The 288358-nt window shown below is 40.7% G+C and overlaps 13 protein-coding genes, 1 long non-coding RNA gene and 1 pseudogene across 49 annotated transcripts; 3 read left to right on the top strand and 12 right to left on the bottom strand.

The window, feature by feature from the left end:
* Nucleotides 1–19112: 19112 nt before the first annotated feature.
* On the bottom strand, nucleotides 19113–24494 carry c7h1orf127 (chromosome 7 C1orf127 homolog). Its single transcript, XM_034591145.1, has 10 exons — nucleotides 24422–24494; nucleotides 24244–24345; nucleotides 24027–24151; nucleotides 23782–23925; nucleotides 23626–23664; nucleotides 23366–23503; nucleotides 23192–23276; nucleotides 21889–22085; nucleotides 21630–21747; nucleotides 19113–20377 (listed from the first exon to the last, which is right to left on the bottom strand). The coding sequence occupies exons 1-10, from the start codon at nucleotides 24471–24473 to the stop codon at nucleotides 19968–19970; spliced, it is 1410 nt and encodes a 469-aa protein (XP_034447036.1). The 5' UTR covers nucleotides 24474–24494; the 3' UTR covers nucleotides 19113–19967.
* A 1800-nt stretch (nucleotides 24495–26294) lies between these two features.
* On the top strand, nucleotides 26295–31845 carry tardbpl (TAR DNA binding protein, like). Of its 9 annotated transcripts, none has more exons than XR_004614470.1 (7): nucleotides 26295–27037; nucleotides 27836–27999; nucleotides 28368–28508; nucleotides 28838–29035; nucleotides 29264–29384; nucleotides 30156–30302; nucleotides 31059–31845. XR_004614470.1 is itself a non-coding variant. In XM_034591015.1 (6 exons), exons 1-6 carry the CDS (start codon nucleotides 26797–26799, stop codon nucleotides 30248–30250), a joined length of 960 nt encoding a protein of 319 aa, XP_034446906.1. In that variant the 5' UTR covers nucleotides 26295–26796; the 3' UTR covers nucleotides 30251–30989. The 9 variants fall into 9 exon arrangements, 3 of the variants coding, with proteins under 3 accessions (XP_034446906.1, XP_034446903.1, XP_034446905.1); XR_004614472.1 differs by having other exon boundaries at nucleotides 29264–29348; XR_004614471.1 differs by having other exon boundaries at nucleotides 26296–27037; nucleotides 28865–29035.
* A 4449-nt stretch (nucleotides 31846–36294) lies between these two features.
* pgd (phosphogluconate dehydrogenase) lies at nucleotides 36295–43356 on the bottom strand. Its single transcript, XM_034591011.1, has 13 exons — nucleotides 43231–43356; nucleotides 42794–42869; nucleotides 42132–42311; nucleotides 41981–42046; nucleotides 41774–41892; nucleotides 41580–41649; nucleotides 41333–41467; nucleotides 41030–41219; nucleotides 39692–39822; nucleotides 39173–39306; nucleotides 38536–38635; nucleotides 37134–37256; nucleotides 36295–36813 (listed from the first exon to the last, which is right to left on the bottom strand). The coding sequence occupies exons 1-13, from the start codon at nucleotides 43236–43238 to the stop codon at nucleotides 36694–36696; spliced, it is 1452 nt and encodes a 483-aa protein (XP_034446902.1). The 5' UTR covers nucleotides 43239–43356; the 3' UTR covers nucleotides 36295–36693.
* A 2972-nt stretch (nucleotides 43357–46328) lies between these two features.
* On the bottom strand, nucleotides 46329–99665 carry kif1b (kinesin family member 1B). 15 transcript variants are annotated; one of them, XM_034590999.1, is made up of 50 exons: nucleotides 99373–99660; nucleotides 98107–98260; nucleotides 84100–84176; nucleotides 83807–83986; nucleotides 83309–83377; nucleotides 82804–82982; nucleotides 82060–82171; nucleotides 81476–81553; nucleotides 81310–81375; nucleotides 81113–81130; nucleotides 80683–80758; nucleotides 80090–80168; nucleotides 79833–79975; nucleotides 79176–79217; nucleotides 77276–77409; nucleotides 75656–75735; nucleotides 75047–75122; nucleotides 73933–74012; nucleotides 73352–73458; nucleotides 72931–73014; nucleotides 72482–72662; nucleotides 72296–72368; nucleotides 65226–65331; nucleotides 65107–65124; nucleotides 64118–64266; nucleotides 62460–62638; nucleotides 61747–61884; nucleotides 60490–60741; nucleotides 58578–58696; nucleotides 57698–57783; nucleotides 57273–57402; nucleotides 56777–56930; nucleotides 55849–55939; nucleotides 55599–55717; nucleotides 55428–55483; nucleotides 53979–54087; nucleotides 53738–53804; nucleotides 53430–53514; nucleotides 52790–52895; nucleotides 51181–51295; nucleotides 50967–51100; nucleotides 50803–50864; nucleotides 50560–50705; nucleotides 50097–50357; nucleotides 49930–50001; nucleotides 49689–49810; nucleotides 49434–49586; nucleotides 49008–49200; nucleotides 48706–48824; nucleotides 46329–48609 (listed from the first exon to the last, which is right to left on the bottom strand). In XM_034590999.1, exons 2-50 carry the CDS (start codon nucleotides 98210–98212, stop codon nucleotides 48567–48569), a joined length of 5424 nt encoding a protein of 1807 aa, XP_034446890.1. In that variant the 5' UTR covers nucleotides 98213–98260; nucleotides 99373–99660; the 3' UTR covers nucleotides 46329–48566. The 15 variants fall into 15 exon arrangements, with proteins under 15 accessions (XP_034446890.1, XP_034446886.1, XP_034446888.1 ...); XM_034590995.1 differs by having other exon boundaries at nucleotides 77276–77487; XM_034590997.1 differs by lacking the exon at nucleotides 81113–81130 and having other exon boundaries at nucleotides 77276–77487.
* A 956-nt stretch (nucleotides 99666–100621) lies between these two features.
* Nucleotides 100622–118291, bottom strand: ube4b (ubiquitination factor E4B, UFD2 homolog (S. cerevisiae)). Of its 3 annotated transcripts, XM_034590464.1 has the most exons (29): nucleotides 117960–117983; nucleotides 116595–116814; nucleotides 115105–115240; nucleotides 114598–114685; nucleotides 114131–114275; nucleotides 113766–113991; nucleotides 113060–113548; nucleotides 112011–112115; nucleotides 110720–110861; nucleotides 110233–110333; nucleotides 109927–110041; nucleotides 109479–109562; nucleotides 108828–108884; nucleotides 107907–108023; nucleotides 107669–107767; nucleotides 107455–107568; nucleotides 106849–107047; nucleotides 106161–106299; nucleotides 105978–106077; nucleotides 105646–105773; nucleotides 105381–105479; nucleotides 104991–105226; nucleotides 104749–104875; nucleotides 104496–104640; nucleotides 104058–104192; nucleotides 103688–103879; nucleotides 103292–103466; nucleotides 101905–102051; nucleotides 100622–101787 (listed from the first exon to the last, which is right to left on the bottom strand). In XM_034590464.1, exons 1-29 carry the CDS (start codon nucleotides 117981–117983, stop codon nucleotides 101723–101725), a joined length of 4149 nt encoding a protein of 1382 aa, XP_034446355.1. In that variant the 3' UTR covers nucleotides 100622–101722. The 3 variants fall into 3 exon arrangements, with proteins under 3 accessions (XP_034446355.1, XP_034446357.1, XP_034446356.1); XM_034590465.1 differs by lacking the exon at nucleotides 112011–112115 and having other exon boundaries at nucleotides 101537–101787; nucleotides 117960–118279; XM_034590466.1 differs by lacking the exons at nucleotides 112011–112115; nucleotides 113060–113548 and having other exon boundaries at nucleotides 101471–101787; nucleotides 117960–118291.
* A 722-nt stretch (nucleotides 118292–119013) lies between these two features.
* On the bottom strand, nucleotides 119014–125103 carry LOC117764965 (nicotinamide/nicotinic acid mononucleotide adenylyltransferase 1-like). The gene is made up of 10 exons (XM_034591148.1): nucleotides 125055–125103; nucleotides 124584–124706; nucleotides 123938–124121; nucleotides 122968–123089; nucleotides 122289–122688; nucleotides 120219–120276; nucleotides 119975–120098; nucleotides 119496–119674; nucleotides 119269–119370; nucleotides 119014–119138 (listed from the first exon to the last, which is right to left on the bottom strand). The coding sequence occupies exons 2-10, from the start codon at nucleotides 124696–124698 to the stop codon at nucleotides 119079–119081; spliced, it is 1344 nt and encodes a 447-aa protein (XP_034447039.1). The 5' UTR covers nucleotides 124699–124706; nucleotides 125055–125103; the 3' UTR covers nucleotides 119014–119078.
* A 567-nt stretch (nucleotides 125104–125670) lies between these two features.
* LOC117764208 (nicotinamide/nicotinic acid mononucleotide adenylyltransferase 1-like) lies at nucleotides 125671–129071 on the bottom strand. Its single transcript, XM_034589806.1, has 4 exons — nucleotides 128788–129071; nucleotides 128396–128579; nucleotides 126763–126848; nucleotides 125671–126518 (listed from the first exon to the last, which is right to left on the bottom strand). The coding sequence occupies exons 1-4, from the start codon at nucleotides 128900–128902 to the stop codon at nucleotides 126082–126084; spliced, it is 822 nt and encodes a 273-aa protein (XP_034445697.1). The 5' UTR covers nucleotides 128903–129071; the 3' UTR covers nucleotides 125671–126081.
* Nucleotides 125754–139568, top strand: LOC117764211. Its single transcript, XR_004614344.1, has 4 exons — nucleotides 125754–125764; nucleotides 127242–127254; nucleotides 130684–130688; nucleotides 139177–139568. It is a non-coding gene; the product is annotated as an uncharacterized LOC117764211 (long non-coding RNA).
* Nucleotides 139569–140366: 798 nt separating this feature from the next.
* LOC117764967 lies at nucleotides 140367–146309 on the bottom strand (annotated as a pseudogene).
* Nucleotide 146310: 1 nt separating this feature from the next.
* lzic (leucine zipper and CTNNBIP1 domain containing) lies at nucleotides 146311–148977 on the top strand. 4 transcript variants are annotated; one of them, XM_034589807.1, is made up of 7 exons: nucleotides 146311–146520; nucleotides 146775–146899; nucleotides 147002–147137; nucleotides 147635–147733; nucleotides 147845–147940; nucleotides 148203–148284; nucleotides 148379–148977. In XM_034589807.1, the coding sequence occupies exons 2-7, from the start codon at nucleotides 146799–146801 to the stop codon at nucleotides 148432–148434; spliced, it is 570 nt and encodes a 189-aa protein (XP_034445698.1). In that variant the 5' UTR covers nucleotides 146311–146520; nucleotides 146775–146798; the 3' UTR covers nucleotides 148435–148977. The 4 variants fall into 4 exon arrangements, with proteins under 4 accessions (XP_034445698.1, XP_034445699.1, XP_034445701.1 ...); XM_034589808.1 differs by having other exon boundaries at nucleotides 146311–146527; nucleotides 146782–146899; nucleotides 148379–148706; XM_034589810.1 differs by having other exon boundaries at nucleotides 146319–146427; nucleotides 148379–148706.
* Nucleotides 148978–150648: 1671 nt separating this feature from the next.
* Nucleotides 150649–184853, bottom strand: clstn1 (calsyntenin 1). 6 transcript variants are annotated; one of them, XM_034589800.1, is made up of 20 exons: nucleotides 184547–184845; nucleotides 171150–171272; nucleotides 168840–168869; nucleotides 167108–167303; nucleotides 165728–165936; nucleotides 164916–165065; nucleotides 164444–164629; nucleotides 164082–164330; nucleotides 162058–162179; nucleotides 161773–161935; nucleotides 161339–161389; nucleotides 160169–160326; nucleotides 159684–159832; nucleotides 158387–158631; nucleotides 156937–157107; nucleotides 156510–156655; nucleotides 156236–156371; nucleotides 155124–155308; nucleotides 153969–154170; nucleotides 150649–153922 (listed from the first exon to the last, which is right to left on the bottom strand). In XM_034589800.1, exons 1-19 carry the CDS (start codon nucleotides 184626–184628, stop codon nucleotides 153976–153978), a joined length of 2946 nt encoding a protein of 981 aa, XP_034445691.1. In that variant the 5' UTR covers nucleotides 184629–184845; the 3' UTR covers nucleotides 150649–153922; nucleotides 153969–153975. The 6 variants fall into 6 exon arrangements, with proteins under 6 accessions (XP_034445691.1, XP_034445692.1, XP_034445693.1 ...); XM_034589801.1 differs by having other exon boundaries at nucleotides 150649–153930; XM_034589802.1 differs by lacking the exon at nucleotides 168840–168869.
* A 24223-nt stretch (nucleotides 184854–209076) lies between these two features.
* ctnnbip1 (catenin, beta interacting protein 1) lies at nucleotides 209077–231234 on the bottom strand. The gene is made up of 4 exons (XM_034590649.1): nucleotides 231085–231234; nucleotides 222409–222523; nucleotides 221251–221341; nucleotides 209077–211418 (listed from the first exon to the last, which is right to left on the bottom strand). Exons 2-4 carry the CDS (start codon nucleotides 222502–222504, stop codon nucleotides 211360–211362), a joined length of 246 nt encoding a protein of 81 aa, XP_034446540.1. The 5' UTR covers nucleotides 222505–222523; nucleotides 231085–231234; the 3' UTR covers nucleotides 209077–211359.
* Nucleotides 231235–233721: 2487 nt separating this feature from the next.
* On the bottom strand, nucleotides 233722–254101 carry pik3cd (phosphatidylinositol-4,5-bisphosphate 3-kinase, catalytic subunit delta). 4 transcript variants are annotated; one of them, XM_034590670.1, is made up of 24 exons: nucleotides 253671–254101; nucleotides 252556–252784; nucleotides 251578–251806; nucleotides 249912–250144; nucleotides 249464–249640; nucleotides 247706–247861; nucleotides 247096–247182; nucleotides 245867–246088; nucleotides 242939–243035; nucleotides 242157–242287; nucleotides 242015–242065; nucleotides 241746–241913; nucleotides 241400–241521; nucleotides 241164–241307; nucleotides 240987–241086; nucleotides 240733–240899; nucleotides 240273–240382; nucleotides 239885–239963; nucleotides 239630–239797; nucleotides 237886–238009; nucleotides 237488–237633; nucleotides 236303–236435; nucleotides 234735–236210; nucleotides 233722–234660 (listed from the first exon to the last, which is right to left on the bottom strand). In XM_034590670.1, exons 2-23 carry the CDS (start codon nucleotides 252694–252696, stop codon nucleotides 236073–236075), a joined length of 3123 nt encoding a protein of 1040 aa, XP_034446561.1. In that variant the 5' UTR covers nucleotides 252697–252784; nucleotides 253671–254101; the 3' UTR covers nucleotides 233722–234660; nucleotides 234735–236072. The 4 variants fall into 4 exon arrangements, with proteins under 4 accessions (XP_034446561.1, XP_034446557.1, XP_034446559.1 ...); XM_034590666.1 differs by having other exon boundaries at nucleotides 247096–247185; nucleotides 253671–254098; XM_034590668.1 differs by having other exon boundaries at nucleotides 247096–247185; nucleotides 252556–252803; nucleotides 253671–254098.
* Nucleotides 254102–258374: 4273 nt separating this feature from the next.
* Nucleotides 258375–273132, bottom strand: tmem201 (transmembrane protein 201). Its single transcript, XM_034590619.1, has 11 exons — nucleotides 272868–273132; nucleotides 271726–271846; nucleotides 271418–271612; nucleotides 271147–271326; nucleotides 270102–270457; nucleotides 269816–270013; nucleotides 263980–264200; nucleotides 262720–262782; nucleotides 262324–262614; nucleotides 262002–262130; nucleotides 258375–261237 (listed from the first exon to the last, which is right to left on the bottom strand). The coding sequence occupies exons 1-11, from the start codon at nucleotides 272975–272977 to the stop codon at nucleotides 261140–261142; spliced, it is 1962 nt and encodes a 653-aa protein (XP_034446510.1). The 5' UTR covers nucleotides 272978–273132; the 3' UTR covers nucleotides 258375–261139.
* A 1719-nt stretch (nucleotides 273133–274851) lies between these two features.
* foxl2l (forkhead box L2-like) lies at nucleotides 274852–276366 on the bottom strand. Its single transcript, XM_034591175.1, has one exon. It carries the CDS (start codon nucleotides 276144–276146, stop codon nucleotides 275379–275381), a length of 768 nt encoding a protein of 255 aa, XP_034447066.1. The 5' UTR covers nucleotides 276147–276366; the 3' UTR covers nucleotides 274852–275378.
* Between the last annotated feature and the right edge of the window lie 11992 nt (nucleotides 276367–288358).

Consider the following 288358-nt stretch of genomic DNA (forward strand, 5'->3'; position numbering starts at 1 on the left):
GAGCTGATACAAGAATTCATCAAAAAGCGCATTAGCTTTAAAGTCACTGCTCATAATAGATTTCCACTCTTTCCTTCAGCTCCAGTTGAACCATGGAGTCAGACAGCGCTCATATTTCATTTTCAAGTACCGATGCCAATGTAGATTTACAAATGTGCCTATATAAACCAGAAACCACAAAAAAGCACAAGTCACTGATCTCACAATTACTTAGTCCCTTTGGCGATCCACCCAGTCTTTGAACTCTATCTTGTGAACTGAGAGCGCCGTCCTCCACTGGAACGAGACGTGGCAACACCACATGAAATTGCTCAATCCACTGAGTTTTCACAATTACAGCTCGGTCGGCTGCATTTGTTGGAACCCCAAAAAAAAAAAATATCCTAAAGCTTATCAAAGTCTGATGGCCTAATTTGTCTTGTTGGGGGTCTCAGTCAATCCCCTGCATCCAAGTAACACACCGGGCTCTTTTCGCTCAGCGCTGCCTGCTAACACAGACAGCCCGAGCCCTCAATTGCTTGTTTAACTTGACACATAATTACTGTGGAAATATTTGTGTATTTTGTACGAGTGCCACAGTCTGCATTGCAAACGACTGCCAAGTCCTCACAGCTCCCACTGCAGCTATCGCAGCCAGAATCCCTGATTAAAACAAGATGCTTTCATTTGGGCCAGCTTTGGAAGGAATCACTCCCAGAGATTGGCCTCTCCCTGCCAAGCCCCTACTGCAGCAGGGTCTGCCATGTGTGGTGAAGCCGACATGCTCATTGTACTAAAAAAGAGGCCTTTTTTTGGTTTGAGCCCAAATGTGCTACCGAAGCAGGCCTCCTCCATCAAAGTGAAAGACCACAGTGTAACTCAGACGAGGCCACGCGGGTCAACATGAAACATGGCTCTTAATACTCAGGGAGTTGTTATTAAAGCCCCATGGAGTCTGAGGTTGTCGCTGTAATTTTTCACACAGAACCCTTTAATTCTATACTTATTGAATAACTTTTTATGTGAAGAAAAAACAAACCTGAATTTGCTGATCCTTGTTAGTTTACATTTAGTTTTATCATTTGATTTCCTATGCAGCCGCCTCATATCTGTCAAATAAAGGAAAGTTTTAGCCGCTCAGTTCAAACACCTATGGGTGCCCAAGGTTACATTAAGAACTGCACGTGTAAACTAGAATAGCACTCAGTAGAGCACATACCTCCACCAAGGCCCACTAGTCTCCTTTAATTCAATCAAGCCGCACCAAATCGTACACACTTATAGAAAACAGCTTCCATCAAGATCCATGAATGATTTTTCTCACTAGGTTATAGAAAGTGATAAAATAATCTGGAATCCGCCCTCTGATCCAGATCTGCAAAAAAAATAGAATGGGTTCTTTCCTGACCCACATGTCTCCACCAGGTTTCGTGCTAATCCAGTTCTTTTCGCAGTATCTTGCTTACAAACAAATAAAACCAATTAACAAAGAGACAGCAATGATTTTTGCATTTATTTACCACCTAGAAAATTCATTATTTCATCATTAAAGTCGGCTTTATCCTTCTTATTGACCATCTGCAGGTGTGTCTGCTAAAAATATTCATGATTTGCACACTGTAGTCATTTCCTTTGGGTCACATAAGATGTACTGAAGTGTGACATCCACAAAAAAGCGAGAAAGTTGTTGGATGTGACTGCAGCAGGTTACAGATTCACATGGGTGAAGATGTCCTCTGACAGGTGGTCAAGTCACCCTCACGCAGCAGTGACTGGACGTCTGAGGAGTCTGGCTCTGGTCGACCCGTCAGCTTTGACTCACCCGCAGCGCAGTCGTCAACACACTCACTGGAGTTCTGTCCTGGCACCTGTCAGGCAACTTCAGATCCTGATTTGTTTATTTGAAATTGTTAATTTGGAGTTCCAAGTGAAATTTCCGGACCAAACAAAAGTGCTTTCCCGAATGAAGATTATTATTCTAAAGATTATTAGGGCAGCAAAAGAAGTCAAACGCAGCACTTCAATCAATGTTGGGGCCACTCTCATGTAAACTGGGACCTCATTGGTAATATCTAAGGCAAATGATCTTCATTAGATTTTTAAAACCATGCCACTGATTTGTCAAGCTGTGAATGATAATGAAGTTGTCTGGTTAATGAAGGGCTGAAGATACAGGCTTTCACAATCATGATCATCTTCTATATAACCCTCATGAATATTTCAGGATCTTAATTCTGTATATAATTGCGCACCAAGGCTTGGCGTCACTATAGACTTCACAAATAAAGAATGTAATGGAGGAGACAGGCCTAGCTATATTTCATTAATCATTGAAATTAATTAACTGGTGATAATATAGGATGTTACACTTGCAGGATCCACAGGGAACTGTGAGGAAAGGAAATGTGTGGAAGGTGCACGGATTTCTGTGAAATTCTAAATGTGCAATTAAACTCACTTACACTTTCAGAGTTTGTTCTTGTTGCTCGGTGTTTGTATCCTGAGGCAAACGGTGGCTTTAAATTGTTTTTAGCTCCAACGGGAGAGAAAAAGCGGAGTTCTGAACAAGCTTGACATGCGTGTTTAGCATATAGAAAAATGCTTTGGAATAATGTGACACATTTCTTGTCTTTTAACGAGAAATGAATCGTCTGTGTGTTGTTACGACACCGAGAGCAGAAGTGCAAGTGTGACTGGAGTTGGAAGACAGGAAGTAAATGAACGCGGCCGTGTTGTGATCCTACCTGTTCCCAGAACAGCTCTGGGAGTAAAGCAGAGTGGATTTGAGTGTCATGGTGGAAATCCTCAGTCAAATAAAACAAAGTGGGGCTGCATCGATGCTCTGTCTTGTTTTATATGATGGCTTGAAATAAATGAACTTTAAATGGAACCTTGGCAGGGACGCGGGCTATTGATCGATCGGAGCAGGAGCTGAAGTTTAAGGGCACAGCTTTCCTGGGGCTGTAACTGGAGTAATGAAATTGATTAGGCCAGGGGAGGGTGACAAGCCGGTAGAGTCAAGCCCTTGATGTAAGGAAACAAGAGTGCCATCTAATTGGGGTGTAATATGGGTCTTTAGAGGACATTAAGCTCACAAGTGGCGGAAGGGAAGCCACTCACACTGGATGGAGACAAAATGATGTGGCGTCGGTGTTATTATTTTCTAATTATTCACTCAGCTGATTGGATTATGGCAGTCGAACCTGAGAGTCCAGCCAAGGGTCAGTTTATAAACCCAAACTGTACCAGTGGCATTCAAAGCAATTTCCACGCTCTGTCTGCGCCGTGATATTTCTCTGACATCCATGAACGTGCCGCTCAAAGGACGAGACACATTTCTTTGAGTGGCGATGAACATTAAAAAACACTTTCACTGGAAAATGTGCTTTTTTTTTTCCAAACCATCACGTCCTGCGGAGCAATTGTTTGTCGCTAAAAGGCTGTTTTCACGATCGCTGATGTTTGAGACACGAATGCATGATTTTGTATCATCACAGTTACCAAACATAATTGGAACAAATGATAAAACCCATGTGATGTGTTTTGTTGACACTAGAGACAGCAAACAAAAGTTATTTTCAAATGTATGGATTGTTTTTTCAGTGAGGTGAACATCGATAGGAATGGATGGGTAATTTGCAGGTCATCTATACATATACAGTTCACAATAGCTTTCATTTGGTTTATTTAGCTTTCAGGGGGGGTCATATCAAGGTTATATATATATATATGACAAATTTTCAGTATCATTTAATATATATTTCAGTGTTAATCAGGAATTATTACACATTCAAAAACAAAGATGCAAAAAAATATGTATCCTTTAATCTATAAGTTAAATTCTTTTCTAGCCCGTAAATCAACTAATCGCTTGCTCACTTCACCGCCACTGTTTTGAACTCCACTGACTGGGATCACCGCGAGTGCAGTGTCCTCCTGCCAGCAGAGGCCCTGTCCGGCACAGGGACATTTATCTCCTGGCCTGAACTGTCTCACTCAACAGGATGGCCAGAAGTTACGGTGCATTACAAGCACTTAGCGCAGTGATATCAAGGTTCACCTCCGATTTCCAATCTCAGGCCAGAATAGTGGGCTGGGAGGCCGTCATTAAAAAGCCATTACATGCCCATATTTCATATACCAGTCTCTCCTATGTTTCAAGGTGTTAAAAGCTCAATGTATATTTCCTCTATATTTAAGCGGCAGGACAACGGAGCAGCACATAGCATCCCACTAGCAGCCATTGACCTTGGCCCAGCCAGCCTTCATTAGCTTTTAGACACTTATCAGTCATAACTGGGTTTGTCCTCTCCGCAACGTTTCCTCCTTCACTTCACTTAGGCTGGAAAATAATGGCTGAAATCCATTTATCTGCCATTTCCAACAAGTGCGTGACATTAACAAATTGTCTACTTTTCAGTAAGTATGGCCAAGGTACCCTCTGAAGGATTCCTCCACTCTGCCGGCCAAGGTCAGACCTTTTTAGAAACTGCCTCTTTTTTTTTTCGACCTGAGCTATTTTCTTTCCTTCCCATCTTTAAATATTCATTCTGCTTTTGCGTGCCGGGCTGAGATTTTATGAGCACTATCAGCCATATTTCTCCAAACACACATCTTTATTTGTTTTTGATTATTTATGCTCCACTCTAACTTTATAACTCACATCCCTAGGAAAACATTGATCCAAGAGGCAAATGAATCTAATTAGGACCTCTTTCTTCTGTGCTGAATATTGACTTGTTTTGAAAGGTGCCTCTCCATTTCAAGCCAATGTCTCTGGAATCCTCCATCCCAGTCTCTTTAAGGAAAACTCCTAAACGCTGATGAGATATTTTAGTGCATAAATGCAATCCTGTTCTGATCTATAGTGGCGCCTTCATAATGTATCACGTTAATTGCAGGATGTCATCAGAGCACTAATTTCAAGTTCTCAGGATATCCAAGGCACTAGTTGTTCTGGTTGTTGAAGGCGTTTTATTGTCTTTTTTTAAATCTCATGTCTTAATCTTACATTTCTCCGTGCAGGCATGTGAAATATCTGCAATGCATGCTTGTGCATCCAGGGCTCTGGGCTCGGCCTGTCAATCTTGTCAACAAGGACAGCGCAGCCGGCGGTGATGTACCATTAGTCAGGAATCAGCTGAGAAGAATCTTTGTTCTTGACACAGAAAACTTGTGTTCTCTCTCGATCAGTGAGGAAATGGGGCCTGGCGAAGTGTGCGTCATCTCGCATTTGTCTTGAGTCGCTGTCCCAAGACACCCGGGCTTGTTCACAGCATTAGGCTGCCGGGTTTGGTTGCAAAGCCTCTGCCTTTCACCCATTTCACACAAAACCCGATTCTAAAATATTCTGTCGCATTCCATGTAGTTGATTTCTATTTAAAAACGGTCATGATTATTTTATTTAGCAACATTAATGGAAGTACATTTGGGGTGGAGGAGCAGGGGGGTGGCGGGTGAGGCATTTGCAATTCATATTCGCCTGCATGATTACATTAAGAGTATGTTCTGTCATATTTGATTAATGTATTGTGTTTTCCTTAAAACAGGATTAAAATATGAAAACCGACAGAAATGAGGCTATTACAAAGAATGATCAATTTTTAATAATCTACTCAGGGAGGGAAAAAATGAAGTGCTGCTCAGAAATGCACAGATCAGGATTCTGCAACATTTTGTAATCAGTGTTCGGCTGCAAAAACAAGCTTTGTTGTAAGGCGCAGACACAATTAACATGAGAGGCTGCCAGGCCGAGCTTTTATGTTATGAAGCATGAATTAGAGATATTACTAAGTGCGGCTGCCAGGTGTACATGTCGTACCACACTGCATGGCACATTTATGTTCAGCTGCCCAGACTCAGCTTATTTATTAGCATGTTTTCTTATGTGTAAAAAACTATTTTTAAAAAGTCTCCTTTTTCCCAACCCTGCTCGTACTCTTAGTCTATTTACAGTAGAGATCTTTTAAATCTCCCTATAATTTACACAAGCAATCATAAAGTTTAATGCACAGTCTTTAATTTCAACGGGTGAACGCAAATGAAGACATAAATAATGGAGAAATACAGGCTTAAATACTGCTAGTGCTAAGACTGTTGTGAAAAGAGCTGTAACTGCCAGTTTCTTATGAGCTCGTGCTACATCATCCGTCGCACCTCTCTTTGTTGCATAGTCTGAAATGTATTTTTAGGAAATTTCCCACAGGAAGACGCTTGTCTGGTTGGATTTTTTTAACCTTGTAGAAACATTGCGAGAAAAGCAGCATGGGTTCTTTAGTCAATGTCAATAGTCATTTTTGAAACACAGTGCGTGTGTGCTGGTGTGTGTGTGTGCGTGTAGTGGGGGGAAAAAAATAATAAAAATTGTGGGCCTCCAATTCCACTGTCAGCCATTTAGCCTGACCATGGGTGACTGTGAATTAAAAAGAGGGGCCTTTATGTGCGACCCTGCAGCACAAAAGGCTACACCCATAACTTATAGAGACAGGGAGGCCATTAGCCGCCTCTGCCGGGCCACCTTTACATAATATGGTGTGTGTGTGTGGACTAATCACTGAGCCGAGGAGTCAAACTGCTTTGCGTCTACACTGTACGTACGCAGGGAAAACAAGGTGGGACCCAGAAATTCAAGAACATAGAGATGTTCTGTCCAACATTTTTCATCATATGAGATCAATTGACCCCATTGTGTGTGTTTGTGTGTGAATGGAAGCCTGTGTCTCTAATACAAATCACGTCCATATGGCCTCCTGAAAGACAGGGACAAATCAAAATGTCTCTCAAAAGCCGATTATTAATGCTGAAGTGGTGTTTTTTTCTGAGGGTGAGTAAAGACAACAGAGTGTGTTCAGGGAACCAGAACCACATGGGCCGGGGGCGATGACGCTCACAGAGGAAGTTCCAACAACAAACTATTAGCAGCTGTTTATATGGCAGAGTGTGAAGCCCATATGCGCCCCACTCGAATCGCTTTATAAATGACTTTTATTCAATCCATATAGATCTTTCTTTGTCTTTTAAGTCTGTGTGCGGCTGCAAAGACTTTTTCATTCTTTTATTTATTTCCTCTTATCTTTAATGACTCTTTTTATATTTTTTCCCGTTAAACCAATAAAAGAGCAGTAACCACGGTGAGAAAATTGAATTGTTGTGATAATGCCGTCCTGATTCTAATCTTTCAAATAAAGTGAAACACAAGTGCTTATCTAAAACAGTTAGACTCACTATAAAGTTGCTACTTGTCCAGAAATCAGGTAAATGATACTGTGTGTATCCTGCTTAAAAAGGATTTGCAAACCATTTGGCCCGACTGCTCTTCATATTACCTTAATGTCTCCCAAAAGGCCAACGCCTGGGATGAATTATTGATAGCCATCATATGGATCGCACACTGTGGCTCCACATGCCTATTAGAGGGTTTTGTTCATTCATTTACGCCAGCTTGGACTGCTGCCTCGAACGACGCATCACTCTTCTTCTCTTACTTTTATCCATTAGCTGTTAACAATAACTGACTTTATGCAGGTTGCTGAGTTTCCAGCAAACAGTGAAAACAAAGTAACGTCGTGTGGGGATCATTTGCACGCCCTGTGGTGCGCTCAGATTCTACTTCACCGGCCGTCTACTTGACCTTTGACGTCTCTGGTTAGCCGACAGTCCATTTAGGCTTCCATGCATTTCTGCATGGAAATTGGAAAAGAGGAGACAACACTTTCTGGCGAAACGATAGTCGGAATGATAATTGCTAAGTTTAAAAAACAGAGATCTAATTGTGCGGTTTCCCCAGGGGACTAATATTGGACTATCTTATAAAAGGCCCATAGTATCCCAGCAATGATTTATTGTTGAATTCCAGTCATTTTCAATACATTATAGTTTCCAAATTGTGTTTAAATTGAGTGTAGAGGAGAAAAGGCCATTAGGAGATGCAGAAATGAAGATTATATTTAAATATTCATGCACTCGGTACCTTATTATTGAATCTGTACACTAACAAAATCAATATTAAGTGCAGTTTGACATAAATTTATTTATGAATTTCGACTTTCTAAGTACTTGCATTTTTTCACTCAAAAAAGGATGAGTATAATGCTGTAATGATATCAAAACAGAGTGTCAGGGTGCATTAGTCTGGGAGTTTATGAACCCGCACATAAAAACTCAGGAGCGTCCCTGTAGAAGTGCTTACTAGGCAGAAATGTCGCTTTTTACAAACATCAGTCATTTTACAGGCCAGTATCACGGGCCGCTCCTCGGCTGTGGGTGATAGTTAGAGAAAGATGCAGTCATCTTGTTTGTCCTAAATGAGATCTTTGCAGTAAGCCGACTTGTATTAAGGCCTGCGAGTGGGACTGTGTAACATTTAATTAAAATGGATGTCTCTCGTTGTGCCCAACCTGTCCCCCTAACTCCGTCTTGTTTCCAGGCCACGTCTTTGTTTAGACAACAGCCCAATGTGACACTTATGACACGAGGACGCCGTGGTTCAGAGGATTTTCTCATCGCATGAGTCTTAATAGAGCGGCATGAAATAACCTGTGATTGGCTGTCTGTCGCTGAAAGCCTCAAGGAGAATTATAAATATACTGCCAGTAATAAAACATCTATGTTGTTTTGTTTTTTATATTGTCTTTTGTTAGTGAGAACGCAGGAATGACAAAGTTTCTCATTGGCGTCAGATTTGCCTCGAGCACACGTGGAGGAATACTTTTAAAAATGCGATGAATTTGCGCACGTTTTTAAAACAATTCCTCATCCCATTGTTTTTTTTTATAGAAATGTGAGTGAAGTTAAAAGGCTCTTTATTGGAGGAGCCACATCTCTGGACACAAGATGATGCCATAAAAGCAGGAAGGCATGAAAAAGCAAAACATCAATCTGAACTAAGAGGGGGAAGCAATAAATCAGAGAATCATAGCCTTCAGCCCCGCCTTTAAAATCATTTAAACAGATTCAAAAAGCCTGATTCTACTCCAGTCTGTCTGTAAGCACCCTTATAAAGCCTTTATGTGCCGTACACACGGAGGATAAAACCACAAAACCCTATTGAGAGGCGGAAAAATGATGCCCCTGTTCCTGGGAAGTGGACGCTTTAAACACGAGTATCGGTATCAGGATCACAGAGCGGAGATGAGTAAATAAGGATCAAGGAAGTCGTCCGTCCGAAGTATTCCTCTGATATGTTTTACAAACCTTTTCCAGGTCTCTGTCTCAGCATTGAGGTCCACTCGCATCCAGAGTTAGAGGATCTGTATGAGCTTATCAGATGCCAAGTGCATCTTCATCATTATAATTTCCTTATATCAGCTGTTCTGCTTCAACTCACTGCCAGGGGTGTGCAAGGCTTGCTTTTAAGAATATATATTTATATATATACATTAATTTATATTTTCTTTTGTTGCTCTAGCCTTTACTGAGAAATACAAATAACATTTCAATAGTTTTGAATATAAGAGAAAATTCCTAATCTAAAAACCAATTTGTGGAATAATTCACATTCATTACAGACACAAATGACGAAGCATCAGAAACATGTGACCTGCAGCAAAAGTGCAGCTCATAAAAAGTCCATGCCCTTTTTTTCTTTTTTTTGAAACTTATCTCTGAGCTGACACATAGTGCTGGCAAACATGTGTCGAGGAAACGGAAACTCTAATACACTCTCTGTCTCACTGCCTTCTGTAACTCCAGAGGAGACATAAGAGAAACCTTTGGTGTTATCTGATGTAGAATTTGACAGATGTCCAACAAAATCAAAAAAAAAATGGAAAGAGAAGTGAGGTTTGTAAAGAAATACGTTTGAAACATTGAGGCTATTCCTCTTCTCGTATGACAACTTCAAATTCATGTTTCCTTCAAAGAACATCAGTGAATCACTCATTCTAAGTCATTTTGTTCAAGTACAACTGTGTTCTTTGAGGTACTGTATTGTCATTTTCTTCTTGAGTGACTTTGTAATGTGACATCATGCAAACACTGAAAACATGTCCAACTTACCAGGTAGTTTGAGTATATTAATGAGTCCTAAAACCAAAACAAACAAATTACTTTTTTTTTTTTTTTTTTTTCAGAATTTCTCATTTATACTTGTAATAGACTATTTTCACACTTTGTTATTGTTACTTTTACTTAAAAAATGGGTCTAAATACTTATTCCACCCCCACTGGGAAATGATTCCAATAGATTTTATTGCATTTAGAGGTTTATATGCGTTTATCTTGTTCAAATTAAGTCAACACAATGTCCCTTTCACACTGATGTGGGTCCTTAAGTCAAGAGAATATCGTGAATTGGGTTCAAGAATTGGTCATGAGTTGAAGAAAAGACATCAAAATAATGAACTTCCTGTAACAGTATGTGAAAATATGTAGAGGATGCAGGTTGGCAGATGTTTTGTAGCTCAGGTGTGTGTGGCTGGGATACACACCGAGATTGCATCTTTTGTTTTTGTGGCATTTACACACAGGAAGAAGGTGATTTATTGAGGGACTGGAAACACATGTGAATTCACTTAATAGTGCTCGTTCAAACACTGTTAGGATCCATTAAAAAGCGCTGAAGGTTGTGTCACTATCAGCAGCGGAAAACATTTAGAGAAAAATATCTCGGAGAAGAAAAAACAGTGTTAAATAAAGTGTGGAACTGAGCTCAGTATGTTAAATGGGTTTGACAAGAAAATGGCTTTTATCTAGTTTTGCACAGATCCTAGAAAAATAAAATCTGATAATAAGGCAATAACTGTGTAGCTAAAAAGTGCTAATTGTTAATGAGGGAAGAATATTTTCAGAGCAGCTGTAGCAGCTTATTATCAGCCAGGGGAAACATTCAGTTCGCAGCCAAATTCTCATTCACGTTTTCTGCCTCTTATTCAGGCGAATAAGTGATATTGTATAATTGATATTCTATAATTGAGAGATTTTGAATTAAAGGTGTGTATGTGTGTGTGTGGGTGTGGGTGCAACGGTGAAATGTTTGTCATTGGTCCCTATGTGTCCTCTGTCTGTTTCAACCCCTCAGTCCTCTTTCATCCCTGTTCACCCAAGAAATGGAATCATAAAAACCATTCATGCTAAATGAAAAAGGGCATCATAAAGCTGCATTACACTGGAGTACACTCCTCTGCACCTTCCATCCTTATCAATATCACCCTTCGTCTCTGCATGCATCTCTCTCCCCCCCTCCTCTTGAAACAAAGCATAAAAGCCTTAGAAAGAGGCACAATCTGTCATTCCTGTATTATAAGATAAAGTCTTTAAAAGCTGAAGGTCTACGTGTTTTTTTTCTCTCCCCCTTCGAGCTCCCAGTCTTTAACACTCCTCTTCTGGATTAGACGCAAAAGGAACTATATATTATTTGCAGAAGAGCTTAGTGAGCAGAGTTGAAGCCTATACATATAAGTCAATTTATATTAGATTTTCCATACATGCATTTTCTTGTTACCGTCAATATGCAAAAAAGGTACTTACTAACAAATAATGCATAATGTACTGGAGGCAGGGCATCAATAACCGCATTTGAGCCTTAAAAGAAAATGCAAAAAGGCGGAGCATAAAGAAGGGGGCCATATAAAATAAACAACACATTAAACACGAAAACGTCAAAAATATAAAGATGGCTCTTTGCTCGGGAGACAGCGAGTCATTTATCTTGGAGGAGGAAGAGGAAATAAAAAGCTTCCATCTCCGAGCTCCTGTGTATTTCATTTACTAACAAAGTCAGGTTATCTGTTTACAGGCGAGGCTCTTCCTCCCGCCAAACCCCCCCCCCCCCCTGCGTCAGAGAGACCGGAAGAAAAGGGCGACGGAGACGAAATGAGGGAAGCAGTTACATCTCTCCTCATCTAAACGTACGCCCTTTTTTCATTTAGATACATAAAAACACAATTTTTTTCAGTGAATGTTATCGTCCTTTCAGGGCTGATCACATAACGAGACACGGTTTGGTGGTGAAAAACAAAAGAGGCTTTCTTCGGTTTAAAATCAATGCAGGAAAAAAAACAGTAGTTACTTAAGGCAGCAGTTTGGGAAAGCGCTCTCGAGTACAGAACCTGTCAATGTACACCTCCTTCGGGCACATCGGTACACCACATAACACATGTTCCTCTCTGCTGGCTGGCTCCGAGTGGAGAGGATGCTGTGTAGTTTTGTGGTGAGGTGTACTGTTGCTTCTGTTGCATTTTCTCCCACTGGTTTGACATTCAAGATCGCTCAATTATGTATGAACGGCAAGCAATATCCTTTACCATCAGGCCCCAATGTAACATATTTCATTTTCAAGGGCTGCAGCGCACAATCAGACCCTCTGTGTAATTACGACTTATTAAAAATGATTCCAAATTATCAGTGGATCTGTGGGTTGGTGTCTGGGTCCAAACCGAGAGCTGTTGCACTATATTGCTCGTCGAATAAAGAATCCCACGGGCGGATGCTCTGTCGGAAAAGATCCCTGTCCTTAGATCACTGAACACTACAAATTAATTAAAGGAAAATCACAACCATCATTGAATTTGTAAACATATATGTAATGTGACAGGAAGCACCTTTGGAAGCAGTTTTTTTTTCCCCCTGCTCTCCAGAAATGAGCGGCTTTTGGGAATAGGCATTATTGGAAAGGCACCCACGATGACTTGTTGCAGTTCACTTTGAGCACTTTCGTGACTAGTTTTCACTCCCTATGCACAGTCTCATAATGAGAAAACACAGTTCAGCAGAGAAAAGACATCTCAAACAGCATGTTTACCCTTCACACAACATGGAGGAATTAAAAATGGATGAGCACCCCATCCATTATTTCAACCTCCAAATGGCAAAATCTGTATAAAGCTCTGAGTATCCGTCTGGGTGAAAATAAATAAATCAAATATGCACTTCAGCATTTCCTGCTCTTTTTCTGCACAGGATAGTGTCGTGTTTGTGGAGGGGCACATCCTGCTCTTGAAACATGATGAGCTTTCTAAACGTATATAAATAAATCAGGAGTTTTCAATTAGCCTTCGCATCTTTTCTGTTAATTCAAATGATTTTGTCACTTTTCCGGGGCAGTGCATATAATATTTAGACTGCTCTCATACTCCGCGCAGCCCCGCTCTCCCCGATGAATTTTCTCTATCTGAAGTATTCTAATTTGTGAACACAGTGGTGTCAGATGTGATTTTGCTGTAAAGCCACTAATTATATGCAGCATCGATGCAATGCGGGGAAAAAACGTTAAAAATTTAGCATCACAAGACAACTGGAAAAATGCGTGCTGAAACAAGGAAAAGAAGCACTAACATTCACAGTTTTTCCATGAATAATACATGTTTTTTTTCTTTTCCTCTTTTCCTGCTTCACAAGAACTCGTCCAGACTTGCTTCGGTGTCGCTCGCATCTTTTACCTTAAAGGGAGAAAAAAAAGATGTTTATGACTTTTCACACGCAGCACTGCGGTTTGCTTCCACTCATTAAGGGGATTGTTGACGGTATGAGGCATTGTTCTATAGGCTGATTTCATTAGCAGCCTGTGTGTACAGAAGTGGAAAGACAATAGGAGAAAGGGAGAAGAGTCAGGAGTCAAGACGATAATGTGCACGATTCAAACTCATCTGCACATGTGGAAATCTGCTCGGTGTTTTTTCTCCGTCTGCACGAAAACAAGCGCTTTAAAAAAGTGCTGGAAAAAATGCATGACCTTTTCACACCTGCGATGTGAGGAAAGACAAATGTGATTCAAAAATAATCAGAGCATTTTCTGCAAATTCTCTTTGCAGCAGAACAGAGTTATAGACATGATGAGCTGGCTTTGTAATCACCGCACCTTCTTTATTTGCAACAAGAAAAGTGGGAGAGCCTGAGTTTTATTGCGTCTCTCTCCACCCGCTCACCGACCGGCAGCCGTGTGCACTATATAAAGGTGCAAAGGAGGTAGATAAACTGTTGGTGCATCAAGTCGACAGCGGCGAACATGACCTGCCCTCTGAACTCTGTTAACCAAGACAGACAAAGAGGTTCGTCGCTGCACCGCCAAACAACTTTGCCTCAATTTGAAGGTATTTTTCATGGCTCCCTTTACACAGTAATTATATTCCAAATCATTATGTGTTGTAAAGTCTATTGACCCCTAGTAAACTTATATTTACCAAGCTGGAACAGTTAATGAAATAGTCTTTTAATTAGCACTCCTCTAAAGGGTGGAACATCTGAGAGGGGCTCTCTGTTTTGTTCTGGCTTTGTGGTTGACTGAAGGGTGCAGATCTGCTGTTCGGAGAAAAAAACACTAGTATCTTAATTAAGACGTGCTGCTTAACTGTTTACGGTCAATGTCAGCGCCATGGTTTGCACCTCTGTTGCATGGGGCGGCACCTGCCCTACAGGAATATTCACCGCGCCCATGAATCAATAAAACAATATCATAATTTCTTCTTTTGTTGTTCTGTTTTTTGTTTTAAGGCCGGGTCGTTTTTCAAGCTTGACTGATTGAAAGTGGTCTCCCTACTCAAGGTAACAACTGGAGAGGGGGTGAGAGGGTTCTTTGCTGCTTGTATAATGCAGTCTTTGGCAGGCTCTCTCTTTGTATTAGATACATTAGGACGGAAATGTGCAGTAACTTAAAAATGCTCATGTGAAAAAACATGGAATGTATTAAATTAATGGTCTCTTTTGCCTCAGGGCAGTAATGAAAAGGGACCCCCAATGAGTTCATTTTTCACGGCTTTGGTTATGCATTCAACACTCTAATTGAATTTCAATGTAAGTTTTAGAAAGTCTTTATTACAGTGACTCTTGATGTAAATTACATGTGATCTATCGTGGGACTTTGGCCCATTAAGTAATTTAATTGTGACATGCACTTTCCACACACCTCATGCTTCCATGCCTATTCCCCCTCATCCAGATTGTCACTTTCTTCTGTTATTGGTGCTGTTTAAATGTGGATTGAGGGAAGTATTCTGCGTGTACTTCCACGAGAACAGATCCTTAAAAGGAGCTATTGCTCGTCTCCCCCGTGCTAAGTGAGGGGACAGCGCCTGACAGCTAGAGTACACAGGAGTATTCGCGGGTCACAAGGATTTTGCAAGATGTTTGCAGATGAATGCACAGTGCACATTTTATTTGGGAAAAGATGATTATTAGATTTAGCCTGTGAAGAGGAAAAATACAGCGTTCAAAGAGGGTAAAAATTATTACATTTTGCAAATCCTGCACAAGAAAAGCCAGTTTTCTAATTTAACTTTAGTGGACAAAAAAAAAAACAAAGCAGATTTACAAAAAAATAATAACACAGACAATATCTTTAGTGATATTTATGAGTGTGATTTCTGTTTCAAACACTGAACTGTATCCTCAGACCCGACGCCTGAAATGCAACCAGCAGGGCGTCACTTTTCTCTGTCTCCATCTAGTGTCACATTCAGACGTACAGAACATAAATAGAAAACCTTCACCCCTCCCTTTTCTTTTAACATTGAAGAACAAAAGTCTAAAAACAATGAGAGCATGCGCCCACGCTAAGAAGACGGAAACGTTAATCACAAACTGTATGTTTCTCATCAATAGCCCGGCTGTGTGTGGCCACACGTGTGAAAGAGCACGAGCCGTCTGAAACACAGAGGCCGAATTGACCTGATCATTAGAGGGGGGAAGAGGCTTGACCTGATATTTCCTCTGTTGTTTGGTCAGGAAAGGGACGTTATTGTAAAAGGGCTGTAAAGATAAATAACCCAGCCGTTTCCATGGCAAAGGCAGAAACAGTGGCCGCCGAAGACAAAAGAGCAGAAGACAATAAATCCAACGCTGTCAATTTTGTTTAGTTTTCAGAATGTTTTTCAGGGAAATATGGTTTCAAAATAAGCTGCCACGTCCACTTTTCCATGGGGAAAGGGAAATCGGATCAGTTTTTTTCTGCTTTTTCTGAACAGCCCAGAGTTTCATCTTGTATATTATTTTCCAGGCCACGCCATCCTGATTGGTAATAGGAATATCTGACACCATATTTTGCCTTTGGATCAGGAAACCTCTTGTACAGCTGTATACATGTTTTTATAGCCTTTGAAAGAAAGGGTATTGTTTTAAAATTCCTAAGAATGCTTTGTCCAGCCTTCAAATTTAAGTGGAAAACCATCCCGGGCACTATTTTTTCCCCAGGCTAAACAATCACGAGTGGACATGCACCTTTGAGTTCAGCTGAAGTTCAACTCATTAGAACGGATCCGAGGTCAAACATCAACTTTTCTGATCATACAAAATTAACACAATAAAGGAACTCAGGGCGTTCTTCAAATTAAAAGCTTCAGGTTTAACTCTTTCATTCAGAAAAAAAAATGTCTGTCATTGCCAGCTTCACCTCCATGGCCGCCGCCCGCTCTGTCCCCCCCTTCTCATCGCCGGGGGGAAGCGAGCCTCATCAGAAGCGAGGCGTGATGAGCAGCGGCCTTATCACTCCAATACAAGAGCAAACACAGGAGTCTTTATGGCACGTCGTCTCAGGAAGCAGCACACGGCGAGATTACTGCCCTTTAAGAAGCCCTAAGACATGACCAATCCCAAGTAGTGTTTTATCTTGACAGTTTGCCGCGCTTTGTTTGCCTTTTCTGTGAAGCCCGGGTATAAAAAGAGCAGCCGCTGTAAGCTGTGTCTGATTAGGATCTAATTGTTAACAGTCACCGTGCCGTTTTTATTATCAGCCATACATGCAGTAGGTAGAGGCCTTCTCGGTGTTAAGGAGGACTCTTCCCTCGCTGCTCCCGCTTGTTACTCAAGTACTAGTTAGCACTGAGGTGGCAGGAGAGGAGCCCCCAGCTCGTCGACATCAACAACAACAACAAAAACAACATCAACAAACAGGAATTGATGGCGAGTGTTTATTATCTGGTTTAATTGCTCCTCATCTGGAGGATCTGACAGTTGCGGTTAATGAGAGAGGGAGAGGAGGCACGTGCAGTTGGCAGCGAGCTTCATAGCATGCGACGTGCAAGTGTGTGTGTGTGTGTGCGTGTGTGTGTGTGTGTGTGTGTGTGTGTGTGTGTGTGTGTGTGTGTGTATGTGCATGCAGTGTAAAAAGGGATAGACCACATTGCACCTCGAACCAACGTGAAGGGAAACATCAAATTGTTTGTTAAGTTATCAGAACAGGCCCCTAAATCAGGAGCATCAAGTCCACCCTGAGGCCTCTTTGTACTGTGGCCTCTGTGTCGCTACTGCATTGACCCTGTAACAAATACACCTGCAACCCTGCACACACACACAATCCCACGCCTCACTGTGTCCCAGCCCCTGTGCAGGCCGTGTACAGTAATCAGATGCAGAGCAAAGACAGGATATCACCGAAATCAAGCCCCTTCCTCAATTTTTCATCTGGCCTGCAGCAGCAGCCCTGGCACTTGTCCAACCAGGGACCTCCCTGACATTGTGCCTTGTCACGCACACACATCTAGCCACGGTGTGACAAAGAGAGCATCAAGACCAGTGTGAGGAATCTGGAAGCTCAGAGGAGGCCTGGAAGACCAGTAGTGAGTCCTCTGCTCAGAGGGGAGAAGAAACACAGTGAGAAGACGGGTGGACTTGTACTTGTTCTCCTGATATCGCCACTCCACTGAATGCCAGACACACATTAACACACATATAAACACATATCACCACAACCACCATCACAGGCTCACTGTCCCATTCATAAATTTCTCCTGTGGAGAAACATGGGCATTTCTTAAACAGGGCATACCCGCCCCTTTTACTACTCCGACTCAGCAGGCCCACATGGGAACAATTAGGGGCATACGCAACTTTGGCAAAGGTTCCTAGCAACCAGCTGCATCTGTTTTTATTTACCTTTTGCTCTGGTGCTGGATAATGTCATGAGCACATCTGCTACTGTGCAACGTAACCGTGGTTACATGCGTGGTTGACCCATGATTCTGTAATTACCCGCCAAGCGAGATGAAGAGGCCCAGCAAACCACTCAAAGCCACACAAAGCCTTCCTCCCCCTCTTCCTCCTCGCGTCTCTCCAGTGGCATGAAACCGTGTCTGCCCGAGAGCTGCCGGGAGCCAGAGAGCGGAGGATGCTGAAGTGGCGTTTAATGACCCAAAGTTGTCCACAATAGTAATTTGGACTTCGTTTGGGTGTCATTAAATTGCCAGTCAGTTAATGACACTCTCTTTCTATTACGCGGGATCAAATGTGGTTATTTTCAACTGGGCTGGGATGTGATACACTTATCAAATTTCCTGATCGGACTGTTTGTTTGTGGTTACATGGCGCAGGCTGTGAAGTCTGGCAACACACATGCACTTACCTCGAAATATGTCATTTTTGCAGCTTAATGGAAGGTGCCTGAACTCGAGAACTTATTGCAAACGTCTCCACAGAGTGTTCATTGTCTCAAAAAGTGATGACACCCACACGCATAATTGGTCGTGGAAGGAGAATGGGATTAGTCACAGGTGGCGAATTCAGCTGCTGCGAAGATTTCTCCGGGAAGAAAGATGTCTGTGATGTTTCATATCTCCTGGATTCAACTCGCAGAAGTTCTCACTTTTCTCCAAAGGACTGGAGTTTGTTTGAAATTCGGAAAGTTCACTTTATTGGGCATCTTCGCACAGCCACCTCAAAGGGGCCAATCAAGATGGGACTTGTTTATAATAATGATGAGTGATTATGAGCAATAACAATGAAGACCATATATGGATCACTTCACAGAAGCAGTGTGTGTGTGTCTGTATGTGTGTGAGTGTGTGTGTGTGGGGGGTGCCACCATGCTTAGCATCTCCCAGATGTGCAAACCATATGCTCTGACTGAAATTAAAACAAAAAGAAACAGTGGAACATGAAAGGGATTTGTAACTTTGTAAAGACAGTTAACAGTCGCTACAGATAGGGTAATGGCCGAGAAAGGCCACATGAAAGGAGCAGGGAGGCTGGCGTGCTTTTTGCACCACTTATTCCATTTCCTGCTCATAAGTTCACCGAGCAGATGGGGACCAAAGGCACAAGGAAGTTTAGATTTTCTGCCCCACAGCCCATTGTATATGATGCATGTAACTGCGTAACACTGCACTGTTATCATTTACAGGCGCTTCGGTGCATACCAAGAGGTCACAATAACAAAGGTGAAAACAAAAGGGGGGGGGGGGGAACAGAAGTGAAACATCTTCAGAATCACCTCCACACATTTAATTTTCACACATTATGCATTTAGGGTCTTAATATTTAAAGTGATTAAAATGCTACACTGGCAAAAAAAAATATTAAAGCAACGTCCCACTTCAACTACATTTTTACATGTATCAGAAGTATTTTATAATTGAAATACAGCTGAATAGCTAACGCAGAAAAAAAATATTGAATGTAAGTTCTGCAAAAACATTTAAACCTGGTAAATTTGGAAAAGAGCAGCTGCAGGCGTGCTGCTATCAGAGGGACCGAAAACACATTCAACAGTGCCCTCTCCTGGTGACACACTATACTGCAGCACAGATACAAGAAGCAGGACCACTGCAGCTGAGACGATCAGAGACATGATTTGTTTTTCTCTAGAGAAAAAAATGTGAAGCATCAAGTTCATCCTAAGAAATGTAAAACGTCTGAAAGTGTAAGATTCATCTTTGGCTAGAAGACACTGTCTCCGTTTGTTCTTCTTGAGTCTCTATAGCACGAGGCGTCTGTGGAAAGGTGGCATCATCAGCTGTAACAACTGCTGGCTCTTCTCTACGTCAACCTGCTGTGCTGCTCGGATAGAGACATGTTTATTTAACGCCTGCCTCGTCCGCGTCTGGATAATGTCGGCCCTCGGGCAACGGTTGGCAGAGGTCTGGCTTTATTTCTGCTTGTATAATCAACCTGCACAGCGCTGACTGACCACAGAGTCCCCGTCAAGACAGCAAACAGACACCAGGGACAATCCAAACAAAAGGAGTCAATCAAAAGGCCTTAAAGCGAGAGGGTATATAAATCCAGTCATTTGCTTATAGCCTGGGTAATGCAGTGTCAGTTGAAACATTTATTTTGAAAGTGTTTCACCAAATCCACTTCAGTTTCTTCTGCTGTCGCTGGTCTTGGTTTCCTCTGGTTGAGTTGAAGTGTCCATGTGTGTGGACAGACAGGTCTGTGACATTTGCATGAACGGGAGTGACGACGTCCTCATAAGACCCTGAAGATGAATTCCCACTTTGACTCTTTGTCACCTCTTCAATGTGGGAATTAAACCCGCCGCCCTCTGTCTGTGTGTGAAGTGAACGGATTGTGGAAGTTTCCATCGTGGTCTCTTGGAGTGGAGCTGTCTTGTTTGGGCCTGTGTCTGTGGGGACGGCCGCTCGGTGCAGCAACGCTCGCTCGGTGCTTAGACTCGTGTCAATAAAGTTGAGTGTGGGCAGGACTGTGCTGTTTGGAGCAGGAGAGGATGTGATGTGTGATGCAGCAGGTCCAGCTGTGAAGGTATGAGGTCATTTTAGTAAAGGTGAAATTAATCAACATCCAAATAATTGTAATAATAATAACCATCATCATTTTAATCATCATCATCATCATCATCTCTGCAGTAACTCCATAAAATACTGCATTCCTGTTTTAATAATAATCAACCTGAACTCTGGCTAATCAAAGCAGGCATTTTGCTCAAAACTGTTTTTCTTATTGTTACTTCTCTTGAATATTTGAGCTGCTCTGTCCACAGTGATATATAGTGATTGCAAAGTTTGACACCAGGCTGTTCTCATGATCACCTGCTGATCACTTGCTGAATTTAGTTCGTAAGCATGACTGTGATTTTGTGACATCACAACTAGTTTAGACACAAATACTAGACGAGTTTACAACTTTCAACTTAAAGAACTGTGACTGTGTTTGCAAGTAACCTCAACAATGGTATCGCAGGTAATGAAAGTTCAGGTTCAAATAGAGATTTGGTTTAGTATCACTGCGACTGATTTCCAAACTACCACTAAATGATAACTCCAAATTTAAGTTCACCAAATCTACACCAATTCGCCCACACTCATAAATAACAGCCCCCTAAACACGCCTGAGTTTTTTCCATCAAGATCAATGAGATACTTCTATTGATAGCGAAGAATTTTAGCACTTTTTGTCATGGATTTTGTTGGCTTGTCTTCTGTCAGTGTGTTATAATTTTGAATTGTGTTTGGATGGATGCCTCCTCTTTTTTGCTGCAAAACTAATCTACCTACGGGTACAAATAAAATAACCTAACCTAACCTAACTCTCTGAGAAAACAAGGAAAATCGCCACAATCACACAAAGATTCCTTGATCCACACCTAAATTTACTGCAGAAATAAAACCAGAGGACAGCTACTGTGATATTAGTTGATCAGGAGACTTTTATGTGTAATAATAGAAAACACACTGGACATAAATCTAAAAAGGATCAAACCCTCATGTCTTTAGACTCAACACGTCTCTTTTTTGTCTCATCTTGTTGTTTATTGTAATCATTTTTATTTTGTCACCATATATATCACTTTTATATTTACCTCTATCTTACTTCAAGCTGTGTGAAGGGTGCTAAAGTTGAAAGATTAAGTGACTGACTGAGAGACAAACAAAATTAAGTGCCTGGTGTGACAACAGTAAAAAGCCTCGCGATGGCTAGTGGTCAAAATATCATCCAATAATTAATCACCACTTTAGTTTTACTGTGCTCATCAGCAGAACACTCACCTGTGCATGGCAGTGTGTTCTCCATGGTCCAGTGCATTTTGTGATTTGTCTCTTTGAAGGTGAGCACAACATCCACCCTGTAGAAAGACTGCAGGAGTTGTTTGCTGTCTGTGCAGGTCTGTAAAACAAACCGGGTTGAGATGTTAGAACATGAAATGAATCCTTACGGGAACAGACGTGTCAGACATTGACCCAACTATCAGACACACAAACGGATTAACTCAGACATCAGAGTTCCAACTGTTGTTTCAGCACCAACCTTGGTTTGCAGTATTTGGGTTGTCGGGATGATCAGTGACACAAATTCACTCGTCTCGTGCACAGTGAAATTCTCCGTCTGGTTCACTGACACGTCACTGACAGTCAGTTCCTCGGTGTGGGTGCTGCCCCGCTTGGTCAGGCCCAGGCGTCGTTTGAAAATGTGCAGCACAGTCTCTTCTGCTGTGGAGGTGGTCACTAGAATCAACATCAGGGATAAACTGTGTTACTGGGATCAGTGGTGGAAAGTAACTGAGTACATTTACTCAATTACCGTACTTGAGTACAATTTTGAGAATTTTCATTTTACGGTATGCTACTTTAGACTTCTATTTCATAACATTTTAGAAATACATATTGTAGCTTTTACTGTACTGTGCCTATTTTATAGATGTGGTTAAGAGCTACTTTCTAGATTAAGAGTTTACATTAGTAATCAACTGATGACTAACTAATGAAATACTATTTTAATTAAACAAGTGGCTTCTACTTCTACTTGGGCCACCTCTACACTCAAATATTTAATTATCTTTCATTGAGGTAATATGTAACATTTAAATGTCCAAAAGAGAACACAACATTTTGTTGGATTGCTCTTTATCTCCTGACCTGTTTGAAGGGAAATAACGGATCTAATAATGGAATAATGAATGATTGACTGAACCTATTTGTTCTGTAAAATGAGTAATGTTAGTCAAAGTCAAAAGTCAATTGTCAATTCTGCCATATGTACAGGACATAGACATTGGAATGCTGTTTCTCTCTGATCCCAGTGTAACATATAAGTAGACAGAACATATAAGTATGCAGGATATTAAGTATTCAAAACATAGTACATAGTACAACATAGTATGAAGTCATGAGGCACACAGTGGATAGGTTGAAAGTAGTGCAAACTGGAATGGTGCAAAAATGGATTGAGAGTGCCAACATACTTTATGGTTTACTTGGATACCTTGAGAATAATTAACTTTTAATTGTGAGAGTTTAAATGTGGTAAAGTAAAAGTACAAATAAACAAAAATGTACTCCAGAAAAAGTACAGCATTAACTAGAATGCCTTGTAAAAATGTGGAGGAGTAAAGGTTAAAAGTAACTGAAAATAAAGTAAAGGTACATGAAAAATGTAAGTACAGTACCAAAGTAAATGTATCTCATTACATCCCATCACAGCTTAGTTGTGTTTTTATCCAAGCAAAAGATCAAAGTACTTCAACACTAACTATGTTTAACAACATGTTAAAGCCACAATGATGATGCAAAGAAAAACAACTTCCAGGTCTGATTGTCAGCTTGTTACCCACCTGTTGGACACATTGCCTCCATACTGTAGGCATACTGACCACTGACCAGCTTCAAGGCCAAGAACTCCCCTTCATTTTCCATCACCTGTGTTCATCAAAAAGACAGATATCATTGTTCATGTGCAGGGTTGCCAAAGTCCACTGGGAGGCAGTATAGTGTGGGAGCTTCCTCACCATCACAGGACTCAGGATCTCCCTCCTCCTGCCTTGGACTATAATATCTGATCCATTCGTGACGATGTTCATCTGGATCAGGCTGGCGTCCTCCATCGCCACAATGAGGTGATCGCTCAACGACAGAGCCCACTGCAACTGTGACGCAAAAACCAAACGGGCAGACACGATGACAAGAGACATTTATTCTTGTCTCACTCTCATCCACCATTATAACCCATATCTACAAACATTTATACGACTGCAATTAATCACCATACCTCATTATTCCAGTTGTCATGGGGAATTGGTCTAATAACCTGAAGAAACACATCAATCTTATCAGAAGAAGAAAGTGGAAATACTTGACTGAAATGTGGCAAAATACCAGATTAAAGGCATCGTCCCATGTGTGATGAATCCCAGTGAACATTTACCTGAATATTCTCTGGGTCACACTGGATTGTCTCTCTGTTGGGCAGTACAGAAACCACAGGGCACGTCATGATGAAACCGTGACGTCTGCCTCCGAACCGATTTATCCTCTTCACCAAATTCAGTGTAAGCACATGGAAGCCACGCTGGACAGTCACAGTACAATCAGACGTTTGTCACCACTAAGGTCAAAGGTCACACGTTGCTGTCTGTATATATAGAGTCTGGATTAGATAAAGTGTCATACCTGCTGCTGGACAAAACACCCTGTGTAGCTGACTCTGAATATAAAGTTCTTGTCAGGGTCTTTGTGCAGTGAGTATCCGCAGGCCGACAGCTGGAGGTTAAGCTGATCCAGAGATGCAAGGTTGACTTACAGAAAGAAAAGAGTGATTCTGAGGCAAATCATCTTATGGGACATTTTTATCAATATTCTGCCACGTGCTGCATCAGAAACAATTTACCTTGAATCCGTAAGGCCCCAGAGAGCCAGACCGCCAACCCTTCGATTCTCGCTCCGTGAATCCACATCTCCATGTATTCAGAAAAACATGCAACATCCCCCTCTGGGAAAAAAAGGCCCATTTTCTCAGATAACATGTGAAAGCAGCACCGTGAACATTTGGAGTTTTAAAGGTTTACCTGTTAATTTGGCTGTTGGGGATCCAACCCATTCTCTTTTCTGAATGCACATCACACCCGTCAAGATAAAACACTGCAAAAGACTAAAGTAAAGAGTAGAATTGAGCTTATAGTTTAGAAAATGATGAATAAAGTCAAATAAGATAAGATAAATCTCTCACTCACATGGTTCTAAGAGAGATGCAGAGTCGTATCCGATCCATGACAACTCTGCAGAAGAAAACGTGAGAGGACTGTCTGACCCTGGACTATTTGTAGGTAAGGTGCAGGGGGGGTGCTGTCACTGAGGAGGAAGGAAGAAAACGCAGGTGTGTTTACTCTGGCATGTTAAAGGGAACAAAGAAGTCACAAATAATGACGACTGTATTCAGCATGTGTGAAAAACAGGTGTTAAAGGTTCAATGTGTAACATTTAGGTGAAAGGGATCTATTGGCAGAAGGGGAGGAGCCAAATCAACTTCACAGTGAGTCAGTACATAGAATAATAGTATTGATAGTCTGTGTCCTTTTATTATAAAATAAGTCGATGAAATCATCGTACTACTTTGTAAAGTTGAGTTGGCTCTGAGACAAAAAAATGATTACTGATTATAATGTTCACACTGTTATCGAGTAAATAACAATTAAAACCTAGAAATAATTTGTGCCAGATCTCCATTGATATGTTTACACTTAGAAAGATATTCAAACACCAGTGTTTTATTAATGGCTGCCCCATTACATCAAATACAGTACATGTGTTTTTTAAAAAGGCAAAAAAAAAAACTGGTTGGAAATATATATATATATGTAAAAAAGTACCACAAGGTTCTCTTTGGCACAGGGGTGATACACTTTGATAACAAAAAAAGAGAGAATAAATCAAGGCACTCTTGCTTTGGAAAAATGAAAACATGGCCTTCATCAGGTTTGTCACCCCATGAAATGTGCTGCAATTCTTTTCTTTTTTATTATCTTCCCCATGCATTAGCCACACTAATATATATATATCTTACATTTATTCTACAGCATTGTTTTATCAATACAAATATTTGGTATTTTGTATTTCTTATTTCATTTATTGAGACACTCAAACCTTTATCCTGACATGTTTGGTCATTGGAAACAATGAGAGCTGCATCAAAATTGAAATAATTTATAATATAATAAATGACTGGTGGCATTAATAGTTGACTGTTGCTTTCTGATCTCACGGTAGACTCAATTTTATATAATAGAATATGAAAAATGATTTCAGATTAAGACAAATTGTATAGTTTATAGCTTAGTCATTGAGGGGAATATGTTTGCAAATAAAGAAAAGATAAGAAAAGAAAAGACCCACTATGGGGAAATGTACCGGGTTACACCTGCAATAAGGGAATACACATACCATAATATAAACAGTAAAACAGTATTGAACATAGAGATATTGAAATTGCACGGATACAACATGTTTATTACAAAGTTAAATCAGTTAGGAACCTGAGAGATAGAGATTTATTGTGGACAAACATAGATACATAAATTAAACCCATAAAATAAAGAAGAAAACATCTCATGTTGCAGGATTCATGATTTAAAATGTTGTTTGAAACGATTTGTAAGTGCGCACCTTTTGTTTGGGTTTTCAAGATGAATCTTCTCTGTTACAACTCAAAGGGTAAAACCGCAACTTCAAACGTTGCCTGTTGTAAATTATGCAACACGACAAGATAAATAACATTCACCAAAGAGCGTTCAGGCAAAGTTGATCAAATATCTAAACAACAACATGTGATATTGAGTCAAACTTTGACCTAAAGGTTTTTCATTTTTATTTCGAACCCCCTACAGAAGTCCACAGTGTGCCCTCCCAACTGGATGATGTCATCTCTACAAGGTGAGCAGCATGTCGAGCGGCCATTTTGTTAGCTAGCTTTGAGGTTACAGAGGTTAGCCGTTGCTCTGACGGTTCGGCGCTCACATTTCGAATAAAGCGAACGTGTGGATGTTTTTGTTTTGGTCCAGTATCCGGCCACACGCTCGTAAACAGGAGGCGGACTTGTGTATTCGTTGAGACGGCGCTAAACCCGATGCTCATTCATTTTTGAAGCTAACTTGAGTTTGCTAGCTTGTTAGCTCGGCCGGGCTAACTTGTTTGTGCGTAACGGGTGTGAGTGAAAGAAAACATCCATCTCTGATGACCGCGGACTGTTAAGTGTTGCTGCGGGTGTGTGTCGCACACAGTTTGTCTGTCTGTGTGTGTGTGTGTGTGTGTGTGTTGTGGCTGCTCCGGTATCTCAGCTCACACAGTTAGCAGGTTCACTTGATCGAGCATCGACGTTTTCAAAACGCGTGCATCATCACGGTGTTAGCCGCGCTCCATCAGCGGATTCCTGCCGGACGCAGAGATCATGTCGGAGCTGTACATCCGTGTGGCGGAGGAGGAGAACGAGGAGCCGATGGAGATCCCCTCGGAGGACGACGGGACCGTATTGCTGTCGTCGGTGGCGGCTCAGTTTCCAGGGGCGTGCGGGCTGCGCTACAGGAACCCGGAGTCCCAGTGCATGAGGGGGGTCCGGCTCGTGGAGGGGGTCCTGCATGCACCTGAGAACGACTGGGGGAGTCTGGTCTACGTCGTCAATTATCCCAAAGGTGAGACGGATGCTGGTGTACATGATTGTACTTTCATTTCCAGTGGGGCTACAGTGTATAATGATCCACCACAACCATTCCAGTTTATTTGGTACAGCCAGACCAGTCCAATATAACGACCGTCCCTACATCCTTATACTATGAAGGTTACAATGGCTAGATGTATTGTTTTAATTTATCGTTTTGGAGGCTGACACATGGTTTGTATCTCCTCCACTACATCTGTTCTAGCTTGTTTTAGTTTGTCTTTGAGTCCAGTGAAACAAAATGTAACTGCTATAGTGTTTTGATTACTGTTTTAGACAATTCACTTCCACCTCTTTGTAGAAGCCTCATTCTATTTTCCAACTTGAGAGCACCCTACTGAACAAAGCCAGTTCATCAATAAATAATTTCCTGAGTTTGGTGTGCGATGACCAGATGCTCGTGCACAGAGCCCTGACCTCAACTCCACACAACACCTTTGGGATGAGCTGGAGAAACGGCTGCAGGCCTCATCACCAAACTTCATTGCATTTCTAGATGAATTGGAAGATATTCCTGCATCCAGCTTCCACATGTCCAGTGGAAAGCCCTCTAAGGAGAGTGGAGCTTGTTATGGAGGCTCTATTGACCCTTTGAATAAATTACTCCATCATATGGGCTCCACATTCTTCTGGTCGTTTAGTGTATGTTGCTGTCCCTCACTAAACCACCAAATGGCCAGGAGCTCATATACTTTAGGTTTGACCTTAGACCTCTTTTCAGGGACATCTGTATTTTACACTAATGTAATTTGTGTCCGTCTATTCTCCATAGATAACAAAAGGAAGATGGATGAAATAGATGCTGCCTCAGCTGTGAAAGTCAAGAGGGGCTTTCAGAAGACATCAGATCTCATTGTCCTCGGACTACCGTGGAAAACATCAGAACAAGACTTGAAAGACTATTTCACTACTTTCGGGGAGGTCATCATGGTGCAGGTAGAGAAGTCTCACTTGGCTGAAGTGTATTAAAGGTTCAATGAGTAGGAATAAGTGACATCTAGTGGTGAAGTTGCTTGTTGCAGCTGAATACCCCTCACCTCAAGTGTTAGGTTTGTCCAGTCTGGGCTACTAAAACAAACATGATAGCCTCTGTAGAGAGGACTCGCTCCAATTCTAGGGTAAAGAAAACAGTTTAAGTGTTTACACACTTGTAAGAACATCACTAGGATTATTTTATATTCAATTTCTGCCAAAAGGTCCCTTTCACCTTAATGTTACACACTGGACCTTTTAAGAAAATGTCTTTACATTTGTGGTTTGGTGTGAATTGGTAACAAACTGACATTCCTCTGTGTTCTCTGCAGGTCAAGAGAGATGCAAAAACTGGCAACTCAAAAGGATTTGGATTTGTCCGATTCACTGAATACGAGACACAAACCAAAGTCATTGCTCAGAGACATATGATTGATGGAAGGTGGTGTGATTGCAAACTTCCTAACTCAAGGGTAAGTTGACCAGAGTTTCCGTAGCACAGAATAATCGTTCATAGCTATATCTCATGGAACAATTTCTTTAGGTCAAGGGTTAGTTAAGACTGGTCATGTGGAATTATGCAGTAACATTTTTGTTGAGCCTTACATGATAAAGTTAATTATTTTTGTTGAATGAATATGTTAACTTTTACGGAGATTCAAATGCATCAAATTTAATAATAGTTCAGTTTTTGCATCTTCCTCCTAATTTGACATAAACATTTAGTCATGCTTAATGATCGTGACAGATATTTGAAAAATATGATTGAATTCATCGGCAGCATGATTTAAAACGCATGTAGAATTTTCCTTTTGACTGTCCCTCTCAGGCAAGTCCTGATGAGCCGATGCGAAGCCGTAAAATCTTTGTTGGCCGCTGCACAGAGGACATGTCAACTGATGACCTGAGGCAGTACTTCATGCAGTACGGTGAAGTCACTGATGTCTTCATCCCCAAACCTTTCCGGGCTTTTGCATTCGTCACATTTGCTGACGACCAGGTGAGATCCATCATAGATGGCAGATTTAGATATTAGTAGGTGTCATAATCACAAGATGATGTTGTTATTATATTATAGACATAAGCTGCGAGGAAGTAGTGAATATGAAGGTAACATTAGGATAAAGTGTTAACAGCATCAGATAAAGTTTGAGGTATATAATAAAATGCATGTGATATCAGTGCCATAATGACAGCAGTAGTAATCTACTCTTCATTTATTTCCCAGGTCGCCCAAGCCCTGTGTGGCGAGGACTTGATCATCAAGGGCATCAGCGTGCACATCTCTAATGCTGAGCCCAAACACAACAACAGTAGGCAAATGATGGATCGTGGGCGGTTTGGGGCTGGTGGGTTCAGTCAGGGCTATGGCAGTAATCGTGGTGGGCTAGGCAGCGGTAGCAGTGGGGTTAACTTTGGGGCTCTCGGTCTTAACCCTGCAATGGTGGCCGCTGCTCAGGCAGCTCTACAGAGCAGTTGGGGAATGATGGGCATGCTGGCTAACCAGCAGGGTCTGACCACAACGGCAGGCACAGCCACTACAACCCGAGACCAGACCTATAGCTCTGCCAGCACCAGTTACAGCAGCCCCAGCTCGGCTAGCCTCGGCTGGGCTGCAGGAACTAACACCGCCTCCAACAGCGGCTTCAGCTCTGGCTTTGGCACGTCTATGGAGTCTAAGTCTTCTAGTTGGGGAATGTAGATAGCTTCTAGTTGGGTTTTTTGTTGCTATTAGACTAATCTGGTAAGTATACCTAGGGGGGGGGGGGGGGGGGCGGCTTCTATCTTTTTTTCTAGTTATTTAAAATTACACTGCCTTTTTACTTGGGTAAAGAGAAGATTTGCATGTGACTTATGTTGTCGTGAACTGAATGGGAGAACATTTTAGTTTGTTAGATGAAACTGCCACACCACCTTTGTTGTTTTCGAGAAAATGTTCCGCAGAGATGATGTGCATGCAAGATAAATATTTAAACATGCACGAGTATTTTAAGTGCTCCTCAGCCCCTTGTAAAATGGGCTTGATATGATTCTATGTGTGTAAGCAGTTGATTGCATATTTTTGTTTGTATTTTGTTTGACGTCTTTTGGAAACGCCTTCATGAAAATCTCTTCTGCAGTTCACCAACTCTTTCCCAATTTCCCGGGAGGAAGCGCCTCATTGGCAGCAATGTTCGACAGATCTCAGTATCAGTTCCCCTCCTCCAATGTGTAAATGCTTTGTCATCAAAGAACACAGCTTCACCCTGCATATACTGTATTAGACGGTGGGTGTTCTTTTTCTCCTCTCCCCTTTTTTATGGATATAGAAACATTGTCTGCACTTGTCTCTTTTCAAGATCAATGAGTGGGATTGGTGTTGGACCGAGTGAGAGAGAGCGAAAGGGAGAGCAAAATGAAAGAAAGCAAGTGTGAGAAGGACTGTTTGTGAATTTTATTTTTTTTTCTTCTAAACAAATGCCTGCGAGACATGAGAAGATCCTGTGCGAGTGTGAGAGGAAGAAGCAAGTACGAGTGTGTTCCTAAACTTCATCACAAGGACATTATTGCATCTTGAGATTCCTACGGTCTGCTGTTATGTCATCGTTTTCTATCAACCATGTTTCTCTAAATCAGATTGAAATGTCAAGTGCAATGATTTTTTTGTATCCTTTCTCGGCTTTCTCTTCCTGTCTGATTTGCAGTGAATGCTGTGTCTGGTTGTGTGTTTTATTTTCTCCTTGTTAACCACCCTCTCTGTGTGAAAATGTGACTTTGTGCCCGTGTGGGTCTGTGTGGGGGGGTGAACTCTGAAAGTGTGTCGGTGTTTGAAAGTGAACTCGGAGGCTGATGTGGTGAATGTTTGACAAGTTCCCACTGAAAGTTTGTGTTTGAAGTGGTTACGAATGCATTTTTCTATGTTTTGTGAATCAAAGGGAAGTCTGAAATAAAACTGAATTTGATTAGGTATTATACCCTCTTCACAGTGACTTATTTTTGACTGACATGAATTAAACTGCCGACACTTTAATTCACATGTATAGGGACCTCGGACACGGACAGCGCAGGTTTTCGTTGGAGTCAGTTGTGGAGAAGCTGAAGACATTGGTGGGTGGGCCCGGTGCAAACCATCAATGGAATAGCTGCTCGACTGTCCAACTCCTGAGAAGGATCAGCTTCACCTCACTATCAAGAAACCTCGGACCATCCCTAAATGAAATTCAGTGGACCGTACTCAATTGGGCTGAGGTATTTGTGTATACCTCCAAAAAAAGAAGACGAGGGGTAGGATGAGAAAAGCTATTCATTCCGTCCTACTCCTGCTAAAGCATGTAATGCCTTATCTGAATTATTTACTTGGATTCTGATGTCTACTGATGTGTTCGCTCGTTTTTTTTATTTTTTAACATGTCTAAAATAAATTGGATCAAACAGGCAAATGTCTCACCTGCAGTTTGACAGCGATCATACTTGTTCTTTTTCCAATCTTGTGGAACCCAAAGTCTGCCTTAAATCTAACACCATGCATTTCTGTCAGTAAATACTTGATTCTTTGTCCTCCATTAGAAGTGGGTGATGGCTCGCTGAAGTGTTAACCTGTAGGTTTGTTTTCAATGTGGTTAAAAAAAAAAAAAAAAAGTTTAGATAATTCTGAAATAAGTGTTCTTGTTCTTTTTGTTTACCTTGATTGTAAAGTGGTTGAAATGTACGAGCTGACTGATTTCCAAAGGGACTTAAACAACTGACTGAACATGCCAGCAAAAAACTCACTTTGTATATTGAAAGATTTTAGTATTGCAGTGTAAAATAAAAGTTGAGTTTTTAATCTTCTGTCGTCTCTGAATGTAGATTAATATAAGATCTTATTGTCCATGTTTTCAGTCTGGTGATTTCATTTTGATTTGGTCCTGCACTGTGTAGGCTGCTGCGGGCTGGTTACTTGGTGTAGATGTAATGTTCGGCCTGTGGATGGTGCTGTTGTGCCATGTTGGAGTTTGAAAAAAACTTCACGAAAAGAAAAAGGCTCCAAACTCCCCTTTAATGTAGATGTAAACTTGGTTAGAAAAAGGTTATGGGAGTGTTTTGTTTTGTCTGTCCTCACTGAGATTTGTTTTCACACCAATTTAGGAAAACTAATAATCTAAACGAAGAATTAACAGCTTCTGAATCCAACTCACAGCCAGTCCAACTTAAAAACTAACATTGGGTTAAAACAAAAAGATAAAGAATTATTAACAGTTATTTTTATTTTGTGCTGAGGTTCTCATCAGTTTTATTTAAATCAAAGCATGATAATAGAAAACTTCTGCAGCCTATCTTCTGTCATCTGATCTCTGTATCTATCTGTAGCAGTGGATGGTCAGAGGTTACAATCACTGTAACACAGTCACAGACTTCAAACATTTTCACACCTGCTTTAATTGTTTACTGCTTTATTCTCCCACTGTTCACAGGTTAAGAGTCTTTCAGAAGATGTTCTTACAAGATGCTCTGTCAGCGTTTTACCAAGGTACTGACCCATGAACCCAAACTGCACTTCTGTGGTCTCTGGAAACATTTGCTGCCACATCCCTGGCTGCAGTTTCCACTCAAATACAAACTGGTTTAATTAGGGCCCGAGCACCGAACGGTGGGAGGCCCTATTGTATTTCGAAGGATTTGTATTTCCCTTTTGGGGCTTTTTCAGGGCCTAGACATGCTCAAATTGTTACCAAAGTTTGCAGGGAATTCAAAACCCCAAAAAGTAATTGTATTCTGGAGTAATTTGAAATGGGCGTGGAAAAATGGCTCAACAGCGCCATCTAAGGAAAAGCCCCTCAGTTAGCTTTCACCGATCTTCACAAAAATCGTAGCCCAGGTGTATCATGACCAGACAAACAAAAAAGTCAAAGGTGCAATTGGAAAAAAGAAACAGGAACCCCGCCATTTTGGCTTTAGTGGCCATATTGGCCATTTTCCACATTTTTACTTTGATGTACTTGTCGTAGGGCATCAGTTCCTTGTAGTTTCGTTACGTGATGTGACGTGACGTGACGTGACGTTCCGTGACGTTCCGTTACTTTTAGTTACTTTTAGTTACTTTTAGTTACTTGTAGTTACTTGTAGTTACTTGTAGTTACTTAACGAGACGTGACGTAACGAAAAATAAAGTAACGTGACGTGACGTAACGAGACGTAACGTAACGAGACGTGACGTAACGAAAAATAAAGTAACGTGACGCGACGCGACGTGACGAGACGTGACGTAACGAAACATAAAGTAACGTGACGCGACGTGACGTGACGAAAAATAAAGTAACGTGACGTAACGAGACGTAACGTAACGAGACGTGACGTAACGAGACGTGACGTAACGAAAAATAAAGTAACGTGACGTAACGTAACGAGACGTGACGTGACGCGACGCGACGAGACGTGACGTGACGCGACGAGACGTGACGTAACGAAAAATAAAGTAATGTGACGTAACGTAACGAGACGTGACGTGACGTAACGTGACGTGACGTAACGAGACGTAAACTAACGTAACGTGGCGTAACATAAAGTAACATAACGAAACATAAAGTAACGTGACGTGACATGACGTAACATGAAGTAACATAACGAAACATAAAGTGACGTGTCGTGACGTGACGTAACGAAACATAAAGTAACGTAACGTGGCGTAACGAAACCTAAAGTAACGTAACGTAACATAACGAAACATAAAGTAACATAACGAAACATAAAGTGACGTGACGTGACGTGACGGTACGTGACGTGACGTTACTTTTCGTGACGTGACGTTACGTTACGTTACGGACAGATTTTCTTTTTTTTCTTTTTTTTCCGTCCGTCTGTCCGTATTTTTTTTTGGGGACGGACAGACGGAGAGATTTTATTTTAATTTTAATTTTCTTTTTAAATTAAAATTAAAATACAAAAGTAACTAAAAGTACAAAAGTAACTAAAAGTACAAAAGTAACTAAAAAGTAACGAAAAGTACAAAAGTAACTAAAAAGTAACTAAAAGTACAACAGTAACTAAAAGAACAAAAGTAACTAAAAAGTAACTAAAAGTACAAAAGTAACTAAAAAGTAACGAAAAGTACAAAAGTAACTAAAAAGTAACTAAAAGTACAAAAGTAACTAAAAAGTAACGAAAAGTACAAAAGTAACTAAAAAGTAACTAAAAGTAACTAAAAGTACAAAAGTAACTAAAAGTACAAAAGTAACTAAAAAGTAACTAAAAGTACAAAAGTAACTAAAAGTACAAAAGTAACTAAAAAGTAACGAAAAGTACAAAAGTAACTATAAAGTAACTAAAAGTACAAAAGTAACTAAAAAGTAACTAAAAGTACAAAAGTAACTAAAAAGTAACGAAAAGTACAAAAGTAACTAAAAAGTAACTAAAAGTACAAAAGTAACTAAAAGTACAAAAGTAACTAAAAGTACAAAAGTAACGAAAAGTACAAAAGTAACTAAAAAGTAACTAAAAGTACAAAAGTAACTAAAAAGTAACGAAAAGTACAAAAGTAACTAAAAGTACAAAAGTAACTAAAAAGTAACTAAAAGTACAAAAGTAACTAAAAAGTAACGAAAAGTACAAAAGTAACTAAAAGTACAAAAGTACGGACAGACGGACGAAAAAAATAAAAAAAATAAAATCTGTACTTTTGTACTTTTAGTTACTTTTGTACTTTTAGTTACTTTTAAGTTACTTTTGTACTTTTCGTTACTTTTAAGTTACTTTTGTACTTTTCGTTACTTTTTAGTTACTTTTGTACTTTTTAGTTACTTTTGTACTTTTCGTTACTTTTTAGTTACTTTTGTACTTTTAGTTACTTTTGTACTTTTCGTTACTTTTTAGTTACTTTTGTACTTTTAGTTACTTTTGTACTTTTGGTTACTTTTTAGTTACTTTTGTACTTTTCGTTACTTTTTAGTTACTTTTGTACTTTTAGTTACTTTTGTATTTTAATTTTTTTAATTTAAAAAAAATCTGTCTGTCCGTCCAAAAAAAAAAAAAAACGGACGTACAGACGGACGAAAAAAAAATAAAATCCGTCCGTCTGTCCGTCCCAAAAAAAATTTCAAATACGGACAGACGGACGAAAAAAATAAAAAAATCCGGACAGACAGACGGACGACTTTCGTACTTTGTTACTTTTGTACTTTTAGTTACTTTTGTACTTTTAGTTACTTTTTAGTTACTTTTGTACTTTTAGTTACTTTTGTACTTTTAGTTACTTTTGTACTTTTAGTTACTTTTTAGTTACTTTTGTACTTTTAGTTACTTTTGTACTTTTAGTTACTTTTGTACTTTTAGTTACTTTTGTACTTTTAGTTACTTTTTAGTTACTTTTGTACTTTTCGTTACTCTTTAGTTACTTTTGTACTTTTAGTTACTTTTGTACTTTTCGTTACTTTTTAGTTACTTTTGTACTTTTAGTTACTTTTGTACTTTTCGTTACTTTTGTACTTTTCGTTACTTTTTAGTTACTTTTGTACTTTTAGTTACTTTTGTACTTTTCGTTACTTTTTAGTTACTTTTGTACTTTTAGTTACTTTTGTACTTTTCGTTACTTTTGTATTTTAATTTTTTTAATCATGTGCTAGAGTTACGGCGCCACCCTCTGGACATCTAATATAAAGGCATCATGTAATGAGTAAACTTATTTGATACAGCACATTTCTCTGCTAACTACAAAACATTACAGAGGTGTTGATTTGAAGTGTGGTATGTTAATACTTTGTATGTTGTATTATAATGAGGTCTATCTGCTATTTAACAAGCTCATGTTTGAATTTGGACATTTCCTTTCAACATAATGCAATGGATTGTGACCTCCAAATGATCATACGGTGGAATTCAAACTTAATCAACAATAGTTTCATCAATAACTGAACATTGACACATTCAGTGCAGGACTGTATCAGGCAACATTAGCTCTAGCTGTGTTCCTTATAAACTGAATGCTAAGTGTACTTACATTTATAAAAATCTGGCACATGACCCCTCCTGAGTCACAATTTCTGTTTATTTTGTTGTAGGTAGAAATATGTTAAAGCTTAAATGAGTGAAAATAGGTTTTTGAGATGATGTAGCCAGAGTGGCAGTATGGACTTATGGGTACAGTATGGGTTTTGTATTATATTTTCATATAAATATTCACTGTACTCAACATCAGTCTGACAGTGACAGGTCCTTTGAACTGAGTACCCTGTTTATACATCAGGCAGCTTATGTCACTTGTTGCCACATCCCAATCCTGTTTACAGAAACCAGAGAGTAAGGAGCTAATAATAAAGGGATTGAAATCTTTATTTAGCCTAATACAGTACAGTGCAACGGTTCACCTTAATCCAGTGTTAGCACGGTGAACCCTGGGCCCAACATGACAATATGCTGAACATCAGCCTCAGAGTAAGGTCCCCCCCCCCCCCTTGTGACTGAGTTGCTACACACACAGTGACAGAGTTTACAACACACACAACCTATGATTTCATCTCTTCATAAATAAAACTGCAACATGTTGTTGAGGGAGTAAAAAGTTGGATGAAGGTGATAGTTGGGTGATGAGTTCTTGAATATTCAGGCTTGGTTTTTATAAAATCGGAATGTGTAACATGTCGTCTTCTCCCACAGGTGACTTCAGTCTTCTTCTCTGTGTGTTTTTGAGTGATGTGAGTGGGGTCCTTAAGCATTGTAGGAGGAAGAGGAGACGTTTCCACCGTGACCCGTCCAGTTAGTGTGGATGAAACAGCCGGGTTTTGACAGCAGCTCATACGTGTGAGCTCCAAAGTAATCCCTCTGGGCCTAAAGGAAAAAAAAACAGTGTAAACAATCTCTGATAAACATCAAAATGACTGAGAAATAAGGAAACAAACACATTACACTGTCAGGGTCTTAAAGCCCAACAAACACACACACACACACACACACACACACACACACACACACACACACACACACACACACACACACACACACACACACACACACACACACACACACACACACACACACACACACACACACACACACACACACACACACTACACGTGGTCTTTCTAATCTGATGGAGCTCCACACTTGGCCATATGGTCAGTGGACCTCAGCTCCCTCTGTCGTCTCACCTGGAGGAGGTTTGCTGGCAGCATCTCGTGTCTGTAACCATCATAGAAGGACAGAGCGGTGGTGAAGCAGGGCATGGGGATACCGTGCTGGACGCCAGTGCTGACCGTTCTGCGCCACGACTCCTAAACAAAATGATTACACCAGTTAACACTTTCATGATCTATGAAAAATGATTAAAGATATTTTTATACAGGGCTCCCTTGGCGTGTTCAAAATCATTTAAAATCAGTTTTCATAGAACAATGTCATTACTTATAGAATGTCCTTTTTATTTTCCATAGTTAATTTTAGCCACGGATTCCTATATGATTATGCTCTGTGTTTTTAATCTGTATGCTGTGTTAGTGTTTTTTTGTTTCGTGTGTGTTATTTGTCCCTGCTTGTATTCATATTTGAAACTTTTTTACTTTCTTGCTGCACATCTTGAGTAGAACTCTCTGGGGTTATTGAAAAGAAATATTGTATCTCAGCGGGACCTTCCTGGGAAAATAAAGTAAAAATTAAGGCGGGGCGATTCTTGACTTCAAATCAATATCACGATTATTTCAAACCCGACCCTTCACCTGCTCAAAATTACGAGGAATGTTGATGTAGAGTAACGTAGAAGTCGCATTGAATTTCAATACAGGTCACATGGCTAATTAGAATGCGAATCTGATTTGAAAGATCATATTCCATGTGATAGGTGCTGTTCACACTGTCATTGAACAATAAATAAATGTCGGTTTGGATACATTTTGGGTTAATTGCCCAGCCCTTGTAAAAATAAAATAAAGCTGATTTAATTTGGTGCATCTGGTCATGAGCGGGAGAATTTAACAAGGTAAGTAACAGACACCCAACATGAGCCTGTTGTACATTGGTTTCAGTATAAAGTCTAGAGTAGAGTCTGAGTTTCAGGTCTGTATGACAGTACGACTGATAACAGGAGGATCTGAGTGGACTAACTATCGGCTCTGATAACATGAAGCATCACTGCGGGAGAACATTTAGTATTTCAATAAGATGGACAAAGTAAATCGCAACATGGAAACAACAAGGACTAAATATTGCTCTTTGTCCTCAGTTGCTTCTTAACTAGTGGAGCAAAATGCAGGTTGTAGTGTTTGAAGTCATCTCTAGATTTCAAATCAAGTCGACTCATACTGTCCCCAGGTCCTTTTTTGTCTCTATATAATAAAGTTGAGATTAAAAATAGAACTAAGTTGACTGTGTCCTTTCCTCAACAATACAATCTAAACTCTCTGACACTGCATTGCACACAGCTGGAAGTTAAGTCACTGGGTGTTATTCTTGCTTCACTCCTTTCTTTACTCAAAGGAGGAAATCGTTTTTTCTGTGCATCTTTGTCAATGTGGCGATTGCAGGTTGCCTTTTTGGCCACTTCCTCCTTCCTCATACCTGACACTCCTTCACAGCGTCTTTGAAGAAGTTGTCCAGCAGCAGATTCTGCAGCTCGGCATCCCTGTCAAACGCCTCTTTGATTTTACCCAGGAAGACACTGGTGGGAAGAGGAGGGAGAGAGAGAAGTGTTAATGAAGAGAGTCCACAGAGAGATCAACTCTTTAATTCTTATGCTGTGTTAAAATGTACATCTGTTCTAAATGGATACCCTTTGAAAACCTGTTTCTCACGTATTGTACTTGATTCAGGTTTACACAATGTCTTTTCAATCTTACACAAAGCAAACCAGTGTCACAACCACAATTTCCTCATTGTTCTCATTTCTTTCATCTACATTCCTCACACTAGCATTACAACATATCTCAGTGACAAAGAGTTAATTACCTCCTTTATGGCACCTAATGATGAAGACTTAATCCTCATCACCTACGCTTGTCCAACAATTAATCCAAAGTGAATTTTATCAAGAAAAAAATCTCCATTTCAGTCTTCTTGCTTTCTCAACTAGTTCTCTCTCACGCTGCCTAACCACAGTTTTCACCACCATCTGAAAGATCCCTGTTGTAATTGTTGTTTGCACAAGGCAGCAGTTGGGCCGACCACTGATATGAGGACACAATGAGATAAATTGCACCTTCGGATGATGCAGCCTCCTCTCCACATCAGAGCGATCCCACCGTAGTTCAGGGTCCAGCCAAACTCTTTGGCTGCCTGCCGCAGCAGCATGAAGCCCTGTGCATAGGATATGATCTTGGAAGCGTAAAGAGCCTGGAGGGAGAAAAATAAATCAGTTTGTTCTGATACACTGACATTTGTTTAGGATTATGACATCATATATGAATATACTAATGTATATTCATATACTTGAGCAAATAAATCTCGCAAATCTGCATTGGATGCCTTGTAAACTGCTCACTGACTGTGACAGTGGACAACTGTTTTCCAAGTTTGCCGTGGTACCTCAGTAATATTACCATACTCTTACATTGTATGTCTGTCACCATAACTATACTAGTGTAATATTTGAGCGGCTGTGGCTCAGGAGGTGGGTGTGAGTGGTCGATTAGACTAGAAAAGCACTTTCAGTCCATTATGCTCTCTTTCACTAGAGAATGTTTTCACTATTCCACGTTTATTATACTGTGTGAAGTACCTTTCTGATGTCTTCCAGGAAGGCCTTCTTGTCGCCGCTGAATTTGACCCCCTGCGGGCCTGAGAGTCTGTTGCTGGCCTCCACTCTCTCATCCTTTAGAGAGGACAGGCATCTGGCAAAGACAGCCTCCCCTGAGACACAAGAAGAGGAAGAGGAGGAGGAGGAGGAGGAGGAGGAGGAGGGAGGCAGAGAGGGACAACAAGGTTAGCTGTCTGCATAACAAAAACAGGGAGCGCTCTCAATACAGAAATATGAGTCTGTAAACACTAATTTCAATTTTCTGAAACATCTCATAACATATTATTAAATAGAAACATACTAAACTATTCCATTCCCCAGTCACACTGCAGAATCACAATGTTTAAAAACACAATGGTAAAAGATCTGCAGTGATAATTCTGTTGTAAAAGCAAGGCTTGCCAGGTGCCACATTAAAAATGAAAAAGCAGTGCCACTGTCAGTGAGGGGAAAAGTGTTGAGTAAGCATGACTTGCTAAAACTGAGCAGCTACGTGATGCAACCCACTGGAAATCAGAGACAGAGAGAGAGAGAGAGAGAGAGGGATCAAGAGAAAATGTGTCCAGTGAACCATCCTGGTGAGGAATGTTATCCCCTGTGAAAGGCACAGATCCCCGCGTGCAGACGGTACCGGGCGCTCACACTGCACCACACTGACTCCGATTACACACAATGAAGCCTTTTGTCCTGCCTGTCACTATTATCACAAGAGGATCTCCTGCACTGACAGGGATTGAGCAAACTATTTGAAAACATCAAATCTGAAGAAGAGTTAATGTTAGTTTTAATGAAAAGTGAGCTCCTGCAACATTTGTACATTTGCAGACTTTTACAGAAAGTCTGTCATCAATATCTTCTAACTCCTCATTTGCACTCTAACAGGTGTCTGTTTAGAGGGACTCTGCAGAGCTGAGCCGATGGTTGAGGATTATTAATCTTGCACCCTGACCTCCACGGCTGCTTGTGACACAGAATGTCAAACAGTCAGAGCAAAGAGCAAAGCCAAATCCCCCTTATGTCACCTGAGATGAGCAGACCACTAAAAAAGCTTTTAATCTTCTTAGAGGCGTCGCATATCGATCCTGTTCGCTGGAAGAAGCTCACTAATCACAGTATGTGTGTGGTAACTAACAGACAAAACAGAATATTAGCCCATCATCTACCCCACTGGCCTTTAGTAATATAACGCTGTGTTGAAACCTTAACCCAACAGTGACGTAATACCTTTTTGCCAGGTCATCATGACTAACCCGGTTTACTGAAAGCAGCAGAAGGAAACCAGATACTTCCTTGTCAACAATCTCCTTTTTGTCCTCTTACCGATCAGAGTGACAGGTGTGCCGTATTCCAGGGCGGAAATGGCCGTCCACTTCCCTGTTCCTTTCTGCCCGGCACTGTCGCGGATCTTGGGCAGCAGAGGTGTGCCATCAGTGTCCCTGTATTTGAGGATGTTGGCCGTGATCTCGATCAGGAAGGAGTCCAACTCTGTCTTGTTCCAGCTGTTGAAAGCCTAAGACCGTGTGAAAAAATTATGGAATCAATTCCACCGTTTTTTATTTAACAATTGATTTTACACAGCTGATACATTGTGAAGGTTACATCGTACAGTGATAACAAACTCACCTCTGCCATCTCATCATGGTTCATACCCAGAACATCCTTCATCAGATGATAGGCCTCACAAATCAGCTGCATGTCACCGTACTCGATGCCATTATGGACCATTTTCACAAAATGACCTGCACCGTCATCTCCAACCTGCAGAAGCAAGCCAGTCAGAACTGTTTTTGTGAGTTGACCACATGGAAATAGCTGCTCCACATTCTTACAACTCTAGTTAGTAACAAGCATTATGCACTTTTCCACTCACCCAGTCACAACAAGGCTCCCCTGTTCCAACCTTGGCAGCGATGCTCTGGAAGATGTCTTTTATGTGTGGCCTTAAAACAAAAGCAGAGGTTAGTGTTAAAATTGATTAACCTACACACAGAAATGGCTGAATAATGGATGTTTTGTCATGTTTAATATGTTTTAAACTTTAAGACAGAGTTTGTGATGACTGACCAGGCCTCTTTATGTCCTCCTGGCATGAGGGAGGGTCCATAACGTGCCCCTTCCTCTCCACCACTGACTCCACTACCGACAAACAGCAAGTCCTTCTCTTTCAGACTCTTACACCGCCGCTGTATGACAGAGAAAATCAAATAATATGAGCATATCTTCTGTTAGTTATCAACATTTTCTGAAATGCAGTGATCGACATCTGCTTACTGTAGTGTCCGTGTATTCAGAGTTGCCACCGTCGATGATGATATCGCCTGCCTCGAGAAGAGGAACCTGAAGATGATCAAATGTAGCTTAAAGTAAATCATTTGAACTCAGCATGACGAAATAAAAACAACTTTTAACACAAACTACTGACCAGTTTGTCGATAAAGTCATCCACAGCCTGTCCTGCCTTGACCAGCAGGATGATCCTCCTGGGCGTCTTCAGCTTGGACACCATGTCCTCCAGAGACTCGGCTCCGATCACCTTGGAGCCTTTGGCCTCGTTCTTCAGGAAGTCGTGCACCTTGGACACGGTTCGGTTGTAGGCGCAGACCTGTACGACAGGTTTGGTGATGAATACCGAGTGAAATAAAAGCAGAGAGTGGAATAAGCCTGACTGGCAGAGGTTGTGGGAATAAACCATAATGGAAAAAGTACTAAAATCCTTTAATTGTTATTACTAATGCGCCACCATACATGTCCTAACAAGTTATATAACATTGTACTGATCAATCTGAGAGGTTGTGAGCTGATCAATGAAAAGACGAGAAAAGAAAATAAAGAACCAATTCACTTAAATTCTTGGACTTTGCAATAGAACTGAGAATATTTGGATAATTTGACCTTAACCAGCAAAGTATCTAGTTACTTCATATAACTGTCCAATAGATGCAGTGGATTCAAAAGTACAGTACTTCCCTCTGACATGCACAGCAGCAGAAGTGGCATGGAATGGAAATACTTCAGCAAAGTACATCTGTACGGGAGTAACTTGAGTGTAGTAACTGTAATAAACACACGAAGTCATCATCTTACCACAAAGCCGTGATCGTTCATGTTCATGATGATGTTCTGGCCCATGACAGCCAGACCGATCAGTGCGATGTCAGCTCTGTGAACACAAGAGACATGGAAACCAGATTCACTGCCAGGCTGTGATGAGCATCAGGTCTCAGACTATCGACTGACCGACAACTCTCCCCAGGTTAGGAAACCATTGAAACTCATAGTAATGTTTATATCTAATGTATTTTTACAGCAAGGAAAAGAAATCTGTTCCTCGTTAAAACGTCACGTTACAATTCACGTCACATTCATTTCTACTGAGCACTGAAGCTGCTCGGCTAGCTAACAAGCTAACAACTACTCGGTAAAATAAAATAAAGACGATAAACTCCGCGGTTATCGAAGCTAGAAGATGAGCTCCAGCCCCTGCAGCTCCCCCCCAGCGGAGAGAAACACACAGTCCTTACTCAGCCATGTTGCTCTGCGGGTAAAGTCTCCGTGAAGTTCGTCAAAGTGTCCGAATGACAGTGGAGCTCACGCGCTGATCCACCTCAGCTGCTCACTTCCTCCTTCTCTGACGGGGGCGAGGACACAGGCCGACACGCCCACCGGGGAGGATCCACCAATCACAGGACGTTCGGTCAACTGAAGCGATGCTTGGCGCGAGCTGTGATTGGCCCAGAAACCTGAGCAGAGGTCTCTGTCCTCCCATTGGTCGCTTCGGCTGTCACTCGTAATACGTCAGCGCACACCCACATTTGAACAGTTGCTATTTCAGAACTTTAATAATCGATACGTTTGATAAAGGTGTTATCAGGAAAGTGTATTTACTCTAGTGCTGTACTGTAGCATGATTCTGAGCTACCTGTACTTTCTGTACTTCATTTCTGCTGCTCTGTGCAACTACTACAGCACAATGAGCAATATTATAAATATATATAAAATATTTGACAATAACAATATATCCACCAATTACTTTTCAGATCAATATTTTACTTTAAAAATATATGTATAACCAGGGCTACCAACTACAGCTGTTGATCTGCTGATTATTTTTGTGTTTAATTGTTAAGTTTATTAAACAACAAAGAATATTTAGCATTAGCAGAAGCACATCTGATGTCTCTTATGTCTCTAATGACATGTGACAGAGAAGAAGCAGCCAACGCTCTCATCTTAGAGGCTGGGATCAGAATATTTGTTTCACTGAAAACCTACTAAAAGGATTAATATACATTATCTAAATAGTCAAAAACTAAATGTTCTGTCAATTGATAACTCAATTACTCAGATAATTGTATTTCTGAATATTAAACTTTCTTTAATTAAAAAAAAAAATTTTTTTAGACTAATAGACACAATAAAGAATTTAAGATCCACCATTGAAATGTTCAGTTGTATATCTTAACCAGAATTTTGTTTAAAAAATGTCCATGCATGGGGTTAGTAAAGTAGATGTTTATTAATTAAGACGATTAAGACTTTCTTTTTAAACTGTTTAAATACACAACTATAGAATTACACCCAGGGTACTATAATATAGAAAAAACGTCCATTCTAATGGTTGAAGATGGATTGAAAGACATGCAGGCAAAGTGGACATCAGCCCTAAGGCTCAGGTTATTTCGGTTTTGTGCTGAAAGGTAATACTCAACAGATCTGCTTTTATTTCCATTACCTCACACAGATCTGAGGTCAATCAGGACAGACAAACCAGCAGCTAACTTTAGCCCCTTATTAATAATCTTACAAGTATAACATGAAGATATTCACAAATAGTTTTTAGTGCTTATTTATGCATTGTGAAGTTTTTTTAATTGACTAGATGCATTAAAAAGCCCAATACCAAATAATCTTTTCTATTAGTGATATTCAATTCATACTGAGAGTCCTAGTCTTATTTCTATACAGTATGAGGCTTCACACTATTCATAAACTCTATGTAAACATTTTATTAAGTCAGATATTACACTATGGCCAATAGACTGAACTCTGGGTTTCACCTCTGAATCTAATTTCTGCCAGGAAAGAAGAATTTACGTAAAGTTAGGTATGATGCAAATAAAAATTAAACTTGTAAAATTAAATTTTGAGATACTAAGATCCCAAACTTTTACTTACTAAGTTCAAAAAGATTTTCTGTCAAAATTAAAAGAAAGCAAGGTCTGATTCCTAATTATGAGATAAATGTCGGTGACTTTCTAAATGAAACTGGAGCTGTAATATTAGTAAGAAAGTTTATCATCATCAAGCTAAACATTTTTTAAACTAAAAGTTTTGATATCAACATTACAATTTACTGTCTCATAATTTTGACTTGATATGTTATAGTTAAGTTTGATTGTAGTTTTATTTTCTCATTGCAAACATTTGTGACAGAACTGAGCTTCAGTATCAGGTCGATGTTGATGAACACGTGAAAGCTTGGGAGCTCAAAGAGGAGAGAGGACCAACAGGCAGCGTTCTGCTAATGCACAGTTTGCACTTTTATTGTTGCCTCATTCACAAAACAGTTCAATGGTGTTAGGTTACCATACACAGAATTAGGATATCTGCATGACACATCTATGCTATACAGCGAATGGATTATAATTATTACAAATACAGTCAACATATTTACATTTTAATTCAAGCTCCATACAACACAGATATTTACAAAATAAGTATGAAAATGAAACCGGTCTGACAAATAATGTACAGTGTTGACGTCACTGTTTGTTGGTGTTTGTTTTTTCTCGTCTTCTTGTAGTGAACAAAGCCAAAGGGAACGCAGTTATTTAACTGATATTAATTGTCAGAGGGGAAGATGGAAAAAAAAATATATATCATGGCTAGTTTTGTTTGAAAGGCATCAACGGAAAATAAAAAGTGTTGAGGTGGAGAAAGACACCAGCACACACAATAGTATACTGTCATTTTAGATGTCACTACAGCTACCTTTGTATTATATTCCCTGATATTAGAAAAACATAAAAATGAGATAAAAACCAACTTTTATCTTTGTTAGGATTCAGGCGGCTGGCTAGCGTGAGCAGTGAGTAAATATTCTTCAAATCAAAACTCAGACTTTCACTCAAACCACTTTCTAATCAAGAGGAAGCACTAATGTAACTCGGCCCCGCTGACGGGGACGCAGCGAGTTACATCTTAGTTCTCTTTTTTTTTTCTTTTCTTTAAAAGATGGAGAAAAAAGTACATTCAACTCTCCCCCACTTCAGGCTGGAAGAGGCTGCCACAACATCATCCTCTGGTTCATTCTGAGTTAACTAAACCGTGCAGACTCTGTTTGATCAGTTTTTATTCATATGTGCAAAGAGCTGCAAACTAATATGTACATTGCAAACAATAAATACACAATCCCAAAATAATATACCTCTGTGAATGAAAGTGAAAATGTTTGCTCCGACATGTTTTCACCTCGATATGCATCACAAACATTGAGGGTCTGGAGGTTAACGTGAGGTGCGTTGCATTCTGATCAGAGAACAGAACGTTTCTGAGTCCGATTTCTTTATGTGGGTTCTTAAACAGACAGAAAATACTTTCTCAGAAACAGTCCAACAGGATTTAGTTTTTCTGACCAGCAGGTTGTCTGACCTGACGGCAGCTTTCCATTTCTGAGGTGAATGTTTTCAGTCTTTTTACATCAGCTGCATCACTGATAATTCCCCTAAAACTTGTAACAGGCAACAGGTTCCTCTGTTTCAATACATTTGGCCATGTTCCTTTCATACGATACAGACGGCAAACTGCCGGTTGGCTGGCCGGAGTTTATCAACGCCCATGTACCCATCACTCTTCAAGCGTTTGTTGAGACAGAGGCACCAAAAATTTCATAACGTATCATCTGTGCGACGATGTACAGAGCAAATATTTTCATAAAGAATATCAGAAATAAAACCTTTGAGTCAATGTCGTCCCTTTAACATCTCTTCTTTCATTTCTGTCTAGTAAACCCTTTGGAAAGCAGCTATCCAGTGTAGCCTTGATATGTGCTCTTCTCAGTGTTCCTGATACTCTGGTCTCAACACGCGGGATCTGCCCTCTTCTTGCTATAGATACGTGTTAATGTGCAAAATAAGGTTCAACAAACATGATCCTTGGTTAAAAATTAAGAAATAAATGCCCTCTGTAACATTTCATATAAAACACCGCTATGGAATGGTTAAAAGCATAATAGAAAAAAAATGTTAATAATAAACAAAAATAATGGAATGTCAACCCAGTGAAGGTTAGATGTGTTAAGAGGTTTCAATTTAAGAACACAAATAGAAAATAAACATGTGATGAGCTGCGGTGGCTCTGAACAGTAAGTACTTGACCCTACAGAGGATTCAGCCGACACTGGGGTGACAGTGAGGGGAGTCATGGGGTCGACTGGATCGTTATCTGTCCTGCAGGCTGTACGCTCGCAGCTTCGTCCACTAACCACTGTGGTCAAGGCTAAAGCACCGCAACTTCACTCTCCTTCTCACTTCTTCCCACCGCTTCATCGCGTTTTGGTTTTGTCTTCGGCGTCACATGTTTGTGAAGGTGAAATAAAATGTTGAGACTCTCTTGAGGTCTGAGGCTAAACAGTGTAAGAAAAACTGCCTGGAGCTCGGGGAGCTGAGAGGAATGCCCTAAATGAGAGTTAACTACTGTGCTGATCCCAGAACAGACTGTATGTACAAATGATATTCTCTCTTCAGAGCACTGCTCATCTTCTTCCTCCTCTTACTCCTCAGGGAAAACCCTGTGTTCATTTTAGATGAAATCGCAAAGAAAAGGGACAGGGACTAATATCTACTCCTGTTTGAACAATCCGTCGTCGTGTTTCCACTGTGGAGATACAAATTCAATTTGAATGCGTGTATTTCTGATGTCGACACAAATGCATGATTGTAAATAATTAGTCACGGACGGGGGGTGTATGTACACAGACTGAGGAGTGGGATCTAAACATCACATGGATGACGGTGGAAATCCGGTGCAGCCCTCATGTTTCACAGAGTCCTTGACAGGTTTTCTTCCACATTTAGATTCTGACGGCTGTTTAGGAGGCAGTACAGGGGGAAGCTGGAGACTAGTTTAGGAAGAGACCTGGTGCAGATCTCATAAAGAGGAGGAAAAGAAATCCTATGAATTCATTAGCAGCAATGGTTCTTAAAAGTCGCCCTGCCTTCAGTAGCAGAGCGTGAACTGATACTTCATTAGGAGATACTTCTATATTTTCCCTTCATGGTTTTAATTGTAATCATCTGATATCACTTTTTTGGAGCAAACCTGTCCATCCCCTGAGGACTGCTGCAGTTATCATGTGGGCATATTAATGAAAAAAAGGAACAAAACTCTTCTAGGGAGACAAATAACACTGATAGAGACGATTTTTTTTTTTTTTACAGATGATTGGCAAACTGAAAAGTTGTGGCCAGAAAGAGCATTTTCTGAAGAATCGTGCACACACAAGTAGACTATTACAACATGCTACTAGTTAGGGAGTTGGGGGAATGACAACAAAGCGGAACAAAAATCAGACCCGAACATCGTCATCGAAACCAAAAAACACGGAAAAGCTGAGGAGGAGGTAAAGGGAGGAGAGAAATTGAGAGGAGTTGGCAGAGGGTTGTTGGAGGGCGAGAGGAGGCAAATTCCTCTGCAACTGAAACGTTTAGTCGCATGAAAGGAGACTTAAGCCACAAGTCTACTTACAAGAGAAAACCGTCAAGAATCACAATGATTAATAAGTGTTAACACTTGGTATGTTCAAAGGCTGTTCAGAAAGAACGGTAGCCGTGGTTTCCTGTGTGCCAGTCGACTCACTTCAGTTCTTGATCAGGCCGCTGCGCCTCCTCGACAGTTTAGATCTGTGGAAACGACAGGATTTCATGATCAGAACATAACTTCTGAAGGACGTAGAGCTGCTTCTTGTTAAGTGCAGTATGAGGAGAGCGTGTATTTACCTTATCGTCCCTGCTAGCAGAGGATTAAAAGCGTAGAGCCAGTCGTTCATGTCTTTCTCGTTGTTGGCCTGCAGCAGGATTCCTCTGTGTTTTGTGCACACGGCAAACGTGTTTGGAGTCTGAAAAGGAAAAGAAATATATTTGCAATTTTGCACTTCTTAAGGGTCAAATAAAGTGCATGAAGGAGTTTTAATCTTGCTGTTCAGCTCTTGGTTTTTCACATTTCTGGTAAAGACTTGCACGTTGCTGTGCCGATAAACCAGTAAAATGTTTTGCTCCTATTAGATTTCTTGAAACTGTACCTTGAGCATGGCCTGCTGGTCCTCACTGTATTCCACCTGTGCTGTTGAGAGGTTGAGGACGCCCCGCTCCACCGGGTCTTTGTCGCTGTTGTAGATGAAGACGTAGGGTCGGCGCACAACCACAAAGTGCTTCACCCATGAGTTGGAGCGAGGCTCCATGAAGCTCAGGAATCCCTTCTTGGACACAACAGACCTGGGAACAAAGGAGATCAGTAAAAATAAGATTTGTTTTTTGAGCAGAAGAATTAGATCAATCTGATTTGCTTCCAATAGAAATCATCCATGTTCACCAGTAATTTCTTCCTGGATTAGATGACACAATTTTCTGTCTATGTTTGGGCTGCGAGATTCATCTCATAATGACACTTAAAATGGTGTCACTGCAGACACATGCTTCAGGTGAAGACCAAAGGTGGCAGCACTCACCCTGGCCTCATTTCTTCAATATCAGGCTCCAAGTTGAGGAACTCGTTCTTTCCAGCCCGTGCTAAGTACGAGGACTCCAGTGTGGGAACCATCGGGAAGTTTTCATAGTCTGAGCAGGAGGGACTGGAGGCACGGGAGCTGTTCTCTGGTGTCCTTATGAACAAAATACACCAAGTTAACACCTCGCTAACAACCTGCCAATAGCACCTTTGGATGTTTGTAAAAAAATATACATCAATCAAATCAAAGTTTTACTTCTGGTCTAAGGAGCCACAGCGGGAGTCAGACAGAGAGGGGCAGGTGGAGGAGGGGGTGAGGGTGGCGCTGCTGAAGCTGGTCACTGACGGATCACGTCCCATTGGTGAGATGTCCGACAGCTGGAGAAGAAATGCACACTATTTTTGGAAAGGTTGATGCTCAAATAAAACTGAGCTACACAAATACAGGTAAAATACTTTTTTAAATATATTTAAAATTTCTTTCTGTGATCTCTCACCTTGCAGTCGCTGATACTGTTGACCACCTGGTTGTATTCACTGTTGTAAGTGTGTGTCAGGAGGCGCAGGCACTGCAACACAACAAAGACGAGACAGACAGGCCCGTTGGTTAATGAGCAGCAAAGAGTAAAATTGTCATATCTCATGATACAGAATCTGTTCTTACCTTGGTGGCCAGCTCCTTCTCACGATCCACCAGGCTCTCTATGTCGGCGGAGTCGTAGCCGCTGCTCTCGCTGGGCGTGATGGCGCTTTCAAAGGTGGTGCTGGAGATCTGTGAGGAGATGGAGGTTGAGGTGGACAGGGTGCCGGAGCTCATGCTCGGGGAGAGCGACTCGCTCAGGGACTTGGCGGTGGGAGTGTTGCCCACTGGAGGAGCCTCTCCCAGCTTCTCCCTCAGGAGGAGCAGGTGACGGGTCTTCTCCACCTGAGTGAATAGCAGGAGCAGGGGGTCAGGTACAAGTTAAACTTACACTGAAAGAAGATTTTGTTTAAAAGAAAACTAAGTATAGGTCTACGTTTTCTCTTTCAGTTTCAGATTATTAAACTGGTACACAGAGTAGGAAAGCCAACCCTATGTTTCTCTACTTTGAATTGATTACATTTAAATTCAATGTTTAAGGACCTACCTCGTGCAGCTGCTCCATTTTTTCCAGCTCCCATTGGTGCTCCACGATGAGACTGTCACCTCTGGGCCTCCAGCCGGCCAGGTTCTCCTCTCCACGCACATAAGCCACTGACGTGTCCAGGATCTTCCTCCTCCTCCGTTGCATCCCTACTCAGGACAAAAGCTTGTATTAGGACAGAGTCCGCAGATAAATTATAATGAAAAATAACCCTTTAGAATGTATTGATTGTTGGTCTGGGCTCACCTGGACTTCCAGTGTCAGACATCTTGCACAAGCTCAGCTCGTAGATGCCAGTGACTCGGTTGCTGTGATGAAGCAGAGGATGTTTTGTCAGTAAACTGTGTTCTCACATGATATGGCAGAACTATTATACATTGGGTAGAAATGGCCACACTAGGGTTTCTTACCAGTCAGGAGATTTGGAGTAACCGCTCCCAAAGAGGTTCCTGAGGGAACGTGGAGGGGAGATCTTTGCGTCTCGGGAGTAGAAGACCATGCAGATGTCTTTGGTTATGATAGCAGGCTGGATGCAGTGGTCAAGCTGTGGAGTGGAGACAGAGTGAGTATGTTAGCCAGAGAGCTAAATGATAAAGACACATCATTGCAGGAGAAGTGACTGACCTCCAGATACGCAGACAGGGTCATGAAGATCTTCTCTCCATAAGGAGTGACTCGGTTTAGCAGGAGGGAGTTGTGCAGGGAGCTGTCCCACACAGCCTCGAAGCGGTAGAAAGTCCTGAAGGGGAAAATCCCAAAAATGCTCAGTAGTAGCAAAATTAAAGAGAATTGCGCTTATCAATAACACTTATCCTCTGTAAAGTCAGTGCTTTACAAGGTTAATAGGATCTGTGTGGATACAGCAGCAGTGATTGAGAGGAGCCAAAGTGTACTTTTACAAATTCAACACAGAGTGAGTCAGATGTCATTCTGTCACTTATGATGCGAATGTAAACTCCTGACAGTGAACAGTGACTGACGTGTCCCTCACACTCATCCCAAGTGACGACAGGATGTGAGGAACCACACTGAGGTGACACCCTGACAATAGAAACAACGTGAGCAGGAGTCCCTTTAGTTAACAGCGTGTCAGGAATGTGCCAAGAGTGCAGAGAGCCATATGCGAGCCAGTGGCATGCAGAATACAGGCTTTACATGTTCTGGGTGTCATGTTGTTTATGATATGATAGAAATAATAAACCTTACAGCATCAATGTGAGGACCATCACTTTCTGCTATCATCACATTTTTAAATAGATCTGTCTACCTGCTTTATTAGATGAGGGATTGAGGCAGACAGTTCCTGTCTGTGGCAGCAGGGGGCGCTCTTACCCATAGAGAGCAACCACTGCCCAGTTGGTGCCTCATTGGCCTTTGTAGTTATTGAATTAAGACTCATGCAGTGAATAACAGCTGAGACCAAAGCATTCATTTGGAATCTGGGGACCACATAACATCAGCATCGGGTGTCGAATTGACAATCACAATACTAAATAGGAGGTGTAGTTGCATATGGATGGCCTTTACTTATCCATGAAACATTTTCGAATGGGATTTCTTTTCAGACACTGAAAATTGATGGTATTAAAAGGCCGATCTAACGCATCACGTCAACTTACAACACAAACGGTTGGAGGACTTATTTCTATGGATCTAAAGGACTAAACAAGAAGCATACGGTTCTTTCAAAGAAAGAACCGTATGTTCTCTGCTCACTGGTACCTATCAATATCCTTATCAATAGAAAGCCTGAGTACAATCATGAGTCCAGACGCAGCAGGAGGAAAAAGAGAGTGCACAGACAGAAAAAAAAAAGAGAAGCACAAAGAGTCAGGCCACAGAGACAATGGAGCAAATTAACAGGAAAATTAAACAGCAATGGAAATGGAAATGGTCATGCTATGATTCCAATATGCCTTCAGCGAATATGAAGACGATAATATATCAATGGAGCTAGAATATATTGTAGGAAACGATTTATTAAACTGTGACTGTTAGATATGAACTGCAGTATGTGGCAATAACTACATTACAGGAGTATCTGCTGCAGATGATTTAAAAAACACTTTATCCTCACTCAACCTTAAGGAACTGTGTTGAGAATCCATCAGAATATACGCACATTATCAGCAACAAACCAACTGTTGTACCAATAAATCGCTACAGTCACTCAGTGAATTTATGCTGTTTATTACATACAGTCGTCCTGGGAGTGTGTGAGCGTTCCAGCTACCTGTTGGAGTTGTGTGATGACTTGATGTTCTTGGCAGAAATGATGTTCAGGGACAGGACAGCGTCGGCAGCGCTGTCGTCCACCTCAGTCTTGGTCCTGATGCGACCTGGTGTGACACAGAGAAACACAGCACACGTCACCACAACCACAATCTTTAGAGCTAAAGACGTGTTTAGATGGAGTATGACTGATGGAGAAACTTCTTCACTACTTAGAAGAAGTACTTAAACTGCCAGTTTGTCCATTAACAGCCGTACTGTCAGTGTCCAGACGCAGGACTCTGAACACATGGCTGCTCCCTCATGAGTCTCTCTGGACAAGAACGTCAGCAGCTCAGAGTTGAAAATGTGAGGTGTAATTATTTGGTCCATCAGCTCCAGATCACAGTAATAACGACTAAATGATCCAACTCCTCAGACTGAAATCACGACTGAAGAAACTGCAAAGTATCTTCAGTGCAATTTCCTTCTTGACAATTAAAGGTAGTTTATAGTTTAATATTGTCAGGTAATCTACTGATTCTGTGTGACTGAGGAAGAAATCACACAGAAACATCGTCTCCTCCTCTGCTGTGACAGTCTCATGTGCTTCAGCAGTGAGGAAACCGTTTTCTCTGTGTCTCTGTGGGAAGACTGCTCACCCACGACCAGCTCACGGACGTCCTTCCAGTGGAGCTCGCTACCCTTCTCATGGATGAGTGTAACCGTGATCCTCCGCTGGATCCCCTGCAGCAAAGACGACAGCAGCTTAGAATGACAGTAGACACAGCTACTTCTAAATGCTTCTCATTCAGTAGAATAATCTTTTACTGGTTTATAAAAAAGTAAAGAGATATCCCCTTTGATTTGAAATCCGAACCAGTGCAAAACGCATTACTGACTTTATATAACTAGTGATTAGTGTATACAGTTTGACTGGTAGAAAAAGTGTGGATCTTGTGCCTTGTACCTGGTGCAGTAGGTAGGTACCGTGGCAGGGCAGTCCTCCACTGTGATCCACAACAGCTGGGATGTACCTGTGGAAGTGTGGAGGTCACACTGAGCCTGGACACTTCAACCAACAAATGATGAACTACATCCACTGTTTTTCAAAATACTACAATAAAAGTGAACTATACTGGATCAAAGCCCAAACTGCATTAAACTATATAGTAATTGTTGTGTGTGGATATAACATGCATGACACTCACTCTCCAGTGGGCTCCAGCTCGCTGATCTCAAACCACACCAGCAGGTCGTACTTGCTGACGCACTGGCCCAGGTTGGACTTGGTGATGGTGTTCAACTTGGTGGCTGGAACTGAAACACAAGCACACAAGCTCAATATGACAAACTGGGATTTACCTGAAATTCAGAGGGGACGGATGAAAACAATATAGTTTGATGTTATATTTAAACTACATGAATTGGATTGTTAAATGGAGGCTGGATATGAGAGGTGAACACACAATGATACCGAGTCATTTGGTAAACACACACACATACGATGCAGATTTCTAAAGGAGGTGTTACTTATAAAATCTATTAATACTGAATTTCCCAGGCCACAGAAAAATGGCAACAATAAAACATATTCAAAACGAAGAGTTAAACTTCCTAAAACGTTATAAGGGGCTAAATGAAAAATTACAGCACCACTGACAACACCTTGGTGTCTAACACATCAGGATTATGTTCCTGGCTAATCTCTCAGACACACAACTACATTCATCTGCATTCAGAGTGGCTAAAAATGAATAATACTCCACATGAAAACTGAACCTATAAAGGCTAAAGCCTCTGGAGCCTGATTAATGCTGTGAAGGCCATGTCAGTGATCTTCTGTGATTATGATAAATACTCATTTTAGGGCTTAAGATTCAGCTCATGCAGCAGATTTACCTCAAGGTGTCAGTTCGGGCCAGTTTGTAAGGGACGGGGGGGGGGGGGCGGGAGGTTGGACTGAGCTGATCTGACCTACAGTGAATAGACCTGCAGCAAGGTGCAGCACACATCACCACTGCAGAGCCTTATCGAGCCACTGCATGCAGTCACACAGCACAACGAGAGCAAAGCACAGCACTAGTCTAATCACTACAACCCGGGTGCATCTAATGCCCGGTCAGTAAACTACTACACTGGCCACTCTACCAACCATGGTGCCTGGGCACGATTAGCACCGGGTCGTTCAGCATTGAGAGGAAGGGGAAGTGAGAGAGTTGGTCGGCCTCGTCCTCCAGACTGGCCACAGCAGAGGAGGCCAGGGCGTTGGCATGCAGGGACAGTGTGTCCAGCACCGTGCCGTTGACATAGCCGCTCATCAAGTAGCGGATTAACTCTATCTTACGGGTATGGTCTGGGTTTGCAAAGCGGCACATTGTGAGAATGGTGAGAAAGATCGGAGAGGACGTGGGAAAAAGTTGACGTGCAGGAGGGAGGGCGGAGGTGGGTAAGAGGATTATGAACGGTGGGAGAATGTGATTAAATACGAGACAAAAAAAAATCCAAAGGAAGCAAAAAGTGAAAGAAAAGGGGAAGGAAAAATGAGGCATGCTTATACAACCATAACGAACAGAAAGAAACATGCTTGAAATGATGGTGACAGGTGCAGAAGATATTCCTGTTTGAGTAGTATGGTGGGACGACTTTAAGAGCCTTACCTGGTCTAGACAGAGGCATGGGAATAGGATAGTATTTCCTTGATGGTGTTGGAGGACTGCAATTACAAAACGAAACAAATTTGAACGTTACGAAAATATAGAAAATCTTGTATCGTACTATAAATTCAATAAGAGGAAATGCTTTTTAAAGTTCTTTTAAACCGCACCCACCTGATCAGGTCCTGACCGTGCAGATGCAGTGGGTGCTGCTGGTAGTGACCAAACACTTCAAACACAATGGGCTTGGTCTTGATGTACTCGATAAAGGACTCTGTGACCTCCACTGAAATCTGCTCCAACAGGGCAAAAACAAGGCGTGGTCAATATTAATTAACATTAGGTTGTTAAGGTATGGGTGTGTGGGTGTGTGTGTGTGTGTGTGTGTGTGTGTGTGTGTGTGTGTGTGTGTGTGTGCACTCACATTCTGGACGTGATAAAAGCCCAGAGGAGCTCCTTTGCCACTGTTCTTTAGGGGCTCAGTGGAAAAAGCCTCATCATGACGATGCAGGAAACTGCAGGAGATAAATATAAACGAGCTTCAGCATGTGACACTTATTTGTCAACAAGATTAATGGCGTTTACAAAAAATCAATAACAAAGTAAACGACAACAAAATCAACTAAATGCATCAACCAGTGGGAGTTAGGTCAGGGGGTTTGGTCAAACCAAAACTTTTGCTATCATCATTCATTTATCATTTATTCATTATTGACAGTGTGAACAGTTTTGAAAAAAAGCACTTCACAGATAAAACTATATCAACTAGAACGACAGTAAGTACAGCGCATACCTTTGCCAAGGCCCCACAGTCCGCTTAAATTTAATCAAGCTGCACCAAAATATACACCCTCATAGAAAGCAGTGCCCTAAATATGAATTATTCCCTGTTGAAAAATGCCCTATTTCAAAATGTTAAAGAAAGTGAAAAAATTCCTGGATCTGCCCCACTGATCCGGAGCCGCACCAACATTTAATTGGTTCTACCCTGACTCATACCACATCCTTCAGCTGTTATTGTGTAAATTTGCTTATAAAAAATGGACCGGGGTGAAAATATAACCTTCTTGGATGTAACTATATCAATTGTCTTTTTGATTTTCAGACCTACAGAGTTATAACATTTCGTGCCAAATCTGTTTTGATGTGATATTATGCTATATGCTAATATTTCTTTTTACCGTGTCATGAATTTGTCCCTTGATTTAGCATTTTGTGAAGTGATAATCTGTTATAATTCTAATATATGTAACTATTGCATTTCTACTCTAGACACTGCATAGGGCAAATACAACTGCTAATATTTCATATAAAGTTTTAAGTTACCAGAAACCAAACTATCGTGAACTCACTTGAATTGGCAGAAGATGTCGGCATACTCAGGCAGGATGCCACTGGCCTGGAGGACGGTGACACGGAAGGTAAAGATGCTGCCCACCTCCAGCTGGCCCACCTCACTGTCACTGAGATTCAGCTTCGTCTCTGAAAGGTTTTCCAGCTTGAGGTCTGACAAAAGAAAGCCACAAAGGGAAATGATCAGCAACTGCATCTGGGATTGTGCTTTTCAATCTGCAAATCAATTTCAAGTTGCGCACAATACAATCAGATTGGTTTCTGCACATTATCAAGCTTGTGATTTGTAGAGCAGATCCTGCTGTTCAGTCCTTCAACAGCCTTTGTACACATTCCTTTACAGAGCAAGAAAACCTGCATCAGTCTCATTTCCATAACTAAACATTTTAAGTCCTCCTCTGCATTCAACAGGACCATCTGCCCACATGTTTCCCTTTGGGGCGGAGAGAGGTGTTGAAATTTATGAGCAGAGAGGTGAAGGTCTAGCAGCCGTACCCATGTCGTTGATCCTGTTGAGCTCCTCTGAGGGGGTGATGATCTCTGAACTCTGACCCTGACCCTCCACAAACCGCAGCTCTTCTAGCGACAAGCCGGAGTGAGTCATAACCGTGGAGGTAAAGTCGTTCTGATTGGACGAAAAAGGAGACACAAGAGTTGAAGAAGCAAGACAAGCAGCTGGTAGAGAGAGAGAGAGTGCATCACTATTTTATTTGTCCAAAACTATATTATCTATTTCTTGAGTTCCCTTTTGGAAAATAAATAAGAAATGATGAAACAATGTAAAACTCAAGGAACACTTCATCTGCAGACTTCAATCAGCTGCTTTTCTGCTGACTTTAATCCAAATATTATACAAACACACACAAAAAAAAAAGTGTTTTCTCTAGTTTGAGACTCCTTTGATTTGACTCGGGGCTTACCTTTTTGAAGTACTCATCATCAAAAGAAATCTTGGCGGTTCCTGACTGTCTAACTCCTGACCCGTAGTCTGGAGCCTCCTCGTCAGCTACAAAGAGACAAAGCATCCTCTTGTCAGGATTGATCACAGACATGGCTGCCTGCAACCGGAGCGCACCAAGCGGAATACACCGAGAATCTGAGGGAGTTTTCTGGTTGGTGGCCTGGAGAGCCTTTCAAATTATTTTCCCACCGATATCAAAATAAAAGTTACAACCATATGATGTATTCATCAAGATATTTGGTTTGAGTAGAAGATATTTGAACTTCGACATAAAAAAAGATTGTGATACAAATAAACGTCACATTATCTTAAAGCACAAATGTAACTAGTTATTTGTCTGAGGGTTTGTAAAGTCACCAACATAAACGGTCTCCTTCAGAAGGATTTGCCTTTTAAAGCACCTTTCATACAGGTTAGTGTAGTTCAAAGTGCTTCACAATTGACTGATGAGCCAAGAATAATTGAAAAATAAACAAAACAAATAAAAACAGTGGCAATGACATACCATGAAATAGATTTTAAAGTACAACTAACACTATAATAATGATTAAAAAAAAGTCAAATAAAGGGAAGAAGTTCAATTTAATAAAATGTGATAGAACCACATACCAAAAATTTGGTAACGGTCGGATAAAACTGAATACAATTTATGTGTTAATGTCTATAAAACCATACTTAATAAAAACCAGAATAAAGAGACAGGTTTTAAGCTAAACTGCCGGCTGCTCTCAGGTTGTCAATGACACAATCGGGAAATATCATCATCAATTTGAAGGATAAAACCTCTGCATAAAGATCCTAATCCTCTCTGGCTCATTACAGACTCATTAATTACTCACCAGCTATAGCCTGGACCCCCACGCGCAGGAAACCACGCACCGCACCCTTCTCTGTTACTATGGCAACACGGTGAACCAGTGGCACAGGGTAGAGCAGGTTGCTCAGGTACACGAAAGCTCTGAGGATAAAAACAAAAAGGCAGAGACGTGAAAAGCTGATTCTGGTGCAGAGGGGAACAACTGCTGCAGGAAACGTCACTATGACACAGGTTTTTTTGCTGATATAACTGCCATGTCATCCGTTACTTTTAATTTACTAAAAGCAAATTAGACACATTCACTTATTGAAGAACATCTGCAGACGCATAGAGACAGTTTTCTGAATATGCATTACCACATCGTATAATGTGCATTAACATATTCCCCAGTTAAGCACATGTTAATGACTACAAAAACCTACAGTAAAATATTAGTGACAAGTATGTTAAAGAAAACGCAGAAAATAAATGAGGACAGAAAACTGAACATAAAATCCTACATGCTTCAGGGCACTGAAATCAGCAGCAGGTTAAACCATCCACTTTATTTTGAGACTGCGTGACAGGGGTGATGACACATCGCACTGGATGCAGCAGTAGAGGCTGTAAAAGAGTGCTTTATTGTGTTGTGTTATGGCAGTGTAAGTCTCTCACTCACACACTCCCTGACATTTTGTTTTGCGGGATTTGATTTGTCCTGCTGCACCCCTGGTGACCCTCCATCCATCCACCAACCCCCACCCTACCCCACTCTACCTCCCTCTCTCTCCCTCCCTGCACTGGGAGACTCAAGGCCAAGGCGGAGGAGAGATATCAATCTGTAAAAATCTCTGAAGTCACTGTGACGCAGTCAGGGTGACGCTGAGCTACGACCGTTGCAGAGTCTGGCTGGCTTGAAGCCCGCATGAATCTGTCGTCCTGTTCTGAGATCAGCACACAGTCTTTCTTGGGATGTTTACAGCGTTGAGACGTCAGCCGCCTAACAGCGTACGCATGCTGTGATTTCAAATGCTGCTGAAGCAAATTATTTACCTCATACTTGACATCAAATTAAAACAAATACAAGTAAGTAGGATTATGAGATTGGCAACTACATCTGAGTTAATATTACCTACAATACATTCAAAGAGCAATGTTAAAACAAAAGGTTATTAAACAAAGTATTCAACCACAATGAAATAAATAAAACAAAAACACAAATCAAACGAGGCTGAAAGGATAAGAAAAAAAAAAAAGGCAGACAGCTAATGAACATAAACAGCAGATACATGTAACTTCACATAGGTGGGAGTTAATCCACTCAGAGCTGTGATGGTGGCAGGGACTGAGACATCACGTGGGGAGGAGGTGGAGAAATGTGACGGATGGTGGCTTTTCATTATTTTAGAGACTGGAGTCTAAATGAAATGCAACTCATAAAAAGCAGGCCTGTGAGCACACAAGTATGACTAATCACATTAAGCTGAGCTGCTCTGAATACACGACATGATCTGATTCTGAAATTAGTGCTTCACCAGGGAGGGATTTACTGATCGATAATTAGTGATATGCTAACGGTACTAGCTCACATTTTTCAGGGCTCACATTTTCCAGCTACTAAAATCATATGTTAAATAATGATGTCTTGTAGCCTGCATATAAACTACTGCTTTCACGTCTCACTCTACTGAACACTGTTGTTTGTGCAACCTCAGTGTATCCATCTTTTTCCACATCTTCAGACATGTCCAGTACATGAATTCATCTTCATTCTATAAAACAGTAATTATGCTATATTTGCATGATTTTGTGTTTTATCACCTACACTCTTTAATTTTCCCCATTTGTTTCACTTTACATCTGAGAATTGAGATTAACGACACTAAACCAATCCAACATCCACCCGATCTCCTGTCCCCGCTCGTGTATGGGAAATGCCACAGCCAGTCACCAACCTTCCCACCAGGATGAACCAGGGGGAGCGGTCGTAGAAGGGGTCCTGGCCGTCGCTGAAGATGTCCGAGCCCTCCTCGGTGCCCGCATCTGAGCTGGTGTCGTCCACGAACGCCTCGTCATCGATCAGGTCAGACATCTCGCTCTGGCGCTCATCCGCCATCTCTGTGATCTCGGAGTCAGTGGTGGAGAAGGTGGGAGAGGGCGTGCGGTCGGCCAGGCGCTCGTTGACGCAGCCGTGGAAGATGGGGGAGCTGGGGGAGGGGGTGGTAGTTTTGGAACAGTAGCAGGAATCAAGGAAAGGTACCAATGCAGCAACAGAAGAGTTAAACAGGCGACTGCAGCTCATTATGTACAGATGTGACGTTTCACTTTGGTGTAAATAGCATTGCATCACAAATGGCACCATGACTCACAGTTTACTACCACTAATTACATAAACACATAACGAAAGATAAACTTGGCTTTGGATCACTCAATTTGCAAATTTTCTAACAATACAACTTTCGAGCTTTGGCAAAAGTTACAGGTTTTAAACGAGCTGGATGGTGCCACAGCAGTTTATAGAAACATGACTATTTTATATCAAAAGGAAACATCACTTCAAAAGAATTTAAAAGGATGAAAGTATAAATCTAATGTATTCTGGCTGCGACAGGATAAAATACAAAATGCCACAAAATTTCCATATGACCCAAAAACACTATCTTGTTGACAAGCTTTTGTGTGAAGGGGAAGGGAATCAACATGATAATGACAACACACAGAACAAAAGGATATAAATGATGAATGAAAATAATGTAAATTATAAAAAAAAAAGCAGACAACTTAAAAATGTGATGTCAAATAAAATGAATATATGAATCTTCACAGACAATACATCATAAATGACATGAAATAAAAAGCATCAAAATTACAACATCAAATCATACACATGACAAAAAAAAAACAACAGAACAATATGACGAAACAAGATACCAAAACACGTGGTCTCAGTGACTAATGAAAGAAAATGAATCTGCACATCAACATAATTTGACCACAAAAATGAAAAATGAAATGAAAGAAAATGTTTGTATCCATTTAAAATAAATGGATCACAAAAGCTGCCTGAGTCATATCGAATTATTTAGCCTCAAAAACTGACTTAGAACTCAAACCTGCAACAACAAGCCCAATAAACAGCTTTCAAACAAGATATCCAGTGATACTGTAACATGTGCAGTGAGTGCTGTGTTTGTGTTTGTTGCATCACATACCTTCCCACCAGTTTAAACCAGTGGAAACGATCATAGAAGGGGTCATTTCCTGACATGGAGCCCTCGCCGTCTTCCTGGGGAGTGGAGGCCATTTCACCAGCGCGGTCATACATCTCTCTCATCTGCTCCAGCCTCTGTCTGCAAACGATGACAGAGTGCTGTCAATATTAATGAGAGGCAGAGAGCCAATATACAGCTCACATAATGGCTGGAGGGAAATGAAAGCTTCTTGACGTACAGATGTGAGACTCCTCATTTTTTCTATCTTTTGTTGAAGCCTGACCGAAGGCAGATTTTCCTTCCTTATTTTAAAGGGTAAAGAATTCTGAAATCGATAAATCGGTATCTTTTTTTAATTCTGTATAGGCTTTTACAAGTTTTGATCCATTTGTGGTTTGATGACGATTGTTTGCTTTTGTTTTATTGATTCTAATTATCTTGCCCAGAGACTACTAATGCTATATACACTATTTATTGGAGGAGAATGTGCTCTTTTTTGGACGAACAATGACAGCACCATTTCTAGGTTACCCTTAACATCTTTTTCTATGCTATGATCTGTAAAAAGAGTTTTTATGTTAGCCCATCTCAAACAACATATACGTCTGAACTGATATATCTTTGATGGGCCAATGTCTGATGCATATCTAAAGAAATGCTGCCCTTGAGAGTTTCCAATACAATTCAGGACTAGTTGAAGGTTCGGTGATTACTTGAGTTTATCAAGGGACCAGTAGTGCGTGGCTCCGTTCTTAAGGTCCTGAACCTCTACAGCCACCACAGTGCGGGGGAACGGCCTGGAGTCGCGTTCTTTCTCCGGTTCTGGAGGCAGGAGCTCAGGGGGCAGCGGCGAGTACAGAGTGTCTGTCAGCAAGACGAACTGGAACTGGACCTGGAGAACGTGGAGAGATGAGAGGAATAAAAAGACAGTTTAGAAGACATCGAGTCAAATCAAGGAAAGCAACAACCTCAACAACAAAACAAGTATGAGAATCCATCCTGATTTTAAACTTAGAAACTGTAGTCTGATTTATTGGATATTTATACGGTAGGTACAACGCCATCGGCTATGATTCTCACTCTTCTCCTCTTCACCTAACAGTAAGTTACTGTTTTCAAATTCCCCTTTGCTGTGGGAAACAACAACAACCTCTGAGCCAGAAACCTACAAACTAAAAATGGAAATTTTTGAACAAGATTTAGATCGTACAATCAAACATCTTTTACCCCTTTGGGGCAAGGATTTGGATTCTCGCATGCAAACGTTCCTCCAAAACAAGATCCCCCTGACACTGTTTTGCAGGGACACCGTCGCAGCATCATGGGTTTAACACCATCCTAGACGATTGTTGTTGGTTTAAAGAAATACAAGCAAGCTAGAGAGTTTTTGCCTCCTATAGCAGCATTATAACAGCTGCAGACAGACCATTCTCCAACACCAATACAGTGCGGTGGAGATGTGCAGGTCAGGTTATGAGAGACTACAGAACAGGTGCACCTGCATTTTTTTTTCAGTTAAAAGACAGAAGAGACATGTATGGTTACATTTTACTGCAGATATATCAAGGTTGAAAGGTCAAACAAACCATTAACCACCCTCCATTTTGTGGCCTCTCGCTTCCCAGCTCCCTCTGGAGGCAAAATGCTAACCCACTTAACAACACTGACCATAAATAACAGACACAAGAAACCTAAAGAGAAATAAAAAGAATCTGACAGTGTCTTGTGACAGATGATCCATCTCCAGTATCAATCATGTTGATCCCAGGACTGAACATAAATCACACTGGTTTCCTGCTGGGGAAGACTGACCATAGCAGAGGAGCATTTCAGTTCAATTTCTTTATGTGGCAGTGAATCAACACCTCACTCGCCACGAGTGTGACGTAACGGTTTGGCTTATGCTTGTGCAACATATATTACATTTAATGATGAATGTTCACTTATTCAAATCACACTGGTCTGAATAGAAATGTGATAACTTGTGGCGTCTCTGTTTGGGTTTTTAATTAGGAATATGGTCAGCAGATTATGCGTCACCGGCATCTTGCGTCACAGTTGAACGTTCCAGAACCTGAGGCATAATGGATATGAGGCTGACTCACTTCCGTAGATAAGGCTGCCTGGTGAACACATTATTGGAACACAGCTCGGCTTTCTATGACATTTAGGGTTACTGGTTTTACGTCATACTTTACAAAGGCTTGACATTCACCTTTAGTTTTAACATCAGAGGGTCATATTAGGTTTTTCACTAAACAACGTTAAAATTCTAATGTTAATAATAATAATATTACTCTCAAAGTAAGTAATCCCCTATTTAACCAGTGCTGAACTACAGCATGCCACTTATGAACTGAAATGTACTTACTTTCTTCTTTAGCTCCACACTGATGGCGTTGGCCTCCTTCAGGTAGACAGCATTTCCCCACAGTTGATCACGGAGGGAGGTGAACTGATGATACCTCCACTTCCTAAAAGCCCATTGTGCCAGCTCAAACTCATGCTGAGTCCACGGCACTGCAGGGAGAAAAGATAGAGGGTTAATGTTGCCACGACACACACACACACACACACACACACACACACACACACACACACACACACACACACACACACACACACACACACACACACACACACACACACACACACACACACACACACACACACACACACACACACACACACACACACACACACACACACACAACATTTCTTTGTGACAAGCAATGGATGAAAACAAATTCTAATCCACAAGATAAACTGTGACAAAAAGTGTTTCTTCTATAAAGCCATCATCTAAATACAACAATACAAACTGTCACTATATTGCAGAGAATAGTCCTATTAAGAGTAAACATTGAACTTCTTAGACGTGGTGGGATGACTAAGCGTATGAAGACTATATTTTCAGGTCAGACACAGATAGGTTAATTTGTCCCTCCTTAATAACGATGAGTCAGTCACTCAAGGAGACAAAATGTTCACTGTGGTGGATTAACCTATTTTAAACTACTGAAGAGGGTGGAAACGAAGAGGCAGCTGGAGAATCGGTAATACAGATACTTTTGCACTGGAAATTTGTTGACAATACCTTTGGTAACAATGGGTTTGTAACCGATGAGCTAAAACATGAAAAACTACAAGTAGGGCCCCTTATACTTCAAGTTGAACGCTTTATATTAAATTAGAAGCATGTTTTCTTTGAAAAGAATTAGAGCACACATGAATTATGAAATAGTTTGGCAGATTACATTGAATGGGTAATTAGTATGGCAATAATAACACATTTTAGTTGATCTGAGTGAGGTTGATATTATGTTCTTTTGATTATGAGACTGAAAATACTATACGCACATCCAAATAGTTTAGGCTCTGTCCAGAAATTGCAGAAGAAAACAAACAGTGTATTTTTATATATACATGATGCAATATGGAAAACAGAATCTGGAGAACTGAAGATTTACAGGACGCACCTTCCTCTTCCTCCTCCTCCTCCAGCTCCTCTTCATCCGGTGTCTCAGCGACGAGGGAACGAGTCTCCACCTGTTTCTGAAGCTCTTGCAATTTGCTCTCGTAAACCTGAACACCAACACACAGGGAAGAGGAAAGAGAACATGGACGACTGTCCATCAACCGCAATAATAGGTGATGTCATTGAGTCATCAGAGCTATTCAGTGTAGATTATTCTCTATTTTGGAATTCTACAATGGTACTTATTTCTAGTACTGTGAACTGATGACTGTTGTTAGTGGTCTAAATGACACATGGATACATGGGGCTTGAAGTATTAACTACACAGAGTGAAAACAGGTTCACAATCATATCAACTGTGAAGTGAGATGAGCATAATTATTTTAAACGTCTTTTCCTTATCGTACCTTTTCAAACCTCTAGATACTTAAAAATAGCGGCTAACTTAAGCTGGAGATTTTTTTTGCGGCAATGAGAACACAATGTCCTGGAAACAAAACCTCCATCATGTAAACAACTTTTATTCTGATTGAAAGGGCTGGAGCGGAGAGGAGGTGCTGCTAGAAGCTGAGTCAACTGTAATCCAATGAGGGGCGCCATCCTCATCAGAGAGGAGGACAAGCTGTGGTCCCGATGACCTCATCCTGTTTGTTCAGTGTCTTCTGGGAAGACAATGCAGCCTTTTCATTTGTCATTAACCTCCACCCTGCTGAAGCCTCCCGATAAGCTAAAACTCTGAAAACTCTCCATTCATGCAATCCTTGGAAAGACAGTTTCACTGCATGTATCTGCCTGGATAGTATAATGAACCATGTGAATATAGTGCTTCCAAAACATTATAATTCTTAAATAAGTAAATGATGCCAGTTGGCAAAGGCAAAATTCAATGTGATATTTCAGTGCAATAAGGCAAAGGCCAAGAAATCTAGTATTTATTCCTCTACTATATTTGCAACATTGCCATGATGTAGTGTTAAATTACAACAATAAAATAATAAGAGATGACTAATAATAAGGCTTTTGCAACTTATAGAGTAAAAAGAAAAAAAAAAGTTGCTACTTTCAACTGCAAAGTTATATACAATAATTAAAAACTATTAATTTAAGTATTTTCATCAAACCTAGCCTAAGATGTTGTACACACATTTAGAGAGCTGATTCTGTCCCTTCACTGGTTTATTGGAAACAAAAAACAAGCAGCACCCATAACCGATAACTGCACTTGGAGCATTTTATTTCACTCATACTTGAAAAATAAATCACAGCGATTCAGTATATTTCTCTTTTAAAACCTGTGAACAATACTGTTCCAATCTGTACTGTATGTTCGCACAAAGTGCTCGATTAAGGAAGCAACACAACTTGGTGGTACACAGCCACAATGAGGCACTGGATACTGCAGATTCAAAAAGAAGACGCACAACACTCAAGACACTTAAAACGGAGACCTAACACAGACAACCTGTATATATGTATATTTCACAAGAACAGTTTCAGGTACATTGTCCGTGTGGTGTTGTATTCCTTCCAGCTTACCTGGTCACTGTCAGCAACAGTGCATACATTAAATAACATTCTTTAATGGAGCATTTATCAGAGCTGGAGAAATGGAAGCGATTGCATGCAAAGATAGTCATGAAAACATGAGGTGTAGTGTGGAGAAACTAGACTTACATATGTCATCAAATCATTTGGTTTTTGTTACAGCAAAATAAGGCAGAATATATACTGTCCAAAACTTAAACGACATCTTCATGTCAGCAACTGCATCGGAGAGATGAACAGAAAAGAATTCCATCATTCCGAACCCAAGTTGAACATTTTGTCCTCAAAAAGTTCTTCCACGCTGCCGAGTGTCACTGCTTCTCTAAAATGATGCGAAGGCCATCTGGTAGTGAAATGTTAAAATTAACGGGTTCTCTTAAAGCTAAAACTGCAGCAAGGAAAAGACAGATTGGCAAGCCGACTTGCTGCTCATTCAAATTAACTAAAAAAAACAAACCTAACATGGACAACTGATTTCATAAACCATAGATCCATCTAGGTTACATGAGTGAGCTGCATGTGATGCAGTGAAAACAACAAGGCAGTCCTCAATATTTCATTTGACATGGATATTTGTCCCGAATAACATTATGCAAATACTTCAAGTCTTTGTCCTTCCTCCAACATTTTCAAGGCGAGTCTTTGGGAACCATGGCAACACTCGGCAGGACATTCATCCAAAACACGGTGAACTCTTTTCTTACTCAGTCAACCAGGAACCCAAAATGTAATTTTTATACAGCATGAAATATAAAATCAGCTCACGGCCTGTTTTTACAGGAAGAGAAGGGGAAACAATTCTAAATATTCTGGACTGCTTACAGAGAAGTTTTCCAAACATATAATTGTATGTTTCTTGACTTATAGTTAGGTCTTTCTCCCATCAGTTCAGCATGGAGGTTCTTAAATTTGAAAGTGTCTAAAAACCAGGATTCAATCAAACATTGGATTATTCATGATAACATCCTGGAGAGGAATAGGTAATAATATAAAATGTGAGTAGTGTGTAAGGGTTGTTAAAAATACTTAATAAAGTAATTTATTGCTCAACATTAAAAGTAGTGTATTCATTTACTGATTATACAGCCTATTCGTGACTTGAGGAAGTGCAAAATACTGTAATACAATTAATGTGGCAGTTACATATTCAAAATAAATTTGAGAAGAAAGAAGAAAGCAGTTTGGGATCAAGCAATCAAGCTGCTTACTAAGAATTTGAATAAGGCAGAATGTTATTACTAAAAAGTTAAGTAAGTTTGGGTTAAGTAAGATATAAAGTTTACATTACAGAATTGAGCTAAAACCTTGTGCATAGGCGGTAGATTAAAAATGAAGGTAAAGAAAATACTGAACTGTAAATGTACAGCAGGGTTAATATAGTTAGAGCGTGAAAAGGCACTTTTTGAAAAGCACTTTCTTTGACCACTACTTCAGTCGTAAATAACTATTTGTTTTCATTTGTAATTTGGGCTGCAATAACAACAACGTCTTGATGAAGTTGAAACATGTAAATGTGTTCATACGGTAATGGCTGAAAACATTCATGACCAATCAATACTAAAATGACAAAATGTAAACTCAGAAATTCAACCATGAAGACAATTTTGGCAAATCAAAGCATGATTGATGAAATGTCACACATATTGAAAAATAAACGAGGTGGGATGACAGGTCTCTTCTTGAAAAAAAGTCCCCTTATTATCTATTGGCTTCAGTTCCTTATGACAGTTCTCCTAATGCTAGTGATGATGGCGCAACACGATGCAGCAAAAACTGGTAAAACGGCATATATTATGGTAAAGATGATAAAATGTCTTTATAATACATACAATATTTTTGGATCAACCAATAACACGCTGATCAAGTGCAAAGGTCACAGTCAGTTTCAGCTGTTCACATGACTCTGAGCTGTTGTGATCTGTAATGTGTTTGCCTACTAAAAGTATTTGAAACTGGTTCCTCATTTACTCAGACTGTTGTCTCTCTGCTGGCTTTTAGATCGGGGACAGACATCTGTCTGCGCATTCGAGGAGGGGCCTGGAAGCTGATTGGATGGTTAGCATGGTCAGTGTGATGGTACTGCTGGTAGCCACCGAAGCTACCATCTGTATACATCATGCTATTGTAGTGGAACGGCTGCTGCTGATGGTGTGGCTGGGGATGTGCTGGGTGGTTCTGGTGGTGGCGGGGCTGGTAGAACACCTGGCTGTGCCTCCTGTTGCTTTCAGGCTGCTGCAGTGACTCCATGGAGCCCGAGGGCCGCTGGCGGTGATTAAAAGAGTTGCTGCGGCCTCGTTCATGGGGCTGCTGATGTTGGTTGTTCCTATAGTTATGTCTCTGACCCTGGCTTAAACCTTGCTCCAAGTCTTTGCTCCTGTACTGGACTGATGGACTAGGCAATGGAGGAGTGACTTGGACAACTGAAGCAGCCATCTTTTCTCTAGATTGTGCTCCTTCTACCACCTGGGTTTCTCCTTCCTCTTCCTCTACAGCTTCTTTGGGCACCTTTAGCTCAATGACCTGCTGATCTGTGATAATGATGTGAGTACCGGGGCTCCATGAGTTGCGGTGCTTAGGGTTACTTCTGAAGGGGAAGCGCAGCTTGCGGTCCTCTGGTGGTATAAAGCGATGTGGTCCGGTTTGCCGGCGGAGCTGCTTGGAGATCTCTTGTTGCTGAAGGCTCTTTAGGCGTAACTGCTCTTGACGCATCCAGCGCATGTGGCCTCGCTTTAGGGTTGAGTCATCTCCTGTACTTTGGCCCATTTGCCAATCTGCTTCCTCCACATCAGGCTTTTCTGGCACTGGAGGTTTTCCCTCAATTGGGCTTGGTGTTCTGGCTGCGCAAGTAGAGGCGGCTACGCTGGGAGGCTTTTCCTGTCCCTCTGGGGTAATGAGCGGAAGGACCTTTTCCATTTTGACCATCTTGTTCCTGAGAGCACGGATCTCCTCGTCCTTCACGTTATTCTGTTTCTTCACCTCGTGCAAGATGTCCTCAAGTTTATCAATGTGCACTTTTAGTTCATCCATAACGGCCCCTCCTGCTCGAGTCCCATTGGTGATGACGTCCTCAATGCGCTCATCACCAACTCCGACAGTGTCCCAAACATCCCGAGCCACTGCCCTCCACGAGTCCCGCTCGTTAGGGTCCTTCTTAGTGTAGCTAGCACAAAGCTCCTTCATCTTTACAATAGCCAGAGCCTCGATTTCTTGCCGTGTTTGGCGGAAATCATTGAGCGCTACTTCATAGCAGATTTCTTTGACCGCCTGGATCTTCAGGTCAGAGATGGTCACCCACTTGGAGTCCTTGGTGATGCGGCGCCGCTGTGGAATCTGGTACATTTTAACGTGCTCTCTTATCTTCCCGCTGCTGGGTAATCCACACTTTCTCACGATAGACTGCAGCTTGCTGGGGGGCAGCTTTTCCCTCAAGGAAGTGATCAGTCTCCAGCTCTCCTCACAAGACCTCTTATCTGAGTCATCCCCACTATCAGAGTCTCCATCCTTAAGAAAACAAAACAGGACAAAAACCAAATGGTTCCCAAAAAAAGAGAAATTACAATGGGAAATCAAAGAGAAGATGAAAGGATGGCTTGAAAAAAGAATGAATAAAAAGATATAAATATGCAACATGGGAATTTTAACTGTGACTCAAGTCTAAGAGCTTGAGCTAAGCTTGAGTTTAGGGAGACATTCAGAATTTTCAGGTTTAGGAAGATGACTATTACACTGTAATAATAAAATAAATAATTTTGCATACATTGTATACAAGATGTATGCCAACATGCAGTTTAATTTTCAGAATTATGTTCAAAATAAAGTTGGAAAAACAAACAAATACAACAAACAGTGGCTTCCATTGACTTTCTTGCCAGTTTGCCTTTCTCTTATTTTCTCCAGTAAAGTGGTAATATGGATATGAAGTGATGTATAAAACGTTAAAACAATAGGCATGTAACCTTTAAAATGTTTGTTCCCAATGTCGCATATTTATATTAAAAGTAAAGATTAAGCATTTCTATCATGATTAGAAAGAAAATATCAATAGAGGACAGTAGCTGATTGGAGCACTTCTGTATTGCTTTTTGATATTCCTCTTCTTTTATTTTTTGGTTTGAAAGCTGGATCCCAAAACATGCTACAGTGGCATGCAAGTAGATGGGTTTTTTGAGCTTTCCCCCTTTAGTCCAGACGGTTTGAGTGGCTTTAGTATTAGCGGTGAGTTAGAAGACAGTGTTCTTGCAGTTGATCAGAAAGCCAGTAGAGAGAGCAGAGGCAGAAGTGAGGGTAAGTGTTAATCCACTACAAGAAAGATGTTAGTTGGAAAAAAATGCAGTTTCTCATTTTGTTTTTGTAGACAGAGCACATTACAGATCACAACCAGTATGTACAGATGATTCAGGTCTTGGGAATGATAGTGTATCTGGGGCTAGAATTGAACGTTACGTTGCTGGGGAGACTGAACCTGTAGTTCTGCACATAATACCACCAGAGTATAAAAGGTCTAAGATTCGCTTTTTCAACTATGAGCTGTCATAACTCTGTTGTTGAGCTGTAACCTCAGTGTGCTACAAGGTGCCAGGTAAGGCTGGCAAAGAGTGGTAGCCAAAGAAGTCAATGAGAAACCACATTGTCACTATCTGTCAAAAAACTACAGCAGGAATTGTTATCACAATGCATTGTACATGTCAGCAACTGCATTGAAGAGACGGAACTCATAAACAGAGCAAGAAAACTAGAGTAGAAATCTAATCCAAGCAAATCAACAGCCACTTCAGCTCAACGGCAAACACTGCAACTTAGTCCAGAACCAGTACTTAGAGAGTTAAGAACACATGCTATTAACATGAACCGTGCAAAAGCAGCATCAATTTATAAAAGACATGGGTGTGTGTTTCAATACTGACCAATATTCAGTCAGTTCTCAATGAATTCTTAATCATAGTATCAAATAAACTTTTGAAGCTGCAAGTTGCTGTTTTGCAAGATTCAGATCCTCTATAGAAAACACAGGAAAAGGGGAAACTGGGATTTGGAGAGGGGAAAGATTTACAAGCTAATTCTTGCTCGATAAAATTGCTACAGACAAAGGATTTCAACTTAAGAAGGCAGGTAAAAGCTCATCTGTCTCAAACCAGAAAAACTTCCATGCAAGGAGAACAGACATGCGTGAGGAGTAAAGGTGTGATTCTCACACATACACACATCTCATGTGTCAAGTGTCAGAGTGAGAATTAGTACTAGTCAGATTTAAATGGACCAAGTGAAACTATCATACAAAAACCAAAAAGTAGCTTTCCAATTGTAAAAGACACAACAAGCCATGCTTTAACTTTGAATTCCACTTGTGAAGCTGCTTTATGTTACTTTATAGCTGACATGAAAAATCATCAAGACTATGGCTTAACATCTATTAGACACACTGTAGTAACTACTAACTTGTCAGCAACCTCTAACATTGAAAATTACAGAAATCTGAATACTACTCACAAAGTGCGTTTGATTAAATACCAGCTTATTTGAACTCACCAGTCGCTGTTGCTCCAGAAGTTGGTCTGCCTCTTCCTTCTCCTTCTTGTACAAGATCTCCATCTCAGTGAGCCTACACAAATGGGTGAAATATATTGACATGATTGCACAATTAATGATACACTGTACACTCTAAATCACGACACCATTAGAAATTCATTGAGATTAAACCAATGGATTTCATACCTTTTCTCCATTTCCTGCTTCATGTCGATGCCCTGCTTTTCGAGAAGTTCTCTCTGAGCAAAGGTCCAATCCACAGGCTCCACTGGGGTTTCAGCAGATGGTGTCTTCTCCCTCTCAGCTCTGGCCTGTTCTGGGTGGTTGAACCGGAACACATGGTTCTTTCCCATAATGATACGGTTACCTGGAAGAAGACGGGGCAAACGTGGAGAGAATGAAGTTAACCAAGATATTACAAGCAACAGCAAACAGCTCGGATCTTTGTTTTTACTATATTTTTTATTTAAAGTAGAACATCCAAAGGCATGTCCAAGCCCAAAAGAAAAACACTATGAATTGTCTTCTAGGGTTATTTGGAAAGCAATAATCTCCTTTACCTCAGTCCACAGACATAATACAAATATAAAATCTATAGATTCATTACATCTGTGTTTCTAAAATAGGATCTGTACCTGAACGAAGCTGGATTGCATCTACAACACGCTTGCCGTTGACGTAGGTTTCCGATCCCTCACAGGGTACCAGCATGACGATAACTTCAACAAAAACATATCAACAAATCATTAGCGACTCATTCTGAAATCATCTTTTTATATGGTGAAAGACAAACATCTAATACTTTGAATGTTGTGACTACTAGCAGTTAGGGAATACGTTTTCATTAGCAACAGAATATGCATACATTTCATCTGCTAAGAAAGCATAGATTTGTTTTTGCAGGTTTTTATGGGTATAAATACCTCTCTTTTAATTATAATTTCAATGATCTCCTGTTTGTTATCAGCTCAACTTTATTCACAAGAATCCAGATGTTCAATCTATATAAATGCTGAAGAAAACCCAAGCATGCAAAGTCATAATATAGTGCCTCACCATTTCCATTGGCATTCCTCTCGCTGCGGAAGATGCAGTGCTCTTCCTTGATATGAGCACCACTCAAAACAATGTCCTGTCGTCTCTCAGTGTCGGCCTTACCCACCCTGAAACAACCAAAGAGGCCATTTTGAGAGAGTAAACACTGTTCTCTCATTCTATTGGCAGCCATTTGACAAAAAAAACTTGGTGCCAAAGCATAAATGGAATCTTAAAACCATTACTTATGAGAGGGCAGCACTTCTAAAGCACTACACTATACTACAGACACTTCATCTGTGATTCTGTCATCCACTGTCGTCCCCCTGGGGTGCAATTGTAACACAATACTCAAGGGGAATAGTCTGTAGAGGAGGCCAAAAGGACAAAGAGGGAAGGAAAGTAACTTTAGAAAGTGAAAAAAAAATGTGATAAGTGACAGACTAAGTCTTGTAAGGGTCTAAAAGTTGTTCTTGCTAAACATCAAAAGAGAAAAAAATGTAAATAGAGTGTGGTTTTTCAGAGAGTCCTGCCTGGGAGGAATTTCAAACCTTTCCAAATCCTTTGCAACATCTCAGTGTCATAAATCAAGTTTTAGTTACCTTGTAATTCCATCTTTGATGTAGTAGAGCAGACACTCTGACATCAGAGGATCCTCGTTCAGGTTAACCAGATGTGGAGTCTACACACGAGACATGAGAGGTCGACAGTTCAGCACAAACACATCTGTAGGATTTCTCTTCTTTCATCAATATTCAGCAGTACAGCATTAGAGGTGTTAAGAAGGGAATAGTTTCATATTTAACATTGCTGATAACCGGGATCTGTGATACATGATCTCCTACATGAGCATAGACAAAGATTATCACACTGACACCTCTAGACTATGATACATCACAGAGCTAACAAACAATGCTAGCAGCTACTCCTCCGAACACCAACCTTTTTAGGGGAAAACACCCCGCTAAAGTCTGCATAGAGATCACAAGGTTTCTCAACAAATTGCTAACCCATGGAGCGGCAGTGAGTGAAACAAGAGAAGAAAAAAGGATGACAAATGAGTGTGGACAAAAAGAAAGAACACGCAACAATTAAAGGTGGGGGGTGAAAGCATGCCAAAAGAAGGATTAATTTCAAAGAGAGGAATCTTCTGAAACCAAAGCTGATCTAGTGACAGCTGGTGATTAAAAGATAACAGATCTCTCTGTCTCTGGCACAGTTATCGCTTCACAGACAAGTACATGCTAAGTCTACTGGTATTTAGGCTGCTGCCTCTACTGGAAGATACTGGAGAGTAGGAACAGTGACCAACATTTTAAAAACAGCAGATCCAGACCATGGACATAAATTAACTTTTTAAATCACTACTAAATATTAACTGTCATGTATGGGGCTACATCTAATGCAGGAAAGGTGCTTTATCTGCTGATTAAACAAACCTTCTTAGTGGGAAAACAATCAAACTGCTCTTCAAATGGCGTTTCATGGCTAAGCTGAGTATGTGAAGGAAGCAAATGACAAAGAGTGGAAATACAGACAGAATGATAAAGAGAACAGATGAGAAAAAAAACTGTGACTGAACAGGGAGGGCTCTCATGGAAAAAAAAGATAACATGGGAAAAAAAGTCAGGAGGTGATGGTGGAAGGGTGTGCATCACCACAACCCATGGGAAATTTGACGTCAATGTCTGTGCTTGCGTCTTGTGCCTGTTCTACCTTTTTAGGAGAGAATACGCCCAGAGTGCCTCCATCTTCGCGGATTGCCACACCCATCTCTGCAAGCAAGGCCTCCCTGTAGTGAGGACAAAACATCTGTTAACTCAGGAATAATCATTCAAATTAAACGTCTTTACACAGCATGTTGCATTTATTCTGACTCTGTAGATTTGTTTCCAGCAAAGACATTTGTGTTGATAAGAGAAAGAGGTGGAGAAGTCATGTTGTTTAACATAAAAGAAAGGGATTGGTGGTACAGAGAATGGCACCATAGAGACTTGGTGGACAGACAGTAACATGGTTGATGTCTTCAACTACAGATGAGTGGATAAAGGGGCAGACAGGATGTTAGAAGGGTGATTGTGCAGCGGAGTGTGACAGCAAGGAAGTGAAAAGGAAATGGACAGAATGACTGGAGGAAACGAGACATATAGGTGAAGAAAATTAGACGGACGGCACTGAGGTGTGAAAAGACGGACAGGGCTATTGCGGGGTTGTCCAACACTGACAGATTCGTTTTAAGGAGGGGTGGAGGCACATGTAGTACGCACATCTCCCTCCTCAAGAGATGGAGATGGTAATAAACAGACATTGCCAGCCAATACTGACCTCTCCATGCGGATCGCCTCAGTCTTTCTCAGTTTCTCTTCCCAGGTTTCATTGAGCTCGGCAATGATCTTCTCCGATTCCTAAGCACAAGAGGCAGAGTGTGAGTAAACACAGGCAGAATAAAATGATACTTATAGTTATGAGCAGTGTATTAGAAGCCACCCGGTCTTGGTTCTTCAGATTTAGAAACCTTTAGATCAGGGTGAAACCATCCCATGGTGACACATTTGTCCTGGGCCAAAATGATCACTATAAGCGGTTGATTACTATAAACAAATTGCGTAGCTTCTGTATGATAGTCCCGTAACTTTAGGGAAAGGTAACATTGCGCACTTGTGTATTCACACACACACACACACACACACACACACACACACACACACACACACACACACACACACACACACACACACACACACACACACACACACACACACACACACACACACACACACACACACACACACACACACACACACACACACACACACACACACACACACACCTGTTCTTTCTCTCTCGCACTGACACAAACACACATGCACTCACAAACAGTTTCATTGGACACATGTAAACTGAGACTGGGTAAAAACAATAGAATTTAAATTGTCATTTTTTCAATATAGCCATTGTACACTCCCTACACCAGTTCTTCATCTTTGAAAAGCAGTGAGGTATTGGATATTATCCAGATATTGACATTCTGTAATATTTTTTAATAATGCAGTGTATAGTTATGTTCATTGCTTAGCATAACAGTGAATTGTTATGTTGTGTATTACTGACAGCACTGTTTTTATACCTATAAAAGGTAACCTTCTGGACACGGCTGAAACACCTTTGGACTGTGAATATTATGTGCCTCACTTTATAAAGCCAACGTGACTGGATCTATTTTGGTCAAATTTCCTCCGTATCTGCGTTGGTGCTTGACGTCACTGGATGACAGACAGACTGGGCACCATGGTTGCCATGGAAACTGCAGCTCCTCATGGCCGGTTGGTACAATCCTATGTGCTTTCTTATCAGCAGAGTGAGAGTTGTACTGCATGTGTGAGAGGCATTAAGCTCTGAGGCCACATGAGGACTTAAAGGCAAAATGTGTTGTCCTTAAATGCTTTGTGTGGACTAAAAAAACCTTTTTGACATTAAAATATATGAGCATTTTAATGTCACTTTGGGGTTAATTCTATTCCTGTGTCATATAGCCTTTTTATGTATATAAAAGATCTGATTGTTTTAAATGCCAAACTCTGCTGCAAAGGAAGACTGAAGAGCCTGAAACACCTCATTTGTATTTCAGGTAAAGTATCTACTGGCTGGTTTGGTTTGAATTGATAATGCAGAACCAACGCCACTGTTACCATGGCTACAGCAGCGTCAATCTATTCAAATATTTCACAATTTTGGAAATATTCTCCTTTTACTGTTACAGTCCCAATCTACAGAGGACATAGGAAAAAGAAAAAAACCGGAGAACTCTACTGTTTTTTATTCACTGGTAGGAAACTTAAGTTTTTGCAGAGTGGGCAGATAACTGTGGGACGACTCTTCTCTCCTAACTAGACACATATACGTGTAACTTGAAGATTGCTGAAGACATACACAGGCCTAGTTTACCTTCAGTCTTTCAATGGCTTCCTCTCCTCCAGGTGTGGACATGATGCGCTCCTGGATGCTGGTGACCGACTGCAGGCCCCCCTGGCTGCACAGTGAGCCAGAGGATGGAGAGGCTGTCAGGGAACCAATAGGGGCTGTGGAGAAATGGCCAGGTCGTTGATTCTCTGAAGCTACCAAGTATCTATTCTTATTGTTCTGAATGTCTTTCAGGTCTGAGCCAACAGCAAGAGAGAGAGAGAGAGAGAGAAGGAGAAGAACAAAGAAAGAGGTGGAAATGATAGGGGGGAATAAACCACATAAAATGAAGGAAACCAAATACCAAATAGGAAGAGAGAGAAGAGTTGGGAAAAAAGAAAGGACAGAGGGGGGGAGAGACCAATGTAAGACACACATTTTATAGGTCAAACAGTTAAGACAAACACCCAGCACAATGGTCAGCTACAGACAGCAGCAGTTCTCACTCCGGGTTGTTTTCAACAGCTTTCTCCAACTCTTCCAGCTTCCAGAGACAATGCATTACATATCAGCTTGTACTCCATTAGAGAGGTTTCATGAGGCTATTTGATGAGGGTTAGAATTAAAGTGCAGAGGAATTAACTCAGAGCACAACATTTCTATTGTGTATGATTATATGAAGGCGTAAAATGTCACTTTGTTTTTATTTGTCTTGTAATCTGAATGAAAACTCAGAGTGAGAGCTGCTATCAGTGCATCAATTACATGATGGGAGAGACAGAGACAACAATAGGGTCCAGAGGGAGGACGGATGAGAATCGTTGACACACACTGCCAAAGTTCAGCCCGCATTCGAGTAGTTTGATTCACCGCACGCACACACATGCATGCACTCACACACCCACAGCAGTCTCACTAAAGGTCAGGCAGCTCATGTCAATATAATGGCTTCAAGGACCTTTGAGGTAACTCAGACTGTGCACTCCAAGAAGCAAAAATAAAGCAAATGGCCAATAAACACAGTTTAAATGATTTGGGAGGTGCTGACATTTTGGATGTTAGAATGTAGAAAGCTGACAATGGAAATATGAGCTTTTTTAATATTCCAGAAAATTAAGGAACGTAACGATACCCAAGTATTGAGTTAATCAACTTAACTACCATATAAAAGGGACACGAGGAGCAAAATGTATGCTCTCACTCTGCACATTGAGTACAGAACATTAGCAGTAAAGGGCGAGAGGGAAGATGTGTTAGGGATATTTGAGAATACAGAGCAGAGGTTGCAAACTAACTATTCAATGCTTACTATTGCAACACATCAAGCTAGTCTATTCTGAATAACTACACCTCCTGTGTAGCTACTTAGAAATTCAAAAATCATACACCTTTCCATCGGTAGCTCAGAGCCTCAGTATGAGAACTGAGAAGTGCCATTCTTAAGCTTTGAGCAATGTCACCTGTAGTGGACGATTAGTAGCAGAAGAGAAAACAAAAAAAGCAGAAAGATCGATAACATGAGACGAAGCTTGAGATAGTGCGTCAAAGGGCTGACATAGTGAGAAAATTATGCGGATGTGCTGGGGATGGGAAAGACAGACAAGCAAGTCTAGAGGTAATATTTTTTAAAGGGTCTAGATCAAGAGTAACATGGACTTGAGGCTGCAAATAGCTGCCTCACCCCCATCATTCTGTAAGGAACAGAAACACAAGCGCAAAGCATGCTAGCCTAGTTGCATGCTAACCACTGCCAGCTCAGCACACCTACAGGAGGAGCCTTGCATTTCTGAGATTCCTTCTATAAAGCTTTTGCGTTGTAAGCACTTACATGCAAAGCTTGTAGCAGATCTAATATACAGGTTATGGGGGGGCATAGGCAATGTTAGCTATTGTTTAATAGAGCAATTAGTGATAGACAATGCATGACTAGCACACATATACACACATTTGATTCCACTTCCCGGGCAATCATCCCCCATAGGATCAACTGAGGGGAAGCAGGAAAAGATGAGAAGGGTCAGAAGTCAGCACCAGTAGAATGAGAGGAAACGGTTACAGACATTTCTTAGAGAAGGCTTGATGAGAATGATAACAAGGATGGGAAGAAAATGCCATGGAACGACTTGTTTAGTGCCACATCATTTGGCGTGATCTAACAGGCAGTCGCTTATGGGCAAGTTATTAATCAATCCCAGATATTAGACATTATTAATGGGTATATTATGTCTCTAATGGACTACACTATGAGCCATTACTCTTGTGTACGGCAAATGAAGTGTGCTATTTTAATGTAGCTTTAAATTACCATTTGTGTCATCAGTCAAAATCAGCCAAATATGACATTTATGTATACATTTTAATTAAATTATTTACAAGTGCTTATGTGTAGTAAACGACCTTAAATGTTTTTATTACTTATGACACATAGTACAAAATGTCAGTGTTTTTAGATTTGCATAGCAATCGAGACAAAGCTGCATGGCTAAAAGCTATTAGACAGTGATGAAGACAGAAAATGTCACCGACTCGTGGTGGGCCTGAGAGAAAGGGTAGGTGGCGCGTGGCTGCAGGTAATGTCTAGATGTGGCAGAATAAAACTCACTGTCCAGGATGTCTCCCAGGCCCTGGGCGCGGAGCAGCTCCTTCAGTCGAGTCACTTCATCCTTCAGATCGCGCACCAGCTTATTGTTGGGATCCTCATTGATGATGGCATTGCACTTGATGTTCTTGGCTCGGTCGGCATAGCTAAAATTCAAAATAAACTTGTTTAGCTTGAAAAATCTAAGTAAACGGGAATGCAAATTATTACTTAGAATTCTTTAACTGTATCTACAGCATGTCCTGAATCGGGAGCTTTACCGGAGTGTGCTGAGAGTTTCGTCATAGTTGATATCTGCAGGACTGAGGGCGGCTACCATAGCTGTTCTGGAGTTTCCACCTAATAACAAAGATTCAGCAGATAGGTCAACTATATGACAATGTGTGTAAAGCCATTTTTCTCTAATAGATCCGTTTGTTGCGAACACAACATGTTTTCCATTGCACTGTAAATTTAAAATGCTAAGCACGAAATAAAACACTACGTAAGCAAAGTGAATGCTGAGAACTAATTCCACTAATGTAAGACTTCACTCTCATTAGACTTCACTGCTATGAACCACATGTGCCAGCTAAGATTGAAGATACCCTGGACACCTCTTCTCCACATGTCAGAGCTAAAGAGAAGTGTGTGCTCTTCTAGTTTGATTAAAATACAGTCTGCTGACAGTGTTCTTCTTAAATAGGCTAGGAGTAACGTACACTAGCTCCAGTAATCCTTTCTTGCCCTTATTGCCTATCATGGGATACAGATGGTAAAAAAAAAATTCTTGTTGTCCAGGGAACGTACTAACAAAAATTATATAATTTGTCACAAGTAAATTATGTTTATCAGCTGATATTAGTCATCATACCCAGATTCTCCCTCAGCAGCCATGTCAGAACAGAGTCTCTGTAAGGGATGAAGTCACTCTTCTTCTTCTTCTTGCTCTGCAGTAAACAAAACATTAATTTGGCTGATAGAAAAAAAATACTGACAATGGATGTAAGGCTTTCTATTTAGAAATTGAATATTAGGGATGGTAATAAAGACTGAACTATATGACAAATCCCTCATGTAACAGACAAGTGAACTGGTAAAATGAATACAGGCCCGTTTGACGCGCTTTTGCTATTGTGCAAGGGTTTTACTGTGCATGGTGCCAAAACGCACAGCACTTAAGGTGATATAATGGTAATGCAAGAAAATGCGTGGTAACTTCAACATTGTTCATAGCAAAAGGCTGTCAAATCCGCCTCATGGGAGGTAGACGAGGTTAGTGGTTGAGCTGTCAAACGGTTTACCTTGCTGGTAGAGTTATCCTGCGTAAGCAAGCATTTACAAGGGCAAGAGAAGAGAAAACAGAGGAGCAGACATTACAGCATGCCAGGCTGATAAACAAACTCCATGAGAGGACAGGGTCAGGTTGTAGAGGGTAGAGATAGGAGGAAGAGGAGGATGAGGTGAAAGAAACAAATAGAAATAGAAATAAAATACTCACCACTTCAGCCAAGGCAGAGATTACCTTCCCTAACGTGGTGAGAGATTTGTTGATGTTTGCTCCCTCCTGCAAACATAGACGAAAAAATATTATTCAAGAGCCCTTAAGGTGATAATATAGTGAACGGTTTGTTAATGCAACCGCTGGGTGATGACGGCAGTCTTACCTTTAGCCTGGTGCCTGTAGCTCCAGTGGAATCTGCTCGTTCGCTACCCGCCAAGTCTACCAGACTAATTTTACTGACCTGGAGGGAGTGAATGTATTTTAGATGCTTATAAATAATGCACATTTGAATTATAACAAACTGAGAGGGGAACTCAGAGAATATTACTGATACGATGACTGCACGAAATACCAAACAAAAATATCTGAAAGGAAGTGAAAACCATTCTAAATGTTACTGTCAAGTGAGATGCAGCCAGGCAGTAAAAATCGGATAGTGTGGCTAAATACAATGGGCATTGTGTGTACAATAACACAGTGGTCTTTGTCTCTCTGCAGTCAAAGGAAATGCCAAAAGTCCAATCTAAAATAGCTCTCTTCTTTCCTTCTCCAATCACCACGACTTAGTGAACCACAGGAGAAATCTTAGCCAACATCAAAGAAGCAAACTGAAAAATAAGCTGTGAGAAAAATAACCTGCCAACAGTGTGGGATCAGAGTCTTAAGTTATAAACATGGTTGCTTGTGAAGAGTTCACAATATAAATTTAAGAATCAGAAGGTGTCTGTCTCTCTAGTTTCCTCTGACCTTTTCTGTGGAGAGGTCTGTCACACTGTCGTGTTTCTTCTGTGTGAAGACGATGGTGAAAACAGCGTGGGACCTGCTGCTGGTTTCATTCATGTTGGTGGCGGCCACAGTTCTGCAGATTAGAACATATGACCACAGTTAGTTAGGGAAATAAAAAATGCATGAGGATGTAACAAACTGAGCTATTTTCCCCTTTTATAATTATTCAGAATTATTAACGCTAAATTCGTAGTCTTGGCTATTACTGGAGTTATCATCCCTGGATTTGACGCCTATTAGGGTGAATTGAGTCTATGGGATTACTTTGTGTGGCGGAGGTGGATAATACTGTGAGGACACCAAACTCAAATGCACAAAGCTCGCTCTGCAGAATAGTCACAGGGGAGATACGGGCTTTACATGCCATGTTCTAGAAATAAGCCTTCTGACTCAGCACAGGAAGATTAAGGCAGGGTTGACTCCTCCCCACAGGAGCTCTCGTGACTTACGCACAGACAGACGCATGTATAAATTACATGCACTCAAGCTTTTACACATATTTCACTGAGAAATGCTCACTACCTAAAATTCAAATCTCAGTCATCCAGGTCGAGCTTGACATGCTGTTTTATTTAAATTTGAACAATATAGGGAAGATTCTGGGAGTCCTCTATAAAACTACGAATATCTTTATCAACAGGGACGATCAACGGAACTAAATCAAAATGATAACTGACTTTATTATTATTATTCCCAAAAAATCACCTGGCCTTGTTGCCTGCATCCATCAGGTCAGCGATGTCTGTGTAGGAGGTGACGGCCAGCTTGGACAGGTCCTCCACGTAGGGGCCAAGTAGAGGGTGTTCTCGCACTCGTAGGTTCCCTTTGTTTTTGGGATTGAGCAAGTCTCGTACCCGTTCACAGTAGATCTCCATGTAACTGACCTAGAAAAGGTTTTTAAAAAAGTTTCAAAAATATCTATTCAGGTGCACCATGGCAACGATACAAAGCAGTGACACAAGGCCGAATACCATAAAATAATAAAATAGCAGGACATTTCTCACTTGTTCTTATTCTAACAGCATATCTACAATAGAATCCCATGCACATGAATAAACAAGATAGTCTGAAAAAAAACGTGTTGAGGAAACTCAGCACCTTTGACCCTTCAGCCAAAATTTGATTGATGTCTGAGCTCTACCAGTGGTTTAATCCGATGCACTGGCTCGACTAAAGGAGATTACAGGTGGTAAAACAGTCTGAGACTCACCTCCACTGAGTAAGAGAGCTCTTCTTTGTTGCTGCCGTCATTGATTTTATCAAATAGATCTTCACAGAGCTGGGAGGCACAAAAGAAGACAGGTTAGTGCAAATTAAGAGCAAGTGGAGAGGTGAGAGGCAGGAACATTAGGGAGGAGATCTGCGGACCATATAAACAAAAACAAGATCTGTACAGATCAGATTTTGTAATTAATTCTAATTAATGAATCGATAAGTATAAAGTATACATATAAGTGGAGCTTCAGTTTTAACATTTTGTTTGGTTAACTGGTAGACTGTTATGTGTGCTTTATAAAAAGTGACTGAGACTATGACTCAGGGGTTGTGTTAAACGTTTCTATCATCCAAGGGAACAAGACTAATAAACACTACAGACTACAAGACAGAAGGCTACTTTAAATAGTACCTAACATACTGTGTGCAAAGTGAGTGTCTTAATCTCTTTGATGCGATTCAGTAAATCAAAAAGATGTGTTGTAGAACAAACCATGGGAATGATTCCTTCCTGGCCCTCCTCCTGCTTGCCCATCATTGTGTAGGATTTGCCAGATCCTGTCTGGCCATAAGCAAAGATGCAAACATTGTAGCCCTCAAAAGCGTGCTGCAGCATTTCTTTGCCAATATCGTTGAACACAAGGTTCTGTGACGCAAAGCTGGGGTCTTCGGGCTGTATGAAAGACAGAGAGGTTACTTACAGAATAAATTCATGGTATTTCAAACTGACACACTCTCATTTGTTGTTATACTGGGCAGTGGAAAAGAGAAGATGTTCAAACTCACCGTAGTGTGTGACCAGTAGGAGTAATCGAAACTGAACGTCTTTGCTGGTTCCTTTGGGGCTTTGGGGTTGAGAATAGCTGTGGAGGCGGAACAAAATTAGTAATGAGGTTGATAACATCTAACAATTACTCTTGTAGTTGTTCTTGTAGTTTCATATTAAAATCATCCTCAGGTTTAATTTATTTATTGTAAGTCATCTACAAGTTTTCCTTCCACCACAATTAACTATCTACCAAAAGTAGCATCAGTGCTGTCAGTCTGGATTATAGCATCTTTAAACAAACGAGTCACTGAAACTGAAGTTTGTCTCCTGGGCTTGTGATTGCTTTATAAAGCTCACAGCAGCTGACATTGTTATCCTTTTATTTTTTGCAAATTCCCTTTCTCTTTCTTGACAATTTGCTTTTATTACTCATAGCCTAGTTACTTGATGAAAGGTCAATAACAGCCAACAAAACTCCCATTCATGTATTTCTTCTAGTCCTAAATAACACATTTTAGTTCCTCAATCAGAGCAACAACAGTTATATGTTTGGAACTAAGGGTCACATGAACCAGCGGTGGACTATGAGCCATTCGCTTTTTTGGGGGGGGAACTGCAACTGCTGTGTCAAGTTTTACCAAACACAGCATCTTTATCCAGCGTCTAATTCATCATGAGCGCTGACAACACACAAATGACAAAGAAAGGGGAGTTTGAGGAGTAACACAGTAGCCTCATACTAATACATCACCTTCCCCCGTTTATCTGCAATAGGGATGATGACACAATATTTCTTCACCATTCCCTAAGGCCACACAGACATTTCTTAATGAGCAAGAATCTGCAGCCATGTCTGGCATGTCATGCCTGTCAACAATACTTGCTGGTAGCCTGGGACTAGTGTTGAAGTTTTCCACACCATGCACTGGATATGTGATGTATGAGAGAGGAGGATGAGAATGATAATTCTCTCTAGGATATTTGTAGATATTTCTAGTATAATCCATCCTTAACCAAGCTATTATTGACCAAAGCTGCTTTGTTCCAGGGCAAATGGGGAGAGTTAGATCAAGAGTTAGCTAAAAAAAATTGGTTTGAGAGACTAAAAGTAATGGGGGCGCGCTCAAGGGCATAGCGACAATCCAAACAGTGTAACAACAGAAAGGAAAGGCAGGGCCAAAGTAAAACTGTGCATCTGCATTTTAAGCAAGAACAATATAATCTGTATATAGAGCATTTTCACTTCTAGCAAATCTCAAGGGTCAGACACAAAGCGGCCATTAGCTTTGTTTCATGCTAATTCTGTGCTCTGCTAATGGGCAAATTAAAGCCAGGTCTGCCTGCTCCACATGAGGGTGCTTGAGTGGCTTTTGCATCAAGATGTCCCAGGCTGAGTGCCTTGTGCGTTCAGAGGATTTCAGCACACTTATCAATAATGCAGGAGATGTGGAGAGACAGGGATTGCATATCGCCCTCCATGGGTCACATGCTGAAAGAAAAGCACAGCGTGTCCTCAGACAGCAGAGCACTAGCTGCTTCATGCTAAATATGTGATGATTATACCAACTCTCATTGTAATGAAACACGGTTAGCGACAACCTAGAACAGGTTAAAACAATGCATTTTTTGTATCCCTTCATACAAACAGACCTATAACAGGTTGAGGTGCACATGCGGAGCAGCAGCTTCCATAATGGGCACTGGAAGAAGATACAGCAAGACAGGTGGCTATATAAAGCCCAATTTCACCTTTGACCTGCCTCCAAAGGGAAATTGGAGCCAGGGCATGAAGAAATGAAGGGGGATTTACGTTACCAGTGACCCTCTATTCTCCTTTCCAGGAATAATCTACTGTGGCTATTAATGAAGGGGCAGCCTAAGCTCTGATTCACTGTCAATCAGGCAACTTAGCAATAAAAACAGAAAGATGATGAGACAGTGCCACATGTGAGGGATTCAGACGGGTCAGCGGACTGACCGTGACAAACTGGCTTTACTGGGAATCACAGCTGTGTGCAGGCAAGACAGGATGTAAGCTTTCTAATCTCAGAGTCTGTCCATTTCCCCTGTTTGATCGAGGGCTGTCGTCAGAGACGGGGGTGGGATGTGATGGTGTATCTAGAAACATCGACTACATGGTGGCAGCAAGTGGGAGACTGCTAAACTACTAAAGGTGAATCATGCTCACGACGTGGCACGATCGTCTCATTCACATGCCCACTCGATTGCTCTCATAACAGACAGCTGCTTCCCCCATGTCATCCTTTCAGCGGATCGTAAGAGTCTATAAAAGGTGTAAAGGCAACGATGCATAAACTAACACACAAAATTTCCTTTCAACTTAAGAACCAGCACCTTTTATAAATAAATCCTGCTATATTGCCATAGAGAAGAACCCTAATATGAAAATATGTAAATAAAGAAGCACTTCATTTGAACACTGAAGCACAGGTATTATTAGTCTCACCCACACAGGTGTCAATGAGGAATTCCTCTGTTTTCCATTTATAGTAATTATTCCCACCAGACCAGAGTCACATCCTGCATGTAAAATGGCAGACGCATTCTGCTGCCTAATAAACAACGTCATCACTCCGTCTTTCTCAACCATGGTAACAGGTATAGGGACAGATTGTGGTTGCCATAACAACCTCAACTTGGCACAGGAGGGGAAGATGCGGCACACTGCGTTCTGTTCTCTCCTGCCTCAAGCATCCCCCATTACTGTGGATATATAAACTATTTATCAACGAGTAATTTCAGGATTCAAATCCTTTAAAAATGCTTTAATACACATTGAGGCACAGTGTGAAAAGCTTTAGGATTTGTAACTAAGACATTAAGCTACTTATCATGTCAGACTCCACAGGCAATAACAGAAACGACTTTTACTCAACAAAAAACCTTTTCAATACGTTGTAAATTGAAAATTTAAGAACAAGAATATTGTCATGAAGCACAAAAGACAAACACTTGTCTTTTGCATATTACAAAGCTGAGGAGGTTTTTCTCCCTTTGCTGGCTGTGTTTTCACCGTCAGTTATCTAATAAATGCAAAAGCACCAAATATTATCTTTAAAAAAAACATCAGCAATAGAGCAACATACTGGACTGTTTTATTATAGTATCATCACCAGCACACACAAAAATGCAAATGTTTGTTTTTACAACATGATCCAGCTTTGTCTTTTCACTTCCTGTTCTTCAGAATATAGGACTATAGTGACACTCCACAGGAGCTCTCCGGTTTTAACTAACTGGTTATCTAACCACATCCTTCTATCTAAATAACATCACTCAGCTGGTTATAACCGGCAGACATTTTGTACTCCAGCGTTCAACATGGGGCCTATAATCCGGTCAGGAAAGCAAAGAGAACTCTCAGTAATTAGGATGTTAGGAGGTCTCGGAGCACCAGATGGGGCCTACAAACTAGCCCCCGTTCACCTGAGACAAGCTGGGAAGCAGAGTGTAAAATGGCTGAGCATCCTCTCCCTTCCAGTAAATCGCTAAGAACCTGATCAACACTGATCGATGCCTGTCCGTGATTGCCGGAAGGCCGTGAAGAGCCTAAATATATACATGCATGAAATGCAAAGGGGAACAAGTGGATGAACTACCGAGGCACTCAGAGAAACTATAGAATCATAATTACCCATGTTTGCTTCTTTCAGCCAGACTGAGGAATTTTAATGGCTTTCCCCAGGGTCTGTATGTATATTGGCAGCAGTGTGATGTAACAGCTGATTTCTGAAGATTACTATTGCATTTATTCCCTCACAGGGCTGCAATTTTCTAGTCAACGCGCACAAACAGTAACAAACGGCTCCAACGATGTGCATCTTTCTCATTTCATATGAAATTATGGGACTATATGATATCAGATTCCTTTCTAAAGGCAGTAGCCACATGCTGTCTTACATTAGTAATGATACATTTAAAGAGGTTATAATTTACCTTATTATCAAAGAAAGAATAATTATCAAATGTATTATACAGGTATGAGAAATACATACAGTATTTAAATGTTGCCTAACCATTGGTTAGCTTTATGCTATCACATTGTCAAGGGAGAAACTGACACCATTGCAGCTCTACTGCTGAGTAGCTCCATACAACATTACAACTGCACACCTGTGCCACAGTTTGTGCATGCATGGTGAGGCAAAGCAGTTGCTGAAATTATCCGATGTTTTCGGCATTAATGCCACATCAACGCTAACATGGTTGTTCAGTCTCAGATAGGGAGCAGAAACGAGCGGATGGGGCACATGCTGGGGTGGCCAGAGAAACGCTCTGCATGCTGTATCCAGTGTCTTCAGCAGAGAGAGTGTGATGGCTTGGTTGCCAGGGCTGCGGCACAGGTGACAGAGTTGTCATTGGATGAAGCTCAAAGCTGCAGGCTAAAAGTAGTGTCTGAGCACTGCTGTGCACATTTGACAAACAGCTGAGCTCGTCGCAGCCACAACACAGGACATACAACATATCCAAAACAGAAACCACCATGTGGTATCTTGATTAGACCCTTGGATAGAGTGCACTTTCACGTCTGGTCAGGGAGATGCCTCTGGGCCTTTAATTTAAAATAAAAATCTACACAGCAATTCAATACTCCTCCTGCTGCCCAAAAAATATTGAAACCTTCAGGGTGGGTAGATGGGTTTGTCTAGCCAGGAGACGCGACCTTTCACACCAGAATCCATTTCATCGTCACAGACTAAGACAAATTACAACTAACTTTCTGTTAATGTTAACAGCCTGTGTTTTAATATCATCAGATGGTCTCCTAAGTCAGAGCAATTACGGAAACTGTAGGGGAAGGCACTAAGTTTGTCCTAATGAATTCTCAGTTTCTACTCAGAAGGCTGAACACGTAATTTTTCTCTTTCTACTGCAAGAGCAGAGGGGGGGAAAAGCAGGAAGACACCAGTACAATGCACTGAATGCAGGGTATTGCAGTTGACAACAGACCCTGCAAAACACATTAGGTAATCTGTTATGACAAGGCTTCATGTGCCCAGTCCCCTCTATCACAATGCCGCTTTTCACACTGCGTCCCCCCCGACACACACTTTAGAAACAGTGTACAATACCTTTATTTAAACAAAAAAGAACTTTAAACTTTTTGTTGGAAAGTGACTCCAGTAAGCTCAATGTAAACTGTGCATTAAAAACAAATAGCAGATTGAAAACCAAGAAACCAGCTTATTGAAAGAAATCCAGTTTGAGCAGTAAATCAGAATATATGATACATGCACTGCAAAACAACGCCCATATTTACTTGCAGTAATCAGATTTAAATCAGAACCACCACATACATGCATCCACAATACATTTCGTACTCTTAATTTGTCTTCTACCCGGAAAATCAATGGTTTGTTCAGAATTCCGAAAACCCTTGAACTTTTACACGCAAAATTAAAGAAAGAAAATGATACATTAAAATTATGTGTTTTGGTTCCTGTCTAGCGAAAAAGCAGTGGGCCAGGGTGCAGTCCTGGCCTATGTGCCAGCTGTTCCAGCTTTGCCTACTGTCTATTTATACAGCAGCAGATGGCGGCTAGTGCTTCACATGCCGACAGACTGTCAGTGACAGGAAGGAATGGACAGATTTCAGCCGCCCAAACCTTTCCGCCAAACTCAAAGCCAAACCATACATTGCTCCAAGCCCACAGACACTGATAGCTAGCAAGTCAGCGAGTGCCTTTGATATTAGCAGCTCACGCAGACTCACTGAGTCCATAATAACAAAGACGTTTCTAGAAGCCACCAGACAGAGGAAACATGCGAAGCCAGCAGGGCTCCATTCAGAAGCTGAACAAACACAGAACTACAACAAAGAGAGAGATGTCAGGCAGTCTCTCAGGGGCATGACATGGATGGTTAAACCCACAAGGCACATAGAACTGGCATAAAATCAGAGGTGAGATAAATATACAAATTACATGCCATGCATGCAAGTGTAATGTCCCATGTGTCGAACCAAATTCTGGACGTGTCTACCAACTTGTCAAATGAACATATTTGTTGTTTGCACCTCAATGCTAAAATAATAAAAAAGATGATACAGGGTCGAGTTTTCAGCTGTTGTCACAGCTCATAGAGGTGAAATGCTTCTCATGAGTCAGGTCTAAGGAGGATATTCTCCTCTTTGCAGGTGCTGCGTCAAAGGTCAAAGGTCTTTCCCAACACATCCTGTGTCATGGAAAGCTAAAGCAATACTTCCACAATTTTAGATGAGTCTGCCATTTTCCAGTTAAAAATAGCACTAGCGTATATACGAACAAAATTTACATTTCAAACTTTCTCAAGTTAAACTTTTAACAATGAACTTTAGCAAACTGGCTCTGCATGTGATTCAAGAAACAATGACAATGCATTTCTTATGTCTGAATATTTTATATTACAATGTGGAATACATTTTTATTCTCAGGTCCAATTTGGTTATCAACATTATGGGTAATAGTAATAATAAATTATTATAATAAATTATTATAATAAATTATTTAAATAAATTAATATATTCACACAAATAATATGCCATAGTAGTACAACTTCTCTGCCACAAGAGAGATGCTGATTTAAACAATCTATGACTTTATAATTCATGCCTAGTTCTAAAAGGTTTTCCAAATATTAGCCATTGCTTCCCATGTTTACATTTACTTAATTCATTTATTTATGTGAAAGCAATGATAAGGAAACTAGCTATTTGCATTAAATTATTCATCTGTTCTTTTCGAAACTGTTCCAAATTAGTTTAAAACCTTGAATCCTGATTAAACACTGTCTGATATTTCTCTCATAACAGCATCATATGATCTAGGCTGAATGGCCTGAGTGTTGACAACAGTGCAGACCGAGCTGTACAAGGGAAATACAGAGCCCCTTACATTCACTGCTCACAAAAGGCACCCATTTTACAGAGCAGTGACCTGGATTTCCTCAACTAGCCTCTGCTCAGAGACTGAGGTCTCGCTTTAAATGCTTTGTGGCTTTATGTAAGCACCATGACATCAACTCTGGCACATGGATCTGTGAAAATCGTACATCTTTTTGTTTCACCCGTGTCTTTAAAATAACAAAAAAGGATCAAAACATGCTGCATCACTCATTTGACATGTTCTGTGAAGCCAGAAAACATTAAGGATGAGCACTGACTGATGCCTCTAGCAAATGTCAGATGACTAACACCTTTTATCCAGTGTTTTCTCTGTGGAGAACAAACATGACGCATGAAATTCTGAGTACCCATGTGTGCGGTTGTCTGTATGTATCAATGTGTATGTGTGTGTACTACTGATTTTAGTTTTCTGCACAGTATTCAAACAGTGGCACGAGACAATTCCATTTTTGAGAGGCAGATGAATCCAGAAGCCTCTTGCCTTATCAGTTTAACTCTCAAAAAGAATACACTGCAAGTGAAATCATGCCCACCACCAAGCTCCCCGTGCCTAGACTGCAAAAGCTTTCCAGTTCGTCTCTGAATTCAGCGCTCAGACTGTGGGAGGAAACCAAACAATGGCGTCTAGAAAGAGAGCTGTGTCGGTGAGGGCACAAACACTAAGGAAACACATTCACTCTCCAGAATGTGGGAAGGTCCAGCCATTTCACCCGACTCAGGCAACAAACCAAAGAGTAGGTACGAGGAGCGAGCCAGGACTGCCACAACTTTAAAACAAATACACCATTATCTGCTTTTCAGCCGTTTTCTAAAAGTGAAGCCAAAGCGTCTCGATTGCCCCCCTGGTGGCTGGCTACAGTATAGGTTACAAACCATGCCTCCTCTATGTTCCAAACGGAATAGTCCATGTGGACGTCAATTTATCGAAGATGGTTTCTGTAATTGTAAGTTGTTCATAACACACTGATTTATGTGCACAGGATATTTGGCTTCATTTTTGGAGAGATGTGTCATCCATCTTTATATACAAACCATCAGCTCAATATTATTTATTTATGTTGTTATTTTGATAGTAATTGTCAACATCAAGGACAGAATTGATGCTTGGGAATACACAGACACACACACGTACTCAATTCCCTGTCCTCTATTCTCAAAAATCAGGTAGTGCTCATTTTGTTCTACAGACAATCTCTTTAACCCTTTCAGCTGTTTGGATGCCTCTGACCAACCAGGATTTCAGTATTTGTCTAAACTGCATTTCACCAGATTAATTGTATTGTTCCACCTTGTTACGTGAGGGAGGGAGGCTGGTTTGCCTCTTATCTCTGGCAGTTACAAACATTAATGGATTTGTTTGGTCTGCAGCCCAGCATCCAATCGAGCGGAGCCCTCTATAGGAACGGCTCCCTAACAGCATCAATATCAGGCCGTTTTTCAGAAGGGTCCATGCTGCAGAACAAGATATTTAATTTGGGCATGATATTTGGATTGTTGCCATTTAAGATTCCCTTGAAATAATCTCTTTATTTAACAATATCGACATTTAAACCCCCAAAAAAATCCTGAAACAATTGAGACAGTGTTTAAAATAACAAAATTATATCATACCATTGGTGTGCATTATTTTAATATGAAAGGATATGGCTTTTGTGGAGACACAAAATGCAAGATAATGACGTTGAATTGACAGACACAGGAATTATAGCTTTTCTTTTTTTTATCTTAAAAGCATGCATTTCTCAGCCACAATCATTATGACTAAAATCTGAGAGTGTATGTGGTTGCCACCTCACGCTGTCTTGCATGTGAATGTTTCTCATGCACGACTTTCACTGTCTCTGCTGCTGTGGCAGCGTTCACATGCCCCCTCCCCCTCTCGACTCAGCTCAGATCGTCTCCTCTCCTCCAATATCCCTTTCTGCAGATGACTCAAACAGTTTCCACTTAGACCCATCACAGGTTGGATCGCAGAGGGGGCCAAAAACAATGGGTGAAATTTTGCAAAGCTCATCTATGGGAAGACATTTAATGAAATGAGATGAGCACTGAAAGGCAACTGCATAATCATCACTTTAGCAAGTATGTTATGTAAAGACCCTTTGCAAAGGCACTACATGGGCCACAGATCTAACAGGACACTATTTTATAGGAGCATAAAAATGCATCAAACCCAATCAAAGAAAACTGCTTGTAATTCTATATGTACTGCTTTTCATTAATAACGACAACTTTCATTTTAGGACATCTGGAGCTGATCCTCAGGCCCTCTGAAGTTGGCAGGGGCCAATAATGTCACTAGTGTTACAGCCTGAGGGTAACATCACTCCGCCAACTATGAAGTCCTCCTCCATGTCTGATGTTTGAAATGTGTAAAAAGTAGGTTTCTATAGACTTCAACAACATGCTAAATCAAAGAGGCATCAAGACTCTACTGTTTAAATATGGGCTCAAACTAAAATGGGAAAAACTGAGTATGTGGTGATGAAGTTATGGAGCAAAACAACCGCAAGAAGCTTGATCAGCAACAAAGCTGAAACCTCAGTTTCGAACATTCCAGCATTCAGCCCATCCCTGACGTGCACTGCCATGCTGCCATGTTGTGGTTAATTAATCATTTCAAAACACTCTCACTACCATTTATCATAAATGTGGGTTTGATACAATGACTGACAGAAAAGTGCAGCTGAAGCAAATTCATTAAATACCAAGATGGCGTTCAAATATTGTGGAGGGGACTGTTTCTTCTCTGCACACAAATTCTTCTCTACTCTGTTTATATTTTCATGATGCTCTGCACTACGTCACACCTTTCCTTGCTCTGATTTGTTAAGGGTCTATCCAACTTTTTTTCAGATGCACTTTGGTCCATAGCTGACAATAGAAATTTAAAATTAACTGAGAGGCTTGACAGCCCTTTGCTAATGGGAATTAGTCTGGTGATGCCAAGCTAAGAAAGGCCACTTTGGCGATACAAACTGTGGTGATGACGTTTGGTTTTAACTGTCAAATATAAAACGAATCGCATGAGCAGAATTTCATCTTAATGTAGACATTATGCCTGTCTCATTCAAAGAAGAATTCAATAATTATGATGCTCTGATAAGAGCATCTAGTAATCCTTAAAAACTTAAATATTGTGGGAAACAGGTCAGTATCTATCCACACATACAACTTGATTTGGTCTACAAGAGCATCCTACCCTTGTAATATTCTATTATTCAGTTTCAATAACAACATCTAGATCACGTCAAAACTTAAATCACTGAGAGCCAAATCTTTATTAGGGTATAAGGGCAGAAATTTAAGAAAGAGCATCATGAGTGCAGCTAGTGTAACTAGAGCTTGTGATATGAAAAGGAAAAGTATACAGAAGTTATGAGTCACTTTTATTATTCATTCAAAATGTTTTTGGAGCATAAGAAAACCAATGCTGTTGCCATGACTACCCACAAAAGAAGACGGCGACAAAAATTAAATTAGAGAGATATGACAAGAGACCGATCTTTGGTATTCTTTCCCACACCCATAATTATACATCCTGGTTATTATTGTGAAAAATACATGCAGAGCTCCCAGCTGTCAATATAATTTTGCAAGACAATGCAAGTCACTTTCTGTTATACTGCTTGTTAGTTGTTCTGAAAACGGTCTGTGCTACACAACATGGATTTGCGCCTCTGGCCCAGAAGTCCTGTGACGCAGCACGAGCTGAGAACAGACACATGCATCTGCCTGTCCTCCCTCCTCATTCAGAGGTCAGTCAGGAATGTGTGACTCTGTGTACGTATTGCTAGTCGGCAAATGTGTGTCATTCCATAACAATCTCAGCATGAGGCAACGAGAAATGCAACACCCTGAGCGGTTGCATATAGGTATGTGTGTACACCTACAAGGGTCACAGGGATTACGGCAGCAGGGCGTGGCAACCTGAGGCAAACCAGCGGATTACTGGTACTAATCAGGTCAATCGGTCCTGTCTGCAGGGTTCAGCGGTGGTATGACCATCCTTCATCCAACCCCATCTCGCTCCCCACTTGTGCTGCCAGCTCTCTCCGCATTGACCACAATTCATTCATACGAGATGGGCTCATTGTCATTTATGCTGTGGTGATGGCCTTTCTCTCATGTGTAACTGACACTGGAGCTCAGCTAATTCCCCCTGTAGGATGTTTGTAAGGTCACATCCACTCAGCCTGAACTGAGACGAGACTCAGCAGAATTGTATCTGAAGGGTGAAGGTTTCATTAACATGGCGACCTTCTGTTTGTTCTAACAATTTATCAATACATTTACTCCTAGCTTAGGGTTGTGTAACATCCAGCACTTGGATAGCGCATAGATCATGTAGGAAATACTCGAGCTGTAGGCAGGTTGGCCTTTTTGGGTGTGGTATTGCTCAAATATAACAGAGTCTCCTTACGCACTGTGTGAGATCTATCAACCATCTTCGGCCATACGTGAGTGGCTGCTCAGTGGCTGACGGGGAACATAACACATGGGTTACACAACGAGAGATCAATGTGGAGAACACATCAGGGGCTCTGATGAAGTCAGGCTTCGGGCGTCCTGGAGCTTTTCAACATTTGGAGCCCCAACGCTAACTGATGCAACAGTCTATCGCGTCACCCCCTTTATTATTTCATTAGCTCTGGTATGTTTAAGAGCTTCCAGTGAAAGAGGCCTTTACTTGTTTCCAGCCTGCCCGTAGAGGCCTTAGACACATTTCCTGCACACTGGATAATCAATTTGCTACCCCTGTGCCTGCGCCCTATCCTTGACAACCTTCCATGCATAGTGAAAAGGGGAGAGAGCAAGGGAGAGAGAGAGAGAGAGAGAGAGAGAGACAACATACTCTGCCCTTGCCCCCAAGCTCTCTCTTTCTCTGTGCTGTTGACACACAGACAGACACATATACCCTTGAGCGAGTCACCACAATAAGGGGAGTGCCACGGCTTTATCCGCACATCTGCCAAACATCTCCAAGCTGACCAAGCAATTCCACTAAACATCTCTTTTCTGTCAGGCAGCTTTGTCCAGTTTATTTGCTAGTCATCACTACATACTCCCTAATATAACAGACATACACATGTATTGCAGACACTGTAAAGGGTTTGAATTTATTGTGATTGCAGCAACATGTTGAAACTGTGTTGTGGCAAAGTATGACATACGAAACAAATTATCACACAAAGTTGTGATAGTCATAAAAATGTATTAGACAGGGGCTAACATAACCAAATTCATCTGTTTTGGACAATGTGGTTTGATAATACTCCTAACAGAATACGGAAAACACACAGTCATGAAAAAAAACCTTAACAATCACTGTGCAACAGAAGCTAAACAATGTATAAAATAAAGGTAATGTGCACATTACTTGAGAAATGATATAAAATGTAAATATTAAATAATTCTATCATTACTTGCTGTAATCATAAAAATCATAATTAAGTGTGGCCATCCATTAAATAAGGCCTCTCAAACGTACCACTGTTCCCTTGTTTAGACAACAAATGTAAGTTACATGTGACTTTTGTAAATAGTGATACACGCTAAGTGTGAGGGTATCCGGAATAGCATGGCTACTAAGTACATTTTCACATTGCATGTCAGATAACCTCAACTACTGTACGCACTGGCTCCATTGAAGCTCTCAGCGTCCTAATAAGACAGCATTCCCAGCATACCATCTGCAATGAAGTACTGATGAAGGGAAGGAGTATGGCCGTCTGCCAGCCCCCCTTTCTGCTCTGCAATCTGCCCATGTGATAGGATGTAGAGTAAGCAGTACTGCAGCCTTCTCCTCTCCCCTTGCTCACACACTCACTAACCTCCCCAAAACACTGCATATTCCACTGCAGTTCTGCTACAAACCACGAGTCACCCTCCAGCACCTCTGAATGACATTGACATAATGAAAACCCAGGGATATGGAGGAAACGTACTGGGGGATTTGACACAAAGCTTCTCTTTGGTAGAGTACGAGAGATAAAGGACAAGTGAGCCATAACTGGTTGGGACACTTGATCTTATGGAAGATTCATAAAGGCTTAGTCTAACAAGCCCAATAAGACAGACAGTCAAAAGTCAGGCCAAATAAGAGAGCCTGCTGGAAGAACCGGTTTCTTCTGTCACATGCTGTCTTGTTAAAGTCATTAAATACTTCCAATGCCAATATAGCCGTGAGGGGAAATGGGACATACTGCACAGGAAAGAGTACGAAGGCAGCTAGCACTTCCCAGTACCTGATGACTCAGTCACATGTGAGCAGGCGGAACGACAATAATAGACACCACATTCAGCTTTTTATGCCCCTTCACAGATTCCACAATACCAACAGAACAGCAGGGGATCATCACAGATTTACACCATCAAACTCGAAACGTACTTTGCATGTACATATATTATAACCCCAACCCTATATAACAAAAATCTGATCTCAGTCTCTAGTTTATTTCAGTACATTCATCTTTCTATGATCAATTTTATATTTTAAGGATATCTACACGACATCATCTTATCACTCCTACCACTATATTGTCAATAATGAAACAAATCTGAGGGAAATGCAATATTTACATCATTTTTATCTAACACACATTTCCTCTGGAAGTGACAATAAAATAAAAAAAGCAGCGCACTGTGTAAATGATTCACTACAGGTCGTAATACTGCAAATGTTTCTACAATCTCTTCACAAACTGTTTGTGTTCACTAAGAGATAACAAAACTACAAAGCAACATGCGTATCAACTGTGTGACCAAGCCTTGATAAATTGGGGGTTTGCAGACCAGAGTGTGTGTGTGACAAACCCCCAGGTCTCCCAGTATGAACCAACTCAGCGTTTCTCACACACAGACAGAGACTCCTTGGGTATGCAGGCCCATTCAAAGGAGGAGGAATTCCACCCTGTAAGCCTTTTCTTCTCTTTCAAGCTGTTTGTCCCCAACCGTCCACTATTCAGTTTGCTCATTCTACTGTTCACTGCTAAGACCCCTGAAGGAAGACCACGTGGGTGCATGTGCGGTATACCAAGCCTCCCTTTGCAGAGAGGCCACCCCATAAATTTAAATTTAAGAAACAGTATCATTGTGTGGATGCCAGTGGACTACTTACTTGTGGTGTTGCCTTGCATCTGAATTATACATTTTGAATCCTTGCCCATCTCCCTGGAGTTGAAGGGCCGAACTCGAACGGCGACTTTTACAGACGCCCCAGACATGATTGCAGCTTAGGACCGGCTCCCAATAAGAATCCTTATATATCCCTCCTATAGGAAACACAGAAAAAGAGATGTTTGCATTGATTTTTATAGAAAATATTTAAAAAAATAAAAGGAATGGAACAGAGGATGTAAATCAAACACCATCAGAGTCCACCGCCTCTTCATTTCCAGTAACAGTCCACAACAAATATGGCCGACCAAAGCCAGTGAAGAGCTTTAATATTTTGTAAACAGCAGCTGATCAAACATTCAACAGTTACCTAAAGGCGGCGTTTGATGCATTCAACTCCACGGTAGGTGCGAAATACGCTTTTGCCAATTAAAATGTGAATACAGCATTAATCGATTTGCATGCAGAGGGAGCATAATTGATATTTTCTATTGAAATAAGTTTGCAATATGTCGACAGTCAATTTAAGCGAATACACAGGGCAAATATCTGCTGTTTTCCACGTCCTTGCAGTCAGCCATACTGGCTGAAGCATACGCCCATGAAATTCTATCTCCTCCTGTTTGGTGTGGGCTACAGCGGGTTCCTGAGCTGGGCCTGTGCGCTGCATCCAGCAGTGTCCATCCATCCTGCGCACACAAAGAGCTTTAAACCGTCATGTTTAAAGAAAACATTAAATTCGCCCATGTTCGGGGGGAAGTAGGCTAATCCTCCGCCGCTGCATGATGATGTTGTGGAACAGTGCAGGGAGGAGTTGTCATGATTGTTTGAGCAGCACACACTTCGACACATTGTTCCCGGTACGTGAGAGGGGGCAATAGTTTGCTTTGAATCCTAATGGATGCAGTATTTCATACATTTCAACCGCTACTATGCAGTTTTTTTTACTGTAAGCTAGCGTTTAGCCATGTTGAATGGATGGCTTCAGTTTCGATCTAACGTTACGAGACGGAAGCTCCTGTGTTTCCCTGTCCAGCCATTTACAAAATACTGTAAACAACTAGCATTTAACACTTTGTCAATTAAATAGGAATATTTAACTGTGAGCACAACCGGGAGTATGCAGCGGTCCAAGCGCACGTCTCGGTGACCATTAGCTAACACACACTGCCTCACCTGCTAATAACAAACGCCTGGAATTCATCTGCAGAGACGAGCTGGTCCACAACAACCGAGACAACAGATTCAGGAATAGAACTTTACTCACGTCTGAGGTTGATCGCCGCGACACCAGCAGCAGCTGAGCAGTGAGAAGTAACGGTAGCTAGCGGGGCGTCGATGGTGATGAGAGTGTGCGAGTGTTTTTATATCAAAATCTGCCAAAACTGATAGAAAGTCCACTTGGATGAAAAACACCCATTCTAGCGGTGTCTTCCGCCGGATGGAGCTGAGATTGCGACCTCGACGAGTTTCTTTCCCCGTTCAGATAATGTGTATAAATAAAAAACCCGGCGGGCGTCTCTCTGCACAGGAGGAGAAGAAGAGAACTGATAGATCGACTTGATTTAAAGAGATTACGTCAACTTGCTCTCGCCGACCTCTGACCGACAGGCCGGCGAGCCAATGAGCGGAGAGACGTCGGTGACTAACGCGACGTAGAGCCAATAGTAATCCTCAGATTGGGCAGGGAGAAGAGGGGGGGCGGGGCCTCTTCTTGTCTTCTGCTTTTTTTTTTACGAACGTGACGTCACACTGCAGGATTTCTACCCACCCAGCACGGCTGTCACCGCAACACGCAGGGTCACCGCGAAGAGCGCCGCCTAGCGACCATGTCTCCTCTCAGCAAAATAAATAAATAAATAGCTGCTGATACCGGCCTGCGTTTCATTACCATCACAATTTATACATTCCTGTTCTGCATTCATGTGAAGTGCCATAAGGCCTATTTGACCTGCAGATGTGCAAGATGATTTATTTTGAAACACATACATTAAAAACCACATCAGAAAATATATTTCCTTGTACTTTTTTTCTCTCGATATAATTCACTTTCTTAGTGAATGTTAATGTTTAATAATGTAAAATGTATGATTATGTTCTGGCAGAGGACCAGAGGTGACCAAGGAGATCCGTCTGGCAAACTACTTAGCCTCTTTTAAATCTCTCTTAAAGACGTTTTTATACGTGTATTTTCTCCTTGTTCAGATCTTACCGACTATTTTGATCATATTGTAATGTTTTATTTAACCTCGTTTTTATTCTTTTATCTGATAAATTAGTTTATTTTTGTGTGTTGTGCTCTAATGCTGTGTGATCTTCCAATTGTTTCCCTTTTAATTCTTCTAACTTGTAAAACAGTGCAACTGTGTTTTACTTATAAATTAGACCGGTATCTGGAGGGAGGCTGAGAGTAGAGACAAACAACTCTTTATCCAGTCAACTTATTGATATGTAACAGAACTGTAACAGTTCAACAGTTCATTCTGAGGGGAAAAAAACAGTGACGAGTTGAGACATAATGTGCATCATCATTTATTTCAGTTCAAAATCCTAGCTTCCAAAACAGGTTCGTGGTTAAAGGAAATCATTTCCTGTACAGTTAAGGTCAGCAAGGTCAAGTTAGGTACAGTGCCATTTTGAAGAGACCATGTTGAGGTGAGATGTCAGTGGCTCTGAAGACCAGACATTTGATGGTGTGCTCCTACGATGGTGGTTGTGGTGTTCATGCTACATTCGCTCATGATCCATTCACTTCACTTAAGAGAGGGTCATTTGTCCACGAGGCGCTTCTGAGGATCTGGACGTGAGGCCATGCACACACACAAAGTAAATTCACTCAAGTAAAGTCAGCAGGGAGGAATTGTGACTAAAAGGAACAACTGAACATACTGTATCTTGGTAAACCACTGCTCATCTTCTTACTGTACTCAAAAGGAAGCTAACATTTAGGATTAGTTTATGTTTAGCTAAATCCTTATTGGATATCCCAGTTCTGAACTTCATCTAAAAGCACAAACTGTGCGTGTTAGCTCTGGGACACCAGCATACATTTTGTGGACTCAAATTCATTAATTGTCACAGTCTTCATAGATAAAACTCAAAGGGAGCTAGCAATTTCATCAGAACCCCCCCCCCCCCCCCCCCCCCTCTCCCAAATGTATCGCCCTCCCACCTGCCCCAAATAATTCTAAGTCTTTAATGAAGCCGATGTACACAGTATTACAAAACAAAATGAGAACATTAAAGGAAAATGATCAGTGAAGTGGATGTATGCACCTCCCTAGTAAACCTGTTGGTGGAAACTTAATTCTCGCAGCATTAAAATGCATTAACTAACTCTTGTTAAATATATGTATATATTTTGATATATATATACACAAACTCATGAGAAAAAAAACGTAAAAGTCTTAACTTTATTATGTTTTATTTTTAGAACCATAATAATGGTTTTGAGACAAAAAGGGTAAATGCAAATAAAAAAAACTTAAATCAGGTCTCCTTTTTTCCATTCATAATGTTTTTTAGTTGTCATTGGTAGTAGTGAGACTGAATTCAGGCGTTTTGGACGATCCCTTGATGATGGTTAGAACGTTTCAGCCGTTGGTGGCGTGCGGTCCTCAAAAGGGCCGTCCACCTTGTTTCTCTCTCATCCAGGTGTGGATCCTCTCCTTCAGCTCTGGGACTGTGGAGTTAACAACAGACTGTGAGGAGCAGCTAACAACTAATGTTCACAATCAACAGAATAGAACATTTTTATATGTAATTAGTGAGGAAACGGCATTGTGGATTGTAGGTTTACCTGACTCCAACATGCTCTCTGTGAGCGGCTGCCTGTTGAAGGGATCGGTTGGGGAGTTGAGCAGGTGGCGTAGGATGATGGATCGATCCATGATGTTCCCCGAAGGTAGAATCACAGGGTCAGTCATCAGTGTGTCCATCAGGGGGTCTGTTAATACACAGTCACATGATCATGTTACAGAGAATAAAAGACAAAAACAGTCCTAAAACAATCAACTGTCCTGGTTTAATCAATCTGTGCTGCACAGAAATTGTTTTACTTGCAACACAAGTGGCATCTATCAGAGCGATTTCTATCTCATTTAGCTTTTTCTTGTTAAAAAGGCATTATAAAGTTGAGAACCTAATTGACAGATTGTGCCTCGTTTTTTGAGCTTAGTATTCAAATGATGTGCATTGATCTAAATAGAGGGGTTTTCTGTTCGCTGATCTACTTTCTGGGTTTGATCACCTATTTTGAAAGGAAAAAACAAACAAATTCAATGACAAGCATGTGAGGCATGTCTTCATCATCAAAGACATGAATGTGAGCCAGTGACATGCACAACCACAAAAATTCAGTTTTATATGACATTAGTGGACCTAGCAAAACACCAGTTAACAAAACATCCAATAAATATCCATTGAGAGTATTCAACACGGTGTGCCCTTTATTGAAATGTCACAGGGTTGTTACAGTAGGACTTGTGCGTTACAAAAATAAAACCTGCCGTGGGAGTTTTTAACCACATAGAAAGTCGATACACAAGCCTCCTGTACGGCACACTCCTATCAACTGTGGTGGGTTGGCTGGCGTATCTAGGAATCAAAGGAGGTATGTGGGCCACGTTCTCGGACTAGATTATATTAAGTCTGTGGTTATACGATAGCCCCCGCTCTAAGCCGTCTATATGACCTCTATGAGCTATAAAATCCCCCGCAAATGTCTGGCATTTTCACACATTTCAATGTCCGTCTGCACCGACTGACCTGAGGTCACAGGATTTCTCAGCAACTGACTTTATCTGCTTGGGGTCAAACAGTCAGTGACTTGCTAGATGAGGCTAAAGTCAACACAAAACCTTTATTATTTAATTCTAACATTACAAATTTAATTTTAAAGATGATGCTGTGATAAAAAAATAGCTTATCTGATTGGTTTATGTGGTGTATTATAGCCATTCCTTCTGTACTTATTACTAATATATATATATATATATATTTATTAAGCAGGCCTATGGATTTCCTAATTACATAGGATTGATAGTAAAGTATATAGAAAAGTGGGAAATGAACAAAGAAGAGCATTTCCTCAGCCAATTTACCTTTTCTGGATAAATGGATTTAAATGTTGAAGGTATAGTATAATGCTTTTAAAAAACTTTGGACAAACACACACATATACACACCTTTGAACTCGTCAGGTGCATCACTGTAGTCCATCTCAGACTGGGAGTTCCTGGCGACTATTTCCTCCACCTTATCAGACAGCAGCTTGAATTTTTCAATGGCGATGGATGACTTGATTCCAGCCTTCCTCATCTTTGAGATCACCTCTTCAAAGAGCTCACGGCTGTACGACCGCTGCACAGAAACAAACAACAAAGGAACTTGGTTCTATCAAATGGACACAGTACCACTTAGTAAGTTACAGTGAATGATTTGAACTTCTTACATAAACACATTAAAGTGCCAATCTTGCAGATTTTCATTAAAATAACACAATGGCATTCACATACTTTATCACTCTTTGAAACACTGTATTTATGTGATAAACTGTATACATAAACTTCATCAGTACCAACCTGGTCGTCTGCAATTGCTTTAGCAAAACGGGCACAGTCCAGCTGCAGGTAGATATCGGTCAGCTGGTCTAAGAGCTTCTTGGGCTCAAAGCCGTATTTCTCAGGGTTCTCCACCTTCAGGTCCCGACACTTTGGCCCACAGAGTTGCTGGAGGTTAAAGTTCAGCATGGCAGCTAAACGAGGCCCAAGCTCCTATATGCATAAGAAGCCACTGTTTAGAATAGTTCATCTGTGTCAGGATCCAGGCAGATAATGTAGCATTTGCCGTTATTATATAGTTGACAACGCATTTCTCATCTTATAGCCTAGAATACATTAATTGCAATTGTGACCATTTTACAAAATGTCCAGTGGGGGCAGCGACACTCACAGGCCTGAGGAAAGGCTTCTGGACCTGCTTGGTGAGGATGTGGAACATTTCAACCGTCTCTGTGGCCAAGGCCAGATAGGAGCGAGACACCCGCTCATCCTGAGTCAGCTGGGACTGGCGGCTCTGCTGCTGCTCCTGAAGGTTGGCAGGAAAACACTTTGAAAACTATTTCTTCCACGGCTGTCCACTAGATTCACATCTCAGCACAAATACAAATGTGGCGAGTTAAGGTGAAAATATGTTCCAGCTCAAAATATCCCAGTAACCTTTGTAACAATTTTTTCTTAGCTGGTTTAGTTTTTGTCACCTTCTATTACAGGTTAATGCAGCATTCAGGTCATATCAAGGGTAATTATTATGATCAAGTAATATAATCTCATACAAACTTATAAATAGTGACCATGTTAATATTCAGGTCATAACCACTTCAGAACTGACCCTCGGTAGCTGCTCCCACTGCTCCTTATTTTTCATCTCTTCTTGAACTTCGTGGATACGCTTCAGGGACTCAAGGCTCTCGTCTAACAAGAAGGTGGTGTCGTTTATCAGCATGTTGATGTAGCGCACAAACTGCTTTCCAGAGCTAGAGGGGAGTAGGAACAAGAGAAGATGAAATTCAAATTAGAAAACAATTTGACCTGAAATAAATAGTTTTTCCTGGATCAGAACATTTTACGAAAAGCACACTCACTTGAACTCCTCCATGAAAGTGCCATGGTGGGCAATGTTCTGCCAGAGACTCTTGAAGATCGTGCTGATATGGTACCGTATAGTGAACTTATCATAGAACTCGCTGGTGGCGCCGGTATGCTCAACATCTGACCAGAGGAGACAGGGTTGTGGTGAAAATGACAATAAAAATATGTATGGCTCAGCTGGATAACAACTAAAAACTTTATCATTCTTACGGACTACAGTATACATAGCACTCACCTGTGTAGAACTTCATGAGGGCAGGGACCAGCTGTTTGATGGACAATGGGTGGTTCTCCATCATTTCGGAAAATCGCTGAGTACGGGGCTGTACAGCAGGGTTGGTGACGAACAGCACCTCCACCAACTTGGCGATAAGGTAGGGGTTCCTGATGTAGTTCTGGCTGCAGATGAACACCACCAAGAAGGTGACAATGTCCTGGACACATGGCTCATATAAAACCTGGGGAGAATACCTGGAACAAAGGAGGAGCGTAAAGTGGAATAAGGGATTAAACAAGCCAAAAATGTCTATCAAATCAATCCTGGTGTCTTCTGTGTGGATGCAGATTTTTGCAAGTATCAGTTCACTGCTGATGACAATTACTGTGAGCGACGATCAGAACTTACTGCACAACAAAAAGCAGAAACTCAGCCACATCTTCAATGTAGAACTCGGGGAGAGCAGCAAAGCTTTTGGGAATCTCAGGGTTCAGTGGCAGGTTAATGCTGCAAGGGATGAAGAAATAAATATGAATACCAATTTAAAAATTACCGTGAACTGAAACACAGCAAAGACTGTAGAAGAACAAATCCCTCTGTATGTGGCCACATCAGTTCCATTTGAATCAATATCACACCAATGAGAAACATAGTCAGTGGTCTGGTGGCTCACTTTGGATAGGCAGGGTCCACCATGCGGAGAATGAGCTGAATAACTGTGCTGTAGAACTGCAGACATCTGCGGAGCAGGTTCTCATCCAGAAGGCCCACGTCAGCACAAGCTTTGGCTCGCACCAGTTTCTGACAGGAGAGAGTCACACATGATGAGGATCAAGTCTCTGTAAATATGCTCTGCTATAGAATCCTGCAAGTTTCAGCATTTTAGGATAGTGCAAGGTACAGTGAACTGAGAGATGAGAATTTGTCTCTCCCTTTAAATCACTCTACAAGGTCTGATCAATAAATGAAGGGAAGTGGGTGCATCCACAAGAATGGGAAACTTACTTTGAGCTGGGTTTTACAGCGCTTGAGCATCTCTCTGTGTCGACTGGCCAGGGGAGAATCTTTCCATTGGTTTTCACTGTTCTTCAGCTCCTCTACAGTCCTAAAAGGGTAAAGACAGCAATATTAACGACGATAAGAATGCTTAAAATATGAATGTGTGTGTGTTCATATGTGCGTGTGTACCTGTTTAGTTCACGGATAGCTCGCAACCTGCGGATGTAGCGCCTGCAGCCAGGCAGGATAGACAAATGGTGGGCGTGCAGTGTCAAGAAGAAACACTCTGTGGGGAACTTGGGTTCTGAGAACTTGTTGGGGTCGTCGTCTGTTTGTGTGAACAAATATTATTCATTATTTCCAATAAAGAAGCACATAACAGCATCAGTCAGAGGCAGCCTGCCAGATCGTTATCAGCTTTACTACCATTACAAACACAAGTTAGTGTAATCTAGGTCACATTAGATAATGTTTCCAAGGATTTTATTTAATAGTTTCAATCGTAGCGTGTCACATGAACTGCTTACAGTACGGAATGTGTTGCTGCTGTTATTTTGAAGATGAGGGAATGCAGCAACACTAACACAAGCATGATTCATCTGAGATTATTTGGCTTGCTTATGAAAAAAAATCATGTCAAAAATCTGGCATGTGAATCACAGAGAACTGATAAATATGCAAAATGGCTCCTACGTGTGCAATTAACAGATTTTGCAAAATGGCAAATACCATTTATTCAACTTGTATTACTGAAACAGCAAAGCATAATAATTACTCACTCGCTTCATACTTTAAGAAAATAACAGTTAAAAAAAAAACATTATGTTACCTAGACCTTTCACAAACACATATCTATGTTTTTTCATGTCAAGCTTACGCAATTCAGTCAGCCAGCTTTTCAGCTCCTCCATAGTGGCCTTTAGACGCGTTTCCTCTGAGCTGACAACAAGGCGACAGCGTGGGTGGAAAATGTAATAAGGGTCCACCGTCTCCAGCTTGATCTTCATGCTCAGCTGTTGCAGCACCCATAAGAAGTTCAGCATGAAGCCGTCTGTAGACACCAGCTTGTCATCGGTCTGAGAGGAAAAAGAATGGAATGTTCAAAAGATGTTGATACAACCTGATTGAAAGACAAATGACAAAATGTTTTACTTTTTTTGTCAACAAAGTGATCCATTAGGTTCTGTAGATTTAACATTTACATTACAGTTGGTCTGCTATCTTGACTCTTTTGCTAGTTTTAGGAAAATCAGGTGGCTGATATTTATCCAAAACAATACCAGAGCTTTTGCTAAATACTAAAACACACTCTCTAAAAACTTGAATTAGATTTTTGACCATCTAGTTTTATGTGTTTTTACAATTAAACAAGTTATGTGAAAAAAATATGCCATGGTATAAAAGTGAATCTGTTTTCATACTACTGTATTTCTTAATGTGTTACGTGTGATGAGGATACACAAAATGTATATTAATTACTCACCTGCATCTGAGCTTTCTTCACATTGTAATTGACTAAAGCTGCCATGTAATTAAGAGCTAACTCGCGCGTCTCTCCATTTAGTAGGATGTTATGAAGAACTTTGAACAGGTCACCCTAAAAAAAAAAAAAAATGAGGACACACAACTTTAACACATTATTCTTTACTGATACAATGGGTACAATGTTTATTTAAAACATTTAAGTGGAGACTCACCCTTGCTGACTCCAGGTAGTGCTGCAATGACTGGCTGACAACTCGTGTGTTCTCTATGGTGATGGCTGGGCCCGAGAAATATTTGTCTCCTACTTTGGTCTAAAGGAAAACATGGACATTACAAATCATCAAAACTCAATTTTACTTTACAATTTTGATGTCTCGCCAGTGTCCATTCTCAGAAACAGCTTTCGGCAGGAGCTTAAGGAATGAGTATACTGTTCATTTTGCAACTCACATCATCCTCAGCGAACACAGAGAGGCTGAAGGAGGCTCCCAGGTAAGACAGTCTCTGGATCTCTCGGCCAGAACCAGGGCTCAGAGGTTTGGGACACCATAGAGGCAGCGACGTTACCTGCACAGACGAGCCAGGATGGACACATATTACATATGGGTCCACAGGGTTTTTGTGTTGTCAAGTCACAAACATTTACCACATTTAATTGTCTAGTGGAGCAAGTAACGACCCATCACCAGAAGCTTAAGCTGACAACCATGGAATACAATGAACTGAACAATCTATTCCTTTGTGCTCACTCAGCTTAAGTCCCTAGAAGCTAAATGTCCCAGTCCTTTTCATTTTTTTGTTTTGCCATGCATCTGTGGAGCAGAAAGAAGTCCATCATGACAAAAATAAGCACAACATATTTTTTATGTGCTGATGAAAGCTGGGTATGTTGGTATGAGGAAGGTACAGACAACAAAGACAACAGCCAGACTCAAAATAATATTCCAGTCTCATGAAAAGAGACTGGAATTAGAGAATTAGAGAACTAGAATTAGAGAACTAGAAAAAGCCTAAATAATCTATGGGGGACACAGTGATGAACAATTAAACGTAGGTCTGGCAATATGACTTTAAATCACGATTATTTCAAACTTTTACCTCGATTACAATTAATGTACAATTATTTTATTCCGCCTCCACAGGAGGCGTCACTGGACACTGGTCAACAAGCAACTCTGCTCCTAATCACTCACACGTAGAACTGATCTTTATAATAACCTGCTGAATTCATATGTATGTGTTCGTGGATAAGTGGGGCATCGCTTGTTCCGCAACAATGAAGTTAAAACACCATGTTGCTTCATAATCCACAGGAGGAACTTCTCTCTTTATATGTCATAATTAAACTTTAGTAATACTTGAGTATCTTACCAAACTGCACACTGGGTGAGTCTTTCCAAACTTAATTTCACAAAGTTCAGCTAATGCCTGTAAAAACAAAACACAATGCAAATCTACATTTACAATTTTCTACCATAAAACAATGCATGAGGTTTTTTGCAAGACACAATCACAGCATTTACAACAGTAAGTTTGGGATCAGTTAATGATTTTCTGTTTTAGTTACTTTGTCATAAAAGACATTTCTCTGACTAACAAAACATAGTATACAATGCTCAAATTACAATAATTTAATAAACTTAAGTCCACCAAAATCACAGATGTCCCAAATGAGATTTTGGTATCCAATTATTTGGTATGCTTACATAGATGTTAAGAAAAAGCTAAATCTTTGCTCGGAATTTCTAGATAAGATTGTAAAGAAAACCCTGGGAATACCCATCCAAGAGGAGAAGCAGCATAATGGGAACACCATTAAATGTGTATTTAAGGATGAGCGCACACGTGTACATGTACCCTACATCTGGAGCTGTCCATCTACTGAGTAGGGAGGTTATTTGACAGGGTGCCAGAGCCTCAATAAACCAAGCTGTACTGTACATCCCCTGTATCTCTACATTAACTCTCATCTCCTGTCTGGTACTTCAGTGTAGATCAGACGAGGACAAAACATCTCCTTACCATGAGCGGGAATTTAAAGTTGTCACTGTCAAAAGAACATTCTTTAACTGCAAGAGCCAGCCCATGGAGGATAGGAATGAAGATCTGAAAAATAAAGATACAGAACGATAGTAAACATGTCATGTTTTATTAGTGCTGTGTCAACTTTGGAAACTGCATTTCCAGCAATCTATCAGCTTGAGGATAACTGCACATTTGCCTGAATTATAGCAATTTCTTCATCACGTGAAGCTGTTTGAGTCAATGACCTAAAAAAGGTAAATGTCTGTATTTATCAGCGTTTTTTTAGTCTTGAAGACCACTCAAAGCACTTTACAGTACAGTTTTGCCATCCACCCATTCACACACATTCATACAGTGCTTATATGTGCAGCACATCATTATACACTGCTGGTGGCGAATTAGTATTAACACATGTACCAAAAAAATGGATTGACGTGCTCCCCACCTGTCTGAACACTCCTTCCTCCGGGTGGGTAATGCGTGCCAGCTCCTGAATAAAACCGTAAGGAAGGTTCCGACACAGCATATAAGGTACCAGCAGAGACGGCTGGAGAGGGCTTCTGCATGCAGAAAACAAACAGAAGCAGAGTGGTGACAATAAATAAATAAATAAATAATCTGTCTGGAGGCAAGGTGAAAGAGTAGTTGCTATAGAGACTCAGAAAAGAAAAAAGGGACATAATGTACAAAAATATAAAGACGGATAAGAAAACAGCCAAAACATTCACACTATGCTGCCGGCTTTGCTCACCGAGGCTGGGTCAAGGTGCCTTGCAGGACCAGGGCAACGTGAGAAATACACTGAGAGCGAATGTTACTGAGAAGCTGGCTGACATTTGGTTGGCTGCAGATCTGAGGGAAAAGCGGGGAAGAGAGGAGAGAAACTGTTAGAGGTGTGATAAAAATGTATGCTGACAATGTCAAAGAAACTCTCGCAGACTCTGTTGAATCACAGCACTCTTTGATGAGCAAAACCTCCGCTCATTTCCAGACCAACTGGCCTGCAGCTAGTCTCCGAAGTACAAAATGTTCCCCTGTTCTCAGACACAGTGAATAAGCGTAAACGAACCTCAAATATCAGTTTTTACTATCACAAGGGTTATTGTGCTAAAAATGAATACACATCTTAATTCTTGAATAGAATCTCTACAAAACTCTCTTCTTTATCTTTTTTTGGCATCAATTTTCTAAACACAACCTGGTTGAGACATTTATTTGTCTTGCAGACAGTGAGCTACCTTGGGAGCTTTCCTCTCCTCCATGCCAACACTGTCAAAACGCTCAATGAGGTAGTTCAGCATCTCCGTCTCTTTGCATGCTTCAATGGTGAAGCGGTCGCTGGCTGAGTCGCAGGACATCCCCCCTCCACATGCACCAAGACTATAAACAGGACGGCAAACACAGAAACAAGGACAGAGAGGGGCTCTTTCAGTACAAGAAAACAGCACAGCACAGAGAGATGTACCTTTAGCATCAAACATTATCATGGCTGTATGGTTAACAAGCACAAACCCATTCTCAAGGCTCCTGAAAGAAACAAACTATGAAGGCATTAGTGACAGCATTTCACAATCTCAGTACTGGGAACTTGGGAAAATAATTTAAATAAAATAACAATAATATTCAAGTCTTTGAAGCCAATATTATGATTCAGCACATTTAACAACAGTGGTGATGTGAGTTTAAATAGCTGTTAGTGGTCAGCTGTAACTGCAAAACCTGCATGTGAGCTGCTTCAAAGCACTGACTTGAGGGCAGCAATACATTTCTCTCTGGGTTACAACAGTTCCTGATGCTCAAATATAAAATAAGCACAACAGATTATTGTTAAAAACCTGAAATAGCAATGCTCTTTTTTTCATGTGCTTTTTTCCTGAAGAAAGATGAGATGCAAGTTGAACTAAAGCTTGGAGTTTGCTCGACAATTTGACTAAGCGGAAGTAGAAATGCCATGGAGCAGAAAATAAGTACTATTTCTAATTTAATCGTGCATAAAACTCATATACACATAATTCTAGTCTCCTTGTCACATACATAACAGTCACATTGTGTATGGGGTAAATGATATTGAAATTTCCCCCTAAAAGTTTTCTGGGTTAAGAGTAATTTATCTTGTCTTGTACATGGAAGTGTACTGAGGATATTCATACGGATAAAAATGTATTTCATAAGGCTATACCGAATATATATAAAATAAATAGGCCAAGAATGGTATAATTAAATATAGTATAATATCTCAAACATTATCTCGGTTCTGTAGCAGCATATTTACTACTTGGATCTATATCGGCTGAGACTAAGTTTATTACTTATGATCATATCATACTTTAAAAGTTATATAGTGACTGGATCTTATGACTAAACCTCTGAAGACAAAACAAGTGAAGCAATCTCAAAGATAGCTAGGCCTCCATCAGTTTAACGCTCACCACTCTTCCCTGGTTTGTTTGTGCACCGTTAGTCGTAAAGCCTCCGGGGGCCCACCACTGAGCAAGCATTCACACATGAACACACCGTGCAGCGGTGTACCTGGACCCAAACTGAACCCGCGCAAAATCCTCCTCCTCCTCAGACTCTTCATCACTGCTGTCCTGAGACATGTCAGACAGGGCAAAGAACAGGAACGACAAGGGGCTGATGTGACGAGGACAGGAGGAGTGAGGGGAAAGAATGGAAGAGAAGAGGATTGTTGTGCAAGTATGAGGAGACAGAAGGGACGTAAAAAAACATGGAGAAATGTGTTATGGTAACACAGTGGCTAGAAAGAGAGGACAGGGAAGAAGGGATCACCACGAAAAGGACGCTGGAAGGCTGCATGCTTGCTTAAAAAACATTACTTGTGCTGTTTTTTTAAATATTCATTAATGCCATTTTGCCTGCAACTTTTATGTACTGTCAGACCATTCTTTCAACTAATAACTGAGCTGAGTGTCACTACCTCTCACACAACTTCTCTTGAGTAAGCCGATGCCAAGAAGCGTAAAGCAGGAGCTTTTAAACATGTTTAATTATATCTAATATTAGGGTTAGAACTTTTTAAATTATATACATTGAGGATCACTTTCCCCATTCACGTGAAAGGTAAAGTGGTCAGTCTTTTGGACTCCATTGTATCTTAAAAATGAACTGGAATGCCTGATAATTGCCTGAACACCCCATATATATTAGCATTTTTTAATCAGCTAATGTAATTGAGTTTGATAAGATTGATTATGTGTGTGTATTTTGAATTACCCAGACATTAAATCACAATTTGTAATAAACAACATACTGTTGATTTTTTTTTTTTAATTATTGCTACTAGAATTCTGTATTTCTCTTAACTTGTGACTAAAAACAAAAATGCAAAAATATCAAGTTGTTCTTTGGCTTTTAAAACAAGTTATTTAAATGTTTCTGCGAAAGGATTATTATGAGCTTGAGTTGATGACAACTGCCTACATGAAACGTATTATAAGCAGCATTATTTGCAACAAAAAATATTTAGTTGAAAGCCTCATAGCGTTTCACAAGAAGTTAAGGTTTTAGTTTGCTTGCTTGTGCACTACAAACTCACACACAGATGGCAGATGAGATACCTAGATGGTGGGATCCTGGAACCAAAGGCAGTTTGGCGAGCGTTCGATCTGGGAGAAGGGGGCACCGTGGTAGGGGGTGTGGAGGAGGGCAGGTTGTGAGCCCCAGGGGAGCTCAGGGAGAGGGACTGGGGGCTGAGTGGTGGCACAGGAACTGGGGTGTTGGGAGGAACAGAGGGCCCAGCGGGGCTCGGAGAGGGTTCAAAGAAACCAACTCCTCTGTGTCCCCAGCTGGATGGGGAAGGAGCCCCCCCGGAAGAGGTGACAGAGTAGGGCCGATAGCGTTGGGAGATAGGCAGGGGGGCAGATGGAGGGTTGAGGGAGTGTCTTGGAGTAGCAGTAACAGGTGGAATGTGGGGAACAATGAATTGTGGGGTAGAGGGGGTAGAGGGTGTAGAAGGTGTAGAGGGTGTAGTAGGGGTGGGAAGAGACGGAGAAGTCCTCTTGGCTACATCCAAAGCCATTGGGTGAGGACTACCACACCCATACAGACTGTGGACAACATTGATAAGATGATCATTAGCAAAAAATAATCAGACACCAATGTCTTGAAAAACAGAAATGACCCAGGCAAAATCAGGAAAATCAGGAAAGCACACATATGGCGGCATCAAACTGTCAACCAACGAGTGCAGATGACAACCAATCCACAGTCTTGATTTGTCTCTGGGAGTCTTCACGGCTCATAGTACTGAGTCAAGGTACTTGCCTGGACAGAGAGCTGGCACCAAAGGATCCTGCACTGGGGCCCATGGGACTGCCACCGAGGCTGGAGGGCTGCACCAGCGTCAGTCGGTGGTCAGGAGATTTGGCTGCTGCAATTGGCTGAGAGGTGGCGGTCAAGCTCGCAAAGGGGTTGTGGACACGTGACTGGGTGGACATCATTAAGACTTCCATCAGGATCTGGCCGATGAGGTCTTTGAAGTCAGAGTATGCTACAGAAAGAGAAAAAAAAAAAAAAAAAAATCATAAAACAGTCAAGTTACCAAATGCAGTTAAATAAAATTTTCAATTTTTACACCGTCATTCAGCTTGTTACGGTTTAAGAGATAAAGATGCTGCTCAGTAACATACCATCTTTAGGGTTCTGGTGGAACTCTGTAGCCAGTGAAGGGAGAAAGATGACATCTCTATCCTGTTCCTTCCACGATACGCGGAGGATCTTACAAATGAGCTGCAGAGCCTGTTCTTCGGAGACATCAGAGTTTGCAGAGGTTTCCTAGCAAGATGGAATAGAGACAACAGTAATGGTTTGATCACACCCCAGAGCCATTTGCAGCCTAAATGTCAGAATTTGCATAACTTTGATTGTCATTATAGTCATTATCTCTTGATCTCCCTGGTCTAACAAGTCACAGGTATGGTAGAGGGAGTGGAAATAAATAGCATCGGTGGAAAGTCGCCTATCACGTTCCTGTATATACTGAAAGACTGCTGTAGTGTTTACTCATTTAAAAACTGACTTGATCTGAAGATGGGCTTGATCAAAGTCAAGTCAGCCAATTAATTCAAGATTCCTGTTTGAGTACGCTGCTGTTTACCTTATCTGTCAAGTTCCTCTTCTCCCTGCGATCGCTGTCCTCCACCTCCATGTTCTCTATCCCTGAGTCCACATCCACCTGGGACATGCTGGAAGAAAGAAAAGAGGGATGCATTGCTCATCAAGTCTCTTCAACCCTAATCAGACCATACTAACACTCAAACCTCAATGATCCACTTTTCATCTTCTTTACAAAAATCAGATTCACCAGATCTTGTAAATCTTGTGGCCTTGATATGAAAATCGATATTCCTTTTAATAATTGATAAAAAAAATTTTTTAAAAAGAATAATGAAACTGAAACTTCAAAAACGAAAGACAGTTATAATTTGATATCATAACAAACTTCTGCTAATTATATAATTTATTCATCATAATTAATTCTTTTTTGGGTTGAAGGATGAAAATCTGTCACTATTAGAATCTGATATAATTAAAGTTGAACAAAACCTCTGTTCTACATTATGGAAGCAACCTTTCTTTTGTTTTTACAGTTCACATAGCTTACCTCTTTTCACAGGAGGCAGTGTCGATGTCCATGCTCTGCGATCGGGACAAACTCTGGGACTGAGTCTCAAGGCTGTTGGAAGGGGAGCTGGAGAGGGAGCTGACGCCCTCGCTGCTCTGACTACCATACGCCACCCCTGCAAAAGCAACACACCACAACTGAGCACCTCTGAAGCACAAAAAAGAATAAAAAATGCATCATAATATTTTGACATAAGTCTTGATTACATAGGTGATTTTCTTATCGAGTTATATTGTGTGCCTGGTTTAAAATTTGTAGTTTGTTTGCTTTTCTGTTATTTCAAAAAGAGAAAAAAGGTTCATGCAGGTAGTATCTTAGTTTAGGTCTCCCCTAAAAATATAATCACATTTAGTTTTTTTCTCATTCTGCATTGGGTTTTACTCCATCATGGCTTATTATATTCATCCTTCTATGATGACTTTTAATTAGTTTTTGTACCGTGTTTTATATAAATCTTAACTGTAATTGTAATTATTGGTTTGTTATTAAAGAAAGCAGACCATTTACTATAACACTATATAAACCTCAGACCAGATTAAGCAACAATTTAAAGCTATATATTTGATGCAAGGGTTGGTGTTTATGGAAAAAGCCTAATTTAGTCCCACTGGCTCAGATTGGTGTTTTTAAGATCAACGTGGTGTGTCATACCATTATAAGCCCTCATTACTGCAAACACGTAGAGAGAAAGCTGATTAACACCCAGGATCTTACTGTGGACGAAGGGATGGAATTAACAACTCTCTCCTGGTTGCACGACAATCATATCATTACCAACTGTTAACTCAGATAAACACTGTGTACCCTTGTGTTGTGTCAAATAGAGTATTCATAACAAACACATTGATTTGTGCCGAAGGCTCGAATAACTGCAATGAAGGAGATCACAAATTTGAATAAATTCTGAAAAGTAGCAGTGGCCTTAAAAATTTACTTTTGTATAACAACACCAGCCCATCTATGAATACAATGACATGAAACTGGCACTGCATCCATACATGGCAAGTGCATTTTCTAGAGCATCCCACAGGCAGAGGCAACAATTCTCACTCTGTACAGCAGGGCCTACACCTGGTACCAGACAGGGACACTGTGATCACAACAACCTGCTTCTGTTTTCATCAGAGTCAAGATGTGCATCTGGTTCTTTCTGGTAAAATATTAGTGTCATAAATATAAAGGTCCTTTTCAGTATTGTGTACAGTCTGGATCAAACAGAGATGTTTATCTGTAAAGCCTCAGAGACAATGTCTTTCAAGACAATTAGTGTAGAATGATAAGGTTAGACTACAGATCACACAAGAAGCTAACGTTTAAAACTCTGTGGTGACAACCAGGCTAAGCTGCCTGAATCCTGATCTGATGTCAACTTCAAACCTAAATTTGTGAAATTAAAGTATAGCCTGCGATAACAGCAATTAAGGACAAATACATCCCCGAAAAACATGTAGATATTATTCAGTTCTCACCAGAGGTGCCCATAGGGGATGTAGCAGGGGTACCACTGTGGACATTCAGCCCCAATGATTGGGAGGCAGCTGGTGGCAGGGGCTGGGGTGCAACACCTGAGGGTCCATGGAGGGGTCCAGGTGGAGTCTCTCTCTGTGGGGATGTCAGGGGTGTGCTGAGAGGGGTGCCGGGCTGTGACGTCTGTCCGCCTGCCAGTCGCACCAGCCGCCTTCTGCGAATCTGAAACAAATACACCAAAGGAATTTATGTATTCTGTCAAAGTTTTATAATTAAAAAAAATGAAATATTGAATTATTAGTCAATATTTATTTATATCAGGGATAAATGATTGGCACGGTTAACCGTGGCAAAATAAGAAATGGGTGATGATTTCATTTTATTGTTATATTTGATTTGATTATATTATCCCCAGACAAAACGCATCATAAAGACCTGGTCGGTTTTAATAAAACATTTCGGAGTTAGACAGTGTTAAAATCAAAGACAGTACTTATGAAACAGATTCAACATAACCTACATTACGAACAATGTCAAATGTGACCAGTGTTCGTCACAACTCAGCTGAGGAGCTTCACAAATCTGACCAGGAGGTTAAATACGTGTTAACGGTTTCCCAGAGAAAAGAGTTTTAACAGAAACGTAGGTGGTTCAAGATGAGCCGCTCGGGGACCGCAGAAGTCGGCCCACAGTTCATTGCACAATGGTGGCCCGGTGTGTTTTTTATGCTGAGTCGTCTCACGGGCTAATTTTTGACTGTTAGCAAAACAACGTTAGCAGCTGTCAGCTAGCTTACCGCAAGAGGATCAACCGAAAGCAACCGAGCAGCCAAACACAAATATAACATAACCTGTGAAAATACAACGAGAAAAATAAACACGATGGATTAAACAATCTAATGCGTGTGTGGTTCGAGGTGAATTGAGTTACATAAAGCCGGTGTTACTCACGGGTCAGCTTCTGAAAATCCTCTAGTATCACGTTAGCTAGTTAGCATTGTGCTTCTCCGGCTAAATTGAAATTAGCCTACTAGCAACCGTGACACAAACGTTCACGTCCAAGTCTGTTCACTCTCTACAATGACCAGTGTCTGGTAAATAAACACGGTACACGTTCGGTCAGCTCACACACACTGGTTAAAGCTGCTGTTGAAATAAATGTGGGATTTTATTTATCGCGGATGCTATTTTTTTTCCCCAATTTAGACTGAGCTAGCTCTTAATAGCATATCGGCTAGTAGCAGCTCAATTCGTCTGGAAGCCAGAAGAAAGGACTTTGTGAATCTTAGTGTAAATTATTACGGTTGTAAACGAGGCATGTGCTTTGAATTGTTGATTGTTGTTTTTTTTCCCCCATTGTCACCTTACCTCATCTGCGCTCAGTTCCTCCATCGCAGCTAAGTTAGCTAGCTATTTCACTTTCAACTGCCTCACTGTGTGCCAGCCAGAGCCAGCTAGCTAGCCTGTGTTGGGACTAAATATGCATAGTCGAAGTCGTTCAACGAATACGTGTCAGTCTTGATTGTCTTCAAGATAGAAACGAGGACTGAAGTTAGCGGTGGTCGGCGAGACGCGGCTCCTCCAGAAAGTCTCTCGTTTGCTGGTTTTCTAGGCAGAGTGTAACAAAAAGAAAAGTAGCTGTCTATTATACGTCAAAATACAACAGCAGCCATTTTGGTTCTACAGTGCGTCACGTGACTTAAGAGCACACAGGGGGAGGTGTGTGAGGATTCATTGTGTGGCACAGATACACTTAGTGTTATATATAAACATGTTTTTCTAAGAAAGCAACAACACATCCTGTTGTTATTCATTAAACTGATAGTGTGAATGAACCATCAATTGGTTTTATTGGACTCCATGGGAGGCCACTCACTTCCTGTCTGGGATCAATGATAATAATAATAGTAATGAGATAAGAAAATGAAAAAAATAAACTTCAGATTATTTTCAAAACCATTTTTATTTCACAGAATTCCAAAGCAAAACTTCATTCCACACATAGTGCACCTCACTTTTGCTGTACATTGAGTATTTGCATGAACCCGCGATTTAGATTTTACATATAGCTCAACCAAATGCCAGAATAAGAGCAAAAAGCCACTGCAAAGAAAATGTATCTATTATAATTTGTACAAACGAGATTTCTGAGGAACAATAAGTTTCAGAGGCTGGTTATAAAGGCTTATTTTTCAGCCAGCTGAAAGGCACAATAAACATGCTTGCTGCTCTTCATTCTTTATATATATTACCTGAGGCCAGCACCAGCAAGCTACAGACCTATGTAGTCTGACTAAAGTAATGCATGGATGCCATCTACTGGTGTACATCCACACCCTGAGAGGTTATATTCTGCCTGAACTAAGCGCTGATGTCTCGTTACAGAGAAAATACCACAACCTGAACTTTTAAAACATTTCTTTTGTTGTAGGTCAGTGGATCTGACACACAATGTCATTCATCACCTAATACAACTCTCTGTCTTCTTCACTCCGACACATTCTTCTTAAAAACCTGCTTGCAAACTTCTCCTTCACAGTACAACTCCTGTGGGCAAAGGGTCACAGAAATATAGAATTAATGCAATGCCATAATGTACAAGAAATATAAATGTGAGTAAGTTATTCAGTATTTAGATTTGTGTAATATATAGAATTGCCTGTGTTCATATTCTTACCAGATGTAGCTTGTTGTCTTCAATCCAGTGAGTCCAGCCGCGGTTCTTCTTCTCTCCGGATTGTTCACACACCAGTTTATTCCCCTCCCATGTCACCAGTGACTGCACAGAGCGAGACAGAGATTAAACCACAACACAGAGCAGGTTCAGCAGCCCAGAAATGAAAGTTAAAACACACTGCATGATCTGCAAAACATTTGCAATCATTTTGTCCCGTCCATCCTCACCTTGATGTGTCTGTTGTCCAGTCCTTGGGTGAACTCCTCTAACTCCTGGCCCACTCGGAAGGAGAGGGTGTAGGATTTGAGGGGGGAGAGCGTTTTGATGATGAACTGGTCTCCCTGCTGCTCAATCACCTTCCTCAGCTTCAGCTTCAGAGCTATCTTTCTTAAGCAAGGGCTGATGCCTGAAATAGTAAAGTGGTGTTTTGACTAAATTAACAAATCTTCCTTAACAAACTCACCCAAAGGCAACAATGCAATTTTTTCTCCCTCATAAATAGCACTGATACAACAACACAGCCAAACATGTTTTTCCCAGAGTAGCAATGCCTCTCACACCCAGGGCTGTATTTAATCCTGTGTAATGTTGTACCTGCATGCATTTCACAGCACAATTAGACTTTTACAGATTGAAATGCAAATATCTCAAGTCTTTCAATACAGAGAATAAGGTTTAAATAAAATATGATTATTTCAGGTCTTACCCAGTGCAATCATGTAACCCTCAAAGTTGACATTGCTGATAGTGTCCCATGTGCCACAGAGGCTGGTAGGCATTTTGTTGATCTCTTTTATTCCTCCTGAGATGTGCGTGTGAATACAATGTGATCATCAAACTTCTTCTGAAAAGAGGCTGAGACAATTCTCTTTTGTGAGAGACCTGCAGGAATAAAGTCAGGAGTGTCCTAAAATCTCATTCGCTCATGTGAGGATGAGGGCGGGACTCACACCAGTGCCAGGGAGTGCTGAAGACAGACGTGTCCGACTGGTTCCACTGGGCAGCTCCCTGAAATAATACATAAGGTTACAGATTGATTGAACACACATGCCCACAAACTTAGTTGACCTAAAAAAGCACTGAACGGTTTAGTTTAGGGCCTAAATACATTTCTGGTCTATACTGATCTACTGTTATGAACCATCCAGAACCCTCAGTTCATGTGGGACAGGTCTGCTTCCTGTACCCAGAGTCAGGAGAACTGCCGGTGCAACTCGCAGTTCTTCGAAATCAATGCTGAGGACTTTCCTGTTTGCCACAGCATTTTATTAAATCTAATATTTACTATTTTCTTACACCACACAGGTTTTTTTATCCTTACTTTTATTTCCTATTATATTATCAGTTTATTCATAAAAAAAAAAAAAATCTATTTAACTCTTTAATTTCTTGTCTTGTGGCTTCAATGCAAATCATGGACAAACACCTGCAGTTTTTATGAAGATGACCTGACAGAACATGACAAACATCCGCATACAAGGTACAAAGAAATGAAATGGAATGAAATTACTGAAGTTACTTCCTCATGTGTGGGGAATGTTTTGATACGTCTCCATTTTGACAGGAAATCAAACACATTGTCAAACACACAAGATATTTTATCTTGCACCGAGCAGCAAACAGGTCGACTGCTCACATTGTTATTTGCAAAAACTAGTCTGGGTTGTTTTCCAGACAAGACGCCACATGTGCACGGATTCTGTCATCAGCACCTGACAAAGACATCAAAACATGACTTGACTGAGATTCAGCCACAGTCTTAACCCCGGTTACTTTGCATTGGACCTTTTAATATTCAGGTTTTCGATCTTATCTAATACCATTATTGCAACATTAAAAGGTATATTAATTAGGCACCAATTCTAATACTAATGTGATGTAATCAGGTATTGTTTCATTTAAACACAGCTCTCACAGTGAGTCTTTCATAGTCAGTTGCAATTTGCTAATTCAGCTCTTGATGATTACCCTGAAAGTTGAGTTAACTGTCGTGATGAGAATCATCTTAATCAAAAACCAAAAGGTGTCGATTTGGCAATTCCTTCACTGAGGATGTTGGGAGTGAAAAAAGTATCTTAACAGCAATGAAAAGCTTGCGAGGTGGAAAAGAAAGAGGTTTATTTCATTTGCAGTGAATACAAATCACACCTTCATTTTTAGATCTTCAGCACCAAGTACAAAATTTGATTAATGTGTTGAGAAGAGTAAACTGAAACATGGAAGGGAAAGTAAAAAGGCTCACATTTGTTTAGATCTTTGCCATATTTTAAAAAACTCAAAATTGTGAATCCAAATGTCACTAACGACACAGCAGATTTATATGACATTAACATGATCTCAAAGTCCAAATCACTTCACTCAAGCCTTTTTCAGACATGACCTCCGGGTAAAATCCAGAGAATTGGCTACGGACTTTACCTGTTGTTTGCCTTTTACATCCAGCAGAGGACCCCCTGCTGTGGGGTTAGGGTTCACATATCATTCACACATCATTCATACATCGACTTCTCCTGGATTTCGACGGACTTTATACTAGCAGGTCAAGCAGAGAAAGCACTGCGGAGCGTCTCACTCGGACATTTTGCGTTCACACATGCACCTCCTCTGGAGAAAGTACGGAGGAGATGGGGAGTTCAGTGCATGTCTTAAAGCAGCTTCAGAGTAGGGCTGCACAATATTAGGAAAACATGCGATAACGTGGTTTATTATCGCGATGACGATATGACTTGCAATAAATAAGCAGAGCGTGACTGCGTGGCGCATGGATCATGATTTATCGCAGTTTTTGCCGTCTTTTGCAATATGTCTATCGCACACGTTGATATCGCGATATATCGTGCAGCCCTACTTCAGAGAAATCAGTGAAAAATCCTCTAAAAAACACACGTGTAGCATAAGAATAGACTACTGTGTAGAGTAGGCACTGGTGGTAGGTACTGGTTTTCAGTTGACAGTAAACCTACAGCCGTCAGTGTAAACAGCTCACACTTCTGTTTTAGCAGCTGCAGCAGTAAATGCCTCAGCTCGAGGACGCCTCCAAGTATCTCTGAAGCGGTGCAAGAACCACATCAGCGTTTTTCTGCTCGCTCTCTGCACTGTAGAGGTCGTTCTGTTGAATGTAGCTCACCACAGCGTCTGGCAACAGGTACCTGACGCTCTGACGTCGACGAAGCGCCCGACGCATGTGAGTGGCGGAGATGTCGTTGGTCACCCACTCGTGGACCAAGTGGATGTTTCTGCGATGCTTCCACAGCACGTCCGACTTGTTGATGAACTTGTGCGGGTCGTTGCCAGTGCGAGTGATGCAGACCAAACCGTAGCCACCCACGATCTCATCGATGTCCTCCTGCTTCCACAGATTGGGGACCCCAAAGGACTCCAGGACGTCAGCCCCACACAGCAACATCACCTTAGGGCCGTCTGAGAGCAGAGAAAAAAGCTTATCAGAAAATATCTGTATGTAGCTTTTCTTAACAAAGGGGAAAAAAGAAGAAAGTAGAGATTAAAGGGGAAAGAGGGCATTAAATAATAGAAGCAAATACAAATAAACACAGATAGTGAGATCATGAGGAGATAAAGAGAGAAATTAAGAATTTGACTTCTTATCCGTGTACAATTGAAAAAGGCAGAAGCGTAAAATAGGACAGAAAGAACAACATTAACATTAAACCATGCTTTACATAGCCTCACGTGACTTACCTCTCCTTTTCTGATGAGATGAAGCTTCATAACGATTCTCTATTCGTCTCTTTTTGGTGTATTTGACTGTGTCCATCTCATCGCAGTTCTGCTGTGTCTCGAGCAGTTTCTCATTGTGATGCCTGAGTAAATACAGCATCAAACAAAACATCAGATTTTTCTAGATTTATCACCTAAAAATGGTTTCATTATTTGTTTAAGGTTCAGTGTGTAATTTGGGTGAAAGGGATCTATTGATTTTAAAATAATCCTAGTGATGTTTTCACTAGTGTGTTTCATCTAAATTGTACAAATTGTTGTCTTCTTTACCCTTGAGGAGCGGGTCCTCTCTGCGGAGGCCGACATGTTTTTTTTACAGTAGCCCAAACTAAACACCTTTTGAGTTTTTATGACAAGTGACGAATTTCTGACATGATTAATATAAAATTATGACTAAGACCAAACCCACATTTCTTGTTTGGACTGCAAGGCACAGTATCAGATGATTCATGTTCATGATTATGTCCACCAGTCCATGTCTTTTATTTCCCTGATGAAGCTAATTATTTACAGCAGGAAGCCACACCCTGTGAGACTAAAGGCAACTGAAAAGCACAAATTATAGAAGGTGTCGTCTTCATTACTGTAACTTTTCTATGCAGTGAAGTTTTGAAGAATTGGAAACGACAAAAGAACACAACCACAAGTGTCACCTTTTCTTCACCCCAGGCATATCAAAAAGCCATACATACATTATTACACGTTGATAAATGAATTATATAACCCATACATGTGAGGCAGAAATAGAAAACCGCAAACAAACTCTGATCAAGGACACAGAAAGATCTGACAGATAGTTCCTTACACTTATTGGCAGATTACCTTGGTGTAGTCTAGTTGTAATAACAACACAAGAGAAAAACACTAGTAGTGCTGCCTGCAGCAAGCACAGCCACTGCCACTAACAAGAGAAAAAGAATCGTCAACTTACCGAATCACCGCAACCGTCTCCACCCACTCAGGCTGCAAGCTCTCCCAGGAATCTACGGTGATCCAGTCTGAGTTCTCTGTGGCCAATCTGGCCATTTCCCGACGGTGGGAGGCCTCAATCAAACCCTTCTTCTTATAGCCATCGCCCACAGGAGAGATGAGGCCACTCACCACCTTGTACTGACCTGAGACACAAGGGAGGGAGTGTGTGTGAACACTTGATTAAAAGCAACAGCACAGTAGATGCGGTCAACTCATAGAAACATGTCTCTAAACATATTTGATTAATTAACAGGAACCATTTTAAAGGGTCTGTGGTTTGTCCAGATTAACAGAGTCGTGCTGTTGAATTTCTTCAAAGTGATCTTTCAATTAACTTCAATTAATCAACTCCGTCAAGGAGGTTATGAGTTCACCCTTGTCTGTTCGTTGGTTTATTTGTCAGCAGGATTACGCAAAACCTACACAACTGATTTCTGAGGAAAAGTGCAAACTGGATGGAGAGTATGTCATGTACTTTCACAGGATGTAGTAAATAGCAGTTAAAACTCACGCTATCTGCAGGACTTGGTCTTTTTAGAAGTGAAAGAGAAAGTAACACTTATATAATATTTCCTTTAGAAGATCTAACTGTCATTTGAATGTACCTGTGTCTTCTAGATGATCTCGAGCCAGCTCAAACAACCTCAGGTGCATGTTGGTGATGGGGTTGAAGGAGCCGCAGGCCAGCAGGACCACTGAGGTTACACTGGGAGACTCCATACTTTATTCTGGAGCAACAGACACGACGAACAGTGGAGTCAACAAACTGTCACAAGCCACACATGTGCAACACATCTCTGCTTCTCTGAGTGAATCACAAAAACTTAAAACGATAAAAACTGTCATTTAAATATGAGCTGTAAACCTAAAGGCACGTTAGCTTCACGTGTAGCCAGGGAACATTAGCTCAGTAAATTCAAGCTCAAATCGTAGCAGCGGCAGCTCGTAGAGGCACTTCCGGTGGCCAAAGAAAACTACAGTCACCTCACCAAAAAATATTATGGTGATTTTTGCTATCAAATCAATAATCAAACTTAACAATGTCACTTTACAATATCTCTATCTTGAACACATACCTGTCGAAGTCAAATACAGCGCAGTCTGAGGGGGGACAGTAAATAACGCGGACCATCCGCTAATCTTCAAAATAAGAGCTCGAAATTTCATTAAGTAATAAGAGCACAAAAATGCAAACTATTACAATAATCCCAATACCAAGAAAAATAAATATGGAAACAGTAAAGCTGGTGAGGGATTTTGGTGAAATTAATACATATTATAAAAGAACACTAACCAAAAGAAATAAAAATTACAGAAGTTATTTCCTATCACTTCTTCTATCTGTTACATTCACCACTCCTTAATTTCCCCAAAATCCTGAATGTACTGAAGGTTTTGCTGTACAAATAAAGCAATAGCGAGGAGCAAAATGTTCACATTCACTCATTCCACGATATCCTCTGGAATCTAATTCCCTAACACGGCATATAAAGCTATTTACGAAATAAGTTCAGAGAAAACAGAAGTTGATCAGGCTTCTGCTTCTCCTAGTTGGTATGATATATTTTACACCACATAAAATCTTGATTGATGATGAAAAACCAAAAGGTGTCGATTTGGCAATTCCTTCACTGAGGATGTTGGGAGTGAAAAAAGTATCTTAACAGCAATGAAAAGCTTGCGAGGTGGAAAAGAAAGAGGTTTATTTTATTTACAGTGACTAGAAATCCCACCTTCATTTTTAGATCTTCAGCACCAAGTAATAATTTGTTTGATGTGTTGAGAAGTAAACTGAAACATGGTAGAGACGCAGTTTGCCTTTCACATCCAGCAGAGGATCCCCTGCTGTGTTCACACATCGACTTCTCCTGGATTTCTACGGACTTAATTAATACTAGGAGGTCAGGCAGAGAAAGTACTGCGGACATCTCACTCTGACATTTTTGTTCACAAATCCATCTCCTCTGGAGAAAGTACGGAGGAGATGCAGAGTTCAGTGCAACATAAGAATAGACTACTGTGTAGAGTAGGCCCTGGTGGAAGCATAAATAAACTGATATGGTTTAAGTTGACAGTAAACCTACAGCCGTCAGTGTGAACAGCTCACACTTCTGTTTTTGCAGCTGCAGCAGTAAATGCCTCAGCTTGAGGACGCCCCGAGTTTCTCTGAAGCGGTGCAAGAACCACATCAGCGTTTTTCTGCTCGCTCTCTGCACTGTAGAGGTCGATCTGTTGAATGTAGCTCACCACGGCGTCTGGCAGCAGGTTCCCGCTGCTCTGACCTCGACGAAGAGCCCGACGCATGTGAGTGGCGGAGATGTCATTGGTCACCCACTCGTGGACCAAGTGGATGTTTCTGCGATGCTTCCACAGCACGTCCGACTTGTGGACGAACTTGTGCGGGTCGTAGCCAGTGCGAGTGATGCAGACCAAACCATAGCCACCCACGATCTCATCGATGTCCTCCTGCTTCCACAGATTGGGGACCCCAAAGGACTCCAGGAAGTCAGCCCCACACAGCAACATCAGCTGAGGGCCGTCTGAGAGCAGAGAAAACAGCTTATCAGAAAACTATATATGAATGTAGCTTTTCTTAACAAAGGGGGAAAAAGAAGTATCCATACACTCAAACCATTGTCTCCTGTTATTAAGTTAAACTGAATACAGTGAACCATTCAGAACGTGACTTGTTACCTGTCTGAAATCACGACTTAAAAAAGGCAGGAGTGAAAAAAGAACAACATTTACATTATACCATTCTTTACATAGCCACACGTGACCTACCGCTCCTGTTCTGAGGGGATGAAGCTTCATAGGTGTCCGTCTCGTCGCATTTCTGCTGTGTCTCGAGCAGTTTCTCATAGTAATGCCTGAGTGAATACAGCAAGAAACAAAAGATTTTCAAGATTTATCACATAAATATTGTTTTATTATATGTTTAAAGGTTCAGTGAGTAAGATTTAGGTGAAAGGGATCTATTGGCAGAAATTGATAATAAAATAATCCTAGTGATGTTATCACTAGTGTATCATCTAAATCCTTTATATTTAAATACTTTGTATTTACACCAGGAGAGGGTCCTCTCTGCGGAGGCCGCCATGTTTTTTACAGTAGCCCAGACTATAAAAACTAAACACCTTGAGTTCTATGACAACTGAAAGCTTCCACAGGTTCTCTTTCATGTTTGACATGGGAGGGTGAGGTGAGGGATTCAGCTGCAACATGAAACTTCACCACTAAATTTTACACACTGAACCTTTAAGCTACATTGTTTAAGTTTAGCATATCATTTTCCTTTGATTACAACTTTCAATAAGTTTTATTTATAAAAATACATATTTTAGACAAGTGACCATTTAAAATGAACACCTGACATAATTAATATGAAATTACGACTAAGATTAAACACTGATTTCTTGTTTGGACTGCAAGGTACAGTATCAAATGATTCATGGTAATGATTATTATGTCCACAAGTCCATGTCCATTTATTTCCCTCATGAAGTTCATTCTTTACAGCAGGAAGTCACAACCTGTGAGACTAAAGGCAACTGAAAAGCACAAATTATAGAAGGTTTCTTACAGGTCGAACTTTTTTATGCAGTGACATTTTCAAGAAGTGGAAACGGCAAAAGAACACAACCAAGTGTCACCTTTTCTTCACCCCAAATCATATCCAATATCCATACATACATTATTATGCATTAACATAAACATGCATACATAGACATCATAGGGGGCTAGAGACCCTGTCCTTTTATCAGCGGGTCCACTGTGGATGTGATACATTGAAATACAACAATATGCATCTTTGTTTCTTTTGTTGTTGTCTGCTCTTGTGATAAACGTAGTGTATACCAAAGAAGACCATTGTCTCTGTGTGAACCGTTGAGTACATAACAATTGCGTGAGTGTGAGGGTAAAAACATAAATTGTTTAGTAAGTTTTTTTAAATAAATAATTATGAGAAGTGCCCTTTTTCTCACTTGAGCCCCTGCCCCCAAAATTTCTGTGCACGTCCCTGTGCTAACAAATTAATTATACAACCCATACATATGAGATTCTCATTTCTGTATATATATATATATATATATATATATATATATATATATATATATGTAAACATTTCACTCAGTTCTTAAATGGCACTGGACCAGCTTATTATCATTCCACATTAAAATTGAATTTGTTGTGTCATCACTGACAAAGAGGAATTAGAGGCAAAAATAGAAAACCCCAAGCAAACAAACTCTGATCAAGGACACAGAAAGATCTGACAGATAGTTCCTTACACTCATTGGCAGATTACCTTATTGTAGTCTAGTTATAATAACAACACAAGAGAAAAACACAAATAGTGCTGCCTGCAGCTAGCACAGCCACTGCCACTAACAAGAGATAAGAATCGTCAACTTACCGAATCACTTCAACCGTCTCCACCCACTCAGGCTGCAAGCTCTCCCAGGAATCTACAGTGATCCAGTCTGAGTTCTCTGTGGCCAATCTGGCCATTTCCAGACGGTGGGAGGCCTCAATCAAACCCTTCTTCTTATAGCCATCGCCCACAGGAGAGATGAGGCCGCTCACCACCTTGTACTGACCTGAGACACAAGGGAGGGAGTGTGTGTGAACCGAACTGATTTCTGAGAAATAGTGCAAACTTGATTGAGAGTATGTCATGTACTTCCACAGGATGTAGTAAATAGCAGTTAAAACTCACGCTATCTGCAGGACTTGATCTTTTTAGAAGTGAAAGAGAAAGTAACACTAATATTTCCTTCAGAAGATCTTATCGTTATTTGAATGTACCTGTGTCTTCCAGATGATCTCGAGCCAGTTCAAACATCCTCAGGTGCATGTTGGTGATGGGGTTGAAGGAGCCGCAGGCCAGCAGGACCACTGAGGTTACACTGGGAGACTCCATACTTTATTCTGGAGCAACAGACACGACGAAGACAACCGAGACTGTGGAGTCAACAAACTGTCACAAACCACATAATTACAAAGCTGCTCTGCTTCTCTGAGTGAATTACTGTTTGGAGGCAGCTGCCTTTGATGCCACACTTTTTGGAGGCAGCTGCCTTTGTTGCCACACTGTTCGGAGGCAGCTGCTTGTCCCGTGGAGCCCCTGTGGTCACAGCCTGAGTCCTCTAACTGGAGGCATTGAACCTTGCAGCGGAAAACATCCAACCTCCCTCGTTCCCTCAGCATCTGCCAAAAGATCATCATATGGCTCACTGACCTATAAAAAGGGTCTTTACTTAAGGCAACTTAATCATCAATCAATCAATCAAATTTTATTTGTATAGCCCATATTCACAAATCACAATTTGTCTCATAGGGCTTTAACATGGTGTGACATCCTCTGCCCTTAACCCTCAACAAGAGTAAGGAAAAACTACTAAAAAACCCTTTTAACAGGATAAAAAGAACGTAGAAACCTCAGAGAGAGCCACATGTGAGGGATCCCTCTCCCAGGACGGACAGAAGTGCAATGGATGTCAAGTGTAAAGGAGAACATCAAGATAAAGGTTTTAGCAGCATTGATAAGGGTAAACATTTTGAAGTATAACTGAAGGTCAGTGAATTGGTGGATTAATGTCATTAATGGTCAAGTGTCTGAGGAGAAATACTATGTATCGAGCAGTCCTGCTGCAATCATAGTCTATGGTCAGCAGCCAGCAAGATCATGATCCACCATCAAGATCGGATGCCACTATAGTCCACAGTCATTGTCCACTGCCGCCATTAGGATCCATCATCAGCTGCCACCTCGGTCGTGGTCCACCACCATTATCTGATGCCAACACGATAAAGGATCTGCCTTTATTATCACGATCAGCCAGCACGATGCAGAATCCGCCATACTGGATCCACCATTACGACCTCTGATACGTGATCCACAGATCCTAATCCATGATGTGGCCACAGCCGCGGCCCTGGATCTGCGGACGATAAGGCAAAGGGACTCCGGGGAGGAAGTCAAGTCAGTAACATGTATTGATGGGATATGAATTACTTTGATGTGATAACGATTGAGAAGAGGAAGGAGAAGCTGGAAAGAGAAGCTCCGTGTGTCATGTGTCCCCCGACCTTCTAGACCTATAGCAGCATAACTAAGAGCGGGTCTAAGACAAGCCTGGACCAGCTCTAACTATAAGCTTTATCAAAAAGGAAGGTTTTAAGCCTACTCTTAAACGTACAGATGGTGTCTGCCTCCCGAACTGAAAGTGGGAGATGATTCCACAGGAGAGGAGCTTGATAGCTGAAAGCTCTGGCTCCTACTCTACTTTTAGAGACTTTAGGGACGACAAGTAAGCCTGAATTCTGGGAGCGCAGTGCTCTAGTGGGTTGATAAGGTACTAACAGCTCTTTAAGATATAATGGTGCCATATTATTAAGGGCCTTGAAGGTGAGGAGGAGAATTTTAAATTCTATTGTAGATTCTTATCTGAGTTTAATGAGTTTAAGGCTAAAACCTCTGGGTCTAGGGTGGGTTTTTTGAGAAGGGGTTTGATTACAGCTATTTTAAAAGACTGTGGTACATATCCTGATGATAATGACAGATGTATTGTGTTCAGTAATGAACTGTCAATTAGGGGCAGAATTTCTTTAAGTAATTTTGTAGGAATGGGGTCTGAGATACAAGTTGTTGGTTTAGAACATGAGATTAATTTGGTCAGCTGATCAAGGGTGATCAGAGAGAAGCTGTCTAAATAATTGGTAGGATTCTTAGCCGTTTCTGAGTTTTCTGTTCTTGATGGGGTATTAGTGCCAATTGAGGGCAGGAGATGTTTGATTTGATTTGTAATAGTTAGAATTTTATCATTAAAGAAATTCATAAAGATATTGCTATTTAGGGATCGAGGAATACTGGGTTCGGTGGAGATGTGACTCTCTGTCAGCCTGGCTACAGTGCTGAAGAGAAACCTGGGGTTGTTTTTATTCTCTTCTATTAGTTTCGAATAGTAGGCGGCTCTTGCTTTGTGGAGGGCCTTCTTATATGCTTTAACACTATTCTTCCAGTCTAGGAGATTTTCAACACGGTTGCTGGAGCGCCACTTCCTTTCTAGTTTTCTTGATACTTGTTTTAACTCCTGTGTCTTGGAATTATACCACGGAGCTAATTTACTATGTTTTATATGTTTCTTTTTTAGAGGCGCTATTGAGTCTAATGTTAATCGTAATGAGTCTACAGAGCTATCGACGAGATGGTCAATCTCAGTGGAGCTAGGGTTTTTAATGAATTTGTTGTTTATATCGACGGATAGTACGGGTTTAAATGTAATCGGAATTATTTCCTTAAATGTAGCTACAGCACTATCAGCACTAAACATCTAGAAAATGAGTTTATTATTAGTGGCATATATTCTGATAGTGAAAAATCGAAGGTTATTAAATTATGGTCTGATAGAATTGGATTGCGCGGAAGTACCGTTAGATGTTCAATTTTGACACCGTTTGATAATATAAGGTCAAGTGTGTGGTTACAACAATGAGTAGGTTGGTGTACACACTGACTGAAACCAATTGAGTCTAATATCGAAATAAATGCTACGCTAAGGCTATCTTTATTATTGTCAACATGAATATTAAAGTCACCAACAATAATAATTTTATCGGTCTTTAGGACTAGGTTTGATAAAAACTCAGGGAATTCTGTTAAAAATTCAGTATAAGCCCCAGGAGCACGGTAAACTACAGCAAATATTTTTTGGGCTGTTGGTGTTTCTTGGATTGGCGTGGAAGACTAAGAACAAGACATTCAAATGAGTTGTAGCTTAGTTTAGGTTTAGGATTAATTAATAGACTGGAGTTAAAAATAGCAGCAACTCCACCTCCTCGACCAAATTCTCTGGGAACGTGTGTATTTACATGACTGGGGGGAGTAGATTCATTTAGACTGACATATTCATCAGGATGCAGCCACGTCTCAGTGAGGGACAATAAATCTATTTTATGATCTGAGACTAGTTCATTAACTAAAATAGCCTTTGATGATAATGATCTTATGTTTAACAGACCACATTTAAAAGTCTTTGTTTCCTGAGTTGTTGCAGAGGTTGTGTTAATTTGTATTAGATTTTTGTGTGGAATTCTCCCTCTGTTATTGTTTGATTTAAATAATGTAATGGGACGGTGGACAGACACAATCTCTATGGGTTTGTGGTTGTGCGACTGATCCAGAGGGAGCGCAGAGAAGTGTGTAGCACTGCAGCTCTGCGTCCTGGTCCCAACTCTGGGTTGTCATTTAATAGACTGGGTAATATTCCTAGATAAGAGAGATGCTCCATCCCAAGTGGGATGAACGCCGTCTCTCCAAACATGACCAGGTTTCCTCCAAAAAGTTTGCCAATTATCTACAAAGCCCACACCGTTTACAGGACACCACCTCGACAGCCAGCGGATAAAAGACAACATGCGGCTAAACATGTCATCACCTGTTGTGTTATGCTTGTGATATGCTTGATACTGAAAGTGTATGGGGACAGCCTGGCTACCCAACGCTGTTCACATGCATCAAGTTTTTGTTTTGTCATTAGGGCCCGAGCACCGAACAGTGGGAGGCCCTATTGTATTTTGAAGGATTTGTATTTCCCTTTTGGGGCTTTTTCAGGGCCTAGACATGCTCAAATTGTTACCAAAGTTTGCAGGGAATTCAAAGCCCCAAAAAGTAATTGTATTCTGGAGTAATTGGAAATGAGCGTGGAAAAATGGCTCAACAGCGCCATCTAAGGAAAAGCCCCTCAGTTAGCTTTCACCGATCTTCACAAAAATCGTAGCCCAGGTGTATCATGACAAGACAAACAAAAAAGGTCAGAGGTGCAATGGGAAAAAAGCAACAGGAAGCCCGCCATTTTGACTTTAGTGGCCATACTGACCATTTTCCACATTTTTACTTTGATGTACTTGTCCCAGGGCTTTCATCAGATCAACTTCATATGGAGATGCGTGTCATCACAACAAAATGGAGATGAAAACTACCTCAAAGATCGATTTTTCGTCACACGGCGTGACCGTGGCGTGGCGTCAAAGTTTGATTACACGCCATCAAAACACGAGGTTCTGTATCTCGGACATATTTGGTCGAATCGAGTCCAAACTAGACATGTAAGACAAAAGTCCCGGCCTGATGACATCTACACAGAAATCATGACTTAAAAACACAGCGCCCCCTGGTGGCAACAGGAAATGTCTTTTGCATGTCTTAGGAAGTATTCCTCCTCATCTACTGACTGCAGCCATGTCAAACCTATGCCAAAAGGGTCTCAAGACATTGATAATGTAGGCATAAGATTACTGTGACTTTTCGTCAAACGCCATATTAATGGCGTGGCGTTAAAGTTCATCGACTCGCTGTGACACACGAAATTGCTGTAACTTCCGTGTTCATGGGTCTATCTCCCTCAAACTACATTTGTGTAGCAACAGCCCCCCCCTGCAGACATTCATATGGTTTTAAGGAATGGGCGTGGCAAAATAACTGACTAGCGCCCCCTAAAGGGCAGCCCCGGCACCACAAGTTGCGGACATGTACAAAAAACCATTAGGGACATGTGTCTTCTCATAACAAACAAATAAGTCTCTTGGATAGATATGCTAGACCAAATAGGAAGCCCGCCATTTTGACTTTAGTGGCCATTTTGGCCATTTTTCACATTTTTACTTTGACGAACTTGTCGTAGGGCTTTCATCAGATCAACTTCATATTGAGATGAGTGTCATTTAAACAAGATGGAGATAAAAACTAACTCAAAGATCGATTTTTCGTCACATGGTGTGACCGTGGCGTGGCATCAAAGTCTGATTACACGCCATCAAAACATGAGGTTCTGTATCTCTGACATATTTGTACCAATCGAGTTCCAAACTAGAAAATGTAAGACAAGAGTCCCGGCCTGGTGACATCTACACAGAAATCTTGACTTAAAATCACAGCGCCACCTGCTGGCTACAGGAAGTGACATGTTTTTACTTTGATGAACTGCTCCTGGCTGCTTTACAAGTCATTGGATCATGGTCCGAATTGTGACATTTCCTCAAACCGTGTAAACATTGAGGTGCGGCGAAGGTTCATCCTTCGCCAAAGGAGACGATGTTGTCATAAGTCCAGTGTGCATTGTCCTATCACCGCCAAACTGATGTCTCATGATCAGAGACCAAGCCTGAACAGCTCTATGTGTCAATATTTCCTCAGTGTCATAGCGCCACCTACTGATTCGCCATGAAACAGGAAGTACTTTGTAAATCTACTCTGCATTATCCAACCGGCTCCGAATTTGAACGTTCATCAGTTATTTGCCTAGTTCCCTTTTTGAAATTCTGCGTCCCTGGTTTTCAACATTTGGCTCCGACATATTTAAGCCTCCGTGGAGGAGGTGCACCTTAGTCATGCCTTACGAAACAAAGCGAGTTCTACAGTAAGTTCCTTACTATGATCACAATCGTGACCTGAACACATCCATATATTAATATTAGTTCAGGGTCATAGCGCCACCTACGTTACGTTACTTTACGTAACTTTACGTAACTTTCGTTACTTTTCGTTACTTTTAGTTACTTTCGTACTTTTAGTTACTTTCGTACTTTTAGATACTTTTTAGTTACTTTCGTACTTTTAAGTTACTTTTGTACTTTTAGTTACTTTTGTACTTTTAGTTACTTTCGTACTTTTAGTTACTTTTTAGTTACTTTCGTACTTTTAGTTACTTTTTAGTGACTTTCGTTACTTTTCGTTACTTTTAGTTACTTTTCGTTACGTTACGTGACGTTACGTGACGTTACATTACATTACTTAGTTGCTTTTAGTTACTTTCCGTTACTTTCCGTTACTTTTCGTTACTTTGTTACTTTTTGTTACTTTCGTTACTTTTCGTTACTTTCGTTACTTTTAGTTACTTTCGTACTTTTAGTTAATTTTTAGTTACTTTTGTACTTTTAGTTACTTTTGTACTTGTAGTTAACTTTTAGTTACTTTTGTACTTTTAGTTACTTTTGAGTTACTTTTGTACTTTTAGTTACTTTTTAGTTACTTTGTACTTTTAGTTACTTTTTAGTTACTCTCCGTTACTTTCTGTTACGTTACGTTACTTTTCGTTACTGTTAGTTACTTTCCGTTACTTTTAGTTACTTGTAGTTACTTTCAGTTACGTGACGTGACGTTACATTACTTAGTTACTTTCCGTTACTTTTTAGTTACTTTCGTACTTTTAGTTACTTTGCAGTTACTTTCGTACTTTTAGTTACTTTTGTACTTTTAGTTACTTTTTAGTTACTTTCGTACTTTTAAGTTACTTTTGTACTTTTAGTTACTTTTTAGTTACTTTTGTACTTTTAGTTACTTTTTAGTTACTTTCGTACTTTTAGTTACTTTCATACTTTTAGTTACTTTCGTACTTTTAGTTACTTTTTAGTTACTTTGTACTTTTTGTTACTTTTGTACTTTTAGTTACTTTTTAGTTACTTTTGTACTTTTAGTTACTTTTTAGTTACTTTCGTACTTTTAGTTACTTTTGTACTTTTAGTTACTTTTTAGTTACTTTCGTACTTTTAGTTACTTTGCAGTTACTTTCGTACTTTTAGTTACTTTTTAGTTACTTTTGTACTTTTAGTTACTTTCGTACTTTTAAGTTACTTTTGTACTTTTAGTTACTTTTGTACTTTTAGTTACTTTTTAGTTACTTTCGTACTTTTAGTTACTTTGCAGTTACTTTCGTACTTTTAGTTACTTTTTAGTTACTTTTGTACTTTCAGTTACTTTATAGTTACTTTTGTACTTTTAGTTACTTTTGTACTTTTAGTTACTTTGTAGTTACTTTCGTACTTTTAGTTACTTTTTAGTTACTTTTGTACTTTTAGTTACTTTTGTACTTTTAGTTACTTTTTAGTTACTTTGTACTTTTTGTTACTTGTTAGTTACTTTTGTACTTTTAGTTACTTTTTAGTAACTTTTGTACTTTTAGTAACTTTTTAGTTACTTTTGTACTTTTAAGTTACTTTTGTACTTTTAGTTACTTTTTAGTTACTTTTGTACTTTTAGTTACTTTTGTACTTTTAGTTACTTTTTAGTTACTTTCGTACTTTTAGTTACTTTGCAGTTACTTTCGTACTTTTAGTTACTTTTTAGTTACTTTTGTACTTTTAGTTACTTTTTAGTTACTTTCGTACTTTTAAGTTACTTTTGTACTTTTAGTTACTTTCGTACTTTTAGTTACTTTCGTACTTTTAGTTACTTTTTAGTTAGTTTCGTACTTTTAGTTACTTTCGTACTTTTAGTTACTTTTTAGTTACTTTTGTACTTTTAGTTACTTTGTAGTTACTTTGTAGTTACTTTCGTACTTTTAGTTACTTTTTAGTTACTTTTGTACTTTTAGTTACTTTCGTACTTTTAGTTACTTTTGTACTTTCAGTTACTTTATAGTTACTTTTGTACTTTTAGTTACTTTTGTACTTTTAGTTACTTTGTAGTTACTTTCGTACTTTTAGTTACTTTTGTACTTTTAGTTACTTTTGTACTTGTAGTTAACTTTTAGTTACTTTTGTACTTTTAGTTACTTTTGAGTTACTTTTATACTTTTAGTTACTTTTGAGTTACTTTTGTACTTTTAGTTACTTTTTAGTTACTTTTAGTTACTTGTAGTTACGTGACGTTACATTACTTAGTTACTTTTAGTTACTTGTAGTTACTTTCAGTTACGTGACGTTACATTACTTAGTTACTTTCCGTTACCTTTAGTTACTTTCCGTTTCTTTTAGTAACTTTTCGTTACTTTCGTTACTTTTCGTTACTTTCGTTACTTTTAGTTACTTTCGTACTTTTAGTTACTTTCGTACTTTTAGTTACTTTTTAGTTAGTTTCGTACTTTTAGTTACTTTCGTACTTTTAGTTACTTTTGTACTTTTAGTTACTTTGTAGTTACTTTCGTACTTTTAGTTACTTTTTAGTTACTTTCGTACTTTTAGTTACTTTTGTACTTTTAGTTACTTTTTAGTTACTTTGTACTTTTTGTTACTTGTTAGTTACTTTTGTACTTTTAGTTACTTTTGTACTTTTAGTTACTTTTTAGTTACTTTCGTACTTTTAGTTACTTTGCAGTTACTTTCGTACTTTTAGTTACTTTTTAGTTACTTTTGTACTTTTAGTTACTTTTTAGTTACTTTCGTACTTTTAAGTTACTTTTGTACTTTTAGTTACTTTTTAGTTACTTTTGTACTTTTAGTTACTTTTTAGTTACTTTCGTACTTTTAGTTACTTTGCAGTTACTTTCGTACTTTTAGTTACTTTTTAGTTACTTTTGTACTTTTAGTTACTTTTTAGTTACTTTCGTACTTTTAAGTTACTTTTGTACTTTTAGTTACTTTTTAGTTACTTTTTTACTTTTAGTTACTTTTTAGTTACTTTCGTACTTTTAGTTACTTTTTAGTTACTTTCGTACTTTTAGTTACTTTTTAGTGACTTTCGTTACTTTTCGTTACGTTACGTTACGTGACGTTACATTACATTACTTAGTTGCTTTTAGTTACTTTCCGTTACTTTTAGTTACTTTTCGTTACTTTTTGTTACTTTCGTTACTTTTCGTTACTTTCGGTACTTTTAGTTACTTTCGTACTTTTAGTTAGTTTTTAGTTACTTTTGTACTTTTAGTTACTTTTGTACTTGTAGTTAACTTTTAGTTACTTTTGTACTTTTAGTTACTTTTGTACTTTTAGTTACTTTTTAGTTACTTTGTACTTTTAGTTACTTTTTAGTTACTCTCCGTTACTTTCCGTTACGTTACTTTTCGTTACGTTACGTTAGTTACGTTACTTACTTTCCGTTACTGTTAGTTACTTTCCGTTACTTTTAGTTACTTGTAGTTACTTTCAGTTACGTGACGTGACGTTACGTGACGTTACATTACATTACTTAGTTACTTTCTGTTACTTTTAGTTACTTTTCGTTACGTGACGTGACTTTTAGTTACTTTCCGTTTCTTTTAGTTACTTTTAGTTACGTTACGTTATGTTATGTGACGTGACGTTACATTACATTACTTAGTTACTTTCCATTACGTGACGTTACGTTACTTTTCGTTACGTTACGTTACTCGTCCAGATCTTCACAGTCACAGCAGCATCCGTACTGGTAGATATCACACTCGCAGCAGCACATGGGATCATCTGGCTCCGGAGGCTTTAACTTCTCCCATTTCATTATGGCTTCCTGAAGTTCACAGGGCAACTTCGTTCTCTGGAGCGATGCACAAATGAACTACACCATTAAAACAAACTATTAGTGCAGGGAACATATCTATGGAAATGTACTGACAGAACCTATAACACAAAAACACACACACACGATCTATAACTTTGAAAAAAGCACATATATACATACATATCAACATATATATAGGAGCAATTGTCGTAATTATATAGGGTTTACTTTACATCTGAATTGGCAGCAATATTTCATCTATCTTACTGTCTATAATGATATAAAACCACTTATCAATTAAAAGCAACTAATTAGGGCCCGAGCACCGAACGGTGGGAGGCCCTATTGATTGCTCTCTCCACTAACCGCAACAGGCTTCAAAATGCCTGTGCTCGGGCCCGTTAGTGCTACAACGTAGCCCTAGTTATTAATGGGTTTGTGGTAGTGGGGTGTGATCAGCGTCGGCTGCAGGAGAGAGTGAGGATGGGATTCTGGGATCGGTAACAGGGAGAGAGTCTGATTGTGCACAGGTGTTACATGTCAACTAATGACTCTCCCCCCTTTATCAGAGGTAGTGCGCTGGGACACAGGGACTCCAGAGAAGACGGAGACGACGGCTGGCGAGAGGGCCACCGTGTATGTCTGTGTTTATATGCCTGCAAAGACAGAAAATGAAAGCGAGCATTAAAAAGTCATACCTGCCATCCGGTGGTTTCCTGACGAGGGACCCACGGCAACAGAGCTATCTGTCACAGGGTTATTGTCGGTCCACACTGTAAAAGAGTGCCCTTCAACCAATGACAGAATTTTTCACAAACACTCCACTTGAGCGCTAGGAATTCCAGTCGATGAGCAGGATACCTCTTTTATGAACCAGTGAGGGTCTTGCTCACAAAGGCGATTGGACGAGCCTTGGTTTCACCTTCTGGTATCTGGGACAAAACTGCCCCAAGGCCATCAGGAAAGGATCAATAGATAGCATTAGTGGTTTGGAGAAGTCTGAGTCTCCTTGAAGCTTAGGAAGGCAGAGTCGCAGAAGTAATCAGTCCAGTCTGCAGGTTTGACCTTTCCAAAGACACCGGGCTTCGGGTTTGACCTTCCAACCTTCCCTCTCCGTTTTTGACCAGCTGTAAGGGCAAACAGAGGCTTTGCAATTGAGGAGCAGTTCGGTATGAAATGCTGGTAGTAGAATATCATCCCAAGGAATGACTTTACTCTTGAGGGCTTTTTGCTCTGATGGGGCAAAGACCAGGAGGTCGTCAAGAAAGCAGTGCAGGCTACTGAAAAATGCACCAAAAATCACCAAAAATGCTTTACATCACTCTTATGAAAGATGCAGGACTGTTGCAAAGACCCTGTGGCATTCTGTTATATTCATGCAAGCCCAGTGGTGTTGAAGGCAGTGTATTTCTTGTCTTCAACGTGCATGGGCAGGTTGTAAAAGCCTGACGTTCATTCCATGGTGCTGAAGACAGTGTTTCCGCCGAGGGCTGCCAATCAGTCTGACTGATGAGGCAGGGGATGAGCATCTTTGATGGTCCTTGCATTAAGCCACCGGAAGTCTGTACATATCCTGAGGTCACCATTCTTTTTCCATACCATTACGATTTGGGAAGCAAACTCGGTCACTGGTTTTCCAAGGATTCCCTGCTTCCATCTCGGTGAGGACTTGGAGTAGCTTTTGGTAATGGGCTGGAGGAACTCTGCGATATGGGAGGCGGAAAGGACGGTCGTCTGTGAGCCGGATCCTGTGCACAAAGCCCTTGGCTTCTCCACAATCTAGATGGTGTTTTGAAAACACATCCTGGTATTGTTCCAGCATATCCACGAATTGGTTCTTGGTGGAGGGGGTCACTTGGCAACCGTCAATGTCATCTCCCAGGCCAATGTTCCTCAGTCTTTGTTTTAGGTCAGTATTGTCAACATGTTTGTCATGGGTTACTTTATTTGTGTTGCTCTCTTTCTGACAGGAGCCTTGGAGCAGTGTGAAATCTTTAACTGCAATGCATGGAGAAACATCTGCTAGCTTGCAGTTTCTTTTCAGGGTGAGGGGCTTTTCAGTGAAATTGTCAACTTTCATGGGAATCCAGCCATCTCCCCACAAAGGTGTGACCACTCTGCCAAACATGATCCCTCATGGGGTACACTTAGAAGAAGTTACACCACTACTGTGCTCCCAGGTGACATAGGGACACTATGCGGCCAACTGGCCATTAATGGATTTGTAATGGAACACTGAGCACAGAATGAAGAAATTTGTGTTAAAAAGACACTTACATTTTCCTTACTATTTTGTTTATTTCTTTTGTTGTAACACAACAACCACATCAGCGTTTTTTTGCTCGCTCTATGCAATGTAGAGGTCGTTCTGTTGAATGTAGCTCACAACGGCGTCTGGCAGCAGGTACCTGACGCTCTGACCTCGACGAAGCGCCAGGCGCACGTCTTTAGTGCAGGAGGTATCGGTGGTCACCCACTCGTGGACCAAGTGGATGTTTCTGCGATGCTTCCACAGCACGTCCGACTTGAACTCGTGCGGTTTGAAGCCACTGCGAGTGATGCAGACCAAACCGTAGCGGCCCATGATCTCAGTGATTTCCTCCTGCCTCCACAGATTGGGGACACCAAAGGACTCCAGGATGTCAGTCCCACACAGCAACATCACCTGAGGGCCGTCTGAGAGTAGAAAAAACAGCTTATCAAAAAACTTTATCTGTATGTAGCTTTTCTTAACAAAGGGGAAAAAAGAAGTATAGTTTAAAGGGGAAAGAGGGCATTAAATAATAAAAGCAAATGCAAATAAGCAGACAGTGAGATCATCAGGAGATATAGAGAGAAATTAAGAATTTCTTTTCACATTTGTTTAATTTCAACATCGGTTTAAGGCTTTATTGCTCTATTCTTATTAAAGGTTAAGTGTGTACCATCTCGTGGTGAAGCTTATATTGAAACTCACTGAGTACTCCTCACTTCACCGCTGTACTGAAGTGAGGGGACAAGAAGAGAAGGAGAGACGCTTCCAGACGTAATCATCTCTACGGCAATGTACTGTTTAATAAACTATATCATCTGGTTTATTGGTGCTTATTAATGATGATAACTGATCCGATTGCCTATTGTTCATGAATGTTTAGAGTCATCAATGATTGATTAGACCTAGTTGAAGACGCATTTCCTTGGGATTGGTCTGATCTGTCAATATTTTCTGAGGACGATCAATCAAATCCTGAGCTAATTTTCCTCCCACACTTTGATTTAAGCATCATTATTTAGTGTCGAAGTGCTGAATGTGTGACTCGATCTGCAGAACTGCTGCCATGTAATGCTGACAATAATTCATCAATTCATTTACCTTCTATTATGCTACAAACTGTTTCTTCTAATCAATGCTGTAAATACTCTTATTTTACTGATGTTCTCCATTACACGTGGCATCTATTTCACTTCTGTCCGTCCTGGGAGAGGTATCCCTCACATGTGGCTCTCTCTGACATTTCTACTTTCTTTTTCCCCTGTTAAAAGTTTTTTTTTGTAGTTTTTCATTGCTCTTGATTAGGGTTAAGGACAGAGGATGTCACACCTTGTTAAAGCCCTATGAAACACCATTGGCCTGACATTTATAAAGTCAAGTCAAATTTTCAGCCTGCAGAGATTCAAATCTCCCCATTTCTCAGACCAGATGAGTTTTAGAAGTGTGAAATTCTCAATGTAAATTCAAAACAGCCCAAAATATCAGCTGGGAAAAGTGTGTGACCACAACGTGTCAGAAAAGAGACCTAGGAGGGGGATGCATTGTTTGGCAAAGCAGATTTTGAACCTGCTGAGATTTGCATGCCATTGTTTTTTCAGCCAGGAAGTCAAAACAGTTTATTTTTAATAGAGCAATCATGTAAAAAGAGGTGGCCTCTCTATTCTCAATGTGTGGTGTCATTGCCAGTAAAACATCTACTGTTAGAGTCAGGAGATTTACAGTCTTGCAACCAAGGTGCTGGGCACACTCTGCAAAACATATTGTAATTATGTGTTAATAATAGTCATGGCTTTTTTTATCCGTGTACCAGTGACTGCCTAATGCCACATGAAGGTCTGGCACAGAGCGCACTTCAGTTCCTGCACAGTGCGGCTACATGACCTGACTTAAGTGTATGTAGTGTGATTGGGTGTCACCCACCACACAACACACCCCAAGTACCATATACTCAAACCATTGTCTCCTGTTATTAAGTTAAACTGAATACAGTGAACCATGAATACAGTGGCAGCAGAACGTGACTTGTTACCTGTCTGAAATCGCGGATTGAAAAAGGCAGGAGTGAAAAAGAGGACAGAAAGAACAATATTTACATTATACCATGCTTTACATAGCCACACGTGACCTACCTCTCCTTTTCTGATGAGATGAAGCTTCATAAGTGTCCATCTCATCGCAGTTATGCTGTGTCTCCAGCAGTTTCTCATAGTGATGCCTGAGTAAATACAGCAACAAACAAAACATCCGATTTTTCAAGATTTGTCACCTAAAAATTGTTTTATTATTTGTTTAAGGTTCAGTGTGTAATTTGGGTGAAAGGGATCTATTGGCAGAAATTGATTTTAAAATAATCCTAGTGATGTTATCACTAGTGTATCATCTAAATCCTTTATATTTAAATACTTTGTATTTACACCAGGAGAGGGTCCTCTCTGCGGAGGCCGCCATGTTTTTTACAGTAGCCCAGACTGGACACACTAAACACCTTTTGAGTTTTCAGGACAACTGAAGGCTTCCACAGGTTCTCTTTCATGTTTGGAATGGGAGGGTGAGGTGAGGGATATTCAGCTGCGACATGAAACTTCACGACTAAATTCTACACACTGAACCTTTAAGCTACATTGTTTAACTTTAGCTTATCATTTTCTTTTGATTAAAACTTTCAATTAGTTCCACCTATGGTGACTTAAAATACATATTTTGGACAAGTTTTTTTGGTTAAAATGAACAACTGACATGATTAATATTAAATAATGACTCAGATTAAACCCAAATTTCTTATTTAGACTGCAAGGCACAGTATCAAATGATTCATGGGAATGATTATTACTGCCAGTCCATGTCTTTTATTTCCCTGATGAAGTTCATTCTTTACAGCAGGAAGTCACAACCTGTGAGACAAAAGGCAACTGAAAAGCACAAATTATAGAAGGTGTCGTCTTCATTACTGTAACTTTTTTATGCAGTGAAGTTTTCAAGTAGTGGAAACGGCAAAAGAACACAACCACAAGTGTCAGCTTTTCTTCACCCCAGGCATATCAAAAAGCCATACATACATTATTACGTATTAATAAATGAATAACACAACCCATACATATGAGATTTTTATTTCTGTATATATATATATAAACCTTTAACTCAGTTCTTAAATGGCACTGGACCAGTTTTTTATCATTCCACATTATAATTGAATTTGTGGTGTCATCACTGACAAAGAGGAATAAGAGGCAATAATAGAAAACTTCAAGCAAACCAACTCTGATCAAGGACACAGAAAGATCTGACAGATAGTTCCTTACACTTATTGGCAGATTACCTTGTTGTAGTCTAGTTATAATAACAACACAAGAGAAAAACACTACTAGTGCTGCCTGCAGCAAGCACAGCCACTGCCACTAACAAGAGAAAAAGAATGGTCAACTTACCGAATCACCGCAACCGTCTCCACCCACTCAGGCTGCAAGCTCTCCCAGGAATCTACAGTGATCCAATTTGGGTTCTCTGTGGCCAATCTGGCCATTTCCAGACGGTGGGAGGCCTCAATCAAACCCTTCTTCTTATTGCCATCGCCCACAGGAGAGATGATGCCGCTCACCACCTTGTACTGACCTGAGACACAAGGGAGGGAGTGTGTGTGAACACTCGATTAAAAGCAACAGCACAGTAGATGCAGTTAACTCATAGAAACATGTCTCTAAACATATTTGATTAATTAACAGGAATCATTTTAAAGGGTCTATGGTTTGTCCAGATAACTTCAGTTAATCAACTCCGTCAAGGAGGTTATGAGTTCACCCTTGTCTGTTTGTTGTTTTTTTCACTGGTTTATTTGTCAGCAGGATTACACAAAAACTACAGAACTGATTTCTGAGGAAAAGTGCAAAACTGGATTTGAGAGTATGTAATGTTCTTCCACAGGATGTAGTAAATAGCAGTTAAAACACCATCACTATCTGCAGGACTTGGTCTTTTTAGAGGTGAGTGATAAAGTAACACTTCATTGTTATTTGAATGTACCTGTGTCTTCCAGATGATCTCGAGCCAGCTCAAACATCCTCAGGTGCATGTTGGTGATGGGGTTGAAGGAGCCGCAGGCCAGCAGGACCACTGAGGTTACACTGGGAGACTCCATACTTTATTCTGGAGCAACAGACATGACAAAGACAACAGAAGCCGTGGAGTCAACAAACTGTCCCAAACCACACATGTACAAAACAGCTCTACTTCTCTGAGTGAATTACAAAAACTTAAAAACTGTCTTTTATACCTGTAAAGCAGAAGGAATGTTAGCTTCTTGTATAGCCAGGAAATATTAGCTCAGTAAGGGCAAGTTCAAATCATAGCAGCGGCAGCTCGTCTCTACGAGCACTTTTGGTGGCAACAGAAAGTGCCACTAATAGGTAAAGGCAGCTGCCTTTGATGCCACACTGTTATGAGCTGGAACAGTTTTGTAGGTCCCGACCACACTTTGTTGGGTTCTGGTGCACAGTCAAATACTGGAAGTCAGGTTTATTCCTGTAGTGTAACCAAGAAGAGTTAAACGCTGTTACATGGATTTTATCTTCACAACAACATGCCTCTCGCAGTCAAATAGAGCGCAGACTCACTATGCACTTGAAATTAACTCCAAAACATGTGATTGAAATAATAAATAAATAAAATATAAATGAATAACAAATGTTACTTTGTGTTTCTAATTACATAACATTAAGTTATATTTGACATTATACATTTCCATCAATATTAAGCAAATAATAATTCAAGTTGTCTTTGTCACAGATTAACAAACAAAGACATTTTTATTTATACAGGTGCCCACAGCTTTTAGCTGAAAACCACATCACATAAAAAAATAAACCTGTCAATACAGGATGCTGCAGATCTCTAAAATTAAAGACTAAAGAATATGGGCATGCATTCTGCAGGGAATATACTACTGTCATGTGAAATATCTATGTATAGCAGTAAACATTCTGCAGACCTCAAATTATTACTAAGCAGACCAATGCACCCAGCCATCCACTACCACCTGAATGCAGCATTTATATGACTGAAAGATTTGCTGTTCAGGCATTAGCAGGCTTTGGTCTTTTGAGCTGAGATGGTGTTTCTAACCCCGGGCGAACTCGAAGCTCGAAGGCTGCTGAAGACCAACGACCCCTGACTTTCACGTGGATTCAGACACCAGGGGCCTCATTTATAACCGTTGCGTACACACAAAACAGGGCCTGAAATGTGCGTACGCCACTTCTCACGCAAACGTTGGGATTTATGTGAGTGAATTACAAAAACTTAAAACGATAAAAAACGTCATTTAAATATTAGCTGTAAACCTAAAGGAACGTTAGCTTAATGTGCAGCCAGGGAACATTAGCTTGATCGTTGCCACTAAGATGAACGTTACAGCGGTGAACACATGCACTCGGGGGGGGGGGGGGGGGGGATTACTAGATCGTCTACCTTTGAATAATAATAATAATAATAATAATGATATTATTATAATAAATAAATATTCATTTGCGTTTTAAGAAAACATAAAATGTTAAAAACCGTCATTAAAAATATTAGCTGTAAACCTAAAGGAACGTTAGCTTCAAGTGTAGCCAGGGAACATTAGCTTGACCATGGCCACTTAGATGAACGTTACAGCCGTGAACACATGAAGTCAGGCTGAAGATTATTTTATCCTCTACTTTGAATAATAATTATAATAATAATAATAATACTATAATACATACATATTAATTGAGTTACAGTGAGAAAGTGTCAGCAGCTGCCCCATACCCTACTTCCCGTGTTCTTCTTCTTCTAAAGTTATTTATTGGCGGTTGGTAAACCATCTTATTGGAGTGCTGAGCAGTGGATTGGTGCTTCCGCTGTTGTGACTGACCGGCCGCACCCACGCTGCTGCGCTGCTGAGCTGCGTTCAACATCACAAACGTCTCCACCGACACTTACTGTCGGGTGAAGCATTTTAAAGCCAGTGAAGTAAGCGGAAGTCCAGTTACGCGTGTTGAGTCTCTTGTGTGGTTCAGTCGTCAAACCGATGAAAAACATTTCCCTCAACACAAGGCTGATCTACAACTAAGAGAACCGGGTGAGACGTTTTCTGTTAGCGTGTTAGCTAGCTAGCTGCTCCGCTAACTGAGCACCTTCCACCGCTAAGACAGTCTGAGTTTTCAACACAAACAGTTTGTCTACGTAGTTTGTGTCGAGCTAGATGTTGAACAGTTGTGTTGTGATGCTCACTGCTGCCCTTGGCTGTTCATGAAGACAGCTAGCGTGCTAGCTTGAAGTCCTCTGGTGACATACTAGTTACTGTTGTTTTGCTTTGTGTTTTCTTCTTCTCAGGTTGGAGACCTTGTGTTTGGGACGATGGCATCCCGCGGGAAATCAGAAACAGGAAAACTGAGGCAAAACATGGAGGAGCAGCTGGACAGACTGATGCAGCAGCTTCAGGATCTGGAGGAATGCAGGTGCAGTAGACTGAGATGTAAGGTTGTGGGTCAGAGCTGGTGATGTGATGGCGTACATCTGTGGCAGTGACTACAACACATGCGTCTTCGTGTTCGTTCCAGAGAAGAGCTGGACGAGGAAGAGTATGAGGAGACGAAGAGCGAAACCTTGGAACAGCTGAATGAATTCAATGACTCCCTGAAGAAGATCATGTCAGGAGACATGACACTGGTGGACGAACTCGGTGGGATGCAGCTGGTAAGGGCCAATCCATTGATAGTGTGAAGTTATAGTTTGTATAAGAAGGGACTTCACTTAGTCTGGAATAAATTGTGATTGAGTGATTAGAATTTTCTTTTTATAATAATAAGTTTAGTTTGTATAGCACTTTTCTCAACAGTGTTACAGAGTATTTAAAGGTCCAGTGTGTACGATTTAGGTGAAAGGGATCTATTTGTAGAAATTGGATATAAAATCATCCTAGTGATGTTTTCACTAGTGTGTTTCACTTAAATTGTACGAATTGTTTTCTTTACCCTTGAATTGGCCGTTTATATTTAAATACTTTATATTTACACCGGGAGTGGCTCTTCTCTACGGAGGCTGCCATGTTTTTTTTTTACAGTAGCTGGGCTCCATCTGCCAGTCCAGCTCAATAAATCTTAATGTATTTCGGGGGGTTGGCAGTTTAAGGCTTTAATTGTGAGTAATAAAATGTTCAAATAAATTCAAAGGTATGTCTCTGTCTTCATCAGGCAATCCAGGCTGCCATCAGCCAAGCATTCAAAACACCAGAGGTGATCCGGATGTTTGCTAAGAAGCAGCCAGGACAGCTGAGAACCAGACTAGCGGAGGTTTGTACAGCAGGATCTAGAAAATGATTTTTGTTTGTGCGGTTACGGCACTCTGTCCATTGATTTGCCTGAAAGTTGTCCAACTGCTCTGTGGTCCGTTTTCCCCCCCAGATGGACCGAGATGTCATCGTGGGCAAACTGTCGCGGGACATGTACATGCAGCAGAAAATGGAAATCCTCACAGCCCTGAGAAAACTAGGAGAGAAGGTGAGGAATGCTCACAGCAGAGATGTGATGTGTCTTTTCCCCCACGAGTTCATGAATGATTCACTGGTTTATTCTCGTCTCGTTTATTCTTTGCACAAACTCTTTAAGCTGCACTGACTTCTATTTAGTCTTTAAAGTGTCACTGGGCTGACAGAGCTGTTCCTTCAACAGGCTTCAACCTCCCTGCAAAAGAAGCTTTAACATTTTAAACATGTATTTTTTTTTTTATTGCCTAAACAAACCTTTGTCAATGCCTTGTCAGCTCACTGCAGAGGATGAGACTTTCCTCACTGAGAACGCGACAGCAACCCTGAGCCAGTTTGAAAAAGTGACTGCAAATCTCGGTGAGAAGAAGCATTTGATTTCCCTGAAATGGTTGATAACACTTATTATTGGATGAACATTCACATTTGTCTCGTTTTGCTTTTTCCTGTTCAGGCTCCGAAGACAAAATCCTGGCTTTAGCCAGCTCTGGTGTGAAAACCAAAGTGTAGTAATTCTGCAAAATATTTTATTAACTCGGCCTTTGTTATTACCAAGAAAAGAATGTGCCAATTGATGGTTGATTTTGTAAACAATCTGCACTTCTAGGTGTTGCAGTGGATGCTAACACTTTTTTAACAATATGCTTTTATACCCCCCCCTACTTTTGTAAATGTCTTTTAGTTGTGCAGATAAATGTAAAGTTGTATTATAGGTACGAGCATGTGATTTGTTTAAGATGAAGATGTTGCACATGAATGTAAAGGAGAGTCGAGACGTTTCAGGAGAAATATTCTGTGGTGATTTGTGCTGTATTTCTTGTAAGCTGCTGTTTGTGTGTGAAGAGAATGATGTTGATTTCCTGTGTGAATGCTGCTTATATTAGAGATGTTATTTTATCTCAACTGTGCTGTGTACAAGGCTTTGAAGAAAAAAGAGGTGCACATAAAACGATAAGTGTGAAGAAACTCAATGACATTAAATGCAGTGATCATACAGTTCAACTTATCAGTTTGAGAGATTCTATCCCATCTTTTACTAAACAACTTCCAAATTAGTTAGTAATCAAATCATGGGTCACAAAAAGCTTTGAATTGTTGAATGACTTGAAAATTGTGAATATACTGTACATTGATAATATGATACTGACAAAACACAGTGGTAAAAAGTCACAGCTCGGACAGGAACACATGGAAACATGACGGAGTAGCGTGTAAATAAAAGCATCTGATCAGAATGTCCTTCCTTTAGAAGCCCCCCAATTTAGATTTTCATTGGAGAACTAAATTTATATGGGCAAAAATTTGCTATTGAGATGCATGTAAATATAATTACGTTTTTGAACAGTCACCCCTGCAGTTAAAAAAATTCCCCTCTGTTCCGTGGACTTGATGCCGTCTGTTTTGTGGAGGGTCTTGTGATGGTTCCAGCAGCCGTCTCATGAGTCACTCAGTTTGATAAGAGTTTGTGGTGGTTTTAACAGGAGTGCAACATGAGGTCACTCTACACTGCACTGTAGCAGTGAAGATGGTGGCTACAAGTAAACTAAAAACCCTCGAACTGTCTCTTCAGTCACCAGTTATAAAAGTGATTGAGTTGAGAGCAACGACTTTAACCAGAATGATAGAAATCAGTTGTGTACTTTTTGTGGAATCGGGCTGACAAATCACAAAGACGTCCCTCAGTAGAGCGCATACCTCCACCCAACAGGTCCAACAGTCCCCTTGTGAAATCACATTTAAATTCACATCTGGATTTTGCAATTACACACACTCCTATCAGTCTCCTTAACATGTCTGATATGTTTTCATCGAGATCCATGAGTTATTCTCTGTGAAATCAACGAAAACACCTTATCTCACAATGTTGGAGAGAGAGAAAAAGATTCCTGGATCCGTCCCCTGATCTGAATCCACACCTAAATTTAATGAGTTCTTCTTTGGGTCATGCCCCACCCCTGCAAAATGTCATGCATCAGTTTGGTAGTTATTGCTTAACCCTGCTAATAACAAGAAAATGCAAAAAATGGGAAATAAAATGTCATTTCATAAAGCTCAGCACATATTTTCCAACATACTTGACTATATTGTGTTGAATATAACAGGTTTATATTGGCTGAGATCAAATACAGTATTACATATTTCATTTACAAGTTTTGACAAATTCAAATTATTTAGTCTCTTTATTCAGTCTTAACTGATCAGCTTTTGAATCGTGTTATTTTAAAAAGGAGTAAAATAATTAGTATAGGGACTGATGTATTTGATTACCTTCACCAAGGAGGTTGTTTTTATGTGGGTTTGTTATTTAGGAGGATTGCGCAAAATAAAATTCACTGATTTCCATGAAATTTTGTGGAGGTACAGAACATAACCCAAGGAAGAGCACATTAAATGTTCAGAACATATTCAGGAATATTCTTTGTCTCTTGAACATTGTGAGATATTTTTCAACATTTTCGTAGATTTCTGAGAATAATTTATGGATTTTGCTGAAAAAAAAATCTGACATGTTTAGGAGGGCTAATATTTATGAGTGTGTAATTTGTAGTACTATTTGCTTTACCTGTGAAATTCTGTTGCACCATTTACTTCTTGGCTTCAGTTTCGTTCTCACCACCAGATGGCGCTAACACTCAACATTTTAAACACTTCCCCTACTAAGGGTGTGTACCATCCATCACTGCAGTGTGATCACAGTGAAATAAAACAAGAGCACACAGAAGATATACCCCATCTCATCATCCTTTATTTTGTTTGCGAGCAAGCATCAACTTCACTACAATTTGCCTTTCAATTGGTAGAAAAGTGAGAGCAGCTCCAACAAGCACAAAGGAAACATCCAACTGTTCAAAAATAAAACAAAAATAACGCCGTCACCTTCCTTCCTCAAGCAAATTCTCAAAGAAAAAAACAAACAAAATATATATATATATATCTGGAGTGTTGTGGACGTGTGAAACGGACAGTATGAGAATCAGTAGTGTATCACGTCTCCTTTCTCACTCCAGTCTCACAACCCCACATGGAACGTACACAAACTTGTGGTTCATGCAAAGTAAATCCCCCCCCCCACCCTTACATCTTTAGTGTTACTACGGTATGGCTGCTTTTCAGTTTGTTAGGCAGTGACATTCAATTCAACTGACTTACACTTTATATGGAAATCATATGCCCCAGAGAACCGGAGATGGTGGAGTCACTGAGGAGACTTGACCTCAGAGTCAGCGTGCACATGTCAGTGACCCCTGGTACTGTACTTTTTACTGTAGATGCAATGTGGACATTTTGTGTTTGACTGAATGAAACCGTGACGATTTCAGAGTCGACAGGCTTCGACACTTGTGAATTTCATGCTGCCCTCAAAAATCATTTCTCGACAACTCAGGCAATAGGACACTGTTCAAAAATCACCTTCCACTATACACAAACAGGTCAATTAAGAGTAAACCCATGTACGCCGCCAAAGCAATTTCATTATGTACTGTGCATCTTTTTTATAAAGGTGGATTCCGTCAATATGATTTAGTACAATATCTATAGAAGGTACAATATGGATCTACTTCCTCTACACATCAACATGGACACATGACATCTATGTGAAATGTTTGTTGCTGTTAATAAAAGTAGCGGTGGATTATTGATACAACAGACTTAAAAGAAAAGTGTAATCCCCCAGCTCTGCAGGAAATCTAGCATTTAACAAACACAAATCAAGTAATAATAATCTGAGCAATTCCAACAGGACTGTGAGTCCTCGGGCCCCAACAAAGCCACAAAAAAAAAAAAAAAAAAAAAAAGGAGCATGGATGAGTGTTATTGTTAGACCTGCTAATTTCGCTATGATTGATAAAAGGCAAAAGGCACTCCCATCCCAGCCGGCTCAGACCTCTTCTTCTTGTTGTTCCGAGTCATCGAGGAGGGGGAGACTGTTCACTACGTTTCCACCACGGAATTATATTGAACTTAAAAAATTAAATCAAACGCAACAGTTCGACTCAAATCCTCAAAAACAGCCTTTCATGTGTTTCTGAACTGAAATTCTTGGCCTCTGAAAATAGGTCTGCATGCAAAATATGGGACTCGCGACTCCCAACACTTCTAATCCTGATAACGCTGATTTTAATTAATGTAGGTTTAGGAAATGATTTACATTTTTTACTCAGTTCACAAAAACATGAGACAAACACAATAGTTACAACAGTGTCTGAGAGGAGTTGAGAGGTTGGACACATTTTCCCAATCAGTTGTATAAGCTTTATACTAATACCAGAAGGAAAACAAGTTTACCAAATGTAAACAAATATCTTAGAACAACTCTACAGTACAGTTCCATGTACAATAAAATCTAGTGGTCTAATGCAAAAAAATATCAAATTTTTAGATCCAAACGAGAAGATGAGTCATTTTTAAAGTGTTTTCCTGTTGCAAACTACGCAGTCATGCCCGCAGTTGTAATTCCATAAATTGCACTAAAGATAATGCTCAGTTTGCAGTAAGAAACCATCTTAAAAATGCATCTTATATATGTTGTATTTCTACTTCAGATTAAATAGCTGGGCTATGGAAAATAAGAGCAATCCTGAAAAGTACTTTCATTTAAATTTTCTTTCCAAAAAACGAAGCCGGCGACGGCACAATTCAACCAGCGCAGCTGCGTCTGTCAGAGATCTGCTCCTTCAGTACTTTGAAGGTTTTTTATTTTCCTCCCTACTTCTGTCAACACAGAAACGGGCAGAAGACGTTTAAAAGCTGCTGAGGAAATCTCCCTACACGTCCAATTACACTGGCAGAAATGTTAGTACCCATATTTCAAGATTAACAGCACAACAGAACCCGCTGGTCTGGTGTTTGTACCGTCCCACACAAAATGTCAATTTGTACATTAGCGTTTCTCTGAGTAAGATTATTACTCGAACAAAAAAAAGAAAAAAAGAAAATCCCCTCTGTACAACAGTGAGATCTACTGGGAATGAAATACATGTGACATGTAGAGCATTGCCACCTGTGCAAGCAGAGCAAAGCATGTGTGAAGCTGAAACCATCCACCAGTCCTGCTTTACATGTACGTAAAACAAATGGTTTTTGTTTTCGCAAAAACAAAGAAAAAGACAAAATAGACAACTCTGTCATGGAAACCTCTGCTGAACAGTCCTGGGTTTCTCATAGTGAAGCAGACAGTTTTTGTACAAGCATGATGGAACAGCTTTTTGCGGAAAAGTTTTGCAACATGCTACAGCCTCTGTGACACAAATATTCTACATTACATACTGCGTTGTTTTAGATATTGGACCCTGTTGAGCAGGCCTTCACTAACACATCGACTAATTACATGGTTTCTTTATATTTACAAAATCTTTAAAAAGCAATTTATTTCTCTACACATACGACTCAAATATCCTCATGCACTAAAAAGAAAAAAAATTTGAAAAGAAAATGCAGTGTACTTGTTAAAAGCAAATTTTTTTCACTGTGGACAACTAAGAAAACTCAAGTCAAGTGAGTTTAGCTGCAAACAATTCTAAAAGCATTAAGCAAGAATATACATCAGGGAAAAAAAATGAAAATGATTCTCTGTTTGAACGCCTCTTGTCTGAGAAAAAATAAAAAGTGCAGGGTTGGCTTCCTCACACAGTTCAAAACAAATGTAGGCCAAGTTTTCCTGGGAATTAAAATATAATAAATAAAAAAATAAACAGTAAAAATCAGCAATCCGGTGATAACTACACTACACTGAGTACCACCACTAAGATAACAACAGGAAAACCTCGACGCTGAAGGGAATTTTTTTTTGTGTTTTTGTTGTTTTTTTACATCCTGGCTCCTTAGACATGAATCTGTGGTAGGTAGGTGTGTGTGTGTGTGTGTGTGTGTGTGTGTGTGTGTGTGTGTGTGTGTGTGTGTAACCCTCTGAGTAAGTGTTAGTTGGTGATGTGTATGTCAGAGAGATCTGTGTTGAGTGTAATATGCATTTGGTGTGTGTGTGTGTGTGTGTGTGTGTGTGTGTGTGTGTGTGTGTGTGTGTGTGTGTGTGTGTGTGTGTGCGTATTCATTCTAGTAGGTGAGGGTAGAGTCGTCCCACTCCAGCTGCTGCTGCCTGCTGGCGCCCTGCTGGTCCTCCGGCTCCGCGCCCTCCTCGTCCTCACTGCTCTCTGACTCAGCGCTCGTGATGTCATCTTCCTCCTCTCCGTCCTCGCTCTCTTCCTCCTCTTCCTCATCATCCTCACTGCTGTGCTGGTCCTCGTACGTCTGAATTAGAGACAGAGGGGGAGAGGGGTCGTTTGTGATGAGTCATTATCTCAGTGAAGAATGTATGTTCTTAGTGATGTTTGCGGCTCTTCCCTGTGTTATAGCTGCATTATTGCTGAGACCAGAGAACTGGTGGTGGGTGCATCTCAGTGCATCTCTCTGTTTCTCAGATATATAACTCAATGCAGTCATTTAATGAAAATAGTAAAATAACATATTCCTGTGTTACTGATAAATTGTCAGATCTCAGCCAAACACATAAAGCTTCTTAGATAATTTATATACACAAATAAAGCTTGGTTTGTTAATCCTAGAATAGCTAACAACAGCAGGCCACACTGTAAAAATATTCAACTGATACATCCCAGCCTCTCCCATCAGCCTTCTTGTCTACGACACCAAAACGCATGAACCTGCACTGGCAACTGCAAGAAGCTGACTTTTTCTGTGACTCACTCGCTAACTTCTGGCTATCGGCTCTGCTTCAGCGGTGAAACGCAGTGAGATCACAGGCAGGGAACACGCAGGCAAGCAGGTCGAACAGTGACAGACGTCAGCCAATACGTCAGCCAATCCTTTTATTCAGTCTGAATGAAATGTCACTTTGGACTTCTGTAAGACTTAAAGTGCTGTTCTCTTGTCTGGAGCATGAGACTAACTGGCTACACAAAATTAATTCCAACACAAATTCCTTTATATAAATTAGCGAGTTGAAAATCCAGAAAAACCTACAACAAAGGCCGACCTCCATCCCCATGAGTCAATCATGACAGCTCAGAAAGATCTAGGTTACGGTCACACATTGCCCAGAGAGCATTAGCAGGTGAAAAGCTGTCTGAGCTGCGACACGGCCACATTTAGTTGAGCTCTGAATTTCTGTTCCAGAGCTTTTCACTGGTCAATTCACTAATTTCGCCTTCCTGCAAACATTGTGTTTTATTGTATTTTTTTACCTCCATGGGGTTGACGGTGATGGTGAGAGCCGAGTCGTCCCAGTCCATCTCGTTCTCCTTGCCATTTTCCTGGTCTGTCATGGTTCTCTGGTGAGCAGCACGGATGCGGAACACGCCCAGGATGATCATGAACACCAGGAAGCTGACGCACACCACAATGACAATGGTGGCAGCGCTGGGAACCACTGTGAGGAAGCAAACACACAAAAATGAGGTTAGACATATACTGAGGTTCAGTTTATGCACATTCACGCATAAAAACCCTCAAACCCCTTCACGTGGTGACACATAGCTTACATGTCTCAAGGGCTGCAGTTTCACGGTGGGCCAGTGCCAAAGTTACATGGTTCTTAGTAAACTGCAGTTAAACACTTTCTGCAGCTCTAGGTGTGATTCCTTAAATAGTTGTGCCTTTCTGCTGCAAATGGCTCCACTTTGCACCATATTAGCAGCAAAGGGCCTCTCCTGTGTGATGGCAGACTTAGTGAGCCTGACAGCCCAGAAGATTACTAAAGCTGGGAAATAAAAGGTTGTGCCGCCTGTACAGATGTCACAGACAGCACTCAAGTGTAATCCCTAAACTTGTGTCAGTTACCAAAAAAACAGGCAAACAGCCAATGTTTCATACGTGCCCTACTTCTAATTAATAGGCTGTAATCCAGCTACAGTAACGCTTGCCATAGCAGAGGCCAACTATTTATCTACAGCACAACAATTAAGCAGATTACTGGTTTGATTATGATGTTGGGGATTAACTTTAACAGATAAATTAAACACTGCAAGTGGAGGAAGCTTCAACTTAAAGAGGATCAAGTGGAATCACAATTCAACAAGTGAAATATATATACATGTTTTTAATCTGTTTTTAGACAAAAACAAAAATCGTAACATGTTTTAGAACCAGAATTTGCTTGGATGGAGGCTGAACTTTAATTTAATCTCTTCTTTAATTTAATCGCTAATCTTTGGAATATCTATTAACAAAACTAGAGAGATATGTTTTTCTTTAGCGACAATCAACTTGATTTGGTTTTGTATGATGATAAAAAGGACAAACACTGCTCTGTGTTGTAGTTTAACATTTTGAATGTTAGGGTTTCACGTTGCAGTACCTGAGGCCTGGTGAGCGTTGACCAGGTTGTGACCAGACAGATCCACGGCGGCATGATGGATGGGGTTAATGAAATTGGGCTGCACCATGGCGTTGTTGGCATGCTCCACGGGATTGGCTGTGTGGATTACATTCACCTAGAGAGAATAAAAATAAGGACCACATATGTAAACCGTCTCAACCTCTCATCAACACATCTCCATTTTAGATGAAGCTTAAAAGGGCATTTCGTGTGACTCATGAAAGCGTCACTGTTGCGTGACCAAACGTCGTACCTCAACCTTGAAGTCATTGCTGATGTAGCGACCGTTGAGCTCAGAGCAGACCAGTTTGAACTTCCTGTCAAACAGAGCCTCAGTGTGCCAGTTCTTGTAACGGATCAGGTGCAGAACCTGTTCGTAGTTGGCCATGGTGTTCACACCTGGAACATGGAGAGAGGAGTTTGGGTCAAAAAGAAATCTGACCAGCAATAACCAGTAAGTGTGTCCATATTAGAGGAAGACCATAATGTTTTTAGTATTTATAAATGTATCCTTAAAAATTTAATTTAAGTAACAGACTTTAAATCTTTGTCGTTGACAGTTTAAATGCCTACAAACAGACAATATAGTTTGTAATACGCTTATTTTTCTGAACTAAACATTATATAGATTACAAAGCTTTTCCTTTCTATGTGAAGTTGCTCTGTGCTCATCACTGTACCTGTGATGACGAGGCCCAGGTTAGAGGAGCTCATCTCCAGGCCGCGTGGCTGCAGCTGGGACATGTCCACCTCCAGGCTCTCGTGCTCCCCGTCCAGCTCGTCTCCCACCACACTCACTTCACACGTGTCCAGGTTGTGCATGATCTCCTCTGACACCACTGTCTCTTGGACTGAATGAACAAAGGAGAAAAGTTGACGAGTTGTACGGCTCCACAGACATTTAGGATCTGTAATGTACATGTTTGCCTTCTGAAGTGTGAATGCGCCAAGACTGGAAATTACTTCCGTGCATTTGGAAAAATCTGCGAGACTCAAATCTTCTTCTGTATATGTGAAATATGTGAAACACGACCAGTTGGCTGCACTTCACAAGTACAAAGACAAGTTAACAAGTTGTGAAAATTAAAAGCAGAGAAAAACAGTGAGCTGTCTTATTTTAGAGAGTTAGAGAATGCTCCAGAAAAAACAATTGAGGGATAAGAGCAGAGGATGAAGAATCACCCTGATCTTGAAGATTAAATATGGGGTGATAGAACAGCCTAACCTCAGCTGCTTTAACTTCCATTGTCCATAATTCAAATATAAATAGGCTAAGTAGGCATTTACATATAGGCTAATTATACCAAATATACACAGTGATCTTTGCTATCTGTCCTTCATCATGAACTCACTGAAGCTGACCGCACTGCTCTTAAAACAAATATGATCCATGTTTACTGTTAAAAAAACCCCCTGCAAAGTTTTACTTTGGGTTTATCTTCTTAAAATTTATCTTTTTTAACAACAGAGCTGTAAGACACATGAAAAACAGCTCAGAAAAAAATGTCTATATTCTAATATAGGTAATATAGGTCGTCACCTTGTTTCTCATCAAACTGATTATTTCATGCAGTTACAGTTTTGCACCTTTGGACTGTGGAAGTGACTCTTAATCATGTCATTTGTTGGTTGAGTAAGGTGGGGCAGGGTAATGCAGGTAATAGCAACAGATCACTGTAAGCCCTTTTGTCCCACATGGCGTGCTGTTCACCACAGGACATCATATCTCCCTGTATCTGTGTCAGCCTCAGTGCACGTCTATTGTTTCTCCTGCTCTTAGCTCATGTACAGGCCTAACAGATGGCATGGCTGGTCAACTGACCCCTCCCATAAAGTTGTAAACAACTTATCGCTTTTCTCACTCCCGCCCACTTGTTCCGTCTGTCCAATCCCTTCATCCCCCGGACATAATCCTCAGGAGCTGCTATATGTCTACAAAGCCATCAACTGCACATTCACCGTGTTCAGCAGTAAGATTACATACAGTATGCGGCAGCGTTGAAGTAGAAAGTCAGCATATTTAAGTGCAATGAAGTGAAAATACGAATAATCCACTGAGAAAAATGGGTCTACTAATCCCCTTTAACATAATCAAAGGTTATGTAGGCGCCCTGTGTCCATTTCTCTTACCCGTGGGGTCATCATCAGCTCCCTCCGTGACTTCAATCTCAGCGTCAGCCTCCACTTCACGGGTGATGGTGCTCACGATGCGCAGCTCGGGGAACAGCGTCACGCCTTCCTGGCTCTCGAATTCGGCAGCACTGCGGGCAAAGTGGTCGATGCCGCTCAGGCTGATCTTGGGTTCTTCGGGCTGCAGCACCATCACGTAACCCTCAGCATCTGGCACCGAAACGCAGGACTCCTCATTGAAGCATCTGGTGGGGAAGATAAAAGTTTAAATACCTGGAAATCTAAATCTTTTACAGTGTTACAGTGGAAACTGGATATATATATATATCTCTGGATATGATCATGGATATAGTGATCAACCATTTATATTGATTAAAAAGCTTGGGACAGAATCATTCTTATACGAATGCTGTTTAAATAATTTTGTTGTAGTGATGAAGTCGTCTGGTTACAGTGTTCATTTTGGGTCTTTTCATAAATGTTAAATAACAAATAACAACAAATGAATGATAAGTTTTTGCCGGCTCTGTCAGTTATTTACTGCTCCCGTTTGTGTCTCTATCATTCGCTCTACGCACTGCCAACCGAATCAAGCCAAACCGAGCGCGCCCCTCCATCTCCTCCGGCTCTGCATTCATTGGCTAAGTTGACTAATTCTGTTGTTTTTACCCAGTCTGAGCACACGTGTGTCCGATGACACTGTTTGTGTGTGTGAGTGCGTGTGTCAGCATGTGTCTGCGTGAGAGAAAGAGAGAGAGAGAGTGAGTTGAGTCAAGACGAGCTAAATTATGAATGAATGCACAGCTATGAAGAAAGATTTTACTCCTTTCAGAAAAGTTTCGATCATTATGTGGTGATCAGTGTGGATATCGTGGAGGTCATTTCAAACAAATCAATATTCTAACTTTATTGGGTCAGAGACGTCAGCTGAGTCTGGGTCAGTGTGTGTATGGGTTCGTGAGTGAGTGAGTGAGTGGGAGAGAGACAGAGAGAAAGTAAGAAGCGGAGTCAGTGTGTGCGCAATGTGATATCACCCTTAACCGCCGTTAACTTTCCCATATAGAAGCGACGCAATTCGGTTATAGTTATCAACTGTTACAGTGTTCAATTTGGCCCAGGACAAACGTGATCACTATAAGCGGGTTCCACTGTATATATGAAGGTGCCCTGATTCCACAGAAACAACCTGTCTCATGCACATTGGGCTGCGACTGACTGACAGACGAGGTGACACGATAGAAACCGAGCAGAGAAGATAATAACAAGTGGTGAAGCATTTTTGGCGTCTGTGACTCACTTGACGGTGGTGGAGATGCGAAGGTGCCTGATGCCAGGTGTCGGGAACTGGCGAGAGTTCAAATAGGAGATGTGCTGCATGACCTTGTCAAAGGCATCGATGTCGTCGCCCTCCACGGTCAGAGAGGACTGGTTGGGGTTGAACTCCACCTGAGAGAAGAAACATGGTGACGGACTGCGTCGTTGGAGGCAAGATTGGCTCCTAAAGCCGATTGAATTCCTCACACTTCTTCAGGCCTTGACAAACTGTTCAAAAAATCTTCAACCGCTTACAAATCACACATACAGTGATTGCCAAAATTCCGAGACCACGTTTCCATTCACTTGAATAGGAAAGTCATCTGAGACATTGTAAATGCAATCTGTCAAAGCAGCTGAGAGACTTTGCTTTTCCTTGAAGCTTGAAATTGCTGAGAACCACAAAGTCAGACCGTCTTCTTGATGCACAAATACATCCAGCCTGACAGAGGTTGAATGAGTCCTCACCTTGACAGCTGAAGTGACCTCCTCAGGCAGCTGCACATCCAGGCCCTCCTTGCATGTGTACAAACAGTCGATCACCTTCTTGTTCTCCAGTTTGCCAGAGCGGATCATCAGCCCCGCAAGGTTCCCTCGGAAAAACTGACCCATACGAGCGTTTCCGCCTGGACACATCAGGAAAGGATGTGGAAAGGAAAACAGTCAAACACACACACGTAAAAAAAGCAGTTACTCAAGTGTATATTCCACAAACTTCACCTTTTCTACCAGGTGATTCAAGCATGCTTCCTCAATGTGCAACGCTGGTGTGAATGGATTTCATGCAGGTTAGAATGTGTGCCCTTACAAGGCCCAAGGCCCAGAGAGCATGACAGAACAATGATGAATGAGCTTATACAAAACAGTAAACACATGCAACTTCTGCATTAATGGGGTGAACCGCTGCCTTACTGTGGGAAAAAAATGGCATAAAAAAAAAAGAAGAAGAAACTCAAAGTGGGGATTATCTACGATAGTGATGAAATGAATCCTCTTATGTCACCTTTTTCTATACTGGAATATCTGAAGTTTGGAGCCTTGAAATTTCACAACAACCGTGTGTTTCTGTGAGGTGCAAAAATCCTGTCGGGTTAAAGGTGAAACAACCGCGTTGTCTTCTTGCTGAACAATAATGAGCATAAATCTGCACCACTGCAAAGTCAGAAACAAACCTGGACTTTCCCATCTCAAGGTCACGCAGTGTGTGTGTGTGTGTGTGTGTAGCTATGTTATCTGATATGGAGGAGCTACTGCTTTTGACCCCAAGGTCACATTCTGAAAGGAGAGCCAGCACATCCAAAATGCTGCAGCCACGTCAGTTTTGTGCTCGTTATATATATATGTCTATTTTTGTTCTGCTTCTGTATCAGGTTGTAGAGAAAAACAACTGCCTCACTGCTGCAACGAGGAGAGCGCATAAATGGAGGGTGAAGAAAATGCAAAAAAGAATAATAAGGGTGCATAGAAAAAAAAAGAAATTCACACCAGTCACATCTATTCTGCATCATGCTGCAGACATCAAACAGTTCATTCTGCATCTAGAATGTGAGAGAATCATTCTAGTGGAAATGGCGTGACAATGCAGTTAGCATGGTGGGACATTGTGGACACAAGGAGTAAGGGAAAGACTTGAGCAACCTGAGGTGGGCTCAGAGACTGTCTCAGTGTCATTGTCATGTCCTGAGTTTTCTGTAGAGGACAGAAACAAGAGAGCAGGGAGAGACAGGGAGGAAGATTGAGGATCTGCAGGAAAGATTCAGACGCTACATACGAGGTCGAGGTGCAAGAGAGAGTTAATACTGCATAGGCTGACAATAAAATAACATGCACGATATACTTTACACAAGCTCTATGAAAGAGGAAATAACAGATTACCAGGCAGTATTACAGCATCGTTTTACTAATCATCTGTTAAACATAATTAAATGTTACAGATTCAAATTATCAGTCAAATGTAACAGGAATTCATGTTTCTCTTTAATTGTCTCTGTGCTTCTGATTTAGTCATAATTAAACTTTTTGCCAAACAAGAGAGTTATGACTCATTTCCCTTTCTTGTTTTAAGAGTTTACCTTGCCAGCAGGCACCAATCGTGAGCTGAGATGCAATCTTGGAGGCGTGCAGCGGGTAGTCCTCTGTAACCAGGAAGGGCTCAAACGTAGTTCCATCCACAAACATAGACACGGTGGGGAACTCCACGTTCAGCACATAGTGATGCCACTCTTTGTCACACACCTGTGGACAACACAACAGAGCTGAAATCCACACTGTGAAAGTTGCAGAGTAAAATACAAAAGCTGTAGTTAAATGCAGTTAAATATGCTGTCGCAGGCTGCTTGGTAGCAGAAGCGACTGACCTGGTCGAGTTTCCAGTGAAACTCTGCTGGTTTGTAGTTCTCGGCTTCAGATGGATCCTGACGGAGGAGAAGGATCAGTCTGCAGTTGTGGACGTAGAGGGAGTAGTGGTGTCTGTTCATCTCTGCAGAGGAGAATATGAGAGAGGGAATCGGGACATGAAATATCAGGATAAAAACATTCAGGAGATTGGTGATTATTTTTCATCAAGTGCCTCAACACAAGAATAAACAGATGACATTTATTAGCATTGTTAAATAAACTGCTGAATTTATAAAACACCACGGCATCAACCACACAGGTTTTTTTTTTACTACGCAGAAGTAGTAAGAAAATTACATGTGAGCTCTGTTAATTACCAGCACAAGCTCATAACTATGCAACTTAACAATCCATCTGAAATATGTAACTACTGGGATTTGTAACAAGCTCATGAAAATTACACCACTTGTGGTTCTTATGATTCAAAGCATGCCTTCACAGGTTCTCACACAGACAGAGATGTTACCATAAGTATTGTTCTCTGACCTGTAAATGAAACTATAGCTTACTTTCTCAGAGGAAGCCCTAAAAAAAACGACAGAATCCAAGAGTCGAGATTCACCTGCACATTTAATCTTTGTGCTTTTCTTAATATATATCAATAGGCTTAGTATTTTAGAAAATGTCAATATCATACAATATCATGTGCTATAATTAGTGAGCATTCGGTTATAGATTTAGATCATTTAAATATACAGTGAATTTGTAGTTTCTTGTGTAATCATCTAAATTGTATGAATTGTTTTCTTTACCCTAGAATGGGACCTTTATATTTAAATACTTTATAGGTACACCAGGAGTGCCTCTATGGAGGCCACCATGTTTTTTACAGTTCTTATGACAACTGAAGGCTTCCACAGGTTCTCTTTCATGTTTGGATGGGTAGGGTGAGGTGAGGGGTATTCAGCTGCAACATGCAACTTCACCACAAGATGTCACTAAATTCTACACACTAAACCTTTAACAAACAGAAAATAAATTTAGATTTTCATTTTGTAAAAATGAATGACCAGCTTCTTATTAAAAAACAACAATTTGCTCAACCTACTTTCACAAATATTAAGATTTGTCTGTTTGCTTTTTTCCGAACAATAATACTGGTTTATTTAAGCGGATGGACAATTAAGGTTAGAAGTTTTAAGACACCCTTGTGAGTTATGATGCGAATTGTAATGAATTTATCACAAAATAACAAATACATTTTGGAGTGAACATGATTTTTTTGTTTCACAGTTAGTATTTAAAAGTGACACATTCATGTTTCTGTGAAGCAGACAGTGTGTTGAATGGTGCTGAGATCATGGGTATGGAAGCTTCCTGTCCAGGCCGCAGCCGTTCTGATGTAATCCTTCTTATATAAGCAATCGGACAGAGGCTGATGAACTGCCTCCCCCTCTCTGGCCAGGACGCACACTTTACAGTCAGTAAGATCAAGGAGCTTATAGCCTAAAGTTACTTATTAGTTTATTAGATATCTAGATATTATATTTTCAGAGACGACATGTGTAGCAACAAACATAGTTTTGTCTCTTTCAGTAGACACCAGCCATTTGAATTCAATACAGGATGCTGACATTTTCCGATAATTGATTACAGGTCTGGTACAATACAATATTGGTATGGTACAAGTTTAATGTATTTTTGTGCACTGCCTCAATGTATTTCCAGCACTAGAGTCCAAAGGCACAATCAGATCATTTTATTTGACTGTCTAAGTAAAAGGTATATTCACATTTAAAGTTTAAAGTTTGACTTAAAAATGAAAAAAAAAAAGAAAATGTTTTAGTTTCTGAGCTGTATACACCTTTCTGAAATTCACTTAACATGACATAACAAGTTGATGTTGTTGTGTAATGTGGTCATGTAGCAATAGTCTTCATATTAGAAGAACAAGTAAACTAAACTGAAATGAGGCAACAATCAAACTAAAAGTCAAACTGGAGCAAAATGACCAATTTCTTCCTAACGGCTTTGAAGATGTTACCTGTCTTGTCAGAGTTGCAGAGGATGGTCTCCTTCTCATGGGCCCCGGGGCCGTGTCTCATCCACACAGAGATGGTGAAGGGTTCCTTCAGGCTGGTGCTCACCATGCCCTCGGGGACCTTGATGGCCTGGGTACCATTGAACTCAAACACCTGGTCACTGTCGTGCCCGTTATCGGTGGGTAGCCCGACCGTCCAGTTGGCAGAGCTGCTCGGTGCGGGAAGGAGCTCCACTGTACCAGAGCTTGCACCTAGAAAAAATATCAAAGAGGACAGATGCAATTATATTGGGCATTTGAGAATATTACAATAATTATTATTCCATCTGTTGACAATAACCATTCCCTGTGGAGCAATTCCTTACCACACAGCTTGTGCAGGGACTTCTCAGAATAGGTGTCACGGTCACAGCCCTTCCCGATATGGTTGGTTTCCAGTTCAATACTGGCTCGGATAGAGGTGATTGGTTCATCACAGGTCTCCAAGTGCATGCTGGGGAAAAGGGCCAGGCTACCTGTGCCAGGCTCATATTCAATCCTCTTATTGAAGCCTGAAAGAGGAAGATTGAGTGTGGAAAGAAAAGAGTGAAAATGGATCCTTCAGCACAGCACAGACAAAAGGTGAGCAGTCAATACGGAGTCTGTCAATAGTAATTGTCCATTAAGAAGCACTTCAGTTCTTTCACACATGAGAAAAGGCCTCCTTACAAAAGGAGTAAAATGACCTTTTTGACAATGGCAACCTGTGTTAAGTTGGTGGATGGCTTTGGTTCATCAAAGACACACCTAACCAGTGATGGTTGTTGAGCTACAGCAAGTAGAGGAGAGCTTTGCTACCTTGCCAGCTGGGTTTGCAGGTGGGTTTGACGCTGATCTTGACCAGCACGTCCTCTGAGGCACGGTTCTTTCCACAGTCGTAGGCGGTCACGGTCAGCTTATACATGCGCTCTTTGCCGTAGCTCAGTTTCTCTGTGTTCTTAATGAAGCCTGAACAAAGCAAGTGAAATAACATTGAATGGGGGGAGTCAGATAACAGGCATACAATTATTTTTAAGCAGCACACCCTAAAATGACATTATGTTATATATATTACATTAAGCAGAAATACGGAATAGAAATCTATGCACAAAAAGCCCAAAAGTGATTCACTGTCAGACTTTACCTAGTCACGATAATGTGATCAGTATTTATGTTATTAAAAGAATGTGATGGCATTTGCTTCGCTAAGATCAGATGTTATCTCAGGTTAATTTGTTCCCATCTTAAACTATCACAGTTGAACAGTCACCAACATTATGAATCATTGTGAATTCTAGCCACTGTATCACCTGTTTGTATTTCCTCTTTATCAGAACCAGCATCAGATCAGCTTAGCCTGGATTTCTGATGTTGTATTTCACTGGATCTTTCATTTTGTTTAACAAGACACACAGAAACGATCCTGCAGCCGGATACAAATCACTGACTAGCGCGGGTGACATTTCAAGGAGACTGACATTGTTTCACAAGCTGCAGTGAATTTTACATGACAGTCTTTTGGCACCATTGTTTACACAGATCGATAGGCGATGTGATGTGTTTGAATAAAATTGCTGGCCCTTAGGCACGCTGCAGCTTTTTCCCAATAAGACTTAAGTGATGGTCCTCACCGTCTTTGTCGACGGTGAAGGGCACATCAGGGGTGACAATCTCGTAGTTGCAGATTTGGCTGAACTGGAACGAGCAGTCGGCGTCCACTGCCTCCACCTTCAGGATGCTGTCGTACTTCTTTCCCTCGATAACGGTGGCTTTGTAGGACTTCTCCTTGAACACGGGTGAATACTCGTTGATGTCGTTCACTTGGATGTGGACGGTGGCCCTGATAGGGACATTTCAAAGTTAGCACACTGGCAACTGGGGATGTTCAAAAGACATACTTCATGAAGAAGAAAAAAATAACCCAAGCAAAAATATTCTATCATCATACTTCATGATGATTTTGAGATCCATTTATTTATTTAAAGTGCTCATGAAGAAAGAGGAGAATAAAAGAAATGTATATTTCCGGTATCTATGGATATGCATATGAAGCTCTATGCTGTTTGATGTCTGCCTTTAATTGTAAATTATTTTGTCGTTCTTGTGTTGTCTGACAGTTGCAACAGACACAAAGGCAATTTCCACAAGAACTATAAAGAAAACTGTCTTCTTTCATTCTTGTTACCATAGTTACTGTCATATTTCGTACAATTATGCTTTGGGCATCACTGCGTCAACAGCTCCAGCACATCAATTTAATAATAATTTAGCTTTTGAATTCATGGTAAAATAAAAAAAACATCACATAACAGTATTCACAGTTCTGTTGTTCGCTTTGCTGTCATTTTCCACAGCAAATGGGTAAATTTCATGTGAGCTGCACCTTAAGAGTTACATCTGAAAGAACCCTTATTTATCCTACATAGATATGAGAGGACAGGCTTCTGTTTAATGTTTAATTAACAATCAGTATTTAAGACTGGGGCTGTATAAGAGAATGCAAATATCCAAGTCAGCTGCAGACTTTCTCTGAGTTTCTTCCTGCCAGCCCTATAGTAGATGTCTGTAGAATGTCTGAGTGAGGCCATGTGAGAATACAGCAGGAAAACTCTGGAGAATTCACCATAAATTATGAGGTTTCTAACATGTGATGGACAAAAACTTAAATAGAATACAAATATTTCTGGGGGGAAAAGAAGAGCCACACATGTAGAAGACACCAAAGAAGATGTCAACTTGCAAAGACGAGATTCAAGAGCTTTTGGTTAAAATATGCTCTCCCCAGCGGAAATTATATATTATGTCCTGCCTCCTGCATGTTCTACCATGTTCTAGAAGTCAGACTCGGACAATCTCCTGCTGCATTCTGCACATGTGAAAGGCAAAATCTGGAGAGTGTCCGGACCCAATTGTCTGGACTTTTTTCAGAGTTAACGTCTGAAAACAGCTTGAGAAAAGCTCATGACTCAGTTTAGGCAAAGGGCCTCGTGAACTGGCAGGGGATGACTCACTTGTGGGACTTCTTCATGTTGGCACCATCAGGACCCTCTCCACAGTCGTAAGCCTGGATGGTGAAGGTGTGCTCCTTTTGCAGCTCACAGTCCAGCTTGTCCTTGGCCCGGATGACCCCCTCGCCAGTGGACTTGTCCAGGACCACTGCCTCAAAGGGGACATTCTGCCCGTGGATCCTGAAGCCGCAAATCTCACCTGAACACGTCAAGAGCCAAAGGAGACTTTGCTCAGATAACGGACGACAGATGTGAAATTACATTGTTCAGAATGAACAATTATGTTCAAGCAAAGAAACCATAAATTCACGCAAAAAAAGAAAAGAAAAAGATCAGCCACAGTTTTTTGGGAGCCGGGGATTTGTAGATTGGGGTGGGTGGTGTCTGTGGAGGAAGCCCAAAAGCACTGTCATACGGGTGAGTAGTTTTGGGGGAGGGGGGTCGGGAGAGGGTGTGGGATATTTAGTATCAGTACACGAGTGTCTTTTCCAAGCCACTTAAAAACATTGCATCCAGTCATGCAGGCAGAAACTGAAAAGATGTGGACAGGCATTTCACAGGAATACTTGATACTAAAAATTCATGAAACCAAGACAAAAAAGTAAGTACATCAAGAACAATATTAGGTCATTTATCTCTGTTATGTATAAAAATTACAAACGATCTAATCAGGAAGAAATTAACATAAATGAAAGGAAAATTAAAGCAAATTTTTTACTCTTTACTCTTTACAATTGAGAACATTGTGTAAACGGGATCCAGCATCAATTCAGCCATCAAACCCCAAAAGGTCTGTGAAAGAAAAAAAATCTCAGACAACACTTCCATTATGATATTTATTTTTTCGTAATTGAAAGAAGTCTTCCTGTGTAATTTTGCCTCTCACCCGAAACTACTGGAAAATGAATTCAAATAAAATCATAGAGAACTGAACCGGTAACAGTATTCAAACAGAAAAGTACTGGATGAGAACTGGGGTTAGAAATATCCACTTGCTTGACATCCACATCAAATGACAACTGCAGCCATGCTAATGGTAAAGATTAGTGGTGAAGATTTAACTCAAAGAGATCCACTGAGGCAAAGATGCAACAACAGAAACTTTGCAGCAGAGAGAGTTTGCATTAGTTAACAATCTCAGCAGCTTTCATTTGAAGATTTGAATGTGAGAAAAATCCACAGGAGTCACTGTAGCTGCTCAGACCTGATTTGTCACATAGAGGCAAGACGAACGTGGTCAGTGCCTTTGAGACGTTCACTTTCAGAACGTTTCTTCTCTTTAAATATCAAATCCATTGTGAATTTCTGCTCCAATTGCCAAAAGACTTCATAGGTTATGAAATCATCGTCTTACTTTTTTATTTAACTGTCTTAAATTTGGATTGTATTGGACAGAATGACAGCAGAGTGACTGAAAACTCCTGTTTTAAGCAGCGCTCCGTTTCCTGGTGACAGCTGAAAAACTGTTAGGGTCTGCAAACTGCAATGGATGTCTCATGCACAGATATTTCTAAGTAGAGTCAGCCCCACATCACACTTTTCATCCAGCTGTTGGAACGTCAACATATTCAGGGTGAGAAAAAACCAAAATCAAGAAAACCAAATGGGGAGATTACGGAGCATGGCGGGAGTTGCTGTGTAAATGTGTGGATGCTGTTTGTTTTATTTGTTTTGTTGCGTTAGTGGGTTAATAGTGACAACTAAGCACAAGGCAGAAGAAAGAGCCCAAGATCACCTTCATCAGTGAGGGTCACCTCAAAACTCTCTACAAGGAAGGGAGAGAAGATAAATCCAGATCAGTTAGAAGAAGAGTTGGAAGCTCAGAGAAAACACAAGGAGGACAGGAAGGAAAGACACTCTATAAGCTCACAAAACCCTTCACAAGCAAAGAATAGGCTGCCAGTTGAAAGATAGTATGGATTAAAACATGTAAGAAAAGATGGATGAGTCTTTGCGGTTCACAAAACATCACAATTACATTTGTGGAAACTAGTTGATCAGTTTTTAAATTAATTGAGTCCTGCATCCAGAAGGATCCAACACTGAGACCTTTTCTCCCATTCAAATGAATGAAGAATTCTTTTTTTTCTGCTTGGCTGTTTGTTTATGGCCCGTCAGGGCCCCAGTGTGATGGACGGGGTCATTTTGTTTTCACCTACTAAACAAAATGGTTTTCACATTAGGGGCTGCTGTCCGGGGCCAGTCACGCTGTGGGGGAGTTGTGGGCCTTCGTGTTCTCTAGTGAGCTCTAATGACCAGCTCACATTAAGGCTTTAGGAATTCCTCAGCTTGTTCCTGGTCACACAGGCCTCTCATCTCAGATCAGGTCAGCCATCATAGAGACTGATTTTAGTCTTGACATGCACGGGTCATTTAGCTGTTGGTGCTTATAAATAAATAATAAGTACAGTGGTTTAATAGAATTTTTATTTACAAGCTAATGGATCCAAATGCTGTATATTCAGTGGTGTCTAATGAACCCATTTGCAGGACATGTGCTGCAGCTTGTCTATTATTAGTAATATACATTATTATATTTTTCCTCAATTGGTGTGTTTTGGTTTGAACTAAAATAACTTTATTTAAGGTCCAGTCACCTGACCTCACGTACCACACAGACATAAAACACACAGAAACACAGTCTCACTGTATGGCCCTAATACACACAGTACAAACCGCTACAGGGGCTCCTCTTTCCTTGCAAGCACACCTATTCACGCTGATCTGACTTAAGAGCCTGTGATTGGACTTTTGCATGGCCTGTGGGTCAGCTTTACAGTGAACCCTGTTTGTTGGCACAGATGGGCCGACTAGAAAGAGCCTGGCACGGCAGAGCCGGTCACCCCTGCTGCCACGTGAGGCCAGATTGCTCGCTCTGTCTCCAGAGAGCATGTTCACAGGGACACACAGTCCATTCGCAAAAGTCCTGCTCATCAACAAGGGAGCCCCTCCACTGAAAGAAGAGGGACAACCAGGCTCTGCATTCAATGCTAATTTACTGTGAAAGGAGACAAACATGCAGAGAATGGGAATTTATTAAATTCCTTGACCCTCAGAAATGATGGGCCTCTTATTGATGCCGTCCACCTTAAAGGCTGATTGCTGCCAGGCTGATCAGCTACTGTGAGCTGTCACATTTCCCACAACTTTGTGAAAGATATTACATTTGGCATCTCCTCTGAGCGACACGTGGATGTTAACGCCTCACTTGCAAAATCAGGAGAAGTTATGCAAGATAAAATGGTCATATCTAGTGGGGTGAGAGCACAGAGTGCGAGGAGAATAGCAGACAAAAGATCACACAACTCACGTGATGTGAAATGGTGGGAAATCATTTCCACTGCTGTGGGGCTTTGAATTCTGGCCAAAGTCAATCCTGATGTGATTAAAAAGCCCCAGAGCTAACGCTGCCTCTGTACATAAAGCACACTAATTGTGCCCCACCACTGGGAGGAGAAAAGACATGAAAGGGTATTTTGATCTGAATATCAAAAGGGAAAATCTGGTGGTTATGGAAACCAGCTGTGCGTCAGTATGACAGCCATGTCGTAATAATTCAATTTGCAGAAAGCAATTGAGTCACACAAGTCTGCTACCAGAAGTGCATTTAATAATTATTCAATTTTAGCAAAGGTATTATCTCCTGCACTACTGAGACATTGTTAATTTAATATAAGTGCACATATAATCTAAATTATAACCTAGATCACAGAAAGATGAGTTATATATTATATAAGGCATTACGCTGGTTCTACTCCCATGTTAAATAAAGCTTTTTTTCATTTTCAAGAATGATTCGTTTAATAAATCCAAAGTCAATTAGTGTTTAAAACACACACAACAATGAGACGGAAATGTAAAATTAAATCCCGTTATAAATTCTCCATCCATTACATGTAACATGATGTCAAAGCTTTAATGGTTCAGAGTCATTTAAGTTAGTTTTCTCCTTCATTTAGTGTGAAATAAGATAAGTAATTTTAGGTTAATTGAAGCTGAGGTATGAGGAACAACAGCAGCAGCAACATTACATCTCCTCTCTCACCTGCATAGCGTAGAGGAGCATCCTTGTCCAGTGCAATTAGAGGGGGGTCCAGTAGCACTTTCTCATCGTTTTCCGTTACGATCCCATGGTACGTCGTCTCAATCCATGGTTTGTGCTTATTGACTGTTAGAGACAGAAAGAGAAACATTAGTGTTCACTATAAAGAAAAGGTCTCTGCTAATTATTTCTGTCCTGAGATGTCTTGTTTTTCTCTCAATGGCACAAATGAGCAATTTCCATCTTTTTTTCTGCACCGTTAATGGTAAATGTACTAGATTTATGTAATGCTTTACCAGTCTTAATGACCACTCAAAGCTCTTTATAATACAAGCTGTACACACACACACCCATTTATACAGCATATATATACATTTATACAGCATATATATACACATATATATACACATATATATATAGTGGTACTCCATCACATCCCATTCACACACACTAATGGCACAGCCATCAGGGGCCCAAGAACAATTTGACATTAACAAGCATCTCAGGTGATCTGACCACGAGGCAATATTTTTAAGTTAGACAGTTACACACGGCGTGAGTCCGCTTGTGATTGGATCTCACTTCCTCGCTCTATATGCAAATAAACATCTACATTATCTTTGTTCACAAAGTGATGTGAGTCTATTTTAGTGCATGAGTCTTGAGATATTACTTATTTGAAATTGTAAAAAAAAGAAAATCAATATGTATGAAAACAGAAGTTTAAAAATAATTTCCCTTTCATTGTGTAACTGTGTCGGTTCACATGACGTCAGCTAAACATGTGTGTCACAGGCCACCTCGAAGTGGGTGATCAGATCTTGAATAAAACCATACTTCTTGAATGTTCACAGACCTACCATGTCTGAACAGAGCCTTGTACTTTCAGGGTGGCTTTGTGGAGCATTAGCTGTGCCGTTTACAGCTCAGTGAGCTACTCAACCTGGGAAGCATTAAAGCTACAGACAGCAAACTGTCCTAACTGGCGGCTGCAGAAAAAGCTGCAGTGAGTGACATATTTGGGCTGAATTAGAGAACAGTACTGACGCAGGGGATATGCAGCTCTCTTACAGACAATATGCGCTCACTCCAGAGTGAGAGGAGAGGATAACATTCCTGTACTACTGATCTGCAGAGGCGATGCTAACTCTGGCTGACAGCATGCTGTGGGGGACAGCAACTCTGGCAGAGCTAACCAAACTATAGGCACATTTTCTGAGGACTACACATGCAAGACCTAAGTATGTTCAAATCATTTATGTAATTCTTGCCCTGGATTTCAGAACAATAGGTTTAGTTCAGGCACAGTATCACCCAAAATTAATTAGGGCTGCAACTTTTGTGCAAGACCTATTAACAAGAATTGCAACTTTTTTACTGATCACACTTATTGATCCATGGCTTTGAAATGTTATATCAGTGTTTTCTCAAAAGAAAATTTTGTTGAAATCATAATAAATTCAATGTGGCCCCATCTTGCATTTAAGCTAATCCATGTTAGCCTTCAATCAACAGCAAGATGTAATTGACCACACTTTAATTAGCATGTGGCCCAAAGTTACGTCATAATTAATCTAAAATAATTCATAAGGCATCACAAACTGCCTGTAGATATGAGAGCTTTCTTTTGGATTCATAGAGGAACATCCCAATGCTACATATGAGCTGTCAAGAGGTTATCACAGCACACATTAAGTGACCTCAGGTAGTGAAAAGCGTGGGCTTTTTCCATGAGATCCACAGGGTTAACCATAAAAGACTAAAAGCAAGTCAGAGCAGCGACTGATGGCTTAAGTTGGGATGAATGTTTGACTTCTCTGTCGATAATTCTGTGGCACATCCTCCAGTCCTAGTCAGTGGTTTAATTACTGTGTCTCTGTTGCAAAAAGCTGGTGAAATTCAAGTATCTGCTGAGGTTGCCAAAACAGAAATGTTGTTGGCACATGTGCCTGTGGGTTAATGTGTGAACTGCAAGTATATATTTATTTCAAAGTCTAAAAATAAAGTTATGTAATCACCATTTAATAATTAAGCATCACAAAAACATGTATTAATCATTTCTTATCTACTGATACAAAGAGCTCTGTAAGTTACAAAACATCACAAGAAACATTTCACAATTAAATCCTAACCGAAATATCTTTTGCATAGTTGTTTCATGGTTTAAAAAAGCCTCAACATCACACATTCATTATCTGCCTAATAAGATGTCTGATGTTGAATAACAATCTGTGCCTGAGTTATATTCTGAACTTCAAACAGTAGCCAGATTTAAAGGAAATCTACAAAAGCGTAAATTAACGATGGCAAGGTTTCACAAGGCATTAAATGTCAATCTGCCAAATCCAATTTCAGCGAAGCAAATGAGTCGCGTTGTGTCATTACATAATTTAGTGTAATTCTCAGTGATTTCACGATCAATGAAAATTAATTACAAGCTACTTGCACAGGATTGGTTTGACGTGGGCATCACCATGAATGGGAATTACCCAACAAACTATCATTTTATTCTGTGGGAGGTTTTTTCCAATGGTATCTCAAAGGCTTACGTAGAGATACTTTCAAAACTCGTCAATGCACAAAGTAGAGAGTATTTTTTATGCTTAATGAATGAATAAACAACATTAATTTTATATATATATTAGTACATTCTTAAAGTGAGTAGTTTTGGATGTCTTCATTAAGTTTATTATCAATTTGACATGATAGAAGACAGATAATGAGGTGAGGGACAAAAACTGAACAACAAATGTTCCCATCTTAAACTCACTGTGTAGTTATTGTAGATTAGTAATGACAGAAATACAGTGTGGCTGGTGTACTGTATGTGCCAGTTAAGCTGATGCTGTTAAACTTATTCATTATTACAAAAGGAAAAAAGAATGTGACAAAAAGAAAATATTATATAGACTCAAACTGTGTTTTAATGTTTAGCCAAAATAAAGAACTTTTCACTTCATGGCTGAGCTGCATAAGGATTTCCTATCACTTTAAATCTCTGGTTAATCTTGTCCTGCACATGCAGTGCTTAAGTGCTATGTTTGCCGGTGATTTGGAATTGATCAAGCCCAATAAGTCGTCTGAAGTGAAGTGGATGTCTTTAGACAGATTGCCAGGCCAGACTACTACAATAATCTGCTTTAATTTCCACAGAGTCACAGTGGCTTTAATACAGGTCCATCACTCGTTAGAGGTGCACTGAACCAGGATCAATACTGAATGGTGCAACATCAAGCAACAAATTTAAAGCTCCTGGAGGTTGATACCAAACATTTGAGTCTAATCGTGGCCAATAAAAACAGCTGAATGAACAGAGATGACCTGTGTCTTCTCTGGTTGATCTAATTTAATGTTGTTTCCCGCAATCTAGCATCTCCATCTAGACCATTTGGAATTGGCCTCAAAATAAATGTGAAGAGTTTTACTTAATTTTCATTAATTTAATCCACTGTAAGAAAGCACACAAGCTTAAGACCAGCTGACACTGGTAAAACTAACTGGTAAAGTAATATAACTTAAGTCCAATATAAAGCAATATAATGCTATAGAGAGGAGTTTAATCACATAATTGATCGAGTATTTGTCATTCTCTGCTCATAAAGAGAGTTTAAAACCACAAACTTCACATTGGAGCAAAAATTGTGATGCCACTTATGTGAAGGTATAGGAGGACAAAAGATGCCCAACTGCAAACGGCACGTCTGCTGTGCATCACCATTTAAATCACAGCTCCTTTCACTCTCACACACACACCTCCCATGAAATAAAATCTTAAGCTCCATTTTATCTTAAGCGTGAAATTCTCACATACGATGTGTGAAATTGCCAACAAGGCCATTCTGACAAGACAGCTTCATCATCTCCCATCAAGCCTGCAGTGAATAGGAAGAACGTTTGTAGTGCTGTGACTTGCTTGGCAGAGAACATCTGACACAGTGCAACAGAGACGTGATTCACGGAAACTGGGTGATTTTGTTACATACTATATATATTACCTATTAGAGGATTTCTACGATTATAAAGGGAAGACTTTGCACTGTAATGGAGGCACGAGTTTGTTTTCTTCAGGAGAGGCAGCTTTAGGATTTAGGATGGAATGAGATTAGGAGACAGGCTTTGAAGTGAAGCAGTCTGAGAGGGGGATAATGTTTCATATGGAAAACAGCCATTTTCTTAATCGAACTAAATTAGAAAACCACTTCTCCTAATGCAATGCATACTCACTACTGTCCTAATTATAACCTGCAGACTCAGCCCATCGCTCAGATCAAAGAGGGTAATTCAAGAATAAAATGCGACTCTTTTTAATGAATAATGATCAACATTAAACTGATCATGGGACCCCTGATCCTACAGCAGAGAAGCGCATGGGCTTGTGTTGTATCAAATGTAAATTAACATTATGTTCTTAAAGTTATCTGGTAAAATTTAAAGCCAGATTGACATGTGGCACATGCTGCTTAATCCAATGTGGAGCAACAGAAAGAAATCTTCGTCCTAAATCCTGATAAACAACCTAATTTTAAGGAGATCACAACAATAAATGTTCCTAGCAAAGCAAAAAGAGCTGTTCAACTGTGTGAGAAAAACACTACCTTCTCAGCAAAATTTAACGGTAACATAGAAAACAATAATTAAGTAAGAATCTCCATCTTTTACAGCAACCACTAAATGCACATTACCTTGAATGAATATAAGCCTGAAAACAAGAAAGAAAAAAGACGAGAGAACAATAAGTCAATCTGTCATTGCAAGCTACCATTAGGTAAAAGAAAAGAAAAGATGGTTGCTCATTAATATCATTTAATGCATCCTTTTTTTTTGCTTAAGTGCAGACAGATTAGAGAAAAGTGAACAGAAAAGGGCAAAACTGGTCAAAAATAAATAAATAACAAAGCTAAGGGGTCAATTACAAAAACATGTAGATCATTCCACATGCATCCAAACATTGTAGGGTAAGTTTGAGGAGAAACATGAACTAAGTAACCCTCCATTGTATTTGTAGCAAAATAAATCATTTCAATATAAATATTAGATGAGTTGGGATATAAATACACACATATAATGGGCTGATATTGCTCTCTTGATAAATAATAGATATTACCCCTGCAGTGTCATCCTCTGCCAAAGTAAAACATTTTCATCTAACCATAAAAAAAGTTTATAAAACACAAAACAAAGTGTTTGTATTGCAGCAGTTGCCACAAAAATAAACCCTCCTATATACTGTATCACATACCAAACAATTTAAACCCTGATCTGTGATATGAGCAATTATGACTGGCTAACATCTGGAATCCACTTAAAGAATGTGCAAATGATGCTGAGGAGGAGAACTCAGGGGGACAGCAACAGTTTTCGAGAGGGAGGAGAGCTGAAACACAGCCATCTTCTGACACCACTGGACATGGATAAAGTACTTGGTGTTGATGTGTGAGCCAAACTGTGCTATGCCAAGTCAAGTCAACTTCACTGATCAGCTCTGTGTCTCTGCCACCTGTACTGTGCACTCTTTAAACCAGATGTTCCTGGTGTTTTGTTGTTGTTGTTGCATAGGCACCTTGTTTGTTCCAGGGATTACAAGGGACATATATGCATTTATTGGAGATTGATAATAGGGGTTTAATGATTCTGAAGTGATCCAGATTTGTATCAGGATGATGGAACCATGATACTGAGCTGTATATTTTGCACATTAAACTTGTGGAGCCTGAACTAAAATACAATTTAGTTAGATGTACCGAATATACATGTATGAATGTGCATTTATCATATTGTGTAGTCATTGTTTTTAAAAGGTACCAAACATTTGCTCATCCTCTAAATATGACAATTTGTTGTTTTTCTTTTTCAGACATGACAGTTAACTCTAACTGTTGACAAAACTAGACATTCAAAGACGTCAACTGGGGTTCTCAGGAAATATAACAGGCATTTTTACCGTTTAAGACAATTTTACAAACTGACAGAAAACAATGATGAAGAGTACTGTTAGCTGCAGTCCTGCTTGGAGTCATGATCGATAACTGGAGTTTCAGGCCTCAATGAAACAGTCAAGACCATTATTGGATCAATAACATTGCAATACTACAGTGAGACCAAATAGCTAGCAGCTATCCCCCCTTAAATGAATCACAGGCACTTTCCTGATCTTTAAGGTGCAGAGAACGATGCACCATTTTCAGTAGATTAGCAGTCTCTGATGTGAAGCCATTTGTTGTTAGTTGTAACCACCACTGCAACTTTTGAGCTTTCCTTTCAACTAATTAAACCACAGAACAATAATGGTCTTGTATAGAAAGGCCCAATAAGGTTCTACTCAGCTCAGCACCATCTCAAATAGAAACAACAGTCCAACAACAACAATATCAAACTTCAAGGCAATCTTTGAGGATTGAGGCACCTATTGAACAGTGGGATGCCATCGCTGATTCTTTCATGACTTCCGAAAGAAAGGGGAAACATATTGACCATTCACATGGACACAAAGACAAAGCCCCTTTATGGTTGCCTAGCTCTTTTATTGAAGCCTCAGCTACACAGTTTGACCTATTAACCGTGATGAAATGCTTCCTGCGAGAATGTAAGGGCTACAATGGCCTGTGGTAATCCTGAGGTTCAATAGGACACCTGTACATGCGCTCTCCCTCCATAACACTGCTGTGATGTCTCGTCTTCATGAAGGAGGAATATAATCATTCTGCCTCCCCAACACTTCACCAATACGTGATGTGTTCACAGGCTACTGGTCACCCTGGGAGAAGCAGAGGAAACCACCACAGCTGTCCAGATTGCAGCAGCATCACTGCAGCAGATGATCAGTCTGCGAAATAATTTATAACCTGATAATGCTTGTGAATCTCTGAGTGCTTGTTGTGTAATGATAATGTTGCAGCCAAGTGTCAGTGCCTGAGACGCGTTGTGAGGCGCTGTTTTATTGACTCAGCTCTTATTTTACATTTGACAACCGATGAACCTGCAAGCCTTCATCTTCTTTGATTACATGCAAATGTGAAGCTCTACTACACTCCATTATAAGTCTGGTTGAACACTGAGCAAAACACAACTAGTACAATAATCATACAACAGCCCCTTACCTGTAACTGAAATCCTTTCTTAGAGATTTCAGATTACATTATTGAGTAAAAACTAATGAGCTACCATACTGCAAACTGAGATAAACTGTATGTCAACTAAAGACATGTAAAATGTAAGAATGTTACATATTGTAAATGATATACTAAGCAGCGAGTGAATGTAGTTAAACTTTAATAAGCAAATTAAATATCCAGTGTTTGGTTGGTGTTTGATTTGAATGTTTGAAAGACTGATTACCCATTATTATGAATAAATTAGCCAAACGTGCCAATCACGGGCAACATAAGTGGTAGTGTGGCCTATAAGCAGAGTCTGCAGTCTGTCTTAATATTGCTGGAGACTAAATAAAGACTCTGTTGCCAGGTTGATATTCATATTTGTCCCATCAGCTGCAGCAGTACACGGAACAGAAGAGAAGAGTGTGTCTGTGCTCTGTGATAGTCAGAGCTTGAGGTGGTCCCAGTAAGAAGATTTGAACATTTGATCCGCTTAAACTGTGAAAACAAATACAGAGGAAGAAGCCAAACACACCACTTGCAGAAACTGCCTCAGAGTAAGTGAGCAGTAGACAATTCCAGATAAGGACTGATTTATTTAACTATCCAATAAATCTGTATTTTCCAGAAGCAGGGTTCTCCTGGCAGACAGGTGTGTGCTTTCAGATGATGTTGATGACGTTTCCAAAACCAACAGATGTGAAAATGAAAAAAACAAATGGAAAACAAATATATCCTGGTTAAAAAGCGGTCTCATACATGCACGTAGAAGACATTGGCAAATGTGTCAAGAGAGTTTATGGAGATAAGAGCGGACACTGGTGTCTGTGTGTCTTCAAGAAATTCGAGTGCTCTCCACAGCGGAGTTAATACGTTACTTCCTGCCTTTGCCTGCTGCACCCAGTTGCACCACCTCTCACCTGAATAATGCGGAGGATTTGGAACACGTCTGTGCAGAGATCCTCCAGCTGCATTGTGCATGTGTGAAAGGCAAAGTCCGGGTTAAGTCCAGACCCAATTTTCCAGACTTTACCCACAGTTCATGTCTGATAAGGGCTTTACTGAAGTCAGACAGAAATATCCAGCAGTGACACAGACACTGCAGCTGAATAGGCGCAGGTGTGCAATGCATGCAGATTTGAGTCAAGCACTGGATTCATTTATCCTGGTGACTCTTAACTCCATGGACCAAGAAGCATCAATGGACAATCTGCTCACAGTCTGAAACTGTGGACACACTTCTCTGTTTTTCTTGCCTTACAAGCTCCTGAGCTTGTTGACACAAGCCACCACAATCACAGACTGTGGACTGTTCTGGGAAGCCTTGAAGTCTCTTAAATGAAGCCCAGACCTCAAGGGCCCCTCACTCCCCAAACACCCAGCTCACACAGGAGAGTCTCTCAGTTTCCCTGCCAGGCAACAACATTTGTTTGTCTTCAACGCAGAGACCGAACACACCCTGGATGACCGTAGCGCTGCATTAAAGAGGGGGTTGGGAGCCGCAGAGGCCTTGAATGCAACTCAATCACCTCTCTGTGCGAGCGACACAAAAGGGCCAGTGAGAGTGAAGAAGTGAGAGTGAGACGGCAACAGCTCTGAACAGGCGCTCCGGTGTAGCTGAGTTGCAGCAGGTAATGTGCTCTCTGGTTACCTGTTTCCCATGGAGCTTAATGTTAACACGCCCAATTGTGAATAACTCCAGTTGCAATTTTTCAGCTGGAGGCAATGGGACTCAAGGGAGGAGGTAGCACAGCCGCATAAGCAGCAGATATGGGTGGAATTACAACCTGTACATTTTATTACGGTTTTTAAATCCCAGAATAACACAATGAGATGAACACAAATTACTTTCAGAGTTGAGGCATTCCATTTAAGACTAACGAGGAAAATGATATTTCTTATATATTTGTGTGGCCTATTATCTTCACCAGATATAAAAGTAAAACATTTTTACCAGATTTTTAACAAATTCTTATCATTCTATAAAATATAACCCGTGACCCTATGCTCTGCAGTTGAAGTTGTTAAACATCAACACTACAGATTCATGCAAATTTAAACTCCTTTCTTGTTAGCTGACACAAATTCCCAGTCATTTGGCACAACTTAATATTCACAACTGAATGACCCATTCTTGACAGTTCACTGACTCCATTCAGCGAGTGAAGGCACCGCTGATAGGAAAGTCACCACCGACCCAAATCAGTTCCAGAATTCTCATGGCCTGACTTTCGCGCAAGTGGCAAATTACCAAATCGAAATACTTCAACAACTTAGCGCTTTCTGAGGATTATCTCATACACACATTCTTGAGGGGCTTGAGACACGATCCTGTGAACAGTGAACACATTGTGACGTATTTAGTCAAGATCCCGACCCCAAAGTCTGGGTCTAAAAGCCCTTTTGTTCCTCTGCAGAATGTCTGAATAAATACTGCAAATATGTAACAGTTAACTTGTAGGAACAGGCCCTTCATCTAGGGCAAGCAAACTGTTATTTCGGGAAATAAAGGGTAAATGTAATAGATCTTATCATAGTCCACGGAAATAGTAAACAATTTTAAAGCCTACTTAAATAAGAATGCAAGGTTCCCTCTTTACCTCAGTCCGGGAGGTTAGACAGCGGTGTGTCTCAACAAATAAAAAACATATTTAAGTGAAATTTGGTGCAACCTTTGTCCATCACCCAAAGAGTAAGTGATAAGGTTTAACTGTGAACAGCGCCACCATGCTGATTTACAAGACACTTTGACGATCGTCAAGAACGTACCGTAAGGTTAAGAGGTATATTCTCTCATCAGATTCCCTGCATGGGACAAAACTATGAGTATTGGTCTCATTTGTAGGTTGACTAATTTACCTCCATTTTATCCATTCCTCCTACACATTTTTACAGCTCATCCAAATTTGAATGCATACTTGGCTGAGCCTGATAAAAAGTTAACCGGTTGTTTGTCATTCCAATATCTGCCAATGTCTTGAGGGCAATTCTGATCCTGCAGAAACTGATGACTTTTGCTTGTAGTTTGTACTCAAGAATAAAATTAAATAAATGGCCATAACTCAGTCAGTCTGGCCTAAAATTCACCCTGATACAAATCCATAATGTCCCCATGAAGGATCTACGTATTCTTTAAAAGTCATGGCTGCCATCAGCCAATCAGGATTAAAGTTGCACTTATTTAGCCTTGTGCTGTTTCAGCAAAGATGTGTGCTCACAGAGGTCTTTGTAGTCACATCTGTGTTCAAGGACTGATATGTGGAGCAGATCACTGAACATCAAATAAATTCAGTCCCATCAATCAAAACCACGTCGAGTGACACACTGACAACAGCTGACATTTTACTATTTGTTTAACCAGCTGATAAAGACCTGAGTGAAAGATGTTTAGTTATCAGTCAATAACCACCCCCCTGTTAATATTTATTATTTCTGAGTGTAAACAAGTCTGTAAAGTGATGCTGGATGATGGATTACAACAGTATAACTAGAGCTGCAGGGGAGATTCAAACAGTTTCTGTTTACCATTACATCTCAGGATGACATATGCAGTTTTGGATGAGTTTCATAAGTCCCACAAAAGGTTTCAATTTATAATGGCTTTTAATGCTGATATCAATGTTGTTTATAGAGTGACAGTGCTGATGACTACGTGTAAGGGTAGAAAAGCCTGTGAAGACTTTAGTGGAAATTTACTGTAAAATGTATGAATTAGCTGATTTAACAGAAAAATGTAATGATGCCAAATTCACAATTATTTAATACACTTTTGGTGTAAAAGAAATATGATATAGAGCATCTTTGTATGAATAAATACCATGTGTACAATATTTCCCTGCATGTCTTAACTCATTAGACTTTACAATGGGATAAACTGAATAATTAAGTGATGTGAAGGGATCAGGAACGAACATCCAGACGATTAATTAGACTTCAAAAAGAAATATATTGACCTCAATACATTACCCTAGCATTAACTATATGAAATTTTAAGTAAATCAATGGCAGGCTCCTCCAACTAATGCAGGATGAGAGGAGGCCTGGGAGGAAACACCTGACCTGTAATATGTACTTTATCCTAGCCATGTGAGTACTGCGCATATGTTAACTCAGCACCACAGAAAGCAGGCCATCCAATTTGTTCAACTACAATTACTTAATTCGATGATGAATGAGCCAAGAAACTTCCAATCCGCCAGCTTTTCTTTTGTCTGGCTGTGTGTGCACAGGAGAGGCTCATGCATCTCAGCAGACCGAACATTTAACTCTCCAACACAGGGACACGCAGCAGCTGCTCGTGGTTACAGAAGAAGACACGGATCACGCGGACGAGACGTTCAAACCAAGTGGCAAACACCATAATGTGAAGTTTTGATTAAAAATATTAAAAATCATTAAACGGAAGTGGACAGCACACACCTGAAATGTGCTGACATTTCAATAGACCTGCCACAAACATCTGTGTTTGCCCCAGTGACCCTCACACTGGTATTTCCTTGCTGGTAGTATAGTGAATCACAGGGTGGCTGCAAGAAGTTTGATGTGTAACAAAACGTGTTTTTCCCCCCACTGAACCTTCAAGGTTTGCCTGAGGGTTGGTTGTAACTTCGCCTGAATGATGACGTCAAATCATTTGCAGTGATCCAAACTAGAGGATTCGGGAACAAGAACCGCTAAGGATAGAAAACCTGAGTCTTTGCCCTCTTGTTGGCTTAAAGGTGGCTGTTGTTAAAGGAAGAAATCCAAAACAAGCAATGAAAACGCATTAGCTGGCCTGCAGGTGACAAGAGGTGGCTCATGAAATACACGAGTGACCTTTGGTTAATAAAAGATAAGCCCTCACCAAGATGGTGATTTCACAGGCCTCCCTTTGCTGATAAGAGCAGGAGAGCCAGCAGGTGAACTTTGCAAACACACACATAAAACACCTTTCCACACTACCCAGGACTAACTGCTGTAGGCCTTTTCCTTTTGATTGATGAAAAAGGAAATGAAGTTACTGGTGTAATGGCAGACTCATGGTGCTGGGCATTCTCAGCTGCTTGACATGGCAACGGGAAAAAAATATGGCTGTATTAAAAGCCCCTTTGCCGACATTTATGGAGCCAACAACCCTTCCATGGTCCTTATATTGTTCATGGGGCATAAAATGGGTGTAACGTGAAAAATAAGGCAACACACACAAGCCTCCGGCAATGGGAGCTGCCCAGACATGCTGATATGGCCAGTGACTAATATGCACCTTTACACACCCTGACACACAGGAAGATCACACTGGGGAGTCGGTGGAGTTTGGGTGTGTAAATTCATGCAGTGAGGGATGGCTTCATGTCTTGTGCAGGGAGCTGCTGTGAGGAGGGAGGTGGACCACCCTGCTGCAGATAAAGGCATGTTCCTCCTCAGCGTGTCCATGGGTGACATTGCAAATGAAGAGGACAGATGCATTTCTATCTCTTGAAAAAAAAAAAAATTATATGTACATGTATGTGATCATGATTGGGCCCAGACCTAGTTATAGATTTTCATTAATTTTTTTACTTAAGTGTGTAATCACACCACATGAATTTTTAAATCCGCCGACAAAACGGGAGCATGCGAAGAGGATCTGCAATGCGTAGCCAACCGAGCTCCATCCCGGTGCGACCGCAGCGATGCCAAAGAAAGCATTAGGCCTAGTGATGGAAGCATAAACCTGCCAGCTCTGATGGCACTGGATCTAAAATGGGGGGGGGGGATAAATAAACACATCATCACTCGCCATGAATTCAGATAATTACCTTTTAAAACGAGATGGTTAAACAAGTTAAGAAGGAAAAATTGTGATAAACTAGGTAGAAGGGGACGAATATGAATCTTAAGAAATAAGAAGCCACAAGAAACGAGCGGTCTAAAAATAGACTGGATGCGGATGACAGAAGGGGGTCGTTCCGTGGCCTTGATGTTATCTCCAAAGTAGCCCACTTTATTAGGATGGAATCTCAACACATAGATGGAATATGTGTTTAGAGTGTTATACGTGGCTCTGGGGGGTTTAAAGGGTCAAACGGACGCAGCATCGCGGGATGCACTTGCTGCTGCCGGCGGGATACCTCCATCCCTCCGCTGCGGCTGCGGAGCGGACCATCCCCGAGCAGGTTCCTGCAACACGCATCTCTCCGGACCGCACCGCCCGGCTGGCTAACGCCTCTCCCTCCCTCCTCCATCGTCCGAAGAACCGCTAGACGCGCAGAGAGCACCGAGAGGACATGTCCGACACGTACAGACACGCACACTCACACAACGGGACACAAATCCCAGCTTAGTTACCTTTAGCTGCTTCCACCGCACATAATAGTCCGAGGACCAGTCCGACAGCGGAGGCAAATCGTGTATTCCCTCGGAACCGCATCCCGACTTGGAGTTCAACCGCGGTGAAGTAAGAGGCGGCCTTCTGCTTCTCCTTCTCCTTCTTCTTCCCCCGTCAGTCAGGCGGAGCGTGTCTCTGGGCCAGAAGAATAAAATCCAGAAGATGAGTGTCTGTTACCGCGGTAGCTCTAAGATGGCCGTCGTCACCGCCGCCGCTCTGCTGCTCAATCAGCGCTGCTCACGGTGTGCAGTCCGACGCGTTCACGGACCGTCGTAGAACATCCAGGGTGCACTGACTGACACACACACACACACACACACACACACCAACACACACACCAACACACCAACACACACACCAACACACACACCAACACACACACACACACACACACACACATCTTTCATGTTGTGTAGAGCTGCTTCCCCTGAGACAGGTGTTTATGTAATAGCTATCCACCAAATCACTTTTATTGAAATTAACTTATATACAAGGAATAGAACAAATACACATGTATACACACTGTGCAGGGTAAGCATTTGAAGGAGAAAGACATAGTGGTTATTATGGGAATGTTACACACACACACATATATATGAATATGAACACATTGTAAACACAAATCAAGCTGAAAGCCACAAGCCAACAAAAGAACCTAAACCAAATCCAAAAAAAAATCCTCATGGGAGCAAAGGTGGAAAAAGTTGAGCAAACCGGGCATATTGTTCAATCAGTGTATCTAGTAATTGAGATGTGTGCATGACTAAAACACAATATCAGAAGACATAAGTGGAATTGCAGCCGCCAAGGCCCGACAGTCTGGTTATGAAACCATATTGAAATTCACCAGATCAGGTTTTATTTGGATTTGCACCAAATTACCTACCACAAACACCAGTCCCCTTAAACATGTCAGATTTTTTCATCAGGAACCATCAATTAATATCAATGAAAATGTTGAAAAAGGCTCTCTCAATGCTAAAGAAAGTTGAAAAAGAAAATCTTCCTTGACCCATCCCGCATCCTTCCAAGTTTCATGGTAATCTGTCCCGTGACTTTTGCGTAATCCTGCCAACTAACAAACAAACACAGATGAAAAGATAACGTCCCAGGCCAAGGTATTAAAGGCTAATTTGCTACCTGGACATGAGGCCCAGTTTTTAACATCTCTTTGGTCAAAATACTTTCATTATGTCCAGTAAAATTATCATGCAGCAAATCTTGGTCTACAGTGGTATTCAAGCAGAGAAAAACTGTACATTTTACACAAAGACGGGGGGAACTCAGTAGGCTAATCCAGGCCCAGCAGTTTATTTTATATTGAACATATAGCTTTCCATGTTAATCCAATCTTTGTTTTCTCCATTTCCAGTGCCCAATATGATTTCAATTGAACATTTAATGAACAACTATCACTGTTACAAGATTATAAAACACGAAAGTGAAATAACACTGATAAACCAGTTGATAAGACCAGCAAAATAAAAATAAAGAGTCCTGGTGCCAGCAATAAATAAACACAGTTATTCCACTTCCCTCCTCGGACTGTAAATGAATCCAGTTTACACAGATTGGTTGTTGTGTTCTCTCGGTGGAAAATAAACATGTGTATTTAAAATGGTTTTATTCACTGTTGATCTTTTGTGTTTATGTACACAAAGTAAACTTTTGTGAAACACATTTGAGAAGAAAGATCCACATACAGTTACCATAATCCTCACAGACAGTGTGGTTTGAGTTTATGAACTAACAACAAGGTGTGCTGCATTTTGTTTTTACTGCAGGTGCATACATATCAAAAGTATTCACATTTGCAATAACTCTTGTATAAAACATCCTGTGTATGTGATGTAATGTGAAAACACCAGGGATAATTATGGAAATAAGTCCAGGACTTTTACATCCATGACAAAATCTGATAAAACCTGAACTATACATGTGTTTGACGTATTGTTCTCTTCATTCCACTGAAAATATATGTCTGTGTCCTTATATGCAAAACCCACCCACAAGAAATCCACTTATGTTATCCTTGTCTCTTTCCATTCCTTGCCAGTTAAAAAATTGCCTCCATAGCGTAAAGTGCTCATAGATCGGGTTTTATGAGGAGAACCTGAAGGCAGCATGTGCCTAACGATGGTCAGTGACGTCAGTACTGTTATTGTGGGAGCATGCAGCTAGTTTAGCACAGACGGCTAAACTAAGACTGTGGGCGGGGGCCAGATGCCTTCTGGTGCCACAAAGGGGCTTGTGAGGATAGTAGAGACCATAATAATGTCAAGTACAGGAGTCGTTTAAACACAACACTGAAGCCCAGGGGCCAACAGGGACCATCGGGGGTTTCTGTGCACCCAAAAACACATTAGCAATTTAATTGTAAATTTGTTCTACCCCTGAGTCACACAGGCTGTCATCAGTAGTTGTAAGCCAGAAATGAGATGTTTGAGGTATCAGGCCCCTTCATGTATCTCGAAGGGTTTTACACACGTTCATAATGGAGGTGTCGCTGGCAGAGTGAGGGCCAATGGAGACACGCTGCCCCGGGGCCCCGGCCACCCCCTGCAATGGATATTTGGACAACATGACTTTACCAGAATGTGACAAAACTATACAGAGTGTTCGAGGATTGTGCCAGAGAAGCCAACAGAGTTGTTTAATCCTTAAACCGATACTTCATTTTAAAACTGAAGTACATCCATGCTTTAATTTGAAGCTTATTCCACCTGCACTGATTGGTAAAAAAAAAAAAAAGATCATATCAATAATTTCTGAATTATTCTATCCTTGCCCTGCAGAACAGCCGCACAACAGCAAGTGCATCATGGCAATGTGGCCTTGAATTGCAAATGTGGGTGGGGGGCTGCTGTCTAATCAACACCCTCAGATATACATAGCACCCCTGAGGAGAAGAGGAGGTCGATGCAATCAGAGAAGTACTTACATCTAAATCACTTTATTTTTCACTTTGCATCATGGCTGCTACTTATGCAAATTCAGACAATCTGTTTTCTTACAAAATAAAAAAGGTCAAAGCTCCATAATGGGAAATCATGTTGATGATAGAAAGTAAACCGGAGAGGCTATACTGGTACAACAGCAGTGACACATATTCAACATTTTAGTCAAATAAATACACTTTTAAAAAACTGCAGAAAAGTAAACTTACGTACTAATTCTAATTGTATCTGTCTCTTCATCTAATCGGTTTCACACTTGGCATGTCTATTGTAAATTGGCTGGGAGAGTGCAGTGCAACGTTTGGTACGATTTGAAGACACTAAATGTCCAATTTTATAAAAAATTTAATGAAGTGTGCCTTCAGTCTGTGGACCGAGTGACACAGGGCAAAAACATTCACAGAATCACTTTCTTTTTAAATGATTAGTCGCTTGTTTAACAGACCTCTGAAATAGCTGACATGTTATACTTAAAAAAAATAACAGCAGTTAAGTAATTTCAGTCACACTTATAAATGAACTGAACACTTGAACAGTAATAAATCAAATTCAGTTTCACTTTAATAAGAAACATAAACTATAAAATCTTAATTGCAGATAAACCAGGTAGGATGACTTTCTAACTTCACTCTGCACCCTGGACTAAACAGCTCTGTACACAACATCCATCACACAAACCATAAAACAAAAGTGACAGTAAAGTGTAGAACTGCTTGAGGAAGACCCACTAAGGAATAATTCAGATGTAGCTCTGAAGTATTAACACAGGCCAAAAGAACAGGCAAGTTGAGAACGGGCACTGCACTAGTATATGTTAAAAGAATGAAGAGCAACCATTAGACCTCTGCGCTGTCTCAATAGTTGCAATTATCACAAAGAAGCAGCACAGAAAGGACATAGTTGTGTGAGGCCACAATTAAGTGCTGGGTCTATAAACAGGGACAGTCTATGGGCATCAGGGCAGCAGCAGAGCCGAAGCACAATGCCTGTTTGTCTCCAGTCTGGCAACACATGGACGCTCCCCCTCCCTCACTGCTGTGCAGCACTCTGGGAAGAGACGTAGAAAGGCCATCATCATTCCTCTGGGGCACAATGACAGTAGGAGGTCTTGGTGTAAAGGTGTGAGAGATCAACGAATGAGCGGAAAGGTGTTACTTCCTTTAAGGAGTGCCCACTTGCCCACTCGCTCTTCAGGGGTTTCCACGACTGCTGATGGTTTGTTGTCAGCTGTAAATACAGACTTATTGGTATTCACTTAGTGCTTTATAATTTGTAATGTGCTGTTTTATTTGTAAACAGCAAAAGGAGTTAATGAGTGTTTTTGTCACCATTCTAATGCCCCGTACACACCTGGTGTTAACATGTTGTTTTTGTAATCCGATCTCAAGTGGACAGCTCTGAGTTCAGGTGTAAACACATTCAGATCAGATGAATGCGAATGCGTCCTGGGCCACATATGAAGGACCTCTGTGGCCCAGGATGGATTTATGTTCACACTGATAAAAGGATGTGGACACATGTGACCACCTCCAAATGTGGCCGATCTGAATGCGTTCACATCTGTACTTAGAGCTGTCCACTTGAGACCGGATCACAAAAAACACATGTTAATACAAGGTCGGTATTTAGTCATGGAGTCATTTTCACTTTTGACCTCCAGTCTCTGAAATATCTGTTCCAGAGATTTTGCCCCAGCACAACGGAGCAGAATCTAAATTCCAATAAAATTACAATGTCCAAGTTACATTAAACAGTCCACAGAGCTCAGAGTGAACAATTTCCATTGGAACTACATTCAACTGAAGAAACAAAACATATAAAAACTTAATAAGTATCATTTCACACATCTTCGCACATGTTTAGCTCCTCAAAAATGCAATCGAAGAGGCAGAAGAGATATATGAATTCTTTCAGTTTCAATAGAGAAACTAGAACAAGCTGGACTAGAATGGCACTCAGTAGATTGCATACCTCCAACTGTCCCCAAATTCAATCAAGCTGCAACAAATTGCACAAACTAATAGATATCGGTTCCGTAACTTTTTCCTGGTTTTACAAAATCCAAATCCATGAATTATTCCCGGAGGAATTGGTGAAAGGGACAAAAAAAACCTGCCCTATCTCACAAAGTAATAAAAAAAAAAAATCATTATGCAACTTTCATTCATTTATTCTTTCCCGGGCCGTGTCCCATCCTTCGTTCAAGTTTTGTTGAAATCTGTTCAGTAGCTTTTGCGTAATCCCGCTGACAACAAACAAACAAAGGGATAGGGGTGAAAACATAACCTCCTTGGTGAAGGTAAGGAATATATGTACAGAAATGCTGTGACTGATATTTAAAACAAAGCTGCACATGCATGCAAGTAAGAGACCTTTAGAGCCCCTGTTACTTTGCACCTGTGAACTGCAACGATTTGTAAATGAATCAATAAACGGAAAATCAAGTGGCAATAATTTTGTTTGAAGTTGAGCCATTTCAATCAATTTCCGAGCATAGAAATGGTTCCAGTTCCTTAAATGTGACAATTGTATCAGCACTGTTTATCCGCATTGTTGTCGTCCATTTCATGGCTGCTCAGTGTGAAAAAAGAAGCTGCCTTTTACAATTCAGCTCATAGACTCCAAGTCGAGCCCCCAGACAAGGATTTGGGGATTAGATACACCACATTATGAGGCTGGTCGAAGGTCGCGGATGCCTCATAGCAGCTCAAATCATTCTAAATCCTTCCGCCTCAGTTTCCATCCTTCTGCCTTATAGTTATAACACTCACCAGAACGGACAGAGGGTGGACACTCTGGGGGTTGAACACATTCAGTTGTTGGAGACGTTACTGCAGGCTGCAGTCATGGTGGGTGGCAGCAGACGGAACCAGAAAATAACTCTGCTATCAGGGGAATCAAAGTGGTCGTGACCATTAAACGCCACAGCTTCTCAGTGTATTCTCTTTCCTGTCCTGCGTCTAGACTGCAGCTTGTGTTATTAGCCACCGCAGAGTTGTTGGTTTTCCTTTCCCGGAGCGAGCAGGAATGTCATTATCTACTCCACTTTTCAATAATAGGCGCAGGCACAAAAATAATTGCTCAGAAGGTGATTGTTTGCAGCCTGGGGCTTTTTCATAATGACATTCTTACATGTTATTTTATTAATGATGTGTACAGACAGACCATTATTTGTTTATCGATGTCTTCTTCACAAAGCAGCTGCATACTTCAGAGAGCGGCCTAGTATTTAATTGGCCCAAGGGAAGAGCTGAGAAAAGTTATTTCACAGGATTATAGATCTGCATGTCAATTTTTCTTCATTCACTCTCACTTTCTTTATCTGATCATCAAAAAATATATCCCATGAAACCTGAAATGTTAAATGCCGCCTCATAAATCTATAAGCCTCAATTTTCAGTGGACATTTTTGTTGAATAGATTAATTTCATATACAGCGAGACTTTTTTCTGGGCTGGTGTCTCCTTGACTTTGCTCATTAATTCATTTTTAAAATCCTCGACTGGGGGGGAGAATTAAATCTCACTTTAGAACTTCTGCTATCGACTTCTTTCACAGGACTTTTTTTTTTAAAGCCAATGGGTGTGTATGTGCAGCAGTCTGCCAACAAAGGACACCGGGTGCTGAAGCTATGCACCTTTAAAAGCTACCTCCTCCACAGGGAACATTTAGAGCTAACCCGCAGTGATTGATTCCCTTCTGCCTAAGTTGCTCTCATTTATCTTACATCCTGGGCTGTCACTCACCGTCATTTATTAACCACATGGCTCATCCTCCCTGTGCACACACTCTCACTACCAAAGTCCTGAAAAGACCGCCAGTTGTCCTTCCCTAAATGAATTCAAACTCATCATTCATCAGAAACTGTCATTCCTGTCAGTGTAACAGACATTTGCTGTTCACCTCAGGAGACAAGAAATATAGTTATCACAATGTTTGCCCCATTTCTATATTGATGCTATGCAAAAGCCTGTTTGTGTATTTGGGTTCATGAACAAAGAAGCTGTCGGTCTCTGATTGAGCAGTGATCCATGTTCCTTAACCACTTTCTTTGCCTTCGCCAAGGAGGTTATGTTTTTGACATTTTTACAGATTTCCCAGGGAATAATTCATGGATCTTGATGAAAAAATCAGGCATATTTAGGAAACTAATATCTTTGAGTATGTGCGATTTGCTGCAGCTTGGCTGACTTTGAAGGGACTACTGGGTCTTGGCAGAGGTGGACTTCACTGAGTTACCTTTGGCAAGAAGGTGTTTTTTTTTGCGTTGTTTTTGTCTGTTAGTTAGAAGGAATTACACAATCCTATTTTCCTGTTTATATTTCTTTATTCTCTTGTCTGCCTCATTCTGACCTGCCTGCTGCTGTAACAAGTGAATTTCCCAGATGTGTGGATTAGAAAGTTCTAACTATCTATCTATCTATCTATCTATCTATCTATCTAAACTACTGGACACGTTTTCATGATACTTGGTGGAAGAACCCAATATTTAATTTGTTGCAGATCCAGGAATTTTTTTCATTTTCTTTTTATCATTGGGAGATAGGGCGTTATGAACGTTTCTCTTGATTTCTCAGAGAATCACTCAGATTTTGATTAAAAAACACAGGCAAAGACATATTTAGAGGACTGATATTTATCAGTGTGTGCAATGGGATGCAGATCCAAATACAAATTTTATATGTGGTTTCATCAGGGGACTGCTGCATGGCTCTTAACAGAGGTATGCGTTGCATTGAGTGTCATTTTAGTTTCTGTAGTTTCCATATTGATGCCATGCAGAATCCTGTTTCTCTATTTTGGTTCATGAACAAAGAAGCTGTTGGTCTCTGGTGCAGCAGCGATCCGTATCCCATATATGCACTTTGAATAACAAACACCTTATCAAACCCTTTAAAAAACTAAAGAAAAGGAAAAAAAATGCCCTTCTATTGTGTCATGTCACCCTGGCTTGTGAAATTGCCTCTGTTGTCCTCTTGGTTGTCAACAGCCAGCAGTATCAGCTGCCTCGCCCCATTGTTACTGATGCAAGGCCAGGACACTAAAAACACATGGAAGGAGTGAGTGGGAATCTGACAGATGGAGGCTTAGTAACGCTCTGGAATGCCTCAGTCGTCTCTATGGAGCTCAAGAACCCTGCAGACTGGATCCATATTCCACATCCATATTCATGACAGCCACAATTTAGGTTTGATTTATGTTGCATTCATTATGTGCATCTAAAACAGAATTCATAATCAGAATTCTTCAATGAAAACATTTCTATATTCCTCCAGATGGGCATCAGGTTGCTCAGAGAAGTGTGGGCGCCATGATTTTGATATTCTTGTTTTAAGACATTGACCCCTGACCCCCACAGAAGGTCACCTCTGACATGCCCATGCGGAGAGTTCATACCGGGGGTCAAGCTGGTGTCCAACTCTCACCTCCTCGTCTTTATTGCCTCAGAGGGTTTAGGGAGGGGGCACTGACATGGCTGTCGCAACGAGTCCAATCAGTCATCTGTGATGGGCAGGGCCTCTTGGCTACTTGGACAATCCCATTTCAAGCACCACAAATGATGCACTGGGGATGGCAACTAATGAATATAGACTATAAAGCAAAACATTTTCTGTAGATCAGTGATTAACAAAGCTTGTTCCCCGAGAGAGATACTCCGCGGCTGCCAGGGGTCTTAGAGAGATTGTAGAGTAGCTCAACTGATTTTATAAATTACCATCCACACATAGAGATGCAACACCAAACACGAAGGAAATGTTGTGAATTGCATTGAAACTGGCTAACACGCAAACAAACAGTTATACCAGCTATAGCTAAGGCCCTCGAGCCACAGAAAAGTTCTTGGTTCGAATCCCGGCACTCTTTCTGTGTTGAGTTTGAATGTTCTCCTCGTGTCTGCATGGATTTTCTCTGCCATCCCACAGTCCAAAGACATGCAGGTTGGGATGATGTTAATTTGGGACTCGTAATTATACGTGTGTCTCTGTTTGTTGGTCCTGTGATTCGCTGGCGACCTTTCCAGGGCCTAACCCGCCTCTCACCCAATGTAAGCTGGGTCTAGACCCCTGCATCCCTCAAAAGATAAGGGGTAGAAAGCTGCTGGATGGAAGCTTGATTGATTTTAACACATGCGGTCTGTGGTCCTTCTCACAACTGTCTAAGATCAACAATAAACCAAGGACCAGAGTGATGCAGCGATGACAGAACATGCTGTTACTGCGATTGAATCAGAGCTTAAGTTGGACTTTGACGACCTGATCAATGACTTTGATTCAAAGGAAGAAAGCAGGTTTATCATTAATGTAAAAATGTATGTTAATATAATGAATATCATTTCAAAGTGATGCTATGTGGTTGTAGATGGCCTAGGGCACATGCAGTGCGTGTGTGTTATTTACATTTGTGGCTTTAGAGTATTGTGAGTTTGTCCAGGGCCCGTGGTCATGATGGCTTAAGTGATGGATAAATGTTACTCGAATAAAAAGTTGGTCAGCTAAAGTTAGACAGCTAATAGTAATGAATATATTGTTGAAATTGCTAAACGTAGTGGAGATATAAAGCAAAAGATTATATTGGCAACAATAATGACAAAATTACCTAAATACAGTTCAATTGAATGATATTGTTTTCACTTTAACACAGTTAGCATCAAATAGCACCCAGTTGAAAACACATTCAAATGATGTGCGTGGTGTCGATAAGGGACTTTAGTTCATGTGACCCGGCTGTGGTTGGGAACTAGAACTGCTCTATAATTCTCTCTGCAGTTTTTTTCTCTGAGCAAACATATTACTTTGACACACACCAAAAAAACGTGCATGTGTACACCCACACACTGGATAGAGCTAATAACACAAACGCCGGCCCAGGATACAGTGCCCACCCATTGTAATAACCCCCAAGTGGACGTCTGTGATTAAAATCGTGTTTGTAAATGTGGAAACCTGCTGTCCAGACAGCGGAAGAGAACGGTCTGCTCCCTCATTACCCTTGAAGGAGGCTCATATGGCGAGTGGGTGATATTAAAGTGGAGGAAGTTGAAATGGCTCTGAGCCAGTGCGTGGCTCCGTCGTCTCCGACCGAGTGTGCAGTGCATCGGGGAGCACACTGACCCAGATGCTGAAACTGGCCCGAGTGTGGTGAATTGTATGATTTCATATACCTGAGCTAAATCAAATCCAATTCTATCCAAAAAGCGGGTACAGAGGAGGAACATCATCTGAAAGATTTCAAATGTTTCTCTGAGAGTTGTTGCTTCCCCCAGATTTCTATCTTTCCACATCAGATGATTTAATGAGGGTTATTTGTTCTCTTCCTCCATGAAACAGCAGCTGATGCTCTCCTGTGATAAAAAAGCTGGAGCTGATAGCAAACTGACCTCCGGTCTGTGGTAGAGTTCACACTCTTAAACGCACTTGTTGAGACATTAAAGTCAGCTCGTCTATACTGTGACTCAGGTCCCATAATAGTGTTTATATCGTGTTCCCTATAGCTGCTCATGATTATGTCGTTAGCCTGCTATTAAGAGAGATCAGCGTTTATTAACCGGCCAGGTCAGCGCTGCAGGCAGGGGAGCAATTGAGATGACTGTTTATGATCCTGTGCACACAAAAGATACAGAGAAAACGGAAATGATTTTGATCTTTGGGAGATCATTACAGATGATCCTCTGGATTTACACATGTGGAAGTTTTAAAAAAAGTCCCTGCTCAGCTGATCAGAATCTACACATCAGCAGTGTGTGATGCTCAGAAATCTGCTCCTGGTGCATCCGTCTGATTCATTATCTTCATTCAATATAGATTTTCTTGAGTCTGCTGTTTTCTTTACAAAAGTCTGACTCTGGTCCAGGTTTGATGGCTGGTGATGCACTTATCCATTACACTGGGTGATTTACAGCCTCGTGGGACGTTTGACTGATTTATTTGATATAAATACACGTTACCTCTGCACAATGTTCATAAAACAAACAGCAGAACCCAGACATAAAAATACAGCAAACACATTACTGAGAAACCATCTGCTCAAGTCTGATTTAAAGATGTACTCTGATGTCAACAATTGTACTTGTGGCATTTTTATTGAATTATGAAAAATCTTTTTTTATATTAGACTCTTTGTTTGAATATGTTTGTATTTTCAGATATGTCGGTATTCAGTTTTGTCTTTTATTGTCTGTGCTCTTTTGTTTGCTCTTGCAAGTATTTTGCATATAACTGAATAGTGTCTATCTGCGATGATGTCATTCATGTCACTCTTTACAACTCTTATATTATTTTTTAATATTCTTTGTTCTTTTTGTTGTTCCTATTCTCATTATTTACTGCTTTTATGTGATGCTGTTATTATCAATTTTATTTCTCAATTGTTTTTATCAGTGTGAATGCATTTTGGGGTGTGCCCCTGAGTTTCCTGTGTCTGCTTTGTCTATCAAAGCATCTGGTAAACTTTGTTTTTAAAGGTGCAGTATGAATAAAGTTATGAAAACAAATCCCTCGTGAAAACCAAAAACTACAATGAATTGACATTAGTCCCCATCAAACACATTATTTACTCCTGTTTGGGTAAATTTAAATTAGGACCACAATTCCCTGCTGTCTAACTAAATTATGAGCCTGGTTTTGGAAAAATGACTGAAGTCACAAAAACTGTGTGACCTATTTTTAAAATGTACGTCCTCAGTAGTAAATAGTTTTACACTGAAAATCATGATCAAGTTCCATCTTTTGCATGAAACAAATCCTGCTTCACAGATGTCTATAAATAGGCTCTGAGTCTCCATCAGTCGGCCTGTCTACCTGCCGACTGCCACTGTGTGCATGAGTCAACCCGACAGTGAGACTCCACAATATGTATTATTCAACATTTACAGTACATCACTGCTGCACGTCAGGACTAATTCAGTCTGTACAGTACGTGTGGTTTCATGAGCAGGAAGAGAAGTTGTGCCTGCCTAAATCTCATGGTGCAGCAGTGTAGCCATCCCCTGTGACCTCACGTGACGAGGAGGCTGGAGATTTTGGCGGCTGCACATTAATGGAGGATTAAAATATTATTTAGATGAAGCCCACCACCACCACCACCCGGCCCACCCCATCTCTCTCTCTCTCTCTCTCTCTCTCTCTCTCTCTCTCTCTCTCTCTCTCTCTCTCTCTCTTTGAACATGACCTTTCAATTATTGATTCACTCCTCTTATCTCTCTCCTTCTCCCCCTCTATCTCCCTGCCGTTCCCCATATTCCCACCTTTCTGGCTCTTTTTCCTCCAACACAAAATCCCTCACAACACATGCACGCACACGCACAATGTTTTCTCACCCACTGACTTGTCTCCATATTAAAATGCGTGTAGCTGCTGGCCGCCGCTAGCTGCAGTGTCAGCAGGGGGGAATGGGGGAAAGTAATTCATACCCGGCTGTCACCCAGGCTGGAGGTGAGCGAGCACACCTCTTCCCCGAGGAGACAGTCAGGAATGAGCCCAGCAGAGGAGCTCAGAGGCATCAATAATCCAGCAGCTCTCCCTGCACTAACGACAGCCTCACGCCGCCTCATTAACACTGGCGTGGTTCTCATAGCTGCCTTATTTCTACAGTTGGAGCCCAGATTGAGATGAATGAGAATCCTGTCTTATTTGCGTTTCTCCCTCAAGAGCATATCGCTGCAGTTAAAGGTGAGAATGAAAAATAGGATTTGGTCAAAATATGCATATTTCACTCTGGAGGTAAAGCAACAGCCCTCGTGATGAGATGTGATTCCTGCTCAGGGCTGTTTGCAGAAGGCAGTCAGAGCTCCAGTCCAGCCCTGTGGGACGCTGTGCTGTAAATAGTGCTGCCACAGCTCTCATTGGGGGTTTGTTTGGAAACCTAGGAGGACAAAAACACAAAAACACACACACACACACACACACACACACACACACACACACACACACACATACACACACACACACACACACACACACACAGAAAAATACAGCTACACTGCTAGTGGAAAGCACACTAACACACATAAAAAAATACAAACACACACACATTCACATTCTGCCATGGATTAAGAACACAAATACATTTTGAGTTGCTGTTTAAGGGTGTTGAAGTTCTTGAAATTGGTTTTGAAAATTATATTATAATCTTTGAATCTGTGATTATTTTACATTTACACCACGTTTTTAGTCTAAATGCGGTATCAGAGGACATTTAGGCTAAAAACATGGTGTAAATGATGTATTGGATTTGGCTGCAATGCTGTTTACCCCTGCATCAGCATAGTGGTGAGTAGATAATGAGTGAACTATCCCTTTAAGACAGTAGGTTGAAACCACTGCTCTCACAGTCATATAGGAGCACAAACTTTACTGACAAGCATTCCACTGTCAGTGTCCTGGCAGTGGCCTGGATGTTCAAAATAGGCATTTAGGTGCACTCGCCCCCCAAAAGTGGCTCCCAGCTCCATTCGTCCCGTCTCTTTTACCCTCGGGATAATTCTGTCCTGGGTATTCTGGGAATCTGTCTCAGGATAAGATAATCCAGGGACAGCTGCTCTCTAATTTAAGTTGAGGGTCCGAGAATACGGTCTTCACAGAGAGAGCTGACAGCTCATGGATGTTGAAGTCCAGTTAAAAAAAAACGAATAAAAAGAAGAGGTGCATGGTGCATGTGCAGGGCAGAATCTAATTTCACCGGCTCCTCTGACACTCTATTCTCAAGGCCCCCGGAGGAGGTCAGGACCCGCTCTCGGGGGGGGAGAGTGAGCCGACGGTCGACTCCATGATTCACTCTGACAGCTTCATATATTGTTGCCATGGCAACAGCACCTGCAGACAGAGGAAAGCGTATGTGGTGACAGCTCGGCCCCACCTCCTGTGTGTCGTGAGAACATGACTGAAGGGCGTGTGTACAGTGTGTCAGTAAACAAACGCTGCATTTTTTCCTGGATACAGATGTTTATGCACATGCCAGCCCTGCAGTTAATCAGCAGGTACCGATATCTGCATCAGGTGCTGCTGGTCTGTGTCAGTCATCAGTTATGGCCTTACATAAGATCCAGTTGGTTCATCATCGTGCATCAGCATTCGCCTATTGATGCACTGAAATGCTTTGGCACAGGCGGTTCCCTTTCATTCATGCCAATAAAGCTTTGGGGAATTGGTATTGACGTATGCATTTGCACATTCTTACGTGGAGGTCGTACAGGGCATCACAGCGGGCAGCTCGACAGGCTGTTCTCTAACCAGAGGGCCGGGGTGCAGCTTTCTGTGTCTGCAAACCACCACCGTGCTTATGGGATGTCAAACTACAAACTGTGAGGTGCCACTCGGCAGGTGACCCTTAACCTCTGCTGCCTGCGTAGGAGGGCCAACAGAAAGAGATAATCATATCAGCAAGAGCTCAATAATAAAAACTGCATATGCAGTTGTTCTTGATGCTTAGACTAAATGGTTATTCCTGAGGCTGTAGCTTGTAGTGTTGTCTGTGTTTCAACACGTGATTCTGTTGTTTTTCGTTAAAATAAGCAGTAACCATGGCTACATTCAGTTAGAATGTACTACTACTGTCAGTGGAGACACTGATTTCTGTTACTCTTTGCTGTTGGATTTCTCTCTAATTGCTCTACTTGGGTTTTTGTTTTATCTCTGTTTTGTTTTGCATGTGTTTTAAAACAATACTGACATGCCTTTTACACATAATCTTTGTTCCTGCAGTGACAGATCTGCAAACACAAACAAAAACTAAATACACAAAAAGGCTCAAACTGCCTAACCAAACCAGGGCATGATAGCTGCAGCCAATGAGACCGACACAATCCATATCTCTTATAAAAATGATGCTTCAGCTTTAGTTTGTAAAATCAAGTCTTTCACGTTTCCCTGTGAGTTGCAGCAGAGAGATCGAGACACAAAGCAGGATCACAGAAGACTAGGATGGTAACTTTGGCAGAAATCCACTTGATTTTTATGAACTCAGTGGCCTGAATCCTCATATTACCTTGAAATATTTAAACAGAACAAGGGCTGATGATTGTGTCTATTACAGCCTCTTGTGTACAGGAGCAACCACTGACCACTTCACTTAATATCTATATTATTTTAGTTAGTGTTGTTTTTCTAAATATATCTCTGTTTAATCAGATTACTCCTGTTCTGTACAGACTGTGATTCATGATATTGGGAAATATTCAGTAAACAGGTGTACTTGACTTGACTGGGCAGGTGAATCTAAAACAACAGTGGATGTTGTGTCAGATATAATCCAGTTTGGAAATTTCCACTAATGACTTCTTCCTCCTCATTTCACATCGGGTTGGTTTCACCCCGGTGCAGAAAAAAGGGTCAGTGATATTTCCTCAGCAGTCAGCAGTGTCTGCACCACAGCGAGCCGACCATTACAATGTCAGAGCAGGCGTCAGGTTCCTATAGGCTACCAGCAGACTGTTGTAGTGGGGTGATGGATAATCGCTCTGCCAACTCTCCTGCTGAGAACGCTGAGTCATTCTACGCATTCCCAGCATTCAGTGGGACGCTGCGCCGGCCTCGCTGCTCCCGTCATTTATCTGGGGTCAAAGTCCACAAATAGCTGCGTCCTGAGTGAGTCACTATTAAAAAAACGATAACTTTATCCTGCCTTTTAATAGTGTGATCTGGTGAAGCACGTTTTGAGGGAAGTGAGTCACACAAATACGCAACAGACTAAATCATCTGCTGCAAAGGAAACAGACTAATAAATACAGCTTTGAACTTGTGAGCTCGGAGAGGGTTTCATTAATCAATGCTGGAGCTGCTGCTGGCTGTGAATCGTTCTTCTCCCTCCCAACCTCCTCAGGGAGGAATTTGAAATGAGAAGAATAAGTTTGGAGAATTTTTATCAGGTGGATGTCGTATTTTTTTGATCTAAAATTCACTGCAGAGGAGAGATGGGAACATTTCAGTGTCAAAGAGGACAAAGCGTTACCAAAATGACACGTCAGATAAAGAGCTCTCGTGTTTGAGACACCACTGCAGCACTTATTAATGAGAACCTCCACCAAGGAGTTTATTTTTCATTAGCATTTGTTTGTTTGTTTAGCAGCATTTAAAAAAAGAAAACTACAGCATAGATTTCCACAAAACTTGGTGAAAGGATGTTTTATCGATCAGACAAGGGCCCGATACATTTCGGTGCGGATGCAGGAATATCTTTTCACTTTCTTTAACATTGTGATTTTCAACATTTTTGTGACTTTCTTAAGAAACTAGAACGTCACTGAGTATAGTGGCAGCAGCTTAAACACAGTCCAGTAGTTTTGGCAAAATTCTGCTACCTAACAGACAAACACAGATGAAAACATAACCCCTTGGTGGAGGTAATAATACAGAGATCTTAATTGAATAAATCAGGCATATTTAGGGAAGTGATATATGAATTTCTGTAATTTGGTGCGACTGGAATGAATTGAAGGGGACTGTTGAGCTCCATCTGCGTTTGTTTGTTACCTCTGAGGTGGTTATGTTTTTCAACTGATTTCGATGACATTTTCTGGAGGGGTGGGACATGACCAGCAGGAAGAACCCATTTAATTTTGGACAAACAGGCAGATCCAGGAGTTTTTGTATTCATCACTTTCTTGAACCTGCTGAGACAGGGTGTTAGCCTCGCTCGAGGTATGTGCTTGCCAAGCGACCTTCGAGTTGCAGTGGGAACTAATATAAACACTGTCTAAGTATATGCTGTTCCTGCAGCAACAGCAGTCACTCATGCTTATTTCAGTCAACATGATGCATACTTCAGGCCTGATGGCACAGCCAGGGTCTGTTTGTCATGACCGCCAGCAACAGGCCCGGCTTCATATTTAGAGGCTGGAGCGGAAACTTTGTGCGTATGATTCATAAATAGTTATCACATGTCTAACCTTTGCACTGTTGATGTTTGTGCACTGCGCAGATTTGTGAGATTTACATTTGTCTTTCCAGCACCTTTAAAATTCCACCACCAGAGCTGAATCACAAAAAAATGTGACGTGTTTAAATGATTATAACAATATTTTTTCTGTGGGAATGTTTCATTACCATAAATATTAGACTTTCTTTTCAATGTCACTGTGAGTTTTGGAAACAGTCAAAAGTTGGACACATGCTAATATATGCTCTCCACCAAGGGACTGAAGGCTTCCGAATGCTTCCCACAATATTCTCATCCTCACTTTGTCACATGAAAAAACCAGAGAAGACATCTCCAAACTTTTTTGCCCACTCACTGTCACACATGAGGAATAAATCTCGCTCAGCGGAAGCAGCGGAGCGGGAATCCTGGAGGTGGACAGGTATGTTGATCCTAAGAGTATATTGTGGAAATAAGCTTCTGTCAAAGTGATATCACAGCTATACAAAGAGCCGGAGCAGATGGCTGGAGTCTTTAAGCCTTCATGGGAGCAGCGTGTCATGACACTGGGAGTGGAAGCTGCAGATCTTTGTTGCTGGGTGTAAAAATGTAATGTGTGTGTGTGTGTGTGTGTTTAATCCGATTAGACGACAGTAACACAGGTGGTCCACAGGAGCAGACCCATGACAGCAGCTAAACCAACATACGGCCCAGATTCCGAGCCACCAGGTGCAGCAGGAATCTGGTACAGTGTTTGTATATGTCATACCTGAGAGGGTTTCACTTCAGTGCAATGTGGAGCATAACTAGACCCTCTAAAAATACAGTCAGACTGTAATTTCTTCTCGTTGACCTCTTAAATTCCACTGACTTGCCAGAGCCAACAGGTTCAACCTCATATTCATTGTTCACACTCACAGATGGTTTTGAATTCCAGTGGAAATTCCGAAGTTTCTAAAAATTATCTTTCTGTGTGGAGATTGATGTTCTCAGATCGGTGAAGTCTACGTCGTTACCGAAATGACCCAATCAGGAAGCGGTTGTGAGGGTCGACTTCATTGTTTCCAAATATCTATGTTTCTGTCCGTCCAGACTAAAAGTAAGTCCCAGAGTTTTAAAACTAAAACTGATCCATCAGACATCTCTGTTTTAGCAGTTCTGAAATGCCGGAGTAGTGTGGACGCCAGGCGTATCCGTAGCAGAGTTGATGCGTTTTCAAAACGAAAACGTGGAAGTGTGGCTCCAACTCCCGTCTCGATCCTCAAAGGATAAGTGGTTTAGATAATGGATGGATGGATAGACCGATGGATGGATAGAGGGACGGAGGGACGGATTGATTGCCGGATGGGTGGATGTATGGATGAACAGATGGATGGATGGAATGTAGAAAAGATGAGAAATAAGAGCTAGAGTCTACAGCTTTGCCTGCAACTTCACATTGGATAAAGTACAATTCTGACTTCATAAGTTCTTCCTGCACAGGAACATAAATTATGCAAGTTTTGAATCCATCCAATAGTTCCACACACATTTCAAATGACAGTATCAGGCAGGTGCTAAAGGACAAGTCAGGTATAAAGTCAGTACAGGCTTCATCCTCTGGGGAACATGAACGTCTGTACAAACTTTCATAGCAAATTAATTTAATAGTTGTTGAAGTATTTCACTTTGGACCAAATAACAAGGACAACCAATTGTCTGTCTATCTCCACAGCCGTATGACTAGCATGGCTTAAAACAATTCATATTTACCTCCACCAAGGAGGGTATGTTTTGGCTGCTTTTGTTTGTTTGTTTGTTTCCCTTAGCAGGATTAAGAAACTAAGTGAAGGGATGCCGTATGGTTTAGGGAAGAACGCATGAAAGTTTAGTGGACAACATTGGGAAATAGGGCATTTTTCAACATTTTCATTTATTTCTCACAGAATAATTCATGAATCTTAAAGAAAAAAATCTGGTATATTTAGAGGACTGATATCTATGAGCGTTTGATATGTGGTGCAGATTCAAATAAGATGAATCAGTGTTTTCATTCGGGAGCTGTTGGGCCTTGGCGGAGAGGTATTCTCTCCGAATTACACACTAGTTTACTTCTACTTCTCAGGCTCTGAGAACTACAGCGAATCCACCTGAAAAACTGTTATTATTGTATATTTGTCATGTTGTGAGTCAACAGCCAAGCTCTGCCCATGATTTATTTGAGGTATATTTCAAAGAATATGCTTTTATGAGGTAATGTTTCACTGTCAGTAGACTTCTGTGTTCTCTTTATACAAATAGACATGTCTGTAGATGTCAGTCAACCTGCGCAGGAGCAAAAGGCCGATCAAAGTGGTTTCAGTTGGATTTCAGATCAGAGCGGGTTACTAAATAAAAAGCAGAGCGTGTGATGCATAAGAGGAGGCGTGCTCCTTTCGTGAAGAGCTTTAGTCGCTGCTGGTTAAAGGAGCTGAGAGCAAATCTCATCTATTAGTAATGAGGTTTAACGCGGCCCAGAGTGTATCTGCAGAGCTTTGTGTTGAGTGACTGTGCTCTGCTGCATTCCTCCACTGTGTGCGCCCTCTCATGCCTCCCTGCATGCCTCCCTCCTCTCCCCCTGGACTCCTCCCGTCTTTGCTCAATAATAATGCTGAGTTATAATGTGGGAGGGAGGGTGAGACACCTCTCTCACTCCTGGAGCTCCCACGCTCTCGCCTTCAGCACTTTTTTTTTTCGCTTTGAAGATGAAAGTGGGAGCTGATCACATCCACTTGGGCTGTAAAGTTATATCCCCCCTCTCTAGTTTGTGGAGTCGAGTTATTGCAGTGCCGGGTCAGTGGAGCCATGTGGCATCAGACTCTCTGTCTGAAATAAGGGCTCCCTTCCAATTATGATGCTTTAAAACTCTTGGAAGATTTTCAGAAATAGGCCGGCTGAGGTAAATGATCCCAGCCATAGCTCCCACAGAAATATCTGACAACAAAAACATCCTCATATATAAGTGTATACTTCCGTTGACATGAGGGTTCATACCTTATCTGCGAGGACAGACAGTCCAGTTTTTTAAAATTAATTTGAGGTGAAAATAGACTTGTTTTAATTTAAAAAATAAAAAGTTGAAAAATCCAAATCCAAAATTGGAGACATGATCGGCAGTGCCAGGGATAAAATTCTGATAAGGAAATAATTCATCTTTAAGTTTAGATTTTCCTTTCATCCATTGTCAACAGCGCTTCTCCTTTGAGGGTCACAGGGGGAGCTGTAGTCAATCCCAGCTGACATTAGACGAGAGGTGGGGTACGACCTGGACAGATCCCACTCACATCTATGGTCAATTCAGAGTCTCAAATTAATCCAACCCCAATCTGCATGACTTTGGACTGTGGGAGGAAGACAGAGAAAAACCTACACAGACACACGGAGGAAAGTCAATCCACTGTAGCTTGGTTCCTATTTACTGACCCGAAAAAGTCAAGCCAGCCTATAAAATACCCACCAATACATGTGGGCCCCCAAACACATATTTATCCCCCTCCAACCCTGCTTACACTTTGAGATCCTCTTTTATTTTTTATATTACCTAATGTATTTATACTTGTGTGATTTTAATTTGTTAAGCATTTGTAACTTGGTTTTGAGAAGTGCTATATTTATCTGCAGGTATCAGACTCCAGAGCTGCAGGATCCAGATAACAAGAAAAATTATTATTATTATTAAATTAACTGTGGCTGCTATCATCAATAACATCATTACATCTATAAATATCACTCTTACCATTTTCATTATAACAACCTGCCTGACAGAGTTTAATTAGGATGGTTACACAACTGTTCCTGGTCTCTCTCTCCCTCTCCTCCCCTCCGCCTCCCTCTTCTCTCCTCTCTTCCTCATTCTTCCCTGCTCACCCCAACCGGTCGAGGCAGATGTTGCCCACACTGAGTCTGCTTCTGCTGGAGGTTTCTTCCAGTTAATGAGTTAATTTTTCTGCTCATTGTGGGAACTGTTGGGGTTCTCTATAATTTTAAGGGCTTGTCCTTCACATGTAAAGTATCTTGAGATAATGTATATTGTGATTTGGTGCTATATACAAATAAAATTGAATTGAATAAAATTGAAATATTGTTATCATTATTATTTAAAAACAGAAGGCATGACTAATCAAAACTGAGCAGACAAATGGATGGAGGAGAAGTGGTTAGGGTTGAGGTGGTACTTTATTCAGCCATTAAAAGTGATCACACAGCTTCCCCCTCTTGCTCTTTCGTCCTCAGCGTGTGCACTGAGCAGTCTGCTGTTGTATAACCGTGATGTGATAGCGCTGGTGGCGGTCATCAGCCGGCTGCTGCTGCTGCTGCTGCTGTGTGCCGACGAGCTCTGCGTCTGCTCTGAACTGTCTGGCATCAGATAAACATGACGCCGGCGCTCACGTGTACAGAGAGGGAGGGCGCTTGTGTCGTTGGAAGGATGAGAGACGTGCTGCTCTCACAAGGTGCACTTAGTCTGCATTTTAACCAGCAGCAGCAGACACAGGCCAGACACACCATCGTTCCTCTGTTCCTCTGACAGCTTGTGTTTTAAGTCCCTCTCCAGTAGCGTAATACTTTGCCTAAATATACTTATTCAAAAGGTTTGTCATGAAAAACAAATACCTTCATGGCCATAAAATTGCTTAAATGTTACCCTACACCTTCCTTCTTCCTTTCTTCCCCCCACCCTCACAGCTCACCATTGGTTAAGGAGTCTCTTCCACCCACAAGTTGACAGGATTGGTTTCTCAGGTTTGTGACGTCACTAAACCCTGGCTGTCTGAATCTGATTCTTTTTGGGGAGTGCCATTCGTTTACAGCAGCGTTTAGGCCCAGTCACACAAACGCTAATGCGTCAGTGGCCTCCCGCTCACTTCCAACCTTTGAGAGAGAGGAGGCGAATAAAACATTCGCTTCCTGTGGCGAGGAAAATCGCAGGGTGGCTTGGCGTGGTATTTGATGACCTTTGCCTCACAATATTTGCTTCAGAATTCGCACGTGTGACCAGGTCTTTAGGGTTTGACCTCAAGCCACTCAAACGTGAAGCCACCCTGCGATCTGCTTCATCACAGGACGTAAATGTTTTATTCGCCCCCTCGCTCGAGCTGATTAGAATTAAACCAGGAGGTGATGGTTTGCCATTCATACATTTGTTCCTGTGTGACTGAGCCCATAACGTTGAAATGACTTTATATCAATTAAAATATTTTTTTTTTATCATACAAAGGCACAAGGAGACAAAACCTTAGATTTAAAAAAAAGCAGGACTTTAAGATAATAATTATAATGGATGCGGCTAACTCTTAAAAAGGTGAGTCCACTCATATGATTCTTCGATATGAATGTATTAATATGAGGATCAGAGTTGTGGTTTGAATCCTCTGCTGCACCCAGAACAAGTGTTTGAGTGGTCCCAGTGTGAGCCAGACGTTTTGTTGTCAGTGAAGGACACCACAGTCTGCAGTGATGAACACATGAACACTGTGAATTGGCCGACAGCTGGTGCATCACTCCCAGAGCTCACTGCCTCTAAATCGCAGGATTCTTCTGCATCTGTGAACGAAGGCGAGGGAACCGTGAGCAGATGTTCATCATTAGTGCAGGAAAAACACCAAGCCCCACTTTTTCTCCTCCTCGTTTTCTGGTGAGTAGATTTAAACATCTGCCTCGGTTAAACACCTGACAGGGAAATGAACGAGGCCCCGGCCGGTAACAAGGTTGCGTTGTTAAATGACGAGAGTTTGCAGGAGGTGAGGCTGCGACATAGTGCGTCACCGTCAGTCTGTGTGGAGCTGGAGGGAAGATGCCAAATGTAAACTGTCCAAATGTATGAGAGCTTCATATGACAGGGGAAAACAGTCCCCTCCCCTCAAGGTGCATTTACTCACTTGTTCTGGAGCAGTCTTCTTCTGCAGAAAAAAAACTCTTTACTTGTCATTGATCTTTAAAAATCCAAACTTCTTATAGTGCAGGAGACTTTATGTTTATGGAGAAAAACTCAGACTTTGAAACAACAGAGCAACTTCACCCGTCCTTTATTTCTAACAGAACAAGTAGGTGAGTCATTTTGGTGTGGACTATAACTTTCATAAATAATAGAATTGTCCTTGTTATACAACATGATCTTTTCTCATTAAGTTCCTGTTTTTTAACATTTAAAGCCATGAGAATGAGAATTATATAATAAAACATATTCCTATTTGTGCCTCAGTATGTGTTTAAGTCACATATACAGTATATATTTACATTCACTTAAACCATCAATACATACTGTACACATGTGTAAATAAATAAACAAATTTCAGGCAAAGAAAGAGAAGATAGATATGATGAGCCTCTTTTACCTGAATTTATGCAATTAAAAAAAAGATAATAGTTTAAGAACAAAATGTTTTTTTGACTTCTGAGAATTTCTTTGCAAGTTTTATATATATATATATTTACCTTTTGATGAAGATTGTGGGATACATCTGAGAGCTGCTCAAGAAGCAAGTAGAGGACCTTGAAAGATGTGGCTCATGATGTTTGGAGAATTTCTCTAGAGCTCACAAAACCTAAATGTTCGAACGTTTGAGAATAAATCAAGCAATATTTCTTTTTTGCAATGTTCAAGGTCAAGACTGAAGAGTCTAGCCAGTCAGTCAGAATTAGTTTTTCAGACTCATCTAAAAATTTAGATTTCATCGAACGTGATTTTTTTACTGATCAGACTGATGAAATGACAAATTTTCTTCTATATGTGCCGACGGTAAGAAGATCAAATAAACCATGATTTCACCCTTAGTATGACTTTGCAGAAAACTCTTGTCCCTGGATGCTCAGCATGAGGCCTCATCTGAAGACAAGCGGCTGCTTTAAAATAAAGTTTGCAATCTCTGGGCTTTTATGTTGGAAAACGCTCAATGTTGTTATGGGGAAAAAGAAGAAAACTTGACTTTTGACTGTTTTAAAATTTCTTTAATGGTTCAGTTGGTATAGGATTTGGAAGCATTAAGTCAAAACATGGTCAGCAGCCATACAAAACAAAACCAACTAATCAAAGTCGACTGAGCGGAAAAGAAAATACAAAAGGCAAAAAAATAAAATAAAAAATAAAAAAAGGACAATTAGGCAACATCAGGTCATCACAGTAAAAAGATACATCGACAACAGCATGCTGAAAATCAAAACTGGTAGCAGGTTCAATGGCAATCTCTCACACACACACGCACAGACACGCGCACACAAACACACACACTTCCTTTCACACACACGCTTGAATGAAGGCTGCAGAACAACCCTGATAGGTAAAATGTACAGTAAGACACATTTTAGAGAAAAACAATCGATGCATAGACAAATAAAGAATGCTTCAAAATAAAAGTAAACATCAAAGGACAAATTTCTTTGTCGTAGGCGGACAGCGTGACGGATCTGTTGGCCGTTTACATTGCGATGATTGATGAGAACATTCAAATAGAAGTTATTGCTGACACGATGTAACGGATAACATTTACAAAAGAAATTATCATTTTTTTTCTGAAACATTTTTTAAAAGAGCTAGTCGCTTCCACATGTCAAGAATGTACAAACAATGGTCATCGGCACCAGGCTACAAAGATCCTTGGCTCCGCTTGAATGAACATTAGAAACCACGAGGCAGACATGCTTGGCTTTAAAACGTTACGATTATTTTAAGTTATACAAGTTAACAAACTGTACTTAAACACATTAAATATTCAGCATGTCACTAGAAAAACATGTTGGCTGTTAACAAATATTCATTTGAGTTATTTTCCAGTTGAGATTTTTTTTATAATCACCAAATGAATAAAAACATGGTTACAAACCTTTCTTTTATCCATTGAACCAAACATAGAATCTCTGTGCTAAATATCAAAATGTATTTTTTGCAAATATCTCATTGATAATAGTGCAAGAGATACAGTACAGTCAGAGATAGCACACAGTTCTTATGTTTGGCCTCATGTGTTTAGTTACAGGTAGTTTAAAAATTAGAGTTTGTATGATTTTAGTGTGAACAAAGAGCCACTGCTGATGATATTCAAAGAGCGACTCGTGTTAGGCTTTAACTATCTACTGGTTCTCCATCTTTAATGACGCGTCCGAGGAAAAGGGAATCAATTCAGCAAACAATAAATTACAACTACGACTTGTCTCTTTATCAGTTTTCTTAATCAATATGTTAATTTTTATCTTGCAGATAAAAAACAACAAAAATACAATTGGCACAATCAAATTATTATTGTATTTTCCCCAACTATCTGTACAATTAAAAAAAAAAGTTTTACATGTCACAATAACCCAAAACAAAACCAGTGTTTGTTTGGGGAGAATGTGTACATGTGTGTTTCGCATGATTAGGTCTGCTAGTGTCTTTAAATCTTGACGCTCTCCTTTAGAGAAAAGTGTCGCCGCACCCTCGACAGCCTCTGGTTCAAAAATATAAGCAGCAGAAGAACGAGCGGGGCCTCATTTATCAACCTGCGTACGCTCCAAACACATCCCCACCTCGATGCAGAAATCCCTGTCGAGCACGTCGAAAGACCCCGTTAGCTCGCTTAATTAATGACGGGCCTGTTGTGAGCGTTGACACACATCATTGTGTCGTGCTAGTATTTGTACAGAAGAAATCCCATCACATTGAGAACTATCAAGAGTCTAAAATGCTGATTGTTTTTGATAAAAGCACCAAATTATTCTGAAATGAAAATATCAGTTGGTAAAGTAAAAATGATTTCACCGCAGCTCTCCTCACATCACTGATTGTGAATTAAAGTGATTACCCATCGCTTCCCACTGGAAAAACAGGCTGTAATTTAACATTAAGTGAAAAGCATTGACTGAGAAGAGTTATTGATGCATTAGATTTTATGGTAACACTTTACTTTAAGTTCCCCAGTCACAGATTTATGGGTGGGAATTGAAACATTTACTTAATTATTAAAAAAACACCATAATGGCTGTGAAAGCAGATAAAAGGAATTATTGTGTTTATTAATGCACAGTTTTTGTCAACAATCATAACTTCTCCTATGAGGACATATTTTATATTATTTCAAGTGTGTTTTACTATATTCTCATTCATGTTTATAAAGCGGCCTCCACTAATGAGGAGTTACAATTGTGACAAATCCATTAACAAACCTAATATCTGCTTACAAAAACATTGTAGTGAGTTATAAAATACATATTAAATGTTTCTTAATTCATGCTTTCTGCATGCAGGTTCCAGCAGAAGAGCAGACGCCTGTATCTCTAAACATGTGCGTTCCAAATAGCGAATGCATCTTTCACGCTTGTTTGTAATGCGCACAACATGTTTATAAATGAGGCCCCTGGTGGGACAAAATACAAAAGCCTTTATAACACAACAGCTAAAATCAAAAACAATTCCAGCCCCATTGGGGTAAGCAGAAATAATTAAAATCTCTCCCCTAACGTGACCACTCCTCACACCCGCTGCTCTACTTGACCACAACTATATTTCTCTTTGCTCCAATCAGCTGCTGACTGGTCAGTTCCTCCGGTGACCACAGCAGGAAATACACGTAACACTGCCCAACGTCTCAACATAGACAAGATAATACAAAACAAAACCACCCCCCCCCCCATCACAAGAAAAAAAAAATACAACTGATATTCATCCACACAATCTGTGAGTGTGTTCACTGACTCTCAAGGCTTCAGCCCACTGGGACCCACTGGAGTGCATCTCAGGTAACGGTGTGCCAGCCTGTGTGAGGAGGATACGGATGGAAAAGGAGTGGTGGGGGGGAGCGAGGCAGCCGCCACCTCCCGGCGTCTCTTCCCCTCCTCTTCTGTCCCTTCCCCCCCGTGCCCTTCCTCCCCTGAGCTTATCAGCGTCGTGCTTGTGGAGTTTGGGTTGTTGTGGGTCGTGTGCGGGGCGGGACGGGTCTGGGACGGGATGCAGCGGGGCAGGATGAGGGGGCCCAGGGTCACTGTCGCCGATCCTCCGCCTCTGACCGTGAGAACGCCATCACCACGTCCTCAGCACCTGGAAACCAAATGCAGAGTCAGATAAGTCCACTGAAGCAATACAAATAAATACAGACGCTGACGTTCAGATCACATGCTCTTCTGTAACAGTATAGAAAAAAAACAGAGAAACATGATTGAAACCCAACGTCAAAGTTACAGCATTTAATATCGCTGTACAGTATGAGAGCTTTTTAAGAGAAAAGCAACTGTCAACTTCTTATAAAAGCCAAACTGATTCAAAATATAGACCAAACATCCAGAAATGTGTCACTTCTTACATGACATGTACAGTTTTTTAGTGTCACAGAGGAAAAACCACCAGTAATAATGCAGCCTGAGCAGGTGAATTCACATTTGGGATTTCCAAGGAGCGGTATTTACTTTTCTGACAAACCATGTGTCATCTGTTTGCTTAACGTCGATACAAGGTGTGACCTGCAGTTTTGTCCACACACAGTACTAATCATAACATACACTTACACAGACAGACACACACAAATGACAATAAACATCAAGATATAGTCTCATATGTCTAGAGTTCGCACCTGTCATCAGGCACTAATATGTCAAAAATTACATCAGGCTTCAGACTTTTTATTTCCCTGATAATGTTTTTTTTTTCTGAGCTAATAACAAACATATTTCACTACTTTTCAAATCACTTCAAATTACTGCATCAACATAAGTCTTCAACTATCCACTTGTGATTGAATCTGCCGAAACTAATTTTAGTGCCAAGTGTGAAGCGAGTCAGGTTTTCTACAGGTTCCTGGATCATGTCAGTAAATCCTGTAGATCCTGTCAGCTGTGACAGTAAAGCCGAGAGGGACGACACTGCACGTGAAGATCTGTTCGGTGTAAGCAGGTAATTTTATCCATCGCCATGTTCCCCGGCGGATGTGGAGAAGCCATTGCCTGCCATCACAGCGCCCTGACAGTAGATACCGCAGCACAGCGAGCGGCCTGCTGACAGACGCTTCCTGCTCTGCCATGATAACACTTACATCTGAGGCTTCAGTACCGTTCAATCTCCTCTGCTGCTGCAGCTCTGCCTGTGACGCACTAGATTATCAGCGGGTAAACAATACTAGATTTCAGCTGATTTTAACCTCACTGAGCTGAGGGAAAATAATTGATGGGCTCAGAGAAAAGAGACTGAAATGATACAGTGCCTGACTATTTTCCATCCCTTTTGTGTCTCTTTCACTTTTACAAGTTATCAAGGAGTGAGCGTTAATTACAGCCTCATTCAGGTTGAGTCGACTAATGGAGCCTGCCAGTTGCACAATAGGACCTAGTCATCTGGATTTTGTTTAATAAGGGATCATTCATTAGCTTTTTGCCAACAGTGATTCATCAAGTTGTTTTTGTCTGCCCACACCTGATTAATACACACTTTCCAATTCTATTAGAGTAAGGGGAAATACAATTACACCAAGTTCTTTCTGCGACTGATACATCAGCAACAGTTCTTTCATATAGGCCTCATCATTTTTGCAATGAATCATCTTAAATTCGAGCAGTATGTTCTTAGGCCCTCCATAAAAGAGAGGAATAAAAACTCTTGACAAATGATATCGGAAAATATTAAAACCCTTCTGGCCCCCTCAAGTTGAAGACTTATTATTTATACCCTTTTAAATTAAATGTAAGACCAAACTTATAATGGAATACACATCAAAAGGGAAAATGTACTTGTTCCAAGTTCACACATGTATGTCTCTAGACTCCACCAACTTGATCCCCATTGTCCCAAGTATGACAGACTTTTGACAGAGCAAAGTTTTATTCATCACCGCCTCCCTGCACTGTGTTAATCACCACAGATTCTCATCATTTCCACTTAAACTTGGGTTTCCCCATTTTCATAAACAAGCTAGCAGGCTGGCTAGAAAGGCATTAGTTTAAGACTTAAAGTTAACCAAAAGCAGCTCATACAGGAACTATTAATTCTTCTTCTTCGGTCTGGCAGAGTGGAGAAATGTATTGCGGCGACTTTTAGCAGTGATGGGCCTAAAAATAAGATCCATCCAATCTAAATGTAAACAAGTTGAGACTTTTTAAGGCCATTTATCTGTAAATTTGAATTTAAGACATTTTAAGGACCTGCAGTCACCCTGTTCTTCAGGGCTGTAATGATTCTGTAACTGAAAATACAATACAAACCTCAACAATTTTGTGATAACCCGACTGTGAAAAGACATACAGCAATTCCTAGTCTCCTCAACTCTTTAATAATAAAGCCTCGTCTCTTCAAGATGATGGGGAGCTGCAGCCAACAGAAGCTTGATCATGTAGTGCGATACAAACATAAATATCACCAACACCTAGATCCACACCTTTGCACACGCTTGAGAAGAAATCCTGTCAGCACTTTGTGCCTGATCTGCTATAAAAATACTTTCTTCACTGCAGCCCTCGAGTGCTTGTTAGATTTAATTATTGTGGAGATATGAAAGTAGGCCAGGGACTGTGAGCTTCCACATGTATTTGGCACACAGGGCGGACCCTCCTCCTCAGACAACTCAGACCCTCCAAACACAGAGTTTTTGTGTTTCATTTCTCTGCGGAGAAGATGATAAGCCTGTTTGACGCGCTTTCAGGTCATCATGAGCTCGGTAAAATAAAGATGTTGGGGGAGAGGTGGGTTTTTAGAATGAATGCTCAACTTCCTCTTCCCATTGGAGCTCACTGGTTCACCAGATGAGGATATGGAAAAGATGAAGTCAATGGGCAAAAGCAGCAGCAGGAAAGGAAACCAGACACATAGTGATGAAAAATATTGTAAGAGACGCTGTATGTCTTCAGTTAATATAGATCTCATCTGTTTGGAGACAGCATGTAGGAATAATGATGCTTGAACAAGAGACAATTATGTAAAACCACACAACAGGAAACTCGACCTGATTTACACTAACCATGAATAGCATTGTCATTTCAAGATGAGGTTTTGGCACCAGACGCTTCAGTAACGCCCATTTAATACAGTAAATGCCAGTCTGAATTATTTTTGTGCTTGTGTGAATGAGTTCACCCTTGTATAATGGACAGTCCTGTGAACTTGAGCCGACCCGGCGCAACTTGAGCCAAATAACGAGCAGAAACCCTCTGAAAATACACCCACGGAGCCGAGTGGAAGACTGAGCTATATCTGTTTTGACGGAGAGTCATGTTTGGACCTCGCCCTGCCACAAACACATAAACCCTAATACAATACACACAAGGTCTAGCCGAAGCAATGGAAACGTCAGGTCCCTCAAAGCTGTTGCCTAGCGACAGATAAAGATCACAGTGCATCAGAGGATGGCGGGCTGCTCCTGCTGATGCCTATGAGCAAAAAGCTTTCAGTTTGTTTCAGTGCAGCTCAGCATTCGGCTTTTCTCTGGCCCCTCCCTCCACTCTGCACTGATCCTCTCCTTGCCCTGCACGAAATGGATAAATAGAGCGACTCTGGAAGGTGGATTACATAAATAACAACAACAACAGGCATAATATAAGCACTTTGAACCAAAAGAACAGTTCCATCATCCATAACAGAAATACTCTTTCTAGGAAAATAATATATAGGAAAAGGGTATATATGTCAACAGCGTAGAAGTCAAATCGTTTTTTTGGTGTCAAATAAATATTACACAAAGATTAAAAACGAGCAAAGACAACACTACAGATATTAATGAATAAATAATTATAAGTGCTTTGTTATCATTCACAAGCAATCAAAAGAATTTCGTCATGCTTCTGTGAGACGATAAATCAATATGTGGTTGAAAAAAAGGTAGCGCCTCAATAAAAAAACACAGACAATGTTGCAGTGAAACGCTTCAAAGCTGTAAAATGGACCGAAACAGAGCTTGTTTGAAATTAAAGGCGCCGTGCTGCATCACTCAGAGTGAATGAGCAGTGAAGCAGCTGTATGACTCCAGTGATGAAGCACTGAGTTAATAGTCGGAGCAACAACAGCATTTGAGGTCACAATCTGTGCAGGGTCAGCTGGAACCCCCCCCCCCGTCCAACACACACCAGCCGGGTTGGGTTAAGATGCAGAACACAACAGGGACATGTGTGGTCCAGCTCAACATACTGACATCAACAAACACAGTGGATCTACTTTAATACACTTGTGCCTACGATCTGTTATTTCAAGGTGACGAAGCTTCATAGTATCTGAAAGTTTCTTAAGTACTAAGTCCACTTTGTGAAAGGTTTCTTTTTAATTCAGTTAAGTGTAACTTTAATTGTTTAATTTTCAACAAAATTGTCTTATTTTTTGGCTCACATGAATATTATTGAGGGATTTAGGTTCAGACCTCTGCACCTGTTACTACTGGATATTTTGATGATGTTTTATTGTAACATTTGGACCATCTCTTACAAAAGAGTAATTATATATCAATAAAAGTTTAAAAAGCAGAGACAAAAGAAACTGAAGCCAGATGCAACGGTTCTCAGCCTTGTTTATCCTAAAATTATAAAATAAAATAATTCTTAATTAAAAACTACAACAAAATCGAATTCAGCATGTCACATTTGCAAATTAATGGTTCAGAATTAAACGGAGAACATCTAATATTTACGACTCTTCAAACTGTGATAATTAAGAGATGTTACAACATTGACATTAGGTTCAAGCAGCAGCAACTAATTTTCAAAGGGTCAATTACCTTTTTCTAAATGATCCATTAAAGATAGATTTAATTAATTTAACATTTACAGGCCACATCCAGGTGGTAAATTAGTTTTGTATAAGGCAGTAGATTTTTATGGGGCAGTTTGGTTAAACTTTTAGTTTCTGTTGCCAATGAAGAAAACATTGTTACAAAGAGAATTGGCTGAATCAGCAAATCTGAACTAGAAACAATTGTTCTAAAGTTATTCTATAACATTCATCAATAAAACATCAAACTAATTGACACATTTGAGACTGAGAGGAGCAAATCAAGCCTCTGTGTCAGTGAGTCAGGTAGACGAGGTGGTTCATAATCTGAGTGTGGCTCTGATTCATGCTGCAGCGAGGAGCAAGACAAAGTATGAATCGATACCACTCTGCCTGAGCCCAGTCGCCAAACAAAGGCAGGGCCCTGCTCTGTGTCACTGTGCTCTCAGTTAAAAGGGCCGGTTTGAGGATTGTGTGATACCCGAGTTGTATTGCACACAAAAAGAAACAAGATTGTGTATTGATTGCACCGGGCTGTGGTAGTATCTGAAATGAGAGTGGCCACATTTCTGTAAGAAGAGATGGGACTATCAGGGAGAGATTGGAATATCACACTCTAGCTGTGTAATTAACACTCCAGCTTGCATCCAGGCCCCCCCCAATGACACCGGCTCCAATCTACAGACGCACCACGTCACAACACCCAAGGCCCGCAGGGACGCTTGGCTTTCCCGGGACAACTGAGGTTGCTATGACAACGCCTCCTCATCTCTCCTCTTTTGTTGCGACCCTCAGACGTTCTTCTTGGAGGAGTAAACTTTCTCTGTCGAACAAGACAGTATAACATGTGGCGAGACTGCAGGCTTTATGTGCGGCTCTGTTTAAAAGTGACATGATGTCAGTTAATAGATAGCTGTGAATGAAAGAAGTGAAGGCAGAAGAATAAGAACCTGACTGTAAAGACAAAACTAATATATTCCACACAGGAAACTATTGAGCTACAGACAACTCTCTAAACAAAGCTTCAACATCTCACTTAATGGGTTCACACTTCGTTTCTAATGAAACAAAACATGTTGAGTCCTGCTCACCAAAAATCCTCTGCTCCTCTGAAAAATAGAAGCAAAACATGCAGAGCTCCAAAGCAGAGAATTCCTCTTTGGCCTGATTAAAATTGCAAAACAAAAATCTGTATTTGCATGTATGGTAATCAGCCAATTAAAACTATCTGAAATGCTAATTCCGTGACCCATAGACTGAAAAGAAATATGAGTGGCACCCCCCCAAGCTGTTTTTTTTTTCTTGTTCCTTACAAGGAAACAAGACAATAACATTTGACAGTTAAGCAGAGTCAGGGAGAATGATTCAGGGTTTGAGTAACATTTCCTCTCAGTCTGATCAGATGTGATAAAGTGTGACAATGTTTTTGGAGAGATTTAACTGCAACGCCTGCAAATTTGTTTTCTAATCAGAATAAATATTCTGGCATAAGCTGACAACAGCAATACAGTTAACCATTTGTCCCATTAGCTATGCTTCCATTTAACATTTCCTGAGTATAGCCTGACCTTGACGAATCAATACCCGTATGTCTCCACTACGCCCTTGATGCCCTCTAGGTAGCTTCAATTCGATCGTTTAGGCCGTGTCTACCACATGACACATGACCCTTCGATGACACTGGTATCAAAGCATCCTGAGCATGTTCAAACTATGCTCAGTTTCACGCTCCTGGGAAAGGATATTGTGGCTGCATCGGTTTCTTATCCAACAGGGATAAATCCCGATGGGAATCATCTGACATGCGCTGTCTGACAAAATACAAAATCTTTAAAACGGTTAGCTGGGAAGTAATGATATCAAACATAGTGCTTTTTATTCCAGCTGTTTACCAAATCCCATTTACACCAGTTCCATCAAGTTGCCTAAACTAACCATTTTTCAGAACACAGTGGATGTGCTGATTGCAAGTGGATGATGCTATTCTTTTAAAATATCCTTCTCACAATTTAAATATTGCTAAAGGTAACCTGTTTAAAAGAAAAAAATAATTGTTCATTTATGCTGTGCATATGAACCAGAGTGGTATAGTGTTGTGATATTAGAAAGGTATTGTGATACTACCACATTTCATTAGTATTGATACTTTCACAATGATATTAAAGTTATTCCTGCCATATTACCAATACCTATGCGTGACAGCGATGTGCGACAGTCGGGTAGTGTGTTTGAAATGCATAGCTCAGCTTCCACCGCCAGTAGGCCCAGTGAGTGTACCAACCGTTACTATATCTTTCACAGTTGAAACACAACAGCTGCAAATGCATGTGCTCTTAAAAAGGTCCGTCCATGTTTCATTAACAAACAAGATGCAAGTAGTGAAGTATGGAATTATTTTGTTTACATGGCCAAAGGTCAGGGCACCAGAAAGCCTGTCTGACATTTGAAACCAATGTAGACCAGGGAAGCCAAAACTTGGCAAAGCATTAAATGTGACAGTGACGTAATGACTTCACGCTCACAGAACCTCAAATACAAGTCACCACCAGAGTTTGTTGAGGCAAACATCTCTACATGCTAACGCAACATTCACTCTGGTAGACACCTCCCTGTAACGAGCAAGATGCTAAAAATCATGCATTCACAAGTATAGAAATCAACAACAACAGTTACAAATGATTAATATATACTAAAACAGTATTGGTGATGGTAATCGTGGCATTTCCGTGAATAGACACCTCCCTGTAACGAGCAAGATGCTAAAAATCATGCATTCACAAGTATAGAAATCAACAACAACAGTTACAAATGATTAATATATACTAAAACAGTATTGGTGATGGTAATCGTGGCATTTCCGTGAATATATATGAAGCCTATGAAAATATCCTCAGTGGAGTGCAGACCTCCATTAAGGAGGTGCATTGGGTTTAATATGTGACATCTGGTTGACATTATTAATGTTATATACTTACTGATTAATTATCAAAAACACAAATACATATATGAAAATAAATTAAAAACTATTCCTAGCACATAAACTATTAAGCATGAAAATAATAAACATGGATGACGTTAACTGTAAGTATGGCAGGAACTGTCCAGGGTTTAGCCTGCCGCGTGCAATCTCAGCTGTGATTGGCTCAAGCCCCCCACGACCCTCAAAGGATAGGAGGTATAGATAATGGATGATGGATGGATAGATGTAAGCCTGGCACCTCATAGGGATGAAGCTCAAATCCCAGCCTGCACACTAAAGTAGTGTTGTAAAGTAGAATGACCACAAATGACTCAATACACCTTAATGAGAACAGGCTTTCGTTTCAGTATTTCGATATTTTAGCAGGTATCATATCAAGTCTTTTTGAAGCCAGTGCTTCTGTAAAATTACATTTTAAGAGGAACAGTCATTATGCACATTGCTCGGCAATAAAGTGTTTCCTTTAATCTATTTTCATCATATTATTAGGTCCAAATGAGATCAAATTGTGGACTTCCTCCTTCGTGTAAGTGAATTGTCTTCACAGCACCTCAAAGGATCCTGAATGTGCTGATACGTACAAACCGCTGTCCTTTAGCGCAGCATTGAATATTTACAAGTGATTAACTCTCAGCTTTCTCCAAAATGCCTAATCACAGTACTTTAGACAAGATGCAGACCACAAATTATTTATTGCCACACAGGAGGCGGTGGCTGCCAGATGATGCTAAATGTGTCTGTTTTTGTGATGTATAATGCATCGTCGGAGCACCTTTCACCAGTCATTTCGTCCATAATTAATGAGGCTCTTCCTCGCAGTATTGACACAGCAAAGACACGCAGTACTGTATCTAGTAAAGGACATCAGGCCACGCTGCCCCAACTGACAGCTAGTTAGTGGTTGTTTGAACACACAGAAATCATGCTCCATAAATTTAAGATTTGAGAAAATCTGTACTGAACTTTTTAAGATGTGACACCATCTGTCTAAGGCAATGCTTTATACTCTTCAGCTTGAAGAGGATACAGATGCTTAATATAATCAGGATATTTACACATCAATGACACACATTAAAAATGTGAGGATCTGCAGAATGTTTAACAAAATACCCTGCAGGCTAAAACAAAGATAATAATAAATAAAAAAACAGCAGAGAAGAACAAAAAGACAAAGTCACTGCGCCTGCTACTTGCCTCCTTAATACCTTTATAATCATTAACCCAATCCTTATTAATCGCATTAAATCAGATATTTATCAATTAAAAAAAAAAAAAAACGTGCAGGTAGAGGACACAGCCAAGGAGACATGACACTTAACTGTAGGTAAAATGTTGCAAATAATTATTATGACTTAAATCCAGGCCTGAGCCCCAGCAGGTTTACCACAGGAGGACAGCAGGGCACCGGTGTGATGTTTGGACTGAGCCTGGAAAGCAGTTTTTGGATCGACTAACAAACTAAATATTAAAATTTGTTGTTGCTTTCTCAGGACACTGCAGTGCCTCTCCTCATATCTCCACTATTTTGTTTTATCCAGCACCCTCTAGTGGTTTAGAGTTGTAAAAGAGTTGAGGAGCTTAAAGAAGCTCAACAGCGCTCCCCAGTGCCCTGAAAAAACATGACCATCATTCGCAAGGTCATATAACGAAGCAAACAAGTGAAGACTGATTTGATTTATAAAACAAACACCACAACATTTGGATGCTTTTCTCTATCTAGGCCAATCGTGAGAATTGGTGGTGAAACTACTGATGCACTCATGCTGAAGATGAGTCACTTGTTTCCAGTCAGCCACACAGTTTGCTGTATGAGTAATCAAACAGTGCTGGTGGACCGCTGAGTCGGCCCAAGCGCTCAGGCAGGGAATCCGATAGGCCAACTGGGGTTTAGACTCAAGAGGAGTGATGTGCATGGAGGGATTTCCCTTGTTTTCACTCTCAGCACAGTAGCACCTCTGCAATACGTGGGGGTGGTGTGTTGGTCGACTAATGTGTTTGAAATGTGTTTCATATTAACCGACTGTCAAAAACACCTTCTACTCTTAGACCTTTTTAAACCAATTTATGATAATTACAACCAGAAATATCCATATTTCTATATAAACACACACCAGTAATAGTGTAACTAGTATCTGTGTTATGAAGATGTCTTTGTGTGTGTGTGTGTGTGTGTGTGTGTGTGTGTGTGTGTGTGTGTGTGTGTGTGTGTCTTACCCTGGTCTATGTTGTGCTGTGGTAGCTGGCTCATCTGACTGTGGACCACACCTGCGTAATTTCGGAGAAAAGCCTCTTCACTTGGCGTGAGCTGGAGACGAATGAACAAAGTTCCAAGTTATAACACAAGCTCGAATTGAAGGAGATCATAGTTTTTATCTAAATAATTCCCCACAGAGGCAGACGTGTGACATTGTGGATCTACAATTTGACTTTTTACATTCATTCTATTGAAGGAATTTATTTTATATAATATCTCGATACACAGTAGCTTTCAGGGGAACTTTTTGGTGATTAGAAACCTAAACCAAAACATTTATGATGACAACAAACATAACAGAGTAAAACTTGTTTATTGATGATTAATGTAATTGATTGTAATGATTACAGCCATGTAGACAATTTTAATCATAGTACCAGAAGTTCATTTGTAGACATTTGCTTGGGATCTATCTTATGAAAACTTATACTAAAAAAATATGGAAATCCTCAAGATACCGTCCACACAGACTTAGCATTTACAGCATCATAGTTCAACCTGATCCCCATGGCAGGGACACCCATCCCAAACAAGCTTTATACCACTTCTTTCTATGAGTGACCTCAATCATAAAATTAAACTCATATCTGTTGTCTTGTTAGTGTCAGAGGCTGCGTGTGAGAGGGCCATATCTATTAACATATTGTTCAATCTCTAGATTGTTTAAAAATTAAGTCCATGTATGAATAGGCCTTCTTCAGCTTGTTATCCTATAATTTAAGGTTTGAAGGGGGACAGCTTTGTTAACTAAATTTTGCCGCCTCATAACCTTTTAGAATGCAATTAAGTTGTTGTCTCTCCTGAGGCAGCAAACTGCTATCTCTGCTGACGTCTTGTACACTGTCAAAATTGGCATTTAGACAAGAATACCTATCACTACATGAGCTGAACAGAAAACACATCTGTGGGGCTGCTGTCTGCTCTGCCTGGTGTAGACATGCTAAATCTGGTAGAGGCATTTACCGGGTGATGGTAGATTTGACAAGCGTGTCTCCTCTACATAAATACCATACCTGGAGAACCAGCGTACCCTTTTTCTGATTGTTTTAAAAGCATGAGCTGGTCAATTGGCTTTTTTTTTTTTTAAATGTAGTGTTGAGTCAAGACACTGTACTTACATTTGATCCCATTTTCTTAAGCATGAGCAGGACCCGCACTTTCTGTTGGACGTACATGTCTTCAGGAGACTTCCCCGGGGCCTCCTCGCGGTTCATCCCCCCTGCTCCTGTGGCTCTGGACACACAAACAAATCCAGATTACAGAAGACCTGTGAGAAGTCAGCGTTAGCGACAAAGGAAATTATTGTCAGACTTTTCTGCAAGACCCGTAGTAAATGTGACGAATGAGCCCATGTGAGAACACAGCAGGATTATGTTGAGGGAACTCATTGCGGGTGAGTGGGGACGTTGATGATGTTACTAACACAAGATGGAAGCGGAAACGGAAAAAAACAAAAAGAATACAAATATCTCAGGATGAAAAAGAGGCGTCACACATGAAGATTTAATAGCTTTTGGTGATAAAGGCCAATTTTCCTGTTGTTAACACGCCTGACTCATTTTTCAGAGTTCATGTCAGAAAACAGGTTAGGTGTTAGCCACTCTTTGCATTCACCTATAGTAATTGACTTGGGTAGTCAACTTCCTTGTTTGTTTACGTCCATGCAAAAACACAGCTCCAGAGTTTTCAATCTAAAACGGGACCCAGCAGCATTTCCGAACATCTTTATTAAAGGCGCTTGAGTAGTGTGAACAAAGGGCGTAAACATGGCAACAGCAATGCGTTTCATAAGTCTTAAAATATTTGTGTAGATGTCGCCATAGTCTGCAGCATTTAAATAATAACCCATTATTATTACAAAAACATAAAAGACTGACCTGATTCAACTATTAAATGTTTCTCTTATCTGACTTGTTACATGTAAAAAAACAGGCGGGAACTGGATGTTTTACTACTAGCCTAAATGATAGATGATTTATGTGTGATAAACACTGTATTCATATAATCCAAACAGGGATGATATTAGAAGTCAGTGGCCTTGTCTCAGTGTAGTCACAGTAGTTTTGGCACTACACAGTGTGAATAGCTCTTATTAATATTGTATGGAATTTTCCACAGATCTCACCACTGCCTGCTCCTTCCATCTCTTCTTCTCCATCTAACTAATGACCTATTTTCACTGTCAGTCTGCAGACATGTGAAATATAGGCAATGGGGGAGAAAAAAAAGGGGACGAGGGGGAGGCGATAAAAGAAGCTGCCAAAGCTAATGCGTATGACAGAAAAGGGATAGGTTCCGCTGTGATAGCGCACACATCAAGGTCGGCTGCTGTCGCATCAGATCTCTGTTACAACGCACCAACAAGATGAGGCATACAGCACCGCTTGATTCCTTACCTAAATTCTCCAGTTGAAAAAGCTAAAACATGCAGAAGGAATAACTAATTGAAAAGACGAAATAGAATTCTGGACATAAAAAAAATTAGATCAGTATGCAAGTCAGGATTTGTTTGCCCCAAAGAATTTTTCATGAAAGCCTATGGGAGCCACAGTGACTATGATAGTTCTGGCAATTTATTTCGGCCTCTTATCTATACAAAGGACCACTAATGCATGTTGACAGGCTGTTTGATGTGGGGTTATATTTAATTGAGGAGCTGGCTCGCTGTCCCCCCCTTCCCAGAGCCCAGGGGTGCAGGATGAATGGGCCACCGTTGGCCATTGGCTGGCTTTTGGGTGCCACTGCGAGCGTATGGATTCATCCAGATCAGAGCAGCTGGAGAGTATTCTTGTGGCTACAGTCCTTATCATTATAACAACCTTTAGTGGCCAATTCCTGTGAACAACTAACACTTGACTTTGTCCTCTTGTCTGTTTTCAGTCACAAAAAACATGAGCAGAGCAATGGATACGGGCAGATAAATACATTAGTTATTCACCTCAACCGACGAGGCATCAGGCATAGATTAATTGGAGAATGGCTGAAGACTCAAAGCAAGACAGACATGAAAAGATGGAGCGTGTGCTTGTGTGAGTTCAGTAGCTCAGTACACCTTCAGGGTATTGGTGGTGTGTGAATGTGTTTGGGTGGGGGTAGTGATGGAGAGAGGATGTTGGTGGAGGGTGTAGTGTGGGGGGTGGCAGTGGCTTCAATCGGCAGCAGTGACACGTTTGATCACGTCTCCACGCTCCTCGCCTCAGACAAATAGGAGAGCTGAGACTCCAGGCACAGAGACCAACCGGCGAGATGACACGCACAGTATGAATAAAGATAGAAACTCAGGAGCACAAATCTGCCAGCCACAGAAACATACTGGGAATAAACCGGTCACTGCGTACGAGCGGATAAAAAATGGAGGATGAAGAACTGAAGAACAGGATCCTGTGATTGCAAAAAGGTGTCCTCTTGAGAGTTTGAAAGACAGAAATGATTATACAACAGGGATGCATTAATACTCGGGCATATCTTGAGACATGACAACTTCAATATTTTTCATGTCTTCTACCGCACAAAAGGTTGATATATTCCACGTTCATCGTCTGTATAAATAGGACTGCTGCTTTCATAACTAACACATTTCTGATCCTCTGATGTTTGCTTTTGAAGTTTGAAAACCAGCCATATTTAGCACGATCTCTACCCAGGCTCCTGACTGTATTGAGGGTTGTAATTTATATATTTTTTTTTCCAGCCTCAAAGTGTATTTTATCTTATCCCACTTTCGCAGCCATATCTGCAGCACAAACAACCAATGGAGTAAATGAAATCCCAATGGGAGAATCTCTGCAGTAAGAAGAAACAATATGGAATCATAAATGTGGATGATCAGTGATGTTCCTCTGTCATCGTGACATGTTTGTGACTCACAAAAAGGGCACAAAGATTTGTAGGGAACTATTTGGGGAAGCTAAAGAACTGGAATCATTACAGTTCTGGTACGCGATGAACTGGATGACAACATGTATACAATAGTGATTAACATTGTGCAAATGATTATGTAACGCATGGTTTTTCCATGCGCTCAAATTGAGCCAACTAGCTTTCCAGCCATGTTTAAAATCCAACAATGCTCCAGACAGTACTCAGATGCCTGGCGTACAGCGCCTCACTGCCACAGACTTAACTTCTAAATAATCCCTTCCAGGGAATCAGCACTGGATTACAACATGTTTAACACAGTGTGTCAAGCTAAAGGTGATTTTGAGGTCAAATATCAAACATGTCCTCATAGTCAGATGTACTGTCACAGGCCTGTATCTAGATATGTTAGATAATATTCTGGAACTATTTTCATTATTGATTAAAGATGATTTTTTTAATTGCTTCATTATTCTTTACGTGTATACAATAGTTACAAAAATCACAATTTCCAAGAGCCTTAGCTGGGGTTCACATTGCTTTTTTTGTCCCAAAGAATAGTACAAGAACTAAATATTTCTATAAAACTGCAGGTACCTAGAATCCAGTGTGTCAACTTAGTCCAACCAAATTTCACCAAAATCTAAAACTCAAAAACATGAATTAATACACAAGTAATACATAAGTACTCACAATTGAAAAGCTGACACTTTGCTTATTAAAAATGACAAATTGATCAGAATTGTTTCAATTGTACCATTGATTAGTCCATAAATTGATTGACTGATTGCAAAATGAATAAACTGTATCGTTTATTTTTTAAAGAAACTCAACTGTCGAAGGTTCCAGGTTTTCAAATGCAAGATTTTGCTGCTTTTGTAGATCTAACGTTACAGTCAAATGTATATTTTTAGGTTTTGGACAGTTGGCTGAACAAAACAAGAAATTAAATGGCATGAGCTTGATCTAACCATTAATTGAGAAAATAATAAGAGAATGTGTCAATCATGAAAATAATCATTAGTTGAAGCTCTTGGATTCACTGGATGAGATTTTGCTAGAGTGCCCCTATAAATCCTCCAAACATCCATTTTCTATTAAAATGCAAACAGACCCATCATTCTTTTCTTTATTTTTCCAAAATATGTTTTGACTCCAAGAGTCTTGATATAAAGCACATACTCTACTATCTATGGATACCAGTGTCTGTATCAGATGTTTGCCACCTCAACAAAACACCTGAACCTGACCTGTTTTTGTATCATGTTTGGATGATCTCACACACCAGGGAACACCTGGGAGTTTTGTGTCTGTGTATATTTTCTTTTTTTTTATAAAAACAGCTTAGAATAAGAACAAAATCATCAGTTACAGTAAAAATGAAAGCAGATTTCTCAAGAGGCGGTGACAAACAGGAAGGTTATAGAATTTTACTACAACTACAACTTTAGGGTGAAACCTTTCCAAGTGAAGCATACCTGTTTTTGTAGCATAATTCTGATAAATATGATCTTCTTCTGTATCTTAAATATTTTCAAGGACCACAACAAGGATCCTGTAAGACTCCTTTGTGTGTGCGTGATGATGGTTTCTAGAGGTGGGCTGGCTCAACACTAATCCCTCGGGGGACACTCGGCCTCAGACACATGTGGCTAATGTTCCAGACATAATCAAAGGCTTTCTTTAATGCGGATCTAGGCCTACCCCCCCCCTGTCAATGTTGTGATGTTGGTCTGAACTGAGGCATCAAGTCCAAGTCCCTCTAGACAGCTCAGTGAAAAGACAGCATCGCTGACACTGAGCTCATAAAACTTAAAGAATCCAAATACAACATGATTGTAGTTTTATTTACTCAGTTGTATAAAAATAACAGTATATCTAACTTTAAAATGTATTTTGTGTTTACTTTTTATTATATCCTTAAACTTGTCAAAACAAAACATGGAGTTGCTGTTATGTTATTTCTCTTAGTGAAAAACATTTCAACATAAATAAAGAGACAGATTTCTCCTGGATAACCTCCGAGGTGCCAATAAATACATATAACCTTAAAATTGTGCTGTTTAACAGAAGCCATGTTTTAAAACATATTGTGATTTAGAGTAACTGTTTACACAAGTTCTTGAAGAATTGAATTCAGATTAGGCTGGACTCTAAATTGCTCGAAGGTGTGAATGTGAGTGTCAACCATTGTCTCTATGTGTCAGTCATGTGATGGACTGCTGACCTGTCCAGGCTGTTGTCTGCTGGGTTTGGCCCCAGCACCCCACGACCCTCCGAAGATAAGTGGTTCAGGAATCGGATGGACGGACGTTCAGTACTGCCACTCTCCATTTCAACACTCAGGGTGCGCCACACAGTTGAGTGAGGGCCTGCTGCCAGGAATTACAGCATGCAATGTGATAGGCCCTCACATTTGCTGAGGGTCATGAGGGGCAGAGGCTGCCACAGTGCACCGACCCGATCACACATGGGCCGGTCCACTTGTTGAGCTTGTTACTGGCTCGCATGATGCACAATGTCTGATTGTTTTAAAAATCAAATTCCTCCAGCAAGCAGAAAGAGAGGAAACATGCCTCTGAGTTGACGGACAAGCCGCAAAAAGCCTGAACCAGAGGACCCTAGGAGGTCGATAGCCTCTGCACAGAATAACACTGAGCAGGGGAAATTATCTGAATTCAGTCATGAGCTGCTCCAGCATCCCGAGCAAATGTGTGAGAAACTTTAGTAGGCTACAACCCTGGTGTGACTGCCAGCTGAGCTGTCAACAACCTGGCCTGGTTCTGAAGAACAGCTGTGTCACTGCAGGTTACACACAGACACACACACTGACTCTGTTCTACTGGTTAAAACAACTAGACATCATACTGACATTAAGGAATAACATTATTGTGATTTATTTTCATTTTGTGAAAAGATTTTGTTCCCTGATTTGTTAAAAACACAAAAATAACTGACAATGTGACTTTATAAGGGACATAATTTGATGAATTTAGCTTTGGCAGCTCTCCTAAAACTGCAGTTTATCAAAATTAACAATTTCTTTCATTATTCATGGAGCTGCAATGATTAGTCAATTAAAGGTCTTTACACCAAACTAGTATTTTCACAGCAATATTTTGTTGTAGATTTGATTTTTTAAATCATTGTGTCACATAATAAAAGTAATAATGAAAGGAATATAGCTGCAAGTAAGATTTCTTTTTATCACCAACTATATAAAATTATGGATTGTTTAATTCATAAAACGGCTGAAAACTGCAAATGAAAACTCATAGATATTCACTTTAAATTTAGGTGTAACCTATAAACATCTGACATTTCTGCTTGTTTTGGGATTTTTGATAATTGACTTATCTGTTGACGACTAACTTCTGAAGATGACTGTCAACCCTTTTATTTTTTGTGCGTGTAATACCTGACACGTCACAAATTATACACATCCAAAACTGCAGATCCATAATGACAACTACTTTTCCAGCAACGACCAGAGTGACTCCCTCTGAGTCGGGCCGGCATGGGGTATGGGGTCCTGAAACAGCGTGAGCCAGACGAACAGACACTGCAGGCCAGAAAGGCTCTGGCTTGGATATACTGGATGTCTGCATGCTGCCTTTGTGTGGAACCATCTCCCCACATGTACAGTGCCCACAACAATGGCTACAGTATTTGGGGACAATGATGATGAACTGGATTGTGAAAACATGATTGATAAGTAGGTCATGTCTTGTTGTCACCACGTGAGGCATGAACTCAAATAATCCTGCTCAACTGTACAGGCTTAGTTCATATCTGGGTTTCTGGGTGTGCTTTAGTGGCTATGACTGTGCCACAATCAATTGATGGGTTAGGGTTAGGGCCTAGAGAGAGCATTACAGTAGGCTGTACATGACATTTCAAAAATTAATACTTAACACCACAGACAAGCTAAAGTTCTCAGTTTTTAGAGAGCATTTGGCCAGTATTTAAGCTTCTGTTGGGCCACAACTTGTACATTTAGTACTACAGTTTGCTTAAGAACGTGTATCAAAATTCAACTATCTTTTACAATAAGTAACCTGTGAAAATGTTTCCACAATATGTAATTTGATACAAGTTTTTCACAGACTGAACTATATTACATAATTAACTATGATCTCAGAGCATCTGGGCCTCTCAAAGGAATTGAAACAGAAGCTGCTGCCTTAAGCCGGTCCCTTGGGGGTGTGTCTGCAAGATTTTGAACGTGCCAGCGTCAAGGCATGGGGAAAAAATTCTGATTTGTGAGCAGTTATATGATCGCTGTGCTTGGAACAATGCAACGAAATGCAAATGTGCCGGATACCATATAAAACAGACAAAGAAGTGCACACAGAAAAGATGGCTAAGCTTTTAAATTTGATTCTCAAGTTAAAAAGGCTTGTGGTTGTCTTGAGTCTTCTGTCATTTGGACATAGTGTGTAAGGGACGAATGGATGAAAACAGCTCTTCTATGTTAGCGACAGGCCACAAGGGACTAGTACGTGGCCTGGTTAATGCCGACAGGCTGACAAGTGCATGTGCCAAACACAGAGCAAGAGGTTGTGTGATGAACCAGCCCTCCCTCCCTCACGCTGCTCGCAGGCAGCTGATGAGGTCCCCTCGGGGCTCGAGGGGGTTGAGCAGCCGCCGAGGAGCACCTGCCCTGAATGTGACGAAGCGAGGAGGGGAGGGAGGTGAGGCCGGGGGTCCTAATCTCTCTCCAAAACCCAGTCAGCTAGGGGAATGTGCAAACTAAGGCAGGCTTGACATACTGTGGTCCATGACCAACCCCTGCTAGTTGCCAGTAGGATTCAGTGTGCCTGCCTGTGGCCAAGCCTCAACACCCACTGGCCGCAGCGCTCATCAATGCCCTGCTGCCGGCAGGGTGCCAGCTTTGCCACTCAGAGGGTTGTCAGCTATCTGACATGTGGGGGGGAATCAGACACTGTAAAAGGCAGGGGTGGCACAATGCACCCATGGGTGGCATGGGCCAAAAATAGAAAATCAATGGAGTTATATGAACATGAAAAGCATGTGGAAGACAGTGATCACAGGTAGAAGAGTTTATGAGGTTGGAGCAGCATTGTAAATGTCCTCAGTGCCTTTGTGTAGTCTTGTATGTATTTGCTGATTGGTGGGTGTTTGATGAATGGGTCTGTAATTTGTATATTTATGCAGTCTGATATAAACCACATGTAGTCTGCAGAATCTCTCGTCAGCAGGAAACAGAAAACTACTGTACGGTCATGTTAACTACATGGTTACTAACATTATAATGGTGGGTAAGAGTCACACAAACCGTAACGTTAATGCTGACGACTCTGCTTAATGTCCACTGACGTTAGCTTGAGATTTACAGTTCCTGGCCGCGGGTTACTGGGCAATTTTATTAGTTTTTTTTCCCGAAGACAAATTCTGAATGAAAACTAACTGAGCAAAGAAACGAGCCTGGACACTAAACGCAGAAAACAGAAGGTAAAAAAAACAGATAAAAACACATGGCGCTGTGCGGGTCGTGTTATCATGTTGCGGGACGCAGACCGTTCAAACTGTAGCAGCGCTCATGCTAGCATCAGGCGACGAGGCTCCACCGCAACCTCGATACGGATCTTTAACCAAACGTCACGGAGAAGATGCGTGAACACGACCTGCAAGGACTAACAGGCAGCCTCCATTTAAACCGAGACAAACCTGTAATTCAGTCTCCACCAAACCCGCGCTACCTTTGGCAAAGCAGGCAATGCTACATAGCCGAGCTAGCTCGCTAGCATACCCGAGACAAAAGCCTGAATGAAGTTCCTATGGGTGCAAACAGCATCCAGGTGCCGCCGCTGTGCCAGAAGTGTACAACGCCGGGATTCAAACACACGTACTGCTCACAAAAAGCCCCTGAAGCGCGGCAGCTCGACAGGAAAAGCAACACACACGTAGCTTACCCCTCCTGGTCCAGCTTTTCTTTCTTCTGTGCTCTGTTTGAATGGTGTGTTGTTGTAGGAGGGCGTCCTGTTCCGGGGTCACATCCCTCCAGTCGGCGCAGCTTCGGCGGACTGACTCGACGCAGCCGGAGTCCTGATGGTTGAGCAGTACCGCTGCCGACCGCAGGGGGCGCCACCGGCACGGCCAACACTGCACATACCGGGAGTCTGCGATGAAAATAAAATAAAAGAATCCTTCATGAGTATCACATCGGGGATGTTTGTAGTGTTACTGCAGCAGGAGGGCATTCAACAGTAGACATAATATAATAAAAAGGAAACATGCAATACTGAAAATGTAAGGAAATATAAAAACTTACATATATATAGTGTGAGAGTGTATATAGTAAAAGGGACTGCACAAAGTCATTGGATTGCACAGACAGTAATGCATATTGCACAGTCAGGAGAGTTAAACCTGAATTAAAGATTAGAGTAGACCCAGCATTAAAGGCCTTATATGTACCATCAAGGTGGGGATGCAGCCATGTATGATTTCAATGTTATTGTTTAGGTTTATTTTATTTATAAGATAGGATCAAACTTTGTTGATCCACACACCAGGAGAGTTGTGCCAACAGCAGGTAGGTCAGAATGATGTAGACAAGAGAATACAAATATTTAAAAAAGGCAATAGAATACATTTTAAAAAAGCAGAATATGTATATGATATGTACCTTTTACTGTAGTGGTTTGTATAGATATGTTATAAAGTACAGTGCAGTGGCACAGGATGATTGCACGAGCAGGTAGAAAAAAAGTTTTTATATAAATGTAAGGACATATTGTGATGTGCAGATGACACAAATGTGAAAAAAGTTATTTTACAAATAGTAAGAGTAAAGTGACCTAAGAGAAAAAACAGAACAAGACAAAAATTGTGCAGTATTTTATTTTTCATTTGGGATGGTGTTGTGGAGTTTGACAGCAGTGGGAATGAAGAACCTGTGGAAGTGTTCCTTCTTGCACTGTGGGTGGAGCAGTCTGCTGCTGAAAGAGCTGCTCAGGGCCCCCACAGTGTCATGTAGAGGGTGAGAGGTGTTGTCCATGATGGAATTCAGCTTCGCTAACATCCTCCTCTCACCCACTTCCTCAGTGGAATCCAGAGGGCAGTCCAAGACCGAGCTGGCTCTCCTAACCAGTTTATTTAGTCTTTTTCAGTCCCTCTCAGTGCATCCGCACCCCCAGCAGACAATGGCATAGAACACTGTGTCATACAATTAATAGTGTCCTGCACACTCTGAAGGACCTCAATCTCCTCAGCAGATGGAGACGACTCTGGCCCCTCTTGTACAGGAGGCCTGTGTTACTGGAACAGTCCAGTTTGTTGTTGAGGTAAACACCTAGGTATCTGTAGTCCCCCACGATCTCAATGTCCAAGCCCTGGATTTTCACCTGTGTGGGCTGGGGTGACTTCCTGTGAACGTCTATCACCATCTCCTTTGTCATGCAGGCGTTGATGTAAAGGTGATTCAGTGGGGGAGGGAGCAGGGACAGAATCAAATCTGTTGAAAAACAAATTCAGCTCATTTGCCCACTCCTTGTCTCCAGATTCTGGGCCCCTCCCACTGTCCTTGCTGTGGCCGGAGATGGTTTCCAGGCCTCTCCACACCCCTCCATTGTTGTTCCTCCAACTTCCTGCTCTAGCCCATCGTTGCCCTTCCTTATCTCCTTCCTTAGCTCCCTCTGTACCCACTTCATTATGAATAGAACCTATTGATTAATTAATATAATTTACTGTTTCAGTAATGCAAGGGCCAGACTAACCTTCAAGCGCCCCTTGGGGAAAACAAAATAATAATAATAATAATAATGATAATAATAGTTACTTGTAGAATAGAGTACTTGTCTTAGCCTGAAGCATGCCAGGTTTACTCCATCCTTCCAGCTGAACTAGATCTATGACCCTGTCGTACTCCAAGAGCTGGTGGTGTCCTCCAACCAGGTAAAGAATAACAACATGATCAGACTGGGTCTGATTTAAGAATATGTTTGTGCTATCAGTGAACTAACTCCGCCCGACTTCTTTCTCAGGGTGATAACTGCTAGCTCCATCGGCCATATCATCGCCACAGCAAAAAGCCTTACAAATCATAATTTTTCTTAATCTCACCTTGAATCCAAGCAACAAAGACACAACACCAAAACATTGTTACCTGCTATCAGTTAAAGTTGCCCTGAACTCACATAGTGATGAGCCAGACTCCCTGAAATGAACCGACAGTACAAACCATGGGCCGAGGTGTGAAAAGGTAGGTGACGTCTCCCTCTGCAGTGAAGACTTACTGGAAAGTGAAGGTGAACATTAAGGTTAGACATCTAACACATCCAGAAGAAGATAGATGGCTATTTCCAGGGCTCTGATTGATGATGGACCACATACTGTAGGTTGCCAGGAACAGCTCAATGTCCCCCAACCTTTAGGAAGATGACCCTACCCAGTTCTTCTTCCTCTCAGAGGGAATTTTTCTTGCCACAGTCGCCAAAATAACTAATCACAGCTTGTGTGAGCAGTAATAGGACCTACGGAAATCTATTAATTGTTGGAGTATTCTGTATAAACACACAGCAGCTAGAAAAGCTACAAGTGAGATCTGCTTTTGCAAACTGTTTATTGAGAGTATGTTTCCCTCCTGAGAGCAAATGAAGCAAAGGAGAAACGTTTCAGCTGCACACATGTGAATCAGACCTGAGCCTTAAAACAATGAATTACAAATCAATCAAAAGGCAACAGCAGCATATTTTACAATTTGCAAAAATAGCCCATTAATTGAGTAGACTCACTCCTTCTTGCTTAAAGCAGAAGTGTTTTACTAACTCTGCACTGATGACCCATATTAAAAGTCTGTTCCGCAGTGAATATTTCAGTAGTTTAAGGTGTTGATGCTGTATAATCAACAGCTACACTCGCTCTTCTCTTAAAGTCATCATCGTACGGAGACTCATACAAACGGTAGAGATCATTTCACCTCTTAAGAAGGATATGAAAAGCACATCATCTTCTTTCATTCAACCGGTCCTTGCAGGACTGATATACAGCATGTAAATGAATGTGAAGACAACATGATATTGAATCATCCAGCACACAGGCTCACTTAAACAGACATCTGGTCGATCATGACATATCACTTTCATGCCACCTGGCACATCAGTTGAAAAAATACAATGAGAATCACAATGCATAGCTTAAATATCAGAAAACAACAGACGCTCATAAACACACAGACACGGATACTGCATCATCTGAGAAAGTTAACTTTCAAGAGGGCCAAGTGAACTGTTACACAACCACACGTCTATGGCTTACATCTGCCAACCGATTGTCTCATTTAGGGTTTTACTGATACAGGTTTTTAAAATATTATTTAATATAATTGTCTGTTATAGTCACCAAACACCTGTAACATCTCTGCTGTAGGCCTGAGATCATCTCTCTGTCCAGGTGCTAATGGCAGTCATGTCATTAATGGAATCTATCTGTTAATCAGTTAGCTTAGCTTCGCTCAAATACAGGAAACAGTCTGAGGTAAAAACTTTCTGCCCAACTTGCAAGTAAACATGTTTTTATCTTTAAGAAGTGCTGATATTGTCTCCTTCAGCTAGAACTAGACATGGACGCTGGAAGTAGGGCTGGCGAGGGGTCTGCAGCACCCCTACTGGCAAAAGGGTGTAAGCCAAAGGCAAAAAATCATTGCCTGTTCAATTTTTATTTAATCTAACTTTCTAGAGCAACATTTTGAGAGTAGCCTAATAGCATTTTTTAATAATGTTTTAATATTTAATTTTAAGAATATTCTGTGGATTTTATGTGTATCCTATCTGATGCACAAATGTAGAACAGGCAAGATAACATCTCGCACAACTGAGACGTGTGAGCTGTCCATTTCTGCTCTTATAATGCTTTGACTGGAAGATGATCTCATCTGCTGTCTGTTGTAGTGTGAAATGCTCTAAAACTGGTGCAAAAGGTTGTTGGCCACTAAATTTAATAAACCTTGCAGCACCCCGACTCTGTCTGACTCCCACCATCCATGAAACCAGAGTTGTCTCCACCTTTTTCCCCGCTAAGCTAACTGGCAAACATGTGAGTTCGCATCTTACTCTATATAAAAATGCAGATAAGCATATTTACCACAATACACTATTCCTCTAATAAGTAGTTGGTGTTTTGTGAGGCTGTTTGGAGTCACAGCCTCGTACAGGGGGATATTATCAAAAGAAAGGTCCTATTCAGGGCTTTGTTCTCATCTTTCGATAAAATTGTGAATGCTTCTATGTTTTCTTTCTACTGGCACACAAAAGGCAACATATCGTATTTAAAGGCAATATTACAAATCATTAAGTGATACAGCAGTAAAATGCAACATCTTTAAAAAATATCCTTCATGACTTTGTACAAGTTCTTCAAAGTTATCAAATTAAATAAAATACAATAGAATTAAAAAAAATTGCAAATAGGCAGTTGAAATGAGAGGAAACGACACAGCCATCCATCCATATGAAAGTCTTGAGGTGAAAGTGCCGCCCTGTTATTAAACTCTGTGACTGAAATGTGTCATCTAAAATCAATATCCCTGGTGAGTAATGATGCAGTTGGTGAAATGAAGTTTCAGTCTCTGCTTCTGTTCCAGTGATTCATGATACATTCATCACATCACATTAGCAGGTGGTCTTCAAGTAACAGTTTTAAACAAATCAAAAGCACATTCGATTTGTCCGAGAGGTAAAGGCATTCCACTGTTTGAAACAAGGCTCCATGATTCTCTCATTGTCTTTGGATGCCTCCACTTGGTCTTCATTTACCACAGACTGTCCAGACAGATGTAAACAATCACTGAATATGTTTAAGTACCATCGATAAAGTCAAATATCTGATTGTGTTTTCTTCCCTTTTATCTCCATAAAGGTAAAATCCATAATTTCTTGCCTTGTCCTCAGGTGTTCAGTGTTCATGGTCTATTATCTTTGGCCAAAGAGTGCATCATCCAGTTGACCTTGGTCTTCCAGCTCTCTCGCAGCGCTTCATTGAACTTTACTTTGAAATTCTTCAGTGCCTCTTCCTCGGATTTGCCCAAAGCTAAAGAATCCTTTTGAAAACAAGATCCAAAAGATTGTCAACATTATTATGATCCTCATTGGCATCAGCAGCAGAATCATCATCATGAGTATTGTTGCATACCTTTAGATACTGGATGTCTTTGAAGGAACTGAGCTCTGGCAGTCCTGCTGCCTTCATCATAGCGAAGAGGTTCACGAACAGCGTCCCGTTCCGACACAGGATCTTGTAGGCCCACTCACAGTACTCCCTGAACCTGACGACATGGATGCAACAATCACTTATCAGTTATAAAATATGTGAACCAAAGCCTAGACCATTGAACAAACTCAAACCCAACCGTTCCCTTAAATTCAATCAAGCTGCCCCAAATTGTGCACACTAAAGTGGCTTTCAGACATGCACTGAACTCTCCAGAACCTCCTGACATTCTCTGGCGGGGCTGTATGTGAGAACGAAAATGTCTGAGTGTCAGCCCCCGGACTTTCTCCAGCCAGCCCTCTGGTATCAAGTCCTCAGAATGTCCGAATGAGCCAATGTGAGAACACAGCAGTGGATCCTCTGCAGGATTCCCCGCAAACTCCGGAGAAAGTCTGGACCAAATTGTGTGGACATTCTTCGGAGGTCATGTCTGAAAACGGCTTTAAAGAAATCTGATTCATAAATGTGCCTGATTTGTTTTCATAAAGATCATGAATAGTTGCAGATTACTCTGTACCTAGTCGCTAAGTCACCCAGAAACCTATTCTCCTGACCTGAAGTGTCCCACTCCACCCTGCTTTCTGCATTGGCTCAAGGAGATGTTGTCTTTTATACAGATGGAAAGACTTTGACTGCACAAATCCATTACACAGGACAGATTTGAGAGTTTGAGGTCCTTTCTCGGAGCAGTATCAGATCACCTCATGTTAATAGGAAAACTGACCTGCCTTGCTACATGAGCAAATGTGGTATTTAACTGGTAATTCTAATATCATCTTGTAAATAGTTATATTTTGTCTGTTTTGTCATTGTAAAATGGAAAACTGTAAATAAAAAATAAATAAAAATCCCACAATTATTTCATGAGAAATCACTGAAAATATCTCATAATGTTAAACAAAGTGAAAAAATAAATACATTCTGGATCCACCACCTGATCTGGATCCACACCAAAATTTCATGGGGTCTATTCCCTGACCCAAACCACATCCTTCCAACAAATGTTGTGGTAATTCATGCAGTACTTTCTGCGTGATCTTACTTACATACTAACAAACATAAAAACTTACAGGGGTGAAAAAATAACCTCCTTGGTAAATGTTGTACCTCTCAAACTTCTCGCTGTTGTTTGTCCTTCCTTGCTGGATCACATGAACAAAGTCGTACGTCAGAATGAAAGGCACACGCTCCCTGTTGATCCCAAGTTTCCGCTTGAAGTTGCCCAGGAAATGCCCAAAGTCAATGTGGAACAGCTGAGGGACAAAGGTTAAAATGACTGTTAAGTCGGTTCTGAATCACTGACCACACTCAACAACTGGTGACTGACCTGAATGATTAATTATTAAAACATTATTAAAAAATAATCATCAGAATAAATCATCATTGGAATTAAATTAAAGGTCACCACCAAGAATTATTAAGGTTGTTGGAAGCTCGACTATCCAAACTATGACATATCAGTCAGTATTGTTTTTTTTTTCATGTTTTACACCAGTAAACCTCACCTGTCCAGTTTCCCTGATCATGATATTGTCATTGTGACGATCTCCAATGCCCAAGACGTAAGTAGCTACACAGTAGCCAGCACAGGACAGCGTGAACTCTTCTATGGCTTCATCAAGTTTGTCCCTGGTGACAAAAAGAGTCAGAGAAACAAGGGAAACCAACTTAACTACTGTACAAACACATTCATCATTCAGTCATGAGGTAGATTTTCCTACTGCTGTATGAAATATTCACAGAGGACTTCCTGTGGCCAATTAATGATTGACTGTCACGGCCTTTGACGGTCTAGACGTGCATGGGGTTCACCGTGTTAAGCTTTTACAAATTTTCTCCACTCCATTCCGGGTGCGGCAGCATTTCAAGTTAATTACCTCTCTGTCCTGTCGTGCAGTCAGCTGAGTCTGTCCTGCCAACGTGACGTACAGAGGCTTATTCATTACACCCAATGGTACTCCCTCTTCAAGGAGCATTTAGAATGGACAAGACCTTCAGACTGTCTGGCACCAAATAAAAATCTACTCTCATTTAATGTTGCTAAAGCTGTAGTCGCCTGTGCACTTTGTCTGGGTCTGTCATGGTCTCACAACGCTGCACACAATAAATATTTTGATATGAAAAATTCAGACTGCGCGCGCACACACACACACACACACACACACACACACACACACACACACACACACACACACACACACACACACACACACACACACACACACACACACACACACACACACACACACACACACACACACACACACACACACACAGCATCTCTTACAACACAAATAAAGCTACTGTGTATTATGTTGTAAGACGTTGTTGTAACCTTGTTGAGTTACATGGAAAAATGAAAAAAATCTAAATCCGTCTGTGATCTTGACTTGGAATTAAAGCCGGCACCACTGATGTTGCTAACTAAAATATCATCATCCTCATTTAGCAATCATAAGACCTGTATAAAAAGCTTAATAAATGGTTCTTAACACACTTTAATATAGTTGTAAAAATATAAGGACCCTTTTAAATAACGGACACTACATAATGCCTCTGGCCACAACTGTCCCCGGCACGAAGGGTTAAAAAGTATTTTCTTAACATTTTGACCATCAGAACAGGAAGTAGGGACACAACAGGACATAAGGTTCAGAGAAGACAAATAGCATGGAGCAAAGGCTATCTGGACCCAAGCTATCAGGGTGCCCTTCTACGAGCTCTTCCACTTCTGTTACATTGTAGGATAGTAGAGTCCTTAAAACCTCAAAAAACAGCACGCATGGTAGTCTTCTTAAGCAAACTCTGATTCTAATAGAGGTTTTTTTTACAAGGTTTGTAAAGTTAAAAAAGCCACAGTACAGAGAGCTCCCATCCCCCCACAGAAAACACTGTTCCTGAAGCTCCTGAAACACCTCGTCAGTGGTCCGGACGATACCAATACCACATTTACATTATGCACGGCACGCCCAGTGGCTAGTCTGACCTGCCCCGTAACAAAGCCAGGTAAAGCGAGAGCCTGTTGGAGCCGGTTGACAAATCGCAACACAGAGCAGACGGGGGCTTCATTAGAAGAAGGGCCTTAAAGAGACGGATGGATACAAATTTGTGGCTTTAAACAACCTTTGTGAGCATATAAGTGACCCAGTGCTGGGTTCTTGGGTTAAAGACGTCATCCCTTCTACAGAGATCAGTAGAGCGTCTTAAGAACAGATGATAGTGAACAATGTAGCAGCTCATCATACTCACTCAGGATTCTTAGATTTGAGCCAGTTGAGCAGGGCGTCCTTGTTGAATGCAGCTGTGGCGGCACTGTTGCTGTTGTTGCGCTGGATGTTGGCGATGGTGTCCGAGTTCTTCACTACCTCGATGAGTCCCATCTTGTTCCCAGTGGACAAGCAGCCATAAGGGATCATCCTGTGAGTGTGGGGGTGAAATTGACAGTTTTAGGTTGGTGTAGGAGATCTGCTCGCGCAATAACATCAGCAGCTGCTCCCAATGTACCTGAGATCAAGGCCTTCTTTCTTCCATAACGTCGCCATGAGCTTGATCATCTGGAGGGTCAACATGTCTTGTCGGAGATCTAAAGGTGATGAGTGACAAAAGGTGGGATAAAAAAATATTAATTTCATTGTCACTGGGGATGCACCAAATTTAAAATTTCCTGCACATTTTATCCCTTGCTCTGTTTGACTTCTAAAATTCCTCTTTTTGGATTTCGAGGGCTTCCCTTTCTATGTATGTTTATCTTTCTGTTGCACTCTAATGTACAACTATGCATTTTAACCAGTTAGCGTCTCTAAACTAAATGAAACTACAGCTTATAACCTGACATTTTGCGTCCACAGTATGTTAATATGCTGCCATGAATTCAGATTTTCTTGTATCTCACCATCTCCGTTCTTGAAGATGATGCCCACCATGTCTCCTGGAGCCCAGTGGTTCTCGTACATCAACCAGAGAGGCTTCATCTTGGAGTCCATAAATCTGCACTTATTTGCACTGTGAGAGTAAACACACTCATTATGAACATTTGATCATCTTAACAGTGTGTCACGCTTATAGACTGAGGACAAAACACACTATGGTCTTGAATATATATTTCTTTTACAAAATATGATGGGGATGAGAATGACGAGGTTGGGTTAAGAAAAAACCAAAAGAAATGTCACTATCCTCACGTTAGGTTTTCAAGAGTCAAAACTAAGGGTGAAAGTGTTTATTTAGGTTACATTCATTTAATATTTTGCAATTCAGTACAAACCAAGAATGAAAATGAAATTATGGGGAAAAAATGTAAGTGTGTTGTGTGTGCGTGTCTGCTGTGTGTCTGCTGTGTGTCTGGCACTAACCAGATCTCGGTGAGGATGATGCTGGGGTTGAGTGGTGACAGAAGGTCTGACAGGGCCTCCAGGTATGACTCCTGTCTGATACACAGTTTCAGGTCCTCTACCGTCATCTTCTGGGAGCCTGACTTGACAAAGTCACTCAGGGCCTTCATTTTGCCCAGAGCCTCGTTCTGTGGGGCAGAGGCTGAGATTTAGCACAAAACAAATACACACACTTATTGTGCCTGAAGTCAGAGAGTACAACCATGTGAGAATACCTGTTTGGTTAAGAGCTTTATGTGGTGGATGTTTCCTCTGCAGTATGCCTCCAGAATCAGGCCAAAGCGCAAAGTCACAGACGCCACATGAATCTCCGACCTACGATGAACACAAACAGTTGAACAAAAGGCTGCAGATGTACGTGATGTTGGGTTTTCTGTTGGGCTGCGTCTCACCTGAGATGCCAAAACAGAAAATGTCCAATCCTATTGTTGGACAAAGCCCTCTCCAGCAAGAAAGTGGTGAGGTCACAGTCGAGGTAGGACTCATACTTCAGGACCTGGACCAGCTGGATTAAATACTGAAGTAGTTCATCGTCACTGTGTGCAGAGAAAGTGGACCATAGATGACAATTCAATTAAAAGACAAAATACAAAATGTCTCATGGATGTAAAAACAAACATCTGTGTACCTGAGCTTCCTGAGGCATCTGATAGTGAAAGAACGCACCGCTGGGTCGGGGAAACTGTAGTCTAAGAGCTCTAAGGCATGGATGGCAGGGAGGTCGGGCCAGTTCCTCAGTAAATTCACCATCTGAAGAGAATCGAATTACATTGTTTCATATGGTGAGAACAATTCAAACCCTCAGATTAACATGTAACATGCAAAACACTTGTGAAATGTGTGAAATTACTCAACAAACAAGTGAAGTTATTTAACCCGAAAAGTAAGATGAGTGTTTTGTTTCTTCAGCGCAACCTGTAGACACTTGAGAAAACCAAACTTAATCACAGTGGGGATATTCTCCTCCATTATACCTGTACTACGTCCTCTCGCTTGCCCCACTTGGTGATGAGGAGCAGCTTTGACAAACTCTCAGGATAATGGTGGCAAACTTCAGCCCGGAGCTTCCACAAGAGTTCCTTTTCATCCTCAAAAAACTCAGTGGAGTTTTTGTTGTCCATGATTTCCTTTAGTTTCATGTACTACAGAGGATGACCCAAAAGAGAAATTAATACAAAATATGTGGTCACTAACAAACAGATTGTTTCTTTGACTGTAAAATGTGAGATGTGGAAAGTCGTACCTCTATTTTAGTGACAACAGCTGCATCACCGTTCCTCTCTACGTCATTTATCTGAGAATGGATTATGATTATTTTTTTCAGCTTACAGAATTAAAGATTCAAATTAAGAATGTATTCAAAAAAGCCTTTTGAGAATCAGTACCTTGTCCAGCGGAGGGTAATAAAGAGGATGTGGTCGGATGTTGGGGAAACTAATGAGCAGCCCTGCAGCACTGTCCACGTTGGGGTTCTTCTCGACCGTACCCATCGGGTTCAACAGCTCACTTTTGTCATCTGTGAGGAAAATGTCATATATGAATATTGTTCTGCTGCATTCCTGAAACATTTTTATAATGAAATCCCTCTCTGAGACTTACAAAGATAAAATAATGAATGCTGTTGAACCGGGCCGCAAAGATCCTCCATTCAAATTCTTTGCATCGAAGCTTGGTTTAAATTGATGACAGTGAATCAGCAGCTAAACTCACTTGCTGACTCTTGGTTTATGTGAATATCTTGTCATGGGCATTAAGCAGAGCTTCTGACCATTACGTGCATGTGCAGCAGGACTTTGTTGCTTCATATTTAGCATGCCCTTATGATATGTGAGAGGTTTAATAAACAAAACGATTTTTTGAAAGGGTTAATCGAATAATCAATGGAATAATCCATACAATACTCCAGACTAGAGCTAAAATAATGCATAGCTGCAGCCCTTCTGGTGAATAAACATGTCGCTGTACTTTATCAGCCAAACATCTGACACCAGCAAACAGCCATTTCCTCATCTTAACGTGGTGCGATGTTGCACAACAGCAAATGCATAATGTCTGAATATGTGTTTGTCACTTTTGGTATGTGAGCCCTCACTGTGGAGGAGGCTGTGAACGAGTGAAGTGTTTTTGAAGAGGAGGAAATGTAAGAAAAGACTATGAGGCCATGTACCAGGAACAGACGGCCATGTGGACAGCAGGAACTCCCCGGTCTTCAACTGGTCCTTGTAGTCAAACACCATGGTGTTCACCCAGGCTATGGGACAATCCTAAGAGAGAGAGAGGACAGTGAGGACTGGGTTTGTTGATTTTATTGATTTGGGATTATTGATCATCTGCAGCAGGAAAATCATGGAAATTGTGTCTTTCAGCTGCTCTGTCATCCCATTTCCTGCCTCTGTCTGTCCTTCACTGTGTCCATCAAAATAGAAAAAGCCCAAAAAGAGGGACAGAGAGAACCAGAGTACCCTCAATCGTTTTCAGTCAAAGCTAAATTATGTCTTGCTGTCTGGAACAGAATCAACAAATTTCTACAAATTTCTTCAACTCAAGCAAACTACAAATGGTAGTTGGGATATACAATCAGACTATCTACCTATACAAACATCATTCTGCTCTTTTCTAAGAGTATAAATAAAACCAACTCACAGATTCTTTAAAGATAAGTTGTCTTCATCAATCAATCTGAAACACTTGCACAACAGACCCTTTGTTCTGGAAGTTATTTTTAAATTTAAATCAAAGAGCATTAAGAGATCTTTTATGTTTTAATAAAATAAGCATGTTCATTTAAAGGAATTATCATGTTAAATATAAACTGCAAAGCAAAGAACTTTGCACTCTTTAGTAAAAAAGAAAATACATGAGTGAGTCTATATAGTCTCAAGTGTCGTGGCCAAAATGTAGAACATCCAAAATTTAAATGAGTTCCAGGCAATGACGAGAAGAGAAATGACTGGACCATTCATTGCTTTAACAATGAAACAAACCCACGGCAAAAGAGGCGATAGACAAAAACAAGACAGTCAAAAATAGCTAAACTTCCATCTAAGTTTCTGGTGGAGGGCTGCAGGACTTCACTTCGGGGAAAAAGAAGAGAGAAGTGTTTCGGAAAGCAGAAGCGGCCTCAATACACTTTTAAAAAAACTCACACCTGCGCAGCATGTTTGTGAGGTCTGACTGAACTTGTTGACCACAGACTGCAACGCATCAAAACAAAAGCTGCTAAGACCTCAGCCACAGAAAAGGGGAATTAGTCGTGTAACACTGTACTACTCAGTGTACAGTGTTACACGACTGTGTTTGTGTGTGTGTGTGTTTAGTCTATTTCAATGCAGCCTCGCAGTGTAGCACAACAGATGTAATTGCATTGTTTCTTTATTTTCTCAATTCACATTTTTAACTATGAAATGTCAAAAGCATTTAAAACCAGAATGGCACTGAGTAGAGCACATATCTCCGCCAAGGCTCAACAGACCCCTTAAATTAATTCAAGCTGCACTAAATTTCACACTCCCCTTAATCTGCCGGATTATTTTTTCTCGTCAAGACCAATGAATTAATCACTGAGAAATCAATGGAAATGTTGAAAAATGCCCAATCTCACAGTGGGATCAAAACATTCCTGGATCCACTCCCTGATTCGGATCCTCACCAAAATTCAGTGGGTTCTTCCCTGATCCATACTGCATCCGTTGAGTTGTTTTTGTATAATCATGCTAACAAAAATACTAACAAATGGAAAGGGCTGGAGGTAAAAATGTCCATAATAATATCCCAGAGCCCAAAATGAGATTTTCAGACCAAGTTAAAAAGTTGTTCCATTTATATATGAAACTGAAAAGAGCAACACACCCGCACATTTGAGAATCTGGAACCATCAATTGTTGAAAAGTGACAGTTAATTCATGATCAAAACTATTCAAATAGTGTAACAGTTCAGTACTAAATTAAGTATTTGTTCTATGGGTATCTGACTTTTTCTTTTGCCATAAAATTTAAGTTTAAGAATTGTTTTTTTTTTACAGTGCAGGAGAGGAGCAGACTTTATCTCCAGGCACCATGATATCCAAACATCACACAAACATTACACATCATGCTTGTGTTGTTTGTCAGTGTTTGTGTGAGGACGTCATGGTGCTCGGCAATGACGTTCCCCTTTTTCCTGACACAGCGTCAAAGAAGTGGTTAATATAATCGAAAAAAGTTCTGCAGGTGATTTTCACAGATGTTATCTGCTTGTAAAAATAACTTCTGGTACATGAATCATTATTATTTACGGTACATTAGTACATGAGACTTTGATCACTTTGATCTTAAATCACTTCTTAAAACCCATTCTTACAGACTTGGTGATGTTGTCTTTTTCTTTAAATCTTTTAATGTTTAATTGTTTTTATTTGTTTTTATGCGATGCTGTCTTCTTATTGCTTTTATTTATGAATTGTTTTTATCAGTGTGAATACAGTTTTGCATTTACACCTTTAGTATCCTGTGTCTATATAAAGTACTAATTCCCCTTTTCTGTAGCAGCTTTTGTTTTGATGCGTTGCAGTCTGTGGTCAACAAGTGTGCTATTTAAATACAGTTGTGACGCTGATGATTATTATTACTGACTAACTTTGAGTGATTTTTGCTACATATTGTATTTATGTGTAATCTCTGGTTACCAGGCTTGTTGTTCTCTGAGGCTTGTTTCAGGGCTCGACTGTAAAGTGCCGCGAGTCGAGGCCTTCAAACTGAGGAGTAAATTGAAATGTAAAATGCTCTGTGGGCCAGAGTGCTGTAAGTGACTGAAGATGAATATAGAAATCCTTCAAAATGTTTTTCCTGTTCTTAACTTCCTTGGAGTGATGTGCAGATAAAAGGGCTGAAGCGGATGAAACGTCAACCGCAGCCTTGCCACTAAACACACTTGCACAACCAGACGCAGCAGCTGAACACACCCACACAGCACACACTGACTACACACGAGAGAGGAAACGGATCTGTTTGTGCTTGTTAACAACTTCACACTCATGCCAGGCCCTAACACTCGCCCGCTCCATCATGAGCTGTGCACCGTGGCTCAGTAGCGCCACAGGTTATCAGCCGGACTCACAGCTTTCTTGTTCTTCTTTTTTGTGCCGCGGGGTTTCTTATTTTTCTCGATGACGGCGTAGAGCGCGAAGCACAGGCGGCTCATGCGGGGCAGGTCGGCCACGTTCATGTCAAACTCCAGCTTCTGATCCCACAGCGGCTCGGAGCACACCGTCACCTCCGAGCTGGTCACGACCTTGCAGAGCAGTTCGCTGCCATGGTACAGACCGGCCTGCACCACAAGCTGAGAGGGGGAAACACACACATACACACAGTAGTGATTAGATGAGGGCCTGACATGTGGTTTTGGAAGCTGAAGCACATCTGTGAGGGAGATTGTTTGTGGAAGATGTGCAGACTTCACGAGATGATTCACAGTTTCCTGTCTCACTATGAGTCAAAGGGTCGACACATTCATAACCTAAGCAGGTTGCAATTCCTTTCAATGCTATGCAGAGTCTGTCAAAAACTAAAAAAAAAGATAATTGGAGGTAAAATTCTATATTGTGGGAGCATTAAGCTCCTGCCTTTTGCCACATCAAGATAGTCTGGATCTACATTTACAAAATCTATGAGTGGCTATTCTCCCCCAGGGTGGGTTTTCAAACCAGCGCCTCACTGATAATTATGTGACAGGACAAATTTGCCATGAGTCATGATGTGGTCTAAGGCAGCAGGCAGAAGTGCACTTACACTTAATAACCCAAATAAACAGTAACATAGTTAGTTATGAAACTGACTCACACACACAGACACACATTAACAGGGTTCCCTCCCCACGTTTTCTCACTCTTTATCTTATTGGTAACATTTGTAGACAAAAGAAAACGTAGCAAAACATAGATTGTGGATATGGATTGTGAGTGGATTTTTCTAGATGCTTTTGATTTACAGGGAAACATCTCAATTTTAAAAAAGGTTGTCACATTTCAACATAGGTCAAGGGCTGATGTAGTGCAGAGAAAGCGAGAGAAGGAAAGACACCATGAAGTCTTTCTTTTTTCTTAGAATCTAGGGCCTCAGAATGAGACGTAAAAACCAGATAGGCCCTCCCCACTTCCTGTTTTGAAGTTTTAACCAACCGCCTTGATGAATTATGGGAAACGTGTGGTCTGGACCATGTGACGCCCCTATCAATTATATGTCAACCCCGCTGCTCCTACAACTGAAATTAAGATATTGGTAAACAAGTGAATGGCACATTTCATTGAGCAGCAAAGAGAGAGAAGACAATGCAAAGCCACAGCGCACCTTCATCCCTTCATCTGCGTTGACTCGGCTGCCCTGCAGCAGGTGAATGTTGAACGGCTCGTTGATGGACCACAGTGAAGAGGTATTCTGCTGCAGAGAGAAGACAGAGGAGAGAAACAATCTTTATTTTTACCTCCCATCCTTTACATCACATTTCCATTTCATTAACAGCATTCACTGAAGTCTAAAGGCGTGAAACTGTTGCTACAACTTCCTGTTTGGCAACATGTGAAAAGATAGAAACAAGAGAATGAACACTTTCAAAAGAAAGAAAAAGGAACATGTTTTGAAACTGGAAGGAACAGACAGAGCACTCTGAAAGCATTCAAGTATTCAAAACGTTCACCCCTGCTACATATAGAGCGTAAGTCAAACGTTTGCCTTAAATCAAAAGTGGCATAAGTTATCTGCAGTGTGTTACACAGCATGTCTGCAGTGAGCCAAAGTCCGTGGAGGAACAACTGTGCTGAGGAGAGAGTAGAAGACAGAAAGAGATGGAGAGAGAGAGAGAGAGAGAGAGAGAGAGAGAGAGAGAGAGAGAGAGAGAGAGAGAGAGAGAGAGAGCGCTGCTCTGTTAATGACAGACGACAGTCGTCCGCTGACCTCTTACCTTCTTCAGCGGCAGCGGAGGAGGTCTGGACTGGGAGCGACTCTTGAATACCTGGTTGCACATTCTGCCCTGTTCCTCCTGGAACTTGCTGATGGTGGAGTGGTGCACCATGGTGAGATGAGGGTTCTGGCCGTTTCTCAAACACGAGAAAATGTACTGGTGAGAAAAAAGATAGACAACAAATAGGGGGAGTTGTTTTGTTTACTGGTACAGCCATTAGTCAGTTCACCCAAAGATATTTCCCAGTGTTCTGATGGTTAACTCCTGCAGGCTGTTCATTTGCTGAAGGTTAATGCAGCCCAAATCTCATTATGTGTGGCTGGATGGAGTTCCTCTCTGAAGCGCTGCGAGACAGATATGAGTCACTGCTGCAGGTAGCTGCAATTTCAAAATCATCAGTGGAGTCTCCTTCCACCAAAAACCTTGACTTACCCTGCTCCTGATCTGACAATGACCTCCACTGTCATTGAGCCACACAGGGACTGAACAGAAACTCATCCACATGCACTGAGAAAATAACAGCTCAGGTGCTTACAAAGAAATATTCACTATTTGCTGGGCTTAGAATTCTTGTGCAACACTGAAGCAATGACATATGAATATGTTTCTTTGTGTGACAAATTTAAGAAAGTTACTCTTTTGTGTCAAAATAAGAAAAATCTCTCCAAACGTATCAAAATAAAATGACATTAATTGATTGTGTAACAGTTTGATTTCATTATTGAATGTATGAGTTCCCTTCTAAAATCATTGAAAAATATGGAGCTTTTTTCCTGTCTTTATTCAAGAGCGTGGTCTTTCAGTTTGAGCGCATGACTTGTTGAATTTATGTTCAGCCAGTGAATTATTTTTCATCAAACCCTGCCCTTGCACTCAAATAGCCCCTGTTTGCACTTAAATTTGCTCTGCTTCTGCTCAAACTGTGTGCTTGCATTCGTCGTCTGCTACACCAAACGTAAAGCTACACAAGAATAGCTTTAATGCAACAACCCCAATGTCCTAAAAATACAAATCCAGAATCTTTGGAAACTCGTGAACCTCTACTTTCAGCTGCCTTAAGCAAATTGACCAAGCTCGAGCAGTTTGACAAAGAAGAACGAGGCCATATTAAGGTCAAAATAGCAAAAAGTTGAATCTAATCTTAAATCTGGATAGGCTCAAGGTGCCTCTCTACTTCATGTTGCCTTCAAAGGGGTGAATACATACACAATCAGCAAGTTTTTGCTTAATATGCGATTTAAAGTAAGATTAACTTGTAATGGTTTGTTTTCAGATGAACAGAAGATGGATGGAGTCAAAACCCCAAGGAAATCCAATGAAACTTGAATAATGTGCCATTACAATGCTAAATGCAAATAATAACAATTAAAACTAGATCAGCACTCTGAAAAGGGCATCCCTCCGCCAAGGTCAAACAGTTGCCTTAAATTCAATTAAATCAAACACTCACTCATTGATATCAATCTTCTAAACAGGCCTGATTTTAATCTTCAAGCTCCATCAACTACTCCCTGTAACATTTTGGAAAATGTCAAAAAATGCTCACAATGAACATTTCTTGGATTTGACCCCGTGATCCAGATCTGACCCAATATTTAATGAGTTCTTCCGTGACACAAACCGCATCCTTCCACCAAGCTGTATGGAAATCTGTCCTGTAGTTTTGTGACTTGTGTAACAGTCAAACAAACAGACCTCCTTGGTGGTGGGGGTAATAATAAAGCTCTGCCCAAATTGGCTGGTTTTGGGGTCACTCACTTTGAACTGGCACAAGGGATGTTTCCCGTAGAGGAACTCCCACCTCCCGTTGACCTGCAGGGCGTAGTCCTCAGCCTCCTGTCGCACCGAGCGAAACACGGTGGCCTTCTTCTTCAGGGCGCTCCTCATCAGAGCCATCGGGTCGTCCTGGGGGTCCTGCTGCAGCATGAAGCTTTCCTGTAACATCAACACGGGACATGATCCAAACAAAAGGTGCCAACTTCCCCGAAAATGGCACAAAGTTCATCTTTTATGTCAGTGGATGTTGTTTGTCATGTGGGAGGGGGAATTCCAAAGGTGTTCACATTTACTTTGAATCACCCTCAAGGAATTTGTCATCACAAGACAGAACCACAGTCACAGTCAAAGATGTTTGTGTAGTTCTCTGCTGCTGCCCCGTCAAAACCATAACATTTGATTTACAAATATGACTCATAAAAACACTCACATCGCACGCCTCAAACTTGACGTTAATGAACATCTTCTTCGTGTTTTTGGACTTGGGGTTCCCGCTGCGTGGCGGCGAGCCGCACGGCTCCCGGTCGCACGGGAAGCTGTACTCCATCCACTGCTGCCATGGCAACATCTGCCGCTCCTGGGCCTTGTTTTCACAAAACGTGCGCATCTTAGTCCGAAACTCATTCACCTCATGGTTCTTCTGGGCCTCAAACTCATGCAGACCTGAAAAAAAATGTGAGAGGAGCTCCTTTCTTAAAGTGAAAGAGTTTTTTTAAATGAACTTTTACTCAAAGCTTAAAGCGTTCTGTTGTCTCCCTATGTTTTCTTTATACCCAATAGAATTTAGCGGAAATTCTGCTTCTCATATCTTCTGTCAGTCCCGATTAAGAATTTACAAACTCATTTATTTTCATTACCTTTCCCTCCGAAAGCAAAAAACGTTCAATTCTCAAATATTTAATGATATACTCTCATCAGGAGAACTCCTAAGACAAAGATTCAGCTTCTATCAAAATAACAGTATTTTCTGTGATGAGGAAATCTAGAAAACGGATCACTTGTTTTTCCCTCTGTCTTTACAGGAATATGTTTGGGTGTGATATGTACGATTGGCTGGAACCCAAACCACAATCTCTCTCTCGCTATACCACTCATAATGTCACGTTTGGTATTATAATGGTGGAAAAAAATGTAATTTGATGTTGCAGACTTAACTTGTGTAAATTTATGAAAACATAGCCTCTATTTACAGTCTTCCTAAAAGAGTTTGCACTGTTCTACAAACCCCTATTTTATTTTATTTCCTTTTCATTCCAATCTCATTTCATGTATCATCTTGTCTGTATTGAAGTTAGATAGTTCTCTACATTGTGTGCTCAGTTCTATGTGGAACCTGTACATGACACTATTAAACTGCCATATGTTGTTGTAAAATGAATACATCAATAAAGGAAACAGAGTCAATGACCCCAAGAGAAAATTTTTTAGGAACTGAAACTTAATGGTGAAAAAGGCAAAAGAGAATAGATTATGACGACTAAATGTCATGAATAAAAACAAAGAAATAAAAGAGATCAGAGTTCCTTTGAAAAATAGTGATTATTGGATTCCTGCCCACTCCCACCCCTGAATTACTGTCACATCTTTTTATTCAACCATTCAAATAGTGCTGTTGCCTGTTGCTGAGGATCTTCCTCCGATTGGGAAAAGCAACAAACCAATCAGAGTTTTATAGGAACGACTAAGAACGGAAACTCTCAATTTCCTCTGCCAAGAAAGGGCCAAGTGCCAAGAAAATGATACAGCTCGTTCTCAAAAACAGCATATTTCTTCTATCTACTCAAAATAGTGTTACACTACGGGAAACCCCTTCTGTTGTTTTTCCCATGAAATGAGGATGGATTTGTCAGTCACTGTGAATCAGTTTACGATCGATTATCAATGACTTTCTTAGAATGACAGAGATTCAGAGGCCTGGAATCAGGCTGGAGCAGCTGAGACAGAACTCTCTTCTTTTTTATAATGATGACAGACCATCGCTTCTTACCTTATATTAACCAAATGCACAACAATACCAGCAAACACCAACACCATATAGTGGTATAATAACAAAAGGTGAGCTCTGTCAGGGAGGGGGTTGGTGGGTTGTCGCTCACCTTTGCCAATCAGCAGGCTGATTTGCGTGTTGGTGAGTTTCTCCACCCGGTCGCCCTCCCTCGCCACCAGCCTCAGCACGCACATGAAGGGCCGCACGTCGCTGATGCGCCTCGATTCCTCCTCCAGCTCCTCCCGCTCCGCTGTCTGGTTGATGCAGGTGAAGACGTAAGCATCGGGGTCGCCCAGGGCGAAGAAGAGGGCCTCGCTCCTGGCATTTTTCCAAACCATCTGAGACAAGAAACGTCAGGGTGACAGCACATGAGTTTATTGCGTGAAGTGTGATCTCTGTGCAGGTAATGCATGCTTTATGGAAACAGGGATTCAAAACCCTTCAACCAGTGACAACATTTTCTTTTGCCGCGTCTCTGATTTCTCTGTCCGGGCTCAAACGATAACCTATGGTGCAAAAAACTAAATAAAAATGACCCTGGAAGTTTTTGAACTGTCTCTTAAAATAAAAGCTTGTGAATCACTTTGACTAGAGAGACATTTAATTTCTTAATCATCTTAACGGCTTCCAAGAGTATCATTACTTAACACAGCTAAATCAAACAGCCTGAAGTGGCAGAACTGTTGGCATAGAAACTGGCACATTCATATCGAACAGCAGAGAGCTGGCTGTCTGCGCCGGGGAGGAGAGGAAGGCTGGAGCTGCTTCTCTCAACAGTTGCATCAAAAAAATGTTCCGAGATGGATCAGAAGCCAAAGCATGCATTGTTCAGACTGTGCAGCCTTTCATTAGTTTAATGCCTGAAGGAGATATTAAGTCAAGCAATTAGTTTAAAAGCGTTTTGAGTGAATTTAGTAAATAAAAACAGCCTCAGTGCTGTGCAGTCAATACATTACATAGTGTATTGGAAACACAGTGCTATATTATAATAAATAAACATGCATTTTATGATTTATAGATTGTGTCTGAGAGGGAAATCACATTCTGGTTTTAAAATACACGTTGCTTGGGACGTGAGCTGACGTACTTTTTTGATGCTGTTGATGGTGTCATTCCGAGACACAGGGAATTTGAGGAAGATCCCAGTGGGCAGCAGGAAGTCCATCATGATCTCCCAGACGCCCTCCTTCTCCCATTCCTCCTGCATCCCATACTTCCCCGGGGGCATGGTGACGGCCTCTCATTTACCGTCAGCCCCTCTGCTGCTGCTGCTGCTTCTGCTGCTGCTGCTGCTGCTGCTGCTGCTCACGGCCGTCCTAACAGAGGAAACACTGGCTGGGGTTAATACGTCGTCTATTAACATGTGCTACTGTAAGAGTACGTGTGCCATGTGTGTGTGTGTGTGTGTGTGTGTGTGTGTGTGTGTGTGTGTGTGTGTGTGTGTGTGTGTTGGCCGGAGTTGTCACACACTCCTGTTCCTTAAAACCCCTGAATGATGGTGTAAACTCAAACGCAAAGTGAGCCCGTAGTTTCTTGCATCAGATCCTTTCTTCATCTGCGCTGTGCCAATAATATATAAGGTATTGAATTGTACAATGAGGCAGCAGTTTACATATATTAAAACATACATAACACATAATATACAACTGCTACTAACAGTTTATAATGTTGGTAAACAGATTGAACTCATGCACCGTCTTAAGAGACTGAGTGCTCTGTCAGAAACAACCTTTCCTCTGGGTTCAAATGAGGTGAACACACACTACAATGAACTTCATTGTACTGAACTATAAAGACATGTGAAACATAACAATTCGACAGTTGATGTCGTGTTATTTTAATCACTGTACAGACCGAACACTGTATATTTTTTATTGTGTAATCGTCACTAGTTTCTCTTGAAGTAATTCTAGACTATTGATTTTGGTAAGACAACACTAGTGCTATGTGAGAGCTGCACAGTCTGTAGCTTAGTGTCAGATGTAGAGTGATTTATTTCTCCATGTTAAAATGTTTTTCAGTGGATTTAACAAAAGCAACTGTGGTCTTTTAATATATTTTCTAAAAAAGAAAACGTGAGAATTCAGCAGAGGGAAGTGAAAAGAGGAGGCAGCTGCACAACACGACAACACACACACAGATGTAAGACGTGATGTGTTGGAATACTAACTAAGGGTATCATGGAGATGAGCTGATCCCAACCTGTTGGCGCAGACGCCCGCCTGTCAGCTCCGGCAGCCGGTCACCTTCTCATGGCTTCACCGCAGCGAACATGGAGCCTGTCTGGAACGTCACCGGGACATGTCTCACTCCGCCGGCGGGCGCAGACTGCGGGCCGATCCCCGGAGAGGAGGCGAGGTGAGCGGGTTTAGGGTCGGCGCCTCACGCCACGGACGAGCCGCTGTCACGGTTCATGCGAAGCGGCGACGTGTTTCTGTGCGTGTGCGCGGTCACTGGTCCACAGACAGGCTGAGCTCTCCCTCCACCACGGCCCCCTGCAGGCCAAGGGACCGTCCTGCAAAAGTTCACTGAGCGCGAAGTGAAAGTAACATCCTTCCTCAACAGCTCTCATTATCACCTTTGTCTGTTAGTGAGCAGCAGGTTTACCTCACAACTACACAACCGATGACCACAAAACTGTTTGCACTATCTTAAAGGGATAGTTCACCCAAAAATGGAAATGCACTCATTATCTACTCACCACTATGTCGGTGGAGGGGGAGGGTGAAGGGTTTGAGTCCACAAAACACTTTTGGAGTTTCAGGGGTAAACAGCGTTGCAGCCAAAATCCAATACAACTGAAGTAAATGGGGACTGATTCTTTAAAAAAAGCTTAAAATGCCTCCACACTGCTCCTGTGATCCAAATAAAAATATGTGACTCTTGAATTTATTTTGCATTCCATCATACCTCGGAGATCAGAATTACATACATCCAAGATGGAAGTTGCAACTGGAACGCCCCCTCAAGTCGGAATTTCAACTTGGAAAATCTGAGGAACCTTAACCACCCCTGACTTCGAAATCCAAAATGGCTCCTCCATGTATCATCAGCAGTGAAAGCTGTAGTTTTTACTGTTTATTAGCACTTCTGTCATTTGTCATACACTACTGTAAAATTACTGTAGGTGGACGTGTATACTACGATGTTAGTGTAATGTTAGTTTTTATGAACTGGTTTTGCTAACAATGGCTAGCTGGCTAACGTAAACATTGTACCTGTGCAACTGGAACGCTTTCAACTCAGGTCATTCCGGTGGGATGTCATTCCGAGGGCCGAGGAACGCGGTTAAATGTTAAAGCTTTACTAATTTATCAAGATTTATCAAAATTAGCTGACGGACAGAAAAGAAACCACAAAATATTTAGTCATTTAGGTCTTTTGTCAGATGAAAATGTTTGGCTTCTCAATGTTGGAATTTCCTGCTTTTCATATAAACAAAATATGTTTATGTTTTGAACCGTTGTCAGGAAATATTCACATTGTGTAGACCTAAGTAAAACTAGCAGACCATGATGTAAGAATAAAGAGTTTAAAGGAGAGAAGTATGTGTAAAAGAATTCAATGCAGAGAAATGGCTCCTGAGAGTGTTTTACTATTCTATATGTCATTTAAAAAAGAACTATAACTGGCATATTTATGTGTATGTAGCATTTTGTTGTTGTATTTTTTCTTGGTGGAACAAAATAGAAAAGTAGACAAGTCGATTAATCGATTAATCGATCAATCACTTTACTTAAGGATATCAGGCATCTTAAATAAAGAAAGCGTCACTTACTGACAAGAAATTGTTAAGCAAAGATAAAAGGGAAGTTACAACTTTCCCCTTTTGTTTTCCTTTGCAGAGTTTCACATCTGACTGTGACCCACAATAGACCAGACGCATCTGCTACTTAATGAAATTCTTGTAATTCAGACAGAGGTTCAGTGTATTTCCAGGTACCATCGTGGCCCAGAAAGTCTGGCCCCCTGCAACGTGACTGCATGTGAAACTCTTGTTCGTGTGCATTCAAGAAAATGCAGCCATCGTAAAACACAGAGAGAGGCTAAAAATGTAGAGACATTTCCAAAATGCAGATATAAATAAACAGACATGATAAAGAATCATTTTGTGAAAAATAAATTGTGCTGTAAATGTTTGCGAAAAAAAATTCTTAAAATTACAAAATGCATTCTAAGTTCAAATCTTCAGACAACTCCTAAACTTCACAGTTAACCAAAGTGAACTTCACTTTTATTATTGATTGGAGTTTTCAGGAGGTGGATGTTTGTCATCAAAGTAGAATCAGTGGGAAACTTCCCTTCCTTCATCATTACTTCAACACAGTAACCTCTATTTATAGAGCACTTTGCAAAACATATCTTACAAAGGCGGCAAGTTAAAAACAGACAGGTCATAAAACGTCAGGTTTAGAAGAAAGCAGGTCAAATAAATGAGTGGATAAGTACCAGTGCCGTGTAAAATGCTCAATAAAATAAAAGAGAAAGTAGTTAACAATGACACGACTCACATACAAGTGGAACACAAACCGCAGTAGTAGAAAGGGGAAATGATGGGGCCGACATCAACAACATGACACTACAACTATTCACCCTCAGTATGCACACCTCAAATGTAAATTTTTTCAGTCGATATTAAGGTCAGATTATGTCTTAGCCAGATATGTTACAGCTCCACAAAAATATGCAAAATATGTGGCAATCAGTTCTGTTTGTCAGTTTGGTTTGCAGGTGTTAATGCTTCAGCGTGCACCAACTAACCCTGACAACCTCACCTCTGACAACTCTATTTTCCTGTTGAACAATGTCTTAAAGGCGTCCCTGCTGTTTGCGTGTATTAAGATCGTGCCGACTCTGGTTCTCGTGTGTTTGTGAATGCAGTTCAGACCAGCTGGTGAAAACAGGAAGAGATTGTGCAGAAGAGAAACTTTGGGCCTGAGCTGCAGACTCACTGTATGAGCCTGTTTCCCAGCCGTCACCTCTCAACAGTCACTAAACCTATTTTCAACTCTGGGCCAGAAAGCCCCGTCTGCAAACAAGCTGCACAGCTGAACCTTTTGTTACTTGAGTCTGTTTTACAAACTGACTGTGATATGAATTCAAGTTAGACACCAATACTGTACTTTAGGGTTGGAATTTATATTACTTCTGCAAGAATTTGAATGAAACGGTTTAGATATAACTGTTATAATTAAATGACTTGTAGTTAAAAGCTTAACTTAGCTTTTAACTTGATACAATAACTAATAATAATAATAGTAATGAGGGTTATTACCTCTGCCAAGGAGGTAAACATAATCTTTAGTTTTTTTTGTGTCACTCTGTTTTTTAGCAGGATTACGCAAAAAACTACTCCACCCATTTCCGTGAAATTTTGGGGAGGGGTGGGTCATGACCCAAAGTAGAAATTCAATTTGGGATCCAGTTAAACGGCTGTTTTTTGTTTTTTTTTTACGTTGTCGCTGTGAATGTGGAATTAGCATTTAAGACAAACCACTGCTTCATGCCGCAGTACAGCCTCACAAAGCCATTGGCACCAGCAGAGCTACTAATTATGTGTATGCCTGTTATATGATACAATATTATAGAAATTATTTAGTAATTTTCCCTGTAAATATTACATTTTATTTAAAAAAAAGTCTCTCCATTTCCGCCATTGTTAGATCTTGATCTGATCTGATCAAGACTTGTGAAATATGCGGACATCAGAGAGAAGATAACAGAGAAGATGAGACTCATGGTACAAGGTAAAGAGGATCAGCACAGAACCTGACGAGTACGTGAGAATGGAACAGTTAATGAAGTGAGTGAGTCAAAGCCATGGAGCTCAGCATATAAGAAAAGGAAACAAGGAATTAAACACAACTGACCTGCGATGATATAAAGAAGATTTGAAGTTCAGAGTGTGACCGTTTTAACTCAAGTCTGACTAATTAAGGTTTAATGATTAATTTCTCTACACATACAGTACATCAGAGTGCAGGGATATAAAATAACTAAATTTCTGAATGATTGTTTATTTAGTCCTTAAGTACTCGGTCAGTAATGCACATGCTCGATCATGAAACCACGCTTTCATTGCTATGGCAACATATGCAAACTCCCAGAAGGCTTTGGTTTTCAGTTTATAAAACAGCTATCTGACTGAAATGCTAAACAAATGTGTATTCATCAGATTGAATACGCATCTAAAGAGGGGAAGATGCTGCTGAAGGTAAAATGTGCTGATGATGCCAGAAGAGGGCGATATTAGCAAAGCATCCATCTATTTATCACATATCACCAAGGAGAGCAGATTTTTGTACCTGTGAGCTGCAGAAGACAAAAATAACTAGAAATATAACACTTTATTTAAAAAGTATTGGTCCAACTGAAACAAGCCAACGTTGTTTCTTACAATCACACAGACCAAACAGCTCCTGCAGATAAACATTTGCACCGGACATCGTAATAAACCTTCAAACAATTAGTGAAAATATCAACACAGAGAACATTTATTCATACCTCCTGTCAAAGACTGTGAAAGGAACAACCTTGATTTAACAGAACAGTGATGTGATCACAAGATCCACAATGTCTTAATTACACGTTAAATACAACTTTAAAAATAAATACAAATTCAAAAATAAATTTCTGAGAGTGAACCATGAGGTTTGTCTCATTCAGGAGTTAAGCACGACAGAACAGTTACACTTCAACATGTACACCAACTTTCAATGAATGAGCCCCTTCAGAGGAAAAACATAAACCTACACCAGGTTACACATCACGTATAAATGCACAAGTTTGCATCCAGTAAGTTGAAAGGTTGTATTAGCTTTAAAAAACTAAACAAAATATTATTAATTGTAAGGTTGACTAATTGAGTTTGAGTTAACAGTCTTTCAGTAGTAAGTTCTTCTCACAAACTTTTTTGTTTTTTTTAGTTTACATTCGTTTCAGTAATTATTCTTGACTTTAAAACCAGGTGCATGGTTAATCGACAATAAAAAACTCTTAATGAGAAAATAAACACCCAAAACAACAACATACAATGTTTTACATGGGAAACAAGCTCACTGTATCCTGTTTACACACATTTTACAAACGTACAACTTTTTGTAAAACATATGTTTGGCATTGACGCAAACCATAAATCAAATATCTGTGCTCATACATTTGATTTGACGCATTCAAAACACAACACAACCAAGCGCACAAAAAAAACACACTTCAGAAAAACAAATGCAACAATCTACCAGATTTGATGCGTAGAGTTTTAAGAAAAGTCTGCGTACATTTTACAGTCTGTTCACTTTTTTTTTTTTTTTTAAATGGAAAATGTCAAGTAGATGTGAATTTAATATAAATTAAGAAAAATACATTTTGTAAATATTGCACTTGAACATGGGGGTTTTCTCACATTTACAAACTAATGAACATATCAGAGAATCAAATGGTTTGATGAAAGAAGTTTCTGTTCCTGTGACACGTGTTGAGATCTAAATGACCCTGATATCAAAAATCTTGACTGTAAACCATGAAACAAAATAACAGGGTAGAATTAAATACATCGGTGATGGATTCAAATAAAAAACCTGAATAAACATGTGGAGAAACAGTGAATGAAAATGCTTCCACACAGCGGTACTGCAGGATACAACTAAGGAATTAACATCCAGTCATGGTCTGCGGCACCTTACTAAGACACTTCATGTTGGTTTTACCTTTAACTTGTCACCCGCCTGTACATAGAAAGACAATCGCAAACACCACTGCTGTGTAATTCTGACTTTACAAAGTGAAAATATGTACAACTTTTAAAAAATGCAAAACCCACAACACAAATGTAACATGCTGCTGAATGCTCTCCAATGTTTTGGCTGCTGTAGAGTAATAGAACTGTTGTTCATTAGGGAGAAATAATGCACTCATCCCAATCAGTATATTATAAATTCTCTAGATAAAAGCCTTTTGGGCAGGCTTATATTAGAGACATCTCTATTGGGCCTGGTTCCCTCCATAATGCAAACTCTAAACTTCTCCAAAACGTACCAGCTGTCATAATTAAGAGAGTTGACGAAAGCCAAAAATGTTTTCAAGCCATCAATAGATTCAAAAGGGCAATATTTCATTTCATTTCCATAGTTTTCTTGTCACTTCAATCCGACTGATTGAAATCCATCGGCTGACGTCTGTATTTTGGATTAACACCAACAGACAAGTGCCAGGATCTGATGTTTCCTGAACGACCTCCAGGTCTAAAGACATGACTGCAGCAGACCCATATTTAAGCCCTGTACCAATTCACCCCTCAGCTCTACCACTTGGCTCTACCCCTTGGTTTTTGTGTATGGCCGTGAAGGGGTAGTGTTGTCCCACTTCTCTATGGGATGTAGGGGTAGTGGCCATCGAGCCCTCCCACCGTAGTATATTTCCCAAATGTTTTACGAACGGACAAAGCGAATCAACATGGCGACCGCGGCGGGTAAAATGCTCATAAATGTAAGTATGAAATCTTGAAAAATAACCATGAAATTTCTTTAAAAAATTCAGCGGAATATCTTGTTTTAATCTAGTACCAAATTAAAAACGTAATAGTCGCTTTTCATACTGTCAAAACAAGCATGTAAACAGTCTGAGTGAAAGTAACATGCGTTACTCCGTGTCCTGTATATGAAGTTTGAAATGAACTTCCCCGCTCATGTTATAACGTTTTCAGTTTCTATGGACAGGACTAACGTTACATTGAAATAACCATAAAAACGCAGACTGACTATTGATCAATAGATCAATCTTTCCCGTCAGTCCTGCCGTTGTCAAATGAGTCACTATTATAATGTTGGTGGATATTGTTTGTCACTGTAATAACTTTGGTTGGCTGCAGATGACGGAGTGAGTGGTCTTGATTCCTAGGTGAAGATTTTTTAGTATGGGGCTAAATTCATACCAAAACTTAACAAACAAACCATGTTTTACAACTTCCCTACCGTTCAGTGTGGTTTGCAAATACAAAACCCCATTAACAAACTAATGGATTTTGTTTCACACATAGAATCAAGCGACTACTTTCAGTTTTCAAAATAACGTTAACAGAGTAGATACAAAATACATATGAAAATCTGATTATATTTGCACAAATGTATCTCATATAAATAAAACACCCACTTAATTTGAATAGTTAATGAATTTAGAGAAATTTCAACTTAGAAGTCCCACAACTGTAACATGAAGTGAATCCAAGTCGGATATTATCTCCTCTGATAGCGGACACTACTATTTCTTCCATTGGTAGTTTATGAGCTTCATGTTCTTGCAATAAGAAGATTTCAAACTATTTGTACAATTACTATGAAGTACTTTTACTGCGTAGTTTTGGACTGGATTGATTTTGTATAAAATGCAGAAGGCTATTTGTTTCTGAAACAATTTATTAGAAATATGTAGTGTATTTGTTTGTCCGGTGCGTTTTGGATCGGCGAAACAAAATGCATTAGTTTGTTAATGGGGTTGTGTATTGGCAAACCACACAGTGTTTAAAAATACAGCTCGTTTGTTAAGTTTTGGCATGAATTTAGCTCCATATTTTAGCCCTCTCCCTCGTGGCTCTGTTTGGTGAGAGACACTCTTAGGTAGGGGCACTTCATGTCTCGGGGTAGGGCCAATGCAGAGGAAGTGGGGCAGGACATAAATCATCTCCAGTAGTAGTAGATACAAAGGCCGGCGAAGACCAGGTTGGTTGTCAGGCTCACTGTTAACAGCCCCGGGAAGAGAAGACGCTTCAGAAAACCTGGAGAATCATAGAGAAAATACATTTCATCATCATTGTGCATCTAAGTGGCATGAAGGTTCCTTATTTACTGAATATGGTTTACAGTTATGTTACAGGCCTGACAGTGTAATTTAAAACAATTGAAAATACAAATTGAAAATACAAATTGAAAATACAAATTGAAAATACAAATTGAAAATACAAATTGAAAATACAAATTGAAAATAGCGTTTTAAGTCACTAAAAAAAAAAAGATTTTTACAAACACCTTCTAATTTTCCGATGTGTGTCTACATGTAAAATGAGCATTTAGGAAACTATGACATCACAGCTTAATTCTTGAATGCTCACTGTTGCTTTATGTAATGAACATGTGTCCGAAACAACAAAAAACTCACTCAATAAATTCACTTCTCTGTTATTTGACAGATTGTTGATGTAGACTTTAACGCCACCTACTGGCCTGGCATGTTTGTTTGAGCATTTGTATTGGTTTTTGTGTTCTTGTCTGGATGGAGATATTTTGTAAAATAAATGTTGTGTATTAAAAAATATCAGCAGAAGTGCAGACAGGGATCTGATAAAAAAGGCATCAGATAAAGATTTCAACGTACTGTAGTGAGAATTGTTTAAAGATTTGAAAAATGCATAAGTATCCTTTAAATACGTTATTTATTTGAGAAGACCCAGCACTATGATGAGGGGCAGGCATGAAATCAAAACTGAATATGAATTCAACTTTAGATAGACACAGTTTCCTTCGCCCTGTTAGCCCAGCTTACCTTTCGGTGGGGGAGTGCTTTCCGGGTCCTGTGTTGTTGTGCCGACCACACAGGCGGAGGACCCCGACGAGCTGCATATCTCGCTCCTCTCTTCCTCATCAATGACACTGTTGTCTCTCGCACTCAAATCTGCAACCAGGTGAATCATGACATCATGCATCATGTGTACATAAATATGAAATCTTTTCTCTGTCTAAGATTTGAGAATGTTGTATTTTGCCATCTGGTGAGGTGGCAGTATCATAAATGAGACTGCGGCAGTGCCGTTTGCTACAGCCCCTTTACAAACATCTTATAACAGTTGAACATCAGGTGTACTTACCGCTCTGGCTTTGGAAGGGTGATGTGTCAGGTGAAAAGCAGCCACTGTAAAGGGGAGAGGCCGGTCCTACAGTGGAATATAGAGGAGACGTGGGCGGGGGTGAATGCTTAGGTTCTGGCTCCGTTGTGAAAAGCCACATTTTCTGAGTGCAGATGTTGAGGCGAGCAGGGCTGATGAGGGGGCGGCGCTGTCTGGCAGAACAAAGACTGGATGTACATGACCCAGCTATTGAAGGAGTGGGAGATGGACTGGGAGATGATGGGTGGCTCCCAGACTTCAGTGAAAAGTAGTCTGTGGCAAAAGAAAAACAGTAAAAATGTCAATCACAAGGGGATAGGAATTATTTAAAACACAGGGATGAGGAGAAGGTCCAGAAAACACCTGGAGTTTAAATACCTGAAGGCGGGGAGTCTTTATATTGTGAGGCTGGTTTGCTTCCGCTAAACAGGTAACCAGAATCTGAAAATACACAAAATACAATCACACCATTTTAATCACAACCAGTTTGAGTCAGTTGGTCAGAAACAAAAGACCAAATAAAAGTAGGCAACTTCATGATATTTCCATGGTTATAATAAAATAAGTTTTATAATTGACTGATATTTAACTATGGTTCATTTGTTGATTCAGTTGGATGAATTGTAAGAAGAAAAATAAAAAAAACATCTGTTTAGGATTTCTTAAAATATAAAGGTTTAGTTTTCCGATGGCCGTCAACAATACAAAATTCAGTTCACTGTTATAACGAAGTGCTGCTTGTAAAGGAGAGAGAAAAAATGTTGTGCATGGGGCCGTGAGGAGTGAGGTCAGACGAGGCCCGGAGAGATGGGTGGCACCTCCCTCCCACCTGACCAGCCCATCAGCGACACGACCGATAGGCAGGGTGGTCTCAGACCGTCAGCATGGGGACAAGTTTATTTTTCTGTTTTGGGGGAGTGTTAGTTTTGAGCTGCACCCACACCCAGGAGAGGAACAAAACCATCTAGTTTAAAATCTCATTCCTTACATAAATGTAAACGCTAATATTGTGCAATATCATCCAAAATATACCAAATAAAAATAAACTGATATATTGCCAAAATGTAAGCAAAATATTCGTTCACTGTAAATATTGGTATCAGCGTATATGATGCCCAATAGATATGGAATGGCACTAAAGAAATGCCAGAGACACGCGTGACACCATTTTGCCCTCCAGATGTGACAATTATTTAAATTATTTTTATAATTTATGGTGAAAAAATAAAAGATGCACCTCAGCATTTAACATTAATCTCTGCAGCCGAAATGACATACCCTTCAGTCATATTTTTTGGAAACAGTGTTATGACCTAATTAAATGCAGCGAAGCAGAAACTGAATATAATCAATTTTAAATCTCGCTTGTATACAAGGCAGTGCAATGTAAGAAGCAACTTAAAATCTAACTTTTCTGAGCAGCCACTGCAACATGAGGTGTAGACAGAGGTGGGCTGAAAATTCCCATCTGCCCCTGTTGAAGAAATTCACACTACAATTACAAATAACTGAAATTTAACTATATCAATGAAAACGTCATCTTCAGATTATACCAAAAGACAGAGAAAAACTTGGGAGTATTATTTGATTGTCATTTTTCTCTCTTGTCGGTCAAGTCAAAATGAATTTAGTTGTTACCTGTCCGTTTGAATGAGGGGATGGTGCCGAGGCAGAGGGCCCTGCTGAGTCGCCCAGGCAGCGAGGAAGGGGAATCTTTGCACAGGCGGCGACTCTGTTGGCAGCTGAAGAGCTTGGAGAGGTTCGGGGGCGGGGTGGGGATGAAGGCCTCAGCCAGGTCAGGCGCGAGCAGAGGAAGCTGGCTGCTGAAGGGGGGCGCCGCAGAGCTGCCTGCAAGGTATCTGCAACACAAGAGCAATGCAACGGTCTACTACCAGATATCAAAATCATCAATGAAAGCTTTCAAAACCATAGCATATCATTTAGTTGGTGTAAACATCCATGGGGAACATTAGGGATTTTCAGTTTAAGATCGTGTTAATCAGTTTTCGTTCCACTATCGTACTATTGTCAAAGTACGATATTAATAGAGTAGAGAACAAGTGTCTAAAATCGAGTCAGTGCAGCTACTTTCTACCACACAGCTCTAATATCCATTTAATCTGGGCACTTAACTGACGGCAGCAGTGTACGGCGAGGCTGTCGCTAAAATGCTGCCGCAGCTGTCTGACAACACACAGCAGGTGAAAGTGCCAAGAGAACAAGAGGTACATGAGAAACGCTGCTCAGCAACACGGCTCACACTTTCACAACACCACATGGTCCGTGGCCAATACATGTTTTGTGTCAAAGTAGTTATTTATTTTTATACTTGTAGTTGTTTTTAGTGGCACTCAAGCTACAAAATAATATCCAACTGTCATGGCCAACATTAAGCTGATATTTTCCTTTCAAACCAGACAGAAAAAACACACAAAGTGGATACTGTGTTTAAGTTGAACAAAAAAAAAAAAAAGCAGAAGACATATCCAGTCATCACGTATTTATTACTTTCCATATACAGCAAGCATTAAAATTTGATACAAGCAAGACACCCCACTTCAACATGTAAGCAGCCAAAACATTGTTTCATTTGGGTATGTTGCAGGAAGCCTTTCCACATGGATGGAGCTTCATTTCCATGGATGCAATAGAATGTATACATACATGCATAGTAAATAATCTAACTGACATATCTATATTCATTAGCTTATTTGTACTAAAGGTTGGAGTTGCAAGTTATTGCTTTAAGGTAGAGTAAGCGATTATGGTGCGACACACTTTGTCACCTTCAGTTAATGTAGCATGTACAAAGCCACACAACCCAATTACAGTCAATCAGCAACATGGGGCGTTCATGCTCATGCACAGGACAAAGGAGAGAAGAGAAGATGGGAGATGGGGGGGAGAGAGTATTGCTCTGTTCAATGTCTGTAACGTTTGCTTCCTAATTAGCTTACCTACAAACCTACACTCGACTCTTCTGTCAATGCAGTTTCGTTAAACCAATACGAACAACAAACTTGTAGCATGTCGACTTTCTCGCCTATATCGCAGTCCGGATTCCGCCATTTTGTTGTTGCCATAGCAATTCGTAACCATGAATTTGGGGGTGGTGCTCCTGAAAGAGGACTAAAAGGGGGTTGGGTGTACTCTGAACAATTGCTTACTCTACCTTTAATTGTCTTGAAAAGTACCAAAACTTGGCATATCAATATTTTAGTGTTTCTGCAACACACACAAATTTAAACACTTCGGTAAAACTTAACCATGATCACAGTTCAGCTACATACTGGATCTCTAGACCAATACAGGACGGTTAAAAAAGACATTCATGGTTTACATCAGTAAAAAGGTAGTTTTATCGCCATCATATATGTTCATGGCGATATTGAAATTGAATACCATAAAAGCTACAACGTAGTGCTTCCAGTGCTAAATGCTTAGTGTGGGGTTACAGTCATTTCCTCAGGTAGATACAGAAACTCTTAAAAAATAGCCACAAACTTTGGCTACATATGTTATAAATACATAGTGGCTTGAAAAGAGCTTTTTGAAATTACTTTTATTTATGTCTTAAAATACGGTCAGATCTTCATCCAAGTCATTCAAAAGGTAAAGTAGGATGAAGGGAGAAACATTTGCTGCCACTGGGCCTGGACAGCTTGAGACCATCAAGGGGAAAAATCAATTCCCCAGTTTATCAAGGGGCCTTCTGAATTGAACCAGTCAAAGCCCAGACATCACCCCATTAGATATTATGTGAAGTGATCAAGAGAGTGATTCACACCAGACATGATCCTACTAATCTGGCTGAGCTGAAGCAGTTCTGCAGAAAATGAATCCTGAACGTTGTATAGGTCTGATCTGCAGCAGCAGAAAGTGAGACTAGCTTCACCTATGTTTGTGTTTACTTCTGACTTGGATGAAGATCAAATCACATTTAATGATCACTTAATCCAAAAAAACGAATAATGCCTCAGGGTTCACGCACTTACTCTCATTCTTGTATCATGGTATAACAAACATGGACACTAGAGATTTTAAGTGAGCTTGTACAACACAGCATCGAAACATTGGCAAAGATTACACATTTTAAAAAATTGTATCTTACACGAACAGCAAAAATATACCAATATTTAACGTATGAGAAGACACACACCACCAGGTGCAGACCATTGAGCTTTCTACTGTCAGTATTCAGTCCATTAAAACTTAGAGACATCACAACTCCTCTACAGTTCACCATGCTTCGTTCATATACTTTCAGCTATCTTGCCGAGATTAGGTTAGAAATGCATGTGTTTTGATTTAGATGATAATCTTTGTCAAGATGCAAATATACATGATACATTAATGAACAATTTAAAAAGAAGAGACTCTAGGTCAATATTTGTTTTTCCCTCAAGCAACCAAACGAAGAGCAGGTGCAATTTCAGTCACATTCTTATTCTTTGGGTAACTTCAGTCCTAAATTTTACCAAATCAATACGATCCTCGTAACCTACAACTGCATCTATAGTGTCTTAAATTAGGCAATACTTCACTATTTAAAGCTTCAAGGCTACAGTACCAGTGGCACTAGTTTGAGAACATAGGTTCATCTACAACACAAACACAACATGCAATTTAACCCATACAATAGCCATCAAATTCAATCTATGTTCACGCTCTACAGCTATTAGTTTGTAATACTTATTCACAGTACTGGTAAATAAATATCCTGCTACACTCAGTACATTCCAACACAAATAAAAATAGGTTAATGGAAATACATTGGCAAGGTTAAATGTTAACACATGCAACTCAATCAGTGTTAATGGAAGGGATCAAGTGAAGTGACATGCAGGTGCTACTGAAACTTAGAATTTTTAGCTGCTAGTGGTAAAGCAGCATTTAGCAGATTATTCAAGTAGAATAAAAGATGACGGCCCAACTTCTCACTTGTGCAACTCTTTCTAATGCTGTTGAGTTTCTTACATAAATACAACAATTAAGATAAAACAATACTTCACACAAGTCACACAAAAAACGTTGAACACCAAGGACGCACTGTGACGGCTGCGTGGCTACGTCGCTGATCTGCTGCATCTCACATGCATCTATTGTTCATAAAGGGAACGTGTCTGCTGATTAGCTGCTACGTGAGGTTTCGGATAGAACTACTGTATTTCCTTGAATAAAGGGAGGCCTAAGTACTCAACTTAATGCTAGGACTCTATAGTTTGAATATGCTGTGACTTAAAAACAGGTACAGGAAGTATTTTTTACTGATGCATCGCGATGCGGACGACTGTGCATCGATGCGGACACAGAACATAATTGATAAGTTTTTCACTATGTAAATTTTTTGGCGATGTCCCGCCACTGCATAACTTTAATCACCGCTGGTTCAGGACAGCCGCACATTAAAAAGGTCCGGTCGTCTTTTACCATTTCAGAGTCTCCTGTCTTAGTGTCATCCCTCCACTGACCTGCGCTCAATTTAGACTTGAGCGCAACGCTAATCACAATTTATTAGGACCTAAACAGTACTGACGTTTACTTTGTTTTTGTTGACTCACTTTAGAGTTTATAAGACACGTCTATAAAAACATGTGCATGTGTAGTTCACCTGCTACACACAACACGCAGAGTCAGGACATCCGTGTTTAAGTGACCGGAAAGATGATTCATGATCCGATCAGGTCCCAATAACTTGTGATGTGTGTTGGTGAAGGCGCAGGTAACGTGAGGTGACGTAATGTGGAGGGAGGACAAAGGACGGCACAGTCTATACTCTGTCTCTGACTCCCTGTTCTTATTTAAAATGGGTACACTCATGGAAAAAGGCATATATTAAAAGATTGATTCCTCCTTTTTATGAATTGATATCGGATGGATCATTAAAATGAAGATCGATTTGAGTCAGATAATACATTTTTAAACCCAGCTCTACGTGGTTTGCGGAGAAAATAGATGAGACCAGACTCTCTAAACACGTCTCATGTGGGCAGTGTGGCTGCTCTAACATAACATCTGTACCGAAATGAGAAATTAGACTTTCAGTGCTGCTCACGCAACCAGTGCAGCCCACTCTTTACTCTCATAGCACTAGCTTACTGTTTTGCATGACACTTGGAAAGTTTCCTGTCAATGACCATATACAGTTGCAGAGCCGAGCTCTTCATACATTTTTGCATCTTCAAGAACTGATAGAAAAAGGCTGTCAGAAACTACTGCTGGCATGATAACCCCAAGCAAATGCCAAGACAAGTCAAGCACCTGCCTGGTCATCATCTAGGGGCACCGTTTTTACACAACAGCTTTTGGCACAGCAGAGAGAAACAAAAACACCACAGTTATGTCGGATTTGAGTGTCTAGGGACAGAGGGTGTTTTATACATGATTATAGTTCCTCTGAGGCAAATTTGTGATATTGGGCTATGTAAATAAAACTAACCTGAATGTAAGTGCTGTATACAAAACAAAAATGCTATGCTGGCATTAATGGCTTACAGGTTACAAGGTGATCCATCATTTCAAAGCGGGGAAAAGATGGCACCTAATAACAGGACAGAGATCAGCAGCAATCAGCAAAACATTTGAACTATTACAGTGGTTCAACAACATTGATGAACTAGTCACTGCTTTTCTCAAGCAACATTTTTTCGAATGATCTCAAGTGGCACTCAAACCAGGTTTTGGATTACCATGTGTTAACATTCCTCATCGCTACAGAAAAAAATGCAGTGGCAGCCACTTCACATAACCACACATCCACTTAAATATTCCGGCTCTGCCTTGAGAACTGATCTGTTCCTTCATCACTAATGATGCATGTCTGCCATAAATAAGTGACGGTTTTAGGAGTAGTAGTGATTAACACAAGGCCATTCTTTTTTCAGAATTTGTAGATGTGAAGCAAGAAAGGAGGTAAGTGATTATTCAAATATCAAACCTTGAGTATGACCTGCAGGGTCATCACAAATAAATTAGTATTTCATGCAACGAGCTGAAGCTTAAGTTAGTGAACCATTTTCAACCCACAGCTACACTAGATCAAAATGCTTTTTAACCTTATAATAATTTAGTCAGGTACTTGAATGCTAAACTCCTTCCCTACCGCTTTTTAAAATTACATATTTAAATGCATTTATTTCTTTCCTCTCTGAAAGTCAGTCCATCTCAAATTTGTTGTAGTTCATAAGAAATTTGAAATGCACATAATTAGATGAATACATTAAATGTGCGGCACAATTTCCCCTTAAAACACATTTTCGAGTGTACTTTGTGGTGCATGTCTGCTTAAAGAGGAGGTTTTGATGTCATTAAGCAAGTAATACCATTCATATTTTCCAATCATGGACCACACACACATGGTCCTATGTATTGAGTTTGTCATTCACTAGTGAAAACAAATGTCTCCCAGAAAGAGGAAGATTTACCCAATCCCATGTTTCAAACAAAATTTGAAGATTACTGCTGAGATTCTGACCTTCGATATTTGCCTCTTCGTAGACCCTGTTTGCGAGTTGCCACTGCAGCAGCAAAGCTGACAAGGCAACAGACAGAGATGATACAGTGCTTTGCCATGTCCATCCAGCTCGAGGCACCAGACAAGTAGCTCTCAGCCAGGTAGACGCACAGGAGGAGGAACCACAGGACAGAGGCCACAGCATCGATTCTCCTCAGCCTAAAAATACAGATACACATGAACTTGCAGAGTTGTTACTGAACATCTCTGGGATGCAAAGGCAAAGAAAGAGGTGGCGACTGCTTACCTTGCAGGTCCTCCTAAGAAGATAGACGTGAGGCAAGTCAATAGGCCAGCAGAGACCACAGCCAGCTGGTTGTCCCTTCCATGTTGCCACACCAGCTTGGCATCTTCTATGGTAGTGTTTGGGATCAGCTCCAGGAGACCCTGCCAAACAGTTGTGTCTCCACTGCTCTCATTTTTGGTGGTGGGTTCATTTACGGGTTTTGGAGTGACAACACCACTTAATGTCTGTGGGGCACTAGGTGAAAGAAGCTGGTCTGGAAATTCACAGAAAGATGTGGCAACTAGGAAAGCACAGAGCAGGAAGGCAAGAGCCCGTAACAGTGTGACTCCCATGGGAGAAGACGGGGGATAGGAGGTCTGTAGGAGAGAGAACAGGTTTTCAGTAAATCCAGACAGTTTCACAACAAATGGAAATCAATGTTAGACTATTTTTACATATTATAATAACAAGCAACAATATACAGTGGAGGGTTATGCTGATTTATGTTCAACCTCAATAAAGGCTACAAGCAAGTGTGAAAGCCATTCAAACTAATTCATATCAGAATTGAGTTAAACAGAGTGAATGCTTATGAATGTTCACAGCAAAGTGATGTTATAAGACAGACTAACATGTCTATACTATACATCCTGTTGTGCTACACATAACATTCTAGTGCAGCTCATTGCATACACCATTATCAAGTCTGCACATTACACATCAATTACATCTGCTTAAGATTGCCCCCCCCATGTGATGTTCTCAAATAATTGTATTAATCCGATGCTCATGCTCATAGTTTAAGGAGCAAAAAAACATTTGTTCTAATTGATAATTAAGGAGTCCACCTTTGGAGTCATTAGGACGTTTATGAGATGCTGACATTTATGCTTAAGAATAATTTGTTAGATCTCTCAAGCAGACTATTCTATTTTGTATGCACAAAAAACAATCTAAATGGGGATTCCTAATTATCAATTAGAACAAATAATTACCAAATAATTATCAAATACAAAAAGTCACCACTTGTCAAGTGTGTGGAGTTTTGAATCAGGGGTGCACGGACCTTTTCAAAGCTCTTGACGGTGTCTCGGGAGTGTCGAAGCTGATGGTTCAGGAGCACTGTACGTAGCTGGCGGTTTTGATATTTAATGTAGTACTCCACTGCAGTCTGACATGGCCGGCATAACTTATAGGTCTGTTCCAGGTGGTGCTTGTAGGCTTCAATTTCTTCATCATAGTTTTCCTACAATCAAAACAAAAAAATTATAAATATACTGTTTACTGTTTTAACAATTCATGGTGCATTAAAGTCAACAGAAAATAATAGTACATACATCATCCCTCGGGATAAATGACGCCAACTGCTTGATCTTTAAAGACTGGTTGTTATTGCACTTCTTGCACAACAGCATCTGACAGTTGACAAACTGCTGTGTCTTGAGTGTCTCAGATGAGTGAATGCTTCCAGATACTGCATAGTTTAGATCTGCCTTGTGCTGAGCTGGGATGGATTTGTTGTAATCTCCATTCTGAAAACAAGACGGATCAAAACAAAAAGTAGTATAAAAACAGTGAACACACAAATCCACATTTCCCAATCGTCAATTATATAATTGCCAGGTGTTGTACTTTTCTGACTTACCTCCTGGAAGCCATTGTACTGGTCACAGCTGGGACAGTCCCAGCAGTTTTTGTTCCCATAGGGCACCACTGTGTTCTCATTACAGAACCAGCAGTTCACACTTGCATGGGTCGGCTTCTTTCTGCAAAGAACAGGTGGAGTTTTTACATGATGGAATATGAACTGTTGATGCCTTTCTGAGGTCTAAATATTTTCCCACAGTAAAGACCACATTTTAGCTGCACCTTGTTTAACATTCTGCAGCTAGAATCTTAACCAGATCCAGGAAAGAGAACATATCACATCAGTACCAGCATCACTTTACTGGTTGCCACTGTTTTTTTTTTAGCCAAAATTGGTCTGGTACCATCTAAACTTTTAAATTGTCTATCAAATGATGTTCCTATCTGCTCACTGGGGTCACTTAGTGCAGGTTTGCAACATGCAAGACTAAAATACAATAAATAATAGAGAACTTCCACTTCATATTAGAAATGGATCCTCTGTCGACACTTTTAACTACTTCAACCATGTGTTTTCTTTGACTGTAATCTTAAAGTTGCTTTACATATTTTTTTTTTTACATTTTAGTGTTTCAACAAATGCTACTGTCTTTATATGTTTATATTTTAAAGCTTCTGTTCTGCCTTATGAAATGTATTATAAAATGTATCATTACACAAAAGAATAACTTTTCGCACTTTAAAAGTTGGGTAACTGGTTGCTGTCTGAAATCATTTCAGTCTGTTTGGTGTTCCTTGACGTGCTTAAATTATTTGTGTTATATTGATCATATGTCGAGTAAAAACAATCACATTATTTTATAAAAAAAATAAAATATGCACACGCTTATATCCAAATACCAGCAACGAGAAGGTTTAAGCATGAAAATCATGTTAACGGTTCTCCATCTTACAGCCGGTCTCACAATACTAGGCTGTGTTAGATAGCACGACAGCTAGCAAAGTTAGCGTCTGGGCTAGCGTGGATGGAAACACCACTCGCGCTGGTTCAGGAGCAATATTCTCACACCACCTGCTGCCAACACCATGTCACAAGCGTCTCCATTGTTTACCAACCGAGCGCGGTTTGCTAACTCTGACGTTAGCTTGGAGCTAGCTGAATACAAACGCGGTGGTGGCTCAGTCTTCAAGTTAATTTACCTGGTAGCGATTTTATATATCAGCGCTCCACCGGCGGCAAACGCCGTAACTCCAACTCCTCCGTACATCAACTCGGGATATTCCAGCATTATTTGGCTGAACGCCTCCATTTCGTGGTGAAATTATCCGTCAACAAAATAAGAAAACATGAGAAATGTTTAGTGTTAACACGGCGGCAGAGAGCACGCGGCAAACTCTCGGTTTATAGAACACGCCCCGGAGCGGAAACGGAACCGCGTAACCGGCAGGACGCGTTCCAATATGTTTTTATAAAAAAAATCATTGTCGACTTACCCGTCACTAAAAACAATTTAAGATCAAGCTAACACTTAAAAGTACACATTTGGACTTGGTTAGACAGGGTTGTAGTGATCTTGTGTAGTTCTCTTTACTCAAATTGAGCTTAATCCTATACTTGACAGAGTTCTGAGTGTAGTAGTCAGGGGACATGGCATTGTTGGAATGAGACAGGAAGCGCTGTTTCCCGTTTGCTCCCACGGTCAAATGCTGCATTCAGGGAGAATTGACAAAATGGGAAAAAGGGAAATTTACAACAGAAATTACGAGTTGGGAGTGTTCGCTGATTTACAAAACAGCAGACTGTGAATGGTTTCCACAGATTGAGCAAAATAGACCTTTTCATGGCAGCTACTTTGACATGAAAGGGTAGGTAAACACAGGTTTTCAGAATCAATAGTGAATATTATTGTTGAAGTAGGTGAGAGCGGTGGTGTATTTGCAGCCATTCTGCCAACAGTTTGTTCACATGTCCAATTACCTTTACACTATGAGGGAGATAACGTCACTGTCAGAAATGGCTGATATCACCTGCTCTGAATAACAATTCAGGGGCTGAGGTGAACTTTTTTTCTCTCTCTCTCTGGTGCTCGAAGTTTTAACGGTGTAACTTGAACTCGCAAAACCCTGATACTGCACTTTATGAATAGTTGATAACTATTTCAATTATAGTACCATGTGCACAATAACAAGAAATATTCATACATGTAAACTTCCTACATTCTAAATATGGCTTAGGTAAAATTGCACAGGTAGTCGTTGTAAAATATAAATATATATGTCCTCATAATGCATTATGGACCATTTAGACCTATACTGGATTATTTATAATTCCTTAATGTGTAAGCATTTGGAAATGATGGAGCTAATTTATCTAATTTTATACACTGTACAGCTTCAGTTATGAATATGTAATTATTTGCATTAAAGAAATCTGAATTCCCTCATGTGCACAAAAATCGAAATCATGTCTGTCTTACATTATTTTGGCTACTTTTAGATGAAGAGTAGGAGTTTTTATCATTATGATACATGATGTATAATTGGAAACAAGCAGGTCACATGGACCAGAATGAAAACATGAGCCTCAAAAAACCACTTCAATAAAAGCAAGTACAGTTGTGCAAAAAGTAAATCCCCCAGAAAAAAACTGCTGGAAAGAATGACACGAGAAGAATGGCAGAACATCTATGGTATCAATGAGGATCACCTCAAAAATAATGCAGAACACACAAATAACAATATCATTATAATATTAACTTTTACCCCAATGAACTTAAAACTGACACTTCCAGCTTCACTACAGTAAGAGACTTTTAGTACTTATTTTATGTTATAGTTAGTCATTAGACAGCAATGGAACTGAAGGGTGTACTGGGTTTGTTGCTGTTGGGTTTAAAAAGGTATATTTATGTAAATTCAACAGCAAATACATTACCCTTGGGATCAATAATGTATCCATCTATGGTTTTATCTATCTATCTAAAAGTAAAACAATTTATCTGCAAGTGTAGTTGAATATGAAAATTAAGTAGGAAATGTAAATACTTGTAAACTACAGCTAAATGTGCATTACATCTCACCCCTGCACCTTGCTTTATAGCTACCAATATTACAGTTAATTCATAATAATAACAATATAAAAAAATCAAACAATATAAAACAACATCAAACAATGAGACAATAAAATGCAAAAATAACATTTTATTTATCAAACATGAGATATCTTATATCAAGTAAACATTCTCAATTAAATGAAAACTGATCAGTGCTTCACTGTCACCTTGTGTTGCATGTAGCAGGTCAGATCATTTGGATAAAGGCAGAGAAAAGAAATAAATAACATAGTTAAACTTGTGTAGGCCTATTATAAAATAAAATTAAAAAACAGTAATAAAAAAAACATTTACTTGGTTGCAAAATAAGGGATAAACTGAGCCTCAGACGCAAAGAAACTGTCTTCTGCAGTTCACACTTGATCTGTGCCATTTCTAAAGCAAAACACTGAACTTTGACAGTAGTTCTTGATAAGTGAATAAAGTTTAGAGAAGTTATCAAAAATCGTATGAAACAGTTCCACGCAGTCAACAGATTTAGCCTACACCTTTTCAAAGTAACAGTTAAAGTGGAACCTGACAGCTGAAGTGAAATAGTGAAACAGATGAACTCAGAGTCTGTGAACTGGCTGTCAAATAATCCCACCAGAATAAAACTCTAGTGGTCAAACGAGAGGGAGAGCTGCGGCTCCGCTTGTCTCGAATAGGAGGGGAACTGCTGGTAGTTGCACCCCACGGACACGGTGCCTCCGTCGGGGCTCATCGGCTGCGTGACTCCGCCGTAGGGGCAGCCGTTGTGGGGCACCAGCACGGCGGGCAGGTGGCAGCGGTAGGCCCCGTAGGGAGGGTGCTGGAAATGCGGGGGAGGGCAGTACGAGCTCACCGGGGACAAGCAGCGGGTGTGACCGGTGATGACCTGGGACGCGCCGGGCGGGGGCTGACGCACACCCCAGGAGCTGCTCACGTAGGGCGGCAGGTAGAGCGGCTCCGGGTACTCCAGGTAAGGCACGCTGGGGGGTCTGTAGGGTCTCCTCACCCTCCTCCGCCGCCGGTAGTTGCCCCTCTCGAACATCTCGTGGAAGGCCGGGTCCAGAATCCAGTAGTTGCCCTTCCTGTCCCCGCCGCTCTCCCGGCGGACTTTAACGAAGCACTCGTTCAGAGACAGATTGTGCCTAATGCTGTTCTGCCAGCCTTTCTTGTTCTTCTCGTAGAAAGGGAACTTGGAGATGATGAAGCTGTAGATGCCGCTCAGGGTCTGTCTCTTATCCGGGCTGTCCTTAATGGCCATGGCGATGAGAGCCACGTATGAGTAGGGCGGCTTCTCCGGCGTGACGGGCTCACCTCTGGGCTCCGTGGCGGGCGAGCTGGCGCTGATGTCCAGCAGCTGCGCTCCTCGGTCGGCGGGGGATGTCTCCGCTGCGTCCATGGCTCGGAGCCTCGGGTGTCCGGTTCTCGTGCGTCCGGTCTGGGTCGGGAGCTGCAGTCAGAGCCGCGATATGATCATGTCCGCAGGTGCACAAGCACACACTTGCACACACTCACACACACACACACACACACACACACACACACCGACTCACACACTCCTCCCACAGGTACACGACTGTGTGGTTATCGGTGTCTTTCATCTCGCCGGGTTTCTCGCGCTGTTCAGGGCTGCGTGTTGGACGCGCCGTGCAGCTGCAGGTTCAAACAAGGTGTTATGTTTGAACCTTATTTTATTTAGACTACTTATTTAGAAAATCTTCCCAATATTCCCACTTTGGAGCCGGACCATCAAAGACTGACCTTCCTCTGTACGTGGTGTTTGATATGTGGTGTTCGTCATTTCATCATCTGTCTGTTCCCAGGGGTGCACACTGCAGTTTCTTAACATGTGTAAAACCAAAAAACATTATCCTAGCAGTCATTCCATTTACATTGTAGAATGATGCATATATAAGGGATTGTTTGACTTTTAAATTGTTGATTTCCCCCCCCCCACCTTAAGAATGAGAAAAAAAAACTTATTTTATATTCTTAAAAATAAATAAAATAAAGTTATTTTTAAGTGTACATATAGGCGTTAAGAAAATGCATCCTCACGGAACAGCATTAATTATCTTTTTTAATCTATAACATTATAGGCCTACTGAAATATTTGCTTTTAATTCTGCTCTTGCATGACTTATAAGGAGTTAAAACACTTTTTAAAAATTAGATTGAAGCATGATGAAATTAACATACCCCGTGATATGTTTGCAAGCAGATGTTTAGGTTGTTTTCAATGAGATGCTTGTCATTGATCATAAACTTCAAAACAATTAATGCACAGACACAAAATGTCATGAATGGATTTGTTTATTAACGTATTTATGCAGTGTTATGCACCGTTTCAGCTCAGAGGCGTATTTCCAGTATTTGTAGGTATCGTGGTCCAGCGTACTTCCCGTTAAAAAAAAAATAATGTTATTGTAAAGCGACCATATTGGATTATTTTTTGTTCCCCTCTGAACAAAGAAGCCATGAAAGTTGTGCAACCTGTTTTCTCACCTGCAGTGACTTTTTTTTTTCCATTGTGCTATGATCTTTAAGAAGTGTTACCACTTATGTTTACTACATTGGAGCAAAGGCTTCAAGAGAAAACCTATTCAAATGATGAAATCTGTCTTATAAACAGATACGTTTATATGCAGGTGTAAGATGAAAGCGCCTTTAATGAGATGTGTTTCCTTTATGGTGAACTTTAAAAGAATGAGTGCTCAGCCACAAAAATCGGATGCATTCATAAAACTGTAGGAGCTTTTATTTGTATTTATTACAAAGCTGTATGCACTGTGTCAGCTGAGAGGCACGTGATAGTTGGGTATTTCCAGGATTCGCAGGTATCAGGGCTCAGCATACCTCCCACATATACAGCGAGGCATGAACAGCAGGGCTGTCTGTCCGCTGGAGGATTGGCAGATAATGATCACCTGCTCTCACCAGACAGTCTGTCTGTCTCCCCTCAACTGATATGGAAACACAGATCTCCAAAAGAGTCATCATCTAGTGGAAAAGCAAAGGTACGTCTTTGGCAAGGATTAGAGGGAATCTTAGATTGGCCATTGTTATCACTGGATAGGTATTTAATTTGAGTTCCTCTGCTTTTTAAAACAATAAATATGTGTAAGGCAGTTATTCAGATCTGAGGATATTGCCTTTATCATTATATTCTGAATAAAGCTCAGAATAAGGAGACCAAGGCCCTAATGGCCTCTGTCCCTATAGTTCATATGGCGAACCCTTAGTCATACCATCAGAAATATATACAACTCCACGATCTCATGGTTTCATTGACAATAAATGAATCATGTTTCCAGAATAAATGTGTAAAAATAATGCACACAATAACATTTGCTGTTTTCAGTTGTCAAAGATTTTTCTCATCAAACCTGTTTCCCTCAAATTACATTTTAATGCTTTTATATAATTTTTCAATTAATCAATAAATTCCATTAACTAATTTAACTGAGTTACATTCAGCAGAGCTACACAGTGAAGGGCTAGAATAAGTGAATATGAAGTATAATGCACAAGCTGCACAAAAACATCCCACTTTTGACAGAAAATATAATGATCTTTAATTCTTGAACATCAAGGCTCAGGTGGTCAACATAAGCCGGTATAAAAACTGAAAGGAAGGAAAGTTCCAGGAAAAACTGTAAACACTGTCCTGTTTTCTATCACAGAGAAAGCTAGATTTACCTCCTGATGTCATTTGAGCGAAGTGAGGCGCCAGGCTAAACACAATCTGTGTAGTTTGAGCTATCTGAGACTGATGAAGAATGCGGCAAAACTGCCAAAAACAAAGAACGTGAACGCTGGAATTAGACTTCAAGAGATGAAATGAGAAGTTAAAGCTCTCGAATGTCCTCAAGTGGCTCTCAAGTCTCACCCAGAAAAAAAGAAGAAAAACATTTCAAGATCATGTTTTCAAATGATACGTAGCCTCCAAATTAAAAGGTGTTTGGTTATTCTTTTCTGGCTATAAAATGACAATGGTGGGATATTTTCAGACAAGTTGTATGACAAGTTGAACATACTGAAACGTCAAGTGCTTAAAGGTCTTTTTTTTTTATTTGAACATGTTAATACAGAGTACGACAATGAAGCAGCATCGTCAGGAAAGTAACTAAATGAAAATAATTTAATTCATGTTTTTTATCATTCACATCTGTAAATCTTTGCAGCTTTATTGCTGTGAAAAGGCCTCGTCTCAAAAGAGGAAATGCAGAGTTACAGCTCTCGAATGTCAAGTGGCTCTCAAGTCTCACCCAGAAAAAAAGAAGAAAAACATTTCAAGACCATGTTTTCAAATGACACACAGCCTTCACATAGAAAGATGTTTACTTATTATGTACTGGCTATAAAATGACATTGGTTGGATGCGTTCAGAACTCAGTCGCTTGCACATACACCCGTCAAGTGCTTAAAGGTCTTTTGTTTTTCTTTTCAACACAGTGCAATCATTTTCTGAATGCTCTGCAGTATTTTCTTGCTCAGACTTGTGTTTGTTCTTGATGTTCTCTGGTTTAAACAGACATGACAAAGTTATTAAATATGGGGGCTGTTTATTGCAAAAGTATCTGCTCTGTTATTGTGTGTTAACATGTTCAAATCAACATGTAATTATTGAAATTATGTGTAAAATAATGCCATGATGATAAATATTGAACCAAATGTTATTTGTAGTTAACTATAAAATGTGTTATAAGTGTTCAATTTTTCCTGTTAATCTGATAATGATTCTGTTTGTTATTTTTTATTGCATGAATGGGAAATGTGTTACTTCAACTGTATTATTACACAATTGAATTCAGGTAGTTATTCCTGATCATTTTTGATTAGATTTTTAATATTTGATTATGTATTTTATATTTACTGTTATTTATTTTTATTAGCTTTCTCTGATGTTAAATGTCTTTGAGCATTATTAAAACCCCTATGTGAGAAAAATGTATAAATATTATAATGAGATGTGCACAGTGACACATCATTTTGTTAACTGAGATTAAATGTACCTTCTATAGATGTTTTAAAAAAAGCAGTTTCTGCTGTTTCCTGGCAGAGATGGGAAGTTACAGTTACAATTTATTTGGTTCCAGTATTTTATTTGAATATTGCATTTAGTTTATGACTCTTTTTACTTTCAGAGGTAAATATTTTACCTGTTCTGTTTACATTTATCTATAAACATATGGTATGTAATATCAATGTACACCATCATACGTCGTAGTAATATCACTCTTACCTGAGGGAAGCAACAATTTAACAATCAGATGTGGGACATTCTTTAAATGTGTAAGCCTAAGTTCAGTTTGCTGCTAATACATCTCTGTCAGTATTTTTTACATTTTATTATTGCAACTTCTCAGAGCCCTTGTGCCTGCACAGGCTCTTTGGCACATTCCCAGTCGTCAGTATGAGCACTTGAGAGAGAAAACATTGACTTTTCAACTGGCTACAATCAGGAACTTCCCTTCCCTGCAGTCATACCTTGAATACCTTTTATGCACAGATGGTGACTACAGAGATGCACTAGTCCAGAACACAGACTCTGCTTAACAGATCAGGCAGCTCAACACCTTTACTTCTCGTCTTCCTGCGTACTGACATGGTTGGAAAGGTTGAAAAGTTGAAAGGTATGTCTGATCGTCTGTGTGTGTGTGTGTGTGTGTGTGTGTGTGTGTGTGTGTGTGTGTGTGTGTGTGTGTGTGTGTGTGTGTGTGTGTGTGTGTGTGCGCGCGTGCGTGAGTGTGTGCCACAAGGCTGTAAATGTTGAGGTTGAGGCAAAGATAGGACACCCTGATGTTGTGAGAGGGAGGATTGACGTCCAGCTGCGGGCACAGGCCTTGAAATGGTGAATCCTCTCACCACACAGATCACTGGATTGATTACCTTCCTGGTAGCTCGGTGCTTCAAAATTAAGTTGTTATTTACACACGTGTACAAATCAGTTTTGAGTCAGCATGTAAAAGCAGGAGCATCTTCTGAGAGAGGTTGTTTTGCTTTTCGAGGAAAACACAACAGGTGTATGAGATGATTTCTATCAATATTCAACTGTGTAACAATTTAAAACTAAACTAAAATGAACTTAAAATAAAATAACTTAAAATTATAATATTTTGCCATGTACCACAGCTTTAAAAAAACACTAAACAGCAAGTGTCATGTCAAAATTATTGATTATAATTTGACTTTGACTTTAAGACAGGAAATGAACATGTGTAGTTTGACGTCAGCGTGTGTGAAACCTGAGTCCCCAGCCGGGCACCTGTCAAGCTGAGCTCAGCGATAAAAGGAAATGACAGCAAGTGTTGTGGCTTCTGTCTGAAGACAAGAAGCTTGTAGTGGAGCAGACCCCTCAACCTACACTAGTCATTTCAGGCACCACTCCCAGATCTGCCTAATCCATGGATTATACTGTACAAGAAGTGTGACTGCTACACTCTGATGTGACGGGCTCTCAAACAGACAAAAAGTCAACCTCAGAGTTAAAACACGAAGGGCTGAGACTCACAAATATTGTATTGCCACATTTCACACGTCATCCTGCACATGATAAAATACGACTAATTAATGTCACTACACTGACACTGCTTGTCGGCTGAATTCCCATATAAGGTGTGGCCTCTCTTTCAGGTTATGAGATACTCTGAGTTCCCTGTTCAGTTCACGATGCCACTGACCCATGCCTCCTCCTCCCACAATGCATCTCTTTGTAACGCTCCACATGATGGCCTGTCAACCAGCCCTGTGCCAGTGTGGCCCTGCAGCCCACATCCCCAGTAAACCACTCCTGATTCCAGCGTCCACTATTGTTCGAACAGGCTGCATGAAGTGAGGTTATCACACTTCCAAGTCACAGAAGATGATACATGTTGGTAAGTGTAACCACCATTTTCTCCAAACATCATTAAAGTCATTATCAGTCATGGATGAGTACTTGACGGGATGCTGACAGGTTTAAAATAAAATAACAGCGTTGCACCCTGATGTCAATTATCAAAGTAAATCCTGCGCCAAGATAAATACAGCAGGGATTCCTCATTGACAGATCACATGCTGGATGCTTCTTTATTGCTGGTGTGATTATTTTCATCCACAAAGCGATATTGTTTCATTGAAGAGCCTCACAACATCACAGACATATTTCAGTTTCTCAGTTCACACTTTTTAATATCAAGTGCTGTTGTTGTCATCTAAAGGGACTTTTTAAATTATTTTATCGCACAATTACTGGACAGAATCCGACTGTGGAGATTCCTGTTTGACTTGTTTCCATGCTGCACATCAGCTTTTATGCAGAGCCCTGCTGCAGTGGGATCCTGTCTCTCCCACTGATCTCAAATAGCAGTGAAGTTTGTGACATCTCACTTGACATCTGATTTACATCCAGTGAGCCTCTCCCAGTCGGCAGGGTGCAGATGATGTTTGTGTGATAAGGACACTGCCAAATACCGGCCTCGCCTGAATAACCACTGTGTCATGTTCCAACATGAAAATATGTTATTGGCTACTTTTTGCTTTGCATAGAAATAATTCTTACAAACTTTTATGTGTGTGTTAAAAACAGATTGCCTCTGTCAAAAGTACAGACAGCTCACAACCACCATCCCCTTATGTCCAAGGATGGTTGCTCCTACAGTACATGTCATTCACATTTGTCTTATAGTTCTATTTGCTTGGCTTCATATAATAATAATAATAATAATAATTATTATTATTATAATTCGTAGATAAAAATGACTTATAAACCTCTTTCTGTATCAACTTGGGTTTGGATATTGGACCATTTGCTTGGAAGACCTCTGGTAATTGTCCATTTATTACTCTCCTCTGCCATCTTGTGGAGGTGATTAAAAAAGACAACGATCATTCAGTACTATGGATGAATGGCTGAGGTGGAGGCTTAGTAAAAGGTCCAGTGTGTAAGATTTAGGCGAAAGGGATCAATTGGCAGAAATTTATATAAAATAATCCTAGTGATGTTTTCACTAGTGTGTGATCACCTAAATTGTATGAATTGTTCTTTTCTTTACCCAAGACTGGGCCCTTTATATTATATACTTTATATTTACATCAGGAGCGGGTCCTCTCTATTGAGGCTGCCATGTTTTTTTACAGTAGCCCAGACTGGACAAACTAAACACCTTTTGAGTTTTTATGACGACTGAAAGCTACCACAGGTTCTCTTTCATGTTTGGAAGGGTAAGTTGAGGTGAGGGGTATTCAACGGCAACATGCAACTTCACCACTAGATGTCACTAAATCCTACACACTGAACCTTTAAGACCACAATCTTAGATGTCTTTCAACACCAGTCCTGATTTTAGTGGTGGGTAATCAAATAAAGATGTTTGAGTAAATTAAAAATCACATTTAAATTTTGCCAGTAAAAAAAGATAAGGCAATATAATATAGGGTTAATAGAAACATGTAAGGATAAAAAACAACAATAATAATATTAATACTAATAATAAACTACATAATTAACTGTAGAGGAGGTAGTCAAGTCACAATTACAAGGCAAACAATATATCCACAAGACTCGTGACTTATGTCATGTAAGTCTGAGTAGCAGCAAAGTTTAGTGTAGTGCACCACAGTCTATTAGTGTTTGTGTGTGTAGTATGGAAGTAGAAAGTAAATTGTATCTGTTATACACCTTGATGTCTGTATTTTCACTCCAGTCATGTATTATCTGCTTGCATAAAGTATAAATTTGTATTTCTCTTATTCTGTTGTATTTCTACATTCTGGCAGCAGAGGGCAGCAGACTGACACACTTCAGAGCTGCAGCATGATGCTGAATGTAATTTCTTTTTGATGCCATCATGTTCATGTTTTTGAACTATACAATAAAATACGTTTTATTGCATTACAGTAAATTTGTTCCAAACCACAGTGTACACTTTCTTAAAAAAGAAAAAGAAAAACATTACAATGAACGGCAAACTAAAACATTCAGGGGTTTGTTCTATCTCTGAAAGTTTTACCAGTGAATGCAGCACAACAGAGATGTTATCGATACACAGGGAAGATTCTCGTGTGTCTAACTTCTAATTAACCCCTTACTTTGCCTTCAGACATCACAAACAAGGAGCCGAGCTGTAAGCAGGATGATCCTTTAGGAGTTCATACACTGTGGGGTCTAACCCATGAATTAAAGGATCTTCAAAACAAAGGGGCCTTTTTTTGACATGACATGGATTCAGGCTCGAAAACGCCTCAATGCTTGAAGAATGTTTTGTGTTATGTCCCGCGGTGACTCTATAGTTTTAATTCTCCTTGACTTGGTGAAATGGTTTGGTAAACAACATCCAGCGTTTGGACCTGGTGACCCCCTCGGTTGCTTCATTCCGACACGTACCGTTCCAGATAACTTTGAAGTCAAAGACAAAAAGAGGAAAATGTATCCCCGGGGTCTTTGGAATTCATGCGAGCGGCCACAAAAACAACACTTCATCAGGGGCACCATTCAGAAGGGTGATCAGCAATATATGGGGAAATTCAAATGAGAAGCTTTGTGTGAGGCAAAAAGCCAAAGAGATTTGTCTCGTCCCTGGCCCCTTCCTCCTTTTTTTTGTTACCATCCTCTCATGAGTGACTTTGATGTGGACAAAATGATTGAAAGACAAAGCGACGTGGCTCGATTTAATTCCAGCGGAGAATAGATTAGTGGGATAAGTGGGTGAGGAGAGGGGAAGCGAAGAAGCCCAATGCAGTTTCATAAGGGAGATGCAAGAAAATCACATTTCAGCCAGAGCCAGAGTATCAATCTGCCAAGGGGGAGGGTGTGTGTGTGTGTGTGTGTGTGTGTGTGTGTGTGTGTGTGTGTGTGTGTGTGTGTGTGTGTGTGTGTGTGTGTGTGTGTGTGTGAGCAGGGTGTGAGAAAAAGGAGCTCCAGTTGATCGCTCTTTAGAAAAGGCCCCTCACTCTCCTGCTGGGTTCTCCTCAGCTCTTGTCCTCGTGGTACAATGCTGGTGGAGCGGCCGAGTCCCCCACCCCACCCATGTCCCCCTTCCTCTCCCCCACCACCACCACCCATGTGCCCCCCAACTGCCCTCCGTGTGCTGGAACTACGCTGACTGCCTGGACCCCAGACCCCAGCATATGGAGGCCAGACCATGGAGCTCTGGTGTCCAATGTGCTCCACAGCTGGGGCTCTGCTGGAGTGGGCAGTGGAGGTTCATCCTGCCACATGCTCACTGCTGTGTCGCTTCACTCCCACTGTTGAGCTCCTCCACTGGTGCGGATAAGCTGTAAATTGAAAAACTTGTAAGGTCAATTAACTCAAATTATGAAAAGAATAAACATGTTTTCTCCCTTTGCTCTGAGGGATAGACTATGGACTATCTCACTTAAACTGGTTTGGTGACATCTGTCTAAAGCCAACATTTCCGCCTGTCATCATTTTTGAAATAATTGCTTAAAACAAATTTTTATAGAAACGTTTTTCAATGCCTGATTGACTATTTGTAAACAGATGTTGTTTGTTTTTAATATTTCTTTTATGTTATCTTTCCTGTTTTGTTCTGTGTTTTCTTTATTACCATGTATTTTGTTAAGCACTGAATAACCTTGTTTATAAGTGCCATAGAAATAAAGTTGTATTATTATTGTTGAGTTAGGACTAGGACTAGAAATGGGGGATAGGGTTACACGGTCACACTGTAAACAACAGTGCCACAGTCAGCTGGCCAGGACCCTGAAACTGAACCAGCTAATTGCAATTCAGCCATCCTTCATTTTTAATATCCAAAACCTGTGTTTTTCCTCCTGCATTAAAACATCATCCATCAGAAACATGTACAGAGGTAAATGCAACTTAGTTTTAGTGCTAAATTCAATGAAAATGTATTTAACATGGTTAGTTATCATCTCTTTCCTGTTCCTGTCCACAGATGAAGCTTTTTTTAGTTTAAATCTGTATGAAAACACTTTTTTTATGCTGCTGAAAACTGTTCATTTCAATGTATAGACCTTTATTAATTAAACATTTGACCTGGGATTGACTTGAGTGTTCTTGTTCTCAAGTCTAATATTGCGATTGTTTGTCCTACATACCTGAAGCCTCAAGTCTGAAGCTCTGGGGCCTGTTTATATAAAGCGACAATTACTTAAAAAAAATATTTTGCAAATTGTACATGAAATCTCTATAAACATTAAGGGAATCCAAAATTAATATTTTATAAACTGGTGCAACTAGAATTTGTGCAAAAACAAATACATACTGATATATCTGCTCAAAATTGACGCTAGATTTCATACCACCTTCACAAAGACACAGGACCAACTCATAAACTGATCTCCAGTAACACAAACACATTCACAAAGCATCAAGACTCCTCAAATCAAACTGTGAACCAAGTACACTTGTCCAGCTACAGTGAGAGATTCCTTGGTTTAGGTCCCGACCTCAAACCCCTCGATTCCAACATGAACTAATGTTGACTCACGGCAGGAATATGTGACCATTCTGATGCTAATGGTAAATTTAACCACCCACCTACTCACATAGCCCCCCCCCCCTCTCTCTGCTGCTCCACTCATCCTGATCACAGTGTGGGTGAGAGAAGAGGAGAGGGAGATGGATAGAGAGAGTAGAGGAGGGAAAAGGGGAAAAGAGAAAGATGAAAAGAGGAGTATGACACGAGGGAGCACTTGTCAACTTCTACTGGGTCACAAATCAAAATGTCCATTGTTCTGCATCTTAAAGATTTGTTTTCGTCATGCGAGTGGACTGTGGGCGGGTTCAAGGTGATTTGTGATCAGAGCGCTCATGCTTCTTACCTGTCTGGGTGGCTTTGGCTGTCAGGCTCAGGCTGGTGGAAACAAGGGTCACCAGTTAGCGCTTTGACCCTTTAATACGGGGGGGGCTGCTTGCTGCTTGGCCTGGCATGGCACAATACAGTGCTGGAGCAAGCACAGGTGGTCATTAAAACTGCTGTAATCCCCTCCATGAATAGCTCATGGGCAGTAAGACACAGAGAGGACGGGAACGGGAGAGAGACGGGGGAGAGAAAGACAAAGAGAAAGAGACACACAGGGCAACAAGGAGAGAGAGAGAGGGAGAGAGGGAGAGAGAGGTGAGGGTGGGGAGTGTTTGATGCTTGGACCGCGGGGCTCTTTAGCACAGTCTGCAGGCCGCGCTTCAGAGCGGATGTGTTAACAGTTTCAGGCTCAATGGAGGGAGAAATCCCCACAAAGGGAGGTGTACAAATATTGTGGGAAATCCTCCCGCTCTTTAATATTTCATGAAGGCCGACAATCTATTCATGGGACTCCATTCCTTTGGAGGGGCCCACATTCAGGCTCACTCCGCAGGCTCAATGGGCAGCCCTTAATTGAGTGCCCGCTCATTCTTTGGCTCCCTGGCAGATTGTTCCCCATGAAAGCCCCTGCCTCTTCATCCTCCTCTTCTTCTCCCTGAGAGTGGCCAAAGAAAAAGGGGGCATGCCTTACTGGTGGTGCATGTGGGAGGGTGAAATAAGTAAAGGGGTGGTTTGGGGGGGGGGTGAGGGTGGGGGGTGTCTGTGGATCAAATATGATAATAGGGCAAGAGGGGTTGGTAGTGCGCAGAGGGTTAGGGGGGTAGGGGGCTAATCCTCGGGGTGGGCGATGGAGAGAGGGCAAGAGGAGGGGGGTTTGCATTCCCCCGGATGGCAGGAGAGCGCATGGCAGCGTGTCTGAGGTGTGTGTCTGAGTGTGGGAATGTGTGTGTGTGTGTTTGTGTGTGTGTGTGTGTGTTTGCTGGGCAGGGCCTGGTTAATGCTGTATATGACAGAGAGTTTGTGTGAATCGTCACACTCGTCATTTTTGCATCTGCAGGAGAAAAATATCAGTAAAGTTGAGATCAAGAGACAAAGGAAGGTTTGATCTGAAGCACAAAAGCAAAATGTGCAGGTAGAGAACCATTTCAAGAAAAAACGATCATCCTGCATTTATTAGTTACCTGAACATCACTCAGACACATCTATGTCTAACATTCCTCTTCTCCTGCATGACTTTGTGTGCGAAGGGGGAACTCCCCTGATTTTCTTAGTTTACTCAGGAGTATATGCCTGTGTACTCAGATGTTTATTCTCCTCTAAAGCTCAGGAGGGCGCTTTCAAAGAATTTAGAAAATAACCCTGATGATGTCAGCTTGAGTTTAAGATTTCGAAGAAAAAGCTGAAATTAAAGGGTACAGGTGTAAAGGTTTCAAACAAGGGAGCTTTTAGGACGCAAGAAGGTCAAATAAAAGACTTTCTTGGTTTGCATAATGGGAAATGTAACTGTTTGGGAGCTTGACCTATACAAGAGACTAAAAGTCAGGAAATACTGCCTCTGCTGCTTTTTTCCATCTGCATTTGTTTGTTTGTCTGTTGCTCTGTTTGTTAGCTGGATCATGCAGAAACTACTGGCGGGAATACCACGAAACGTAGTGGAAATATTTGGTATGGGTCAGGGAATAATCCATACAATTTTGGTGCATATCCGGATCAGGGGGCAGATCCAGGATTTCTTTTTTTACTTTCTTTAACATTGCGTTTTTCAAAATTTTTGTTGATTTCTCAGAGAATATATCAGGGAACTTAATGAAAAATCCTTATTTAGCTGACGGATATTTAT

The sequence above is a fragment of the Hippoglossus hippoglossus genome, chromosome 7 (assembly GCF_009819705.1).
Source record: "Hippoglossus hippoglossus isolate fHipHip1 chromosome 7, fHipHip1.pri, whole genome shotgun sequence".
NCBI classification, from domain to species: domain Eukaryota; kingdom Metazoa; phylum Chordata; class Actinopteri; order Pleuronectiformes; family Pleuronectidae; genus Hippoglossus; species Hippoglossus hippoglossus.

Excerpts from the sequence above, each read along its gene's own strand:
- c7h1orf127 (XM_034591145.1), bottom strand. The coding sequence starts at position 24,473 with ATGTGCATTCAGAAAAGAGAATGGGTTGGATCCCCAACAGCCAAATTA. Across the intron at positions 24,152-24,243 it reads TGGGGCCTTACGGATTCAAG|TCAACCTTGCATCTCTGGAT; the intron begins GTAAATTGTTTC and ends TCTTTCTGTAAG. Across the intron at positions 22,086-23,191 it reads GGAGGCAATGTGTCCAACAG|TGACCACCTCCACAGCAGAA; the intron begins GTGGGTAACAAG and ends TGTTGATTCTAG.
- tardbpl (XM_034591012.1), top strand. The coding sequence starts at position 26,797 with ATGTCGGAGCTGTACATCCGTGTGGCGGAGGAGGAGAACGAGGAGCCG. Across the intron at positions 27,038-27,835 it reads CGTCGTCAATTATCCCAAAG|ATAACAAAAGGAAGATGGAT; the intron begins GTGAGACGGATG and ends TATTCTCCATAG. Across the intron at positions 29,036-29,263 it reads TCACATTTGCTGACGACCAG|GTCGCCCAAGCCCTGTGTGG; the intron begins GTGAGATCCATC and ends TTTATTTCCCAG.
- pgd (XM_034591011.1), bottom strand. Across the intron at positions 41,650-41,773 it reads GGAGGACATAAAGAGGCCTG|GCCACACATAAAAGACATCT; the intron begins GTCAGTCATCAC and ends TTTTGTTTTAAG. Across the intron at positions 41,220-41,332 it reads ACCATGATGAGATGGCAGAG|GCTTTCAACAGCTGGAACAA; the intron begins GTGAGTTTGTTA and ends ACACGGTCTTAG.
- kif1b (XM_034590995.1), bottom strand. The coding sequence starts at position 98,212 with ATGTCTGGGGCGTCTGTAAAAGTCGCCGTTCGAGTTCGGCCCTTCAAC. Across the intron at positions 58,697-60,489 it reads TGGTTCATCCTGGTGGGAAG|AGCTTTCGTGTACCTGAGCA; the intron begins GTTGGTGACTGG and ends TTTTATCCTCAG. Across the intron at positions 49,587-49,688 it reads TGTGGCTCCTTAGACCAGAA|GACACCAGAGAACAGCTCCC; the intron begins GTAAAACTTTGA and ends TTTGTTCATAAG.
- ube4b (XM_034590464.1), bottom strand. The coding sequence starts at position 117,983 with ATGGAGGAACTGAGCGCAGATGAG. Across the intron at positions 103,880-104,057 it reads AGAAGCCTTTCCTCAGGCCT|GAGCTTGGGCCTCGTTTAGC; the intron begins GTGAGTGTCGCT and ends TTATGCATATAG. Across the intron at positions 101,788-101,904 it reads AGAGAGCATGTTGGAGTCAG|TCCCAGAGCTGAAGGAGAGG; the intron begins GTAAACCTACAA and ends TTAACTCCACAG.
- LOC117764965 (XM_034591148.1), bottom strand. The coding sequence starts at position 124,698 with ATGGAGTCTCCCAGTGTAACCTCAGTGGTCCTGCTGGCCTGCGGCTCC. Across the intron at positions 123,090-123,937 it reads GAGACGGTTGCGGTGATTCG|GCATCACAATGAGAAACTGC; the intron begins GTAAGTTGACGA and ends GTATTTACTCAG. Across the intron at positions 122,689-122,967 it reads ATCTCATCAGAAAAGGAGAG|ACGGCCCTAAGGTGATGTTG; the intron begins GTAAGTCACGTG and ends CTCTGCTCTCAG.
- LOC117764208 (XM_034589806.1), bottom strand. The coding sequence starts at position 128,902 with ATGGAGTCTCCCAGTGTAACCTCAGTGGTCCTGCTGGCCTGCGGCTCC. Across the intron at positions 126,849-128,395 it reads GAGACGGTTGAAGTGATTCG|GCATTACTATGAGAAACTGC; the intron begins GTAAGTTGACGA and ends GTATTCACTCAG. Across the intron at positions 126,519-126,762 it reads ATCCCCTCAGAACAGGAGCG|ACGGCCCTCAGCTGATGTTG; the intron begins GTAGGTCACGTG and ends CTCTGCTCTCAG.
- lzic (XM_034589807.1), top strand. The coding sequence starts at position 146,799 with ATGGCATCCCGCGGGAAATCAGAAACAGGAAAACTGAGGCAAAACATG. Across the intron at positions 147,138-147,634 it reads AACTCGGTGGGATGCAGCTG|GCAATCCAGGCTGCCATCAG; the intron begins GTAAGGGCCAAT and ends TGTCTTCATCAG. Across the intron at positions 147,941-148,202 it reads TGAGAAAACTAGGAGAGAAG|CTCACTGCAGAGGATGAGAC; the intron begins GTGAGGAATGCT and ends ATGCCTTGTCAG.
- clstn1 (XM_034589800.1), bottom strand. The coding sequence starts at position 184,628 with ATGCGGTTCCGAGGGAATACACGATTTGCCTCCGCTGTCGGACTGGTC. Across the intron at positions 164,331-164,443 it reads GTCCCTGCACAAGCTGTGTG|GTGCAAGCTCTGGTACAGTG; the intron begins GTAAGGAATTGC and ends TATTTTTTCTAG. Across the intron at positions 156,372-156,509 it reads GCAATGACTTCAAGGTTGAG|GTGAATGTAATCCACACAGC; the intron begins GTACGACGTTTG and ends TATTCTCTCTAG.
- ctnnbip1 (XM_034590649.1), bottom strand. The coding sequence starts at position 222,504 with ATGAACCGCGAGGAGGCCCCGGGGAAGTCTCCTGAAGACATGTACGTC. Across the intron at positions 221,342-222,408 it reads TTAAGAAAATGGGATCAAAT|CTCACGCCAAGTGAAGAGGC; the intron begins GTAAGTACAGTG and ends ATTCGTCTCCAG. Across the intron at positions 211,419-221,250 it reads ACAGCACAACATAGACCAGG|GTGCTGAGGACGTGGTGATG; the intron begins GTAAGACACACA and ends TTTGGTTTCCAG.
- pik3cd (XM_034590666.1), bottom strand. The coding sequence starts at position 252,696 with ATGCCCCCGGGGAAGTATGGGATGCAGGAGGAATGGGAGAAGGAGGGC. Across the intron at positions 247,862-249,463 it reads ATCCCTTGTGCCAGTTCAAA|TACATTTTCTCGTGTTTGAG; the intron begins GTGAGTGACCCC and ends TTTTCTCACCAG. Across the intron at positions 243,036-245,866 it reads AAAAGAAGAACAAGAAAGCT|GATTGTCCCATAGCCTGGGT; the intron begins GTGAGTCCGGCT and ends TCTCTCTCTTAG.
- tmem201 (XM_034590619.1), bottom strand. The coding sequence starts at position 272,977 with ATGGAGGCGTTCAGCCAAATAATGCTGGAATATCCCGAGTTGATGTAC. Across the intron at positions 271,327-271,417 it reads CATTTATCCCGAGGGATGAT|GAAAACTATGATGAAGAAAT; the intron begins GTATGTACTATT and ends TTTTGATTGTAG. Across the intron at positions 262,131-262,323 it reads ACCCTTCCAAAGCCAGAGCG|ATTTGAGTGCGAGAGACAAC; the intron begins GTAAGTACACCT and ends ACCTGGTTGCAG.
- foxl2l (XM_034591175.1), bottom strand. The coding sequence starts at position 276,146 with ATGGACGCAGCGGAGACATCCCCCGCCGACCGAGGAGCGCAGCTGCTG.